At 40.1% G+C, this 229,331-nt stretch overlaps 20 protein-coding genes and 1 long non-coding RNA gene across 36 annotated transcripts; 11 read left to right on the top strand and 10 right to left on the bottom strand.

Annotated features, from left to right (window-relative positions):
• Positions 1–4,687: 4,687 nt before the first annotated feature.
• Positions 4,688–7,596, bottom strand: LOC108126620 (uncharacterized). 2 transcript variants are annotated; one of them, XM_070277311.1, is made up of 5 exons: positions 7,549–7,596; positions 6,979–7,392; positions 5,892–6,922; positions 5,735–5,830; positions 4,688–5,674 (listed from the first exon to the last, which is right to left on the bottom strand). In XM_070277311.1, the coding sequence occupies exons 2-5, from the start codon at positions 7,164–7,166 to the stop codon at positions 4,740–4,742; spliced, it is 2,250 nt and encodes a 749-aa protein (XP_070133412.1). In that variant the 5' UTR covers positions 7,167–7,392; positions 7,549–7,596; the 3' UTR covers positions 4,688–4,739. The 2 variants fall into 2 exon arrangements, with proteins under 2 accessions (XP_070133412.1, XP_070133411.1); XM_070277310.1 differs by having other exon boundaries at positions 6,979–7,596.
• A 2,229-nt stretch (positions 7,597–9,825) lies between these two features.
• Wnt4 (Wnt oncogene analog 4) lies at positions 9,826–36,082 on the bottom strand. 2 transcript variants are annotated; one of them, XM_017243713.3, is made up of 4 exons: positions 34,205–36,082; positions 11,098–11,596; positions 10,810–11,037; positions 9,826–10,746 (listed from the first exon to the last, which is right to left on the bottom strand). In XM_017243713.3, the coding sequence occupies exons 1-4, from the start codon at positions 34,882–34,884 to the stop codon at positions 10,504–10,506; spliced, it is 1,650 nt and encodes a 549-aa protein (XP_017099202.3). In that variant the 5' UTR covers positions 34,885–36,082; the 3' UTR covers positions 9,826–10,503. The 2 variants fall into 2 exon arrangements, with proteins under 2 accessions (XP_017099202.3, XP_070133972.1); XM_070277871.1 differs by lacking the exon at positions 34,205–36,082 and adding an exon at positions 11,851–12,085.
• A 33,707-nt stretch (positions 36,083–69,789) lies between these two features.
• On the top strand, positions 69,790–79,334 carry wg (Wnt family member 1 wingless). The gene is made up of 5 exons (XM_017243470.3): positions 69,790–70,411; positions 72,214–72,464; positions 75,948–76,249; positions 77,386–77,780; positions 77,898–79,334. The coding sequence occupies exons 1-5, from the start codon at positions 70,296–70,298 to the stop codon at positions 78,202–78,204; spliced, it is 1,371 nt and encodes a 456-aa protein (XP_017098959.1). The 5' UTR covers positions 69,790–70,295; the 3' UTR covers positions 78,205–79,334.
• Positions 79,335–96,771: 17,437 nt separating this feature from the next.
• On the top strand, positions 96,772–111,604 carry Wnt6 (Wnt oncogene analog 6). 4 transcript variants are annotated; one of them, XM_070277873.1, is made up of 5 exons: positions 107,025–107,084; positions 108,449–108,616; positions 109,072–109,295; positions 110,269–110,780; positions 110,883–111,604. In XM_070277873.1, exons 3-5 carry the CDS (start codon positions 109,109–109,111, stop codon positions 111,342–111,344), a joined length of 1,161 nt encoding a protein of 386 aa, XP_070133974.1. In that variant the 5' UTR covers positions 107,025–107,084; positions 108,449–108,616; positions 109,072–109,108; the 3' UTR covers positions 111,345–111,604. The 4 variants fall into 4 exon arrangements, with proteins under 4 accessions (XP_070133975.1, XP_017099250.1, XP_070133973.1 ...); XM_070277874.1 differs by lacking the exons at positions 107,025–107,084; positions 108,449–108,616 and adding an exon at positions 96,772–98,487 and having other exon boundaries at positions 110,816–110,947; XM_017243761.3 differs by lacking the exons at positions 107,025–107,084; positions 108,449–108,616 and adding an exon at positions 96,777–98,487.
• LOC122321706 (uncharacterized) lies at positions 105,715–127,696 on the bottom strand. Of its 6 annotated transcripts, XM_070277879.1 has the most exons (8): positions 127,564–127,696; positions 127,392–127,475; positions 127,076–127,323; positions 126,823–126,836; positions 126,723–126,749; positions 126,393–126,657; positions 121,419–121,801; positions 105,887–106,071 (listed from the first exon to the last, which is right to left on the bottom strand). In XM_070277879.1, exons 3-6 carry the CDS (start codon positions 127,261–127,263, stop codon positions 126,623–126,625), a joined length of 264 nt encoding a protein of 87 aa, XP_070133980.1. In that variant the 5' UTR covers positions 127,264–127,323; positions 127,392–127,475; positions 127,564–127,696; the 3' UTR covers positions 105,887–106,071; positions 121,419–121,801; positions 126,393–126,622. The 6 variants fall into 6 exon arrangements, with proteins under 6 accessions (XP_070133978.1, XP_070133980.1, XP_070133982.1 ...); XM_070277877.1 differs by lacking the exon at positions 127,076–127,323 and adding an exon at positions 105,715–105,791 and having other exon boundaries at positions 105,849–106,060; positions 126,723–126,836; XM_070277881.1 differs by lacking the exon at positions 127,076–127,323 and having other exon boundaries at positions 105,898–106,071.
• On the top strand, positions 125,480–139,485 carry Wnt10 (Wnt oncogene analog 10). Its single transcript, XM_017243759.3, has 6 exons — positions 125,480–125,880; positions 130,835–130,982; positions 131,097–131,175; positions 136,887–137,269; positions 137,327–137,786; positions 138,988–139,485. The coding sequence occupies exons 1-6, from the start codon at positions 125,681–125,683 to the stop codon at positions 139,173–139,175; spliced, it is 1,458 nt and encodes a 485-aa protein (XP_017099248.2). The 5' UTR covers positions 125,480–125,680; the 3' UTR covers positions 139,176–139,485.
• A 933-nt stretch (positions 139,486–140,418) lies between these two features.
• On the top strand, positions 140,419–146,555 carry ninaC (STKc_myosinIII_N_like and MYSc_Myo21 domain-containing protein ninaC). Its single transcript, XM_017243660.3, has 13 exons — positions 140,419–140,739; positions 140,862–141,725; positions 141,794–142,731; positions 142,800–143,092; positions 143,154–143,425; positions 143,483–143,769; positions 143,827–143,976; positions 144,038–144,135; positions 144,201–144,254; positions 144,905–145,092; positions 145,144–145,559; positions 145,615–145,879; positions 145,938–146,555. Exons 1-13 carry the CDS (start codon positions 140,455–140,457, stop codon positions 146,313–146,315), a joined length of 4,488 nt encoding a protein of 1,495 aa, XP_017099149.2. The 5' UTR covers positions 140,419–140,454; the 3' UTR covers positions 146,316–146,555.
• Positions 146,556–146,597: 42 nt separating this feature from the next.
• Positions 146,598–150,265, bottom strand: LOC108126895 (MTOR-associated protein MEAK7). The gene is made up of 7 exons (XM_017243661.3): positions 150,020–150,265; positions 148,412–148,636; positions 147,968–148,283; positions 147,534–147,907; positions 147,361–147,467; positions 147,205–147,298; positions 146,598–147,143 (listed from the first exon to the last, which is right to left on the bottom strand). The coding sequence occupies exons 1-7, from the start codon at positions 150,146–150,148 to the stop codon at positions 147,039–147,041; spliced, it is 1,350 nt and encodes a 449-aa protein (XP_017099150.1). The 5' UTR covers positions 150,149–150,265; the 3' UTR covers positions 146,598–147,038.
• Positions 150,266–150,589: 324 nt separating this feature from the next.
• gudu (Armadillo repeat-containing protein gudu) lies at positions 150,590–152,941 on the top strand. Its single transcript, XM_017243854.3, has 3 exons — positions 150,590–151,356; positions 151,416–152,667; positions 152,725–152,941. Exons 1-3 carry the CDS (start codon positions 150,749–150,751, stop codon positions 152,863–152,865), a joined length of 2,001 nt encoding a protein of 666 aa, XP_017099343.1. The 5' UTR covers positions 150,590–150,748; the 3' UTR covers positions 152,866–152,941.
• Positions 152,942–152,983: 42 nt separating this feature from the next.
• LOC108127036 (ras-related and estrogen-regulated growth inhibitor) lies at positions 152,984–163,229 on the bottom strand. Its single transcript, XM_017243855.3, has 6 exons — positions 162,335–163,229; positions 154,198–154,328; positions 153,997–154,133; positions 153,779–153,937; positions 153,567–153,719; positions 152,984–153,504 (listed from the first exon to the last, which is right to left on the bottom strand). Exons 2-6 carry the CDS (start codon positions 154,304–154,306, stop codon positions 153,073–153,075), a joined length of 990 nt encoding a protein of 329 aa, XP_017099344.1. The 5' UTR covers positions 154,307–154,328; positions 162,335–163,229; the 3' UTR covers positions 152,984–153,072.
• A 1,822-nt stretch (positions 163,230–165,051) lies between these two features.
• Positions 165,052–168,357, top strand: LOC108126645 (trehalose-phosphate phosphatase). 2 transcript variants are annotated; one of them, XM_070277487.1, is made up of 4 exons: positions 165,052–165,215; positions 167,081–167,213; positions 167,418–168,039; positions 168,101–168,357. In XM_070277487.1, coding segments are annotated over exons 1-4 (891 nt in total). In that variant the 5' UTR covers positions 165,052–165,214; the 3' UTR covers positions 168,236–168,357. The 2 variants fall into 2 exon arrangements, with proteins under 2 accessions (XP_070133588.1, XP_017098787.1); XM_017243298.3 differs by lacking the exon at positions 165,052–165,215 and adding an exon at positions 166,739–166,841.
• A 660-nt stretch (positions 168,358–169,017) lies between these two features.
• Positions 169,018–173,204, top strand: LOC108126973 (uncharacterized). The gene is made up of 4 exons (XM_017243774.3): positions 169,018–169,180; positions 169,249–169,573; positions 170,084–170,270; positions 172,716–173,204. The coding sequence occupies exons 1-4, from the start codon at positions 169,116–169,118 to the stop codon at positions 172,967–172,969; spliced, it is 831 nt and encodes a 276-aa protein (XP_017099263.1). The 5' UTR covers positions 169,018–169,115; the 3' UTR covers positions 172,970–173,204.
• On the bottom strand, positions 173,189–174,366 carry LOC108126974 (SOSS complex subunit B homolog). Its single transcript, XM_017243775.3, has one exon. The coding sequence runs from the start codon at positions 174,275–174,277 to the stop codon at positions 173,675–173,677; it is 603 nt and encodes a 200-aa protein (XP_017099264.2). The 5' UTR covers positions 174,278–174,366; the 3' UTR covers positions 173,189–173,674.
• Positions 174,367–174,572: 206 nt separating this feature from the next.
• On the top strand, positions 174,573–185,487 carry chm (lysine acetyltransferase chameau). Its single transcript, XM_070276813.1, is given in 10 exon segments — positions 174,573–174,931; positions 174,969–174,979; positions 175,268–175,817; positions 175,877–176,502; positions 176,558–176,715; positions 176,779–177,151; positions 179,944–180,049; positions 184,608–184,765; positions 184,825–184,920; positions 184,979–185,487. Coding segments are annotated over 10 exon segments (2,448 nt in total). The 5' UTR covers positions 174,573–174,678; the 3' UTR covers positions 185,096–185,487.
• Positions 185,488–186,699: 1,212 nt separating this feature from the next.
• LOC122321690 (uncharacterized) lies at positions 186,700–188,957 on the top strand. The gene is made up of 2 exons (XR_006246216.2): positions 186,700–187,406; positions 188,409–188,957. It is a non-coding gene; the product is annotated as an uncharacterized lncRNA (long non-coding RNA).
• A 1,108-nt stretch (positions 188,958–190,065) lies between these two features.
• muc (dihydrolipoamide S-acetyltransferase muc) lies at positions 190,066–193,529 on the top strand. The gene is made up of 8 exons (XM_017243690.3): positions 190,066–190,242; positions 190,300–190,573; positions 191,164–191,339; positions 191,400–191,795; positions 192,020–192,246; positions 192,305–192,653; positions 192,720–192,822; positions 192,881–193,529. Exons 2-8 carry the CDS (start codon positions 190,413–190,415, stop codon positions 193,008–193,010), a joined length of 1,542 nt encoding a protein of 513 aa, XP_017099179.3. The 5' UTR covers positions 190,066–190,242; positions 190,300–190,412; the 3' UTR covers positions 193,011–193,529.
• A 396-nt stretch (positions 193,530–193,925) lies between these two features.
• LOC108126919 (retinaldehyde-binding protein 1) lies at positions 193,926–196,988 on the bottom strand. Its single transcript, XM_017243691.3, has 4 exons — positions 196,864–196,988; positions 196,367–196,653; positions 194,302–194,763; positions 193,926–194,238 (listed from the first exon to the last, which is right to left on the bottom strand). The coding sequence occupies exons 2-4, from the start codon at positions 196,604–196,606 to the stop codon at positions 194,056–194,058; spliced, it is 885 nt and encodes a 294-aa protein (XP_017099180.2). The 5' UTR covers positions 196,607–196,653; positions 196,864–196,988; the 3' UTR covers positions 193,926–194,055.
• A 4,357-nt stretch (positions 196,989–201,345) lies between these two features.
• Positions 201,346–209,875, top strand: LOC108126921 (alpha-tocopherol transfer protein-like). Its single transcript, XM_043212548.2, has 8 exons — positions 201,346–201,624; positions 208,258–208,517; positions 208,584–208,675; positions 208,735–208,888; positions 208,947–209,072; positions 209,138–209,316; positions 209,373–209,523; positions 209,580–209,875. Exons 2-8 carry the CDS (start codon positions 208,331–208,333, stop codon positions 209,624–209,626), a joined length of 936 nt encoding a protein of 311 aa, XP_043068483.1. The 5' UTR covers positions 201,346–201,624; positions 208,258–208,330; the 3' UTR covers positions 209,627–209,875.
• santa-maria (scavenger receptor acting in neural tissue and majority of rhodopsin is absent) lies at positions 209,859–216,055 on the bottom strand. 2 transcript variants are annotated; one of them, XM_017243692.3, is made up of 6 exons: positions 215,725–216,055; positions 212,234–212,410; positions 211,868–212,044; positions 211,676–211,804; positions 211,081–211,600; positions 209,859–210,841 (listed from the first exon to the last, which is right to left on the bottom strand). In XM_017243692.3, exons 2-6 carry the CDS (start codon positions 212,372–212,374, stop codon positions 210,126–210,128), a joined length of 1,683 nt encoding a protein of 560 aa, XP_017099181.2. In that variant the 5' UTR covers positions 212,375–212,410; positions 215,725–216,055; the 3' UTR covers positions 209,859–210,125. The 2 variants fall into 2 exon arrangements, with proteins under 2 accessions (XP_017099181.2, XP_070133211.1); XM_070277110.1 differs by having other exon boundaries at positions 215,936–215,954.
• Positions 216,056–217,318: 1,263 nt separating this feature from the next.
• On the bottom strand, positions 217,319–218,891 carry Gr28a (Gustatory receptor 28a). The gene is made up of 3 exons (XM_017243273.3): positions 218,185–218,891; positions 217,520–218,122; positions 217,319–217,457 (listed from the first exon to the last, which is right to left on the bottom strand). Exons 1-3 carry the CDS (start codon positions 218,812–218,814, stop codon positions 217,335–217,337), a joined length of 1,356 nt encoding a protein of 451 aa, XP_017098762.1. The 5' UTR covers positions 218,815–218,891; the 3' UTR covers positions 217,319–217,334.
• A 357-nt stretch (positions 218,892–219,248) lies between these two features.
• Positions 219,249–226,429, bottom strand: Gr28b (Gustatory receptor 28b). 4 transcript variants are annotated; one of them, XM_070277260.1, is made up of 3 exons: positions 225,763–226,429; positions 219,608–220,168; positions 219,249–219,551 (listed from the first exon to the last, which is right to left on the bottom strand). In XM_070277260.1, the coding sequence occupies exons 1-3, from the start codon at positions 226,414–226,416 to the stop codon at positions 219,423–219,425; spliced, it is 1,344 nt and encodes a 447-aa protein (XP_070133361.1). In that variant the 5' UTR covers positions 226,417–226,429; the 3' UTR covers positions 219,249–219,422. The 4 variants fall into 4 exon arrangements, with proteins under 4 accessions (XP_070133361.1, XP_017098889.1, XP_043068546.1 ...); XM_017243400.3 differs by lacking the exon at positions 225,763–226,429 and adding an exon at positions 224,181–224,886; XM_043212611.2 differs by lacking the exon at positions 225,763–226,429 and adding an exon at positions 222,399–223,121.
• Positions 226,430–229,331: the final 2,902 nt, after the last annotated feature.

Below are 229,331 nucleotides of genomic sequence, written 5' to 3'. Positions count from 1 at the left end.
CCGGGTGGGAAATGGTGGGTGGTTCTGGACCGGGGAAATGGCGAAAGACGAGGAGGAAGCGGCTCGTGTCAAGTGTAAATGAAATTTTCAATTCTGCCATGTGGGCAAAAATCAGCAAATGTTGCTGTTGGCGGTATTGATTTTTTGTTTTCCCCGCTTATGTGGTTAAATAGTGTCACATGAGCGAGGGGGTGGTTGGACAGGCCTACCTACCAGAGGAGGTGGCTGGAGAGGTGAGAGGCTCGTGTCAGTTGTGTATTTTGCATTTTGTGGGTAAGGTCGCGTTGTAAGTGCTGCGAAAAAAGAAGACAACAAAAAGTAGAGGAACTGACAATGTCTTAAAACTTTTTAAAAGATACAAGATACAGATACGTCTTCTATGGATTGACAAACTTCTTTTCAACTTTTTTTTAATATAGCCTAGCTTATAGCATTAGAACTATAAGTTAGACTGTACCTTTATTCATATATTGCAACTCACCACAAAAATAAAACAAAGTCACATGCTATAATGACATTGACAAGGTGTCTAAATTTAGCCAAGGATTTATGTCCTGACACAAGGACCATTTCGGCTAAAATGCGTTGAAAAGAAGCCAATAAAGTATGAATATCCTTAAAGATTAGTGTCTTTTTTGCAAGTCTCTGAAAGTTCCTTTACGCAGGCCATGATAAATGGATTTTTATTGAACATTTTGATTGAGTTTCATCAGGGCCATTCGAAAACAGGTGCCCGGATCCGGATCTCGAAATGCAAATATAATTTTCTCCAGCAAGCTCGAAAATCCTCTGTGACATACGGCAATTCAATTGAACCTTATTTGCATATTTATGTCGGCAGGCAAACAAATGTAAATATGAATATATATTCACGGGCACTGGCATATGGAAAAGTACATAATAAAGTACAGTCGAGTGCTCAGTTTACACAAAAATTGAATTTCAAATCCAGAGTACAGGTGAAAATAACAAGACTACTTTTAATGCAATTGGTAAAATGTCAAAAAATATAAAAACCAAAAATATATTTTCAATTGAAAGACAAGTAATGTACAAACAAAAAAACCAATATAAAGTATACCCCTGAATAAGTAATAAATCCCAAAAGGATCACATGCTCTTGAGAAAATATTGCTTCATAAAAACCACACAAAATAAAAATGTGGTGTTTACTTTTCTTTATTGAAAATATATCAAACATGAAGCCGTAAATTCTTCAAGACTGATTACTACAACTTTTTTGGTAGAAAAGTTACACACATTTCCATGTTATTCTGATAAAGTTTTCTAACGAGTTTCAGTTGAGAAAGTATGTAATAACATTAGCTCATTATGGTCCTTGTATGTATATTCTTGTAATATGATTAATCCTCACCTTGAAGCAGGTAATTTCCAAGGATTCATTAATCCGAACTACATAGCTCCAAACCAGAATGATTTTTACTTTTTCGTCTTGGTGCTTAAAAAAATAATATAAAGCCACCTTAAACCCTTCCTGCTATTTTTGTACTTGCTTGGAATTTCCATGTCTCATTGGACGGCGAAAGTAGGACGTACTTAAGGACACACGCTGGGACTTGAGCTACCTGACTAGAGTGTAATTACACCCAGTCCTGCATTCAGTATCCACCCGCGCTAATTATAAGCCTCAGGTTCTTTGGCTTAACTTGGCTTACATACTAAATAAAATGGGATTAGCCAGCCAGCATCTTTGGGCCTCGATTCTAATCGATTCCGCCGAAGGCCATCTTATCGATATCGAAATGTCACGGATGTGCCTAGAACAGGGTTGATGTGGGTGCAGCCATGAAAATATTCATCGATTATGTGACAACATTTGGGCTTTTATTTAGCGGCAATGTTCTTGTGGCTTTCCCTTTGCCCTTCGGTAATCTATTGAACATTTTTCGCTATTTTCCCCACATTTTCATTTCCCCTGAAATGGCCATTATGTAAAATAGTCGGCATATAGAGAAATGGGCTCAGGTAATGGTCGTTGGCTCCCGTGTGGTTCTGCCAGTTGGCGGCGATTAAACTTTGACTGTGACTTATTTGCTAAGTTGGCCGGCAAGTTAAACAGAAATCTATATAATGTGGCGGGGGAATTGGCCAATTTAGGGGCTTTTAATGCCCTGGAATAAGCTTCGAGTCAATAAAGTAGTTTTTCTATTCATTTACTGATCAATATTTGCTGATAAAATTGTTGAGGAATAAATCAAGCATAAGTTCCATTTATAATAGAGTAGTTTCTACAATTTATACCTCACTAGACCAGCAGAATTACCCCAAAAAAGTTGGCAACAATAGCATCTGCCTACCGAGGCATCCAGTGACCCGTATTCGTCCTTGGCACTTGGCTAAGACCGTCGTAAAGCTGAAATAATTCCTAAAGAACAACAGCCTAGTTAATGTCCTGCACCCGGCTCTATTTCGATCTAAATTCAAATTGGCTTTAAAAGCCAACTAAGCCGAAACCGATGAAGGTAAGCTACGAGATTCGCCAGGACATCAGGACGAGATGAGAGCAAATTCAAACAACTGATGGGGGAAGCCAAAAGGATAACCAACTTACCGCTGGGATGAGATGGAGGGAGGCAAAGAAGAATGAACGAGGACGAGGACGAGGCAGTCCTCGTTGAGGGGGTGCAACTCTGGCTCTGCCTACTGACCCAGTTACCGCTGGTAACTGTTACAGTTACTTCTTGCCACCGTTACGACGAAAGAGGCCTCTTAAATGCTCGTTTACGCTTTGTTTGGGGTTATCTTGAAGCTTGTTAAATATTTCTTTTTTTTTTTTTTTACTTTATTTTTTAATTTTTAGTTAGATGGGTTTGCTTTTGGCAGTGTTTGGTTGTGGAATTTTTGGAGATTGATTGCCCTTCGTTTGGCGATTTATTTTTAAATACTTTATCGATTGACACCTGGTGGTTTACTCAGCTCGTTAGCAAGCGTTGGCTTATTTATTTTTTTAACAAATAGACTTTGCTTTCTATGTGTAACTATTTTTTTTTTGTTACAGACTTAAATGCACTTTTAGGGTTTAAAAACTAGCTTTTCACTAAAATTTTCTCTAAGGTGGTTAAACAATTGATACCGATTTAAGATTTTAATTGGCTTCGATTGGTGTTTTAAGAAATTCTAGATTTTTTTCACTTATTTTCCGTTCTGCAGTTTTGGCCGCGCAGCCCGTTTATAGAAAAAATTCGAAGAAAATCGGAAAATACACGTCCGCACTGGGCGAAGAGCCAGGAGAACCTGAACATGAAAATCAGTACCCCAAACAAGCGGGCGAAATGGTTTCTTCTCTCTTCACCTCGCCCCCAATGGGGGGCCTGTGTTTCGCGCTCTCGTCGCACCCCACACTGCCACCAAATCTGCCACTTTTTCTCCCTCTTGCTCTCTGAGCGCCGCCGCTTTCGCTTCGGCATTATCCTGCCTGTGACATTTACAATGTCAGCCTCCGCTTTGGAGCCGAATTCGCCGCCAGAGAGAGTAGAAAGTGGTAGAAAGTGGGGGCGAGCACTGGAGAGAAAGATAAAGAAAGAGAAGCGGTGGCTAGGGGCAAAATAATTTGTTTTCGGCATTTTTTTCGACCCGGCTTGGAGGGAAACTCGCTGGGAAACTCCTTTGGGGCCCACAGGCGCTCTTTTGATTTTTAAACGAGGCGGCATGTTTTTTTTCTTCCTGTTTGGTGCCATTTTGACAGTCATATGTTGGCCAGCCACTCACCTACTTTTTAAAATTAAAGGTACATAAGTGGGTTAATATCTGAACAATATATAAAATTTAAATAAAGTTAGAAAACTTTTTTTATTTATTTTACAAACTATGGTATTTTTTTTGAAGAAGTATACTTTTAATTTGATTTAATGTAGTGTATACTAAGAGTTTCAAATGTCATCTGATTTCTTTCCAACCTGAGCAATTAATAAAAAAATTATAGAACTTTTATCCTTTTCTCTACAATAAATTGGTTTTTGAAAGCTTAAAATTGTTGCTTGTTTCACAAATAACAATTAAAAGCTTCCTTTCCCAAACCATTCATGTGCGAACTACGATTATGTGAAAAGCTTAGGATATGTGGGAAAGTACACTTGAAGAAATACTTTAACTTTTTAAAAATATATGTACATCTCGAAAAGGTTTAAAAATATGTAAATATAAGCTTTAGAGATGAAGGTATTTTTATTTAAAAACTAAAATAATTATATGTATTTTTTCCAGTAGTTTTCATAGTCCTGTTGTTATAGGTAACAAAAAAATACACTATAGCTCTCTGCACAAATGAAACTTAAAAGGCAATTATAGGGGAAATGGGATACCAATAGAGGGCTCCCTATTCCATCACGAGTGGAGGATTGGGCCACTTTAGCCTACCCTCCCGTTGACCATCAGGTGGCCATGGCCCGCTCATGGGGTTGTCATTACGGGCGCGTGCCTTTTGGCCAGCAAATTGAGCCCCGGATCTGGACTGATAAGTGGCCATTGATTCGCCAGGCAATGCCCCAATGTTACCCTGCCCCAAGACAAAAAGCCAATTGCTTTATCGTCCAACAACTGACGTCGTTTTGCCTTCAAGATCAAAGAGAAGACCCCTGGTAATTATGCGACTTGGCTCCACTTGATTGATGGTCTGGACTTGTTTCGGTTTCTTGGTTGTGCGATTGTATATTATTTATTGGGTGGTTAACTTGGTAACTGGGTGCTCTGTACTATATTCTAGGTTATGATTTGCTTAATTAGGTGAAAACGTGGGATGGTGTGGGGTGCTGAGAACGAGACTCATTTGGCTCACGATGGAGGATTTTCCTTTGGAGATAATCGTGCTCCTGCTGGCAAGGATCTAAGCTAGGGGATGAGGTACCCCTCGGCATGTTGCCCATTTCGAATTCCTCCCTTGGGAATTGGCGACTTGGAATGCGGTGGTGGAGAAAATCATGCTCTTCCAGGCAAGGATCCAAGGTGGAAGTGGGTGTAGCTAATGGCATGGGTCTTTCCTCAGGAGATTCAACCTCTTCAGAGTAATGAGGATGGATAGGACGGGGTTCCGGATCCCTTTCTATTACGTACTGCTTTTCTTGCTTTGGACCTATACTATCCATCAAGTATTGTCTCTCGTGTCTTTCTCTGGAGTTTTCCATCGAAAATATCCTTTCCTGACTTTCTCTAGAGTTTTCAATTGAGAAAGGTCTGTTTTGTCTTTCTCTGGATGTTTCCATAGGGAAAGGTTTTTCCTGCGACCTGACGGAATGTTCCGGAAAAGAACTCAATCTTCTAGCAGGCATTGGTACAAAATTTCTAACATTTCTTTCAGTGACAGGCTTCCTTAAGACCTGATTTCTTGACACAACACCAATTCTTCTCAAGTCCCAATGTCTTTGGGGTGGACTGGGTGGATTTCTCGGATGTTCCTCGGATTGGGAATCATTCTCATCGTTGCAATCCATGCCCCGGACAATGTTGTTCACGTAAATGGAAGGAGGAATACGTTTCTTGTACTTTGGCTTGGGTCTGGGCATTATCTGTTTGTTGGATATAAAGAAGTCCCTCTGTTGGGGTCCAATGGGAGGCATTTGATGGTGTGGCTTGTCAAAGTGTCCCTCGTAAAGAATTGGTTCCACATAGTTTTTGATAGGTTTGCGAAAACGAGGAGGAGGTGGATGTCTCGAGTGGGCTTAAGGTAAACAAAAGTTTAACAGCAAACGTATATTAAAAATTTGTTTATAACACTTACCATTTCGCTGAGCTGGCACCACCTGCGGACAAAGATTTGTATCCTGTTCTTCTGTGTCTTCACAGGGCTCCTCTCCACCATGGTCACCTCCAGTCCCTGATGATTTGTAAATATACAATGAATATTTGTTTTTTGGATGAGATACGCACACTTTTACCTTCGACATCTTGCTCTTGGGTTTCCGGGAACTCTGGTTGCCCCTGTTTGCTGGATTCCCCATCGCCACTGTCTCCCATGCTCTCTGCTTCGCAGCTTTCTTCTGTTGTGGTTTCCGGAACGGAAGTGGTCACGACAACTGCCGTAGTAGGCGTGACAGTGGTCGAGTTCTCCCCATCCGGTAGCTTCATGAGTTCGGCGGCCTCGGTGGTCACTATTACCTGGATGACCTCGCTGGGCTGCAAATTTCCATCTAGTTTGATTTGGGGGGGATCGGGCACATTCTTTTTCCTGGGGAGCATGCCAGTGAACCGCTTCAATTGATTGTCGGCCAGTGGGGGCTCCGTGGTAGTGGGTGGGAGGGTAGTGGTTTCCAATTCCGTGGTTGTTGGGGGTTCCGTTTCGGTTGTCGTTGTGGTTAGTTCCACTGGCCGTGTTGTCTCCTCCACGGTTGTTGTTTCCAAAGTTGTTGTGGTGCTCGTTGTGGAAGTTGAAGTTGTGGTTGTATTTTTCCTTTTTCTCGGTACTAGCTTAGAAATTCTTATGATTTTTGAATTAGGTTCTGTCGATGTAGCTATTGGGGCAGCTGTAGAGTTCAAAGTTCCATTATTAGATGGAGGTACTGGCTCTATTTTAGTTGCAGTTTTTTGCTTCTTAGCTTTTGGGTTACACTTCTTATGTTTGGGTTTCTTGTTGACTCTAGGTGGCTGAGTCGCCAAGGAGAAATTGGCACAGGGATCCTGTTTAAGCAACGGAGTTCTGAGCAGCAGCATTCTCACAAAACAAGGATGTTCCATGGGCAGTCTGTCGTCATAAACTGGCTCCTCACAGGGCGGCAGACAGTCCAAGCACTCCTCGCTTCGCGCCAAGTCATCAAACATATTGTATTCCGCGGAACCACTATCATCACAACCTATAGAACTGGCTGGCAAGACGTCTATATCCCTGGGATCCCGGTCACTGCTCGGATAGCCTTCGGCATCCCTGAAAATCATCTCTAGGAGTTCCATTTCGTGCGAGTCCAAAGGGGACCTAATTAAGGGATACCTTGCCATAATTAATTAATAATTGCTTGAGGTGCAACTCACCCGAAAGTCGTGTGTCCAAAATAGAGCACCCACAGTAGCAGCATCATCATCGGTCGAGTGCTTGGATTGATGGTTTCCATGGAAATGTTGCCCCAACCCGATCGACTTTTGGCTTTTGTTGAGTTCACGTATCTGTCGGATGCAGAACGTTTCGCTCTCACCTTCTGCCAATTGAGACATCGTTCCATCCGATCTGTAACTTATCACATCCCCCCCATAACTCGACTCCCCCACAGACAAATCATAGTTCTGGGGTCACCTTTCTCATTAGACTCTTCTCTCACCTGTCTCGGTGGCGTCTTGTTTTCTCTGCTCTTGTTTTCACTTTCGATTGCTACGTGACCTATGCTGAGTTCGGCATGTTTGGGTTTTTTATTTACCTCTGGTTCATTCTTTGTTGTCACCGGTAATACCCTAGGTGAGGGTTGGGAATGGGTGAGATAGAATGCTCAAATAATATATATGATATTCTTTATTTTTTAATGATTCTGAATACAAAGTACACAGTACCCCGCAGTCATAACAAACATTATACATCCCATTTGTTCTTGACTTCTATTTCTTATTTACTTAATTTATTTATTTTTGTTTGCCTTGTTTTCGTTTTATGCTAATTACATTTTTACTTAGCTCTCGTCCGAAATAATTTGAATAAAAAGGGGGCGTGGCAGTTCTGGTCTTATAGAGTCTGCTACCAAGTAATTAATATCCATTGAATGCTTGTGGTTTTAGCTTGGCGACAAAAAAAAAACAATTGCCAGCCATTCTTTTCGTTCACTTGAAATTCTGGGGAAACATCTGTGCAATTTGAAAAGCAGTTGCTTTTCTGTCGCGTTTTATGATAATTTCTTAGGCCATATAGTATAAGTGAATTATGAAAAATTCTTGGCTTTAAAAATTCGACTCTTTTTGGAATGAAATGACTATCAGAAACAAATGTTGTTTGGTTTCACTGATTTGGTTTAAAGCTATTGAATAACAATTTTCACCGAGGAGTTCGTGCCGATTTGATGGAAAACATCTTGCAATGGAGAAAGTGCAGATCAAATTCGAGAAGTAGGTTTCACTTTTACTAGATGATTATTTTCTCAAACAAGGAAGTAAGATTCAGAAGCTCAAAAGCCAAAAGACTTATACTCAAAGCTCCTAATGAATCCCAATGAATGTTAAAATATTCTCCCCAAATTTTTACCATGTCTCTGTCACATTCCAAGCTGTCAGCCTCCAGAAAAAAATATACATACTATTTAAGGAATGAGCTTGGGGACAGGATGGTCTTGTCATTACCAAATGGCATTCGCTTGTAATTTTTCTTGTCTTTCTCAAGAAATCTTTGCAGCTCTCCAGCTTCCCTGCTTACATAAAAATCAAAATCCTCCCGAGGTGCTTATTCTCAATCAATATTTGCCTCTTGGCTAAAAACTGAAAATTTTCCAATCAAATGCCGGCCAAAGAACATCTCATGTTTACATAAAAAATATTGGTTTAGAAGCGTTTATTAAATGGAAACCACATAGCTGTTATCTTGAAAAGGTTTTCCCCATTTTCCATGTTATCTCCTTGATATCCTTTTTATGCGAAGCATGCAACAGTTTTATTTTTTTTTGGTGGGCTCAGCACGCAACAACGTTCTCTAAATAATGTTGACAGAAGCGTATCAATGTCACAGTGGGTTCTAGGGGCATGGTGAGGTCACAAGGAACATGGGACATGACAGATGGCTCAAATGCCTGAGGACGACAAAGTAACACGATAAATAAAAAACAGTGGGTCTTCCATAAATCAATCTATAGGATACAACATGCAACATTTTGGTAACAAATTTGTAACAATTTATAAAAATTGTTTTTTAAAATTGAATAGGTTTTCTAGTATTTTACAAAAACATGGGATTATATATTAGGTAGGGTTGTTAAGGATGTTGAACTGTACTAAGAATAACTTAATGTCCTACAAAATATAGATATTGTCAGAAACACAGCTCAGACAGGGCGTTTTTCTTGACGGGTTTTTGTGAGGATTTCAGACTGTCTCGTGCTAAGCATTGTCGCGTGGACATCGTGAGTGGTTAATTTATAAATTGATAAAACCTGTTATCTAACATTTGCAATCGGTGCCGATTTTCTTTGGTTGACTTCAGTTCGGTCGGGTTTGAAGCTGTTTCAACGGCCTCAGGTGCGACACTGACACTGATATTGGTCATCAATGTAACCGACCGAAAGTTGATAAGACTTTGCCCATATTTTCATCGGTTGGGTGTTGTGTTGGCCCAGCAGCGAAGATGGATCACATTTTTATCACATTTATGACAGTAGTACGTTAATTTTTCAAATGTGCCTGCCTACCTGCATGTGCTACATACGAAATTTGTTTATCGAGTGAGAAATTTAAATAATTGAATTTAACTAATCCACTGACTTTACAGCAATAACTTTTAAACAGGTTGTTTGTTAAAGGATTTAATTTTAAAACCTCAATGTAATATATCTTCAAAAAGTCTTTTTCTGTCTTTAGTTCTCACCATTATTATCTTTCCAGGTACATATTTTAAAAATTTAAATTAAAATAAAAAAAATGTATTTAATTAATATTAATTTTTAGAAATATTTAATACACTTTATAATCATACTTTAAAGTGATTAAGTTTATTAGCTTTATAATTCTATATTTTCTTTCTTTTCTTTCCCCAGTGGCGCCCTCTGTGGTAAATGTATCTATTATACATTTTGTAAAAGGTTTGTGTCTCAGCTGATTCGCACGCAAATCGCTAGCGACTAAAAACGCACGTAAGCCGCTTACACACTGGGGATTCCCACTTTTGAAATAAATAAATAAAACTCAAATATATTATTTTTATGTGAAACTTTTTATTTCGTTTCAATTTTGTATTTTTTTTTGGTTTGTTTTGTATGTTTAAATACTTATTAAAATTGTTTTTGTTTTTTATTTTTCGTTTGTTGTTGCTGTGTTAGCGTCTGCTTTCTGTTGTTCCATGTGTTTGTTTGTGTTTTTGCTTGTGTTTGTGTGTGTGTGTTGTGTATTTTTTTTTGTAAATTTTCTTTTTTTTGCTAAATGAAGTTTTGCGATTTTTTTGAGATTTTTTTTTGCGACGGTAGCTAATGTTTACTATATAGTAATTGTATAAATAGATGCATGTATGCGCTTTTAGGTGTCTGTTCGCGGGTGTGTGTGGGACTGGGAGTATGTGGTTTTATGCAGGTGAGTATGCATGTATGTGTGTGAGGGGGAGTTTGGCCTTTAGCTTAGCCTTTGCATTCTGAGCGTTTTTCTATCGGTTTGCGTATCAATTCGTTCATTTTTCTTATCATTTCAATAATATTTCATGTTTCTTAGTTAGGAATGGAAAAAAATTACAAGCATAATGGTAGAAAAAACTTTACAAATTACATTTCCTTCAAGAAGATACGGCATTTAATTTCAGACAGAGTCAGATCAGAAAGATAGAGAGAGACAGGGCGTTCAGACGGAGACAGAGATAGAGAGATGGATGAGTAGTGTGGCCGTCTATTTACAAAAGTATTTATTCTCGAACCGCTGACAATAGTCGCAGATTAATTGGCAACAGCGTCCGTTGTTGAATCGACAGCGGCACTTCTCCACCTCCTTGAACACCTGCGTGGTCCAGCCACGCCCACAGCACAGGGTACCACAGTTGTCGGGATGCAGACACTGGCGATCCTTGGTGACCGAGCAGTAGGAGGGCGAGGTCTCCAAATAATACAGCGTCGTATATTGTGACTGTTGTGGCTAAAAATTAAATAATTTCAATTAAAATCGATAGTTTATAAATTTAAAATAAAATAAACTAACTTTCTTGCGTCGCTGTTTGGGCTTTCTCATGCGACTCGAAGGAGCCTGACGCATAGTCCTTAAATTAGGAGCCTTGCGAATGGCCTGGTTGTACTTCTGTCTCAATAGTGTGGCCGTAGCATTAAAGTCGGCCATTTTCTTCCAGCAGGTCTTCATCGAACAGGAACCGGAAACGCCATGGCACTTGCACTTGTCCATCATTAGCGAGGAGACGGCCTCAATGCCAACCTTTTAATAAATTTTAAATATTAATTTAAATTATATAATATGTTTGAAATTTTTATTTACCTCTGAGTCATGTCGCAATATCTCACTGACTTCGTCTCCATCGCCGCCGCGCAAGTCCAGAAAGCGTCTCGTTACCCTCTTTCCATGCTTGAGATTATCATTGCATCCGCCCCACTGAAAGTCCTGCTCCTCCCGGTTGTGCTTCTTGGCCCCGCAACTGCACTTGGTCATCCTACCCTCGGCACAGGCCCTGGCTATGGAGTGGGTCATGGCGGCTGCTGTCAAGGCATGGACGAAGGCCGTCTCCTTGTAGAGCTTCTTGAAGATGTTCCTCTTGCCACGGGTCTCGATCGAACAGTTCCAGCGATCGTACCTGAACTGCTCCTCGCAGTGGGTGGTGGCCAGACGACGTGCCTCGCTCAAGGTTCCTGGTAGTCCTGTTTCCTTTCGACACTGGTGGTTCTGCTGCCGGGTGGCAGGCATGTACCGACAGGGTCCACCCACCTGTCCCTGGGAGGTAAACACTGCCATCACTGTGTGCTCCGAGATGAAGTGTTCACTAGGGATTAGAAAAATAAATATTAGAAAGGGTACAACAATATCTTGAGTTTAAATCTGAAATGATTTAGAAGTTTATTTTTAATAGGAAACTTGAAGCTCTCAATTATAGTTTCTGATTACTTATTGAAAGCTTTGTGAGAGGTAGGCTTTGAACTGAAAGCATCGTTTTATTGTTTGTTAAAAAAATAAAAAGAAAAATTAAAATTTTTTTTTTCCAACCACCAAAAAAAATATAAAACCACTCTTATTTACTTAATCTTGCGGCCATTCTCGGGCAAAACCAACTTAATGGGCTGGCAAAACCCTCCCAGTTCCATCAAAATCAAGCCGCCTTCGAAAAAGAAAGCCTATTCTAATTTTCAAGATGTCGATTCCAGCGACTCCGAGCATGGAGAAATGAAGCGGAAGTCTGCTAAAAAACCCATTATGGAAGACGAACCTACCACCAGCGAAGCAGCCAGAGCTGCACTTAAAGCTAATATTGAAAAAAATTATTATGCAATTCTTTCTGACTTAGACGATGAAGATCGTGTCAGCGACATGGAGGTTGACGTTATGAAGAAAAAAGATGATAAGAAAACCAAGCAACCTGCGGTAAAAACGGCGAAAATCATCAAACCGCCCCCAATTTTTATCCCGGACGTATCCAGCATCAAGGGCCTTTCCAAAGACATTTCCCACCTCTTAGGCGGGGATGTTGAAGTGACCTACAAAGCAAGCACTAACAACACAATTCGGGTCATGACTCCAAATAAGGATACTTACTCAACTCTGAAAAAGTTCCTGAGCGAAAATAACCATCGATACCACACATTCCAGCCCCGAGACGAGCGCGCTTATCGGATCGTCGTTAAAGGCCTCCACTTCTCCACCGACCCGGAGGATATTAAGGTGGGTTTCAGCAGCCATGGACACAAAGTCAGGGATATACACAATCCTATGCAAAAAGGTACAAAGAAGCCACTAAACATTTTCTTTATTAACCTCGAGCCAGCCAAAAACAACAAGGAGGCCTTTCAAGTCAAGCGGCTATGCAGCACGGTGGTTACGGTTGAGCCACCAAAAAAATTCGACGATGTGCCCCAATGCCATCGCTGCCAGGGCTTCGGTCACACGAAACGGTACTGCCATCTGGAGTACAGATGCGTAAAGTGTGGAGATAGGCACCCATCGTCCGAATGCACCAAAATTGCCAGTGAACCAGCAGTCTGCCTCCACTGCGACGGATCACATGCGGCCTCTTACAAGGGCTGTCCAGCCTACAAAAAGGCAAAGAGCACGTTCGCCCCCAAGCAGGCTGCCCCAAGACGCCAGCAACCTCAATTCAGCAAAATTAACCCTAACATCAGCTATGCTAGCGCAGTCAAAAACGGAGCACCACAGTTTGACTCCAACCCCAATCCCGATCCCAGTCTTTCAAGTAATCCAATGGACGCCCTAACGGCTAGGATGGAATCTATGTTTGAGCGCATGATGGAGAAGGTCTTGAGCCAAATAGCCCAAATGATGGCCACCGTTTGCAAATCCTTGTGCATACGCAATTAAATATAACCATATGGAATGCTAACGGCCTGGTAAAAAGAAGGCCAGAGGTCGAGCTATATTGCAAGACCCTCCAAGCAGACGTTCTCCTCATATCAGAAACGCATTTTACCAACAGATCATACTTGACTATTAGAGGATACGACCTCATTGCCGCTAACCACCCGAACGGTAGAGGTCGCGGGGGCGCGGCCATCCTTATTCGCAGCTGCATCAAGTATGAGGCACTTCCAGCCATGTGCGAAGACTGGGTACAATGTGCCCAAATTAAAATCTCCACTACCAACGGTGACATAACAATCGCCGCAGCATATTGCCCCCCCAGGCACAACATCCACGAACAGGAATTCGGCTTGCTACTGGATTGCCTCGGCCCCAAGTTCATAATCGGAGGGGACTTTAATGCTAAACACCCCTGGTGGGGCTCCAGGATTACAAACCCAAAGGGCTCGGCCCTATACAGGCAGATTCAGTCCCGAATCTTGAGCTGTCACGCAACCGGTGCACCCACATACTGGCCTACGGATCCCCACAAAATCCCTGATGTGCTAGACTTCGCCATCTCCGGAGGACTGGATTCTGCCGGAATTCAAGCGAGAGAAGTAGAAGACCTCTTCTCGGACCACAGCGCCTTTGCCGTGTCACTTTTCACCCCAGCCTTGCTCAGGTCAGCCCGCAAAAAGCTGATCTACAAGACAACAGACGTTGACAAGTACCAATCCTACCTGAACAACGTTACCGACCCCAGCCCGACACTTGACTCCCCGGTTGACATCGACACCGTTGTAGAAGAGTTAACAGCCCATATTCAGGCGGCAGCTTCTGAAGCAGCACCAAGGCCCTCCAACCGCCCAAGAGCCACTGACAGGGACATCCATTTTTGGAGCCCAGAAGTCGAAGAACTCAAACTTGAAAAGCGACGACTCCGAAGAGTGTGGATGCTCTCAAGGAATCCTTTGGACAAAACCGCCTTCAATAGAGCGACCAAATGTCTGACAGAAACTCTGGCAAGACTAAGGAAGCAGGCCTTTGACGGGTTCGTCGAACAACTTGAGCCAGGCGACCCTCAACATAACTTATGGCGAGTCACCAAATCTATCAGACAGCCGCTGAAAAGGATCCCACCTGTACAAAGAACCGACGGCAGCTGGTGCAGATCGGAGATGGACAGGGCCAACGCTTTCGCCGAACACCTCGAAGGTGTCTTTACGCCTTTCGATCGCTGCTCACCGGAGGATGCTGCTGAAACTGCCCGTCTGCTAGCCGAGCCTTCTAGGGACGCCGATCCAATACCACCAGTGACTGAGGAGGAAACAGCTGAGCTTATAACCATCATGAGCAACAACAAGGCCCCGGGCGATGATGGTATCAATGCAATTGCATTAAAAATGTTACCACCTCCAAGCATTCAGCTAATTACGAGGATCTATAATAGATGCTTGGAGATAGGGTACTTCCCGTCCACATGGAAACGTGCCCAGGTAACTATGATACCTAAGCCCGGGAAACCCGAAGCAAACCTTTCGTCCTACCGACCAATAAGTTTGTTACCAACGCTCTCCAAAATACTTGAACGAGTGTTTTTAAGCAGAGCACTGCCAGTATTTGACGAGGCTGGACTGATCCCTGACCACCAGTTTGGCTTCAGGCGGCGACACGGTACGCCAGAGCAGTGCCATCGGGTAGTGCAGTGCATCCTGGACGCGTTTGAAACCAAGAAGTACTGCATGGCCGTCATGCTGGACGTGAAGCAGGCGTTTGACCGAGTCTGGCATCCCGGTCTTCTATATAAATTAAAGACTGGCCTACCCCGACCATACTTCCAGTTCCTAAAGTCGTTCTTGGAAGACCGTAAATTTGCTGTTAGATGTGGCGAGGCCATCTCCGGTATTAGAGAAGCTCACGCTGGTGTACCCCAAGGCAGCGTTCTTGGCCCGTTGATGTACAATGCTTACACGGCCGACCTCCCTGTTCTTCAGAGGCCTGACCTGCTCGCAGCAACCTATGCAGACGACACCGCCTTCCTTACCACCGCCGATAGCGCATTGGGGGCAGCCGATACGATGGAATTGCAGCTTGACTTGCTCAGCGACTGGCAAAAGCGATGGAACATTGCCGTCAATAACGAGAAGTCCACTGCCTCCACATTTTCTCTCTGCAAAGGCAACTGCCCTCCAGTTAACCTTAACGGCTCTCCAATCCCACAGGTAGACAATCCCAGGTACCTGGGATTCACCCTAGACAGGAGGCTCACCTGGAAGCCCCATCTGATTAAGAAGAGGAAACAGGCTATTCAAAGACTTCGATCCTTCAACTGGCTTATGGGTAGGAGATCGAAGCTGAGAACTTCCACTAAACTCCTCATTTACAAGGCAATAATACGCCCTATCTGGACGTACGGCATACAGCTCTGGGGAACTGCGAGCAAGACGAATGTCCGAACTATGCAAGCTTTCGAAAATAGAGTCCTTCGAATCGCCACTGGGGCCCACGTCTATCATGACAATCGCACTATCCACGAGGTTCTCAATTTCCCTTGGGTCAAGGACGAGATACAAAGAAGCAGCACACGTTACATGCAGAGGCTTCATAATCACCCGAACCGGTTGGCCAGCTCCCTGCTGGACAGCAGCGAGCAACCCAGAAGACTTAAAAGGACACACCCGCTGGACCTCCCCTTACTACTCTAATTTTTTTTTCTACCATATTAATATTTAAAAATATCTATACGTGAAGTTTACGTGATAAAATTTAATGGTTGTCCCTAATGGACAGTTTTAAATAAACATTACCCTGCTATTACAAAAAAAAAAAAAAAAAAAAATTATAGTTTCTATGTATTTTTATCTACTAATAAATCTAACAAAATTCTGAAAATATTTTATGGCAAAAACTTTCAGAAATTACAAAACATAAAAGCCTACAACTTTTACAACCAAAGATACACAACCAACACTCCCTAAATGTGGAAGTTTATATGACTTTATTGCAACAACATATCAACAAATCATGGTATGCTTTTCTTATCAATCTCCAACTTGTGTGGCTTTCGAGGAATCAGGAAAAGAATTTCCCATGAATTGGTTGCCTCTCTATGCTCTAAAAGTTACCAGTTATTTGAAAGTCTTTGCCGCCCCGTTTGGAAAAGAAGCCGCCGGCGCGCCGGCATGCTGGAGCAGCAGCAACAGTTCACCTCAGCCATTTCCTGTCCAGCTTCGGTTGGGTTATCATTTTGTGGCACCCACTCTCCCCCCTAGTATGCTGATTTGCAGGAAATCTTAAATTCTCATAAAATTTAAGTGCATCGTAAATTGGCGTATGAGTAACGAGCTCAGCATACATATATATACATATCTGGCCATCTGAATCTGAATCTGAATCCCCGACTATCTGACTATTTCCGTCTCCGTTTTCGCTTTGAGGCAAAGATTTTTCCTCATTTGAAGATTTTTTTTATGCGCCCGCTCCTAAAATTTCTCCGGTTCATCTGCTTTGGCTGCTTTTAATTCAAAATTCATGAATTCTGGTTTCCCCTCCGAAATTCTATCTCAGCTTTCGCCACTTGAACAACAAAGTCTGTTAATAATATTCCCATTGGATTTGTTCTAGATTGCTTCCCGAATCGGCATCATCTGCCTATAGCAGGCAGACCGGCCTGGGAAGCTGCTCTCGCTTTTTATGTGAAATTAATTTGCCACATTTTCGCAATTAATTAATTAATTGAATGTTTGAAATGTTTACAAGTTGTTTGCTTTGCCTCTCGGCTATACTAGTGGCGTTTGTTTGGATGATTCCCTGTTTCGATGGCCGATTCGGCTGGCCAATTTTTATCTATTTATCTCCCGCTGTTTTATTTCGATATTTGACGTAGTTCTGGGTTTGATTAAAATATCATTTGTCGATTGATGAAAAAGTAGTTTGGATTGCGATTTAATTGGGTGGTCTAGGCCAGTCAGCGAAAAGTAAATATAAGATTTTTTCAACTTTGCAAGATCAGCTGATGCATTTTGTTTATCTTTTATTTTTTAGTGATTGGGAAGCTCTTTCTGTTGAATCTAAAAAAGTATTTTTCTTATAAATTCCTATCGCCTATCGCTTTATAACTTGACACATGTCGATCTGTAGATCTCTATTTGTATAATGTGTATTCCGTTTTGTCATGACAAAGCCAACTCCCTCGGGGTCTTCAATTACAGCCCCAAAGCCCGTGTAAGTCGCCATGTAAGCTTTGTATTGTTATCACATCCAATGTTGCCACAACGGCGAGGCAAGTGCAATGCAAAGCGCATTAACGCAAAGCCCACACACGACTCCCTCCCTCCTCTTAAGGTTCACCCTTTTCATGTTTGGATGATGATATTGTATGTATGATATGTATGTCGGTTTAGCCATTGGAAACATTGAGGAATTACAGGCCCTAAGCCGAGCGGGAGGCCAGGAGGAGGGACTTATAAGCCGTTTGACAAAATGCTGCAAGACAATTACGGGCCAACTTGGCCAAAACAATTAGCCAGGCCAGCAAAAGTCTTCTCTTCAGTGGTGTGCACTTTAATTTGAGAAAATATTTAGCCGCCAGCTAGGCCAGCCGGCTAGCTAGCAAGACGGATGGATAGATAGATGGATTTGTATCTATCAGATACAAAGTAGTCGAACGCTATTAAAATGGCCACAAGGCAAAACAATCTGTAAAGAGTTGGTGGTTAGGCCAGAACAACAAATTGATAGACAGACGGATAGACGGACGGATGTGTGCCAGCAAACATGTGGGCGGGCGCGAAAGAGAGGCACTTGGCCCAAAAGAAAGAGACAGGGAGGGAAAGCACAAGAGAGAGAGAGCGCCATAAAACAAAAGTGTTGATGGATATTTTCCTCGTGCGATGATGACGCTGAAGTTGTGTGTTGTATTTGTATTTTATGTTGTTGTTGCTGCTGCTTTGAGTGCTTCTTCCCCCCTCCTGCATTTGTGGAGATTCATCAAATTTTCAGAAACGTAAAATATTCAGACACACAGGTACTACTACACACTGCTGGACTGGCACATATATAAATCCCTTTGTGCTGCGGCAAAAGCATTTTATGGACTTTACTGTTTTTAGTTGCTGCTGCTTCTGCTGGTGCTGGTGCAACCGATGATGTTGCCGCTGGCCCCCAAAACAGAAAACAGCAAACAGCATAGCAAATGTGCAACAGCAACAGGAGTATGAGGCCAGATGCTGGCTCTAGCCTTAGCGATTGAAAGCAGTTCGAAAAACATACACAAAAATATGGCACAGGAAAAAAATAGTCAGGGACTTGCTATAGAGTCCTAGCCTAATAGCTAATAGTCCTAAAAATAAGAAATCATAAAATCCATCAATTTATTTCTCACCGTGCAGTTGAGGATAAAAACTGAAATCGACACACACGCAGGCACACACATAAAATCTTTTTTAAAGTAGCATAAGCATATCGGAAAGCTGGAAATGCTCTCTTCCCGACTTGAACTTTTTATGGACCTTTTTACCATTTGCATTTTATTGCTAAAACATAAATGCAGCTGCCTGCTGCTGGATGCATTGCTTATTTTTAAAACATTTGACTTGCATTGGGCTACCAAATCCTCTGAACTGAATATCTGGATATCTCGATTTCTGGGTGGCGTTGGCCGAGATGGCCGAGTTGGAGCAGCAAACTTGTTGTTTGTTTGTTTGCCGGTTTCTTTGTTTTGGCTTCAGATCCACTGTGTTTGCTTTTGGCGTAGCTGTCACATAATTTACCAAGGCCCCGAAGCGTTCAATTAAAAAGGCAAGTGCAAATACTGAAACCCAATCGGATAGACGAGTGACTTGGAGGGGGTTGTGGAATAAAAAAAAATTGATGAACTTAGTCAAATCGCGACTCGCTCGAATGGCTTTAATTGATTGCCGGCAAATGCTTTTTGTGGTTTTGTGGTTTAGCTTCCCCCGATTCCTTTGCTTGTTTGCTTAGCCAGAATGGGGCCAATGAGGCAGGCAGTCTTTTCTATGGACGATTGGATGTCTTCTGTGAGACCAGATCTTTTCCCAGATACTAAATCTGCTGCGCACAAATAATCGTTAATAGTAGAGATCATTTAGATGATGATACGCATCGGGGAATTTTAAGAAATATTTTTTATACACAAAAAGAAAATATTATACAGCTTCTGGGAACTTTCAATAAATATTAAATATTTATTAAAAGCTACCAAAGTCTAGAAGTTTATAAAAATAAAATTCCATTCCTTGAATGTCCATCATTGTATTTTTTTACTGTACTGGCTTAGTCTCATTAATTGCCACAACTCTTTTTTTCTTCAATATTTCATCTGGTGCCCATTTGTTTGGCTTAAGAGCTTAACAGTGTCGCAGCTCCTTTTGTCATTTAACCCAAAAAGATATTTTCGAAAATCTTTCGCTGACTCGAAGCGCTTCCTGCACCTGTCAGCTTATTTATTTCATTCGCTTTATGGCACACGAAACTCACACTTCAAGTTGCGTTGTAAATATCGCGCTTAAGCCGCCAAATTGCAGCGGTAAAAGCGGCAGCAACACCAACCAGCAACCGGCAACAGCAACAATTGCTGTCAGCAAAAATTGCAAGCAAAAACCGCAAGACAAACGCTTGCCTCTCCGGGAAAAGGAATCGCACTCCCCCGGGCTTTCCTGTTTTTATTATTTTTTTTGTAATGTTGGCAGGATGAGGGGTCGCTAAATGCTGATGTATGAGATGGTGTTGGTGTGGCTGCCCAATTTCGGCAGCGTTAAAACATAAAATATGCTTCCGTTCCTGCTTTTGCTTTGTGAAACCCCCCCTACAATGAATAATGTTGCAGCTCGGGGTTGGGGGGCGCAAGTGGGTGGTTGCTCGCCGCTGCTAGTGGTGGTTGTTTTGTCGTTGCAACGCTTCATCATAAAAAGCGCATCCTTTTGCCGGCTCCTGGGCCCGAAGATTATGGTCATCAATTTTGGCATCATCCAACGACAAACAGTTGTAACCGTAAACAATGTCGTCGCTCCCCCCTGGTTTTTGGGAACAACACCAACAAATGTGCCCCTCGAGACCCCCAAAAAAAATGAAAAGTTAAAAAACAAATATCCAAAAACTGAAAAACAAAAAACGAAGAACGGTAAAAGGCATTTTTATGGGCCTGGCTCATAAAAATTTGGGATTTTGGACTTTGGAGCAGTAAGTAGACAATAAAATGACGTAGCTACCTTTTTTTTTGGATTTTTAATAAAACGTTGCGGCAAATGATTAAGAACAAAAAACAAACTGCGCAGTAGCAACATCAGTCGCAGCAGCAACACCAACAGCACCAACATCAACAGCAACAGCAGCAATCAATTTATTCGCCCACCCAGCAAGCGAGGGTCGCTTGGCCACTTTCTGTCTGTTCTAATAATGCCCTTTCCTTCACTGGATCTTAATTTAAATTTTTTCCTAGGCATTTTTACGGCTTACTTAGCCTCTGTTGGGTCCATGTTGTTGCTGATGCTGCTGCGGTTGCAGCCTCCGGTCTGGTTTATTTACTCAAAAATGATTTCTGTGGCAAACAACGGAATTGGAAAATGCAAAAGCAACGTTAAAGTTTATCATTAAGCAGGGCCCGGAGTCAGACCAAAAAAATGCCATGTTGCTGCTACTGCTGCTAGCGGAAGCTAATGTTGCTGATGCTGCTGCTGCTGTGTGCGCGCGCCATAAAAATGCAATAAAAATCTTTACGACACATTTCGCTTGCAACCCTCACATTAGGGCACACACACACACCCACATCGGCTGCTAGCGGGGTTTATATATAGATATAGATTTAGACGTACGCTGGCCACACTTCACACCTTGCAACCTGCCCCCATGTTGCTACCGTGCCATGCCGAATACTGTTTGCTACCTTGGAACGCTTCCGCTTGCTGCTTTTGTTGCTGCTGCTGCTTCTGTTGTTACTGCAATTTTTATGCCCAAGCAGTTAACGCCATTACCTTGGCCACGCCCCCTCATGTAGCATGTAGCATATTGCAAATGCCGTCTGCCGCATGCCACAAGCCGCCTGCTGTTTGTGTCATCAGCAATGTTCAGGCTGTTCTTTCTCCCGGGCTTTTATTGAGCTTCCTCCCTTGCATTTGACAGCTTCATTGTGCAACATAAAAATTCAATTGTAATGGCCAGTTGCAATTTGTCCAGCAGGCCAGTTGCAACATCATTAGCAGCAGCAACTGATTAGCTTCCTATTCAGTTGAAAATATTGGCTTTATAGCTTATTGAGGGCATTGGCTAATTGCATAATAGTTTTGATTTTAATTAACAATTGCAACTTGTGTGGGCTTTAAGAATAACTTTTAACTTTGGCTGCAAAAACTAGAGCATTTGTCTTCTGGGAAACTCAAAGATTATTGATAACGTTTCTGGGTAGGGTTGTGGGTTTTCAGTTTAAAACAGAAACCAGGTGTTTGACACGCCAATTTGAGCTCACAATCTAAGGTGTGTGTGCTTTGGACCAGTGGCACCAGTTCTGGCAGAAAATTCTTCAAAAAGATTGCAGTTACCAAGCCCTTTTCAAACCCCATATGCAACATGCTCTCTCATCCATTCCATTTGACATTTATCATCCGTCAAGAAAGCGGCAAATGTCTGGAATCAGCTTCATTAACGCCCAAATCAAAAAAAAAAAATAGAAAAGAAAACCCCACCTTGTTGCACTCGATGTTGAAGTTGCTGCCTGGAATTGCTGCTTCCGCTTGTTGTTGCAGCAGCAGCAGAAGCAGCAACATGCATTGCTGGCAGCCCTTTCATTGAATACATTGCCAAACTATTTTTCAGCTAATATTAGATGGTATTGTTGTTGTTCATATTGTGGCTGCTGGCATTTTCCCGTTTATGCTTGAACGGCATTCCAGCAATTTGTCTGCATTTCTTTTTAATTTTTCTTCTCCCAGCCAGTCTCTAAAGCATTTGTTAGTTTCCTCCTCTTCAGTAAAATTTATCAGGTAATTTGGTAAAGTATAGTATTTAGTATCGTCCCCCAAATATAGAGATTTTGGGGACCAATTTACGATAGGGATCGCTTCCAGAAATTCCACAAATGAACTTTGAATTCCATCTAAACTGATACTTATTTATGGAAATGTCATAACATTATCGCTGCGCTGTGGGGCAATTAAAATTAATTGCTGGAATTTTCAGTCTCGGCTTTCCCGCTCAACTTTTCCCATAAAAATTGCCAGCGAATAGATTTAAATTAATTTTCTTGGCAATTTTCTTTTCAACTTAAATGGCTGATGATGTTCGTCAAGGCAACGAAAAGCCACCAGCAGGGTAACAAAGCTTAAGCTTAGCTATTAATGATTAATTTTTGTGACTACCATTGGCTTAAATGCACTGGGAAAAATACTAGATATTGAGAATAGATTTCTTTCTGGTTTAGAGTGTCTAGTGTTAAAGTAAATGGCATCTAAAGCCACCTCTTTTCTTTAAGTGTCTAACCAAAAAAAAAAGGAGATGAAGCAAGAGCTTTGAATAAAAGACTCGCATAAAAATTAAACATCAACGCGAAACGCAATCAACATTAAAAGTTTGCGAGGGAGCTCTTAGCTTACATTTTATTTACTTTCCCATAAAAGAGAAACGTACGGGAATAAACCGATAAGAGCGGAAAGGAAAACCCACACCCAGAATTTCTGACTCAAGCTGAGACCGACAACTGTCCTGGCTCCAGACTCCGTTTGGTTCGTCGCTATGGGATCTGGGATCCACTCAAATGCGTTTCGCATAAAATGCGTTTTTATGACCATGACGAAAAAACCGATCCTGATATCACACCCCGAGCAGCCGGCCCACCGCACACAAACAGCCAGAGAAAATTTAGGGGAAAAACGAGGAAAACTCGGCTTCACTTTCCACGCCATCATCAGCTCATTTCCTTGGCTTTTTTTTTTTTGGTTTCGGAAAAGGTTTGCAGGGGTGAAAGCGTGGCTAACATTCCCGCAATGATGTATTAATGGACGGTCACGTAAAGCTCATAAGATTTTTACAAGCAACCCTCGCTGGCAAAATGGCCAAGTGGAGTCCATATTATGACTATATATGTGCTATATATACTATATATACACATGAATTCAGTGTGAGAGATTGAAGTACCAACGCGCACATTCCTCAACTCTTTTCGAGCTCTCCAAGTTGTATTCATTGAGTGCTAATTAAGCAAAAATCCCGCCCCACAAACGAGGCCAAGTTGGCGCCATATATACAAAAAAAAGTAGATGCCACAACAGCCTACGGGGCTAAATCCATGCATAGATACCAGCGGAGATTCAGATTCAGATACAGATACAGATACAGATACAAGTACAAGTACAGATACAGATAGAAGCGCGAAAGGTCTGTGCTTTATTCTCTAAACAAATCAAATGCTGCCACGAAGGCATTCAATCAGTTGAGTTCAGTTGTTCGCATTGCTGTTGTTATGAGGTGATAAAACAAGTTCATCCAGAAGATGCTCCAGTAGATGGACTACCATCTGCATGGATCTCCTACCTTCTGGTACAGCTTCTGCCTGTGTGCTTCTGTAAAGTTTACAAATCCGATTATTGGCCAATTAATTGCCAAGAAAAGTTCAGTTTACTTCGAAAAGTTTCAATTTGAATTTGAAATCTATCATTCCGCCTAATGAATATGGCTGTGAGAAAACAAGGCCCAAAAAAAAATTAATGGCCTAAACAAATGGCTAAGCCAAATGCATTTGAAAACATTATAATGAGAGGAGAATGGACCCACCAACCAGTCAGTGAGAGCCTCTAACGAAAGTCGTGAACGTCGCACTCGTGTAACAAAGTGAAAGATTTTCTAAAAATACTGTTAGGAAAATATTTTCCCCAGCTATCTGTCAGAACATATTTCGATGCATTTCAAATTGGTTTTGGCCACACTTCCGCTTCTTGTTTCTTGGCCACTTGGCATTTGAGAAGCAAAATATTCTAAGCTAAATAAATGACCAAACAAGGCCGAAAATTCCAATGGAAATGTGCACAGAAAGAAATAGGGGGATTTCTTATTAAAATTCTATAATATTTTCTTAAAGAAAATTATCTGTTAAAAAGCCTTTTAAACAAACATCAAACATGTTCTATTTTCGAATGAATTATTTTCAAGTTTTTCCCTTAAAAGTCTTTGTATTCTTTTTCTAAACATAATACTCTTTTTTTTTGGTTTGAAAAAAAAACTATGGCTATGACCACACTGGTTCTCTGACTCGCTTGGCATATTCGGCCTGTCGCCTGTCAACGCCAAGATGCGCTTAAGCATTATTAATTGTTTTCGAAATGAACTGTGCGCCATGATAATGAGCAGCGAAATTCGCGATACAAGTGCACTTGCTGCAAAAAAGAGTTTGACAAACCGATGAATGCCACGGAGAGGCTGACACAAGAGGGAGGGGAGGTCAGGGAATGCCCCGAGAAGGGGCAGTCACATCCATTGGCATCTGCCATATATCTGCATGCTGCTGCCGCTTTTGCTGCTGCTGGCCAGAAAGGCAATTTTGCATAATTTCCGAAACACATGTTGCCTTCAATCATGCGAGAAAAAGCAGCACCGGGGCAGTATAGGGATATGCGAAGGGAAACGGCAAGGAGGCACACGGGGGCCTGAGACAGGGGGATAGATATATGGTAAAGTAAAACGCCCTCGGGCCACATAGACAAATTGACTAACTGACTGAATGACTGACTGACTAACTGGCTGGGTGCTTGGCTGCTTGACTGCATCTGCCTGTTGAATATCCCTCTTGGCCAGGGCCAGGGAACGAGCAACTGGCGGCTGGCAGCAGGGAAGGAATCAAGTGAAAATGTAGCGGAAAACATTTTAATACTAATTACAAAGAATTTGTGCCGCCGCCGTTTGGCACTTTTACTTTTTTTTAGGAGGTTTAGAGAATTAAAGAGAATTATTAAAAAAAGAGATTTATTTATTAAGGAATATTTTTATTCTTATTGAATTTCCTTGAATGATTTTTAAGGATAATAGAATCTAATATATTTATATTATCTTCCTCTAAAAAACACCAACAAAAATAAGGGCATTAAAAAAGTCGTTGATTAATTTGATTTTTCCCACAGCTCACTCTCGCTTTCAATGATCTTTTTATTTTTTTCAACTCCTGGCCCAGCTCCGACTTGTGGCCCCGAGAGCTGGAGCCATGAAGCTGTGGATTTGGTGGTGCCCCCTTTTGAATTTTTTTCGATTTCCGAAAATAAATGTTAGCACATCGCCTGCGGCGGCGGCGGCTACGGCGGCTACGGCGGCACAGGACCGGACTGCGTTTTAATTGGAAAACACAGAGAGAGGAGCACAAAGTGGAGTTCCCAGCTCCACTCGTCTCCTCCAGCTGTTGGAGCTCCTATAGCTCGGGAACTCTTTTCTTTCAACCCCAGCCAATTTTTTGTTGGATTCATTGAAACCTCGATGGTGGCGGTGGCGTTGGCGGCGAAATCGCTTTAATCAAATTGTTTTATGACAGCGCCGCACTCGCTGCAGAAAGCGCAGAAAGCCAGAGAAGCGGAAAAGTCTGAAAAGCCGACAAATGACACACACACACAGTGTCACAGGAGACACATGAACGTCATTAAGTAAACAATTGGCAGGGGGGAAAAGCGTGGCAGGCAGAGGGAAACTCGTGGGTGCCACCAGTGTGGCAGGCAGGTGAGTCTTCCCCCAGTTTGACATTAAACGCGTGTTAATTTCATTTAATTTGGGGCGTGATTCGCCTCTAAATAGAGTCGAAAGGGGCAAGGGGATGTAGGCTGGTTCTGAGGCGGTCAGGGGGCGGGGCACAGACTTTTACGGTAAACGACCCGTCTGTATTCCTGTCCATCCATCAACGCCCCGATCGCTCAACTGGCTCTGTTTTTTTCCCCCGCCCCTCGAACTGCATTTGTCAATCACCATTGCTCGGCAGAGTTTTTCCTCTCGATCTTGTGGCATTTTCCCCCCCAGTTTTTCCTGCTTTCCGGGGACTGACATTCAAGGTCCATCATTTCTTTTCATGCCACGCTATTTTGCTCTTGAATTTCGCCTGTGCAAAGTGAAAGAGGGAGGTGCACAGTGAAGAAATTTTAATGGAAAAATTATAAAAATATTAAAAACTATATAATATTAGTTCCCTTAAAGATCAAGACACAATCTAATCATTATACTATTTAATAAATTTGTTAAATTATTAAAATTTTTCCAGTGCACTTTTAGTTTATGTCTAAGAGATCGCCGAACGCTTTGTCAAGTGGATATTTATGTTCCCAGAAACGATCTCAAAAACTCGAGATGTCAAGTGGGTGGTGTGGTTTAATGATTTGTGGAAGGGGTAAAGTGATACCAGCTAATAGAAAAGTTCTTGTGGCATGAGTGGGTTGCCAAAGAGCTGGGGATTGATAGATTTAAGGCACTATCAGGTTTTTCGATAAATCAGAGAGTGGATTCTATAAACTTTGTCATCATATTTTCCACAAAAATGTTGATTTCATTGTACCCTTCGCTGCTTCCACAAATTGAATTAAAATACCAAACATGTTTTATTTTTTTGGGGGTAGCCTTGATTGTTGTCGGCTTCTTTACAACCGCTCCTGTATTTCCCAGAAACTCCTCATTTCCATAACTGTTTTGGGTGTCTGATTGCCTCAGATCTTTTGGTTTTCAAGTTGCCGCCAATAAGACGCGTCTTCAGGGTCAAATTTTCAATTTATATCGATCGCTGCAATGTGCTAGAGTCGTTTTAAAATAAAGTCACATTATTAACACCTACTACACTCTCCAGACACTCGACAACAAGTGCAGCCAAGTGCAGTTTTAGTCACACCTTTGGAGCACCCATTCGAATGAGATTTAGAGACAGGGCAAGATGAAAGCAAATATAAACCCGGGAAGACGACTCTCAGACCATTAGGCCACAGCCTGAGCATCAATTAGGTTTAAAGACCCCGCCAACGATGTTTGACGGCATGCCATGACTCTTGTCGCTAATTTGCGCAAATTATGTGCCGGGCCTCTTAAAGTACCGCAAAGTGAGTGCCAACATCCCATCCAGACCGAACCGAAACCATCCCGGCAATCCAGGCCCAGGAACCGAACGTACCTCTATATCCAGCAACAACAGTCCCCACCAATCCCGTCCAGGAACCAACCATCCAAAACTCCAATTATGTCAACAGCAACCGCAGCGGGCGCAACATCAAAGCCCTGGCCCAGACCTGGCGGCTTTTCTTGTCTTCTTGTACTACTCTTCCCATGCCGTAGAAGCCAGAAAGCCGGGAAAAGTGCATAGGATGCCACACGGAGTAATGGGCAACGGGTACCAAACAACGGGCAACATGTTGCAGCAACATTTTTATCCAGAGGGTTATTGTAGTTTTAGGGAAGTGGATATTTGATGTACTCTTACTATATTATAAGGATATTTGCAATAAATTAAATAAATATTTTAATGAAATATAATATGATATATATACTTTAGAGAACTTTGTACTACATCTTTAAAAACCAAACTAATTTGAAAACTATAATAGTTTCTTTGAAGTACATAACAATTTCATAATAAAAACTAAATAAAACAAATTCCGAAACCCTCTATTAATTGTAGAAATTTTGTTGAATTGCCTAACCAATTATAGCCCATAGCTCCAACTATTTCTTTGATAAATATTTTCCTACGGAAACCAAAGTGCCCACAGCACTTTCAAATCGCTTGCCAAAGTAATCATAACCTGAGCAAAGGGTTAAGTAAACACAGAAACGTCAACGCTTTTCTGGGTTAAACCGTTTAAGCAGGATGTGTGTGTAAAATGTGGGTTTTTTTTTCCAGCTTCAGACTGCAATTGGGGGTCTGCAAAACTGCGTGTGGCAAAACGCTTAGGTGCCCCCTTTGATCTCTCCCTGCCCCCTACCAGAATGCTTTGATGTGCGGTGCGTGCCTCAAGGTCCACAAAACTTCAAGGTCTCAGCAGAGGGAGTTTTGTATCCGTATCTGTAGGTGTGCATGTTGGTATCTGTATCTTCAGATGAAGCTGGTGCTGTGCTGGCCCTGTGTGGAAATTCGTTGTTGTTTGTCTTTGATGCAACTTCCTCAATGCGCTGCCACATTGGGGCATAGACTGGAGGGGTAACGGACAGAACTTTGGTCCAGAGACAGATTCAGAATCGGGAACAGCTGAAGTGGGAAAGAGACTAAGAATCTGACTAAGGAACAGCCAGATGAGATCAAAGGCAACTCGAAAAGCCATCACGCTTTTAGACACACGACCAAAAACACGGCAAACTCCCAGAAATGGAATAAAAGCAAGGCATCGGAGCGCAGAATCAACCGCATCTTGCACTTGGCTGGCATTAAAAACAGTATTTGTAAATGCACTTGGAGAAAATATTTTTAAAATAAAAGCCTTCTTAACAAGAAAGGAAAGCTAACTTCGGGCGGAGCCGAAGTTTATATACCCTTGCAGTTAAAACCGGATATATATCGCAAACATCGGATATAGTTGGCCGATCCTTATGGGAATAGGAATATATAATCCAATTTATTACAATACAAAATCTAAAAAAAGTCCCAAACTTCTATCTTCAAAAATACGAAAGTTGATATTTCTACCAAATACCATTTCCGATCGTTCAGTTATATGGCAGCTATGGGATATAGTCGGCCGATCCTAATGAAATTTGGTAGGTTGGATCAAGAATTAAATCTGACCAAGAATTAAATCTGTACTAAGTTCCAGCTTTCTATCTTCAAAAACACGAAAGTTGGGTCATTTCCGATCGTTCAGTTATATGGCAGCTATAGGATATAGTCGGCCGATCCTTATGAAATTTGGCATGACGTAATGTTTTGCCAAATATAGCTCACATGTCAAATTTGAACTCTCTAACTCTAAAAACACCAAAGTTATACCATTTCCGATCAATCAGTTATATGGCAGCTATAGGATATAGTCGGCCGATCCGGGCCGTTCCGACTTATATACTGCGTGCAAAGGAAAGAAGGGTGTGTGCAAAGTTTCAAGACGATAGCTTTAAAACTGAGAGACTAGTTCGCGTAGAAACAGACAGACGGACAGACAGACGGACAGACGGACAGACGGACAGACGGACATGCTCATATCAACTCAGGAGGTGATCCTGATCAAGAATATATATACTTTATAGGGTCGGAGATGTCTCCTTCACTGCGTTGCACACTTTTGACCAAAATTATAATACCCTCTGCAAGGGTATAAAAACACCATTTAACTAAGGCTTTCCAGGGCTATTTATCTAAAGTCCTATCATAGACCTTGCAGAGGTTTTTTAGCCTTCTCAGACCTTCTTGAAGCGGAAGATTTCCCTTAGTGTATCTTTGAATCTATACCAACAGTATCTGCATCTGCTCTTCAAAGTTTGTCTTACTTTTTACACCTTTAAAATGGTGTTTTGTTGTTTGATTTAAGGCTTCACGCTTGAATTGCATTTGGGTATTCGACTGATTTGTTTAAGTCATTTGGGTGATTTTCTTTACGCACTTTTCGTTGATTACATGAAATGCATTTTTATGTCATGGGAACGCATCGTTGCGTATCTGAAAAGCCGAAAACTCAAAAACCGAAAACCGAAAGAAACCATAACCATTCAACTATTGTTGTCTTCCGCCTGCCGCCTGCAACAACCCTCAACGAATGCAGTTTGTGTTTTCGAGTTGTTCATCATTAACAACAACAGCGGACCAAACTGAACCATCTTCTGGCATCTTCGGGTCTGGCACTTTTATTGGGTTCCATCATCATGGCCAATTTATGACTCTGATCTCTCCTTTTGTGTGCCTTCTCGTCTGGCACAGCTGCTTTTTGTTTAAACTTTTATGGCGCAGCTTTAGCTTTTCCCTTTGCCCGGCTTTTCATTTCAACAAAAGGACATTCGGAATAAAGGAATTTATCCAAAATGGGGGAAAACTTATATATAAAAAATATAAACGAAGACGAAAAGTGAACCCCAGTTTATCATTAAGAGACAAAAACCACAGCAACGGAAATACCATCAGGAGTTGCCGGAATGAAAAAAAAAGATCCAGGGAAACCGGGCAAGTTGAGAGACAACGGCCTCATAAAATGCAGCCATCAACAACGACAAAATTAAAAAGTTCAAATGGCAAAAGACGACAGGCAAATTGTTGGCCATAAAATCACTAGAGAAAATCTGGCCAGAAATATGCTGATTTGAGATACAAAATCCCCTAAATAGCATTCTCTTTCGCCAAACATCTCGGAATATTCCACAATCGTTGAGAGAATGAATTTATTAAAGTAATTATTGAAAAATTCTTGGCCAATGGATGCCTAATAGATGTGTTGAAGTTGCCATTGTTTCGAAGAAAATATTAACCCAGTGGCCAGTGGAAATTTTCCAAATAAAAATGTTTGCCTGTGAAATATTATATCTGCTGAATGGAAGATTTTATTAAGAGATATCTAGCAAAGATCAGTAATGAAAGATATTCTTTTTAAATGGGCAAGATATAAGCACAAAGTTAATACCGTGATGGCTGAAACTTAATAAGATGTCCTAGTAGTCCTGTTGAGCAGCTGTTGTACCTCAACCTTAAGACCCTGCTACATTATTATTGTCGTCCTATTGAGACAAATAAATTTCGGTCGGTGCCACATGGTGGCAATGATGCCAACTGCCAACTGCAGTCATCGCAAGGATTTCCTCTGGATATTTTTAATTTTGCGGCGAGAGAATAAAAAACAAAACTTTGCACATAATCGTTATCGTTGGAAAGGCAAGAAGGGCCTTTGCTTTCCCCAGGACTTGACCATAATTTGCGGTAGCTGAGGCAACACAACACAAAAGGCTTTTCTTCTGGTGAGTTGGAAATTAACATTTTTATGTTTCCGCCCGGGTTACACGACCATCCACTTACAACTCCTTTTCTTTGCCGATGATATAGTCGGAAAGTTTCTATCCACAACAATGGAAACTTGCACTCATAGTTAACATGACTGCTTTTGGAGTTGAAGTTGAAGTTGTGTCCCGCCCAATGAAGCAAAGGACATGGACATGAAAGCCTGAGGATCTGAGGCAGCCAAGGAAACGGTAAGTAAGTTTTAATTACTCTTTGACAAATATTTAACTTTGGGACTTGCCGAAAAGGGGTTGGGACTTTGTCTTACGCACAATTAAACAGATTTTTGCCGCTTGTAAAGGCAAAAATGAAATCACAGAGGGACAAAGACAGTCGTCTGGGACACAGAGATTCCAAATCAGATCCTGTGGGGTTGTAACAACATAATTTTGCGCCGTATAATGTCATAAATGTCTGTTAACAAAACAACAACCGGCAACCGACAACCGACAGCGACGACAGAGAATCGAGACGACCGAGGAGACTGTCAAACATTATTACATTATTTGCCATTTGCTTCTGGGTCTTTTCAAAATTCTGAAATTGAAACCAACCCCATGGCCAGCCCGCCCATTCCTTTCCATAAGTTTCGGTTCGGCTCGGTTCTTGTTTCTATTTGCTCGTGGACTCTGGGATTTCAGGTTCTTGGATTTCGTTCAGCGCCATTCAGATCAACCCCGGACATGGGAGATTAATTGCGCCAGCCTTTTATTTTTGACTACAAGGGTAATCCAGGAATCCGGCAGCAAGGCAACTAACTCACAGCACACCAGAGGGAACTTCATCATCATCGAGTGTGTGCCCTCTGACAGCAATTATTAAATTTTCATTACATCCCCTAATCAGCATTTTCTGCATATTGATTGTGTAAACAGGCGTCACATAGTCGCTGCTTTTCGAATCGTTTACATTTCGATTTTCAAATGGATAACGCAAATTGAGTTTTCTGAGTTTAGAAGTCTTGTCAAGGGGTTATAAATGGAAATGGGATGTTTGAAAAAGGGATTTAATGCAGGTAGTGAGAGTAATAATTCAATCGGATTTGATAAGAAAAAGAAAATAGTCTTATGAGTCGATTATTATTCAAAAGAAACCCTAATTGGGTTGTATGGGAAAATTCCTCTATTTATCTTTTATGTAATTTCGCAAATCAAATTCATTAGAGACCCAAGTGCTATCTGCCAACTTCGTTTGCCTTGGAAAATCCAAACCCTTGCAAATAAATTTGTAGGTCTTGTGCAACTCATGTGAGTGTTGCACTTTTGCGATTGACTTTTGCGATTCGTGCTGACATTTCGAATCAATAAACTCGCACTTTGTACTGCCATTGGTGATGGTACTTGTACTGGAACAGGTAATGGGTAATGGCACCTGCTGCAAATAAAGAGGGCTGAGTAGAGGTACCCACACTCACATGTTGTCTAATGGCAGAAGAACAAAACGATGTCTTGCTTAAATAAGCCGATTAATTGTAATCAAGCAGCGCGTCTAAATGGACACCGACTGAATATTCAGCTGGGTCCCGTGTGGTCCCAGTCCCGGAACCATTTGGAACTGGATGGGATCCCCATTGTCTATCGATTTCTGTCGTCTGGCCGGTTGGTTGGGTCAATGCATGTGCCTAGCAAAGGAAATAATAAAAAATATATATATGTAACAGGGGAAAATAAGTGAAACACTTTCTACCCCGGCAAGTGCTTCAAGTGGAGCCTTTCTCCCATCAATGTTTTGTGGAATAAAAAAAAATTGGCAAGCCAAAGAAGGTATCAAATGTGGAAAGAAAAAAATGATAGAAATTATAGGTAATTATTATAATATAAGATATTAATATAGATACTAGAGAATAATACAAAAAATAATATTTTTTAGTTTCTCATTGAAAGTTAATAGGCAAATAGCCACTTTGTTGTTTCTAGATTTCTGAATACAAATGCTACTTTTTCAGTGTACCATCTCATCCCTCATGCTTCAAGGATGTTATGGGGTTTTGCCCCTTTTGTTGGGTGGTTTTGTAATGACAAATAATAACTGGTAGACGACCCACCGCCAGGCCAGTAAGCCCCTCGACCTCTCCTCCGACCAGCTCGGCCGTGCTCCCCTGTCAGTGGGCAAATTAATGGTGAAGTGTAAGTAAAATTTACGCTCTGCCACCGTCGCCCCATCCTCCTACCCTTCCCCCCATTCTGTAAACCTGATGCTGTTCGCATCTGCTAATAATCATAAAAAAGGCGGCTAGGCTAGCAGCATTTTGACAACCGACAACCCCCCACAAATGCAACACCCCCGTGCTTCGGGTATGTTTTTTCGGCTGACAGCCGCAGAATAAAGCTCAAGAGTAGCACAACAACACCAACACAAAAAAATATAAATAATTTTACTTTATTGTTTAGACTCTGGCCAGACGTTCGCCATTGTTTAGGACTTGGATTTATGTTGCATTGAAGCTGATTATTAGCCCCCAAAGACAAAAGACCTAAAAGGGTGCCGCAGCCAAGTGGCAGGATGGATGGATGATTGTCTGCCGACTGTTGCACATTTCCAGTTATATTTATTTATTTTGAGTGGCAACTAACTTGATCAGATCAAAATATCACCGGAAATATGATCAAAGCAGTTCGATGAACTGAAGTCAGTTTATAAGACCATATGATGACAGATAATTATCTGAGGGGGTTTTGTTTAAAAATCTTTAAACTTCTCTGGTTCAATATTCATATTTTTGGATATATGTAATTAATTTTTAATTAAAAGCCATAGAGGGTACTCTATTTATTCCATAATTTAACTAATTACCTACATAGGGTCTCGTTTATTTATGTAATCAAAGTTCAGCGAGGGTGACGGTGCGGTTTGTTAAAGAAATCAGATTCTCAAGCGAATCAAAGTTCACGCGGCGGGTTAAACACGAACATGTATTAATAATTGCGACCACATATAATAATTGTAAACGTTGATTGCTGGGGTCCCACAAAAAGGGCCATAAAAACTTAACTGAGCAACTCAAACTTATACCGCTGACTGCAGAAATTTCCTCATAGGACAAAACAATTTGATGGCTGACTGAAAGATCTTCATCAATTGATAAGATTTCAGTTCAATTAAGATGCTTTCAGCGGCAGATGCGGAAAGCTATAGCTACATAGTAGATTGACTCACTTGTACAGGCCTTGTTGCATATCCATGTTATTAGAGTTTGCTCCGACTCCAACTCCGACTCCCATGCCCATTCCCATTCCGCCAACTCCGACTCCGCCGTAACCCATATTGCCGGGTAGTACCTTGGTTCCAGGAACTATTATTCCCAGGTTTGCCAGTCCGGCCAGGGCATGTCCGTGGCCCATATTCGATCCATGGTTGTGGGACGTTGGAATGGCCATTCCGTTTCCAGGAACTCCTCCGATTCCCATGCCAGAGTGCCAAGGAGGCATTAGGCCAGATCCTCCGGGCACTCCCATAGCCGAGGGGGAGCTCGAGGTGCTGCTACTGCCGCTTAGTTGGTTGATCATGGCACCGCCGCCGCCTCCTCCTCCGGGTGAGCCGTTCGCCTGGCCAGCGGAAATACCAGCACTGCCGCCACCCATCAAGGTGTTCAGCAAGGTGCTGTTCAGGTTGTGATTGCTCTGGTGTTGCTGTTGGTGTTGCTGATGATGTTGCTGCTGCTGTTGCTGGTGGTGCTGCTGTTGATGTGGCGGCTGTTGGTGGTGTGGAATGGAGGGATTGCTGCTGTCCAGATCGCCATTCTGGCCCACCATCATTAGCTGATCCTCGTTTCGCACCTGGCCCTGGCTCAGGTGGCACAGGATCAGCAATACCAATACTCCCGTCGATGATGGCATTTTGTTTCGATTGTTGTAGGTTGTGTGGATTAATTGTTGAAGCGGTTATTCTGGTGAATTGTTGTTGATTTTGCTAAATGCTGTTTCTATAGTCTACTTTTTGGCGTGATATATTGTGGATGTTTGCTGGTAAGTACTCGTTAATAAATTACTATATTCTACGGTTCTACTTCGTACAATATGGATTAATTTAAAGTTAATTATGCGATTTATATATTCTTTCGTTTTCGGTTAATAGAAAATTTTATGTTGCCGTGTATAAAACTTGTTGAAAATTCCGTGTTGTGAGATTATGTATTTATTTTGGACTTTATAATACTTTTCGTTTGATTTCCACTTGTTATTTTTGGGTTTTTTTTTGTCCGACTACTACATTTTTGTTATTTTTTCTGATTAGTGGACTGGTTTAATTTTCAAATCAATTTTTTTTTGTTTCACTTTGGCACTTCAAACGTTTCTGGCTTCTGGCTTTGTTATTCCAAACAATGATTTATTTTTTTAAGCTGCGATGTGCGTTTTTCAGATATTTTCCTTTGGGTTTCCTTGGAAAGCCAACAGCAGCGGGATCTGTTGTTGTCTGTAGATCAAAAGGCGATCCGATCGGATCCGAGAGTATCCCCACCGACGATCCGTCTCTCCGTATCAAAATGCAACGAAACGGGTTTCGTTTTCGTTTTCGATTTCGATTTGGTTTGTCGACGTAGTTGCTGTGGCCAGCGAAACACTGGCGACGGTGTTTCTTTATACCGCCGATCCATCCATCGGGGCAGCTTAATGTTTTAAGGGTTCGCCCGATGCAGATGAAACGGCGCCGCCAAGCATTTAGGTATATATTCTCTTTGTGGGCCGGCCGGCCGGCCACTTGCCATACGTTGCTCCAAGTTATATAGATCACGAAAAGGTATCACACTGCACAGACACGCCGCACTCCGAAGTATTACCTAGTATTTGCCGGCTGCGTACAGTTTTTCACACTTTCTCAACTCTAATTATTTGGGGGAGTTGCTGCTGCCGCCTGCCTGCCTTTTGCTTCCGACTGGCTGTTTATTTTTCCAAAAAAACGAAATTTTAATTTTGGTTTCGGTTTTGGGATTTCGATACTCATTCAGTTCTTTTGTATAATTCTTGGATATATTTTTTTCAACCACCGCGCCACACGTGTGTCCGTCAGGTCGTTCGGCATTCGACTGAATCATCGACGTTCGACTTCGTGTTGCTGTTGCCGATGGATGGTGTTGCTGCTGCTGCTGCTGCTTATGTTGCTCGTGTTGATGTTGCTGTTGCTGCTGCTGCTGGTGCTGGCTGGCTGGTTTCCTTTTCTTTGGGGGCCTATCGTTCTGATAGGCAAACGCGGTCGTGGTTGGCTTAAACATGCTGCAGGATTGTTGTGCGTGCGCAGCCCCAGCCATTGACTAACTTGCAACATGATGCATGTGCGACATGCCCGCAATGTGTCGCCAATTGATCGCCGTCACAATATATAGACAACACTTCATTAATTATGGCGACAACTTGTCAGCCGTAATTGCCCCTGTGGCTAATTGGCATGGCTATGGTTTTTATACCCTTGCAGAGGGTATTATAATTTTGGTCAAAAGTGTGCAACGCAGTGAAGGAGACATCTCCGACCCTATAAAGTATATATATTCTTGATCAGGATCACCTCCTGAGTTGATATGAGCATGTCCGTCTGTCCGTCTGTCCGTCTGTCCGTCTGTCCGTCTGTCTGTCCGTCTGTCTGTTTCTACGCGAACTAGTCTCTCAGTTTTAAAGCTATCGTCTTGAAACTTTGCACACACCCTTCTTTCCTTTGCACGCAGTATATAAGTCGGAACGGCCCGGATCGGCCGACTATATCCTATAGCTGCCATATAACTGATTGATCGGAAATGGTATAACTTTGGTGTTTTTAGAGTTAGAGAGTTCAAATTTGACATGTGAGCTATATTTGGCAAAACATTACGTCATGCCAAATTTCATAAGGATCGGCCGACTATATCCTATAGCTGCCATATAACTGAACGATCGGAAATGACCCAACTTTCGTGTTTTTGAAGATAGAAAGCTGGAACTTAGTACAGATTTAATTCTTGGTCAGTTGATCCAACCTACCAAATTTCATTAGGATCGGCCGACTATATCCCATAGCTGCCATATAACTGAACGATCGGAAATGGTATTTGGTAGAAATATCAACTTTCGTATTTTTGAAGATAGAAGTTTGGGACTTTTTTTAGATTTTGTATTGTAATAAATTGGATTATATATTCCTATTCCCATAAGGATCGGCCAACTATATCCGATGTTTGCGATATATATCCGGTTTTAACTGCAAGGGTATATAAACTTCGGCTCCGCCCGAAGTTAGCTTTCCTTTCTTGTTTTGGTATGGGTTTGGGTTAAGTTCCTGGCCTACTAGTGTTTATGTTCCTCCAGGGTTAGTCACTTGTTTTCCAGCTACCGCGCATTCTTCGGGCACTCACTTTATCTTCTCGGGGTTCAGATAAACCCCGGGTTTGGTTTGCTGAGGTTTTTCCTTGTTTGCTCGGCTCAGTCCATCCATCAGTCAGTCTTTCAATCTTGCAGACACTTTTCTCCAGCGGCTTATCCATACGGAATACACAGAGGAAAATGGTTAAGGGACTTGGAATTTTAAGCTTAGACCTTTTGAAGAACTTATTAAATTAAAAAAATTAAATTAGACTTATAGAATGCGTATACCATGAAAGGAGTTGGTTTAGAGAAGCATTTTATTTAATCTATTTAATCAATATAGCTTCTAATTTTTTTTTTTGAGATAAGGCTTGTTTCTAAAGTCCTAACCATAGCTAGAAAATTAAAAAAAATATCTTGTATGTCTTGAAACTATTTTAAATACCCTCCAGACCTTATAACCTAAGCTCCTTTTTTCTCAGTGCTACCAACTCACCTTTCCACTTGTCTTCAACTTTAGCTGTTTGTTATTTACCATTTTTTTACCTTTTGTCCCCTCTCTTTCTTTTCTTCTCGTTCTGTCCCTTTCAGATTCTACACACATTCCCGAAAGGGCAAGGCACTCCTCGCGCTGGGAGGCGAAAATTTAGCTGCAACTTTTGACCCAAAACCCTTAGATACCAGAATCGCTTACCTGGCCGGCTCTCAATATTTGCACAAGTTAATTACAAAAACAACAGGAAAAGCGGCTTTAAAAAACAGAAGAGAGATTCGTCGATCGGTTGGTTAGTCTATTTGTCCAAACATTTGTCAATTTCATTGAGCTCTGACCAGCCGTGTTTCCCGAAGCGATCGAAGTGGCAGGGCGGCGATACCGCTTTGATCGTTCATCGTCGCCGTCTTTTTTGGTTCAATTAAGATTCATTTTAAGGCTCCAACCAGAAAGAGAGGGCGATCTTGGGGATAGAGAGAGAGAGGGAGCCATACACAGTCTTTGTCATGATTGTTCGTTCTGGCGTTTATCTAATTTACTTTTACTTACACTTACACTCCCAAGTACAAGCGCCCCCTGTCCCCAAAAAAATGGACAAAAAAAAGATAAGTATCTGTATCTGTCGGATGGGAATGGGACAAAATACGAGTCCGAGAATCGAGAACTGAGAACTGAAAAGTAAGAAAATCGAGAAGTCGGGCTGCTGACCAGTTTTATTGGCTTGACAATGGGCCCGTGTCTCTTGGAGGAGTGCGAGAAGGTGAGGGAATTGTTGTTCAAGTGCCTTTTCATTGCGGCACTTTGAGAATCAAGAGCCCAAAACCTCGGACAGGGGCTAAAGAGGGAGAGGGCCGAACGGTGTCTAATCTCCGCCCCGGGTCCTCATTCTAATGGTTTCTAATGAACTACTTAAGCCGCTGATATGGAAGTGATTGACGATGATTCCGACTCTGTGGCGTGATCTGTTAATCTCGACGCACAAGTGCTGTCAATACACGGATCGATAGTCCAAAAAATAAAAGAGGCTTATAAAATATTAGCCACCCCTAAGGGTTTATCTGAATGAGTCAGAGGCAGAGTCAGAGGTGGTGTGCGAGGGTTTGCTCAAGTACCTGCTGAAAACATTAGTTTATTGGTTAGATTATCGGTTTACATTTGTAACGGTTTTGATCTTAAATAACAGATACAAAATATAGTTATATCATATATATATATATATATATATAGTCTCAGGATTTTGATGCAGAATGGTGGCGAATCGATACAGAAATCGTTTAAGGTACTCCGCTTGAGAATCGGATGAGAATTGGGGAAGATATAGCCATCACTGTGGCTCCTATAGGGGAAAACCCATTTTCAAGGGGTCCCATCACGAAAAATGGACAAAAAATCTAAAAAATATTTTGTCTCAGGATTTTGATGCAGAATGGTGGCGAATCGATACAGAAATCGTTTAAGGTACTCCGCTTGAGAATCGGATGAGAATTGGGGAAGATATAGCCATCACTGTGGCTCCTATAGGGGAAAACCCATTTTCAAGGGGTCCCATCACGAAAAATGGACAAAAAATCTAAAAAATATTTTGTCTCAGGATTTTGATGCAGAATGGTGGCGAATCGATACAGAAATCGTTTAAGGTACTCCGCTTGAGAATCGGATGAGAATTGGGGAAGATATAGCCATCACTGTGGCTCCTATAGGGGAAAACCCATTTTCAAGGGGTCCCATCACGAAAAATGGACAAAAAATCTAAAAAATATTTTGTCTCAGGATTTTGATGCAGAATGGTGGCGAATCGATACAGAAATCGTTTAAGGTACTCCGCTTGAGAATCGGATGAGAATTGGGGAAGATGTAGCCATCACTGTGGCTCCTATAGGGGAAAACCCATTTTCAAGGGGTCCCATCACGAAAAATGGACAAAAAATCTAAAAAATATTTTGTCTCAGGATTTTGATGCAGAATGGTGGCGAATCGATACAGAAATCGTTTAAGGTACTCCGCTTGAGAATTGGATGAGAATTGGGAAAGATATAGCCATCACTGTGGCCCTATAGGAAAAACCCCATTTTCAAGGGGTCCCATGACGAAAAATGGACAAAAAATCTAAAAAATATTTTGTCTCAGGATTTTGATGCAGAATGGTGGCGAATCGATACAGAAATCGTTTAAGGTACTCCGCTTGAGAATCGGATGAGAATTGGGGAAGATATAGCCATCACTGTGGCTCCTATAGGGGAAAACCACATTTTCAAGGGTCCCATCACGAAAAATGGACAAAAAATCTAAAAAATATTTTGTCTCAGGATTTTGATGCAGAATGGTGGCGAATCGATACAGAAATCGTTTAAGGTACTCCGCTTGAGAATCGGATGAGAATTGGGGAAGATATAGCCATCACTGTGGCTCCTATAGGGGAAAACCCATTTTCAAGGGGTCCCATCACGAAAAATGGACAAAAAATCTAAAAAATATTTTGTCTCAGGATTTTGATGCAGAATGGTGGCGAATCGATACAGAAATCGTTTAAGGTACTCCGCTTGAGAATTGGATGAGAATTGGGAAAGATATAGCCATCACTGTGGCCCTATAGGAAAAACCCCATTTTCAAGGGGTCCCATGACGAAAAATTGAAAAAAATTAAAAAAAATATTTTGTCTTAGGATTTTGATGCAGAATGGTGGCGAATCGATACAGAAATCGATTAAGGTATTTCGCTTGAGAATCGGTTTAGGATTGGGGAAGACATAGCCAACCCTGCGATCTATATAGGGGACTTTATCCTATAGCTGCCAAATAAGTTAGCTTTCCTTTGCTGTTTTTATTATAAATTATGTTAAAAACCTGTAAGAACATTTGAGGATATTTTTCCATAGTTCTCCATACAAATCCATAGTTCTTTACAAAATTTTTCTTGGAATATGTGGCAAATTTCTTCGATTAAGATATTTTGTAAAGGTTTGTGTATAATTTTCTTGGCTTTGGACGACTCCTACCATTTAGCAACAAATTTGCAAACCGATTCAAGAGTAATTATTACCAAAAAAGCGTATTACCACTTGGGGCCAGCAGCAAGGTTCAGTGACGTTGGCCATTGGGAATGTAGCGTAAAATTGCAATGTCACAACGTTTTGTGCAATGAAACACCCTTATGGCCAACTTGCTTGTTTCAGCCCCATCTAATATCTAATGTGACAATGGCATGACAGCGAACCGTTTAAGCTTTCGGCTAATTGTCGCCTAACCAACCCAACACAAAAAAAAAACAATATTCCCTTTGAAGTACCAGCTAAAACTTCACTTTAAATGTTTAAACTGTTTTAAGACCATTTCCTGTGTTTTTCTAACCGAAAAGAAAGAAAATTTCATTTCTCCCGAAGTTGTTTATGAAAAAAAAGAGCACACTTACGATCCAATGATGATGGTCTCTTGTCTGGAGAAAAACATACTGGCCGTACACACGTAAATCAAACACTTGCCAAGCTTTGTGGGCAGAAGTCTAAACATTTTTACAGACACCTGCCAAACCAATGACGTCTTGTTTTTCGCTGTTGGCCTCAATCGCTCAATCATCTCAAGTGGTCAACACAAACTACATTTTTTCTGGTTGTTTCTCGGCCTGTCTCTGCTCCTCTGAAGGAAAAAAGCCTCCTAATTGGCCGATGGGCGCCACCCGATGCAGTTATTAAATGATTATGACTACGAAGAGCACTTCAAAGAGGCCCATTCACATCAAAGAGAGGCGCCCAAAAAAAGAAAAAGAATATTTAAAAACCAAATCCAGGTAAGACACTGTGTGCCACACAAGTTGTGAGGAAATCCAAGAGACTAAAAGGAGTAGTAGGAGTGGTGGGGCACTTCCTTTCATTCAACTGCGCTGTTGCACGCGACATTAATTTCAGTTCCTGCCACCGGGCAGGCAGGCAGTCAGTCAGTCCGACTGCTGCAACTAACAGCTTCTGGTGTCCTCTCCTAAAATTAATTTCATAGCCAATTGCTTCGTCGTAAAATATTTGTGTACTTTTAGTTGCGTTCGGGGGTCTTTATGGTTCCTCAATTGAAGGAAACGACAACGAAGTGCGGCCTGGAATTCTTTAACTCGCTGCAATTAGTGCGTCATTATTATTTGCAATTCAAAACTACTAGATATTTTTATATTGTATGTATGTGGGAATCATCAAAAGAGTGGCTGCTGTAGAGTGGAGCTCCCCGCATCAGATACTATGCACTTATAATGGACCCGCATGCGAGTTTGCCTGTCAAATTTATGACAAGTTATGAGCGGCAGTGGCATAAACAAAAGCAGAAAGAAATCATACAATAAACCCATCATCATTAAAATTGAATATGATCTTGTGTCCCAGGGGCGGGTAGACGGCGGAAATCGAAACTACAACTTTTTCATTGAATCGTTGGCTGCTAAACATGCGATAAGTTGGTGTATCCCCTCTTTAAGAAGCTTAAAGGATAATTCCTGAATTTATTGGCAAATATGGTATTCCAAATGGAAAGCACTGGCAAAAATAATTTGTTGAAATTGGGCAATAGGATAGAGAAAAATCCATTTTCTTACTATTCCTTAAAACTACATTTTTCCTAAAAATAATTCCTTAAAGCTTTCATCGAACACAGCCTCAGTTTCAGTCTTAGCCTCAGCCTCCGACTGTGTGCCCCAGTCCTTCCTTGGGTCAACTTGTTTATGCGACAAATATCCATAAATAGTTTTACGCTCTTAAGGATTCGAGTACTCGTTCGCAGGGCCAAAGGACTCGGCCCAAGGATATACACGCGAGGCCTGCCACCACTTAAGGTAACCAACTGGCAAACTCGTGGGAGGGCCAAGTGCTAGACACATTTGGCCCCAAAAAAAAAATGGAGAAAAAAAATTGCAAAAATATCGCCAGCTATTGAAAAGGTGGCTCCGGGAACAAAGACGTCGAGGACCAAAACGAAGACGACGTCATCATCCTCATCGTCTGAAGTAAGTAGCAATTTAATCAGCTCAGAAAAAGGGGGTCTGGGCGATGATGTTGTCAAATGGTTACTTTTATCCCCACTCTCCATCCTGCGATTGTACTTTTCCCCCTGCCATAGTCCTGGGAGTGTGTTTAATGTGGCGCAAGGATATCCAAAAAAAAAAAAAGGGAGCTCTGATACCGAGGAAATATATACTTTTGCCTCATTTGCCTTCGGTGGTAGCGGAATTCGTAATATTGTTTAAATGTTATTCAGTTTTCGTTTTCATTCAATTAAAGCGCATTTTGCGTTATTTTGCTTACAGTTAATTAGCACAAGTCAAGAGCCTGCGGCTCCTGCGAAAAAAGGGGGGAAAATTGAAAAAAATAATACAAATAAATGAAAAAAAAATCCTGCGAAACGGCGCCCAGCAACATGTTGCCCCAAACCAATTGGGGGCGCTGAAGAAGTGGCGCGTGCTGGCTTTCGATTTGGGTTGCAGGTACGAGAGTTTCATGTCGGAGGGGTTTGGAACCATTTCTATAGACGGCCCACAATCAATTATCAAGTGCAAGCCAATGGCACGAATCAAGCGGAAAGGTTGCTACCTTTTGGAAAACTTTAAATAAGTCAAGTAAAAACTTTAAGGTTAATAAAAATTAAATTTTTAAAATTAAATCTTAATTTATGAAATATAAAATTTAAATTTTCTAGATACTAAATACTTTTTAGTAAATAGTTTTTAAAATTTAGTTTTTTTGTTGTATTCAGTGGTGAAGTGGCTCCATCTAGCGGCTGGTATATTACGGCGAATTCGCCAGAATGCTGCTTAGCCAAGAAACACACCCAATTCTGAGCAAATGTAGAAGATTCATGTAGAAAAGGAAGATTATCTGATTTTAAAATTATATAGAACTGGGATTCAAAAGAGATTTATGATTTAAAAGAAAATATAAAAGGGTTTAAAAAGGGGTTTCTTCCATTAAGTATTAGATAGGAATATAGATTAGATGTAGAAGTTTAGATGTTTAAAAAAAAGAAACCAAGCATTCCTACAAGTGATACCCCCACTTTTAAATATAATAAAAATATTAAATGTTATAGCAACTACCCTAATTTAAATTTATTTTTTCTCTTTTAAAAAATTCTTCAGTTTTAGCTTTATTTTTCACATTTTTTTCAAGCGCCCTTTGCAGCACCGACGACCGCTGAAGTTGAAGGATGCGTATGCCATAATAAGGCCTATCTGGCTACCACAATATACGAATATACGCTATATGAATATGCTGCAATGGGCTGGTGCAACCTGCCACCCGTTGGTGCAACGTCCTTGTAGCAGCACCGAAATGCAAAATGCGCCCCCAGCTCACTAGCTCGCTCGCATACAAAAACACACTCTCTGGTTATTTGGGAGTGGCTATGTAGGGGTCGTAGGGTGGGCAGATGGGTGGCAGGCAGAGTAACTGCAGTGGGAGTGGCTGCAGTGGTGCAGGGTACACTTGACGCAATCTTAATAACCATGAAGCAGCGTGGCTAATTAGCACAAAAAGCTTGGCAATAACCATGCTCAATGAGGCACAGGGAACACCAGCCAGAATGGAAACACACAGTACAGTGAGGCACAGGCTATAGCAGCAGCAGCAGCAATAACAATAACAACAGCGATTGCAATGCGGGGGCAGGGCAACACGCGTCATATGTTCAACGAGCCGAAGGCCCTGCACCACCCTACCAACTCTGCCTCGTTACACTTTTTTTCAACCCCCTCCCTGTGGGAGTACTTGAGCTTGCCCTGCCACAACGCTCCATGTTGCGTGTTGATTTTTGGTTCTGGTTTCGGTTTACATATCAAAACAATTAGCTTTCAATGATCTAGTTTAAGGGGTATATAGGTTTATAAACAAAAAAAGAATAATAATTGTAAAAAAACAGAATCTTACTAGAAGCTTTGAGAACTCTTGCACCATTTTCCAGTTAAAATTTTGGAAAAAAAGTGTATAAAAACTCTGCCTAAAAATATAACAAAATTCCTAGTCTCTGAAATAAATTTTAAGGAATGGGAATGTAACTTAACTCCCCCGCTAGCTGAGTGCATTTTGCAACATGAACTTTGCTCTGAACGCAGTGCTGCCCCTGTGTTCTGGCCTGTTCTGTTTGCCCCCAAGGCCGTTGCTGATGAATTGGCCCTGGCCGCCGCCCTCTCCACTCTAGCCAATTTCCATAATTCCAACTCGCAGCTCTGCCACTTTCCCCCCAGAAGCTGCTCAATTGTTTACGTGATGTTTTGACAAAACGAAAAAAAAAAAAAACCAGAATGCTTGGAGAAGAACAATTCCTGGCCATTGCGTATACGACAGGTGGTACGGTGAACACAACACGAAATGGGGGAAAGGCAGTCCGCCAGTCAGGGCAGGAAAAGTGAAAAATCCTAACTGAAAAATGGGGAAAACTTTTGGGCCGGAATTGAAACAGTGTTTGCTCGTTCACTTCAGGAATAGCCCCTGGGCGAATTATTTTCTATTTCTCGATTTGGCTGCACCACCACTCACTCGGCTTCTATTTTTGCGCACAAACATTTCCATTAATTGGGGTGCACATATTGCCAATTAGGCTTGGGAAAAACGGAAAATTAATTTGAATTTGAAAGTTCGAAAGGTGGTAATTGAAAGCACAGGAGTCGCTGGTCCAAAAGTTGAAGACTTGCAGGTGGCCAATAAATTCGGCAAGAAGGCAAAACAGTTAATTGATAATGGCTGATTGGAAACTAGTTTTCGTTTTCGTTTTCGATTTAAATCGATTCCAATATTAACATAATCGCTTTAAAATTGAAACTCACCAAAGTCACTGAAACAGAAATGCAGCAGTTAGTAGCGACAACAAATTGTATCTTGTGAATGGTATCTGTATCTCGAGTGGATTTGCATTCTCGCCGGTGGCAACAGTATTAACATATCAACATTTGTTAAATGACGTTTGACTTTTGTGTGACAACGCGATATTAATTTCGAATCGAACTCAACCGAACCGATGGCTTTTTTTGGCCTATCTCCCAAGCCCGTATATTTATTTATTTATTTTTTTTGTCTTCTGTTTTATTTTTGGCTTGTCTCTGGCCAAATAAAATATTTAAATAACTCAATTAAGCATAAAACGCAACTGGTGGTGGGCACTCTTCGGCACCAATTTGGTAGCTCTCCGGCAGGCCCGGCCCCGGCGCAATTCCCAATGAAATGCCCTGATATATGGCCAAATAACAATAACTGTCAACGAACATTTTTTAATTAGCAGACCCCCCTTCTACTGGGCGACTGGCTGGCTGACTAACATTTGGGCTTTCGCAGGGCCACCCTATTACTATATGAAAAATATTCGTTCAAAAAATAATATAAATTAAAATATTCAAATGAAATAAATAAGAGGAATGGGTATAGGGTTAGGTCGACTTTGATACAATTATTAAAAAATTATATCTAAGAAAAAAACTAGGGTTTTTTTTTAATATAAAAATGGTGCTCAAACATCTGTTAAACATAATATATTATCTATTATTTTACAGGGGATTCAATAAACTTAAACTATAAAAAAATTTAGTAAAAATATTTCACTTTATTTAGCATATTTTATGGACTTTATCGTACGATGATGATGTGTTTTACAAAAAGGGCAACTCGTCAGCTACCATAAGATGTCGAGCAGCGTTTAAAAAATTGCTTATTAATATGAAATAAATGCTCTGGCCCACCAACGATTAACGATTAATGCCACTGGAAGGTTTTGCTATTTGCATCTGATGAATATGCAATCAGGCGCCCCCAGAAATTCAAAATCTCAATATTTACATAGATATGCATACCCAGTAGAGACATTTGTATATTTGCTAATAGAAACATTTGGCTTACATTTTGATATTTTTGGTCGACTAGCTTGGCCGGCTCTCTGGCTACCAAAGTGGCCACCAAATGAGCGTAGCTGTTGAAATAAAAACATTTGGCATTTTATTTGATTTCGATTTTGATTATTAAGTTGTATGCATTTCATTATTGCGCTTCGTTTTGGGCCAGGTTGTGATCCGTGATTAAGGTTGCGACTTTATAGGCCTCCTCCTCCCCCCTGCCATTTTTCGGTTTCACCGACCTCAGGTATTTTTAGTGACGAAAATGAATCGATTTTGTGGATTTTATGACTTGATTGCTTTATTTGAGATCGCACTCTGCCGTTTTTACGACTATTGCTTATGGTTTTTTAATAAGAACTGAAGGAGGATTTAATAACAATATTTTAGCTGCCTAGATTTGAAATGTTTTAAATCAAAATACCCTTGAAAATGTACCGGAAATAGAAAATAGCTTAAATGCAAAGAAAATTAATAGCTGTTGAGGCTTTGAAAATTATTTGGGGATAGAAAAATAGGGCATGCATGCATGTGAGGCTGGTCAATATATTTAAATCCGTTTCTAGCCTAAAACCAATAGATACTCTGACCATTTTTCGACTTAATTAAATTTATGGAGATTATGTCTGAGGCATCTTCGACTTGGCATTTCCCACACACGGCGATTCGACGAGATTCGACCCAAAAGAGGGGCAGGAATGGGGAGAGATCCAAAACGTATGTTTAATCAAGTTATTAACTCGTGAAATATCAACACATATGAGCCGTCCCCCAAGGAGATTAAATTATAAATATTAAATGACATAGAAACAAAAATCTACAAAAAAAAAAAGCAAAAATAATACAAACAAAACGAAACGAAACGAGAAAAAAAAACGCAAACAAATCGAAATGGATACATCGAAAACGTATGCGATTTGAAGATATTCGGACATGAATAATTAATTTCACTGATGAAAACTTAATGAAGAAATAGAAATAAGTGGGGTCTCTCCGGCACACAACTTGAAATAAATTTGTCATAGTTTTGGCTTTGAATGCGACGCAAATGCTGAAAACCAGAGGCTCGAAGCCAAATATCTCTAAGCTCATCCAAAGACCAAGATGGAAATAGAGATGGAGACCACACACTTGGATTGCCTCGTATCGGATTGGATCGGATCGGATCGGTTAAACCAACTTGGCTGACTGGCTGCCTAGCTGACTAGCTGGCCTGATCATCTCCGGATCCAATGCCCATCCGAGATGCCTAAGCAGATGGGCAAGTTTTTGTTGGCTATGGCAATTAATTTATTATTGGCAAGTTGAAAATTTATCGAGGCTGCTCTCAGCGCTCTAAGATAGAGTGAAAAAAACGCTCGATCAATTTGTAGATCATAAAATTTTCCCTACTTACACGATCGTAACTTACGCAAATTTGACATTTTTACAGCTCTTGGGTTTATATGTCTATCAGTAGTGGCCATTGATCAAACCGCAAACTGTTCTCAATACATTGGAATCTGGCAGAAAAAAGCCTGAGAGGATCTTCAGCACTTGGAAAAAATTTAGATATATAATTTGATTATTAAACTACTTTAATTCTTTCGCTTTTATAAAATATATATCGTTTTGTACTTTATTAAAACATATTTAAGTTTGTAGAATTATTTTCCTATTTGTTTAGCTCAAAAATCTTAACTTCAGTGTAGGCTTTAAAAAAAATGTTGCCTCTAATCAGCAGGCCAAATAACAACTTAATTAAAGGCCCTAAAAGGCAGCTCCCCATGGCTCCATGTCCATGTCCATGCCCGTACCCGTACCCGTATCCGAACCCAAAGCCAGATCCAATCCTCACCTGCAACTTCGGACTCTGTCTGTGTGTGGGGGGTGCACCAAAAAAAGCATTTCCAATTTACACTTTGCTGCTAATTTGCGTTGACGCTTTTAGAACCGCCTGGGGCGCTATCCCCCGATTTTACCCTGTCCTCCTGTACTCCACCTCTCTCGTTCAGCTCTTGTGCATTCCACCAGGTTGTCCTTGTCCGTCAAGTATCTCTCAGTCTCAGTCTTAGTGTCTCGGTCTCGGAACTCCAACTCCAATCCGATCGGATCCGTCTGTCTGTGTGTGTCTCCGTGCCTGTGTGTATTTTATTATTATGATGCATGCAGGAGGAGCCGCTTGGCAGGAGCCGTCGTTGTCGTCATCATCATTGACATGCTCCTCCGGCTCTTGGCTTCTTTTTTGTATTTTTTTTTTTGCCCATTTTTATTCTCCTACTGCTCTGTGTTGTCATTCAAGTTGGTCGTCAGCGTTGAAATTGTTCATTTCGAAAATGCCTCAATAACAATAACAATTGTCGTAAAACTGCACAGGATACTGTCCCAGCGACAGTGTGTGCGTGAGTGTCTGAGCTTGTATGCGCGATTATCTATAAAAGGATTTTCGAGCAGATTAATTGCGCGTGATTGAAGCTCGCTGTTTTGTGTGCTGTCATTTAGCTAGATACACTGCTTGCAAGTAAATGAAAAAGCTAAAAATATAAATGATATTGTATGGAACATAGGCCACTAAGGAAGATAAGATGAGAAGCGTGGAGAAGGGCTACGGCTTTTGGTTTCAAAACTCCGATATTATATACATATTCTAAAAGTCTTAAGTATTTTCCATCAAACTTTCTTTTGTTGGTCAAATTGAAGAGAGATTGTTGGCATATTCCTCGCATTGAATTACCATTCAAGTTTGCTGGACCCCTGATGCCCCTGTCTGGCGTTTTTTTTTCTCTCTGTGAGCACAGCCGTAATATGAGCAGCAATAAAATTTGAATTTATGACGAGATTCCATTAAAGCTTCTTCGCAACACTCGTACACACTGACTGAAGGAAGGCGACCCAATATTTGCCTTGTGTGAGATAAACAAAACGCAGTAGGGAAACAGGACCAGAAAAGGGGGCGACCACTTTTGGGGGCTAACACATATACATACGTATGTATTTAGCTGGCTAAAATACAAAAAACGCTGAAAAAAATTAAGACCAAGAGCAGAAGCAGCATTTGAGACCAAACTGAATGGCAAAACACTCGTAATAATGTGATTTGATGATACACCACCCATCCTCAGAGTGGATGGCCCCCTCCTAATAATAAGTACAGCAGCTGGGCAACACAACTTTGTCTGGCTGCCAGATACAGATGCAAAGATACAGATACACATTCAATAAATGTCCCAGTCCTTGTCCGTGGGCAACGTTTATATGACTTCCATTTCATTACGCGTAAACGAATTGAAATGAATTTTTATTGCACAACAGAGACGAGGACGAGGATGAGTCCGCGCTTGGCTTTGCTTATCTTTTGTTTAATGTAAAAACTTTGTTCAATTGGCCCGGCCAAATTAGTCGGCGATTAATAATTTTTATTTAATTTTCTCTTTCTCTCTGTCGTTTCGCACATTTAATCGAAACGCTTTCGATAAATTTTATAATTAGCATTGCGCTAATTAATTAATCGCCCTGCCATAAATACCTCTCCACCCGAATGGGGAGTGCCCCGAGTTGAATATTAACGTAATGGATACTCCCACGGTGCAGATAAGACTCATACACACTTTCCTCACATTCTCCCACGCCACAAAGAGATATTGTCATTAAACATTGCCCTGCAACAGGTTGAAGGTGGACGGCAAAAAAAAAAAAAAATGAAATGAAATAAAAGTAAAGTTGAAAAGAAACGATCTTTGCCGCAAATGCGATTTCCAGGAATTTCCTCTCGACACAAGTCAAACAAATTTCAACGCTAGGCAACATGCAACACCACACGTTCCCATCAATGGCAATGGGAAATAAATATAGAAAATACCTAATATAAAGCACTCTCCGTCCGGGACAAACAATAACAACAAATTGTTTAACAACAAAAAATAAATCTTAATTGAATTGTGATACTCGCACTGATACTGCCAAGACAGACTGCCTGGCTGACTCTGACGCTTTAGGTTGTTCAGGGTTCTCCATAATATTTCTCATTTTTTTTTATTTTTTTTATTTTTGTGGCTCAAAGCACATGTTTTTTTGTTGTTGTGGGGTTCGGAGGGATAGGCTTTGTTTTGAAAGTGGGTGTGGCTGCCCCGGCAATGGCGCATTCTTTACAACTTTGACTGCGTCAAGTCAAAGTTATCTGTAAGATACAATATCTCCAATGCGTATCCACTATCAGGCCCCTTTATAGGTTTGCTTGCATTTTAAAAGTTTTCAGTCTTTTATGACTGAGTACACATGTCTTTTTTAATAACCATTATTGATTCTTGTACCAATGAATGTTTGCTGGCTTTGTTGTTCTTGGTAAATTGTGAGGAAGTTGACAGTTGAATAATGGGGGATATGAGATACTAGAGGTTAATGATATTTACGGATAATTTCAATGAGATGATGCCCATCTCTAAAATATTTTAATTTAAAGGATTCTCTTATATCTATTTCTCTTTCAATTAAAACTAGGAATTAAATATTTGCACAAAGTATTTATATGTCTTTCTGTAGAACAAAGATATAAGAGCTCTTTTTTCTTTTACCAATTGAAATTGATAAACTGTTTACTTAGGCGATTGAGAAAAATGTCAAGATCCTTGCTAGGGTTCTGTGTTGAATGGATTTGCGAATGTCAAAGGCTGTTGCGAAATGGAAGGACCTTCTGCCCTAGGCGGCTTAATGCCTGCGATATCTAGTCCAATTTCCAGGCTTTAAACCAAACGCCCCAGCTCCTGCCTCTTTGCGAGATCCCTGCTTAGAACAGGGATATATGGAAAACTATACTTGAGAAACTACTTGATGTCTAACAATACCAGCTAGAAAGGAGAGATGCAAAACAATAAACGGGCCAAGAATAGAGATCGGTGCGTACACAAAGATTTGGATTTAAATTAAGCTAAATCCGCTCAAGCGCATGCGGAAAGCGAGTTCTGGTTCCATATCCGAGCAAAAATGCTGTTCGCTAATAGACAACAAAAAGGTACACGACAATCTTGCAGATACAGATACCGAGAGGGGAACTCGAAGCTGAACTGCTTAAGTGCCGAGTACCTACCTCGACAGTTGGACAGCTCGACAACAAGTGCCGCAGAAGCATAAACAACAACAACAACAGCAACATCAACATCGATGCAACGCAGCAGCAACATCGAGGGACTGAAGAAGCCAAACTGACACTGAGCAATGCCCATAAAGTAGGCTAAAAACTCACGTAGCTGCTGCAGTTGCTTAATTTGCATAAAACTCGAGATACCAAGGAGACAGAGACGGAGACGGTAGAGGGGTAGTCGAAGACAGAGACGGACGGATGCTGATAGAGGGAGACAGGGGCAGGCCTCAAGTCGCGTGAATGAGGGAGAATATCTGGCAGCTGCGATGAGCGCGCACGCCAGGCGCAACTTCCTGGAAAAGGACCGCCAAAGTTGCTGCCGCCGCTCAATCTGCCTCTTGCCACATCTCTGCTTCCTCCTTCACCGGCAACTTGTACCTGTGCCAGTGATGGGCTCGTGATTTCACTCCACAGTCACGCAATCAGAGAGTTTTCAATGAATAGACTCATATTTATGGATTTCAAAGGATATAGGGGCTTTTTCTTAAAAGAAATTACTTTTTTAGAGCTAAGATATTGATATTTAATATAATAATATATGAAAAACTTATATATTATATTTATCAGCAAAGATTTAACAATGTAGGGTGCTTTACGGATATTATAATCTTTATATGTATACGATATTATTACTATTTAATGCTCTAAACATAATTTGATGAAAAAACAAGTATTATATTCTGATATTTTTATTTTCTTAATAAGAAGTGGATCCTTAACAGATCTTTAATTGAGATATAATGAGATATTATATGTTCTATGTTCTTTTTTTAGAATTGTAGAAGATTTATTATTTATTAATATTTATAGCTCCATTATTTTGACAAAAATCAAGTAAAAAATCTATGACAAACACTGAAATGTACAATAGTTCTTAAATAAAAAGATGTATAGCTCTATGGTACTACTCTGTTACCTTTAATTTAAAGATCACGTAGATCACGTGCCCATCTCTAATCCGTGCGGCGTGTGTGTGAGAAAAAAAAAGAAGAAACGCCGCCCCAGATCATCAGCGTTGTACCAGTTTTTCATTTAGCCGCTTTTGGCCAAGTGCAATCGATACTTTTGCTTAGCAATGAGCATTAGGCATTCAGAACAAGAAATACAAAAACCAAAAAAAAAAAAAATAGAACCCAGAGGGACGGGGAGTGTAAGCCCACTCATTAAATCACATATCTCAGCTATCTTTATGTATCGGAGTTGAGTAAGATTGTCAACTTTGTGCACATTTATGAATGAGGCCCGATCGGCGATGTCTGCTTGATGATAAGCAAAAAGGTAAAACACGATCACCGGCCCCTGAGAGCCTCTTTTCCGCCAGCATTATGAGCGTATATGTATCTTTGTAGCTATGTATCTTTGTATCTATGCATCTAACTATCTGCCGATCGTGTGCAGCCAAAAGAAATCCCCTTTCAGCAAAGTTAATCATTGGAAAATCACTTCCTGCTCAGCTGCCTGCTCCTCACATGTGCAAGATTAAGCAAAAATTTCATTTGCTCAAAAAAAAAAAAATAGAAAGAAAATTGTATCTTTTTTTTTTTCTAAAATTTCGAGTGCTCTCAGGCATAAGAGGATGGATATTCGAGGAGGGGGAGAAGAGGCCCCGCTCCCAATCCCAGCCACACACAAAGTGCTTCAGCAAATTTGCATAGCAGCCAAAAACCAAAAAAACAAAACAAAAAAAGGGAAAAGGTTCGGAAAAATAGATCCCCAAACTAAAGAGAATTAAATGCTACGTTTCCATTTTCCGGCTCACCACTTGACAGCTGTCAAAAGAGTTTGGCAAATATTTTGTCAGTCGGGGTAGAAGAGAGTTGGAAAATGTCTTCAACTAATTAAGCCATTTTCAATCCTCGCCGCTCGGAAAAGTGCATTTTGATTTCTGTTTTTTTAACAAATTCTCAAATTCCCGAATGAATGCTGTGTTTGTTGTGTCAATTTGAAGAACTCACGCGCCACGACTTAACCCCATGTACCAGACTATATATTTAGGCGATATGTATGTGAATATATGGTTTAAAACACAGGTAGGGAAGGGCCAAGGGCCAGAACCAGAAGAAAAGGTTAAGAATGCATTAGCCTTTTGTTTAAACAGCGCGTCTTCTTGCACGCGTTCATAAAATGCATCAGCGAATTGAGAAATGTTTTGGGCAAACAAATCGGTGAAGGTACAGGGAATAGGATATGGTGTATATAGAGGGAGGGGAGTATGATCGGGCATCCGCGGTAGAAAAGGCTAAAGATCACTAAGAGAAATTTTAATTCAAAATAATACTATTTTCTTGGAGGTTTTATTTAAGGTTTTGGGTTTCAAGAATTCTCATCTCCAATTCCTTATATTCTTGGCTTTAATAAATATTATAATTTTGAATTATTTTTTAAAAATATTTCTTTCAGTGTTTAGTGAGCAGGTCTAGGCGGCAAAACGCTAAAATCTCTTAGCCTGCATTTTCCTCTCACTCTCTGTTTGCTTACATTCATGGGAAGATGGGCAAAGCAAGTGCCTGACTCTTGGCCAACCCCTCCTGCACCCAAAACCCAGCACCTTGCAGCCGCACCCTCCACCTCCTCCTCCTCGTGCCCCCTCCCCTCCTGCTCTTCTCATCAGCCATGAAATCCACTTGCCACCAAGACTGCGCACTTTACGATATTTGATTTCCTCATTTACGGATTTAATTTTCTTTCAAATTTACCGATCGCCGAGCCGATCTCCCTACCCGTTCACAGATCGCCCCTGGGCCAAGTCATCCAAATCCGAATCCGAATCGGAATCCATATAGACATCCACACGATCTTCCACTGTTTGCATAGTTTTGGATGTTTTATCGCTTGATTGGTCCGGTTGGTTCGGTTTGCTTTTGTTGGCTTGGGTTAGCCGCTGCTGCTTGGGCTTCTGCTTCTGCTGGGAAGATGAAGATGTTGACCCAGGGGCGATCTCAGCCAGCCAGGCTTGGGATGGGTTTCGAGATTGAGTTGTGCTAGTGGAGCAGAGAGCACTTGGACCCAACCCATCATCCGTGATCACGATAATTACCAAGACAATAATGGAAATGGTGAATGGAGGAAGTTGAAAGTTGGGATAGATGTGGCTAGATTTATTCACTAAGATAAGGACTAATCCATTGACGAAAATATAGAATCTATATAGTATTATAGATTATTGAATCCTTATCTCTCACTGACCTTCCCCAAGAAATCATTGCCACTTTAACCCTTCAAACCTTGATTAATTCCCCTCTTCCTGATTCGAATCCATTGGCCACACATCAACACCCCAGCATGAGATCGACGGAGATCCCCGCCAGCTTCCTAACCCTTGGCTCCTCCTTCGCCATAAGTAACCTCAATTTGTCGCCACATGTCACACGAAATGGAAGCAACAACAAAAATAAAAAAACAAACTGGAGGCGCCACCAGCTGCTTTCCATACTGTAAACCGATGACATCTCCGATCTGATCGCCTGGCGTTTCATTTAATTGAGTTCACAGCCCCAGAGCAACCAGCGAATGGGAAAAAAATAAGAAAAGACAATAACAATAAAAAATTAATTCAAAGGCAACAGAGCAACAATGAAATGTTGAACCTTTTAACCTTTTTCCGTGTTCAGGTTTTGGCCCGCTCCGGTCGCTTAATGGTCCAACATCGGAGATGGAGTTGAAGTCGTAGCCAGAAGTAAATACTCCTTGAACAGATCGGTGTTGTAACACGGAGAAAAAAAATTAAGAGTATTTATTGAAGATAAAAAAAACCATACCTGAATATCAATCTATAGAAAAGGCTTAGAGATTTGTATAATAAATTTTGGTCATTGCTAAAAATATTCTTGAGAGATTCAAATATTCTTAAAAATACCCAGCCTAAAATGATTACATAAAGGAGTCTCATTGAAAAATATAGTAGCTTCTATGTTTTTTCCTAGTGTATAGATAGCGCCAGCTGCTGTTTTTTTGGCTCCAACCGGGGGTTGTCAATTCAATTAATGCCTCCTAGACTCGGGTCGACCTGACTTCATCTCAATTAGAACCTCTTAGGCCCGAGCCAAGTAACAAATTGTGAAACATTAAGAAACAAAACCATATTTTGTAGCGGCCCAAAAACAAAAAGCCAGAAAAAAAATTGGAAGTAAGGGGGAAAAATTAAATGTGCGTTTGCGTTTTTAACATTCCTGCGGTGAATCGACGCTCTTACAGATACGTTGTTGCGATCCGATCCAAAAGATTCGAACGATCCGATCTTAATGAAGATGAAGCCAATCATCAACGCCCTGACTTGTTGATCTTTTGGGCCACAATTAATGCTGCATAGGGCTGCACTTTGTTGTGGATTGTCGATCGCTGATCGTTCGGCTGATCGCACAATGAAGATATTTCCTTTCTCACACTTTCCACAAAAAACCGAAAATAAAAAAAGAAAGAAATGGCCCTGAGGAAGAAGAAAAAGAGGCGGCATGAAAAAGCACAAAACATGACACGATGGATGACAGCGCAAAAAGAAGCGCCAGCTCCAAAAGACCCACAGATCGGAGGAGCATTAAAACTTGACCAATGGCAGTATGTAAAGTCGGAATATATAATCCGTATGTGTCGTGGTGTCCCACCAGAGTGGGGGAGATCGTGTGGAGTTAATGCGAGTATTAAAACCTTTTAATAAAAATCTTTAATGAATCAATGAGCGAGCGAGAAGGCGGGTCGGCCATCCAGCCAGCCGGTGGAATGAATGAAGCCAACAGAACACAGAAGATCCCACAGCACCAGGCTATGGCCAAGATTCTTGGCTCAGATTAGGAGCATTAATCGATTTAAGCCACAATCATTCGGCCTCTCTTGATTTTCGACTTTTTTGTTTATTTTGTTCGGTTTTCGTTTTCTGGCCCAAGGAATGTGGGAGCCTGTTCTTTGAGAGCTGTGAGCTGTGAGCTGTGGGGCCTCAACTTTGTCTGCGCTTATCAAAAGGCATTTTTTTGAATAAAAATTAAATTAATTAAATTACAGGCTCTTGGGTTTCGGCTCGGAGTTTTTTTTTCAGTCTTCTCATTTTTGGGATCTCAGCGAACCGAGTCCAACTAAAGAGCTGCAATAAAATTGTTTTTAATCTTATCTGGCCACGACGACAGCCAGAGCCTTTTAGTCGTTTGCTCTCGTTTTATGCCCTCCTCACCCCCTCTGTATCTCATTGGCTTGGCCACCATTCCAGATACTAACATATAAAACCCACTAAATATGCTCGACTTATGCCGCATTACTTTGTCCCACATCCAGGCCCAGATATCTGCTCTGTGAGCAGCTGCTTTCGGTTGGTCAGTTGTTCCGCATTGCTTAAAAAACTAGATACAGTGGGACTTGCCTAAGTTAAATTTTATCAAAAATATTTTAGGACATTTTTCAACTATTTTATGGAGAATTTTTCAGTCATACAAGTAGTGACAGGAGTAGCCTTATAACTTGTTATTGAAATGATCTTTTTTACCAAAACTCCACTGTAATTTTCCAATTCCAGTGACACATATCAGTTAAGGCCATTTAGTTGTTAATATCAGGGTTTTTATTTTCCTTTTTTTTCTGGTGGATGGGGCGGAGTCACCTTTAATTTCCTAGTTTTATCCATTATTTATTTTTATCTTTGTGGCATATGCGGCGCCGGAACTGACCAGTGACCAGTGAAAAATGAAAAGACACTGGTGGCACAACTGGGCAAATGGGAAAAGGGAAAGGGAGTAAGGAAAGCAAACGGAAGCACTTGACGACCAGCTGCCAATTTGCGAGTCTATTGAGAGATATCCCAGAGTCTGTTCCCATTTATCTTTTAGCGTTTTCTAGTTTCTAGTCAGGGGCGACGACAGCTCAAAGAATGCCAAACGCAACGGGCAGTCCAGTCCCATCCAGTCAGTCTTTCGAATTCGGATTCCCATACCCATGTACATATATACCCCGATACCCACTATTACTCCCCGTAATATTCCCTGGCAGATCTGATGCTCAGGTCTCAGGTTGGGCTGAGCTGGGTGGTCCGGGTCGCCTGTTTTGTTGGGCTGCTGTGCGGTTGGTCCGACATACTATAGTAGGACTGCATATGTTGATGATGACGAGCGGACCAGACCGACGACTTGGCTCAATCTTGGCTACTGCCACTGCCACTGCCCTTGCCACACGCGGCATGAGGTCTTTGGGAGAGGAGCGAAGCGGAGCGGGCAGGGAGGCGAAATCAAAGAAGTGGAAGGCTGTGAGCTCAAGTGATGGTCAAACTGCAGCAGCGGCAGCAAATGAAGTGATAAAGTTATGCTCGCCAGGGGAGCCCATCGTAGGCACAGTGATTCGAAATATATTAAAATGTTTTTACAAAAAGAAATAATAAAGATATAGGATATCTATAATCCGAAGCAAAGATAAGTCCTTTTAAAACCATAAGAAAGATAATCAATTTTACAATGTTACGTCAACTCAGAAAGGTAAATTTAGGAATTACCTATGTATTTGAATAATTTCCTTTACTCTATAAAAAAAATCTAATAATTTCTTAAAATACTTAACCACTGTAGTGCTCTGTGGACTTGCTTCTTGTGCGACATTCCCACCGGAGATAATGCAGCCTCATGTTGCTGGCCATTTGAATAAAAATTGTGTCATGTCAACCGGCAGGGGCCTTACGCCTTATCACCGCCGATATGGAGGGGACTATATAAAAAGAAGGAGAAAACGAGAAACAATTGTGGATCGGTTGAGGTTCCATTGATCGGACTTGGGCCCACCTAGCTGGCGATTTTCAACGCTGTCTTTCACCTTTCCCGGCTAATATGTGTAAACCACGTTAGTTACGCTTCAACAATAATGAAGACATTATTAACTTGTATTTCTCTGTTTGGTTACTGTCTCTTTCTATCTCACTTTTCTTTCTCTATTTTATTTTTTTTGGGTGTGTTGTGTGTTTCCTGCCGCAGCTGACAAGCATTTACTTTCACAGAGGGAGAGGACTCGGCCTCCTTATCGACCAGGATTTTGGCCCATTCTTTGGCTGTCAGTTGATGGCATACAAACGCCTCTGTCGGTCGGTCGGTAGGTCGGTCTATGTCTTCATCTTCAACGTGTGCGATGAACAGTTAGTTCCTTTTGTCGGCACATCCTTCAGGACCTTGCTTCAGGGTGGCCCACAAACCGAAAGGAAGACAAAAAACCAAGCTACCGATCACCGATCCGCACAATTGCAAATGTTTTTTAAACGTTTTGCGCCACAAGTGGTCCGACCATTCAGTTGTCTTATCATCCATAACCTCACCCAACATCCACATTAATTCCCACTGCATATTGAAAAGTCCATTACAAACGGCCAGAAAAGTAAGAAGAGAAAGAAAAACAGATGGGTGGCCACATGGTGGAGACCCCAACTTCTTAACCAATTCCATTTCAATGCCAATTTTCATTTTCGTTTTCCCCCCATTGAAAGTGCTTTGCCAAATGCCTGGAAATGGAAACGATAATGTCGGGCCTAATGGGGCGTGTGTCTGCCAAGATGTCTGCAATTTTCAGATTGCCTGGAAACCCCCAGCTCCAGTTCTCCAGTTCTTTTCTTGTATTTTTAAATCCGCCACCTGTGAGATAAACTCCAAGCAAATTAAATGGGGTCGGGTTCGATTGGATCAGAGGTGCAGATGCAGAAAACAAAATGGTTAGGATGGGGTACAAGATGAAGTAATCAAAGAGTATGTTTTGAAAAGCTAAGCAATGCTTTATGTTCCTACATCTTTTAAGAAAGTTTCGAAGGAGAAATCATTACTAATCATTGTCAATGACGAAAGAAGGGGAATAACTGCTGATAGACTCCTGAGACTCCTCCTACAAATAATGCGTAATCTTCTATAAAATCTAATTTCAATCATCACAATTAATCAGAGTTATGTTTCTATGACGTAAAGCCATATATGTGTTAGTCATCATTTTAATTGCAATTTGATTGAATTTACAGATTCGGTACACATCATTTGAGTAGCTCCCATGGGTCCATTTCCAGCAAATTCCGAAAATCCATTAGATGAATCAAATCGAATCACTGGGGAGAAAAACAAAAACAAACAGTGCGTAAAAAAGTGAACGTCTCTACAGAATTTTTAACCCTCGTTAAAAATGAATGAAAGCTTATTAAAAATATTTCTTTATTAATGCACACAAAAAATGGCCAAGCGAGAAACAAAAGAAACTGTTTTTTATTTGCCAGTCTTGCCTGCGGCTTAAAGCGAAAAAATAATCTTAAAAAACCTAAGCCAAAAATTAATAAATAAAAAACAGGCGTACAAATGTTAAACATTTGCCACGATGCCATGACGAGAGTTGACTCCAAAAAGGATCGATCCAAGAAGGAGAGACTGACTGACTGACTGACTGAATGACAGACGACAGGACTGATCTGGGTATCTGGGCATAACGATAATGACGATCGGATGGATCGATCGGCTGGATCGATGTGCGGAAAGGATCTGCAATGCAAAATCTGGCTGAAGAAATCCTTAACGAAAGAAATAAATCTCCGAGTTTCAGTTCTAGTTTTTTGCTCCAGCCATCACAAAAATGTCTCCGGAGAATTGCACGCTTACGAAGCTAAAAAGCCATGGAAAAAAGCCAACAAAAAATGTTGAAAATGAAATGCGTACAGAAAAATGCCAAAAAGCAGCAGTAGCAACAATAAAAAAACAGACAACATTTTTTGCACTGGTTTTTTGTGATGATGATGGGCAAACTGTCACTGGAATAAGGATTTTTGGTTCGCTTCTCGGCTCCTCAATGCTTCACATGGCATATTTAAAGTTATGGCCCTCTCCGTCTTAGCCATTTAAAACGTTTGCGAAATTAATAATGGCAGCAAAAAACTGTCCAGCATTGCTGTGAAAAGAACGCACCAGAAGAGGACGCATCCAAAAACTTTCATGGGCAAAAAGTAATTTTTGCTAAATCGCAAAAAAATCAAACAAGATCATGATCGGGATGATGATGATAATGATGGTGAGATGGTGGGGCAATGGTCCGGCGGCGGTCGGACAAGCGAATGACGAATAGCCCATAGCTCCTCCATGGGTCTCGGAACAAATGCGAAATTTACGGAATCCGCCAAGACCCCAACCAGCAATTCCAAACAATTCCCCGCAACAACAATTAAGCACGAACAAAAGGAGAGCCACGGCGAAAAGATCGTGGTTATAGGATCTGGTAGAGCCCAAGGAATTCTTTACCCTTCCCACCTACTAAGATACATATAATGGTGTATCTATGTGCGAGAAGCTCTGGGCTAAAACTCCCACGGCCCACCCAGTGCTACAATTTTCACTTCTCTGCCGACACTTTCCCATGGGCATTACTCATGTTCTAGGTTGCACTAAAAGAAAATATTTTGTTATCGATTTTTTATAGAATATATTGCAAGGAAAACTTTTAACTTTATTATATGTTTTGTCAATAAATGAATAAATATTTCTGGCTTAAGAAAATCATATAAAAATTATTATTATAGAAATGGAAATTTATTAAAGGTTTGGCTACTAAATTAGCTACTAATTACAAATTATTTTGTAGAGGCTTGACTATTGTTTAATATAGTACTACATTCACGTTGACTTCTAAAAAGTAATATAAAATTTAATTTAAAAACTGGAATTATATTTAAAAAGTAAGAATATCCTTTATCCCATGTCATAACCTACACCTTTTTTTTATATCTACCTCCCACGATCTAACAAAAACCTAGTACAAATATTTTTAACAAATAAATTTCTATTTAATAAGAATTATTTTTGTTACCATTTTTTGGGGTGTAGAGGACAGGACAGGCCGCACCTCCTAACTCATGCCATCGTCAGCAAACAAAGAAATGGAGGCGAAAGACAAAAGACACTCGACGGCAAACAGTGAAGGCGAAGAGTGACTATAAAAAAAATATTCTGTAGTGTAACATTTTTATGTGCTTGTCCATCCGTCACAAATTATATAATTATCACCTGTAGATATTGGTTAGGCCGCTTATCGCCGGTGTGAATCTGACTCTGACTTGACTCAAACCGACTCTGCTCGAAATGTTCGATTAGCCACGCTTTATGTCTTCATCTGTATTTCTTTCTTGGATTTTATAGTCGGGGAGCGGGTTTTTTTGGTCAATGGGTGAGGTCGGGGAAAAGGCCTTATCTTTCCTACGAAAAATGCCACCCAAAATGTAATCTTTATATGAACGGTAAGTTGTTTCGATTGCTCCTCTGTCTGTCCTTCTCTCAGAGAAAGTGCCGACCGGAATGGGGGACATGAAAAATAAAAACTTTCATTGACAAGGCTAAAAGAAAAAAAAAAAAAAACAGGAGGAAGTGCGCTAGAGATTGTCTAGCCAAGTTGTCCTGTGGAATTTCCCAACTCACTCACACAATTTTCCTGAGCCTGGGAATTTTTTAGGGGATTGCTGATGCACTTTGTGTTGACTCTTCTCATGGGAAAGTAAGTCTCTTCGTTTGAGAGGGATTAGTATTGGCTAGAGGGGATTTTCAATCAATTGAAGATCACTTAGTATTCAGGGTTTCTATTTCTTTTTTTGCAAAAAGGGAATAGCAATACTCCACAAGGATTGTCAATAGGTTTTGTACTGGTTTTGTATAGATATAGGACCATACCGAATGTTCTTAATATGTTAAGTAATAGTCACTTCCTCTTCATATACCAAAATAACATCCTTGTTATGTGACACCAACATTTAGTTAATTTCCACAGACAGTTGGCAAACTGAAGTTCCCCAGGACCACACGACACGGCCACTTAGAATACCAATCCGAGTGGGAAAAAACAGGGACTAAATAACCAAACAGCGGCTTAGGCAAGAGCCAAGGCAATCCGAGCCCTACTTAAAGAATTTTCAATTTTTGGATGGAAAACATTTCGATTTTTCCGGGCGCAGGCAAAAGTCAATGCACCCTAGAATAACAATCGGGGAAAAGTCCTTGATCAATTCGGAAACGTCACGGCACGTGTACGTGAGTAAGTCTATGATTCTTTCTCCTTTCCTGGCTCGTTGTGGATGCACTTAAGCGTGGTAATTTCCCAAAAACCACTCAATGACGAAAAAAGAATGAAATAACAAAGTAGCAAGAGTGCCAGTGCCATGCTACACATGCGACACTTGCATAAAATGTTGAAACTTATTAACTGGTGACCAGAAAAATTGATTTCGAGATGTCGCGCCGCAGTGAACCGGCAATCTGTACCATCGAGCCAAACAAATCTGGGGGGAAAACACCGGCAAATGTGTGAAAAACCTGAATCAAGTTAAAATAAACAAATCCCTCGAGGATTTGGCGAGACTGCAGAGAGAAAAATACCAAAAATAGTCGTCGGCGGCGGCTGAGTTTCTTTTTAGTGCGTTTGTTGTGTTTTGGTTTTTTGGTCTTGGGTGGCTGTCATCTAATAATTAAAATGACTTAATTATTGCGTCAGACTGTGGAGATCAATGGAGAACGGAGAATCAAGTGCGGTTTGGCGCCACCGCCTTGATGTCGCTGGGTTTCCTTGTTCTAATAATTGGAATTTTCGTGTGTGTGGGGGGTTCGATCATTAGATTATGCATTTTATGAAGTGCGAATCCAATTGGGTTGGAGGGGATATAACATTGCTGGCATTCTTTTTGGCGCCAAGATTGCGTCGCGACCCAGAGACGCCTCCAGCTGCCCTTTGACCCAATGCCGCCGTAACCAAACCACGTACGACATCACTTCGTCTTCCATCAACAACTGAATAGATTCCCCAACCGATTCTGATTCCGAGCCTCAATCGAAATATCCTGGCCCCCATTCGCTATGGCCGAAGGATAAATTGTACATCCTCGAAATCGATTTTAAGTGGCCAGCTGGCAATCACCCTCCTGTGTCCTCCTGCTATCCAGTATCCCCGTATCTGTATCTGTATCTGTAGCTGTGCGCATCCGCATTTTGTATCTTTTTCTATGTGTGACTTGTGCCGCTTTTTGTTAACAAAAGGTCAGTCAGCTCGTCGGAGGCCGACAAAAGCCGTGAAAAATAATGAACCCTTAAACAACTTAATTATTTGTGTAATCTTCCTGGAAATCCTCCAAGCGATCGGTAGCCAAACAATTGTGCCAAAAAGGCCACATATTAATTAGTCATATAGGGCGAACAAAGTCTGCGTTTCCAGGAAGCGAAATAAACTACATTTTGGGTGGTCTGAGTAGATCCTTGGGAACGGCATAGAGGATCACTTCAAAAACCATTTTAAATCTTTATAAACCGATATAAGTTGTATGAAAGGATTTAACGCCATCACAGACAATGATCTTCAATGATCTCGATTTCGCTATGCCACCTCCATCATAAGCACTACCCTATCCCCCTGAAATTTTTGTGGTGCTAGTGGCTCATCAAGTTTTGTTGGCTTTTCCCACAGTTATTGACAGGCGGCAGCCGAGGCGGCTTAAAGCCATAAACAAATAGGCAAACACACTAGTTGCTGCGACAAACGCAAATCATTCGGCTTTTTTGTGAGTGTGTATGTTAGCTTTTGGCAGACAAAAAAGTAAAAAGCCAAGAGTGAAAAAAAGCGAAGCGGTAGCAACTTGTCTTCGACTTTTGTTTAAATGGCAAATAATGAAGACGAGGCGGTGGCTACTGACGATGACGGCGACAGCTTTGTCATTGTGCAATTAACGCCAGGAAAAATTCAAATTAATTGCCTCCAAAATGGCGCCAATAACGTTGATGGCCCAAGAAAAAATCCAAAGTTGACGGCTGATGGCTGGCTGGCACGCCCAGAAAGTGGCCATCAAACTAGTGGCTAATAAATGAGCTGGGCGTGATTGTAAAAGACAAGTGACAGTCTTGACGATTTCTAAATAAATTAACAGAGTATTTACTTAAAGCCAAACCTACTTAGGAAGGGAAACTAAAAAGCTTATATAACTAGAGGACATTATTTCCACTTGCCTAATTATTTTCATAAAATTCATGTTCCCTAAGCTCCATTTGTGATCTTGTTACCAAAATGTCAGCACTAAAATGGCTTCTTCCAACCACTCGGAGAAAGTATGAAAGGACCACCACCACCAGTGCAACACTGGCACCACTGAGTGTTTTGTTATTTTGCACATGCCACCACCATACGCTCCAATGGTTCCTCTTTCGCCCCGCCATATTTCCTCGATGGCTGCTGCTCGACGGATCGCACTTCCGGAGTTTTGGGCTGGAACCTCTGAGACCGCCGGCGTGGAGGATGATAATGCATTATGCAGTAGTCCAACGGCTGTTTTTTAATTGTTATTAACTCGCGATAAGCAGAACTTTAACACCTATGGTTAGACTGGGACGGAAAATGGGCCCAAGCATGCCAAGGGTATAATTTTAACATTTTATAAGCACTTAACAGCCAAAAAATAAAAATCCCCGGTTATGAACAGAGAGAGAAATTTTTGAGGAAAATTTTAGTTAATTTTAGAAAACACTGCATTGTTTAACTTGGTAGCTTAATAGGGCATTCATTATAATTATTTTTAGGGGAAAGGACATTAATTCTTTTGAGCCTTTAGTATATATTTTAAAATACTACAAATATTTTATTTCTGTGTAGTGCCTTTTTGGCCTTTCGCTGGCGGGGGGAACGGGAAATATAAATTGTCGAGACCGGTGCCCAAAATTCTACACTGTCATCAAAGCGTAACTAAACGCCCATTTTTCTCAACTTTTTCGAGTTTCTTTCGGGTCGTACAACCATTTTCGGTAGTTATTAGTGGCATATTTTGGCCTAAAGTGCGTGAACCATGTCGAACACAGGCAACACGGCTAAGAGACCAGGCTAACAGACGGGCCAACAAAATTTATTGTTTAGTAGTGGAGTCGGAGTGAAGTTAACAACAAAATGGACCTCCCAGCGAAAGAGAAAGACACGCAACAGAGGGTATTGCTATGGAATGGAATGGACTTGGCCAGAAAAAAATATTAACGCCTCGAGCGTTACTGTTGTTTTTGTAGAAGGTGAGAGGTGCTGTTGGTGCTGGATGGTAAGGCCACGGGTAAGGTGGCCCACGGGGGTAGGGGGTATTTTAAACCTAACCAAAGCAAACCTTATTGGCTGATGTCCGGAGACCGACCACCATCATCGATGGTTGGATGCTCTCCGACGACTACCACGATGATGATGATGGCGTTGATTATGGCTTATTTTCAAATCTCACCCATATATACATTTTGCCCCACCTCCTGCCTATCCACTTCTTGGAAGTAGAATAAATACAACAAAAAAGCAAAGCAAATTATGTGGAGTCATCAATGGCAGGCCAAGCCATCAGAATCGTAGCATCTCGGCTCCAGAGTGGGAGTGGAAAGCACGCAAACTCTGAGATGAAGATCTGACTATAGCTATGGCTCTGGCTCTGGGATGTTGGCCATTGGTGGCTGTTATATGGCCGAGAGTGCTGGGCAATTTTCTGAATGCAGCTGGGTGTCTAAATTACCTGTGGCTTAGATGGTCATGAATTAGTCTAGTGAGAGATTCATCTGTAGTTTTTATAAATCATTGATGGGGATTGCCAGGGTCTTACTTGATACTTTTCTACAAAATCACACATTAAATACTAAATACAAAAACCTAAAATAACAAATAAAAGTATTTCCTAAACCCAACAATAAAGAGATCACGACCCGTTCACTCCCCAATTATCACAATAAATCCACCATAAGAACCAAAGAAAACATTTACAACCTTTGCAGCATCTCTTGGGGTAATCGTCTCATGTCATGCCCATTAGGTGTCGATCAATATCGGACGCAATAGCGATCATCTGGACCGATCGGTTCAGACAGGATTTAAGCGTAAAATCGAGTGCAATAAAACATGCAGAAGGCACAGCAAGTGCCCAGGACTGTTTTCAATCAACAAAGAAAGGACACGCTCAGGAGATCTTCAGGAGAAGATGATCGCGAGCTGTCCATGATGATCGCCGAGATGATCACGGGACTTACAAGAGGGAATTTTGGAACCCAAGAGAACCCCGAGGCAAACTCAGGACCCCGCTCGAAGCGTATCATTTTTGCACGGCACATTAGTTGTTTTGTGAAACAGGAGGCCCATAAACGCAGCACAGTGTTGCAAATTTTTATTTGGAAGCAATTTTCACACCCTGCAAGGGACAAAACCGGGAAACTCGGGCTCCGAAAAGTCATGCAGCGATCGGTGCTGACCTATGTATGACCCCTGGCCAGTGGCGGATAGCTGCTGCTGCTGCTGCTGATTTTACCAATTCTGCTGACAGGACACAGCGTTGCTAATTCGACCATGCTCTCTACCCGCCTGTTGACAACTGAGCAACCCAACGAATTCATAGATCCACAGGGCTCAGAGGGCACAAGGGCGGAGGGAATCCTACAACTTGCAGACGCAAAGTTGCAAATGATGCCAAATGATTGCCGACCATATAAATTCCGATTGTGAGCGATTAGCAGGACCAGGTACAGGACCTCCTCCTGCTCCGCCTGCGTTTTAGATGCGCTTCATCGCCAGGCGATTATTTGCAATTATGAGCCTAGATTTTACACTTTTAGGGAAACAACACCCACTCTGTCCCGAAAGGTGTAAGAAACTGAAAATGTTTAGGCCGGAAAAAGTTTGACTTTTCGACTTGTTTGGGAAACTCCTTAAAATTCCAGCATTCACTTTTTGTGCAATAATTTTCAAACTACGACAAAGAATGCACATATATATAACCCAATAAAAGTTTGACTTCTCGACCAGTTTCCCTAACAAGCTGCTATTTTGGTAAATTATCCTTGAGACACCAGCTCCTTGTTGGTAGACCAGACAGTTGTCCTTGGGCATAAAAGTCCAAGGACGCACACAACACTGCTTGGTTTCGCCTCTTCAAGGTTGAGTCTCTCGGGGGTTTTGGGTTTGGTTTGTTTAGAATTGTTGTGGCGTTGTTTTACGCATAGATATTATATTTTGATGGATTAGCCATATCAGATTGAAGGTCGGAACTTGGTTAGCCTCGAATTTGTTACGAACTGTTTTGTGGTGGCTAACCAGTGTACAAACTCGATACAAATAGAGTAAGGAAATGCCTAACAGATTGGGATTATTTTTAGAAGACTTTAAAATAGGTTTGATAATAATTTAACTGAAACCAAATGGCTCTTTAATGATTACTACCCATTAAGAAATTACCACTACTGTCTGTATCTGGCATTATTTAATAAATAGACCCATCAGACTATATCTGACCGATTCGGGTTGGTTTTACAACCTCCAAAAAGAGGAAAGACTATACCGGGAGAGTGATGATCGGTACCTACAGCAGCGCGGAGAAAAAGTTCAGATTTTATGATTTATTTACATTCCAGCCTTCTGTTCTTACTCACCCGACGAATGTGAACGTCTGGGAGTGCGTGTGTGTCTCATCATTTGGTTTTTCCCGAGCAATAAAATTAATAAGAACGCGCTAATTTTTCCGGCCCCGGCCCCGACCCCGGCCCCGTGGCCTAAGCAAATAAATGCACAATTTCCTGCAACTCCTTCTTTACCCTTTTCCTTTGGTTACTAACTCTTTTTTCCAGCGCCCAGACTGTGCTAATATTTGCCAAGGGATTTTTGGCCTAAAGCGACTAACGGTTCGAGTTCCATTGGCCATTTTGTTCTTCCTGTTTTTATTTATTTTCAATAATTTTATATTTCCTGTGCTTCAAAATAGAACATTAATAGAAAAAATCCATTTATATTTCGTTTAAAATGGCCGAAACATAAAAGAGAAGGAGTTGCCAGAAGGGGAAATGGGGAAAAGTAGAGGGGGATACCTGCCTTTATTTAACAACACACATATGACGCCGCCACTGTCCAATTAGTGGAAGCAGCCGGGTTATGGTTAAGGAAAAGGTAAGACATAAAGTCAGCTCTGAATGTAATGGCCCAAGTGTGAGAGAGTTGGCTGCATTCGAGCCAAGTACATAAGGCTGCAGACGACTCCGAAAAATCTACTCCGAAAAGAGGCATAAAACTTGTTCTGGCCAAGAGGGCATGTACACACAGGCAACAAACTAAGGAATTTCTTGTGGTATTTTTTCTAAATAAGAGAAACTATTTAATTAGTAATTGTTACTTATTGTTAGTAGGAGAATTTTAAATTCTAGAAACTACTTTTCTACTAGAGATACTGATATATGTATTACTAATGATACTGATGATGAGATGATGATGAGATACTGATGATAAAAACGAATTGAAAAACATGCACTAACATTTATTATTAGTTTTAACTATATAACTATTAGTTATCAAATAAAACTATTTCACTACATTTAAACTACAATTAAAATTTAAATAGTAATAAATATTTCCATTAAAAACTAAACAGAAAAATGTAAGTTACTCTACCATTACTCTACCAAAGGTATAAAAGCCAAACCTCTAACACAAAACCCCCTATTATCCATCAAAATGATTAGTTTGAAACCGCAAATAACAAAAACGGTAAGCATATCAAAGCAGCCATAAAAATTTAACTTATAAATGCCTCGCGAAAAAAGGTTAGCCAAAAAATTGCCACAAATAAATATAATTAAGTGCATTTGCCCGGCTGAGGTTGATGCTATTACCAAATTTCATCAGATTGCGCAAATAATCTGGCAATACAATCGATTATTATACCGAAAATGCCGAGCAGCAGAGTTTTTCCATTTCCGCCATTTCTTATTGGGCGATCCCAGCTATATAAGACGCACACAGTCGCACCGAGATATATATAGTCCGGATAGAGCGAGATGTGATACAACGAAGAGAAGACACGATCGTGTAGGAAGTATAGGTGGCAGGTATAGCCGAGCTCTTCTGGCGCACGGATAAGCATGGCGTTCGAGCCATTGCTCCGCCCCACTCTAACTGAATGGAATATAGCGATCGCCGATCGGGTGTCAACCGAAAAAACCGAAGACTGACGAGGCGATCGGAGCGGATCGGGCATCTCGGAAATCGGGTCGCTGCTGACAAACGCAGAGTCGTTGGAAAGAACGCACCGTGTGTTTCAGTTAAGTGTTGGCGCTTAACCGGGCAACAATCTTTACTCCTCCGCTCGAATCGAATTAAACAAGAAGAATCGTCGCGTTAAACCAAACTCAAGCACCGATCTACTATATAACTAGAGCAAGCCAAGAGAGTGTTCTTCTCGATTAAGTCTATACAAAAACACACACATCAACTATTTGGGAAAACTCGCACAACACAAGTCTAAGATTGTTGTGTGTCCCATGATTGCCGTGTGATCATCATCGCCGGTCTTCGATTTCGCAATTAATTCCACAAATATGAGCAGCAATATCGGCATACGCATGCTAATGATGATTATGCCTCATTTATAGTGCGCTAATTGAACGCGAAATTGCTCGATAAAATAAATATAACCCTAACCATTCGCAAACAAATAACAACAACTCAACGCAAAATCAAATATATATCAAATAATATATTAGCAAGTGTTAGTGAGTGTGTGCCGTTCAAACACGAATTTAACAATAATGGATATCAGCTATATCTTTGTGATCTGCCTGATGGCCCTGTTCAGCAGCGATAGCAGCATCGTTCCCGTCGAGGGCAAACAGAAATCCGGCAGGGGCCGGGGCTCCATGTGGTGGTAAGTCCGTCAAATATTTTCCATTAAATGCTCAATTGCAGTGACCAATTAGCGGTTGCTTCCAAATAACTTAAGCAAACAGCAGCCGAAAAAAAATAAAATAGTATAGGTGCCAGATGTTGGAGAACAACAACAAGGCACGCGCCCAAAAAAGTTTTTGAGAAACATTTCCCACCGCAACAAACATGCCTCCAAAAAGAAAAAAATAGACCCTATAGGTCTTGAGCGGTCACGCACTAAATGCGGAAGCCACAAAATGCACAATATAAAATAAAGCTTCAACTTCTTGAAAGATGTTGTTTTTTTATCTTTCTGCCTCTTCCTCTGATGAAAGCAATTAAAAATTCTAAGCGCGCATCCAACTTTTACTTGGGACGAAGTCTGCGAGTGTGTATGTGTGTGTGTGTGACACAGTTTAAGATATGAATGGAGATTTTTTTTAGAAGAATAGTAATACGAAAGATTTTTGAATGAAAGCAACATAGTTTTTTTTAACTTTTTCACAAAAAATGCATTAAAAAGGGCTGAACTGCAGCCGTAGGGAAATCAAGTTCGTTGTCTAAGTCTTTTGTTTTTCTTCAAGAAAAAATCTTGAAATAAAATGGAAAAAATTTGTAAAAATTAAATTCTAGATTTTTTAACAACAACAAAAATATTAAGAGGCCTGAATAACTTAAAAATAAATTTTTAGACAAATATTTTATTTTTAACCAACTTTTATTTGTCATAACCCACAAAAAGCTTCCATAGATTCCCCAGCTGTGATGAGTTGTTTGTTTGACTTTTATCATGTGCAAAACTTCAGCTAAGCCTTAATAACTTTTTATAACGGCATAAATTTCCGTCTCAACAATAAAAAATCAACACAAATACATAAAAAAACAGTCAGAAAAACACACACACAAGTAAATGTGACTTCGGATTGCCGTCGCATAAATCTCGGTTGGGGAATCGTTTTAATCCGCCTGGGAATTGAAATCGATTGGCACAATCCCCCGACCCGTGGCAGATGTTACACTTTCGATCAAGTTTTTTGTTTTATTTATGAACATTTTTATTAATTTTCATCGCATTGCGCAATTGTTTTAAATGGAATGCCCGTTTTATTCCCACCGTAATCAACATTCAATTGAATTGGCAATTAATTTGCATTCCCAGAGGCCTGTCAATAAACATTTGGTTATGTTTATTTATTGTTTGTTGTGCGTACAAGTATAAATAAATATATATATATATGAAAATATAGATATGTATATGAAGCTACTAATGAAGCGAGGAACATGCTGAAAAATACTATAAAGATCAACAATCGAAACAAGAAAATAAATTATGACAGGTCAGAGAGGAGCAAAGCGTTTGCCGACAAGTGCCGGCAAATATTTGTCTATCTGAATAGTATATGTGTATCTATGGATAATACCCGTGTGTGTGGTTTATGCTTGAGTAACGCCGGCAATTGACGTGCACCGCCCAGGCCGCACGGACAGAAAAGCCGCAAAATGAAAAACCGAAAAAATAATACACACATCGAAAAGAAAAGCAACACCGTCTCTCAAGTCAAGTGGAAAGACACACAAAACCCTGGAAAATATGACAAAAAACCAACCCATAACCAAAGACAAAGATGTCATGGCAATATATATGTTTCAGCTGTTGGAAAACCCTCGATCCCCACATTCCCATTCTCATAATTAGGCGCAAAAACCAAGCCAAGCATTAAATAGTTTTGACAACCCATTTTTTTTCGTTCTTCTCTCGATTGCTCTATTAACTCTTGGGTTTTCTGGTCCATTTTCTTTCAGGGGCATTGCCAAGGTCGGCGAACCAAACAACATTACACCCATTATGTATATGGATCCGGCCATTCACTCGACACTGAGAAGAAAACAGCGACGTTTGGTCCGAGACAATCCTGGCGTTTTGGGAGCTCTTGTCAAAGGCGCCAATCTGGCCATAAGCGAATGTCAGCACCAGTTCCGGAATCGCCGCTGGAATTGCTCGACGAAAACCATTTCGAGGGGCAAGAATCTATTCGGAAAGATCGTAGATCGAGGTAAGTTGTAAAGAAAATTAGAAAAAAGGGTGCGGATTAAATTACAAGATTGCAATCTTTCGGATACAAATTCAAATCTCATCACATGCGGGTATAATTTTTGTCAGCAATCTCCTTCAAATCTCAATTAGCTTCTTCAGGATCCTAACGATCCCTGAGAAATATGATCTATGCAACAACTATTGCTGTCAACGCCTTCGTTTTAACAATATGTGCAGTTGCAACTAGAAAACAAGGCAACTAAACACAAATTGCTTGCATAACCAACTGAAAATCCAGTTTTTTTTCCTTCGGTTTCCACTTTATTTATGTTATGAAATGTCACTCCCCTGGACCTCTTACTTGGTGGCGCTTGTTTGTTATTGTAATACGATCTGAGCACTTGGTAATATGTATATTTTATACATATATGCATATATGGGTTGACTACCCTTTTGAAGAGGCCACTTTCCCTCGGACAAGGAACAAAGAGTGCGCATTGTGTGCTGGCTGCACTTGCTCCACTTGGATTTCAGCGCGTTTATGCTAATGAGGACAAGTTGGCAGCACCACTGAACTACCAAACCACTGGGCTCTAAAGGACAACCAGACAGACGACACAGACTGTTGTCACTCACTCAGTCAGTCAGCTAGTCAGTCAGCCATTCAAATCAATCAAACGTGCTTGTCGTCTTCGGGGAGTTTTGTTCGCCTGCTGCGCCAAACAGCAAAATCCCAGGAGAACAACTCCCAGTTGTTCTTATATCAATGTAAACAAAAGTCGCGCATGCCCAGATCTTGTCCTGCCGCGTTTTTAGCTAGAATTGCAGTCGCCTGCCGTTTTATTAGCTACCGTTTTGTCCTGCTTCCTGAAGATCCTGTATACTGCAAACTGAAAATTGAAAACTAAAACTACCTGGTGTGATGGCTCACAGATATATACAGAATGGATATGGATATGCATTTTAGGGCGTGGCCAGCGTCGCGTGGCTTCGATCCCTTGCGACTGTCAGCAGCTGACTTTTATAGCCAGGCTCTTGACCTTATCAAGTTATTTTGACTCTTCACTAACATCCTTTTTATGAGCCCCTCTTTTTTTCGGCAACTCTTGACATTTTATGGATTACTTAAATACAAGACTGAGAGAGAGAGGAAAAAAGGGAAATTATTGCCCTGGTGACAGCTTTTTATCGCAGCACTTTCATCGCTTTCCACAATCAAATTTTTAATGTTTTTTTCTGTGCCCTTGGCCCTAATTAACACCTACAGAGAGCACCATTAACACTTGGGGTTCGAATGCTAACCGAACGGAACCAGTGGCTCTAAAACTAAAAATTCAAGAAAGAAATAAACCCTACCAGCGGGGCACACCAGATTCCAGGACATAATTCATACAGCCTGTCGCCGAGGGGACTCTTTGTGTCCACTTTTTCGGGTTGGGCTTAGGCTTCTCTAACTTGTTTTCTAATTGGTGACACCTTGTCAATTTGCCACGCCACACGCTTTAACAGGCTGTCTCTATTAGTGATTTCTCGTCGGGGGTAGAGATTTCCGTTTTTGGCAATCATCGGTTCGTGACGAAGCCACCCCGGGTGTCCTTGCTGTATTCCTGTGGGTTTTATATCAAGAGGTCTCTTAACTATTCCTGGAACTGCTGTCACTAAGCAGCTTATCCCAGCGATGAGCTCTAGTCCCTCATACTTTTCATACTTTTTTTTTGGCAGTTGCTCAGCTCGGAGATCAGCAGGCTAAATCCTGCTCCTGATTCTCCTCCTTTTTGGGCTACTCTGGGTGCTCTCAATTTCAATCAGTTTGCGACACGCCCACTACCAGCGGAAATCCGTTTTGGCAATTATACAAGAAATAAAAAAAAAAATAAAACCATATCGTATTACACATACGGAAATTTTACTTTTTTTTTTTGGTTGCTCCATTTTGGCCACACCCCGCTCATTTGGCATTTCTTTGGTTAATTGCCCAGGGTACTGGTACGTAGGTACTCCAACCCCCGATCTTTTTCAATTTATTATCTTTTGTTCGCTATTTACACAAGAAACCACGAAAGGAGAGTACGAAATGCAAACACCAAATAAAAAATAAAAAACAAAAACGAAATTACCTTTCTCGTTGTTTTTCGCTTCCAAAAGGTAACGCGAATTCTTGCTAAGCTAATCACCAGAAAACAAAGTCACCAATGACTGTGTCACGCCTCTGTACTGTACGCTACGGAGTTCCAGGGGAAAATCCCCTACCACCCACGCCCCTGCGAGCCCCTGGATACTGAAGCCAAAACGTTTGCGCATGCGCCGCTTTCTTATCGCGGCCCAAACATCTTGCACATATTTACACACAATTTACCTGTGTGCGCCTTAAATTTTGTTACAAACGTGAAATTATTTAAGGAAAAACGAAACCACCAACAACAAACAAACAAACATTAACCGGGAATTGAAAATAAAAAAAAAGAGCATGGTGGGAGAAACAAATCATTTCTTTTCGGTTTCGTTCGTGGTCGAATTCCAGGAAATCGAAATCAAAAGCGGCGAAAACCAAGCGGAAGTTGTTTGGGTGATATAGCCTAGCATGGGTATACGTCAATCGTCAAGTGTAAACTAGTCAATCATAGGTACATCAATCAACACCTTGGATTTTTTCCAAGGCGAATGGTAATTTTTAGAATGCCTCAAAAGAACAGAAAACATTTAATTTTAAAAATGGTTCTTAAATATAAATCTTAAGTTTTGAAGTGCTTGACACTCCACACACAATTCATTTGTAGAATTCAAAAACCCAGTTGACAGTCCATCCGCTTACTCATACTTTGTACCCAGGAATTTCCAGCTACCTGAACGGAGAAGATACAAGACCAAACCCTATAAATATATATCATATCTTGAGCTATGAACTGAGGCGAAACCACTTGAAAAATTATCTGCAACATGTAAATTCAATTTTCATTGTTCTTTATCTGTGATGGTCTCCTCGGACTCTCAGGCCAGAAAACTGAAACAGAAGCGAGGGTCCGCACGGAGGCAGTTACTAAAAATAAAAAATACAAAAAAAATTTATATGGGGTATATGGAGAAAAAAAGAGGGGAAACTGTCCACTCGACTGGATTGTGCTGCGATGGACCGAAAGTGTTAAGTTGGAATTTATAGTTGAGCGTTTAATCTGTGTCAGGTTTTGGTGGGCTCATCTCTCTTTTCCACTGTGGCACGGTGGCATTGATAACTTGAAGTGTCATAATTGACCAGACTTTGGAAGACAAGTGTCATTATTCATAACAAAAATTTTCATAAAGAAACGCTTGCCCACGACGACGAGGAGGACTTGACTTGACTTGACTGAGATTGAGATCTTGTCTTGGGGGATTGTGTGTTGGCCAAGTGGAACACCCAGAAGGCTAAGAAAATAATGATGGCATTGAAGGAGAAACAATAATTCAGTTGAAATATTAATTAAAATTTGTATATTAATCCTAAAATTTATATTATTTCTTGCAGGTTGCCGTGAAACTAGCTTCATCTACGCCATCACCAGTGCGGCTGTGACTCACTCCATTGCCAGGGCCTGCAGCGAAGGCACCATCGAGTCCTGCACCTGCGACTACAGCCACCAGTCCCGATCTCCCCAGGCCAACCATCAGGCTGGCAGCGTGGCCGGAGTTAGGGATTGGGAATGGGGTGGTTGCTCTGACAATATCGGATTCGGATTCAAGTTCTCCCGGGAATTTGTGGACACTGGCGAGCGTGGTCGCAACCTTCGCGAGAAAATGAATCTGCACAACAACGAAGCAGGACGAGCGGTAAGTTTTATATTTTTACAAAAAAAATTTGAGATTGTTTTCTCAGGTTTTTAGTAATAAGTAGTCCTAATACTCGAAGACTGGCTGCCATGGGGCGATTTACGACTGGAGCGCTAATAAAAACCAGCGACAACAATTTCCGTCCCCGCAATTAATTGGAGCCGAACGCCAATTGGCCTAACTGCCAAGGAATAAGCTCTCTTCCCATCTCTTTCCCTACCACATTTTCTGTCTCTTTTCCCAGGGGAAACAAGTATATGTGGGGGATATCTGCACTCGTTTGCGCTTGTGTCGCTCGTATATTAACTCGTTGACAGCTTCCAGTTCCCCTCCACATGCAAAAAAATAGTAGGACTTTGGTTTTTTAGGGGTATAGTGGCACAGTGGTGGATAAATCCAGAATATTATATAAATTTAATAGGAAAGTTGGGGTTCTAAGAATCTTGCTAAATGATTGTCCAAACAGGACATTATATTGTGGAATATATAACTTCTTAGATATCATTTCAACCTATATCTAAACCACTGTGCAACTCCTCTCCTGCTGTCCGTTTTAGTGGGGCGTAGAAAGTAGCTCACTGCGCCAACATCCAACATTCAGCATTTAAGATGCAGCTTTTGCGACTAGAGCCGTTCGATGCCGATTCCACCGGATCCGGGTCTAGTCCTCTGGCCTCCTCCTTGCACCACTTGGGACCCATTTTAGAGTGCAGGGCCCACCATCTGTGTTATTATTTTATTACTTGTTATGGGCCGCAGCTCCATAATCATTGCGATCGGCACGATGATGATCGTGGGGCTGCTGCTTTGGCCCCCAACTGCGTTGATTTCTTACTTTTGGTCTGCGCAGCATCAGCAGCAACAACAATTACAACATGCAACAACGCAGCACAGCTCAGCAAGTTGCAACAACATTTATTGATTTTTAATAACTGCAACAACGTGGCAGGCGGGCCGCCAATCTCCCAGCCAGTCAGTTAGCCAGCCAGCCAGCCAGCCAGGCAGCCAGTCAGACAGAAAAAAACAGCAAAATAATTAAGTGAAAAACATATTGCGAGTCGAATCGCAAGGAGCCTAATAAAGTCATACTAATGAACGATCTCTCATGATTTTTTATTTTTTCATTTCATCTACAGCACGTTCAGGCGGAGATGCGACAGGAGTGCAAATGCCACGGCATGTCCGGTTCTTGTACAGTGAAGACCTGCTGGATGCGATTGGCCAACTTCCGTGTCATCGGCGATAATCTGAAGGCTCGCTTCGATGGTGCCACCCGCGTCCAGGTCAACAATCATCGTAGTCAGAACTCCATACCCGTCATCAGTCCCAATGCTGTGGGTTCCAATGCGGCAGGACCGAATGCCCTGATGCCCCAGTCCGTGGTTTACGGCGAGGAAGAGGAACGCATGCTGAACGATCATATGCCGGATAGTCTGCTGCTGGAAAACAGTCATCCTAGCAAGTCCAACAGCTTGCCACAAGCTGGTCAGCCCAACCGAAATGGACATCGTAGGGGTCGCAAGCACAATAGGTAAGGATCTTCATCCATTTTTCTTCTAAATGTTCGATTCATTTTAGAATTCGAAAGAATCCTTTACAAGATTATACAATATACTAACTTTTGTTTATATTTTTGTCTCTCCTTCAGATACTCCTTCCAACTGAACCCCCACAATCCGGAACACAAGCCACCAGGCTCCAAGGATCTGGTCTACCTGGAACCCTCGCCTAGCTTCTGCGAGAAGAACCTGCGGCACGGAATCCTGGGCACACACGGGCGGCAGTGCAACGAGACCTCGCTGGGCGTCGACGGCTGCGGGCTGATGTGCTGTGGGCGTGGCTACCGAAGGGACGAGGTGGTGGTGGTGGAGCGGTGCGCCTGCACCTTCCACTGGTGCTGCGAGGTCAAGTGCAAGCTGTGTCGAACGAAGAAGGTCATCTACACGTGTCTGTAATGGGGCATGCCCCACACACCCCCTCTCTATAATAGCTTGTCCCGCCCCGCTCCACCCCCCCCTCTTTGTATGTGTTATGTATTTTGTCTACGCTTAGCCTTTGTTATTAGCACTTTAAGAGCCTAGACTATAGCTTAGTTAAAGATGCAGCTAACCCACCCGGAACAGAAAACAAGGAAGCCCCCCCTTAATCCTTTATGTCACACTCACTTTTTTTGTAGCAGTATTACACAGGAGGAATATAAACGAGTAGATTTCAAGAAAAAGTGAAAGAGTATATAAGCCAGAACATGTGTTTGCCCAGTTTTTAGTGAAGTAAGCGAATGATATAAATAATCCCTGGAAGAAGAAACTATTTTGTAAATTACAAAGCCCCTCGATTTTTTACCCACTAGATATAAAACTTAATTTTAATTTAGCTTAAAGTTTTTTTCCAAGCGCGTCCCCTTTTTCCTTCGCCTCTGTCGTATTAAATCGTTTTTTATTGAAAACAAGACTGAAAATTTTTAAATAACGCGCATCTCTCCTTCTCTGTTGAACTGCTTGTACTGCTTGCACACTGCTTTGGCCAGGACCAAAATGTATGCAAAGTGGGCAGGACGAAAGGTCCTTCGAAAAAAAAAAGAAAATTACGAAAGCCAGGGCTGGAAAATGGAAAATTTCTATGGAATAAAATACGAAAAACTCCATTGCCTGATCATACAAAATCTATTGTGTAAATAATTAAGCTTAAATTTTTAATTATAGTGTTTTAGGCTAAATTCAAAATGCTTGGAATTTATGAAATTTTGCACATAAGAGAGAAAAAATCATATGAAATATTATTTTTTTTATACGAATCGCATTTTAATTTATAATCTCCCCACCACCTGCCTTTTTCGGTTGTGCGTTCTCCCCGCCCATCGTGCCCCCTATATAGGTATTACTAATTAATTAAATTCACTTAGCTGGCTAGTTAAACTATACATATACAATTAAGTGCACAATTAGCTGATACGATTATAATATTTAATTAATTTATACTAGCTCATAGACATTCAATTCTGTAAAGTATTAATGCGAAGGAAAACAAGAAACAATGCTGAAACTAAAAAAAAATCCAGCGAGAGAAGAAAAATGCGAATGCAATCGAAATAAAAAATCGAAAACCGATGAATGAGTAAAAAAAAAAAAAACAAAAAAAAATACAATTACAAAAAAAAATTCAAAGTGGAATTTATTTGTGCAATTATTTGCGGGCAATTAGTCTGAGAGAGGTCAGGGCTGCCCCAGATCCCCGTTGATCTGGTATGGTATTTTTTTTCAATATATTGTAATATTGATTTAAGGTTAGCGCTTCGTTTCCCAGCGAAATTTTTTTGTTGTTGTTTTATTCGTTTGGTGCTTGGCCACTGACCACCAATGGAACTCTCAGGGCACGAGAGAGGTAGTCTCGTAATCGAGGTACCTTAACAAAGTACAGAAAACAGCGAACAACAAGCAGCGACAGTTGCATCTTTTGTATATCGTCGGCAAAAGTCGCCATTCCAGCTGACAATGCGAACGACAATTCCGCGCTGTCAGCCAGTCGGCGAGCCGTCGAATGTGGCTTTCAAGTTTTAGCGACCAGGAGGATTGAGGATTGCGGATTGAGGATTGTGGATTGAGGTCTGGTCCAAAGATCTTCGGCGGTGGAACGACATGCAATTGCCGGGCCAACTATGCAACCTGACATCCGACAGATCTAGACGAGAGACCATGAGGCTGAGATAAACCTAAGCCTGGATGAACGCTTGCATTGATCCTGATTTTAGCTACTGATCTCCAGATGAAGATGGAGCTAACTAAATACACACACTTCTCACAATAAAATACAACAGCTGAAAGAAAACTAAAAATAAAAAGTGATTGTGCTACATGTGTCCACTTGGGTTGACAGTTTTGTTTCCAACATCGGATGGGAATATTATTTTACTTTCAAGGGAACGGGATACCAAAGAGATGTTTGATTAGCTGATGATTAAAGAACCTTGAACTTGCCAACCTAAAGCTTTATCTCATCTACAAGTTACAACTTTAATTTAATCCACTACTTTATCCTTTTATCCAAGCCCATTCAGCTGGTAATAATTTATATTGAAAGACAAGATCACCTCAGAGAAATCGCCCTACTTCAGATCCCCTATCTCAAGACTTACATGCAAGTAAACCTTATCCTGGTTTCCCCCATTATGTCAGTTGTAATTAGAGGAGTGATTTCAAATGCCTGGCAAATGATTCACGATCTGTTGGCCTCAACGCCCCAACTCACAAGATTAAAAAAAAAACCGCTAAAATCAATACACGGGAAAAATATTTAAAACCAAGGCCATCTTGAGAATTTTTCGTATTTTAAACCATTAAATATTTTCCTTTGATTTTTTTGTGTGTCGCCTGGTCTCCTGGCAACCCATGTGGCTGGCTTATTGGCATTATTGGCCATCTTATAACCCCACGGGGCACATAGTACGCCTAGTTAGAGATTGACGTGCCATTGTTGTTATTTAGTTGGCACGCCGAGGCGACAATTGTCGTCTCCAATGAGTCGTTGTCGCATCTTTGGACTCTTGTCGCTGTCTGGAGACCCCAAAGAGACATTGCTCCTAATCAATAAAACTAACGAGCGGATTAAGATTATGTTGCCGTGGCAGTTACAGTTTTAGTTATTGTGGCCGCAGTTCCAGTTGCAGTTGCATTTGTGCAGAATCCACCGAGGCGAGAGAGACCAAAAGCGGCGCACGTTCAACCCAAAAATGGTCAGGCGGCCTAATGAATTGCAAGTCGCCAGCGTTGTCCATTCGGCCAGCCTGTACAGCATACAAAATTGTAAAAAAAATAGAGGAAAATAATAAAAAGTTTAAGGAGAGATGGGTTAAAAGCCGATTTTAAAAACACTCTAATATTCCCGAAAGGACTATAAAGGGCAAAGGACTTAAATAGGCTTTCCAAAATAAGATTCCGGATCTTTAAGCTTTATATTTTCTTAAAATAGTACTTTGAAATACTATGTATAAAACCCTTTTAAAATAATCACAATACCCTTGGTAAGGATAAAATTAATCGAAATAAAAAAAAGGCAGACAATAAAGCGAATCGGGAACCCCAGGTTGGTCATCTTCCGTCGTTCCGATCGGCGGATCGATGGATCGATCGATGTTGCGCATGAGCGTTCAATGGTTGAGCTCTGGTGATGTGGATGTGACAATGACAGTTGTTGTTCGTCATGTTTGGAGCATGTATTGCCTTCATGCCCCGGCTACACTACCAGCACCACTACCACCACACCACCACCTTGCATCGCCCCTTGATCCACTTGCCACTGATCCTCGCTTTTGTGTTGTAATTGCAGACGCCACACGTTTCGCGCTCTGTTTGATTTGGAAATTGCAACAGATCGGCTCGGAATGGGCAATATATTGCGATGGGGGCATCTCATTGACTTGGCATTCCCGGCACGCGCACTTCTTGGCATGACAAGACTTTCGAGCTTCCCCCTTTCAAGTCCTCCCCTTACCCACTAGAGGCTCTTTTGGCCAAAAGGGCCACAATGAAAATTTTTGACACAGGTCTCGTCGCTGAGTGCGTTGTGTTAATTAAGTGGCAATTGTTGCGAGGCGTGAGAATTGGTCGGATTAGGTAAGGAAATACATAATACCTTGGTAAAAACCAGGGTTTAAGCACAGATCAGGGTTATCACTTCCGGATGGTTATATTTAATAGAATATTAGACCAAGAATAAGATACGACTTTTAATTTTTTATAAAGTTTATCCCAGATACCTAACTTCAACCCTAATTGTAAAACTTTTGGTAGCTTTTAGGACAAAAACTCCAACTTTAGTGCCATTTTTTAAACCCAACCGTATAAAAACCCAGTTGGCCTAGTGCCTTTGGCTATCAATCATCGGCGGAGGCCCTGTTAACATGGGCGACAAGTTCTCCGATTGAGGACGCTACCAGGAAGCAATGACCAAGCACGGACCACCAGAGGAGCAACTGGTAATGCCCTCGGAGACCGACTAGACCACAGTCTATGGACATTGGAGACCGACCGTAGACCGGAGACTCCCGACCATGTAATTAACAGCACGCAAAAAGTGTTTGCGAAGCGTTTATGGAATGGGACGCAGCTATTGGATATGGGTGTCCCATTGGCGATGGAGATGACGATGGCAATGGGATGGAGGCGACACGCATGTAAACATTACCATTTTTGGCTAAAGACGCGACAGCTGGTGGGATATCAGGACTTGACTACAGGCTATCGGCCACTCAGAAAAATATATGAAACGAAATGTATCATGGCCAAAATGTCTTTTCTTTCATATCTTAATAGTTTACAATTTATGAACAATAACATTATCTTTATTACTTTCTTTTTATATTTTTAAAGGCCTTTTCATCTCAATTTAAAGCCAGTTTCTCTCTGTACACTTTCCATTCCCTTCCTAGCTGGGTGGCCAAGCTGACATCCACTGATGATCGTAATTGAGTTACAAAAAGGTCAATCGATGCTGGAGTGTCAGTGCTCGACTTTAATTTATTTTATAATTACACGCACTTTATGCCTAATTAGTTTTGTATTTTTTTCTGCTATCCCCCCCTCTGTGCCCCTTTTTTTTGCTTCCTTTCGACCGTTTCCTCTCCGCTAAAGTTGTGCCTGTCTGTCGGTCGGATCGGTGCCACAAAAAAGTTTCCCATCATTTGGCTTCCATTATGCAGCGTTCGCGGCCACCGAATTCCAGAGGTGCGCGCGAATGGGCGTCAGGTTTGCACACACACACTCACACACAACCTCATACAACCAGCACAAACACACATGTGTGTTGAAGAAAATAAAGGCCGAACAAAGGCGTAGGGCCAGGTGTGGAAGAAGGGGGCTAAGCACTACCATGTTGGCGGAAAGAGGGGTGCTGCGCCTGGGTGCCGGCTACAGTTCGCAGACCTCCTCTGGTTGGAACTCCACTGACAAAAATATTTATCAATTATGGCTAAGCTTTTTGTAATGAGCCTTAATGGTTACTATGTTTCTCATTCTTGGAGTTAAATATCAAGATGTCTTTGGAAGTATGGTTGTATAAATATCCTTTCTATGCTAATCTTTTTACTTTCTTAATCTAGTATCATTACTATAACGTGTAGGTTAAATTATTTTAAAACCCAAAAATGAAAGTGTAAATATTGTGTCTCAGTACGAGAAGAACCACCGACTTGAAGCAATCATCGCATCGGGGCGCTTTTGTGGCCATCTACAGTCTTCGGTCTTCAGTCTTCATCGACATCAACGCACTCCTTTGTTTGCCCGAACCCTTTGGCCTGACCCTTCTTTCTATGGGCCCGATCCCGTCCAAGCCCAAACCGATCCAAGATCCCAGATCCGAGATCCGAAGGGAGAGTGAGTTGGTGCGCCAACTTTGTTTAACTTTGCCTTGGCTTATTGTTTGTTGTGTTGTTTTTATTTTTTGTTGTTACCCCTTTTAAGTTTTTGTGTATTTTTTGTTGTTGATCGCGTTGTTCCTGTTTGTTTTTGTTGGTTTTTGAGGATGCTCTTGCCAAAAATATAAAAAAGGAAGCCCTGGGGTATTTTGATTTTCATGTAGATTCAAAAAGGGCCAAAATCTTAAACTTAAAATATTGTTTCATTTCAAAAAAGTCTTTAAAAGATTTCAGAATGATTTTAATTTTAATTTTTTGTTTTTAATAAAATTCATAAAAATTCAAAGGGTATACAAATAAAGTATTATTATATTTTAATCTCCATACCAGTGGGTGCGATTTGATAATACTTTTAATGCGCAGGGCTGGACATCCTTACCACCAATTATCCCAAGATGAAAGGAACTCTTTTACGCCGGAGACACACCCTCTCCATCTCAATGGATCCCACAACAAAATCTTGACTACAGGAAGTTTCACATATCTGCCAGCAACAAAAGATCTTGGCTTGACCAAAACCATATCGAAATGTATAAGGATATATATGTATATATTTATGTGTATATACACTTATATATAATACGATCCATTGCACACCACTTCCTCTTGGCCGCACTTGAGACAGTTTTTTTGTTGCACTTGTTGTTTTCGCGAAGACATTGAAACTTGGCGGCATCTTCTCAGTGTGTGCACCTTGATTGTGAGAAAGATAGCAGAGCCAGGGGCCAGCCGAGGGGGTGAACAGAAAATACACCCACAAAAATTTATCATAAAACTATATTTTTAATATTTTAATAAATAAGTTAAGCAGACTAGTGATTTAGTTAAGATTTATGGCCTTTTCTGATAGGATGCGTAGCAAAATAGCTTATGGATATTGAATAAGTAATAAATAAAAATTATAATATCTTCAAAAATGTTTCCCACTGTGTATTAAACAAACAATGAGAAGGCCGCAAGAATTCCTTAGCAGAGATTAAGACCGGGAGAAAGGCGAGGGGACGGACCTCGAACAGGTGCTGAGCAAATGGCAAACTATGCCACAAGGTATTGAGGCAATTAGTGCTCAACTAATTGATTTAAGGCATTTCCTCCCTGTCTCCATGGAAAACTAAGGAGTGCGGAGTCCGGAGGACCTTGGATGGCAGAGATTCGCCACATCCACAGCCACATCCCCAACAACAAGAAAACGATTTCCGCATGAGACAAAAGTCGTCTCCTTGTCTCCGGTGGAGCGTCGTCTTCGGTCTTCGGTCTTCGGGAGGAATCTTTGGCATTTTGGACATCGCTTTATCGCTATCCTCACTAGCCTCATGCTTGCTCTCTCTCTTCCACTAGCATACAACTATCTCTTTCTCTGGGGAGGCAATTAAAAGCTGCACTCCTCACTGATCGCAACAATTTCTGGTTAAATAAATGGAACGAACAGCCTTCGACAAGAAGCATATCTCTAAGCTAGAGAGCTCCTGCTGGACCTGTTGAATCTCTTGAATCAGTATCTGAATCTGAAGCCGAAGTTGAAGTTGATTCTCAAGCTGGAACCGAATCTGGATCTCATCCTGCGGCTCCATCTCCATTTCCATGGCCTCCTCCTCGCACTGAAAGTATTTAGTTTCAATTTGTTGCTTTGTTAGTGCGTGTTCTGAGATTTTTCATCTCGAGGATTTTTTTCTCGATTTTGTGATAAAGATGACAGCGTGACTAGTTGGTTTTTTAGAAAATTGAATCATAATATTCTAAGTAAAAAAATGAAGGTATTTTTTAGCCTTTCTCTGAAAAATCTTAATTGCTTGATAGAAGAATTCAATAGGAGGGGAAAAATTGTATTTCTAGTTTAATTTAAGACCCAGAGACCTATTTATTACCTAAACTCTAGTACATTTAGCTCCTTCTACTCTCGTGTCACGCTTTCTTCTTTTAGCCATGAGGAGAACCTGCTCTGAAGCTCCTTGCGTCGCCTTGCTCCTTCGGCAACCCACAATACTGATTAATTTTTGCGCTATTTACACGCTCGTTGGCCCGTTGTGCCTCGGAGAGTGCTGTAGTTGTTGCAACTTGCAACTAAAAGCTACAGAAACTACAGCAACTGCTGCAACGCTGCAGCTTTAATTTTGCGAAATTAGTCACGCGATTTTTATGTACTCGCCAAACGGGAGGAGATATCCGAGAGAAGGCACTGAAGGCGGCAGGAGCAGGAGGCATTCGGGCTAACTAGTCGAGCTCCAGTCAGATGACAAATGATTTTATTAGCTTAGTTGAGTTAATCAATGTTGATGGTATTTATTAATTATGTTGTGGGCCTGTGTTTGCCGCACCGACTACTCTTGGCTCGGGTTATTCGATCTCACATGACGATCGATGGGAGGAAGGAAGTGGCCGACGACATGCAGCTATGCGGTGGATGTGGATGTGGACTCTCCGATCTGGTTTTATTTTTCTAGGGACGGAGGAGTCTGGTCCGATGCCTGGACCAGGCATCCACATCTTGGGGCTTGGCCTCTGCAAATATTGGAGGCGCAACGAATCCGTATGCCAAATTCAAGGCAAAGTCAAATTACACGCGCCGGCCAAATTGAGTTCAATAATAAGCATGAAGACCAGGTACAAAGACTGGACCTCAGTCATCGTCACGAAACGTCTTCATTCGCCTTGGTTGGGTGAAAAGGGATAGATAGAGAGAGGTGCACTCAGAGAAAATTATTGGTTCTAGTTGGAATTACTATTTAGGTCTTATCTTTGTAAGAAAAGACAATGCTTTTCGGATGTAAATCTTTTGTAAAAAGTTTCATGGTGATTCAATTTCTAGACTTTAAAATACTCTTTAAGTCAGGGATTTTTTTTAAATGCATGAAAAAAGACCTCCGGATGCGCTTGGCACTCTTCTTATAGCTTAAGCGACTGCACCCGATAGTAGTCATCAAAATACACAGACAGACACTCGAATCCGAAGATATCCAAGCAAAGTGCCCCGAGGCCAGAAGGGAAGACTCTCCAAATCAGTATATCCCTGGACTGGAGTAGACTGGCTTGGCTTGGACTGGACTGGACTGGACGGTCCCTGGCTTGGCTTGGACCCGCGTGGACTGAACTGGACGGATTTAACTCCCAGGTAGCCGGGGCAAGTCACGGGTGGGCGCATATGCAAAAGTTCAGCGCCTCGGATTTTTGTGATCCTCCGATCCGGGGGATGGCTTGCCATGGCAATTTAACACACTTTGGCGCGTGAATTAAGGCCAATTTGGGAATTAAGTAATCTGGCTTGGACTCTGTTGGCCCTCATCTGGCGTTGCGTGATGAGCTGGCCCGAAAGTTTATTAGTGACACTTTACAGATTGCGAATTTATACGGGCCTTATGCTGGGGCTTAAATCGATTAATGAATGTCTTGAGTCTTGAGATGGTCTTGAGAGACTAGAAATTCCTCATCTAAGGCTGCAGTTTTTATAAACTTAATATGGTTTATCAATGAAATAATTTTTCACAAGCCACAATCCCTTAAAATCATATTCCTACTATAGCCCTGTCATCAGCTTCCTGTTACCAATCCGATAACTCCCAAGACTTTCATGTCAAGGTCAGAACGCAAATACAAATGACTTCATCCTCGAAATACGATTGACAAAATGCAACAAGAGCGGGCCGATTATGACGATGATGATGGCCGAAAAAAAACGTTAAGATTCTGTTAATGAGAAATGTCGATTGTCGGTTTTGGTTGCAACTTCAAGAAGTCGGGGCCTGATGGCTGTCAGGCTAAAGCTCATTTCGCTAATCGCATCAATAAAGCTTATCAAGCTCACCAGAAAGCAGAGCCAGAGCACCAGAGCAGGCAAATTAAATGCCCTCAAATCTCTGGACGTCGTCGCAAAATGCGCTTAAGCGTGTTGATCGATAAATTGGCACAGATCGCTGCGGATCGAGGTGCCCCGATCTTCGATGCCCCAAACCCCACCTATGCCAAGTCCGACCCGTGAATATTTCCAGACAAAACGCACAGAAGACACGAATGAAGTCATCTCGCCAAAGTCGCTTTGTCAACCGATTTCGCGTGTAGTTCGAAGCCTAAGCCGACAGTGGATCGCCCTAGCCGGCCGGAGACCCAGTTTTAGGTCCTTCCTCTCAACCCCCTTGAATCATATCCCTATCTCACATCGAACTGAGTTCCAGATCCAGGTTCCAGGGTTTCCAGAGTCCAGATTCGAGCCCTTTATTTTCTGTCGCTCACACCGCCGCGGACAGCTGAGCGACACTAATGCCTCCTGGCAGTCACCCTGCACAAATTAGCAAAAATGTCGAACTGCCGGTTTGGTTTTTGAACTTTGTATCAATACTCTTTGAAAGGGTATACCAATTTTTTTCATAGGTTTCTTTATTTTCTATAAAACAACGTCCTCTGATCCGAAACTTCTAAAGGATATATATTTCTTTAAAAATATTGAGTACAACTAGTTTTCACTACTTGGTTATGGTCTCTATAGAGCTCTTAATAAATACTTCTAAGGATATCAGTGCATTAGTTAAGTCGGTCTGCCAATCATTTTTTTTTTCACCCATCCCATTACTTTTTGCCAAATTGTATTTCTGTGAACATTGATGGGCTATCTCTGGGCGATCGCTTATGATCGCGCTTATATTTCTATGATTCAGCAGCCAGATTGGTAGCCATCCATCCATCTATCTCTCTACCCAATCTACCCAATCTATCCAAGCATTCAGAGGTTTGCTTTATTTTCCATCAGTCCCTAAAAACAGCGCTTTTTGCTTTTTGTCTGCGGTTTTATTTTTGTTTTGTTTGTGGTTTGGTTTGGCCGCATCATAATATTTTTGCGCTTGGCAAAAAATGTCCGGCGTGCGCATATTTCGACATTTTTATGGGGAAATTATTGTAACCCAATCTGGTCTGGACGCACCACAGAAACATCTCATTGCATTTTGTCCTAACGTTGACATCTTGTGGTCAGCTTTGCGCTCGATATCTCTTCTCCAATCACTTCAAATTGGCACTGACAAATGCATTTGGCATATGGATCGTAAAATAAGGAATAGCGACAGAAGGACCTCGAGGTATATTCAATATTAGTAGGAAGGAAAAAAGGAACACGAATTAGGGCACAAATTTAAAGAGTAAGTTTAGTTAATGGATTAATGTGTTGGATTTAAATTCGAATTATTATTATTATGATCATATCAATTCATATCTTCCTTATCATATAACAGCAAACTAAAATTCTATTGTAAAATTTGTGTTTTAATTAAAAGGCAATCTTGTTTCTGATTTTAGACTCATTACTATTAATATCATCGACATCACATCGACTATCTTATCAATGTTTCATTGGCCACATCTTTCCCTTTCGAATTTCACATTCGATGAGTCACAGAATACATCGTTGATGACTCATCTGGATTCTGTTTCAAGAATTCGATTCATGAAATTCTATGTTTAGTTGGAGAAACCCTCCACGTGCCCTTGAATATCTTCGAGCCTGACTAATACTTCCTTCCGCTGGGCCACAACTCACAGCTGTAACTAATTGGGGAGGTGATCAGGAGGAGGGGCAGTTATGCCCAAATATACATTTCTGATGTTTTTCTTTCAGGTAATATAGAGCGGCAAGCACACGCTTCCAAAGCGGCATTCAAAGAGGCCGCAAACACATGTAAAACTCAAATGGCAACATGCCACACGCACCAAGCGATGGAGCTGGACTTGGGTCCGGAATGAGTAGCTTTAGAGCCGGCTCCGGTGGATCTGCTGGGTGGGGGAGGGGAATGATGACCAAAAAAGGCAAAAGACCGACAAACGATGATCTGAACTCAGACCGCAAAGCCGCAACAGAAGCTCGAACAAATATATATATATTCTCATGTTTTTTCTTTATTTTTTTTTTTTTTTGGTAATAGCTTGTTTCACCGGGTATCTGCTATTGTTGCCGTGCTGACGTTTAGTCATAAAATATTCCATTTTATTTTTATATCTTATAGGTGTATCTCTTTTTGGTTCTTGGCTGTTTTGGCTGCTTGTATGTGAAACAATTTTTCACACAACCTTCAATTCGACCAGACCGATCCAGAGAGGCATGGCTATTTTGTTTCCGGAGCACACCTTGCGTGTGGTCTCTTAATTTGCCTGATGCCCCGATGGCCCAGCAGCGATTGAATCCCAAAGAGCCGCCGAATCGTTGAATCAAATGAAACTCAATTAAGCTGCCTCCGTTAGACAAAACGCCGCGTGTCAAAACAAACGTTTTTTATGGTTTTTTGTTATTTTTTTTCTGGGAGCACAATTTGTTCATCAAGGAAAGAAATGCACTCGAAAAAAAGATCGAGAAGGATAATTTGCATAACTTTTTGGGGAAAAAATCTTTGGCAAAAAATAAACTGCAAAAAAGCATGTTTTTTTAAAAAGGATAGATGTGGGGTAGCTATAATTCAAACTATTAAACTATTTCAAGCTCTTTTATGCCTCGTTATCTAAGCTCATTAAGCTTAAAAAACCCCTTTAATTTTCTTTCTAGATGATCTTAAAACTTTGCCTATGAATCGGCAACTATTTTCATTTCCATTTCGTTTTCGATTTCAGTCGAAATAGAGAGAGAGACACAGTCGGTATAGTAACTTCGACTGGCTGTGGGGCCTTTGATGTCATAATTCATGTATATTAACTCATAAATAAACGAATGCAACTTTATGCCACAGTTCACCCCGAACTCTGGCTGAAACTTCAACTCCTTCAGTCCGATGTCCAGCCGTTTGTCTGCAACTCTGTCTGGGGTTTCTGTTTCTCTTCTCTTTAGTTTTACTTTTTTTTTGGTTCGTTTGGATCGTTTTGGATCGGCGGGAGTCTTCTAGCCGGAGCTTTTGGTATTTAGTGCACTTAATCTACGCCAGAAAGTACCAACTAAGCGAGATAAATAGCTGCAAAATAAACTAAGTCAGTGCAATGGAGCGCCATTCTGGCAGCTTAGGGATGGGTTTCGTTTTGGACACTGGACCCAGGACATTGGGAATGATGGCCTTTGGGGAATGGGTTTTGGCTTGGATTGGGTTGGGATTGCGACTGCGATATTGGGAGATTCCTGTGCTGTCCCAGGTTACAGTGAAAATGGCTATAAAATCGGCACGACTTTTCAATAAATGTTGACAACACAGCGGAGCCACAACGCAATGCGCCAAGTTTTATGATATCCTGAAGGAAGTGAAATATGATATTATGAATCGCCCGCTCAGACAGTTGGGACAGTTTGTGTTGCTTTTTTTCTGTTTTTTTCTGGTCTTTTCCAGTTCAGATTCAGTGGAGGAGTTTGTGTAGTTGAGGCTACTTGAACCCCCCTTTTATCTTGTGGTTGTGGAAACCTGTTGCCATCGCTGTCGCCGATGTTGTGTATTATGAGTTTGCGGTTTGTCATGTTAAAGTTAAATGCATGCAGCACATGCCCTGCATTCAGCTCTGAGTGCCATTGACAGCCCACAAAAACAAAAACAAGAACAAAAACAAAATAAATAAATAAAAGCAACAACGACGACAGGCTGATGTCGTTGCCTCAAGGCAGTTGTTGTTTTTCTGTCGCTTCTGCTTAATCAGGTTAAAAATTGTTGAGTAATTACCGATGTAACAAAATCTCTAAAACATAGTAAAAAGGGTTGACAAGTGAAACGCGATACCTGCCGTTTTCAGAGGACGATTAGGTCTTGGAAAAAATCAAGACAAATCGAATAGGATTTCTGCTAAAAGTCGAGTCTTTACTGTTCGATTTCCTAGGAATGCCAACAATATAAATCTTCCAAATTTAATTAGCAAGAAACCATCAAAAGAAAAGAACTCTCAGTTCATCAACTGAAAGAAACCATAAAAATTTGCCAAAATAATAAACGCCAGTAAATCATAAAAAAAACCTTTTGTTAACCCGGACTTTCTCTTGGAATCAGTCTGCTTCTCAAGAATTTGCAATTAGTTTGTGTGAATCATTGGACTCTGAGTTCATTTGTACCTACAATATCCAACCCGGCGTATGAGCAATATTACGTATACGTATTACGTATACCAAAACACGCGTCCGCCATAAACTCACATGGTGTATACGTAATATCATTGGAAAACGCACACAGAAACGCATTTTCAATAGTATGCAAATAAGATATATACATTAAATTTGTTAACAATTACTAAGGAGAAAAAGTTCTATAAATTTTCATACACATTTTGTAGTTGTTGCTGTTTGAAATCTTCCATTGAATTTCAATTGGCCAATTGGCCATGCAACAAGACCACGAGCCACAATAAATTCCCATTTTAATGAACTTCGGTGCATAAATATTAAAATAAATTTCGGCATTGGCCGAAACCAAACTAACAGCCAAACTAATGCTGCATAAACAAACCGTTAACAATAATTATAATTGCCCATTTTGTCGATCACAATTTGTGGCCGGATCGGGCAGGAAGAGCTCTGGATATCTGGTCGAGACCAAAGAAATTAATGGGCTGACAAAACACAAACAGAGGTGCAACAATTGGCGCCGAATTGAAATATCAGGAAATACCCAGAAATTTTTGGAAACTCTTCTATTAATTTAATACAATCTTAAAGAGTTTTAAAAAAGGTTAAAAGCAATTAGGATCCTTTTTAAGTATATCCTCTTGGCGTGACAGGTAAATTTTTATTAATTTTATGCTCATCGTCGCCGTGGTGGGTGCAAAAACGTAATTTGTTTTAATTTGTTTAATCGCTTAATCCGCAACGGACAGGCAGGCGGCTGGCGGCCAAGTTGAAAACCAGTTTAGGAAATTATGCAGTTTGGGATGCGAGATACCCACAGATACCCGGTGGTCCTTCGGCCGGGTTTCTCTTTGTTTTTGATCGAACCGCACTCGGCATCAGTTCAACACTAAGGCCAATTTATGATGAGCCCAAAACCGAAACTCTTGGGATGTGGCTTAATTAAGCTTTGGCACTTACTTTTTTTTTTTCTGTGTGTTCTGTAGGATAGTGGGCTAATTTATGTTGGCCAGTAAAAATCATGTCGAAATCCATTTTCATAGAGTTTGAACTTGGAATTGTTTTTGGGGGGCCAGAGGGCGGCGTTGAGGTAAATACAGAATACGGAATGTGAGTGAGCAGCTGACAAAATGGGCATAAATCTCTTTTAGTGCTCGGCCGCTTCTGATGCTGACTGTCCATTTCAACACGCCTGTCAACACACACACAAACAAAGCACACTCACAGATACTCGAACCGGCCAAAGATACTCAGATACTCTCAGATACTTCTTCGGGGGCTGGATAGTAAATCAACTGAATCGCTCGTAAAAAAAACCAAGCAGTTGACTGGAAATATATTATTATTTTTTGGTTTTTTTTTTAAGTGTGTGTATTTTTTTAATTGTTTAAGCAACAATGGGTGGTAAAAATGGTAAATAAATAATAATAAAAGCTGGAAATAATTTATAAACTAAATCTTTGTGGCTTTTGCTTACGACTCTCTGGAAGAATCATTTCCTGTGGCCGACCACTCAGCACTTTCTACGTTAATTACGACTAAAACAAAAAAAAACTAAAGCTAAAAAAAAATCCAATTAAATTAATAAAATTTTATGACCACCGTGTGTCGGCGCGCACAATAAAAACAATTGAATTATGAAGAGAACATTGCGTAAAAATGAATTCGAGGCAGAGTATTAACATTTTTCACTGTTTGTGATTGTTGTTGCTGCCGCTGCTCATGTTGTGGGGCTACTTTGTTGTTTCGATTTTATGCGTTTTTAATTACAAGCCCAAAAACTGAGGCCCAGATACAGTATCCCACAACCAGAAAACAAAACACAGAAACCACTACAGATCTGGGAGATCGAGAAGAAAACAAAGGGAGAGTTTCGGCCCTAAATAAAGAGTTCGAATGTCTTTGAATAATTAAAGTATCAAGTCTAAAAAATGAATACGCAATTAGCAATTCTGTTTCACAATTCCCCTTTATTGATTACCATATGTTCCGATTTCTTTTTTCAAAAATCTAATTCAAACTTCTATGGATTTTAATTATGGGTTTTCAATTTCGATTTAACTCGAATTTTATTTACGCCCTTGTTTATTATTCTTTTTGTCGAACTCACAGTAGCCTAGCCACTGTGTGGTGCATCAAAGAGTGCTCTAATTCCCCCAATGCTCAATGCCCGATGCCCAATGCCCAATGCCATTTTCCAATTACGTTAATAGCTCATAACACGACGTTTTTGTTTGTTGTTCTTCGCTTCAGACTCTTTAAAGCCAAAAGCCTCTTGCCTTTTCAGTTTGAAGAGCATCAGAGAAGAGCTTTTGTGGCACAATACGGGAATTGTTTCCCCGAATCGGTCATTCGGTCGAACAATACCAAACAATCGATGAATGTAGCGCCTTCCTCCTTCCTCACAAACCCACACCCCAAAATCGACCTACAGAAGAATATACAAATTTGATGTTTGTAGATCCCTCTCTTTCTATATAGTGGCATATTTTTCAGCTGACTTTGGGCTTTTCTTCACAAGAATAGCGATCGGAGGGCACTTAAAAGAATTGTTACTGCTGCTGAGGCAGCTTCTGTTTTTTTAGGTTTTCTGGGGGGCCATAAAGTTTTTATGATCATCCATTGATAGTGCGAGATATTTCTACGGGGGCCAAGCGCCCTCTCGTTCTCCATTTACTAGCCATCCACTAGCCACCCACTCTTCCATTTTCCAGGTGAATCAGGTGAAAATCAGAGATTTGACAGTTGATCGAAGTCGAATGCAGTTTTGCTGTGAGTAAGGCCTTTGTCTCAGAAACTCTGCCTTTACGTTCAGACTTTGTTTATACGATTTCGAAAGTGTTTGGCACCCATTCATCATGGCCCTGGTAGTACGTCGGACTCTTGTTCCGTTTTTTATTGTTTTTTAAGCAACTGAGACATATAGGAGCTTTTCATCAGTGTCTATGTTCATCTAGTAGACATATTCAACCCACAAGTGCACTGTGAAAATACTATTTAGTTCCTCGCTAATATAAATCTCACTAAAAAAAACTCTTTACTTAATTTTCCTCAGTGTGTTTTTTGCCTTTTGTTTATTTGTTGAATCAGACCCGTCAAAAGCTGAAAAAAATACATACATCTCCAACTGCACGTCAAAGTTGGTAAAATGTGTTAACACAGTCTGATAAGTCCGGGCCACTAAATGCTCCAGGTCTGAGACTTTAGCGCAAACATTTTGACAACTTGTGAACTTTAGACTGACAACTCGCCCCACTGCCCCACTCGCAAGAGGGGCCAGTGGTATCATAAACCATAAACCACAAAATCTTCCTATACCCCTCCCTCAACAATTAAGGAACAATCACAAAATGCTGCCGAAATCTTCGAGATGCTGGAAAAAAAATACAACTTTGAGATATATAAACAAACAAAAAAGAGCGCCAAACAGCTGAAGCATCATCTTGGGAAGCAAATACAACAATAATAAGCCAACGATTAGCCCATATTTGAGTAAAGATTTTTAACGATTTGAGTTATAGAGCTGTTCTATAAAATGCTATCCTATAGAAGATCTACTAAAAGAAAGTGAGGAGCTAAGAAAGGTTGGCGTTTGATCATTCATGAAGATGTGGCCTGATGGGCTTATTAATTGTTTACAAAAATCTAAACATTGTTTAAAATTTTTAATCAAACAGGAACCATCTACCTGACAACAAGGTAAATATAATAAATATTTAAAATCCAAAAAGAGGATGTGGGCTACGTGAATATAAACAAGTAACCAAAATATAAATAAATTCAAATAAATGAATAATAATTTAAACAAACCGAAGTAAGCTCACAATCTTAAGCAAATTATCAAATTATAATATTAATTTTAAAATTATAAAAACCATCAGAGACTAAACAACTCCCAAGATCAAATATAGGACAGTGGGGTCTTTTCGAATAAAGTTATCTCTTAGAAACCAGCAGCAGCACGAGATTAGCACGACATATTGCCAAGATATTTTGATCACTCTTGACTTGGCTCTAAGCTTTTGGTAGCAGCTACCGCTACTCTCTTGGCCATATTAAATCAGCTTTTATGGTATTTGAAAATGATTAGCCGCCCAGATACGAACAAGTGTCTGGAGATGTACACGAAGTGTATGCAAACCCTGGCACTTGGACAGTGGAGCACAAAGTATTAAAATTAACTTTTATAATTGATATTCTTATTTTTTAACCATTTCCAGTTGTTCTTTAATTTTTGTTACCTGAGGCCCTGGCCTAGCCCAACAACAGGAAAGCCATAACCCAACGACAGAGTCGCTAACCTTTATGATTTTTTTTCTTTAGTTTTTTGTTATCATCCAAGATGTACACGAAAAAAAATGACAAGTTTGTCGCATGTAAACAACTTGTGGCAGTGTGCGGGTGGAGGAGGAAACTGGCGGGAGTTTGGGGGGCGTGGTGTGGATCGGATCGGAGAGTAATGTCACTAGAACGGAAATCAGAGAAGCAGGTAACCGTAACAGCTTGAAAGAGCCCATACTGAGGGTCAAAAGTCTGTGACTGAGGTTTGTAGAAGAAATTTTAAATTAAAAAAAAAATATTGTTAGGAAATTTGTATACAAAATTTATTTTAAGAATTAAAGTTGAAATGAAACCTCAAGATTGATAGTGTTTCCTTATAATTGGTTTCGCTTTAAATAATTGCAAAAAGTATAGCATACTTATTGGGTTTTGTAATCCTTTTTGAATACAATTTGAAAACTTCCTGCTTTTTAGTTCTTATTTGTTTTAAAATAAATTTAGAAAGAAACCAACACTTTTCTATCAAATCAAGTACTAGAAAAGACTCATTTTAGTAATTATATTATGAATATATTTAAGTCCCTATTCTAGTTTATTCCCAAAATAATAGCGCTCACTGTGCCGTCGAAATCTGTGGCATATCCAACACACAATCTACAGATACATTAGAAAATATCTCAAAAATCAACACAAAAACTACAGAGTCGACATCGACGCTGGCAGCGACGCGTCGCCAGTTGGGGCGGCAGCGACAGCGACGGCGACTGAGACTGAGACAGCGAGGCAACAGCAGCGGCGTTAGAAGAAGATCTCTGATTCAGAACCGAACTGAAACACACATTATTTTGAGTGGCCGAGAAACGCGCATGAGTGAAATAAATTTTCACGCTTTCAAACAGAGCGTCAGAGTCAAAGCAGAGCAAAAGCAGCAGAAAAGCAGAGCAAAAGCAAAAGCGGCATCTGAGGAAGAGACTTTTCGACGGCGACGTATCACAAAATCAGAAACGATCCGACAACCGACCGACAACCCACAACAACCGACAACACCGACGTCCATTCATAGTGTGTGTTATTGTTGTTGCTATTGTACAGTATATAGTTTTTTTTGTTGTTGTTGTGTGGTGGGGCCGGGTCGTCGAGAGATTCCCCATGCGATCCCCCACAAAAACGATCCGCAAATCAGTCGAAAGTCAGAGCCCGAGCTGTTCGAAAATCGAACAGAAAATCGGTGGTGGTAGTGCCTGTAGTGCCGATTGTCGAGAGTTTTTCGCGAGAGTGGAAAAGGTGGAAAATCACACAATATTATCGGATCTCAGATCATTCAGATCGAAACGAACGGTCAAAGTGAGTGCTTCGATACCTACATATCTCCTCATCGATTCAATATCTGTTTCTCAACATGGGAAAAACGGGCCCAAAGGATGCGCCCCAACAGCCTTCTACTCCGCTGCCGAGAACAAAATTAACAAAAATTTAAAAACAAAACAAAAAATACGATATATCAAAAAAGGAGCAGAAGATAAAAAATATATATATATTCGGGCAAAAGGCCAGAAAAAAAGGGCAAAAAAGTGCAGACAAAAGGTTCAGAGAGTCGCGCGACTTCTTCGGTTTTCGGTCTGGGATTCTGATTAAAGCGCGCGTTTAATTTCATTTTTTACGCTACTCCCTGGTTATCCCTGTATCGCCCTGTATCCCCGAATATACCCATAACCCTCCAAGTATATTTCGAACTCCACCCTTGGCCAGACTTTTGATTCGCTGTTCGCTTGGCTTTTATATTTTTTGTGGCCCAAACGTCGACCTGGACTCGGACTTGGACTTGGACTTGGGCCTTTGGAACTTTTTGTTTGTTTCGCTCGCCGCCTGTTCCTGTGCCCTGTGTGCTCCTCTGTGTGCCCAGTGCCTGTGCCTGTTGTGTGTTTCTTCTTGTGGCTCGAATCTCAAAACTTGGCCGACTGGCTGCTGGCCATAATATTCCTTTTTAAACGCTGCTCAGTACGCCGGCAGCTTTCTCCGTGTGCGTACGAATCTTACGCAGACTCCACACTACAAAACATCACACACCAAGCAAAAAACCGAAAAAGTGAAAGAAAAACTTTAAACAGAAAAAGGAGATCGATCGGTGATCATGTCGCCCGGGATTCCGCCACCAACCGCCAACTTCCCCCAAAATGAGAAAAATATATAAAACAAAAAATCCACTCAGCTCGAGCCGCTTGATTAATTCGCACACGTCAACGGTATTCAAATAAGCATCTCGTGTACTCATCGTGGCCGCAATAAAAAACGCTTTAACTTTAACTACCTGCCAAAAAAACAACAACAAAAAAATAAGAGCAAGCATCAACAACAAACAATAAAATAAAAAAAAAAAACCCCTATATTATAACACTCAGTTTGGTTTAAAAAATATAAACAAAAATTCCAGCAGCTCAACGGGCCAGAATTTGGTTTGTTGCCGCTGCACTTGGCGGCTTCAATCGATATGCGTTTACTTATGGTAATTGCAATTTTAATATTCGCAATGCCAATGACAGGATTCGGATGGTAAGTGGATATAGGCTAATATATATTTATTATATTTTTAGCTTTAATCTTCTTAAAATGATTTAAACTCTATTTTTAATCTACCTAGTTTAATCTTAGCCAAGTTGGCCAACAAAGTCTCTTCGTTTTGGCAGTTTGTTCTGCACTCGTTGGGATTGCAATTTATGTTCTTATTTCAATGCCAAAAAACCCATTACCACCCGCTCGGAGGCCTCTGCTGTGCTTAGCATCTGTGTTCTTGTCAAATCGCATCAATTTACGAGATAGAGATTGGCATAACAGCTTCCGGTACAGTGGACCGGTGGCACATTCAAAAATAAAAAAGTGCAAGCTCCCCCCAAAAATAAACGCATACGATATTGCTGGTAGTGAGTCAAAGCCAAACACAACGATCTAAATGGTCAAAATGCAAATGTAAAACCAAATCTGAGCCAATCGAGCGTGGCCAGCACCGGGGGGACCTTCAAAATGTGACGTTTGATTTAGATTTAATTACATGGCAACTTTTCGACTCTCATGCACTATTTTTTTTGTTGTCGGTGGGCTTGGGGGGCTTGCCAAAAAAATTGTGGCCAAAATAAATAGCCAAGAAGGAGCCAAAAACCAAATGACACTTGGAGCAATTTATGCGCGAAATTACAGGCGAAAAGGCGTCCCCAGAGATGATAAAATAAATAAACAAACCGAGGAGGACAAATAACATCAAATAGAATGAAAAGTTCGGGTGGGGGACGGAGACATTTTCTTACACATAAGTTATGCAGTTTGCCAAAATATTTGCCAGCAAAGTGGCATCAATGAATTCGCCCCAAAGAGGATGCGCTTCTTTCTTATTTATTTGCCAAAAGGTAGAAATATTGCGGCTGTCAACGGCAACGAAAGCTGAAATTTTACAGGGTGGTGGTGGTGCCACCCTATCGAGGTGGCGGGGTGGTGCAGGTGTGGTGGGCGTCGCGTGGCGTAGACTGCATGACGATTTTGTGGGTGGATTTTTATTTTATTTTCCGATTTTATTTTTGCATCAATTTAATTTGAGTTCTGTGCAACTGGGCGCGTCAGCAAAAACCGAAGGTGGACACCTGCAAAATGAAAGGGGCAGCTCTTTCCATGCCGACGTCGCGACGTTGCATTGCCAATTCAATTGCCACTTTTTCACAATAAATTAATTAAATAATTAAAGCTCAAGTTCAGAGCTCTTTTGATGTCGAACGTCGAATGTTGAACGAGCTACGGATATATACTAGATAGAATAGTATGTGTCGAATGTGCGTGCACGGCTAGAAAAGATGTGCCACTTTCTACGCTTCATCTGTGCCACTCAAGGGCGGCTGGGCTTGGATACAAAGAAATGTGCAACAAATAATGACTAAATAAAAGACCAAATTGATGACAGCCAGCAGGCCATGAAGGATGACAGACGAACGATGTAATCAAAAGGTGTTAGGGTTATTTAGGGACACTTGTTAGGGACACTTTTGAGAGTTATTTAAAAGTATTTAAAGAAATATAAGCTTTCCATTAAGGAATCCAAAGAAATATTGTATAAATAGAACCCTATAAGTTTATAATAAATCCATTTTATTAGTTATCGTCAGCGGATCTGCTCAATTTGCAGTTTACAATGGGTTCGGAATTCGTTCGGATATATAATATATGTATTATATATATCCAAAATCCAGACCGGAGGTTTACAGCCCCATACAATCGAAATTTGTTTGTGTGCGAAAATTCTCCGGCAAAGTGCACTAAATCAAACGGTCGTTGTGTGAGCGATTGAGATCATAATCAATGGGCGATGGGCCTCCGGCCAGGCCAGTCCCGGCCAGAGATGAGTAGAATTGTACTCGAATTGTGGGTAGATGTTCCGTTAAATGAATGAAAATTCCAGAAGGGGTAGGGGGTGTAGAGCCAATTACAGAGAAACTTACAACAAATTGCCGTCGATCGGGGCTGAAATTTAGCGCTGATGTGTCTGGAATTTAATTAAAAACATTCGATGAAGATCTCGCAATTTATGAGAAGATCAGCACCCAGTAGCTTGGTTTTTTCCCTCGATTCGTCATTAACTCTACGAAATGAGCTCATTTCCGTTGGCAGAAAATCATTTGACATTTGCAGGCGACTTCCTGCTTTTCGATTTTAATTTGATTTGGCATTTGCATTTTACATTTTCATTTCATTCATTGAAAATCGGTTCATTCAGTTGCGCTTGATTTTACGTTTCTTTTTTGGCACTCTCAGCATGTGAAATGGTAATTAATGCCAGGCTGGGGCATTAATGGGTTAAGGCAAGCCAGGGGGGAGGGGAGGTAATGGAGGGTGAGATGTGTGGTGGTGTGGTGGCCAAGTGGCCACTTAGTCTCAAGCTGTGCTGGCTCCACAGTCGGTGGTTGCATCAACACAACATTGCTCATACGCCCCGTGCAACCGTAACACATCGTGATTATCTTTTTCAACAAAATTTGGCACACTTTATGTGCCATGAGCCAGTAGCAACAAACACCCCCACCTACCCACTAAAGCAACTTAATAATTATGTTCAACTAACGAGCAGACAAAACTCGGCCAATTGCCAAAATCCAATGCAGATGAGTTGATTATGAACAAAATAACAAACAAAACACAAGTGGAAAAAAGTCAGAATCTCTGACACAATTCACTCGACATTAACGAGATTCTGTGGGTCTGCGTCTCTAGAGAAAGTTCACCTTGTTTCGTTTATTTTTGTGGTTCACGTTCAAGTTTCCCCCAAAGTAGCTATTGTCGTGCCTGCAAATCTTTTAATTAAAAGTCATGCCATTTGTTTATTTTGTTAATTTGTCGCTTTCCCCCATGTCACATTGACGAATGTGTCTGTCTTCAGTCTTTAGCCTGTCTACTAACTGTTGGCTGCATCATTATTAAATCGGATGACGAAACAAAAGAACGAGAACGGGCTAAAAGACATGGGTCAAGTTGGAGGACAGTTGTACAGGTAGAACAGGGCCAGGGCCAGGCCATGATGTCTGTCAAACAAATTGTCGAGCAAGAGCCCCAGGAATATATTCTTGTCATCTTTGATTTTGAAAAGAAACGAGGCTGATGAGGTAGCTCAAGAAGATTTGAGGAAAATGCATTTATGAAAAAATTTATTAAAAGCATGAAACCATAGTACACATTTTTCGCCAAACACTCGCCAGATTCTATCCATTATTACCTCATATCAAAATATTTTTCCGGCCATCAAATGTCGCTAAAGTGCAAAGCCCAAAGGAATCCTTTGCCAACTACCTGCCCAATTCCCCTTTTTCACAACCGCGATTCATCGTGATTAAGCACAGTTTAGCTATCCTGACATGAACATGACCATGTCCATGGAACGATAACCATTCCCTAAGCCCGGCTACGCCTATTTGAGCCATAATTAAGTTAAACGTTGTCGCAATTTGCGCACCTCGAAAGTCACCAACCGACTTGGCCCGGAGATTGATGTCGCCTTTGTTGGTTGGCGTTTGGCTTTGAGAAGTCACAGGCACTTAAGGCTAAAGTTGAAGTCGTGCCCTGCCCACTGGAACCCAAGGAGGCGGATGCTTGTTAACGGAATGACAAAGCCGGGCTAAGAAAACGCTCATAGTAAATATGCCTGAATTATTAGCCGGCGTTTTTGTCGCGCCAATTGGACATGGACATGCCTGGGAAACGTCTCAAAAACTCTCAGCTTTCAGGCCTAAGCAAATGCGAAAACACAAAAACTTTTTGGGTTATGCTAAGAGATGAATTTCAGATACATTTTTCAATTTATTTCTTGAATTTTATCAACTTTTTGTCAAAAATGTTTTTGTCATTTTGCTGTCGTTCTCAAAATTTGGTAAATCTATAAAATGTCTTAAAATTTTGAAGCACATTTATAAAGAATCGATCCACAAACCATTTAAGACACTCCGCTTAAAATTCGGATGAATATTGGCCAAGTTAGAGCCTTCGGAGGGGCAATTTTGTCCCCACATGTAATTTTCGTGAATTTTGAAGGGGACCCCCTGAAAAATTGGACAAAAACTAAAAAATAATTGGTTTCTAGGTTTTGATGTAGATTTATAGAGAATCGATTCACAAATCATTTAAAACACTCCGCTTAAGAATCGGATGATTTTTGACCAAGTTAGAGCCTTCGGAGGGGCAATTTTGTCCCCACATGTCATTTTCGTGAATTTTGAAGGGGACCCCCTGAAAAATTTGACAAAAATCTAAAAAATAATTTGTTTCTAGGTTTTGATGTAGATTTATAGAGAATCGATTCACAAATCATTTAAAACACTCCGCTTAAGAATCGGATGATTTTTGACCAAGTTAGAGCCTTCGGAGGGGCAATTTTGTCCCCCATGGCATTTTCGTGATTTTTGAGGGAACCCCATGGAAAATTTGACAAAAATCTAAAAAATAATTTGTTTCTAGGTTTTGATGTAGATTCATAGAGAATCGATTCACAAATTATTTAAAACACTCCGCTTAAGAATCAGATGATTTTTGACCAAGTTAGAGCCTTCGGAGGGGCAATTTTGTCCCCCCATGGCAGTTTCGTGAATTTTGAAGGGGACCCCCTGAAAAATTTGACAAAAATCTAAAAAATAATTTTTTTCTAGGTTTTGATGTAGATTTATAGAGAATCGATTTACAAATCATTTAAAACACTCCGCTTAAGAATCGGATGATTTTTGACCAAGTTAGAGCCTTCGGAGGGGCAATTTTGTCCCCACATGTCATTTTCGTGAATTTTGAAGGGGACCCCCTGAAAAATTTGACAATAATCTAAAAAATAATTGGTTTCTAGGTTTTGATGTAGATTTATAGAGAATCGATTCACAAATTATTTAAAACACTCCGCTTAAGAATCGGATGATTTTTGACAAAGTTAGAGCCTTCGGAGGGGCAATTTTGTCCCCCCATGGCAGTTTCATGAATTTTGAAGGGGACCCCCTGAAAAATTGGACAAAAACTAAAAAATAATTGGTTTCTAGGTTTTGATGTAGATTTATAGAGAATCGATTCACAAATTATTTAAAACACTCCGCTTAAGAATCGGATGATTTTTGACCAAGTTAGAGCCTTCGGAGGGGCAATTTTGTCCCCCATGGCATTTTCGTGATTTTTGAGGGAGCCCCATGGAAAATTTGACAAAAATCTAAAAAAAAATTTGTTTCTAGGTTTTGATGTAGATTCATAGAGAATCGATTCACAAATTATTTAAAACACTCCGCTTAAGAATCGGATGATTTTTGACCAAGTTAGAGCCTTCGGAGGGGCAATTTTGTCCCCCCATGGCAGTTTCGTGAATTTTGAAGGGGACCCCCTGAAAAATTTGACAAAAATCTAAAAAATAATTTGTTTCTAGGTTTTGATGTAGATTTATAGAGAATCGATTCACAAATCATTTAAAACACTCCGCTTAAGAATCGGATGATTTTTGACCAAGTTAGAGCCTTCGGAGGGGCAATTTTGTCCCCACATGTCATTTTCGTGAATTTTTGATTTTTCAGGGGACCCCCTGAAAAATTTGACAACAATCTAAAAAATAATTTGTTTCTAGGTTTTGATGTAGATTTATAGAGAATCGATTCAAAAATCATTTAAAACACTCCGCTTAAGAATCGGATGATTTTTGACCAAGTTAGAGCCTTCGGAGGGGCAATTTTGGCCCCCATGGCATTTTCGTGATTTTTGAGGGAGCCCCATGGAAAATTTGACAAAAATCTAAAAAATAATTTGTTTCTAGGTTTTGATGTAGATTCATAGAGAATCGATTCACAAATTATTTAAAACACTCCGCTTAAGAATCGGATGATTTTTGACCAAGTTAGAGCCTTCGGAGGGGCAATTTTGTCCCCCCATGGCAGTTTCGTGAATTTTGAAGGGGACCCCCTGAAAAATTTGACAAAAATCTAAAAAATAATTTGTTTCTAGGTTTTTATGTAGATTTATAGAGAATCGATTCAAAAATTATTTAAAACACTCCGCTTAAGAATCGGATGATTTTTGACCAAGTTAGAGCCTTCGGAGGGGCCATGTTGTCCCTCCAAGGTATTTTCGTGATTTTTGAGGGGACCCCCTGGAAAAAAAAAATTTTAAAATTGGCAAAGATATGTTCTTCGTTGTGGGTCATATGTCTATGGGTCATATTGTTATGACCAAGTTCGAGCCTTCCGATGGGCCGCATTTCCCCACAAGGTTTTATTCCTGATTTTTTGGAGGAGATCCACTAGAAAATTTGACAAAATATTTTTCGTTTGTATGGAAGAAATCGTCTAAGATGTTCCTCTTAGTAAAAATATAGAAAAATTTCAGGTTAAAATAAATGGTCAATTAAACTCGTATGTTAGGATTAAAATATTTAAATTGATGAATCATTTTAAGGACATGCTGAATGCTTAAAGTGGCGCCCGAGTGAGGCAAACGTGCTAATATGCTAATTGCCAAACGACAAACACTCCGCCTCCGTTCGTGCCCCAAAAAGGTGCCAAAAAGCAGCAGGCGGCGCCCACACACGAAGCCGCACCCAGCAGATCAGTTCCGAACTTCTCGTCATGTCAACACCTTTTCGGTGTTTCTTATTTGTTTACTTGCTGGTGTGTTTCTGTATTATTATTTAAATTTTTTTCTGCCGGTAGCTGGCTGGGGGGAACCTAATCGATTGTCAATGCTGCCGCCCACATCAAACGGCGAGATCGTCTCTTTGGAAAAATTCGTGTGCACAAGAGATCAGCACTTGCGCTGAGGCATTCTGTAGACAAATATTTGAGCGCGTAAATGAAACTGACCAGCCACAACAGCACTTGACTTGGCCCAGTCGACAGCCAGCGGGCCAGCTCAGAAAAAAAGTAAAAATAAAAAAACTAAAAGGCAGAGAGGCAGTGTCAGTCCCGCAGCCTGGCGACCAATCCAATGGCCATTCATTCACTTGTCAACGCTTTGTTTAAATACTTTGCAACTCGCATGTTGACAAGTGGTTTAAGTCGTTGATTTGTTTGCACTGACCACTTTGGCAGGTGGAGAGGGGATAGAGTATCTGCAGCCTGGACAGGCAACTCACAAAAGTGAGTCAATCAAATGAAAACACGCATTTACATACAAGAGACTCAGGAGCGGAAAACTATATAGTCAAAGGTGACCAATCAAATAGTCATAGTAAGAATGTTTTAAAGAAATATTTTTAAAAATATTAAAGAAACCAATACTTTCCAACAACTTTGAAGAGCTTCAGGAACTTAAATCCCATACTTCCAGAATTCTTAAAGATTTACAGGATAACAGGATAGTAAATAACACTTAACCTTTGATCATAATTCGATAAAGATATATGAAAATTGTTAAAAATTTTTCGAACTTACCTACTTAAGTCCTTGTATTAATTTCTGAAAGACTAAAGTTTATTCTTTAAACTACTCTACTCATACTTTCTCTACGTACTATTCGTTTAAGAATGTTTTAAGGAAATATTTTTAAAAATATAAAAGAAACTAATACTTCCCAACATCTTTGAAGAGTTTCACAAACTTGAATCCCTTGAATACTTCCAGAATCCTTGAAGATTTACAGGAGTCTGAAACGAAACTAATAGGAAAATTTTTATATTTGAGCTTACAAAGTCATTAAAATTCAATTTAAATTGAATGTTCTTAAAGCTTAAATCAGAATTGGACCATTCAGGTTCAATATCTTTATCGCATGCCTAAGCTAGTATGGAAAACCACTTGTCCATTTTTTTGGGTGGCTACCAAAAATGAAACCCAACCGGACACTTTGATTAATGCCAAAGCACCTGAGAAAGAGAAATATACTTTGGGGGGTGATAGAGAGGGAAAGGAATCACTGAAAATCCATTGAGGCCTATAACGACACCCATACCAGGGCAAACAAAAAAGAAAAGAAAAAAGAAAACACACAGATACTGGGAGACGGTTGTGTGAAAGCAAAATAAAGATACGTTGGCAAGTGTGGCCTCAAACTGGATGGATGCACTGAAAACAATTAAGTAAAATAATATAAATCAAAGTTCAAGATCAACTAAAATCTATTTTAAATAAAATTAATAAACAATACATTTATCTAAAATATTTTTATCTGTATCTCTTGTCTAGATACTAAACTATCTATTTATTTGTTGACTGTGTATTATGGGAATGGTATGGGATGGGTAGAGGGACCTGAGAGACCTGAAGTTGCTGGCCGGCTCCTTTTTTTGATGTTTGCCGACAATCTCGCTGCCGACGTTGCCGCTCGCGTCGCTGTCTCTGTTGCTGTCGCTGCTGCTGGTGCTGGTGGTGCTGCCAAGCAAACTTCAGTTCAACTTCAAAAACCAAAAAGTGTCGAACGATCGGTTGCTCCACTCTCTGTGCGGCTATTTTCCGCTTAACAAAAATCTCCTCTTTTTGTTGTGCTTCATGTAGCTATTTGTGTTTGTTGTTGTTGTTGGTGGTGGTGGTGGTAGCAACTTGTGTGGTTGAAAGGTGTTTGAGTTCTTTAGATCTCTCCAGTCATCAACGCAACGCAGCCCAGACGTCATCATCATCAAAGCAGCAACACACCAAGAGGAACTAAGAGCAACACCAACAGCAACATCTAGGGTAACAGCAGCAACATCTACAGATAGCAATGAAGATCGCTCCGATCGCTCCTATGATGAAGATGATCATTTTGATTTGAACTTCAATTGTTTTCACTTTGTCTATCATTGGGGAAGTTTGTGTTTGGCGGTCTTTGGAGTTAATATTTTTGTTAAGCACTTGTGCGTGCCTGTGTTTGGCTCTATTTGTTATTTGGTTTTGGATTTTTCATTTTGTAGCTATTAAGTTGTCATAATCCCCTTGAGTTCCGATGAGTGTGTGTGTGCATTTGTATATTTATATATTTGTATATGTATATCTCTTTTGAGGCAGAGCCAGGTGGCAAAGGCAACCCAGGTGGGCATCGATAATGGGAATCTGAAGCGATTCAAGTGTTTTATCTACTGCCGGCTGAAAAGTGGGACTTTTCAGAAATTTGGGCCACTATTCGAAGTTATATGAATTGGGTTAAATGTTGAGAATGTACGGGGATTCAGGATTTTCATGAAGACGTTGAAGTTTTCATTACAAGATATATGTAATTTTTGCACAAAAGTCTCTTTTTTCATCTTTGTCTATGACTATTAAATTTTGCCACTAAATTAAAGATTCTATATCTGAGACAACAAATCGAAGCCACATATCATCGCAGTTATTAGCATATTTGTCGGCTTAACTTCCACTTTTGAGTGGATGGCGCCACCGATGGCGTATATCATTCCTCGCACAAGTTCATTTAAAATAGTCTTATTTATTTATGCTGCTTAGCTGAACTGTCTGCGTTTATTTGCATAGAATGCCAAAAGTGCAGAAAACCAGAATGAAAACAACAACATCCAAGAGATGAACTCAATTTTTTATGCAATTTTTTTGTGTGCGTCTATTCCGATTTCGGTTTTTTTTGCCAATGCGGCGTATACGTTATGTCGACGTTGTAAAGGTCCTCAGCCTTTGCTTATTGTTTCAGAGCTAAAGCGGTGAACAATTAGAAACCAAAAGAAAGGGAAAAAATTAAATCAATACAATTTTACTCATACAAACATAGAATTTTCATTTTTTCCAATCGATGCAATTTTTGTTTTCATTTTGAATGCCATTTGCCGGCTGCTGGGGCAGCGTTAAAATTTAATTTAGGTGGAAAATTAATAATTACCCAACAATGTGGGTGCAGTTGAGCATTCATATATCTGTGTGTATATACTATATTGCCATTCGGATATTTCTACGGATATTGAGAGTTCTCGGCTGGAGGGGTATGTGTCAGCATTTGAGAAGCGGCTAGCCACTGGAAATTGTTTCTGGGGGTAGTAGAGCTAGTGGCTAGTGCCTAGTGCCTTGTGCCTGCCTTTCTGCCTTTGGCGCTGATTTATGTTTTTCCATTTCAGATTTATGACTTTTTAATAGCTCAATTGTTGTTGCTGTTGCGCTAGGTTTTTCGCCTTTTTTCACATTGCACATTCGCGTGAAATTTACTTTAGCTGTTCGTGAACTTTGCGCCGATTTTCAGTAGTGTGTGGAAAGTGCTTCTCGGATGGTTTATGCTCGAGATCAGGGTAAATAACGCATTTAATAGGGCCTGCTGTTAGCTTTTTTTTTTCTCGGTCTCTGATTGATCGATTTGTCCATCATCCATAGCTTCCAGCGAATTGCGATTGGTATTTCTATTTGCAGAAAACCATAAAAAGTGACTGGAACTCTCTGTTGAGTCAGTCTAAAAATAAAAGCAATCACGGCCAAACTTCGGGGCACTTAAAAAATTATTCATCGATGACAAAGTGAAGTGCTATCTGATAAATGCCTTTGGGGTCTTCGAGACAAACCCTTCAAGGAAAACAAAAAGTTGGTCATCGATACTTGAAAATGGTTTACTTATCGGTTATGACGTTTTTGCCAATATCGCGGCTATAATATAGAATTAAGGAGTGCCTAGCCTTAGTCATTTGCAATACTTAAGTTAGGCTTTAAAATTTAAATTTAAGAAAACTAAAAACCCATTTTTCAATTCCAGGGCCGAGGGCACCAACATCCTACTCGATCCAAATCTAATGTGCAAAAAGACACGTCGCCTGCGCGGCAAGTTGGCCGAGATCTGCCGCCATGACTCGGCCCTCTTGAAAGAGATCATCATAAATGGCATCAACCTGGGCTTCCGCGAATGCGAATTTCAATTCCGCAACCGCCGCTGGAACTGCACAGTTCTACGCAAGAGCATGAGGAAAATCTTAATGCGAGGTAAGTAGGCTTTTTAGACCGAAAACTAGTAGGCTTTGCGATCTCTTTATTATTCAGGCACAGCCCTGTCGACACTTTCTGAGTCAGAAACCAGAAAAGTGAAGATGGTATCGCGTTTTAGCTGCCTAATTACAACTCATCGTTGCACGCCCCTTTATTTTGTACTTTTTTTTTTTGGACTGTCATGGACAAGGCTTTGCAGACCGCACCATCCATCAAGTTGCATAATAAAAATGCAGCGACCCGCGCTGATGAATAGCGCCTGAAATGAGCCTACAAAGCTGTCAATTTTAATAAATTATTGCACAGGAAAACGGGCTGCCTTACTGGCCGAACGATTCAGTATCTCCTTGATCCTCGATCTGAGCACTTAATGACAACAATGCACAAACAGAACACATACCGAATTGTGTGTGTGCCATAAATTCCACAGGCGTAACCACCAAAATTCCTCCTTGGCCGGTTTAAGGCCTCGCCCTGTCAACCTGTCAGCGAAAATAAAATAAATCCGCCGAAGAAGTCCCTCATGTAACACTCCACTTTTTGGGGTGGCTCAAGACACATCACCTGTCTCTCTGAAAGGAATAACTAAAGCCATATTACCAGCTTATGTACAATATGCAAATTAAAACCCTGGCGATTACAATTGCGATTCGGATTCTGATTTCGCTTTCATTAAACGTGACTGTCTGTCCGGTACATGGGTGTTTGGTTTTTCTGATTTGCATAGAGTGGTGTGCCGGTCGTCGTCGTCGTCGATGTCGATTGGTGTGATCGCCAATCGAACAAGCCATAAATCATTTTGTCGCCGGCTCTGACAAATTAAAATCAATCAGGCGACACGTGCTGACAGGGCTAATGATTGAAGATTGATTGAACAGGGGGTAATTGGTTAGTTATAAATAGATTAGTTAGAGGCTTCTTAAATTGGCAGAAAATAGAATGAACTTTATTTTCCTTCTCTGATTTGCAGACTCTCGGGAAACGGGTTTCGTAAACGCTGTCACTGCCGCTGGAGTGACCTATGCAGTCACCAAGGCCTGCACCATGGGCACGTTGGTGGAATGTTCCTGCGACAAGGCTCACATGCGTCGGAACGGTGGTCAGTTCCAGATGGTCACTGCGGAAACGGCGGGAGCTGCCCTCGATCGCCAACAACAGGCCTCCATGTTGCGGCAACAGTTGCCTCAGTCTCCCAATCGCGAGAGCAACAACAGTAGTAATGCCAGCATTACAGAGCTAGGTCCTTTGGCAGGACGACGCAATAATGGACGGAATGGGAGAAGGCCTGGTGGCAGGAAAGGACGTCGCAAGTTTTGGGACAACATAAAGTTCCCAGAGGGAGAGTGGGAGTGGGGCGGATGCAGTGACAATGTGAACTTTGGCCTCCGGCACTCCAGGGTGTTCCTCGACGCCAAACAAAGGCAGAGGAGGAGCGATTTGGGAACGCTGGTCAAGCTGCACAACAACAATGCTGGAAGATTGGTGAGTTAAAATATTAATACCCGATACTAATTTAGAAGAAAGAGGGAGAAGAAAAGTAGCTCTTAATCGATGACAACCATAAATTTTGGAATATCCTTGCAGGCCATTCGGGATGCCATGCGTCTGGAGTGCAAGTGCCACGGCCTCTCCGGCTCCTGCACCGTGAAAACCTGCTGGCTGAAGATGCCCCCATTCCGGGAAGTGGCCGCCCGACTGAGGGATCGCTACGACAGCGCCCGGAAGGTGACGCTGCGGAATGATGGCGATAGCTTCATGCCGGAAAATCCACACGCGCGACCGCCGAACAAGTACCAGTTGGTGTATGCCGACGAATCGCCAGACTTTTGCACACCCAACCCCAAAACCGGAGCCCTCGGCACCCAGGATCGAGAGTGCAACATCACCAGCACTGGATCCGATAGCTGTGACCGCTTGTGCTGCAATCGGGGGCACCGACATAGGACCGTCGAGGAGCAGACCAACTGCAAGTGCGTCTTCAAGTGGTGCTGCGAGGTGACCTGCGAGAAATGCCTGGAACATCGGGAGGTCAACACCTGCCTGTGAACCTGCCAGCCACCCTATCATTTGTATTATTATTTAATTCGGTTTAGTCAGGAACAGAATTTTGAAAGCTTTCCATTTCGCGTGATAGAAAACATACACAAACAAACACCCATATACAGAAAACATTTGGCTGCTTAAGTATTATTATTCTAATTATAACTAACAGTATCACTAATAATTTTTAGATAGTTGTAAATAAAAACACCCATCAATTCATGTAAGCTTTGTAAATAGTTGTAATAAAAACTAAAATAAATGAAGAGAGTTTTAAATAATTTAAGTTTTTCTTGAAAACAGGCAAGTATTTGAACTCCTGGGACTTAGGATTCAACAATTGTCAGCCAATTAAAAGCCAACAAATTGAATTTGAATTAACAAGATAGTCTACAACAAAATTTAATACCAAACGGAAATGTATTTCAAATCGATTTGCCCATTGATTGAAATCTGCATAAATGATTAAACGTAAATTAATGAAGACAACAAGACGAGACAGCCACAATGAAATCGATTGATCGGCTAAAACAAGTTTCCCAGCTTCATTCAAGTGTATCTATCTATTATTTCGGGCATAGTCATTCCCCAGACTTTCCCATAAATTAACACAATTTTATTGTTGTCGACACGAGATAAAAATCAATAGAAATTTGCCTAAACAGCAAAAACTAAAAAACTGAACAATGGAAAAATGCAAAACGCATTTTGAACAGAATTAAAATTGATTTGCCCATTGTGGATAAATAACGATCGATCGGATCGATCTTGGAATGAATAAATTAAGAATTCAAAACGATATATCTCTAAATGCATGTAATTAAATGAATATCATATACTGTTTTGATGTTGGTTCGTGAGCAACGGAAGCAAAATATATAAATTATAATGGCCGATTATCAGCGGAATAAAGTTCAATAGAGTTATAAATAGTTAGGTTTTAAATTAGTTCTAGGTTAAACGTTTATATAAAAAAATTCTATTAAAATTTTACAGAAACCACTGAACCCCAAAGGGTCTTATCGAAACTTTAAGACCAAATTCCAAAGCATTTTCCTACTTGGCTCTTATTGGAGATTCTCTTATTTGGTTTATTATTTTGGGGCTGCCGAGAAGACAAGCCCATCCCGGCGATAAGATACTCCTTTTTAAGCCACAGCAGCTCTCCAACAGCAACAACTAATTAACAATCGCATTCATTTTATTTATCGTACAAATGCAAACCGCTTGACTTCCAAAAATAAAAATAAAAATAAAATAAAAACCAAAAACTGTATCTGCATGCATTTATAAAGCCTGTGATGTGGATACGGGATTGGGGATTGGACTCGAGATTGGGATTCGGATTGGAATCTTCTTGGCCTCTGCTGGCTGCTGCTTCTTTAGTTCACTTGACTGAACAAAATGTATGGCCAAGAGAAATATATGTGCCCTGGGATATCAACGCTTCTTCGCCGCTTACGGCTCACGTCTCACAGCTCACGGCCCGGCGTCCGCGTTGTTTTTCCAGATTCCAGTGGCTTTATCTTGGGCGCGTTAATGAGATTTGCTTGTATCTGAAGCCATTCGGTAGATGCGTATCAGTGGATTTCAATTAATTGTGGCGACGCTTATTAGTCATCCATCTAACAAACTAAACACGCGGCTGGCCTGGCGCTACCTCCAACCTGGCTTGATTGTCCACCTCCAACTCCTCCTCCTACTCCTCCATCTCGTTCTCTATTTTTTCTAGAGTGCCATTGACCTCGGCCTGACCTTGGCTTATGTGTGGCGGTGGTAGATCCCTTCGAGGAGGGAGCCCTCCTTATTTGCCTTTCTTCTTTCTGGTGCGAGTATGTTAATAAAAATGCATTTTTATGCTGTTCATGCACGGGAAAAAATGTAGGTCTATTTCTAGGTCATTTTAACATCTTTAGAATATTAATTCTTCAAAATTCGGCATATGTTTCCTTTAACAATAAGATCCTGTGAGACTTAAAGGTCTTAATATACTGCTAAGATCTCCTAAGACCTAAGATCTAGTTCACAGTTTATTTAAGAATTGTATTATTCTTTTACCCAAAATATTTGCAACAATTTCAACAATAAAATCTAGTTAAAAGATATAGAAAGTTTATATATATTTACTCATATCCCCTCTTTTAAAAAAATAATAATGTTTCCCCCAGTGTAGTTAGTTTTCCCTTTAAAGCGGCTTAGTTTCTTTCAAGTGGCGCTTAAAATGGCGCCCTCATTTCAATCTGATATATAGGCAATACCCAATAAAAGACATGTACATACAGGTTCCCGTATATAGACACCAACTAATGGCTTAATTTGGAGGTGTACATATCAATGATCAACAGCGGGAATCATTTTAGCCAAATTGCAGTTCTTGGGCAGTTTTTCTCAAAAGGAGAACCAGCAGCAGCAGAAACAGCCTCACCACCACCACCATCGGGAACAACAAAAATCGACAGACGGGGCGCTACACCAACAATAAAGAAGAACAACTATTAAGACCGCTTGAACGCCTGTCCGGGATCCAAAACGACAGCAAAAACAACAACAAACAGCATCGAAAAACTACAGAAACAAAACCTGAAACATGAAATTCCTGCGTAATTTGTAAGGAAAGGCGTGAAGAACACCAACGAAGGCAACACCTTAATTAATGTTATTAAAATGGAACGAACGACCGACCAGCCGACCAGTCGACCGGCCGACCCATTGGACGGACCTGCAACCTGGAACCGGGACCGGGAACCTGGAGAACCCGCAGCCTGTAGAACCCAGGGACCTCTGAAAACCCTGAGAAGGCTCAAACTCAAAAAACGACAACCCGAAGAAGTGGAAACGAAGAAGGCAAAGCGTAAAAGAATGTGGCAAAAACAGGAGAAGGTAAGGAAGAAAAAGGCAAAAGGCTCAGATGGTCCAAGGCCCACTCTCCTTTTGGGCTGGTCAATTCATTCCTCTTGGCCATGATTCGGTCTGGAAATGTGGCTAATAGTTTAGTTTTTAATATAAACTCTTAAATAAACGATGGGTTTTATAGAATTTTAATAAAATGTTTTTAAAAGCCCTGATATAACCACAAGTATTACTCCAGATCCGTAGAAATTATCTACCCAAAAATATAAATTATAGAAACCCTTTTAAAAAAGAAATCCTTTTTTTACATTATATACTACCAATTAAAAATCCTACCTAATATGCACAATTTTTGCCAAAGATCTTTCCCGAAAAGTTCCCAGGCCCAAAGACAACATATATTACCAACATCTGGTGATTGGACACGCTCCATAAGCCAAGTGTAGAGCTCCTCGTCCAGAGCCTGTGAGCTGATGGTGTCAATTGTGGTTGTGTTGCCGGCCCTCTAAGACGTTAAGGCAGATTTATCACTGGACACTCTAGAGCGCTGACTACTTGACATATTCATTAAATTTGCCACATTGTTGCCGGCAAAAGAACGCCAGACAAAGGAGACGGTGGTGTGCTCATCATTTTGACACCTTAATGCGGTAATTAGGGTTTTTTTTTTTGTTATTGTTGTTTCTCTCATGTTGGTTGCCTTTTGCAAAGTCAGAGGAAGATCCTTAAAAGCCGATGATCGTGAGCAAATATTAACACAGATCGGATCGAGTTCGGGCTCAGGCAGATGGATGGGCAACGCCCTGAACTCCTCCAACCTTTAACGGTTTACGGCGAATTGGCTTAAATTATTTAAAGATTACAACCTCCAACCGGGAGGCTGCATGAGACAAAATGAAAAAAAGAAGGGCCAGACCAAAAAGATCATCACCCCGAACGATCGTGAATCCTTTTTTTCGGGTGTGAAGATTATGACACAGCAGAAAAAGGAAACGAAAGTCCCTGGCAGCAATTAATTTCAAATTTTTTTCCATCGGGGCGGCTGGGTCCCGAGGTGATCCAAGGAAATTGCAGACAAATTAAGATAAATGAATTGTTTAATTGTTGCATGTGGCGCAGGATTTTGTGTGGAACTTCATCCAGCTAATTTGACTTGTAATGTGAACGATGAGTGAAGGAATTAACCTCGAGGTGATGTTATAAAAGCCGGGAATAAAAGTATAAAGGGGCCTAAGATTTTTGTGGAATTATGAAATGCACAATTTGGTAATAAGAATAACAGGACTTCATAGAATCAGATCAAAATTAGTTATATTTATTTAATTTATAAATTAAAGAAACTTTTATAAATAGTCTCTCTACATAAGGAGTAAGTATTTATTTATCGACATCTTCAGAATGTCATTAGATAGGCATTAACACCCGTCTCATATAACTCGAAAGCCAAGAGAATCATCAATCAAAGTCCTGATGTCTAAATAATGCAACACCAAAGCGTTGCGCCTTTTGTTGGTGGTTTATTGTGGCTGGACTTTAACTCCGACCACAAAGGACTACCGCACTAATTAATACCAGCCCATAAGCCAGATCTCGATCCGTTCGTGCCTCAAACGCCCCACAGTTTGAACCACACACACGGCTCACGATCGCCATCTTCATCACCAAACTCCATCTCCAGCTTCAGCTTCAGCTCCAACTCCAACTCCTTCACCAACTCAATCTCCATCTAAGCTAAATAAAGTTATTAAGCCTTGAAGCCAAGAGGGAAATGTTGCAGTGCCAAAAAAATACAAAAAAAGGAGAAGTCTTTTTAAATACACAAAAAAAACAAGTGGAAACAAAAGGAAGACAAAGAGCCTGGACTGGGGAAACGAAAGGCCCAAAACGCAGCATGTGTTAAAATTATATAGAGAGTGCGTGTGCGGACCGTACGAGTGGACCCCCCTAATGGCGACTTCTTCGACTTGGACTGAATCTTAAATTCAGTCACCCCCTTCCCCCAACGACGAGTTAATAAAAAACACATAATTGCGTATGTTTTGGGGGTCTCTTCCTTTCGGATTCCTCCGTGGGTATTCACATACATATATATGAAGCCCCCGCCATATCCTCATCGGCCGATCAAGTGCGAAGTTCTGCGCAAACGCCAAGCGCCTGTGAAAATATGATTTTTGTTGCCATTTCGTGTTTTGCCACTTTGGAGGTCTTCATCATTTTTTCATCGTTGCTCTCGGTTATTGTTGCTGTTGCTGTTGCTGCTGCTGCATGTTGTATGTTGCTGGTTGTTGGTTGCCGTGTTTGTGTTGATCTTGGTTTTTTGTGTTTCCATAAAACTGACCCCATGGGCAGTGAAATTAAGTTGATTTTTAATGCAGTCATGGTGGGTAGTCAAGCCAGGTGGGTCTCTCTTTTCTTTCCTTGTTTTTTCCTTAGTTCCTGTCTCTTTCTTTTGATTTACATCAATGCAATGGATAAGTTATGCTCTGAACAATTTATTTTTATTTTTTATAATTTTTTTTGGGTGTTTTTTTGGTCTTACGGTCTCCTTGGAAGGTTACAAAGCTAAAAGTCTTCTCTTATATGTTTCTTTCATAAAATATAGAACATTTTTATCATTAATTTCTTTTTCCTTTAACCAATAACTAAGCCCCCAAAATACTTCCGTCCGAGATCCACCCGGCCATTACTCTAATTTTTTTTAATGGACTCCCCGGCCCACGGTGTGCTCCTTCTATAACGTCGCCATAATAAATTTCAACTTGTCTACACCTATTTTTACAAACATTTAAAAATTATTACACAGTCTTTTTCATGATGCCCGGGATGTGGGGACCCCATGATGTGGCCTGCCCATTGCCTGGGCCTGATGACCTTAAATTAAATGTGCAGCACATGAATTATGTAAGCTGTTTAATAAAGTGATTCCATTTGCATGCAAAAGCCCCGCACGCATGCGCAGCGGGAAGTCCGGACTGCGAGCACCGAAGTCCTCCACAGACCCGAGAGTCCCCATCTGGAACCAGGGGCTTAAGCTGAACCCTGGTCTTCAACAACTTACTCAGTATACTGCAAAAAAAATAGTATTTCTTTGAAATATAATAAAGTTTAAGATAAGAACCTTAAGATTATGGTAATAATAATAGTGGAAACATTATTGATAAAAATATTAGAAGCCACGACTTAAGATTTTGTGTTTATCAGAATTAAGTATTTTTTAAGAAATTGTAGACTTTTTTTCTGTGCAGACTGGACCCTGAAGCATAAAGTTTGAAGGCAGTGGAGCTTGGGAGATCCGGAGAATTGGAGTTGGGGGGAATTCACTGAGCTGGACTTCGCGCAGCGCGCGCTGATTGTCGCTTAATAAAAATGGTTATTGTCTTTTACTGGCTTTTATTTTTATACCCTTGCAGAGGGTATTATAATTTTGTCCAAAAGTGTGCAACACAGTGAAGGAGACATCTCCGACCCTATAAAGTATATATATTCTTGATCAGGATCACCTCCTGAGTTGATATGAGCATGTCCGTCTGTCCGTCTGTCCGTCGGTCCATCTGTCCGTCTGTCTGTCTGTTTCTACGCGAACTAGTCTCTCAGTTTTAAAGCTATCGACTTCAAACTTTGCACACACCCTTCTTTCCTTTGCACGCAGTATATAAGTCGGAACGGCTCGGATCGGCCGACTATATCCTATAGCTGCCATATAACTGATTGATCGGAAATGGTATAACTTCGGTGTTTTTAAAGTTAGAGAGTTCAAATTTTACACGAGCGCTATTTTTGGCAAAATAATACGACATGCTAAATTTCGTAAGGATCGGCCGACTATATCCTATAGCTGCCATATAACTGAACGATCGGAAATGACTCAACTTTCGTGTTTTTGAAGATAGAAAGCTGTAACTCCGTACAAATTTTTTTTTTGATCAGTTGATCCAACCTACCAAATTTCATAACGATCGGCCGACTATATCTTATAGCTGCCATATAACTGAACGATCGGATATGGTTTTTGGTAGAAATGCCAACTTTGGTATTTTTGAAGATAGAAGTTTGGGACTTGTTTTAAATTTTGTATTATAATAAATTGGCTTATATTATCATATTCTCATAAGGATCGGCCAACTATATCCGATGTTTGCGATATATATCCGGTCTTAACTGCAAGGGTATATCAACTTCGGCTCCGCCCGAAGTTAGTTTTCCTTTCTTGTTTATTCTCATTCTTCCCGCAGAAGGAGCAAGAAGAGGAGTCTCCAGGATGGGGCAGAGAAGACTCTCTGTAGATTGCCCAGTCGGCTATTTATGTGTGGCTTTTGTAAGAATTATTAATGTAAATCTTTCATAATTTTCATAAGCTGTGCGCGTGCGCAATGCTCAAGGTAAAAAGGGTTAAATTAACTTTAAAGCTCTTAACGAAAAATACTTGGCACACTTAATTAAATGGTAGAACTAAATATCAGATTTTCTATTTACAGATATTTCGGTTTATAATAAAGAATATCTGGCAACATTGTGCCTCATCCTTTGGGGCTGAGCTTTAAGCTGTTTTGGGGAAAACCCCTCGAAAACTTAAAGCTTCCAAAGCTCTGGGGTCATCGAGAGTTCATTTTGATTTTGGCTCCACCCACACAGGGCGTTCATTTTGTTGGGGAACCACAGACATGCGCAGTGAATTCAAGGGGGTTGGATGGCCTGAATGGTCTCTGGATGCAATCCGTTCGCCAGCCGGCAAACAAAATGAAGTTCCCAGGATGGAACTTCGTGCCGTACCCGAAAGATCGAAAGACGGACAAAATGACAGCAGCAAATCAAAGTCAGAGGCAACGAGTTCAGCCGCCATATGGACAAATGTTTTCCTCTTTTTCTTCTTTTTTCCCCTGAACCTCCAATGAGAATGCATCTGAAAATTCCATATCCTCTTCTTTTTGTTGTTTTCCTAATCAGGTTTTTGGCCAACTGTTGCTGCAACTTGTTGGATGACGAATGCAGTCAGCTTTCAGCGCCACATCAACGTCATAAACAACAATGGAGACCTGGCATGGTCTTTTTTCAATTCCGAACCCTCATCTTCTTGTAGGTAGGTGCCCTCCAATATCATCCATCCATCCAAGTCCAGCTCCATTCCATTCCATTCTTTTTCATTTCGAACCACTTCTTCTGGTTGGTTGGCAGTCACTAAAAAGCCAAGATGGCCGCTGGAGCCAACGAGTCGAGTGCTATGCACTTGAACTTTCATTTTGATGATGATGACGATGACGATGACCACAACAACAATGATGTGAATGAGCTGCTCTGGGCCAGGCCAAGTCCGGCTGGTCAGCTCAGAAAGCAGAGGTTCAAGGGCTGCATAAAATAATGAGAACCGAAAGCTGAACTAATTCCCTTTCATAAATTTATAGTTTAATTAAGATTCAAAATGTTATTTGGAATAATTGAATAATTAAATGGAAAATAAACCTAGTCCATCCCTGGGCAATCAGAGGACTCTTTCTTGTTTCGAAGTTGTGTGCGTGCTGCGGTTTGTAAACCACTTGAAACAATTTTTAATTGTAATTTGCGCAAAGCAACGCCTTCCCGCTTACCGCCCCCTTTATGGCTTCTTGGTTGCTAAACTTGACATGAGGCAGGGGCGGCCCAGCCCAACCCAAGCCCGCCTTGGGAAAGAGGGAGGCCCAGAACAGACTTCGGAAGCTTCGGTTGCATAGTTGAGAGCCAAAACATTGCTGGGATGCCAGTCGCGGCTACGACGACGAGATGCTGCCAGGAATTTTCATAGAAAGGCGCTCCCGGTATGCAGACGCGAACTGAGCTAACTTTGTGTGAGTTCCCCCCCCTTGGAAACAGTAACCTCCCCCGTTCTTTTTTTCGCCCCCAACCCTTTTGGCTGGGCGGGATTTTGTAGGTGGGCCGACGCACCACGATGGGATATCGACTGTTTAAATTTTGGGACGACAACGCACAACGTGCAATTAAAATTGAAAAATTTTCCCACACATCTGCAACCAAAATAAAAAAAAATTGTAAATAAAAAAAAAGGAGAGGTGGAGGTGAAGCGCTGCACTGATTTCTTTTTCATGTCAGGGCAATGCAAACCGTGTGTGCACTGATTGGAGGCCAGCGGAATTTTTCCCATACGAACGAGAGACGAGACCCCAAAAACCCAGGAACTGGAGTCCAATATTCCCGCGAACCCGAACCCTTTTTACCTTGTGCCACTTTGGCCCCAAGAATTCCGCAAGTTATGTTCGCAATGTCGCCCGATTTTTGCAAAAAAGGGTGGAGAGGCTGCTGTGGCATCCAAAAACCCAGATGCAGAAGCAGAAGCTCCTCTCGAAATTACTTCGATTAATTTTCACTTAATTTTTATTTTTATTTCTTACTTCAGCCGAAAGAGATATTTCTTCGATGCGAAAATTTGCGTCATTTTGTCAGATGTTTGTCAGGATTTATGAACGCGCCATCATTTCGAGTTAATTAAAATCAAACAATCGAGCTGCACCTACCAACCGACAAAAAAAAAACTGAAGAAAAAATCAACGAAACCCAACCGAAAATTAACTAAATTATGGCTGGTCTTTTGGGGGCATACGGGGTTTGGTTTGGGTAACCCTGGGCAACATCATTATGATGAATTTTTCGTATGGATTTTTTTCTTCATTTTAATGAGCGAAAATTGTCTTGAACTTTGACGAGGGCACACCTGCAGCCAAAAATATCCAATCACTGGAAAATCGAGATATTTTTGTGGGGTTTGTTTTATTTTGGAGAAAGATTTTGTAAGGACTTTTAAAGAAATTAGTTTAGGGATTATGGTTTAAAGAAACATACATGACAAATTTCAATTCCCACAAAAATTAACAATGTTATTTTGTCATTATCATAACGCTTAAAACTCATTACCAAAATATTTCCCCTTTCTGTTTTTTTTTTTTGAAAATTTAATAAGAAAGCCACCCCTGGCTGACATTGGTATTCCATCAACACTTGCCCAGCATGCAAATATCTGTGAAATTGATCTGATTGTAATTTAAACATGATGCTTATATCCTAACCCCTCGAATTCGGTTCGCTGTTCCGCTGGAATCCCTTACAGTTCACCGAACATTGCCAAAAACAATGATTCTACCCTCCTTTCCCGTGGATGGCCTCTGTGTCCTGTCTGGTGGGTTGTTAATCCTTTCGGTAATTTATGCGCCCCTCTAACCAACAAAAAAAATAGCTGCCACTTACCGAACTAATCATCAGGCTGATTCCTTTACCAACTCCTGTTTTCCGAGTCCCATCCCGAATTTGGTCTCCCTTCCAGATCCCGTCACGTGTCCTCTTCGCTGCCTTGTCGTTGGTATTATTCTTGTTGTTGTCGTTGTCGTCGTGGTTGTATTGTTTATTGTGACAATTCTTGTCAGCGGTCCAAGCCAATGTCAACGGCACATTGATGGATGTTCCTCCTCTGCCGGAGGCGAAGCCACTGCCCAAACCAGAACCACTGATCCCATCCGATCCGTTCCGTTCCATTCAACCAGGTGATGGTGATTCATGGCAGTTGTATGCGGTAGAGGTACATTTGGCCATCAAATGCCTTGTTGTTTTTGCGGTTTTGGCTTGAAAGCTGGCTAAAATGGCAAAAGTGACTTTAAAATGAGATGCAATGCATGAAGCTGTTGGTTGATAATTTTTAATGAGCTTTAACATTATCATTGTTTTCAAGTATGTTGGTAATGGAAATTTCATTCAGGAATTGGAAAATGTATTTTAAGTAAACCATTAATTGAGTTTTTACTAAACTTGTTAAAGTTTTTTAAGCACTGATTTTTAATGAAATTGTTAAGATTTTCACCATTATTTAGTAATTTTTTATGGTGAAAGGTTTGGACTTTCCATGGATGCTATTTAGTCATCTAATCCGATCAGCAAAATTATAAAAGGATCACCCGACTATATCTAATAACTTTCATATAACTGAACTATAGCTTTCATGATAATAGAGATTTAAGCTTTATCAAAATTCACATTATACTGAATTGGTATGATACTTTTACTTCTTTAAGGAGTGGTCAACTATACCCGTATATGTATTTATATATATCCTTACATTCCTTCCTTACATATCCTTCCTCAACTATATTAATTCTTGTATAAATTCTTAAACAAACAAAGTATGTTTATAAACTATAAATTTTGAAAATGTAAGAACTTATTTTTTCGTTGCCTACTTTGAAGGGCGCCTAGAAGACGAACAGTCGAAAGAAGAATAGAATTTAACCTTTTTTTTAGGTATGAAAACATTTCAGAAAGTGTTTTATTTGTGTAACTATTTAATTAAATTTATTTAAATAATAAATTAAAAAATACTGCCCTCCTCCTCGATTCTCATACTTTGCACTTAAACAGGCCCGAAAAAACCAGAAAAATTTATTTGTTTCAAAATTTTTTTTCAGATACATACATATATCCGCTCTTATCTTAAAACTGACATATGGCATACATATGTTTATGTTATAGATTAATCGTAAATGCCATAACTTTGGACTTTTTTCGAAATTTGTTTTATAAGAATCCATTTGGTTAAACTGCAAGTGTATGTTTATCAACTTCAGCTTCAGCTTTTCTTAACATTGACAGAAAATAAGCATTGACCTACAGCTAGTAAAACATCTCCTTGAATGACCCTATTTGGATGTTAAATAATTCCTCAATTGCCGTAATTAAATCTAAATTGACAAGCAATTTAAGATGCTCAAGATCAATCAATTAAAAAGCAATAACTTACTAAAAATGACCTTTAAAAGCCATAATTTAATAGCCAAAAGGCTTTAATTACTTAAAATTCTATAGCCATCATATAGGCACAACATATTGCATGGAAAACAGCTGGCAACAAGTGTCCCTTGGCCTGCCTCGTAGAGAAAATCCCTTTGAAGGGTAACAAGTAGCAAGTGAAAAGTCAAAGAGGGTTAAGTTCACACAGGCAACAACCACACACACATGCATATTTACGGTCAAAATGAAAATAAAAGAAAAGCCGCCAGTCTAAACGACCCATATTTTGCCCCCAAAAACCCCTTGAACTAACTAAGGAAGCAGACGCGAATCAATTGCCTGGGCCTTTGTTTTTTACCGCCTCGAGTATATAAATTAGCATATTTCAAAGGCAAACAACAACAGCAACAAAGGAACGAAATTGCAATAATTGGAGTCCTTGACAGGACAACAATGAGAAGAGTAAAGATGGTGGGGCAGAAGCCGACACTGCACCAGTTTCACTTTTGTTGTTAACCCTTTGATGTTCAAGAGAAGTGGCACTCGGTCGTGTGTCCTTGCCACAGCAGCAAAAACACACAAGCTGCCTGCTTGTGTTTAATAAGTCTTTAAAGGCCCAGACTGTCTGTCTGTCAGTCAGGTGTTAAAAATATTTAATCAATACAAACACCCTGTGTATGGAAATTTATTAATGAATTTATCATACATTTGTAATACCTATCCCAATGTGTTAATTGGGCCGCAAATCAAGGATGGCACAAGGACATACTCTCGCATGCGATAAATGCAACCAGAATGAGCAGCCCTGCCTCAATATACATATATCCTGCATCCTTTGATGTATTTGCTAACTTTCGCCAGCCAGTCGCTGAGCTGAGCCAGAAATCAGGATTCACCCTCCAACAGAAAGGCACGCGCACATTCCACATCCCTTTCCCCCGTTCGCAGCCCACTCCCATGAATCCGTAATTCCCAGGATAACACGCACAGGACACGGCCAGGACGATGACGACAACGAGAAAAGCCGACGATGTCGATGCCGATAACAACGAAGCCTGCCAGCCAGCCAGCCTCCGTTTCAAATATTTCAATTTTAATTTGCATTTAGAGGCTGACGAGCTTGGCTCTCGGCTCATAGTCGCTCTACTCGCTTCGCTGGCAGGACGTTCGTGTCCTGTGTCTTCCGTGCAATTAAGACCAAGGATACCAAATATAGTTTCAGTTTTTGGTAAACAATGGTGATAAAACAATAGAAGCTCAACACAATAAATCATGATTTTTTAATCAATAAATTATATAAAAACATTTTCTAAATAAAATTAAAGATTTTCTCGCCTTTTTAATATTATTTGCTTGTTATTAAGTTGTGTTATTAAGTTATTGTTAATGTTATTAAGTTGTGAAAACATTTCTAGTTCAAGAAACTGTTTAAATATTTTAATTTTAAAGCCAAATTTCAACTTTTCAAAAAATATTAAGTAAAAAAAAAGTTGTTTATTTTTAATTTTATTTCCAAGTAAGATTAATCTAAAATTCTCAAATTTCAAATATTATCTTCAAATCAAGCATAACACATACATATTTTTGAAAAAAAACCTACTAAAATTTCAATTATCATAAACATTAAAAAAGCTTCAAAAGCAAACTATAACCGCCATTACCAACTGGATTGCTGAACACAAAGCCATTACCTTCCTTACAAAAAACCGCAAATCGAATCGAAGTATAAAAAGCCACCCAGAAACAGAAGCAAAAAATAAAAAACAAGAAAAGCACTCAGGCAAAACCTAAAAAGAATCCAAAACTTGTATTACAGACCAATCGGACAAGCCCAGTCTCCTCTCGGTTCCATGCCAAAAGCGTTTGTAAATAGAAAAAAAACAAGAAGTAAAAAAAAATGTACGAATATAACGACAAACATCACGAGAAAATGAATTTCGCTGGCCAGTAGCCAGGGAGTTGGGCTCAAAGTTAAAAGCCAAAGACAAAGCCGATCGTGTAATGGCCGGGTGAAAAAAAATTTAATCCGAGAAAAAATTAATAAATAAAATTGTATTCGAAAGTGTGTGAGAAAATATCAAATAAGTTACAAAAGAGTGAAGAAACAAGTGAAAACCTTTAAAAGGGCTTTAAAAAGTGCTTAATATTATATTGGTTTTCTATTAAAATTTTGAATAAGTCCATAAAAATTAGACCTTACTAAAATTTCGAGTTTTAATATTCTTCAGATTATTATCCTTATTCGCGATTTTGATTTCGATTACCTTGGATTTCGATTTTTGAAAGAAAACTTTTTTAATTTTTTACATTATAATTCAAATTATATTATTTTAAAAGCAGAGATCGTTGGAAAATACAATTTACTATTTAATTAAAGTAAACTTTGATCCTTGAAATTAAAATTATTTTTAGTTTAAACGAAAACGAGAGAAAATCAAACCAAGTACCCCACTAAGCTATAAATAACAAGTTATTATAAATAACAGTCAGTGTTTAATAATTTAAATTTTGTTTCCATTAAAAACATAGCTCACTAAATAAACTGAAAACTTAAGAAACCCTTTGAAAAGGCCAAAGGAAAAGCAGTCACGATAATTCAAATGTGCCCTACAAAATGTTTCGTGATGCTTGGCCTCAGCAAACGAATGAAACCGCAACCAAAACGACAACAGTGCCAAGTGATAAATTGATTAACGAAAATGCTTTACAATTAAACACTGGGCTTCAATTGTATGAAAATTTATGCAAATCAAAGCCGAGCGATGACTGCGTGGCAAGCAACAGCAACATCAAAAGACCACAAGCAGCAGCAGCAACAGCAACACCAAAAAGAAACAGGAAGCAGCCACAGCAACATCACCACACCAGCAATATCGCACCATTGCAATTTGCATTTAATTGTTGTAATTATCTTGGCCTGCTGCACACGTTGGTAAGTAAATATTTTCCCCTCTAAGGACTAAGGCCAAATGCATCAGCAAATGCTATTGGGGAGAATGTAAAGCAAAACTCTCTACTTGAAATAGCTTGTCAACAAATTAACTTCCCAGCTACGAGCTCATTACGCAGTGTTATATGTACGACTGTGTTGTTTGCTGTTGGCGAGTTAATTAATTAAACGACAAGCAGCAACAACTGCCGGGTTAATGTTGCTGCTGTGCTGTCGCACCGACAACAGATTAATCAATTTCCCCCTCGGAAAGAAACTGCTGTCAGCCGGAGGTGTTGGCATAATTAATATTGATCTAGTGATAGCATTTTGGGAATTAAGCTAACCTAATTGTGTCTGATTAGCATGAGATTGTTGCGGTTTGTGGGAATTGCTCGCTAGCTGTCGAGAAGTTCTTTTCACTTTCAGGAAACATTAATTGTTAAATGATGAATTTATATACTGAAAATACAAAGACCTCTGAAAAGTATTTGCAAACAAAAATGGCAACTTACATGTTAGACCAGGCCCAATCCACAAACGCCATTTTTTTTTCTTGCCACAAAAACAGCTTCCGTGCCGCCCCCCATTTTCAGTGGATGATTGGACATGGTTGTGAGACTCCATCTGATCGGAATCGGATCCCCTGAAGTTGCTGAACCATGGAGCCTACACACAATTGAGTCGATTCCAATTGCAGGGTGGTCCATGGTACTCAAGTTTTATAATGCGCCTGGGTCGCTTGTCAATCCAAGTCTCCTGCCACGACTCTAGATTTTCCTGCAATGAAGAGGTGGAGCAGGGAGTTGGGATCGGAGATCTGGGAGCTGGGTTGGTTGCATTACCTTGCCTGGTCTGACTGGTTGCCTCGCCTAGTAGTTGCAGCTTGTTAATCTCGTTACTCTCGTAGTTGTCATACCCTGGAAGGGGATGACTTCAGCTTACGGAAGAGTTTGGTTCTGAAAAATAAAAAAATGTTTCATAAGTTATGAGTTTTAAGATAAAAAAAATCTATAAAATATTTTTACAATTTAATTACAGAGGAACAACGTTTACGTGTTGCAAATTCTTAAACATATTCTTTTTAAAAAAAAAAAAGAACTTGGAAATAACTCTCTTATTAAAGGGTACTTTCTTATTCGATTTTCATAAGGAACACCTCCATTTTTTTCCTCATTGTACGGGGTTGTCAACATACTTTTTGCTCTGCTTGTTGAGACTGCAGCGGTGCATGTTGCAACTTACTGCCTGAAGTGCAGCCTGCAATTCGCTGGCGTTCTTGTTCTCCTTCTCTTGGCTCGTTTTTCTAGTAACTGTTGTGGTTGTTGTTGCCATCCTTGTAGTTGCAACATCATAATTGCAACGCAAAATGAGGCACACACACATGCATGCGACGTTTGAAATGCAAATGAATTGTCAAGCTGCCACGCCTCTGGCTCGAAATTTCTGCAGTTTGCAGCTTAATTGGGTACATCACCTACAACACCTATACACACACATCGAAACACACTCACCTGCGCAGGTGAGCCTCCGCGGATGCACCAGCATTCGCCAGGATTTCACACGTTCAAGGGTTCTTCAGTTGCCTGGTGTAGCACCTGAGGGTAAAATATTTATGAGCCACTTGCAGTCGATGTCGCCAGCTAGCATAATTCTATTTCAAGTAAATCAATGCCCAGTACTCACCTTTATTAGTTTCTTGCACATACTTTTTAAAATTGAAGTTATTAAAGTTAATTTATTTTCACAATTTTTCACATGTCACACAATTTTAGAGAAAACGCACGATGTCTTGAAGCTGAAAATTTATAATGCCTTAAGTTGGCTGCGATTAAGGACCTAAGGTTTAATAAAGAACCTTACAACACTAGTTTTTATTATTTATTAACAAACACTACAACACTTATCGAGATTCCAAAAGCATATTAAGTGAAACTTTCAAATCGGAAGCCCATGCCTGTATTTAAAATAGTTTATTTTCTTAATGAAATCATTTTCAAATATTGTGATATATGTATTGATATTAGAAAACATAGTTTCAAGAACCCATCCAAAAATATCTTCCTTTTTGCTTACGCAACCGTTTAAATATTCCTAAAATATGCGATAATTAAATTTAATTGCCTTTAAAGCCGCTGAAGCCGAAGGGGTATGGAAATTAAATACTCTTGACTTAAAGCCTGGCGCTGACAGTGACTGGATCACCCTGTACGGACGACGGATTGGATCAAAGACATTCCTAGCTGTGGCTGTGGTCTCCCAAACTCACATCCCTGCCTTGTCCCCCCCGGAACAAAAAAGCCCCCTTCCCATGGTGGAAACTGTTCAGGAATGTCTCCACCAAAGTTATCTGACCTGGCTGAAATGCTTCAATCTATGGCTATCCGGCAATCCGTCTGTTTCTGTATCTGCATCTGTATGTGGGAACATTGTTTTGGCCTAACTGGCTTAGCCTGGCTAGTTGAATAACAAAGATTGTGATTTTATATTGTAGTAGTTCGGTGAAGGCAAAAATCCTTGATTTATGCATGGGCTACCGTTTGACAGACCAGACAAAAATAACAAAAAAATTAAAATCAAAAATAAACCAAGGGAAAAAATAACTGAGGCTGTTGGTTCAGACTGTGGTTGAGGCGGCGGCGCCTATTAAAGCCTCAATCTTTTTATGGCATTTCAATAGAACTCGAGGCCTGAAAGGCAAAAAGCGTGAGAAAGGACTGCAGTTATGAAATTCAAAATCGAAATTAAATTTAGATCTGGTCAGTTTCTTTATGCCGGCTTTTATCTTTTAGCCACAAAACTCTTTTCTTTTTTGTATTTTGTTGTATCTGAGCCTGATAAGCGAACGTCTTCGCTCCTTTGCCAAAGAAACAGAGATCGATAAATTTTATAAGCGAATCAATTGCATTGCTATCGCATCGCGTGAAATACGCAAACGAGGAATCTTGGGAACTGAGCTCAGCAAGCTGGTGAAATCATGACTCAGCGTCTCCATCAGTTTTTTAGGCACTGAAAAATATTTTAGACTGCCTTTAAGATATACCAAAAGAAAACAGTAAGAGGAATTCTCTTAAAAAAATTCTGCTAAGACGAATAGTCTTAATGCCTTTTTTGAATTTAAGCCTTTTTTCTCTCTGTGTATGGATCTTTCTCTCTTCGCGTTCTCTTATCAGTTTTATTGAAGTCGGCAAATGGCATCGGCAATGGTAACTAAAAGCCATATGCTTTATAAAGCTGTTAACAAAATGTGCATCAGTTTAAATTCTTTATCTGGCAAGATGTCTGGACCGCATTGCATATTCGCATTCGTATCGCAGAAACGTCAGCCAATTAAAATGCATTTTGCCCAAGAAGTTATTCGAGTTCTTTTCACGGCTCTTCACCTTTATAATTTAGCTTCTTTGATTTTTATTTTTATTTTTACTCTTCAGATTTGCAGTTTTGTTTGGCTTTGATTGGCAAATGATGATAAGTACGGGTAGGAAATAGGATGTTATGTGACTTTCAATTAAATTTTAATGATTTCTAATCAGTTTATGATAAAAAAACACATCATAAAATAAGAAGCAATCACGAAATCATATTAAAATGGTTAGGAAACCCCCCTGACCGTCATTATTAACTCAGAACGTTCGTAACCTTTTTTTTTTGTGCAAAATCCACATTAAAAGTTGCAAATTTTGTAAATTATACGAACCTGCTGTGCGAATCTGCCATCTGGCCAAGATCTGGTTGGCCAAATCAACGGCTGCAGTTACGCCGGAACGCGAGTGGCATACAAATGATGCGCAATACCGATCAGGATCTCTAAATCTTCACTTTGCAGCCAGAGGACGTGTGTGAAAATGGCACGTTTCTACATTTGAGGTATACACTGACTTTTTTTCCATTCGTTTTTCTTACACGCGACGTGCCACAATTAACCCCAGCCGACGGGGGGCCAAGGGGTCTGGGGCATTAAGAAAATATATATTTACCAACAAACTGAGTAAGCCAGACGCCAGCAGACACCAGGGCATCACGTATACGCCCGGTATTCCTCAATGCGTGTCGTAGATCAACGCGATTTCGACGCGATTCCAAAGCGATGCAATGTGCGATGTGGCAACCACTTCAGTTTAAAGCTTCGTCAGATGAAGTTGTTCAACGTCAACTGGCACTCACTCTCACATACAAAAAAATAAAAACAAAACTAAAAATAAAAACTGAAAACCACAACAAGACAAAAAAAACTTGTATCTGTATCTGGGGCTGAAGATCTGAACACCTCGGCTCTACTTAATTCAACTTAGCTGACCTTGAATACCACGGCCTGCTCTTAAATGGGTTCAATCGGGAGCGCAGTGTTAACCCGTTTTACAAAAAAAATTTATTTTTGATTTAAAAAGGAAATAGAGTAAAATCTCTACAAATCTCTTTATAAAATCTTTTCTATTTTTAATCTAATTTAATTTCTTCAAAATAAGCACTAATTCTAGTCAGAAATATCTTCAAGAATTCTCCAAAACCCAGTGATTCATCGCCTAACAATCCCGACACAAGATTTATGTCAATCTTGGTAACAAAAATTATATTTAGCTACCGTCTGGGCCAGCTTCGCAGCGGGTAGCTCGATTAAATCTCAGCTCAAATAAAAGCTAATTTAACTTCACATCTCGGGAAACGAAAACAAAATGAAATTTAATTAGATTTACTTTTGTTTTTTGGGTCTTCGCCTGCGGTTTTGTGCCAGCAACTCAAGGTTAATTACGGTTTTCGAATTGTTGGAGATTTTAATGCTTGGCGCAATAAAAATTTAATTTGAATTTAAATTCTCAGAGTCCAGATAAATGATTACGATCTAAAAATGTTTATGAAGTTCTTGGTCTAATATTTTATATTGGACTTGTTGGTTTATTTAACAGTTTTAGCACTATAGTAACCTAATTTATTTATACATTTCCGGACTATCTTTCAGTCTCCATGGCTTGCCGGATGGCCGTGCCACTTGCCGTTCAGTGCCTGGTCTGACAAAGGACCAAGTGGAGCTCTGCTACAAGGCCAGTGATGTGACAGCAGCAGCTCTCGAAGGACTCGACATGGCCATACGTGAATGCCAAATTCAGGTAACTAAGAGGCACTTCCTCTTTAAATACATTATAGAAAGTCAAAGTGTTTTCCTACCATGCCGCACTGTTGACTATTAAAATTCTCCACTTACCGCCCATTTTTACCAACAGTTTCAATGGCACCGCTGGAACTGTTCATCGCTGAGCACAAAGAGCCGGAATCCGCATGCTTCCAGTCTACTGAAGAAAGGTAAGTTCCCTCATCTTTCCCAGAGAGCGAGAGATTCCCTGGCAGGGGTTCAGGTTGCCGAACAGAAGATCAGAGGTAGCTGCAGTCGTGGACCAAAGCCATTAAGCTGACACTAAAATGTGCAGTAAGCGTGGCTCAGCTTTCACGCAAACAAAATCGCTTTATGACCGGCCCCAGTCGCCAACTGTCAACGAGTTTTGCGGTTCACAAAGGCTGAAGGCTGGGGTCTACGGAGCGGGGCTATGGCATCGGGAAAAGGGGGCAAAGACATTGCCGGCCCACACGCAAACCGCTAGGCATAGAGTCTAATTAAAATTGTCCATAGAGGAGACGTTTGGTCAAGCAGACAATGTCCGAGGCTATTAACCGTCGCATTATTAGATGCGACATGGCAAAAAAAAAAAAGCCACAGCAGCAAAACAGTCCAGCTTCTAACGTCTTAGACACTAAAGAAAAATATATAATTTTCCCTTGAAAAAATAATCTAAAACAAATATAACTTGGTTGTCATGAATCATAAAAAGAACAAGTAGTTATTAGAGTTACATATTTCGCAAAATTATTTAAAAAAATATAGTTTTTTTCTCCTGTGCATCTCAACGATACCACGGACTAGATCAAATTTCCGTATCTCCAGCTAAAAGTGTCAATGGGACCTTGTTCTGAGAGATGTGGGACCCACCGTTTTGTCACAGCTCGGTGCATCCAGAAAACTGAAAAAAAAACTACAAAATTAAATAAAAACTGGCGGCTAGACGAACTTTGACTTTGATATCCTAATCTGTTTGTGGGGCATTGTATTACCCAGGCGGCGTGTGCCTCATGATGGGATACACTCTCGTATTAGATGGATGGATAGATCACACACAGTTGTCCCCATGTCCCCAGTTCCACACCCAGAGAAAATGATGAAAGGCGGGCCGCATTGTAAGCCGCTTTTGTTTGCTGGCCAACAAGTAGCGGTAACTCTGATCACAGGCGCCGATCTTTTTGCAAAAAGTGGAAAGCTTCTTATTTTTCCGCCGACTACTGTTATGAGTCATGTTAGAAATCGGAGTCGGATTTGGCGAGGATTACCCATAATAGAATGTTTTCTCATGAAACGATTAGGTTGCTGTGGCGGTAAATTCAAATTCAAAATAATTACCGCCCTTTGAAAATCAAAGTGTAACTGTATTAACCTTATCATTGGCATTTTTTGACATTGGTAATACTAATTTGGTATTACAAATTTGTAAATCAGCTGGCCATGCCTTCTCCTTTTCTATAAAAGGCGAGCATTTTCACATTCTTATTCAGTTTCATTAGAGACCTCCAGTAGGAGGTTCTCAAAAAAACTCATCTCTTATTTTATTATTTTTATTTTCCTTATTATATTTTTTTTATTTTTCGTTTTTTCCTCGTTTTTTCTTGTTGAATATTTCGATCTCTTCAGATGGATTGTCAGAGTTCCCTCCGCATCTTCGTGCATACAGCATGAACCTTGACGACAGCAGCTAATTTTTATTTTCGTTTTTTATTTTTATACTGAATTGAATAATAGACTTAATATTTGCTCATTTAAAGCACTAAAGCCCCAGTTACTTTTCTTATTTTCTTATTTTTAAATTTTTTCTTTATTATTATTTATTATTGTTGAGGCACATCATGGAGTAAGAGAGCGTGCTGTCATAGATTGTTCAGTAAGAGATGTGAGCTTAATCTTCTTTTCATTTTTTTTATTTTAGTTTTTATGTTAATATTTGATTGAATAAAACATTAAATATTCCCTCCTTTAAATAATGTCACACAAAGTGGTCTTCTTTGATTTTATAGGGCTATCTGATAATGATATCTGATTTTTTTCTTTAATAATTATTATTATTATTTATTATTTATTTTCAATTGTTTTTTGTTACCAGAGAGCTCTCAGCAAGACTTTTCTTTTCTTGGGACTTTATTTCAAGTTACAAGTTAAGTTCAGTTAAAGCTTTCAAGTTAAAGCTTAACTAATATTAATTTTACCAGTGGGTTTATGGTTTGTTAGGGTCAGTGGATGGGTTCCATGGTCAGCAAATGGGTTCTCTGCTCGCCTAGTTCCATGTAAGGGAATTTATTAAAGGAATTTATTTCTTGGGACTTTATTTCAAGTTACACCTATTTTTTGAAAGATCTGATTTTTATTTTTTTTATTTAATTAACTTAATTAAAGCTTATTATTTTATTAATCTTCTACATGTTTTCTACCACCTGGGCTTGAACATGTTTCTTTAGTGCTAGGTGATTGTATTCCGTGCCCTGGCGATTTATTATTTTTTCACTTTTTAATATTAATTTTTATCATGGTTCATCTTGAAAAAATTATTAATTATTAAACAAATTTTAATTAATAACATTTTTATTATTTTATTTTACATGAATTTTTTTATCCAGTCTACAACTATCTGTTAAATACTCATTTTTAAATAGTGAAAAGTGTTAAACATTTTCTGCATTAAATGAAAACAATGGAAATTCGCAAAATGGCCACAAGGCGGCATGCAAACGATATAAAGCCAAAGATATTGGAAAGATTTCTCACAAATTTCAATGCGACAAGCGACATCGGCAACAATACAGTAGCTCTTGACTAAAAGGGAAGAGCCATGGGCTCATTCCTGTCCTGGGTCTGGTCCTACTCCTCTCATTTTCTTCCTTCGTACGGCGTAATTTATTTGCATTCGTCGTATAAATTATATTGTAAGCAAACCACTTCATTCAATTTCAATTTAAAAAATTGTTATCTCCGTTGACGGATGCTGCCGCATCCATTGACATCGAACAGCCGAGACAAACGAATGCCTTTTGGCGAGGAGACGACAGGACAGGACAGGAGGCTGGACAGTCCTGGGAATGGACCCCGGATTCTCGACTGATGTTAAGTTCAATTAGTACTTGGGTTCTATACTGCGATTGGGTCTGGGCCTGTTCTTAATCGAATAGCTTAAAGTTTAAATGTGAAATTGAAAATGGGAATACCCCTTTCAAGCCAAATCATTCCATTACACCAATTTTTGTGCATATTATTTGCATTCGGGGGCATGAAAGCGGATCGAGGCAAATGCCAAAATGGCATTAAAACGGTCTAAAGTTAACAACATTGCCGAAAAGACAATGCCGAACCATAAATCTCCAAATGCATGCCACACCAGAGCAGCAGCAGCAGCATCAGCAGCAACATTAAGCAGCACTTCCAAGTAACTCTCGACTAGCCTTCAGCCAATATGGTAAACCCAAGCTTATGTCACTGACATGTCTGAGGATCGTACGTCTGTCCGTCTGTCCGCCTCTACATTTGTCCGTTAGTCCCTCTGTCTGTCCGTCAGTTTGTCGGTTTGTCCGTTTGTCAACCCGGGCCCGTTCGTGCGTCCATTAAATAAGGAAGGAACTGCACATAACGAGAGTCAATATTGACAGGCCAACAGCAAACCGAAGACGACTTATAAGGGCAGAAAGGCAGCCACAGAGTCAGGGATCGGATCGATTCGATGAACGGACAAATGGACATACGGACACTGGACACTGGACCTCTCTCGAGCAATCCAAGCCAGCAATACCGAGCGACCAAGTGAAACGAAACAAATCAAGTCGCCCGATCGCCCAGCCATTTCCACTCCGCACAATGACTGACAATCGAAACGAAACGGCGCATGGACAGGTCAACTATTTTGCATACATCTACTATAACTTATGGAACTCGTCGATCGTTGATCGTCGTACGTTGCAGATCGCTGATCTTGGATTGGGTTGCCTGCCACTGCCACTGCCACTGCTGGGTTGGCATGGCTTGGCTTTTGCTTTTTCTGCTGCTACCATGCATTATTGTCAATCAAGTGGAGCGAGAGCGGAGTCCAAAGGCTCCCATAGCAAATGGTAGTAAAAGGATTAACTGCACTATAGAAAATATTTCTATAATCTACTGTAGTAAATTAAATAAAAATATGATTTATTTAAACTCTATAGTGTCTAAAACTTTGGTTTTCTGAAAGGTAATTTAGTATTTTGAAACAAAACAATTTTAAAAAGAGTGTTTTCGAAATATTTTTGAAGATTTATTACTATAAAGTCTAACTCTGTCTATCATTTTAGGATCTTAAACCCCATCTATAAGTTAGAAAGAAAAATGGATCGAAAATAAAACATATATATAACACCTTTTCTTAATTATTTTTATAAAATTTTCAAAAACGTATTTTTCAAGTGTTTACTAGCAGATCGAGCTTTATCTCTGGGTCTCACTTTTTAATGCTCTTCTCCAATAATTCTCCGTTTCTCTCTCCTCATGTGACAACAAGCGAGCGACGTATGTCGCAAACAATTACTTGGGATTGCAACACACGAGACAAGAGACAAGAGACAGGGGCATGGAGCTTGGAGGTTGAAGTTTTGAAATTGGGAGTTTTGGGGAAGCTGTGGAGATTGGATATTCAGACTAAAGCCGCGATCGAGACAGGTCGCCAGTGCAGCAGCAACAACAGCAGCAGCATCAGGCTCCACTTTGTGGCCAATTTATGCAAGAGAGATCGGGAGATCAAGCGGCCCCAAGGCATTGTCAAATGTAACTGTTGCCAATGATGTGATTTGGATTTGCAAATGGGACCTGGGACAAAACAAACAAAGCGTGCATAAATCAAGTCCGCGATCGCCGATCACCGATCACTGATCAGCGATCACTATAGGAGCCGGCCTTTCAAGGGGAGTGGCAGTTGGAATTCAAGTCGATATCGGAGTGTGGGGGGCGGCTACTGTTCGCTGATGCCTTGATTGATGGCGTCTTAATCGTCAATCAAATGCGCGCTACACACACAATTTTCCATTGCACTTGCATTGCAATCGATCGATGGCTGGTTGGCTGGATGGATGGACGGATGGATGACCGACCGATCTGTACGACAACTTGTCACAACATTGACATTTGCATTCGTGCGCATCCTGAGTGACGGACTGGCCAGGTTGACTGACTGATTGCTTGACAGCAGTCCGAATGGAATTGAAATCGAATTGAAATCGGCTGGAGAGGCTGGAAAAGGCTAACCCGGAATGATGCAAGCCTGTCACATTGACATATGTACTGTCGCCTTGGTCGATTTGGTTTTTTGTTTTTGGTTTTTTTTTTATGCAAAGTGGCGCTGACCATTTGCATGTCAATCGCTGACAAATGTTGCCAACTTTGGGCCACTCACGGCCATGTCGGCCATGATTAACGTCAACATTTTTGACAGCCATTTGACAGCTGCCAGCGCTGCATAAGGCATTTCCAATACTACACTTTGGGGGTTTGCAATTTTGCTTGGATTTTTTTAAATAGCCAAGAACGTTCTCACGAATTAATTCTTATCTTGACGTTTTGGATATTATAATGGAATTTAAATTTTAAATTTTTAAATGCCATTGAATATCTCAAGATCTGTTTTTTTTTCAAGTGCATTCTAGTACCTTGGGTGGGTGTGGGCCAGGATCATTAAAATTGGTTTTGTCACAGTGTTACTGCTTTGGCGATCTTGTCAAAGCTGAAAAGCCGCAGATATCGAATTCCCAGGGCGGTTGCTGCTGTTTCGAATGCAGCGTTAAAAATAACACCGCATAAATTGCAATAGTTGCCAATGATTCCCAAAGGAGCCAGCACTGCCCTGTTCTCTGCAATATATCCAATTTTTATTTATTTATTTCGTTTTTTATTTGTGCCATTTTAGGGTACCGGGAGAGCGCATTCGCTTTTGCCATTTCGGCCGCCGGGGTGGCCCACAGTGTGGCCCGGGCCTGCAGCCAAGGCCGTTTGATGTCCTGCGGCTGCGATCCGACCATCAATCGGAAAACCCTCAACAAGAACCTCCGCCAGTCGCTGGACAAGGAGAAGAAGCAGTTTCTTCAGTATTTGGAGACAAACCAGATTCTCACGCCCGAGGAGGAGAAGAAATACGAGCGTTCCAAAATCGCCAGTCGCTGGAAGTGGGGCGGGTGTTCCCACAACATGGATTTCGGTGTGGAGTACTCCAAGCTCTTTCTCGATTGTCGCGAAAAGGCGGGTGATATTCAGTCCAAGATCAATCTGCACAACAATCATGCAGGAAGAGTGGTAAGTTCTGAAAGGATAATGTTAGTTCATTCAAATATAATTTAACTGTCTTTTTAGGCCGTTTCCAACAACATGGAGTTTCGTTGCAAATGCCATGGCATGTCCGGCAGTTGCCAGCTTAAGACCTGCTGGAAATCCGCCCCCGACTTCCACGTAGTCGGCAAGGTCTTGAAGCACCAATTCCGCAAGGCCATCCTGGTGGATCAATCCAATCTGGGCAATGGGGAACCCGTCGTTGTTTTGAAACGAGCACGCAACAAAAAATCCAATGGCGGCAGCAGCTCAGGATCCTCGTCCCAGGACCTGGACATAGTGGATGCCACCGGGGCACTTGATATCGGTGGATCGGCGGATTCAGACACGCGGCGCCACGAGGATCTGGGCGTGGAACGTGGAGCAAGGCTATCGGGTGTTGACAAAAACGCCGCAAGGATGGCCCGCAAGTTGGAGACGTCCTTGTTCTATTACCAGCGATCCCCGAACTTTTGTGAACGGGATCTAGGAGCAGATATACAGGGTAAGTGCCAGGGCTATTTACTACATTATAAATTAATTTATATCATTCATATTTTATGTATTTTCTTAAAAAAAAAGTTACCAAATAAGCGTTACGAGATTTCGTTCCTATTAAGATATTTTGTGCAACTAATTAAAAATGATTTACCGATACGATGGCGCGATAAATTAAATTTTTCTCTAATAAATAAATCAAAAATGCAAATGAACAGCAGCAGAAAATAAAAACGATTTTTAAACGAGCTACCCAAACATGCCACATAATTCACGAAAAAAATATGCAACCCACTGACAACGTACAGCAGCTCGGCTTTGGATTGGATCGGATCGGATCAGCTTAAGTCGGATTTGGATTGTTAAAATCAGAGAGGGGTTTAAAACTTTAAAGAGGGGTTTTCACAAAAATGCAGGATAATAATAAAATGCAATTTTACTGCTTTAAAATAGTTATTAAAAACTCTAACCAAAAATATGAATTAAATTTTAAAATGTACATAGGTATATGTGTTAGCTATAAAATACCCCCTTTTTAAAGGCGGCTCTGTTATTTTATATCGGCCTAAACGGAGAGGCACGTCCACATCCAACGTAGTCGTCTAACTGCCACTTGCAATTTTTGTTGGCCATTTTGCTGTTGACACATTTGCAAATTATCAAAAGCGTTGTTGCTGTTGAGCTCGGGACCCGGGTCTGGCCACAATTTAAAAGTGTTAATTACGACGCAAATTTATAATTAATCGTTGGCTTAGTGGAATGAAGTGAGCTAGCTGGCCAGCCAGTAAGCCAGCCTGCCAGCCAGCCCATCGGGCGTTTTGATTCATGTGCCCGTGTCCGGTGTCGTGTCTAGGCAAATGATGGCAATTAACGTTGGCAATTATCGTCGGCCAAACAATTATGATACTTTGTTTATGCTTTAGTTTAATAGTTTATTTATGGTCTTTTAATAGCCGGACAGGCCACGCGTGTCCTCCAATAGAAATAGATTAGATGCCATTTTGTACAAGCGCGCCATTTATCGCTGCGAGTCTTTTCTAAAATGGTCTATATTAGTTGAAATATTAGTTTATTTAGTCTATAAAACTTATTACATATTAAGAAATATATTTATAAATAATTTATTAAATTTATTTTCAAATTAAACATTATTATGCTTATAAATCTTTGAATAAATATTTTATTTTCTTCGCAAACTTTCTCTGCAGGCACCGTGGGTCGTAAGTGCAACCGCAACACCACGACCAGTGATGGCTGCGCCTCCCTCTGTTGTGGGCGTGGTCATAGCCAAATAATCGAACGGCGGGCCGAGCGGTGTCACTGTAAATTTCAATGGTGCTGTAGTGTGGAGTGTGAGGAGTGCCACGTGGAGGAGTGGATCAGTGTGTGCAATTGAGGAATCCCCTGGAAATCCAAGGACCCCAAACCATAACCAAGAAAATAATGGAAAAAAAGACAAGAAGCCAGAGTGAGAGAAAGCCTCAACGATACGCATAAGAAAAGACTTTTCTTCAATCTAAACAAAATAAAAAACAAAACTTAACAAAAACGCACACAAAAATCAGTATTAAAATCGACAGACATTCATAAAAGTGTGTAAATGCAAGGCTTAGTTTAGCAATCTCCAACCATTTTGGATATGATTATAGATATATATATATAGTGAATATATATGAATGTATGAAAATATATTTTGTAAATACGAATAATAAGATGCATAATTAGTCTGTCAATCAGCTGACTTTCATTCGGGTTAGCAATTTCCCTTTCACCTGAACGTTTTTTTTGCAATTTCACCTGGGTTTTGTTTTGATCTGGCACGTGAATGTCGCCGCCGTTAATTGAATTAGCCTGGCTAAATAGATGTCCAAGGTATATGGCCACTACTGCTGCCCACTGAAGGGCTTCCTTCCTAGCCAGTGAAAAGCCGTCAATTGCATTTGGCCACCGTTTAGTTGGCTTTCGGCAGCGGTTCTAGCTGCTTGCGTGCGGTCGGTTCGGAAAGTTTTTAAAACAAATTTCTTAAAAAAATTGATAGTTTGGAGAAGAGAACTGAAACTCTAAGAAACAAAGGTTCATACTCAAGGATTATACATTTTGTGGCTCAGAATTCTTTTCGCTACTTGGCTGTGACATTTGGATAAGGAATAAGCTTGTTTTGAAATATTACGTGTGCTCTCGAAGGTCCTTTCATCTTTGGATTATATAAACTTTTTAAAACCCAAAAAAACGTTTTATATACAATTTTTAATGGAAGGCCCTAAGAAATAAAATTTTTTAAAAATGTCCTTGGAAACTTAACAACTTATTTCGACTTTTCAACGACTTCTCTTCGTACTATATAAATATCCTAAGCCCTACTAACTTTAAAGAAATTAAACCAACTAGATTAGGAAATTGCAAGTCCATTAAAAGCATTTTACCCTTTTGAACAAACAATAAAGTTTTTTAAAAAATTCCTCATCTATAAAAATACTATTTTTAATGTACAAAATTAAATAACACATATTTAGAGCATTTATGCACCCCTTTCATAACCTAAGAGAAGCCCCCGTAATGCTGTCACCTCGTTCTTATGCAACAGCCAAAGTCTAATGCGATTTGTAACAAATGAAAAGGTTATATATCGACCAAGAATCTATTATATTTTTTAAGGAATTAAGAACTGTGTCAGGATGTATTTACCGTACTCGCAACTGCCGGATCCGACGGATAAGTTTGAGATCTATGAGGAGATTGCCCAGGGTGTGAATGCCAAGGTATTTCGGGCCAAGGAGTTGGACAATGATCGCATTGTGGCCTTGAAGATCCAGCATTATGATGAAGAGCACCAGGTATCCATCGAGGAGGAGTATCGCACTCTGAGGGATTACTGTGACCATCCGAATCTACCGGAATTTTATGGAGTCTACAAGCTGTCGAAACCCAATGGACCCGATGAGATCTGGTTTGTCATGGAGGTGAGTTTGGAAATAATATTAAAGAGTTTAAAAATATAAATTATCAAAAAATATATTCAAAAATAAATGAGATCCTGAAAGTGTCCTGAATTTTATAAGTGATCCTTATTATGCTTTCTTAGTACTGCTCCGGTGGAACCGCCGTGGATATGGTTAACAAGCTCCTCAAACTCGACCGCCGTATGCGAGAGGAGCACATTGCCTATATCATTCGGGAAACGTGCCGGGCAGCCATCGAGCTGAACCGTAATCATGTCCTGCATCGGGACATTCGCGGCGATAACATCCTCTTGACCAAAAATGGAAGAGTTAAGCTTTGCGATTTCGGACTGTCCCGTCAAGTGGATTCGACTTTGGGAAAGCGGGGAACCTGCATTGGTTCACCCTGCTGGATGGCACCGGAAGTGGTTGCCGCCATGGAGGCCCGGGAACCGGATATCACCGTGAGGGCGGATGTCTGGGCCTTGGGCATCACCACCATTGAATTGGCCGATGGCAAGCCACCGTTTGCTGACATGCATCCCACCAGGGCCATGTTCCAAATTGTGAGGAATCCTCCGCCGACCCTGATGCGTCCCACCAACTGGTCGCAGCAGATCAATGACTTCATCTCCGAGTGTCTGGAGAAGAATGCCGAGAATCGGCCAATGATGGTCGAAATGGTGGAACATCCATTCCTCACTGAGCTCATCGAAAACGAGGATGAGATGCGTTCGGATATTTCAGAGATGCTGGAGCTATCCAGGGATGTGAAATCGCTCTACAAGGAGCCAGAACTCTTTGTGGATCGTGGCTATGTGAAGAGATTCGATGAGAAGCCGGAACGGATGCACCCAGAAGATTTGGCCGCCCTGGAGAATCCAGTGGATGAAAGTATCATTGAGTCTCTACGAAACCGCATGATGATGGGAGAATCCTACAGTTTCATTGGGGATATTCTGTTGTCCTTGAATTCAAATGATATTCGCAATGAGTTTCCCGAGGAGGTGAGTCGACATCTAGAATTTAATATAATTTTACTAAATATTGCTATATAATTCCCTACCTTTTCCAGTTCCATGCCAAGTACCGCTTCAAGTCACGTTCTGAGAATCAGCCACATATTTTCTCCGTGGCCGACATCGCCTACCAGGACATGTTGCATCACCGTGAGCCCCAGCACATTGTGCTATCCGGCGAGAGTTACTCCGGAAAATCGACCAATGCCAAGCTGCTGATCAAGCACCTGTGCTACCTGGGTGCCGGAAATCGCGGGGCCACCGGGCGTGTGGAGAGCTCCATCAAGGCCATTCTCATGTTGGTGAATGCCGGAACTCCGGTGAACAACGACTCCACCAGGTGTGTGTTGCAGTATTGTCTGACCTTTGGAAAAACCGGAAAGATGAGCGGAGCCGTCTTTAATATGTACATGCTGGAGAAGCTGAGGGTGGCCACCACGGATGGCACCCAGCATAATTTCCACATTTTCTACTACTTCTATGATTTCATTAACAAGCAGAATCAACTAAAAGAGTACAATCTCAAGGCCGACAGGAACTATCGATATCTGCGTGTTCCACCGGAAGTTCCGCCATCGAAGTTGAAATACCGTCGCGATGATCCCGAGGGAAATGTCGAGCACTTCCGGGAGTTTGAGAATATCCTTCGTGATTTGGATTTCAATCACAAGCAATTGGAAACAGTTCGCAAGGTTTTGTCGGCCATTTTGAATATTGGCAACATCCGTTTCCGGCAGTCTGGCAAGTGTGCCGAAGTTGAGAACACCGATATTGTTTCAAGGATTTCAGAGTTACTGAGAGTAGATGAAAAGAAATTCATGTGGTCATTGACCAACTTCATTATGGTGAAAGGAGGCATTGCCGAGAGGCGTCAATATACCACGGAGGAAGCCCGGGATGCCCGAGATGCAGTGGCCAGCACTATTTATTCACGGTTGGTGGACTTTATCATCAACAGGATCAACATGAACATGTCCTTCCCCAGGGCTGTATTGTAAGTTTATCGTTCATTACTCGATATATTTTTTGAAATTCATACTTTATCAATAAATCGACTTTTAGTGGCGACACCAACGCCATTGTTATCCACGACATGTTCGGCTTCGAATGCTTCAATCGCAATGGCCTGGAACAACTAATGATCAACACCCTGAATGAACAGATGCAGTATCATTATAATCAAAGGATCTTCATCAGTGAAATGCTGGAAATGGAGGCCGAGGACATTGATACCGTCAACTTCAATTTCTACGATAACAAAACGGCTCTTGATAATCTGCTGACCAAGCCGGATGGTCTGTTCTATATTATCGATGATGCCTCAAGATCTTGCCAGGATCAGGACTTGATAATGGGTATATTTTATTCTTATATATATTTTTATACAATTTAATACCTTTGTGGTTTAAAAAATAGATCGCGTTTGTGAGAAACACAGCCAGTTTGTGAAGAAGCACACTGCCACTGAGATTTCCGTGGCTCACTATACGGGCCGTATTATTTACGATACGCGTGCTTTCACGGACATCAACAGGGACTTTGTTCCACCGGAAATGATCGAGACTTTCCGGTCCTCGCTGGACGAGAGTATCATGGCCATGTTCACGAATCAATTGACCAAGGCCGGCAACCTTACCATGCCTTTCGAGGCTGTCCAGCATAAAGATGATACCGAACGCAGGTCCTATGTGAGTCCTAGGATCTAATTGTTTAATAAAAGTATTAAAAATTATCTTTTTTTCTAGGCTCTGAACACCCTGAGTGCCGGCTGCATTTCGCAGGTGAATAATCTCCGTACTTTGGCGGCCAATTTCCGGTTCACCTGCCTCAGCCTGCTCAAAATGCTCAGCCAGAATCCGAGTCTGGGAGTGCACTTTGTCCGTTGCATACGGGCCGATCTGGAGTACAGGCCCAGGGCATTCCACTCGGATGTGGTGCAGCAGCAGATGAAGGCCCTGGGTGTCCTAGACACAGTGGTTGCCAGGCAGAAGGGTTTCAGCTCACGGCTGCCCTTCGAGGAGTTCCTGAGGCGGTAGGTTTTGTTTTAAAATCAACTTAAGATAAAGATTAAGATTTTTGGTCCTTTCAGTTACCAATTCCTGGCCTTTGACTTTGATGAGCCTGTGGAAATGACTAAGGACAACTGCCGTCTTTTGTTTTTGCGCCTCAAGATGGAAGGATGGGCTTTGGGCAAGACCAAGGTCTTTTTGCGTTACTACAATGATGAGTTCTTGTCAAGGTGAGACCTAAATCCTTGAAAAGGTAAACTTTGTAACAAGAGAAACTTAATTTATTTCCAGATTATACGAAGTACAGGTTAAGAAGGTTATTAAGGTTCAGTCCATGATGCGAGCCTTGCTGGCACGAAAACGCGTCAAAGGCGGCAAAGTTTTCAAAAGTATGTTTTCAAAATTTAATTTCAATATTATGGAAATACTAATTTTGTTTTATCCTATCATATAGTGGGCAAGAAGGGCCAGGAGCATCACGATGTGGCAGCCTCCAAGATACAAAAAGGTAAAAAAACGCAGGTGGATAAATTAAAAGAGTACGAGGAGGAGCACATCGACATAAGTGAGACGCCCTCGGAGGCGGAGGAGATGTTCCTTGAAGCCCGCATGGACGAGGCTCTGGCGGCGGTGCGAATCTCCAAAATCGAGCAGGCCTCCACCGAGGAATAGGCCACATACTATATACATATATATATAAACCATTTATACACACTCTATATCACTATATCGATCGATAATACTCGTTCTACTATCACTATAACTACTACTACTACTACTCGTTCTACAAACCAATAAAATCCAGAAAATGAAAACCAACAAAGTAATCAACTAGTCTACGGTCTATGCAACCACTTAAGCCGCTTAGTGGTGTCAAATGTGGTGGCTGGCACCTTGTGCACCACCCATTTTCTTGTATCTTGTATCCTAGTATCTGATGCAACCAATCGGCTTATAGCCCAGTCTGAGACATAACACTTAACATCGACGGCACCTGCGGAGAGAGATGAATTATAAGTGCTGCATAGAAAAGAAATGAAAATTTAATTAAATTAAGGCGACTTCCCACCCATTCTCCACCACCGATCCCTCCACCACCCAGCCCAGCCCAGTGACCGACTTGTTTTCATTTCCAGTTCACTTTTTATTTCTTTTCAGCCTATCGGGGATTCCGTGAAAAAATTCGTCTACCGCCACTGGTCAACGAGAAGACCGGACAGCTGAATGAGAACACGGCGGACTTTATCCGGCCATTTGCCAAGAAATGGCGCGAAAAGTCCATCTTCCAGGTTCTGCTGTACTACAGGGCGGCTCGTTTCCAGGACTTTGTCAACTTGTCGCAACAGGTGGGTCTTCTAAGCCACTTAGATACTATTAGTACTGTTTTTATCCTTCAGGTCCACATTTACAATCAACGAATGGTGGCCGGACTGAACAAGTGCACCCGGGCTGTGCCCTTTGAGAGGATCAACATGCGAGAGGTCAACTCCTCTCAGCTGGGACCGCTGCCAGTGCCCATAAAGAAGATGCCCTTCCGGTTGGATCAGATACCCTTCTACGACACCCAGTACATGGTCGATCCGGCCAACTCCATCTCCCGTCAGACGTTCCCCAATCAGCTCCTGATGCAGCAACTGGAGGACGACGAGCCCTGGGACAGTCCTCTGCAGCGCAATCCTTCGATGACCTCGTGTGCCCTGACCTACAATGCCTACAAAAAGGAGCAGGCCTGCCAGACCAACTGGGATCGCATGGGCGAGAGTGATAACATCTATAATCAAGGATTCTTCAGGGATCCACAGCAGCTGAGGAGGTAATACCTTTAGGTTCGGACCTAAAAGTTAAGAATAAAAATTAAATTCTTTTAGAAACCAAATGCAAATGAACATGAATGCCTATAATAATGCCTACAACAGCTACAGTAGCAATCAGAACTGGGGTGTCCATCGATCGGGATCCCGACGCAATTCCCTGAAGGGCTATGCTGCACCACCTCCTCCACCGCCCATGCCCTCGTCCAATTATTATCGAAACAATCCCAGCCAGCAGCAGCGAAATTATCAGCAGAGGTCGTCCTATCCACCATCGGATCCGGTGAGGGAGCTCCAGAACATGGCACGCAATGAAGGAGATGTAAAAACTAAAATTTAAATATAATTATAATTTTAATAATATAATTTAAATCTTTTAGAACTCGGAGGATCCACCGTTCAACTTCAAGGCTATGCTGCGCAAGACCAACTATCCCAGGGGCTCTGAGACCAGCACCTATGACTTCAACAATCGTCGCGGATCGGACGCTGATCAGCACACATTCCAGGCGCCCAAACTCCGGTCCACGGGCCGCAGATTCCAGGAGGACGAAGGCTATAACTCCTCGTCTGGGAACTATGGTGTGGGCAGGAACTTTGGCCATCAGCAACGGACACCAACGCTGCGGCAGAATCCGACCAGTGTTGGTCGTAGTTTCGAGGACAACAACGCCAGGTCCTTTGAGGAGGCAGGATCCTACGTAGAGGAGGAAATAGCTCCCGGAGTGACACTCTCCGGCTATGCCGTGGATATCTAAAGCATACAATTATGAATTAAAAATATTTCTAAATAATATCGTGCCTTTCGGAATATGAAGAGAGTTGCTATAAAAGAAACCCACCTATTTATGATATTTTATGATTTCTTATTAAAAATTAAATTATTTTCTTAAATAAAGATTAAAACTATCCTATAGTTCCGAAAAGCACTTAGCCATTGAACAAAATTTATAAAGAATACCTTAAAAATCTAAAAATACCATTAAATGTCTGTCCCATAGTAATAATATTATGGGAAATAGTAAATAAAGTCTTAGTAATAAATTAGAATTCAGCAAATATTTTGCATTTTATTGACGCTGGATAAAAAGGGGAAAATTCGACGATTTAACATTGCTTATTACTTTTGCTTATTAGCTTCATTGTTATAGTATAGTTTTTGAAATGATTTCACTTTTTCGACTTTTATGATCTAAAACGCAACAACAATACTCTCAGTATTACATAAACTATATCCATTATACATTGTATATATATATAAACATTAATAGCTTAACAAAAACGTTGATAGGAATGGATTGAACAAATACTATACTTTGTTCACAGGACTTTTGCATGTGTTTGTGATTTCATAGGGAGCGCGATAAGGCAAAAAAGGAAATATAATTGAATCATTAGCTGCACACCCAAACCGGGCATGATTTTATAAATTCTTGAATACGATAAAACCAAGTTACGGATCTCATTAGTTTCATATAATATCAATCATCCATGCCGGGTTCACGTAAGCCATCCGAATGCATTTTCTTGCCAGCTATTTCGAGCATGGCGCGATCTTCCAAATTGCTGTCCAAGACAGAGCGTTTCTATAAAAATATATTCAGTTATTTTAAGATATATAGGTCATAGTGTATCTTAAGAACTTACCTGATCACCTGCCCCTTCTTCATCCTCATCTTTAACCGGTAAGTCACCCACGGCCCAGACCTCCATGTTACGGATCTTAAACTGCTTGCGTTTGCTGTAAAAAATATTTAAAATGTAAACACAAGTATTAAGAGAATAGTTTTTTCTGTAACTCACCTTAGCTGCACATAATCCCGATATGTGGTGCAGCTTTCAACACTCTGTCCATCCCCAAACATACAATCAACCCAGAGGCCCCAGAATTCAAACTGACCGCCCATTCCCTGTATTTCAGAAAAATATAAACAATTAGAAAGGCAATCAATCAATGGATTATAAACATTACTCACCAGGCCATTCGGCATCGTCTGCTGATTCAAATTCAAATACTGATAGTGATCGTTATAACCTGTGGCCGTAAAACACCTCATTGCCGGACTCAGAGTGTAGAGCAATGAACTGTCATCGCCTCCGAATTGGGGCTTCAATGACCAGGATTCCGACGCATAGCCACCGAAAATGTATTGATCCTCGTCCTCGATAAAGAACAGCGTTGGTCCTTTGTCCATTACTTTGCCCAGCATTGTGGAAAAGCTTTCGCCATTGATCTTCGATGAGAAGAGGAAGCGCCACTTGTGACGCAACTCCCGGGGCAGTTGAGCGTTGATGTAGACGACATGTGGCAGTTCGATGATTGGGCGATAGTGACTATTCTGAGGGGCATCTGAAAAGTGAATCGTAATACTTAGTATTGGGAAAAGGCCATATTTCATGTCTTACTTACCACACAGCTCTGGTAATATGGGTATTTCCATTTCCTTGATAATGTTCCGCTTGCTACCGCCATGACGGGAATACAACTGACTAAACACTTCTCGCCAAATTTGGAGAAACTGCGGCGTAATGTGAAGCCATCGTTCCAGTGCCTCATTGGGCATACTGTGCTCCAGTTCCTTGCCGAGATTACGCATCAGACCCTTGGCAAAGGTGCAGGTCGATCGTTCCGTGGTGTTGAAGCCCAAATCCTGCCAGTCCTTGATGCATGAACCCTTTGAAGTGCTTTCCAAATGCACATAGCTTTTGATCACCGAATAGATGTACTAAAATGAAGTTTAATAAATATTTTTTATTAAAAAGAAAATTATCTGATAAGGTAAATGTATCTCTTGTTCTGTAATTTGAAGTCTCACTTAATTTTTTTTTCTACCGAACGATCAGATAGACTCACCTGCTCCAATTGCTTGATATTAAAGGTGTCGTTTCCGGATCTCTGGAGCGAGGAGAGAAGCATTTGAAGCTTCTGGTCGATGGTGCCGCGCTCCATGATATAGAAGGGCTCTCCAAATTTCCGCAGGGGTATGTTGATACATGACTGTCCCGGCTTTGTCGGTGTAAACAAAAATTGAGCTGTGCTCTCGGCCAGTGATCGTTCAATGGTTTGCGACCAAGTTTCCTGTTATTTTTTCAAAAAACAACAAATTTATAAAGAGATTGAAATAAACAAACGGGGGCACCGGATACGCAAACATTATTTTCCTGCTGGTGTCAGCAAATTCTTGCAGGGCCCCAAGGTCTGGGAAATGCTGACATAGATTTAACCCATTAGGTTTGACTGAAGGGAGCAGCAATTTACCACCCAACCTCATAAATGGGGGTTAAGCATATTGTTTATTTTTAATTCAATTGGACTGCCTAGCTGGCCCTAATTGACAGCCCCGAAGAGTCATCGAAATCACGACTAATTCGTTAGCAAGCAAATTCAACAAAAGCAATAGACAAACAACGAAATGCGCCGGGCAAACAAATTAGACAATATTCGTTGTGGACACGTTTGCCTTCGGCACGCGGTATTATCAATTCCAAGCTGATAACAAGAAAGGTTGGAAAACCTATATGGAAAACCATAGTACCCTATTATTCCACTTGGCTTTCAAGTCGATGTGGGGATTATGTAAAGTCTATAAAAAGCTTGCATATATTATTCGGTGGTATTCGGTTTTAATTATTGAATTTTTACCACATGTGGTGATAAATTTAAATTTTCGTCAAGTGTTGGCACCTTGCAGCGGCCCAAGAAGTACTTATTATTTTGATTGTATTTCAAAAACAAGAGGCACTTGGCCTAAATTTACATGAATAATTGACTTACTTAGGTTTTGTTTGTTAAAGTAAAATAAAATGAATTTTTTTCAAAATTGGGTTTTTGAAAATATTTCAAAATATTTATGAGAAGAACCTGTTTATTATTATTTTTTTTAAATAGTTTATTGACTTTTTTTGAGTCCCATAGTATAGATGTCTAAGAAATGCATCAAAATATTTAAGCTTTTTCTTTTTACAAATCTATTATATAACAAAATTATTAAAAAAATTATCTTTCTTTTACCAAAATTTATTTTCGGAAAATATTTAAGAAAAAAAATTGTAAGATGCCAGTGATGTAAGCAAATCGATTTTGTTTGGATTTGTTCTTATTTTTTGAAAAGTAAAACCGGTTTGTTTTTACGTCTTTGTCTCTTTGTTGGCTTGCCTCGGTGGCTTTTTGGTAGTACTTTTCCTGGCCTGGCCAAAAGCTTGGTGAATCAATATACCCTCTACAGGGTATAAGAGCACCAGCAGGTGAAACGTCATTTGTCACGCAGTCATTTAGGCAATCCCATGACTTTGGCTATCAGGGGGGGTTCCTCCTCTGCATCTCCGAAGGAAGTTCAGTCTCCGGGCGGCCTTGAACTTGCGACCCTGACCCGCAGCAGGGTGCTTGCATTATGCATTGATTTTTGCTTTTGCTTTATGCCACAACACACAACCAGCCGCCGTTTGGAAGCCTTCAACTTACCACCAATCTGTCTTGGGTCAGTTTTTCCAGGGCTCCGCCAGATGCATTCTTGTAGGCCGATTCCAGCATGCGTAGCTCCTCCGACGTGAAGAGATTATCCGTATCCCGTTTTCCGCTCGCATTTCCCATTTCCGGGCCGCCAATTAGTTTAGTTACTTCCGCGTTATGCCTTATCCGTTTTCCGTTTGTAAACAATCCGCTCAGCTGCTCCTCGACGATTTAATTCGGTTTGTTGATATATCAAAATATGAATATATCGATATCTTTCAATAAAAATGATATGTTTACAATCGGATGGAAACAAGCCAACATGTAGCGAGATTTTCTGGTATTCTGTCTTTTTGATATGGTGGTCACTTTTAATTTCAAATCAGTTAGTATTTTAATACCTGTAAATTCTATAAATTCTTTTTAAATAATCGAGTTAAATTCTATTTAAATTTGGTAGATTTTATTCACAATTCATTTCAAATCAATTTCGTATTTAATTAATTATTTTCCAAAATAATACCAAACTTCCAGTTCGTTATCGATAACTCTTAAAAAATCGGAGGCATTTTCAAACTTCCCATTCGTAACCCTAGCAACACTTCCGTATTAAATCAATTGAGTAACCAATAAATTCCATCGCACACAAAAACACCCATAAATTCCCATACATAGACCAAAGAATTTTGGCAAAACAACGGATAGCGAAAAATTTAGCAAAGCCTCTTCAGAACCGGAAGTATGATTGGTCATCAAGCCCATAACCGGAAAGGAAAGGTGCGCGAACAATGCGGATCTTGTCCGAATCGATTCTCAAAGGACAAGCGGCAGGTGGTGGCCGAGGACTCGGACACCACGGAGGTGGAGTCGTCCACGGACGAGGAGGATCGGTGGAAGGAGGTGGCGCGTGCCGCCGAAATTCCGGCCGATTATTACAACATCCAGAAACTAGTCAAGTACATTAAGGCGGGCAATCAGACGGCCACTATAGTATCGCTGTGCTGCTTGAAGGACTACGATCTGAGCACCCAGATCAACCAGTTCGCCATCTCGGACATAGGCGGCCTCGATGTCCTGGTCAACATCCTGGAGTGCAGCGACACCAAGTGCTGTTTGGGCGCCCTCACCGTTCTCTCGGATATCACCCTGAACATTGATATCCGCAAGACCATTGTGGATCTGGATGGTATACCTCTCATCGTGGACATCCTCAACTCCTCCATGAAGGATCTCAAGACCATGGCGGCCGAGACCCTAGCGAATGTGTGCAAAGTCCGTTTGGCCAGGAAGTATGTGAGGACTTGCGGTGGTATTCCCAAGCTGGTGGATCTCATCGACATTAAGCTAAGGTGGGTTTTTATAATGGAATAATATAACTCTCATTTTTAACCCATTTCCCCCTGGGTAGTATTTTAAAAACTCCACGAGATCAACTCAATGCCGACGACCTGGAGTCCCTGGACATGACCCGCGCCGGAGCCCGTGCCCTTTGGACTTTGGCAGACTCCAAGCACAATATGGAACAGATGCGAAAGAGTGGAATTGTGCCATTGATGGCCCAGCTGCTGAAGTCCGTCCACATCGATGTGGTAATACCCATCATGGGCACTGTGCGAAAGTGTTCCTCGGAACCGAAATTCCAACTGGCCATCACCACGGAGGGCATGATTCCGGATATTGTGAGCCATTTGCACTCGGAGAACACGGAACTTAAAATGGAGGGCAGTACGGCGATCTACAAGTGCGCCTTTGATGCCAATACCAGGGAATTGGTGAGGGAAGCTGGAGGATTGGAGCCATTGGTTACCATCATAAAGGACAAGAACCTGAGGGACAACAAGCCCCTGTTGAGGGGAGCCACGGGGGCCATCTGGATGTGTGCCGTGACGGATGCCAATGTCAAGGTTATGGACCAACTACGAACGGTGAACCATTTGGTGGCTTTGTTGAATGATGAATGCGATGAGGTCCTGACCAATGTTACTGGGGCTCTGTCCGAGTGTTTGAGATTCCAAAACAATCGCGAGCAACTCCGTTTTGCTGGAGGATTGCCATCTATGGTGTCCTTACTCAACAGTTCCCATGCCCCGCTCTTGGAAAATCTGGCCAAGGGTCTGAAGGAATGTGCCGAGGATCCAGAGAGTATGAGAGTCCTGGAGGACCTCGATGCTGTGCGTCTGATTTGGTCCTTGCTGAAAAATACCAGCACCAGAGTCCAGGCCCATGCCGCCTATGCCATATGTCCTTGTGTTCGAAATGCCAATGACTCCGCCGAACTGGTCAGGAGCTTAGTGGGAGCCATGGAACTGGTGGTGGGTCTCCTCAAGTCCAAGGACATTATGGTCTTGTCAGCGGTTTGCGCCGCCATAGCTACCATTGCTCAGGATCAAACGAATCTGGCCATCCTAACCGACTTGAGAGTCATCTATAAGCTGGCCGATCTTGTCCAGACAACCGATGATCTCCTGAGGATGAACCTGGCTGCTGCCGTGGCTGCTTGCGCCTGCTTCGGCAATAATACGGAGGAACTGGGACGCCTACGCACTGTGACTCCCATTGTCACCTACATGACCAGTGATAATCCTCTCGTGCATCGCAGTACGGCCATGGCTTTGGAGAAACTATCAATGGATCCGCAGAATTGCATCACCATGCACCAAGTGAGTTCCATTTATATTAATTTTTATTATTTTATTACATAACATTTTTACTTTCAGAGCGGTGTGGTTCCATTCCTGCTGGAGTGTATTGGTTCCACCAACAAGGAGCTCCAGCTGGCCGCCGCCGGATGCCTCAGAAATATCCGGGAACTGGCTCTACGCGCCGAAGAGTATTTGCTTAAAATCGACGATGACTAGGTTTTTCCATTCGTTATGTTTATGTAATTACTGTTCAAATAATACATCATCATTGAAGAAGTTTTCGTTTCCAACATCCCTACTATCCATATCTTTCTTAAACAGAAACTCCTTTCAAGTCCATCATAACATCTAGCTATATATTTGTCACTACATTTTGACTAACTAAGCTCTTGGCTTCCCCGTCAACCCCCGACTAAATCCCAATTAATAGCTGGCATTGCTGCCCCTGGTGGAAATGCTCATCCTCCGCTCCACACGGTTGGTGTGCGGCAGGAGGCATCCCGGCGGTGGATATCGCCATCTTCGTGGCCTGGAGAGCAGAGTTCCGTCCGTGGAGGCTCGACTTCGGAAGGGGGCGTCGATATCGCTGCGAGAACTACTCAAGCTACTGCTGGCAATCTCATCCGTGGACTCGGTGTGGTCACCGCTGCTTTCCTCCAGACAAGCACTGCCGATGACTAGGAAGGAACGACGACCGGCTCCCAGCGAGGAGGCATCGTAGAAGGAACAGGAACCCGAATCCGGAGTCAGGATACCGTCCGCCGAGTTGGCCACATCGCTGGTGGAACGTTTGAGCTTGGGGAATTTGCTGAAGACACGCCAGAAGCGGAACACATCTCGGAATACATTCTGGACCTGGTTTAAACAATATTTGTTAGCGAGTTTCTTAAAAAAACGCTGAAAGCCTTCTGGCCCACCTGGTCCACATTCTCTCTGACTGAAATCTCATGGAAACAGGCGCAGGACAATTCCCTGAAGCGACGCTGACCCTCCTCCAAGGTAACCATCCTGTCACCAGGCTGATCTGTTTTATTTCCCACCAGAATGACAGGAATATCCAAAGTGCAGTCCTTAAAAATAAAAATTAATGTAGGCTTTAAATATTTAAATTTTAAAATAGAATACCCACTTTACTGGCAGAGCCCAGCTTGCGTCTTCGTTTGTTGTAATTAATAAGGAACTTGAGGCGACTGCACTCGTCAAAGGAACACTTATCCGTAATGGAGTACATCAGTATAAAAGCATCCGCCCACCGGATGTTGGACTCCAGAGTGACTCCATCTAGTTCCTGATAAATAAAGGCACTTTATATTTCAAAAGTATTTAAAAGGAATACTTGACACCCACTTGTAAATGGCCGGTAGCATCCAGGATGTCAAACTGAATTTGTTCCTTGTCCAGAGTGGTCTGGCAGGTGTATATCTTCTCCAGATTGGGATCATATTCCCCAATGAAGCGACGAGTGATAAAACGCACCACCATGGCTAAGTGGGGGTAATCTATTGAGTTTATATTCGGGAGAAAGTTTAGGATTTTCCTTTCACATACCCGTTTTTCCCACGCCACTTTGGCCCAAAACCATAACCTTGAGCGTCTTTTGTTTGTTGGTATGAAGGCCCAACTTGACCAGAGATGACTTTGGCGAGGTGGCATTCATGGCAGGACCAAGGAACAATTGTCTGCAAAAACAGTATTAAATACTTAAGTTAGAAAAGAATATATAGAGTAGAATATAGAGATACCCTTCGTTATAATACCTATTCAAAAGACTTCCATTCATAAGTCTTAAATCATATCGCATAATTCTCTTTTTAATTTTAAAATATAACCTTAAATGCCAATTAGCTACAAAAATAAAATACCCATCTAATCAGTGTCATAGGGTATAAATATTAAAGAAAATTGGGTTGGGGGGGTTTTGGGTTTTAAGGGTGTCGTATTTCCGAGACAATATGTCTGCCTGGAATGACTGACATAACCTTTGTTCGCCCGGATTCCTGATGCTGTTGTTGACCGGCTCTCGCCCTCGTAACCCACATCAAAATTGGTCTATCGCCAAAGTCTGGGACTAGACCAGGTCGCATTCTTATTTTGGCCAAAGACTCCCAGCATTATTGCATATTTTAAGAGTGACAAGATGAAGGAAAAATGGAAAAAGCAGAAAGGCCACACTTGGAAAATTGATTTATTATTTATAATAAGCTTTAAGGCTTTACTGGAATTTTTAAATAAGAGAATATATAAAATGTTTAAAGTGCATTTGTGGGGTGTCTTTCATGCTATAATACTCGAAAAGTTTTGACTTTAATTACATTTTTCTTGCCATAAAATCAATGAAAATATTTAAAATAATTTCAAAAGAATAATTCGATATGTATCGAATATAAACTTTTGTTTTAGTGCATTCAATCGCAAAAACCCCAGCAGGAACACTCAACAAAAGACGCTCAGGGCGTGTGTGTTTTTTTTATAGCCACCCATGGACGCACCCATATATAGGATATACGCAGGGATATATGTATGTAGGATGTGGTGTGGCAGTAAGTGTATTTGTACTTTTGATAAGGTCAACAATGTCAGCAGCAACCGACAACTATGAAACATTTATTGGACACTTTCTGCGTTGTCCTCCAGAAACCGCCGCAGACATTACAAAAAGAAAAATAAAACAGAAGTCCCAGGCCTTGGACACGGCCATGGTCATTATTTTAAGGCCGCACCCTGTCAGCCGATTAGCACAGGATGTCAGAGTACTTCAAAATATAGTTGGCACACACATTTAACAATAAACAACAGAAGACGTCGAAGCAACAAGTGACAACAATAAAACATCAATTATCACTTGGCCCAGACAGGACGATAATTTCTCGTTTGTGTCCTTCGGAAGTGAAACATTGATAAGTCCTCGATAATGAGCAAGTGTGTTGGGGAAAGTCCTTAGTTCGGTTTAACGACACGTGCCAGCCAAATGAGTTATTTGGCTGACAAGTACCTACAGTGCGGCACCATAAAATGGGGGAAATTATTTCACCAGAAAGTCATGAAAATGGTTGATTAATATTGGCTGATTGAAAAGGACAACCATTGGCAGTGTGTATGATTAGTTGGAGCGTCGGGTTATTCATAGCTGGATTATAAATAGAACTCCCTGATGATAGATAGCCAAGATAGTGAGCACTTCCATTGAACATTTCTGAAAGCTTATCAGGCTGAGAAAATTCTAGTTTTTTGGGAGTTTATGTATATGGAAACCCCTAGGTTAATATTAAAGCTTCTGGCACTTAAAATGTATATATTTTCGGTAATATGTGTTGTCGGCCATATATGGCCCCTAGCCATGTCCATATCTTTGCCAATTTGTATCCGATCTTCAAACGGAATACCTTAAACGATTTGTAGTACAATTCCTAGTAATTCTGCATCAAAACCTCCACTCCAAATTTTTGATCGATATTCCTTAAACGATTTGTAGTACAATTCCTAATAATTCTGCATCAAAACCTCAACTCCAAATTTTTTATCGATATTTTTCAAATTTTTCTCATGGGACCCCTTGCAAAATCCAGGATTCTCATACATGGCCCCTAGCCATGTCCATATCTTTGACAATTTGTATCCGATCATCAAACGGAATACCTTAAACGATTTGTAGTACAATTCCTAGTAATTCTGCATCAAATCCTCAACTCCAAATTTTTGATCGATATTTTTCAAATTTTTCTGATGGGACCCCTTGCAAAATCCAGGATTCTTATATATAGCCCCTAGCCATGTCCATATCTTTGCCAGTTTTTATCCGATCATCAAACGGAATACCTTAAACGATTTGTAGTACAATTCCTAATAATTCTGCATCAAAACCTCAACTCCAAATTTTGGATCGATATTTTTCAAATTTTTCTGATGGGACCCCTTGCAAAATCCAGGATTCTTATATATAGCCCCTAGCCATGTCCATATCTTTGCCAATTTGTATCCGATCATCAAACGGAATACCTTAAACGATTTGTAGTACAATTCCTAGTAATTCTGCATCAAATCCTCAACTCCAAATTTTTGATCGATATTTTACAAATTTTTCTCATGGGACCCCTTGCAAAATCCAGGATTCTCATATATGGCCCCTAGCCATGTCCATATCTTTGCCAATTTGTTTCCGATCATCAAACGGAATACCTTAAATGATTTGTAGTACAATTCCTAGTAATTCTGCATCAAAACCTCAACTCCAAATTTTTGATCGATATTTTACAAATTTTTCTCATGGGACCCCTTGCAAAATCCAGGATTCTCATATATGGCCCCTAGCCATGTCCATATCTTTGCCAATTTGTTTCCGATCATCAAACGGAATACCTTAAATGATTTGTAGTACAATTCCTAATAATTCTGCATCAAAACCTCAACTCCAAATTTTTGATCGATATTTTTCAAATTTTTCTAATGGGACCCCTTGCAAAATCCAGGATTCTCATACATGGCCCCTAGCCATGTCCATATCTTTGACAATTTTTATCCGATCATCAAACGGAATACCTTAAACGATTTGTAGTACAATTCCTAATAATTCTGCATCAAAACCTCAACTCCAAATTTTTGATCGATATTTTTCAAATTTTTCTCATGGGTCCCCTTGCAAAATCCAGGATTCTCATACATGGCCCCTAGCCATGTCCATATCTTTGACAATTTTTATCCGATCATCAAACGGAATACCTTAAACGATTTGTAGTACAATTCCTAATAATTCTGCATCAAAACCTCAACTCCAAATTTTTGATCGATATTTTTCAAATTTTTCTCATGGGACCCCTTGCAAAATCCAGGATTCTCATACATGGCCCCTAGCCATGTCCATATCTTTGACAATTTTTATCCGATCATCAAACGGAATACCTTAAACGATTTGTAGTACAATTCCTAATAATTCTGCATCAAAACCTCAACTCCAAATTTTTGATCGATATTTTTCAAATTTTTCTCATGGGTCCCCTTGCAAAATCCAGGATTCTCATACATGGCCCCTAGCCATGTCCATATCTTTGACAATTTTTATCCGATCATCAAACGGAATACCTTAAACGATTTGTAGTACAATTCCTAATAATTCTGCATCAAAACCTCAACTCCAAATTTTTGATCGATATTTTTCAAATTTTTCTCATGGGACCCCTTGCAAAATCCAGGATTCTCATACATGGCCCCTAGCCATGTCCATATCTTTGACAATTTTTATCCGATCATCAGGATTCTCATACATGGCCCCTAGCCCTAGAAAACCTTTAAACCTAAAGTTGTAGTCTAAGCAGTTTAAGTGCAACCACCAAACGTTAATCACCTTGAAATCAAGCCGTTAAAACCTCCAAACCGATCAATTTCATTCTCAGAATAACGTAGACCTCGGCCATTAATTAATCAGAAATTTCGATGGAAACTTAGTTGCTTTTTAGATTTTGCAACGCACTGTTGGCAGACAGGACAGGCATGTCGAAAGTGAAACAAATGCTTCTCAGCAACCACCTGGCCAAATCCCGAACACCACCTTGCCTCCTTTTGTGGCGCAGGACATCGTGGCTCTGCAGTCGCTGGCTGTTTCTGTATCAAGTTTTGCTGCGTAGATTTTAATTAGTTGGATTTGAAACTCAAACACTTGAGCAAGCCATGACAACACGGAGCGTGCTTAATGAAGCGTTTTCCCGTTTGCCGGGCTATGTTATTGCCGCACAACGTGGCGTATACGTAATGCCCAGCATCAAGTGGTTTTTTGGGGTAGGCTTTGGGGCTGATCCGGAAAGTTTTTGTCTGTAGCCAGACGATTTTAATCACCCCTAAAGTTGAAAACTTTTCTCCCTCTTCCCACTAATTTATATTTAATTATATTGTACATTTTCTGTAAAGGAATTGCTATTCGTTTTTCCAAGAAATCTGTATTTTCGTTCCTGTAATAATCCTCCCTTCACGTTTTCACTTTTCACACGCCCCCTCAAAGTGTGCAATTCAACTGTGGCTGAATTTATATTATTTATTTATTTTTTTTATTGCGCAGAAAATTTTTGCGAACCAGTTGGCTGAAGTGAGGTCATGGAAAATGAGATGAGATGGGCGAGGGATGGGCTTCGGGGATGCAGTGAAGCAAGGTGAAAGTGGAAGCCTCAGTGCACACTAATGAGTTTCAAGAATTTTCACAAGAAATGGTTAAGGATATTCGATGGCCAATTGAAGGAATCAAACAACAAATCGAATGGAAATGATTGTCAATGTATTTCCAAGGGTTCGCTTCTCATCAAATGAAAATAAATACAGGAAAGGAATTGAGGAAGCTGAGGAAATCATTCATTAAGTGTCTGAGCCTGTTGACAAAAATAGAAATACCACATGAATTGAATATGCTTCAAGTTTTTGGTCATGTTACGAAATAATTTAGTTTATTAACTTTATTTTGAAACCTTTCACAAAATAAACATAGCTTTGTTTATTTACTTTTTAAAAAAGAAACCCAAAACGTGACTCAATCCCAAAAATTAACCCTGAAATGTAGTTCGGGGTTACCCTAATGCTGGCCCTAATTTTCCGACTGCTTATCTTCCATCAGCCGTTAATCACAACACAGTGAGTATCCTTTACGTAAGGTAATGACAGGATGCTCGCATGTCTGTGTTAGCAGGACATCGTCCTGCTTCTGGCTCCTGACGCCGGACCTTGGCAAAGGCATTGAAAATGAAAACCTTGTTAGATGATGGGTTTTGGGACCCGTTGGGTTGTTGACCTGATTGTTGTGTGTTTACCAACACATGCCCTTCCACGGGTATTGCGCACCAAAAAATTATTCGCCATCCAGACGTGGATTGAGTTACCGGAGTGTCTGTAGTTTGGCCAATCCCGCACCCCCGCTCTGCCCATTTTAATTTTTTGGGGCACTTGTCGGCCAGTTGTGGTTGTCATCGCCGGAGTGACGATGATGATGATTATGCCCCGTGTAGTTCCATGGAAAACAAATCAAACTGCCCCCCGACCAACAAGTGGTTGTTGGGGGAAACAGACGAAGGGCTGGTGTGGCTGGCCAGGCGGAGGACCATGTGAGTTGTCATGGTGCCAGTGATTCCACTCTACGGCTAAGGTCATGGGAAGTGAGCCACTTGCTATGAGGTTCATTATTGTTGATTGAAGTTGTCCACTCCACAAAGACTTGTTTCCACTTGCCCACCTCCTCTCTCACCTACTGCCCATTTTTCCCGCGTTTTTGCCCGTCATTTCACTTCAATACAAGTATTGAGCAGCGAGTTAGTAATAAAAACATGTACACTAAGAAAAATGTACAGAAAACATAGAAAAAAGCTCTCAAAAAAGTGAAACCCAATTTATTATATATTTATCTCAGTGCCTCAATAGCCAAAGTTGCCATTGGTTTTCTTTCACTTACTCACTCGGCATTGAAATCGAAAATGCGTAAAAATTGTAGGAGTTGGCGGTCAACTTCTCTCCACTCAAGCACTCACCTTGAGACCGATTTAAATAGGTATTTGTATACATCGAGTATATAAAAATAAATGTACGAAAAGAAATTTCTTTGGGACATTGTTAGAGATTCCCAGACACAGACATTGCCAAATCAGGCTCATAAATAAAACTCAGGCGTCATAAATGTTTTTTTAGTTAGGCTCACATGGGTGATTTTTATGTTTACTAAGCACCATTTAAATAAATACAGACTGGGCCAAAAAAGGCAAAGTCATGGCCAAGAAATGGGCGGAAAAGCTGTAAAAGCCAGGAAAACAGGTAAAAGCTAAGGAGTTGAAGGAAAACACTTTCTGTTTAAACTTTAAAGTGTTTGAAATATGAGACGGCAAGAAAATTAAACGAAAAAAGGAACAAACTTTGGCTTAACTTTATTTATTTTTCATAACCTTCGGAAAACCACAAAAAGTTTATATTTTGTGGCCTATTTTTTATGAGAAAGCTATCAATTATTTTCTTTCATGTCGCACCCACTGTACATATTTCGATAATTATTATCAAATATTGTAAGCTCTTATCGGCGCATTTCCATTCCTGTCTTTTTTGCCAATAAAAATTGTTTTTTTCCCCCATAAATATCGTTGGAATTTATGGATACGCACTGGCTTCCGCAGACGCTTGAAACCACAAATTGAAAGAAATCTCTCTCAGCCTTAGCCTTAGACGGTCTCCGCCACATTTGCTACTTGTCTGCAATGCAAAATGCCAATAACTCAAAAAGCCCCATGACTGCCACCCAAAAGCCTTAACTCCTCCGAGTGGCAGCTTTCTGCTTTTTATGATCCCCATCCCCATAAAGTGTCCGGGCACTCGACATCCCTGCTCATTGTGTCAGTTGTTCAGAACGACGAATTATTCACGATACCCTCAATGAAAGTGGAGCTATTTGGGCTTAAATAGATGGGATTATATTGTTATACGATATACGTATTATAGGAGACTAAAGTACTTATAAGGGGAAGTCATGTATTTATTTTATTATTATGGATATCTAATTCAATTGAACTCAATAAGCAAAGGTTATGTTTTTTGGGTTACATCTAAGTTTATATTACTCAAATAATAACAAATATTAGATAAATTATTTATTCTATTTAGGGTATAATAATATTCGTCCAAACTGCCTTTAACCTTTTCGAATTCAATTTTTTTTTTTGCGGCTTTGGCGTTTGTCAACGTTTGCTACTGTATCTGGCTCTGTCTGCGGTCGGCTGGCAATAAAACGCTTTTGTTTGTGGCTTTATAACTAGCGCCACAAAGTAAAAGCCGTCAGTATCGGGTGCTATTAGCTAGTCACTTTATGAAGGTGGCAACGGCAAGTGCTGGTGGGAAAGGTGGGTGTTGCAGTCCCTGATTATGTGTTGTTGATACAATAAATCTTTCTTTCACTGACCAAAAGAGGGTTACCCAAAAAAAAAAAAAACAAAATATATAAAGAGATTTGAGATAACGCTTTGGAGGCTATCGAAATAAATAGAAAAGGAATTCGCACACACAAATCTGCATTTCACTTTTGAACAGACATGCTGGCGACCTTGCCGCCAAATTTAAAAACATATCAAACAAACAAATCAAAAACAGACTGAAAGAGATGGAGAGCCACACCGCAATTCGTTGTATTTCAGAAACGTTTTCAAAGTCAAACAGTTTTGCACAAGATTGTTGCTAGCGGAAGTAGCAGCACAATCAAAGCCAATTAAAATGATTTACAAAACAAGAAAATCAAAAAATATATATGTATATATTTTCGATGCTGAAGACCGTCAGGTGAAAAGTTATGGTCCATTTGCCAGACACGAGTCAAGGTTGACTGGAGAAACAAATAATAATCCATCATGGGCGCAACTCAAGGGGGCCATTTTTAACAGAAAATTATGAAATTGCCAATAAATTAGTCTTTAGTTTCTACTGAATTATAGAATCTTTTGTCGGCGCTCCCTTTTGAGGCAAAAGCCCTTCACTACTTCACTGTCTTGTCAAGAAATTGTTTATAAAAAAAAGACTTAGAACCAGCACGAATCCAAAACTTTTTGATTTAATTTATTATGTGTTTATAAAAGTTGAGCATTCGCTGTGTTGCTATTTTTTTCGGAAACAAACTTTTGCTTCAAATTTAATTGCCATAAATTCGGGTCTTTATTTAGTTGTAACAATAATCAAGTATACGCACCGTTTGATCAATAAAGATGTATTTATTCTTCAATAAAAACTGTCTTAGTTACTGCATTTGTTTCATAGAACACATTTTTTAATTTTTGTTTATAAACTTTATATATTTTGGTGTTGATGGTGTTGATTAATGTTAGATATATGTTAGAGTTTACATTTATTCAAAAAATATATATATTTCTTATTTAATTATTAGTTCATAATTTTGTCTTTATTTTCTTTAAATTTTTTAGGAATATCAATTAACAAGTTTGTATATTAATTCCAAAAAAAAAATATCAAGTATACGCCTTGTAAGTTTTCACAAAAAATATATTTTTTCTAAAATTAAACTATTGTTTTTATTTATGGACACTGTTGAACATTTATTTATCTTTGGTAAGTTTTATGTTTAATCCGGTTTTGTACTTTTAATAAAATAATGTTACTTTTTGGTTATTGTTTTTTTTTATTTGGCGCATTGTTGACACTTCAGGTTCCTGTTGCGCATTAAGTCGCTGGCTCATAGCAATTATGCTTTTATATATCCAACTAGTACCGCTGCCGATGCCATCGATGTGGGTTTATTGCGACGCAGCGTCAGCCGATGTGTTGCCATTGTAAAACCATAATAAAAACACATACGAAACGCGGCTTTCTGCTGGAAGCCACCCAGCCACCCCCACCTGTGCCGCAATATCCACGCTCCTCCACCTTTTGATGGGGTCCTCGGGGGCGGGGCAAAAAAATGTAAAATGCAAAAGAGTTCGGCAAGAAAGTGCACACTCGCACACCCCCTTACCACCTTTTAAAACAATAACAACACGTAAACCGGGAAAAGAATTGGCCACAGAATCCGCAACAACAACGCGACTGAAGTTCTGCTCTCGGCGACCGCGACGCGTCGCATCTGCTGAGCTGCCCGATGAGAAGTGGCAGCGGAAACAAAAAAATGTTTATAAGTAAGCGAAAAGCGCGCGCATATGGCCAGCAACAATGTTGCTAAGCTACGAATCTCTGCAACATAATGAAATATTTAAGGTTTTTCTGATATTTTTAGTGTTTGTAATACAATTTAATTAAATATAGTAATATTTAATGATGCTCTAGTAATTAAAGTTCCTATTTAAAAGCTATTTCATAGTTAAAATTATTTAATAAGACAAAAAACATATGTTTCAAAATAAGTACTTCAAGGCGTATACGTAATTTTATTGTTATACGTTTTTAAAACCGTTTTTAAAAATTACAAATTTCAAGCTAATTAATTCATTTAGAATACCTGGCTTAAAGTTTATCCAATTTCATTAAATATTAACTGTAAACTTGACCCACAAAACCAGAAAACTTGCCAACATTGTCCCCAAAATCCGATAGCTTGTTACTTCCACGTCTCCATTACAAATCAGCTCACACCACAGGGAGCAATTGAATTTCTTTTTTTTTTTTGGTTTTCTGACCAACTGACCTTCACTTAACATTAGACCCCAAAAACAAAACAAACACAAACCCAAAAGGAAAACATTTTGGGGGCGTGGGAGGGTAAAGTATACAAACATTTTCCATGTAATTGGCAATAAGCCATGCCCTAATGCTAGACCAAACACACACCGCCCACACACACATGTTTACACGACTTTGCACGCGCGGAAAGTGTCCGCCGATGGGTGGGACATAGCCCCCCTGGATATATTTTTATATATGTACACGATCTCGTTCCTTTATCGGTGTGCATCGCACGTAGAAAACAAACAGGCCGTGTGGCAACCTGTTGACATCGAAACGCCCCGAAGGCACGTTCACTAATTGCTTCTGACGGTGGCAACAGGTTAGATTTTGTCAGCTGAGCTAAACATTAATTTTGGGCCAGCCCCAGGATCTGGGGAGCACCAGAGGCCTCCCCCATCTCTGGATTTTCGGTTGATTTATGTCCACCTTAAGCCCGAGCCCCCGACCTTTTAGCCTTTCAACCCCTTCGCCAGGGGTACGGCTTAACGTCATAGTCATTCTGTCACTTTGCATTCTTGTTGTTTACTCGAAAAAAGTCAAAAGGTGTGAAAAACAACACCCCGACCACTTTCCATTTCCCTTCAATTTTCTTCAACGATTTTGCGTAGGTGAGATGTTGAAAAATTAGAGGTTCTAGAGTTTTCTTAAAGGGTTCTGACACTAATTTATGTTAATTGAGACATGGAAATATTAGTTAAAGGGGGTTTAGCTTTTTTTTGGGGGGTATTTGTTTAATTAAAAGAGATATCTACTTAAAAGATTAAAAATACTTTTTACTTATTGTTTCATTGAGACTTTTCCAAAACTTGAACAGGTTTTTTTTAAATGGTATTTAGTTTAATTCATAGGGGTTTTTTTCGTCACAAATTTAAACATAATTTGTAAAGTATTTTTTTCTAAATCTTTATCAATAATAGGTATATATTTTTTATTTAATAAGTTATCATAGAACAAGTATTATAAAATGCCATTTAATAAAAATAGTAACCATTTAATTTTCCATAAAATAATTAACTTACCCCACTGTGCTTACTTTTTACCCATTTTGTTTCATTCTCTCTTTTGGCCAACTGTTTTGAAAATTCTATTTATGGTTGGCAATAAATTGTACCCCCCTCTGTCTATATGTTTCGACCACTAACTGAGTCAGCAAACTTGGTCTAAGAGCTTACGAAAAAGCTTTTCCTGCCAAGAAAAACAAAAATTAGAAAACAAAAGCGAAAAACGTAAATCCCATTGACTCGATCGGTTGAGAAAATATTTACAACAAATCTATCAAAGCTATCAAAGAGAATTTCTGGTTTATTTGGATTAATTGACAGTTTTCGCAGTTGACAAATTAGCCGAATTAAATTCTGTGACAGGCCAATCAGTTGGCCAAATTCGTTGGAAAAGTGAGTGCCAGTATTTATAAAGAAATTGTCTACTACCAACATTTTCCCAAGCCGATTATAAACAGGCTAAATGGGTTTTTCGAGGAAAAAGGCAGTAATGGCGGGGGTAACCAGACAGACACTTGTTTACAGTGTGAAAATTAGTTGTCTTTTAATTAGACCGAGATTAGCGGACAGACAGCTGGGCTCGAGCCCATCGAGAGATTCGATTAATGAGACTCCAAAATCCGACAAATTTGTTTATATTCAGATATGAGTGGAACTGTCTGCTCTCATACTCCTATGAGGAGGGTCTCCCTGGCAATATGATAATTATACAGTCAAACATGGTTAGTGTTAATATTTATAAGTTTATCATAAAAGGGATAATATTAGTAGATAATAATAAAAAAAAGAAGATTAAAAAAAAAAAGATTTTAAGATTATATATGTATGTATGTATATGACTAATTATATAAGTTAACATCTTCATTCTTGTATTGTTAACTTCTTTTATTCCTAAAGATGGAATCATAGAAGAAATATTATAAGTATAACTTTTTTAAATATACCCTAAAAAAATTTAAACCTATACAATATTATTTAATAAATCTAATAAGCTATCTTTACTGTATTGATATCGTGAGTAAACAGTTTGGCGTGGTCAGGTCTGGATTTGTTTTGGGTCTGGCCCGTGGCTGTGTACGTTAGAGCATGCTTTCGAAGCATGCTTTCAAAGCATGCCTTGGGGTAACCAGACTGCGTGATTCACTTTGGCAGTAAACCTTAATTATTGACACCCAGTCACACAAATTCTTAGCCACCTGTTTACTGAGACAACATGTTTTATTTCAGAAAAGTTATTTTGGGAAAAGAAAATAAAAGTGATCTAGTTGGAAATAAATACTATATTTTTGAGCCATTTTATGTTATAAAGAAGCCTTCTAACCCTTTTTCAAACCACTCAGCTCCTTAATCTCCCTCTGGTATCCCCATCCCTAGAATATTCCTAGACTTTCGCGTGTCACCCTCATGCTGTGACTATTTTTAGGCCCTCTAATCAATTCCGGTGCATGTAACAAATATTTGCGCCCCGAAATCGCATTTATGGTAAATAGTTGGAGGGGGGTTACTGCGAGGCTGGGATGTACGCAGCAGGGTCCTTTTGGTCACCTCCTACAGGGACACGCTTATCGTCCTGTCAAAGGGATTTGGCGGCGAGGCCAGACGCAAGGACACAACCAGATTTGGCCTGTCATTGCTAATTAAAGGCACACTTGAGTCAAAGGGTGGGTCAATGAATGTCATATAGCAAGGAGGCAGTGGGTGGAATTCATAAATTTTCGGTTTGCGGATTTTGGATTTTATGGGCCTCGAAATGTTCATTTCGTTGGAGGAGTAAAGGCAATGCACGCACCGGCCACGATGGCAGTGCATGATATGAGAATGCATTGAATCACGAAAATCTGTGGAAATAAAGATAGATAGGTATTGCCTTTGTTCAACAACAAAAACCTGGCGACAATGTTTGAGGTTCCGCTAACCTGGGGGGACATTATAAAACTGCAGCTGCCGGAGAAGCAACAACTCAAATCGTCTCAGAAATCCATCAGGGATAGGTGTCGATCGATCCGCAGAGATACTAAGGTGAAAAAGTGATAATTAACCCAAAAGAGCGGGAGAGTCTTGGGAAGAGACTTCCCACAGAGTTAGATTTCTTATCACGAGGGTGATTGTGTCTCTCTATCTGGCAAACTATTGCCTTAAAAGCCAGTGACACTCTCGAGATCTCGCCCAGTTTCAACCGAGACTCTGAAACATCAGCACGTTGATAATAATAAGAAATAATAATCTTAAAACCAAATACGGAACTAATCTTATTTCAGTGAAAGGCCTCGTATTTGTATTGATTTTCCTTCTCGATCCAACAAGAAGTTATCAGGAAACTGTGAAAATGCCGGAACAGCATGTTGCACCTGTTATTGCCAACCTAGAGGATTTCGAGCGGAACCTACCAGGGTAAGTTTGGGATTACGAGTCCCCATGGAAAAGTATAACCTTGGCCTATGTCATGTAATGAGCAAACTACTGATAACGAATTAGCAAAATCTTTTAATCTCTCCGCTTACTTAACTCTCTTAAATAATTCGAGCGTGTTCCGGTTTTTTTTAGATTTTGTTTTTAAATATTAAAATTTAATTAACTAATTAATTCTACTTCCAGTTACTTGAACGGCAACTCTAAGCTAGCCGTTCTCTTGGATTACGATGGAACCTTAGCTCCCATTGCCGATAATCCCGCCAAGACCAAAATGCCCGTGGAACTCGAGGCGATTCTCCACAAGATTGCCCAGCATCCAGAGATCTTCCTGGCTGTTATCTCAGGACGTGGTCTCAAGGATGTGCAGAAACAAGTCAACATCGAAGGCATAACGTATGCCGGTAACCATGGCCTGGAAATCGAGTATCCAGATGGATCACGACATGACTACGAGCTTCCTGCTGAAATCAAAAGAAACTACACAAACATGGTCAAGGAGCTCAAGGATAAGGTGGAGAAGAATGGGGCTTGGGTGGAGGATAAGCGGGTATCGCTCACCTATCACTACAGGGACACCCCAGTGGAGCTGAAGGACGAACAGAAGAACTTGGCCTCGGAGATCTGCCGGAAGTATGGATTCCGACCCAACCAGGCTCATGAGGCCATTGAGGCCAAGCCTCCAGTGAACTGGAATAAGGGAGAGGCTGCTCTCTATATCCTGAAACAGAAATTCGGCGACAATTGGCCAGAGACTGTGAGTGTGGTGTTTGCCGGCGATGATACCACCGATGAAGATGCCATGAGGGTAAGTTATTCCAAAATCATAAAAAGAAATCTTTAATAAAATATATAATTTTCTTAATTAGGTCCTGCGTGGCTTGGGAAGATCCTTTAGAATAGCTGAAAATGAGAAAATCCAAACCTTTGCCGACTTTAGATTGCCCAAACAAGCTGTGATGACTGATCTACTGAAGTGGATTGCCGAGGTTTATGTTTCCTAGACATTATAGAATATTTCTAAAATAATTCATACACTTTTATGGTTTCTATTATTCTAATTATTAATTGTTTAAGATAAGCATCACAATTTAAAGGCCTAAAATAAAAATAAGCTTATGAAAAACGAGTCTGTTTACTTCTTAAATATCTCCTTTGATTTTAGTTCATGTTTTCTTAACATACTTATCTCTAAATCTAATTAATCTGATACAAAACTGTTCATTAATCTTTAAACACGAACATCAGCCATCGCTCTTCGTTTGAAGATCAAAAGAAAATAAATAAATCATTTGATGGAAATTTTTTTAATAGAGAACATGTCGATCGAGTGAAATGATTTTCCGCTGTTTTGAAACTAATCTTTAATTCGCAAATCCAAATAAAGGTCATTAAGGTAGATTTTCTTCAAGTATTTAAATTTCAAATGATGGGATTATTTAAAACAAAATCATCAGAAAAGTGTGTCAACTTCCAAAACACAAACGACCTCAAACAAAGGTGCATCCAAGACATCGTCACTATATAGACTATATACCCAGTTCACCAAAAACAAAAATATATATAGCCATGTACATCGCATATATGTGTCCGAAAATACATGTATAGATCCATTATAGAATGTGTTTTTTTTATGCGCATATGGCTCATAAATATTGTGGGAATTACTTAGCCAACGATCGGGGCCAGAGCTGCCACCTATTCTGCGGAGAGTCTCTGCCGAAGAGAGTCCGAAATTATATAGCAGATACATATACACCACAAGCGATCTTTGGCTGCTGAGGATGTCTGGCCATTAGTATTAAATCGGTCGAGGAACGTCCAGCACGGCGCGCATTATCCGGTAGATACACATTCGTCAGATACAGATACAAATTGCAGAAAATGGCTGAGCAGAAGAAGGCTCCATTGCTGAAGAAGGAGGAGGACTACGTGAAGGCCCTCGAGGGGTGAGTTTGCATTTTCCCGAGGATCTCCGATCCTGTGGCAGGATCTAAATGTGTCGCTGCTCCTTCAGCTTCATCAACCCCGAAACCGATCAGGTGGCCCTGCTGCTGGATTACGATGGTACTCTGGCCCCCCTGACCGAGGAGCTCTCGGTGATGCCCAAGGATACTGAAATCAACATCAAGAAACTGGCCGGCAACGACAAAATCTTCATGGTCGTCTTCTCCGGACGGGAGCTGGCTGAGATCAAGAACCACCTCAAGTTCCCCAATGTCACCTATGCCGGTAACCACGGTCTGGAGGTGGAGTATCCCTCCGGCAAGAAGTTCAAGATTGAGATGCCCGAGGAGCTGCTGGAGAAGCACAACAAACTGGTGGCTGAGCTCAAGGAGAAGGTGAGTCTTAGGGGAATAAATAAATTTTAAGGAACTATTTAACTATTTTTTTGTAAAGTTTAAACTAGAGTGGAAATAGGATAGGTAACAATATATATTTTATTAATATTAACAAGGCTGTGCATTATGTTTATTATAATTAGATACTATAACTATCTAGGTACGACATTACAGACCGATTATTGGCTATTATTTTATTCATAAAATAGGTTTAAAATTTGCTTTTTAATCCAATTGATTTTATTAGTATTAGTAGGACAAGTATTATACAAAAGATATGTACAATATATTAAATATTTCTTTGATTTCAAAATAGAATTCCTTTGCGAATTAATAAGAAAAGTATCTATTATACAAGCATTCCTTAGGGATATCGAAAATTATTTTCAAAAACAATTTCTTTAAGAATCTATAGCTTCCTCTTGCAATTATATCAAAGAAACTTAAACTATTTAAAAAAAATACTACTTGAAATTTCTTAATTTCGGAATTTCTTAAATTTTTGTTTAGGTCGTGTGCTCTGGTGCCTGGGTGGAGGACAAGAAGATCTCGGTCACCTACCACTACAAGGGTGTCACCGACAAACTGAAGACCAAGCTGATCGGCGAGGCCAAGGCTCTGATCCAGGCCCATGGATTCCAGCTGATCGAGACCCCCTACGCTCTGGAGGGCAAGCCCCGCGTCAACTGGGACAAAGGTTAGTGGAGGTCCAACCAAACAAATATATATTTATGAATTTATTAATATAGTCATCATCGTTTAACAATTTGCCAACTGTTGCCATCCGTTTTGAGAGCTGTCCCCATGGCATTCCTTTCAGCTTTCTTCACTTCGGCACCTGTTCGAAACAATTCGATTTTTGACTCGACGGTTCGATGATTTAATTATTGCCAAATTTTCTATATATTTTTCCGATGCCCGAACGGGCAACTGAACGTGGGCGTCTTTCGTCTAAGAAAACTATATATTCTTGAAAATTTTCACACATACACCGCAGAAAAGTTCACTTCACAAATATCAGACAAAATTAAAATCGTTCAGAAATATACTAGAATATATATGAGTCGGCGTAGATACATACATATATATAAAAAGTGTCTCGGTAGACAAAACATCCCGCAGCCAACTGATGTCAAAAGCGCGCCTAAAACTATATATATTCGCCGACAAATATATATAGACAAGTCACTCGCCCGATTCCTTATGATAAATTAACAATTCTGTGTAATTTTTCATCTACACAAGTTTTCGCTTTCGTTTTTAAAAATGTTTATCTCTTGTTTTTCGATGGCAGTCACATTATTTGTTGGAAAGTTTTCATTCCACATCAGAAAAACATAGTTTTTTCCCTGTGATATGGCGGAGGTGTTTTGTAATTTTAGAATTTCCAAAGATGAATGAAGTCAAACTGAAGCGAAACGAATTTAATTTGATGACGTTTTTCACTAACGATGCGAGGCTTCAAAGATATATATGATTTTTTACACACAGGCATATGATAGAATTAAAATTGAAAATATGGTAAAAGATGCGTAGAACCTAGATTTAGGCCTAATTAACAATTTTTATTAAAGAAATCCAAAGAGAAAAATATATAAAATATCTTTATTTCTTAAATGTTATTCATTTATATTAGCACTTCCCTTCAAACCGCAAAAAATTGGTCATAAATATTTCTGCATTTTCGAAATTCTCAAAAAAAAACTATATATTCTCAATTTCAAAATAATCTATATCCCCCTCCAGATGAGATTTATGAGAGCCACTTGTCGCCTCTGTCCTCTAGAAGTCATCCAACCCATTCCTTCCCATCATGAAATTGTCGTTCAGGCCAATGAGCCGTGCCGACAAAATACATGAAAATAAAATATCATACTATATATAAGGAAGAACATTTAAACAGATATACTCAAATACTCATGTATGAAATGCGTGAAAATCAAAAAAATTAATTATGATTACGAACGCCTCCAAAGGCAATAAATTCATAGGCAAGGCAGAAGCAAAATTATTGCAAAAAAAAAAAAAAAAATGGGAAAAATAACGACAAAATGATAAATTTTTGTGAAAAATTAAGAACCTGCAAAATAAGAGAGCAACAAATTGTTGGTGCCGTCTGAAAAAATGAAAACTGCAGTGGGAATTTAAGATAAAAAGGCGGTGTATAATCGGGGCTACCATATATTATATAGACTGCGTCACCAATTAAACAAAAATGTGGCGTTAATCCTCAAGAGCGGAAAACGCCAAACAACATAATTAAAATAATTTTCTATGTACTGATTTTAACTACGTGTACCGAATAGCCGCACTAAATGATTTTAATTTCATCTATTCAAACACTCATTTACTTTCAACCAAAAAGCCAAAAACCGAAAAATCAAAAACTTAAAACCATAGACCGAATGCGAAACAAAAACTAGAGAAGATCCATCCACCCACGTAGACACCTAAAAATAATTCCCCTATGAGGGGATGGGAAAAATTTCGGTTCTGTTTCTACTATTTGGGAGGCTGCAGGCGTTTTTATATGATCTAATATGTGTGCCGAAAACAATTCTACATATTTGAAGAAAGAAACATGTTTGTTGTTGGCTTCTCTCGGTTGTTTATTGAGCGATTTTGGATGAGTTCCAGCAGTGCATATTTCATTGTATATCTATGGTATGGTTTCCATATTAAAAAATTAAAAAATGGAAAATTCTTTCGCCACAGGTTGCAATTTTTCCAGACAAGCGAAAATCTATGTTTGCAGAGAATTTGCCATTTTAAATTCAATTTATGTATCCTAAACAAATTATAAATAAAACCTATTTGTAGATAAGATTGGTGGGGTATTTCAAGCGAAAACAATATCTTTTCCATAAATTGATAATAAATGTCGTTATAATATATATTTGTTTCTCTAATAGGGAACCTAAATTTTACTATTCCATTAAAAATACATTACAAATATTTGTTTCATTCAAAAATCTATTTTTTAAATAGACCTTTTAATGGGTTGTAAACTTTATAAAATCATTTCCGACTCACATAAAGTTTATGTTATGTAATTTAGTAATAAAATATAAAATATTAAATATTTTTAAGGTTATTTTCTTTTTTGATACTAATTTCCCTCTTTTTTTAAATTATTTTCCAGGTGAGGGTGCCAAGATGATCCTGGAGAAGCAGTTCGATGCCGACTGGGCCAAGAACCTGAAGATCATCTATGTGGGCGATGACACCACCGACGAGGATGCCATCAAGGTACTGCACGGTATCGGCAAGACCTTCCGCGTCTCCGAGCTGCCCACCCTGAAGACCTATGCCAACTACCAGATCAAGACCGTTGAGGAGGTCGGCTGGCTCCTGAAAGCCGTGCAGGCCTACTACGAGAAGAAGAAGAAGGCTTAAGCGGATCGCCCCCTCCCCCCCCAAAAAAGGATATTAAGCTTAAGCTAAATTCCACGTACACTCACAAAAATACCACACACATACGCACATAATTACACAACATACATACAACACATACGCGGGAAAAGGACATGTCCCAAATGTCCTTGCTTGCCCCAACAAAAAAAAAATCTATTTTCTGTATCTTTGATTTTGCCAAATAAAAACATAAATACAACATTTTACATAATTTAAATTTGTTGCACATTCATTAAACTAACAGGGTTTTTAATGGTTTTGTTTCACAAAAATACATGGTTTTTTTCTGCTCGTCTAAAATCTTGCAAAAAATGCTTTACAATCCCACAATAGTTGGTTCTTAATAGTAACGATAGTAGACCTGTTAGGTCCTTAGACCCTTTGCTTATGTTTAAAGCCAAAAGAATGGTGTATGGATATTACAAAATGTACTGATGCTGAGAATGGTGAACAAAAGGTTCATATATCTTCTGAAGTTCATAATCTTTTGCTTAGAAACGGGAATTCTGCAAGTGGCTTTAATATAATATACAAAATGTTATTTCTTTCAGGAGTACTACAAAATGTGATTCCCTTTTTCTAGTCATTTTTTAACAAAAACCATAACAGGCGTGTTTCAGTTTCCAAAGCTATTGCTTCTGTAGGATAAATAGCCCCATTGACCCGTGTTGTATGCACCCTTTAGCTCTATCGCCGTTCGCCTTTAAGGCCACCACGTCCTCCGCCACCTCTACCGCCACGTGATCCCTGCTTCACCACCGTATTTGGCGTGATGGGTGCTGAAACTGGCGGTGCATTGGCAGGATTCTGAACAGGTGGGCCTCCGGGAACGGCAGGTAATATAGGAGGAGCGGCGCCGCCCTTTGCTGGTAAGCCAGGTGCACCACCAACAGCTGGCAAACCGGCTGGTGTTATAGGATTATTGCCCACCGGCTGCTGTTCCGGACGCTTTGGTTCGCTCATGTTCAGTCCCTCGTTGAAAATCATACAGAACTCGCCAATTTTGAAGACTTCTCCATTTTTGCCGGAATACAGAGTAAGGCAGTGCCTCCAAATAGAGGCGTATCCTTTGGTCAGTCTTATGATATCACCGGGCGTGATCAGTTTTCCCGGCTCGTCCCAAATGGAAACATTTATACTGGCAGTGGGGTCTCCCACCTTGAAATTTCGCACCTCGCGATTCTCTTTCGTCACGGTGGCTACGCCCACTTCCAGGACAATAAAGATAACATTGATATTCTTTAGGCCTGGCTTGATGTCCTTGATGGGAATGCAGTCCACGTTGTACATATCTATAGGGAAATATATGATTTTTGAAGCTGCGAAAATAATTTATTGTTTTGGCGTCGTCTGTTAGAGATGGGAGACTATGCTAGAGAACCTGTGGAACTGCAAACGATAGTTGCCGGCAAAACTGAAACACAATCGGAAATATTTAAATAAATATTTTAATTTTTTATATAATATCTTAACAAATTCCTTTTTTATCTATAAACTCTTAATTCAAACAAAATTGGAATGGTTTTCTATAATTTTCCAGTGTTGAATAATGCCCAACTATCCCTATGAAGCAACAATTTCCGGGTATTTACACCATGGCCCACATCTGGTCACACTTACCAAAACAAAACAACAAAAACCTTTTTGTGTACGAAAATTGATAAATTTTTTGTGCGCCCAAAACAAAAGAAATGCCCGTGGAATCCGGCAGTAGCAGCTCCGAATCCGGCAGCTCGTCCTCCAGCGGATCCAGCAGTTGTTCAGACACCGCCAGCAGCTCGGATACGGATTCCAGCAGTGCGACGCCGGAGGAGAAGCCCACCCAGAACTCCACCACCAAAACACAAACGCAATCGCACCAACAACAAACGAATTCCGGGAATGCGGCCAGGCGGAAGGCTCCTCCGTCCTCGACATCAGCCACCGAGGAGAAATCCAAGGAAAGTGAAGAAGCTCTTGCGCTCTGGAAAATATTGAAAAGCAGTCTATCCAGTTCTATGTTGGAACCCATCATTATTTATGTATACCCATTGTCAAGGATAATAATATGTTACATTTATTATAACCTACGAAGTGTTTCTTTTATCAGATTATCCAAAAATGTACGATTTGTTTTTGTTTTTCTATATTCCCCCATGTGGTTCCTTTAGTTTTTATTCATTTTTTATCGCCTATTCCAAACGGAAGTGATTAGACACATTCCAGATTGTTCCACGATAGATCTGTTATCAGTACTGTATGGAAATTTAATGCTTTCATCTGTTAGTATGAGTTTTATAGAATAATTAACTAATCAATGTATAACTACAGGTGGGATACTCACTAACCGACGATGATGATGAGGATGAACCATCGGCGCCGCCCGTCAAGAAGACCTCTCGCACGCTGGGCAGTTCCACGGTAACAGCAGCGGCTGCAGCTTCAGCCGCCAGAAGAAAACCTCCAGCCAACAAGGCCACTGGAAACCAGACAAACAAAGCCACTAATCCTCCACAGAGGACGGCGGGAAACACAAATCGAAATCATGCGAATGGTGAGGGAAAGAGACCCTCGCTGTCGTCCTCCTCGAACAGCACAGATGACTCGATGAAGATCGTGAAGAATGGTCGAAAAGTTCCCCTCAAAATGGCCAGCACTGTTAAACCCAAACAACCGGTTCGGGGCAAGCTGCCGCCGGCTAAGAAGAACGGAGGACCACCGGCGATCAGTAGTAGCTCCGGCTCAGAGAGTGGTTCCAACTCTGGGGATGAATCCAGTACGGTGAGTGACTCGGAGGGTACTGATTCCAGCAATTCGTACAGCTCACAGCCAGCAAAAGGAGCTGTTAAAGGTAAAAGTAATAATTTATTTAATTTTAAACTTAAATTATACGTTTTTTTAACCCATTAGGTAAAAAACCTGGACCATCGAAGCTCCAGAACACGGACAGTGAAGAGGAGCGCAAAGACAAAGCCAATCCCATGAGGAAACTGACCAGATCCCTCAGCATGCGGAGATCGAAGCAGCAACCCAAACTGGAATCGGATACTGATTCCGATGGCGACCTGGACGATGACAAGACACTAATCTCGAAAAGTCCCACAAAGAAACCCGCGCCCCCGAATCTAAACAGCACCAAAAGCAAGGTGAAAAAGGAATCTATTGGCATCAGTAGTGGCGTACTGAGCGTCATCAAGTCTCGACCCGTGTCGCCAATAACCCAAACGGAAAAGAAGTGTCCCATCGAGGGCTGTGACTCGTCCGGTCATTTGAGTGGCCATTTGGACAGACACTTCTTGCCGGAAGCATGTCCCATATACCACAACATGTCCGCCTCCGAGTGCAAGGAGAGGGCCAACGAACGGAAGCTGCGGAATGAGCAGCGTCTCAAGATGCCCGTCAACATAGTGACGGCTCCGGGAAACCAGCACGCCAATACGAAGACCCTCTCACCCGAGCAGCGGGAGTTCCTAAACAAAATACGCGAATCGAGAGCCAACTTTCGTCCAGCAAATAATAATTTCCTGGACTCGAAGGTGGGTGTTTCTAAAAATTTTATACATAATCCTGATTGTTACTATCTTCTGGCAGGTTAAGCTAGAAAAAGACTGCACGGATGAGGATCGTGAACCGAATCTTTCCGGCCTGGTGCCCGACTATGATCTGCAATTATTTAGGGAGGCCCAGGCCCAGGCTTCCGAAAGAATAGAGGACGAGCTGAAGGATCTCCCAGTAGGAAAGGGCATCAAGTATGAGACTTTTTGTGAATTTTAAGAATTTTCAACAAAACATTTTCTGTATTAATCCCACAGATACATCAGCATGGGCAAGTACAAGATGAAGGTGTGGTATCAATCGCCCTATCCGGACGACGCCGCCCGCTTACCCAAGATGTATATCTGCGAGTTTTGCCTGCGCTATCAGAAATCTGAGACGGGCATCAAGCGGCACGCCCAGAAGTGTGTTTGGCGGCATCCGCCAGGTGATGAAATCTATCGCAAGGGTAAACTGCAAGTGTGGCAGGTGGATGGCAAGCGTTACAAGCAATACTGTCAGCATCTTTGTCTCTTGGCCAAGTTCTTTCTGGACCACAAGACCCTGTACTATGATGTGGAACCGTTTCTCTTTTATATCATGACCCTGGCTGATGTGGATGGTTGTCATATTGTTGGTTACTTTAGCAAGGTGAGTGGAAGATAGTTTTAAGAAAATGTAGTTAGTTTTCAAGACTTAAAGGTATAACTTTAACTAGTAACCCAACCCTCTATTACCCTTTTAGATTCAAGATATTCCAGTTCCTTATTGCTTATAATTCGTGGACTTTTCATGGTTATGGGCCCAACATAAAATTGAATAATAACATTTTACAGTTTTATGATTCTTTTATGTCTGTAGACAGCCTGGTGAGGAGAAAGCTATGGCTCCCGGTCTCAGCCACAACCCATGTACGGTCCATACATATGTATATGGTTATATCCAGATCCAGACAGTGGCTCTGCCTTGACCATGCCCACCGAGTAAAAAAAAAAAATGAAAAACCAGATGATTTTTCCTCTTATTTTTTTTTTTTGTCAACGTTTTCGGGTAAATAAGCAACAGACATAGGACCAAAAGAGAGAGATGGAAAAACAAGCTACGGTTTCTTGACCTCCCCCTTGATGAATATACGGGTCCGGATACATTTACGGGTGCCCCCCATCTCCCATCTCCGCCCATTTGGCAGTTTTACTGCAGAATGCAGAAAGTTTGTTGGGCGCCGACAGAGACTGGGTTTGTGTTACAAATTGCGCATGTCGGGGCTGCTCCAGCTCCATGTAGCCATCTCCGCACCACCATCTGAGCCGCTCCTTTGTGGCACCTCCAAAACTTCTGGCGCAGCATCCCCAGTCAGTCGGAATTTCGGTGTTTCTACACATACTACAAGTTTTTGCATATATTACGTTTATGCCCAGACATTCATTCATCCCGACTGTTGTCAGAGTCCCCTAAATTGCATTTGTTTATACAGAAAAGATTTAAGGAATTTGGTAGTTTTTGAATATTTTAGGGATTTTAATTTTTAATAGATTATTTGATTTGTTTTTAATGGAAGAATATATAGAGGAATTTTAAAGAATAATGATTGAGTCTTAGGCTTTAAAAATTGGTTAGGATTTGAGAAAGGAGATAATTAGGAAAACTATATATAATTAGGATACTTATCTATAAAAACAATAAGATATTTTTAGGAAAATAGCATTCATATTTTTAAAAAAAATTTATATTCTTTTATAATTCTTTATTCTTATATTCTTCATAAATCCAAAACAACTGAATATTCCGTATATTTTATGGTATATTCTATATATGTATATATTTATTCAGATTTAATATCCTACTTATGTTTATTTAAATATCTTCATTTTATTCAGTTTCTGAGCTACAAAAGTAGCTTTTGTTTAAAATCAAAATTCGACATATAAGCAAACTATTAAATATTATTTATTTTAATTTTTTAGACATACAAATAAGTCATAAATATTTAATTTAGTTATCTGCCTTAATTTTCTTATAGAAGATCAGATTCTTCAAAATCCTATCCCTAAATCCTATTTGTAAAATTAGGCTTCGTGTAAACCCACCCAAGTCCCAACCCCCCCACTTCCGGCAGTGATAATTTTCGGCAATCCTTTGTCCCGCAGTTAACCTCCAGTACTCCGACTCCCCAGCACTGGGTCCCAGACAGCAGCCAGACATTGAGTCCTGGAGCAGGGAGGTGGATTCCCAGTCAACCAGCAGCATGGATGGCTGTCAGGACACTCTCGGATGCTGTGTGTGGATGGGGAGAGTTGGGGATTCAGTCGACACGATTGAGGTCGTGTACCTCTGGGCCGGGTCCGGGATTTGGCATCTGCGTCTGCGTCTGCGCCTGCTCCACAAAAAAGCGGTTGTGCCCGGGACAAAATACTGGGTGGATACTGAACCGGGACCGGGTGGTCGGGGGATCTGACTGGGGAACAGGGACTTCTCTGGCTATGTGGCTGCGTTCCCAGACATCAAGGCAGACAAAGGAAAAATGAACAAAAAAAAAAGGGGGGGAAACCATGAGACAAAAAAAAAAAAGAACCTCAAAGTGAAAAACCCGCAGTGTACATAAATGTATTTCCGAATTGTAGCCAGATTTAAGGACCCACAGAAATTGGAGAATATAAGGGCGTGTTCCGGAAATGGTTGCATACTTTTAAGGATCAAGTCCTATATTTATTTTATATTTAAAGGAAATTACACAAATTATACCAAATTATTTAAATTATTTCAAATAATTGTAAAGATAATTGAAAGGGGGGAAAACTATCATAAATGATACCCTGAAATTGTATTTTTGGCAATGACCGTGGCTAGAAATAGGGGGCGTGGCAGTTATATCCATATACGAGTAACTGACTCTGACTTTTGTATACATATATATATATATCCCGATCCCCCAGCCAGTGGACCCCACTGCTGATGGCTATGTGCGTATGTTTATATTATTTACGCACAGTATCCTCTGTCTCTCTCTCTCTCTCTGTCTTCCTCGATTATGACCATCTCTTTCGCCATTATATAGCCATCTCTATCGGAGTGTCTCTGGTGCTACCCAGTCTATCGATTCATTTCATTCTGCTGGTCATTGAACTGCCGAAAAAAGCCAAAAGCGACAGATGAATGTTGCCATCCAGCCCCATTCACTCCCACCAGACCACCCACCCAGTTTCCCCGCTTCCTTTGTCTGGAAAATGTCTGTCTGTCTGATCCCCCAGAACCCGGATTTTCCGTTTCTCCCCTTCCCCCTAAAATTATCCTCACACCACATCCGTCTGCCAATTGTTCTTAAGTATTTGTTATTGATTCAATTTTAATAATATTTAAGCTTAACCTTGTAATAATTGAATTTTTGGATAATAATCCAAGATTAAAATATGGTTTAATTTTTGTATCTTTTTTTGTCTTTGCAGCATATTCCATTTTTACAGGAAAAGAATTCTTTTTATAATGTTTCGTGTATTTTAACATTGCCGCCATATCAGAGGAAGGGATACGGGAGATTACTCATCGATTTTAGTAAGTTGGGTTTGTTTTTAATGTATAATTAATTCTATAAGCATTATGAAACACACAGAAACTTATAAAATAATTATACCTTTTTTTAGTATTGGAATAATAGCACAAACTGGGTTATTTTAGAGAAAGTTTCTTTACTATTTTCGAGTTTCAAGGGAAAGTTTCAAGGGAAACTTTTAGTGAAACATCCTTAGAATTAATCCGACCTTAGCCTTGAAAGTATTTACCAGATACTATTTTCTTGATACTTGATACTTTATAAATATTAAAGAAAATATCTGCCCAATTTACTTTACAAGCCTTTATATATTAAAACCTTCTAGCAGGTATTTTTTCTATATTTTTCTATAAAATGTCTATAAAATTTTCTATAAAATTTCCAGAAACAGCCCAAATTCTTAATATTTTTGATAAGAGCTTTATATTTTGAAAAGCAAGAGGTTTAAAGTAAAGATACTTTATTCTGAAAACGGACTACTTTATATTCCTATACTTTATCTCGATTCTAAAATTTCAAAAGTTGCATTTTATAGATTAGAATCTTATAAAGACTTGAGAAAGACTATATAAGTATCTATAAAATATATATAAGTTTTTAAATGAGATTTTGTTTATTTATCCAACGGTTATATATGTATCTGTATCCTTACCTGGATATACTACTAGAGAAAGACCATAAAAGTATCTTTAAAATATATATATATTCATTTTAAAAGTAGATTTCATATATTTTGTCAAGGGATATGTATCTATGTATATCTTACCTGGCAACAATTTTTAAATAATTCTTAAACTATATAACCCAATTTCTTTGATTATATCAATGATTAAACCCTGATCCTTCATCTTAAAATATTTGAAACTCTTTGGGGAATCTTTCAATTCTTTTTATTTAATTTCTTCAGAATTCCCAGTCTTCAATTCTTCAATAAAACCCAGAATAAAAATCTCCTGTGGGGTCTCTGTTTTTTACCAAATATATAAAAAAAAACCGCAAAAAATATATAAATTGGATGATAAGTTTGAAATTCCAATGAAATTGAGCTTAAATGGGGCCTGTTAGTAATAGTATATTGGCTTCTAAATAATGAGCCACTAAAATTTCATCCTTTATTGATTCTTCCTCTGCTTCTTCCCGGAGTCTTCTGAGTCACAGAAGGTGTGTGTTTGTGTGTGTGTGTGTGTATTGGTGTATGGTGCATCGTGCAGGTGTATGAGAAGTATAATCATCGTTGCATGAGAAAAGCCAAACATGCCAGAGACTGTGGCTCAGCTTTCCAATTGCACTACTCCCCCCGCCCCACTTTCCCCTTGCCATCGAGTCTATTTCTTCCTCTTGCTCAGGTGCAGAACATGCAATTTCTGCATCAATTAAACGTAGACCCAGCCCACACACACACACACACACACACACACATACAGTCAGGTGCAATTCAAAGATCGCATAAGTAATTTTTAGCTGCTGCAATGAAAATTGTTTAAAATTAATCCAGGCGAAAAGACAACAGACAACAATAAAATACAGACAACCCAAAAAAAAAATACATATAAAAAAAATATAAGAAAAAAAACAGAGAAGAATTACCCTGCAGCAGACTGGTGAGAAGAGTGGGCTGGGATGGGGCGGCGAAAGACACAGAGAGCCACACTTGAGTCTTGAGTCATACATCGCCTGGCTTGAATGGCGTCAAAGCCAGCAGCGAAGCCGGCAGAGGCGGCGGCGGATGGTTTCTATGTAAAGTCAATACATGCAATGCGGGTGGACGCGGGGGGGTTGGGTGGCGATGGGGGCCAGCAGGCAGGTAATGAACGAACAAGCGAGAGAGCGAGCGAAACGACATTGACCTTACACACACACACACACACACGCACGCATAGACACTTACATGTAAAAGCTGCCGGCCGGCAAAAAAAGAGTGTGATGGTCAAACAAAGAGCCAGAGAGAGAGAGAGAACAGCTGGATAGACGGCAAAGAGGTGAACATAAATTTAATAATATATATCATCCAATATATCAAGATCTTACAATTATATTAATTTAAATTTTAGCTTGATTGGGTTTTGATCTTAATTATAACCTCTGATATAAAAAAGAATTTTTAGACCCAAAGTCTTCAAACAAAAAAGAATATTTCTTAAAATATACTTCCTTTAATTTTCTCTCAGTGTAGAATAGAGTGAGCCAGCGTGCAAATCATTTTCGTCATCATTAACTGGAATTGGTTATTTTGCACATGGCAGGTGGCTAAAACACTTCCAGACAGTCGGCGGGGGTTAACTTAACCCACCGATATCGCCCCAAAAAACCAGCCAAACCTTGACTCACTCCCCTTTTAAACATACATATGTGTATGTGTAAGAACAGGACGGCCATATATATCGTTTATGTCCAGGTGTAATAACTGCAACACGCAAAATGCAAATGAGCGAAACAAAAATTTTAAAGGGGTGCACACAAGGGTTGCCACCTACTGCATTAATTAACGAAACTTTCGGGCAAAACTTTTACAAACGAAAAAAAAGAGCGAACATGTTGCAACGTGCCGCTTAAAGTTTTTCTTTTATCTTGTTCGACTTGTGGGTACATCAAAACCCCCAAAAATTTCAAAATACAGTCAAACATAGCTAAAGAGGTTTTAAAAATTTCAAAAATTAAATCCCTAAGATCAAAAATTTTCTTCCTAATCATCTTTAAATTTTTGTAGCCTACTTTTTGACTTCAAAAAAGGCGATACGTTTTGAAATCACAGCTGATCATGTTTGAAACCTCGCTCTTTTTTTCGGTATTTTGACGTTAGACTGTAGCTGAAATTTCCCAGACACAACAACACCAGAATCTGAAACAGCAACAAAAACAAGAACAAGAACAACTGTTGGCGGCAGACAACAAAGGTCAGGACAGGTCACAATGAAAGGGCGTCGTCCTCTTTGGCGAGCACAAAAGAGCGAGTTACGGTTAGACGACTCTCTCCCCATTGCGCTTTCTCTCCTCTCCCGCTGCACACAACCTCATAGCTTTTCACACTCTAGTCTCTCTGGCTAGAAGAAAAAAAAATAAAAAAAAAATAGAAATAATAATTAGAGCCTTGCTAATTTGAGTTAAAGTTGGCATAGGCTCCCCTCCTCCTCCTCCCACCCCCCTGCCTCATTCGCACATTTGTCGTGGATTTTCATTCTTTAACTCATTACTGTTCCGTTCGCAGCGCCTGTGGCTATGCAACAAAAATGTTGCTGCGTCAGCGTATGCGAGTGCGAATCAAAATGGATCGATAAAGTCGTCTCGACGTATCCACTCATCCTCCTCCAGTTAGCCCGGCTCATGCCGGCTACCCCTGCTCGTTCCTCCTCCGTTCGCGTCTCGTGGATTTATCGCGGCGAAGGCGTGGCTGGGGGAGAGACGAGGCGAAGTGCGGCACAAAGAAAATCAAAGTGCCACCCGAATGCGCCCTCTTGCGGCCAGAAGTCGCAGATTAAGTAGGATGGGGGATCCCCACGAAATGCATAAGGCACAGTGGGCACAATAGAACCAAAAATGAATTAAATTTAATATTAAAAAAAAATATCTGGTATCTGATAATTTTAGTAATAAGTGCCGAAAATATGTATGATGATTTTGGTAATGAAGTCTTTCGTCACTAAAATTAATCTTTGTGGAGATATATTATATATATGTATATCTTAAATCTTAATAGAATCATATATCAATTTTCTGACCATTGTTGCAGCTTTTACTGCCGCCGCTGCAGCCAACGTCGCTGCCTGTGTGCGTTCAACCCTCCGCTCGGCCAGTCAGCCGGATTCTTCTCCCCGCCAGTCTTCCAGCTTTTTCCAACCCACCACAGTCGCTCTCCTTGAGCCTCCTCAGCTGTGTCTGCCGTCTGCAGTCGGCCGTTGAGTGTGTCCTGTTCTGCTCTTCGCAGCTCCTCGGCCTGCTCCTCTAGCTTGGTCCTCTTCTCTTCTCCAGTTCTCAGAACGGTTTTTTTCCCGAGCCTGCCTCAGTGGATTTTGTGTTGTGTCCTCGTCCTCGCTCTCGTCCTCGTCAACTTTACTTAGCTGCACTTATTGTTGCTGTTGTAGCTCCTTTTCCTTTGCCTTCCCCTACCCCCCCTTTCTTCTTTCTTGTTTTGTTGTTGTTGTTATCTAGAGACTGGAATTGTTGCTGCCAGACGGCTCTAGAATCCAGAATATCAGCTTTTTTGGGGTGGGTCCTTTGGGGTGACACTAGCGTTGGGTTGAATGTACGCCAGAACGTTGTTTAAATGCGAATCCTGTCTAGACACAACACTCACACACACTTGGGCGAGCACTCACGCATACACACACACACTAGCACACACACAAAGCAACCGGAGGGCGGACCCAAAGTTGGTCACCATAAATAATACGCCGGAACTCAAGGAACTCAACTTGCCACTATCTGTAGCATACTTCTTGGGGTCCCTTTTAAATAGAGACTCGAGGATGGGTGAAGAAAGGTTCAATATCGTATTATATCTTTTATAATTAGTATAATATTTTAAAGTTTATTAAATTAATGATAAATATTATTTATTTCCAGGCTATTTACTGACACGCGTGGAGGGTAAAATCGGATCTCCGGAGAAGCCCTTGTCCGATCTGGGTCTCATCTCGTACCGCTCCTACTGGAAGGATGTTCTTCTGGACTATCTGTGCAATCGATCGGGAAACTCTCTCTGCATCAAGGACGTTTCACAAGTATGCTTAAGATATAATTCTTAATATTTTAAAGTTTTAATAATACATATATTTTTTAGGAAATGGCAATATACTCTTACGACATAGTCAGCACTCTCCAGGCCCTTGGAATGATGAAATATTGGAAGGGAAAGCACATAGTCCTCAAGAAGCAGGTAAGTTTCTGAAAATAATGATATTAATTCTTACTAAAGATATATTTCTATATCGTAGGATGTCCTAGACGAGTATGAGGAACGGGTGAAGCGAAGAGGAACCTTCCCCAAGATCGACGATTCATGCCTAAGATGGCAGCCATTTATCCCTGTCCAACCAACAGCATCACCATAGCACCTTGGTTGGAAGCATGCCCGGGCATGCTTTGCGGATGCCGATGACGAGTCCTTGGATAAAAAGTCCTGATTTTAGAATTTTTTAGCCTTAGTCCTATTGCAATGTTGGTGTAGCGATTTTACATTATTTTTATTACAAACCATATTTATATCTACACCTTAGACCTTAGATAATATTCGAAACAGCAATACTTTACTTCAACTACACCAAGCTCCACAACTGGAATGGGAATGATGTCTGTGTGGGTGGGAACTCTATGCCAATATTTTTTTATTGTTCTATTTTATATCGTAAGCCCAAAGTATTTGTAAATGAATGTCTGTACTTGTTAGTAATTCTATTAGCAATAACTAGTAACCTAGGTCCTTAGTAAAATTGATTATAATATACTCGGATTACGATCAAAGTGCTTTGCTTTTGGACTGGATGCTTTCGTCATCTGGGCATATGAATCATGGCGTTGCTGGGCCAGAGGGAAGAGAGGTGAGTAGAGGCGCAAAAAGTGCACACATACGGTGAGGAGGGAGAGGGACGGAGAGACGGGCGCATTGACATTGTCGCTTTGCCTGGAGAGACAGGTAGACGGTCGGGTGGGGCTGGAGGGGGGTAATGTGGACTCCAGACAGGATGCACAGGGGCGGGGGTTGGCCAAAAAAACATACACATGCATTGGAGCAGAGCGAGCGAGAGAACAGCAGTCCACGGCAAGCAAGACGGAGAGAAAGCTTGGTGAAAAGAGAACACAGTGGATAAAATCAAGAAAAATTCAATGAAAATTATTTATTAAAATTTCCTTTGTTAAATATTAATTGTTCAGGTTTTTTAGATTTAGATATGCAGATATAAAAAAATATCTAAATTAATGATTTTGATGTTTCATATTTTTTATAAAATCTAGAAAAGCTCTCTAAGCTCCAGACAAAATAAAATAGTAAATAAAAAAACTTGTATATACATAAATGGAATACTATTTACCTTTACGTTTAGGCCTTAACGTTTCATCCTCTAAAGTTAATATTTATTATTTTTTATAATCTTTATTTTATAGCTGATAAGTACCGGAAATATCTCATAGGGGGTTGTGGGGTTTAGTGTTTATATTACGAAAAAATCAACAAACGTATCCCACTGTTCGAAGCTTTTTGTTGCAGTCTGTCTGCTGGTGGTGCAGTTTATAACAAAGGAACCCGAACGAGAACTGGCAAATGTATATACAGTGAAGCCTCTTAAAAATAATTTAAATTAAGTAGAAAGTTAAATATTTTTTTATTTGAAAACAGTAACTATAAAAATTAAAGCTAAATTATATAAGAAAATATTTTGAATTCAAACATTTAAAAATACCTTTAAATGTAAAAGATAATATATTTTTCATTCCATATGATAGACACCCAGAAATCGAATAATTGGAATGACTACTGTACCCACACATGCACTCTACTCTCTATTTGCATGAGTGTGTGTGAGTGCATATGCATGTTGGTGAGGAAGAGGAAGCAGGAAGCAGAGGTAGTAGCAGCAGCAGCAGCAGCAAATAGCCCCTCTGAACGTCGGCGCCACTGTGCGAGAGAAACGGCAACACACAGAGACGAAAGGGGAGATTTCGCAGCCGACGCCGACGTTGGCAGAGACGTCTGCGAATAAAATTCGCGCTTTTGGCTCTTGATTTGGCACAGACATTGAGCATTTGATCGCCAACTGCCGGCAAACGCGGTCCGGTTTCGCTCTCTCTAATTCTCCACCATAGTCGCCAAAGTGTTCCTCTTTTTCTTAGCATTTTTGCCTTCGCCTTCACCGACTTTGGTTTATCTCTGTCGGTGGAAAATCGGGGCCCATAGCCCCATAGCCATAGCACATAGCCGCCATACAAAATATAAAGCCAGACAGTTTCTGGGCTGTCGCACAGTTCATTTTGCACCAAATGGGAGACAACAACGAGACGAAGAGAGCCAATAAAAAAAAAAAAAAAAAATGGTTAAAGAAATTCACAAATTAAACTTTACTCGCGCGAGTGAGTGTCCGTGTGAGTGCGTCAAGGTGTGAGCGCGTGTGTGTCTTCCAACAAAAGCCAACAAATGCAACGGAAGTTGTCAAGCCATAATCCAAGAAAAAGTTCAAAAACGGAACTACCAAACATATTGTGAAATTCGAGCGAGAAAGAGAGAAATGGAGGTGGCGACAAAATCCAACGTGCTTTCTGGAACTTCTGGGTTTTTATATTTTCTACCAAAAAGGAATTAAAGCACTGAAAAGAAACGAAGAAGAAGAATAAGAAGGAAAAAAAAAAACGACAATCGAACGAAGAAGAGTAGGTTCTGGTTATTTTTAGAATTTTGATATCACAAGGCAGCAGCAGCAGCACTCTAGGCAGCTTTTTTTTCGCTACACTACAAGAAAAAGTGACGCAAATGTATGGCCGAGTGTCTGTGTGTGTGGTGGTAACCACATGATTCTACATATTTCCATATAACCCACACAAAGACAGGCGGAACTTTTTGTCGCTCAAATATTAATTTTAGACAGTATGTAGGTTTTTTTTTTTTTTTACCCCCAGACAAAGCTCACATGCTCGCCACAAAGTTTTTCTCGCTGTGTGCGTGTGTGTGCCGAGCGATCAAACCGAAAAGTTAGGCTCAGGGTTAAGGGCACCACAAGAAAAAAAAATCAGCGGCTTGATCAGAAAAAAAAAAAAAAGCATGTGCTGCACTTTTGCAACGGAGAGCGAAGACACCCACACACATGCATGTAAGCCGTCTGCAATTTGAGGTTAGGAATGCCCCACCCAAGCAATGGCTGCTCATTTATGTACTGAAAAAAATACATATGGTTCGTACACACACATATATATATATACGTATATATATATATATCGAAGCAAATTCGCAATTATTCACAGTCCATAGCTGTTGGCGATCGTTGGCTGTTTTATGAGGCAAAAGAAAACCCGAAAACCAGCTAAAAAGATAGTTAAAAAATACTTTGCAAAAATTTTAATACACCCAGAGCCAGTCAGCCAGCCAGAGACAAAAGAGAATTTGCAAATGTGGTAGAGGCACGTGTGTGTCTCAGCTGTGTGTGTGTGTTTCTTAGTTGAATGTATTTGTGAGCGATCACGCACGTAGCTTCGGTTAGTAACAGGGCAGAGAGGCGAGAGAGCTCTCTAAAGAGAGAGAGAGCTTAAAACGCCGGTTCTTTTTTTTTTTTTTCTTTTTGACGCTCTCGCCGTTTTCTACTGTGCTTCTTGTCTTCTTTTTCTTTTTTTTGTCTGTCTTTTTTGCAGCTTTCATTTCCTCTGCTTGTTTCTTTACAGCGTTTCAAATTTAGAATATCAAGGGTCTGGCCAGGAAAGCAACCAAATAAATGTACTCGAATTTTTTGCACAGAATTCTGAATGAAATGTAATAACTTGCCGCCTGATGACGTCACTACGAAAGGCCACCACACCAGACGTCGGCTATGTGGTCATTAGCACTCCCCAGTGTTCCCAGTTTTTCAGTTCTCTTCTCGCTGCTAGTGCCTCGCTCTTCATATGACTAATTTTGGCATTGTTATTGCATAAAATTGACTGACGGAGGAGAAAAAGAAAAAAAAAAAATATATGTGTGGCGCGTCGCATGAAGTCATCGAGACAACTACAATGGCAACTACACATAACCCGCAGAGATCGTTAACCTTAAAGCTGGGACATTAATACAAGGCACAAGGTCGTTTCGTTTCCCTCGCTCTGGCCATCCCTAGGGGGCAGTCAGTCAGTGGCTGAGGAGGCGTCCGCCATTTGCTGCACTTTTGGTTGCCAGGCGCGCCGAACATCTGTCTCTTCAACTTAAAAGCCCACCAAACAAAAAAAAAGCAACAAAAATGAGGGAAAAACCTGAACTGGGCTTGGCTTTTTATATCTACATCTTCAACTTCAACTCCAGCTATACTCCCATGTACTCCAAAGTCTCCTACCTTGCGCGCTAATCAGTGACCGGGGCTGGTTTTTGCAACAGTCAGGTACCTGAAGTAGCGCGCGTGGTGGCAGACATATATCCGCCATATCCGACATACATGCAAAGTATATAATGCAAATCCTTCAGAAAAATCCCACTTGAATATGTATATTTTTTGAAAAAATGTCTCCCATGTCTATTGTACTTCATCAGGTGCTCTGGTGTCTATCGTAACCCGGCACATGTTGAAGTACACTCAATATGAGGCGAATGTCAATCGAAAAGTTCTTGAAATCGTAGCTAATAGTGTTTTAACTCATGAATGTAATATTGTAAACGATGTTTTAATAATAAAATACATATAAAATTGAAATTTGATTGAATATAATAAAAGATTGAATTTTTTGGGTCTGGGAGCTTTAGATTTTGTTAAAAGTTTTAAATTAATATTGATATTTTTCTATACTCCTTCATAATTTTCCATTTAATGGGCGTTATCATAAATTATTTCATTCAAAAAATTCATTATTCAAAGCTTTCTTTTGTGTTTTCAAATTATTCAAAGAACTTATCACATTATTAGGTCATGAACTTCAAAAAAAAATAAGTCATTATTCATAAAAAAAAAGTCCACCACAATATTCTCATAATATACTTCATGGTCTAACCACCTGATCGGATTTCTAAACAGGTTGCGTTTAAAAATACATTTTATGTCTGGAATAAATATAAACAAATCGTTTATCAATGACTCAATGTCATTTGAAGTTCTGCCAGTTTAGATTTCAAAGAGAAATGTCAAAAAAAGCTTAAAAAGTGGTCATCTATTTTTTCCCATCAAAACCACTTCATAAAATAGCTTAATAAAATTAAAAATTAAATTTTAAATATTTTTCATTTGTTCTAAGCTTTTAAAACTAGTGGAAATAATACATTATACCATCATTTCTATACGATACCTATCGCAAGCTTTCTCTGTGCAGAAGTGTGGCCAACGCAAAGCTCATGGATATTTTAATAAACATTGATTCATTGATTTTTAAAGCAAAATTAGTTTGAAAAGTAAAGTTTTATAAATTTGTAGTTTTAGCCAATATAGCCGCATGTATAGAAGCTTTTTTAGCCATCCGTGGTATGTCCTGGTATTTTCTTTTAATACCCCCGTGCTGCGGTATTTTTTGGCGTTCCGGCTGCGTTCACACTGACCTACTGGTAAGGTCGGCATAACATTTATTTTATAAATTTTTCGACTTTGCCATTTGCCACTAGATCTATTGTCAAAATTCCAACTGAACGTACCGCCGACGCCACCGACGCCAATCTGCAGGATATCAAGACCAACGGGGATAGAGTTTCACTAAAGGACATAGCCGAATAACAAGATGCTGCGATCTCTGGCGAATACACGAAACGAAATTGGAGCTTTGCGCTCAGTGCTCCTGCGATCGAATACCGTTAGCTCCGGCCGACGATCCGGCGCTAGTTTGGGCGTCCGTGCCCTCAGCTGCCAGCTAAACAATTCCCGGAATCTCCATAGTATCAGGTAAAAATCCTCCTCCCCCAATTCGTTGAGGTTAGAAATGGTTGTGTAATATTGCAAAATGCGTACACTGCAGCGGAATTACTAGATGCCCCCCAAAGGAGGTCGGCTGAAAGGGGGGGGCTATGATTGACAGTGTCCCGTGTCCCAGTACTTAGCATCAATCAGTATGTTTTCCGTATTAGTCGTATGTATATACACATATGTATGCATGCGTTGTGCGTGGCTAGTTGCTGATTTGTTTTATGGCCAAGGTCGAACACACGCTCCTATATATCGCATGATGCGTGATAGCGCCGTCGTGCTGATAACCTGGAAAATTTTTGTCTAGGCTAATTGGTCACCTTTTTTGGGACATTGTTTACATCCAATGCGTGTGTGATTGAAAGGTGTAGTGACGTGTACGTGTGTGCGTGCGTAAACAACAACAAACCAACAGCTGATTGAGCGGCCATAAATTATTAAAAGTTAATCAAACTAACTAAAACTAGTAGTTGGAAACTAGAAATTAATAGTTATATTATTTTTAGTAGGAGGATTGCCCTTCTCCCAACTACCCAACAGTTTTCAGAACATTATTTTCTTATTTTTAGGTGTAATCTAACCACTAGCCCGCCAAAGCCCCTGACAGCATGGAGCTACAACTTTGCCCGCGCTTACTCCAGCCTGCCAGAGCACATGAGGGTACCACTGCCCGCCCTTTCCCCCACCATGGAGCGCGGTTCGATTGTTAGCTGGGAGAAGAAGGAGGGTGACAAGCTCAACGAAGGTGATAGAATACTTTTCCCTTAAAAAAATACCAACTAATTCCAAGTACATCTCATTTTAGGTGATTTGCTGTGCGAGATTGAGACGGATAAGGCAACCATGGGCTTTGAGACACCGGAAGAGGGTTACCTGGCTAAGATTCTCATCCCTGGTGGCACCAAGGACGTCCCCGTTGGCAAGCTCCTGTGCATCATCGTACCCGATCAGGGCAGCGTAGCAGCTTTCAAAGACTTTAAGGATGATGGACCAGCACCTGCTGCCGCTGCCCCACCACCACCTGCTCCAGCAGCAGCTGCACCGGCACCAGTAGCTGCGGCTCCTGTTCCAGCAGCCGCGCCAGCACCCGCCGCACCAGCACCCGCTCCAGCCGCTGCCCCAGCGGGAGCAGGTACGGGCCGCGTGTATGCCAGTCCGATGGCCAAGAAACTAGCCGAGGCACAACAGCTGCGTTTACAAGGTTGTTCAATCCCAACTAATGCCAATCTCAGTTCTCCATCCCAACTATTTACATTCCATTTCGATGCACCGCATGATCCGCTTGACTAAAATTCATTGCAAATCACCTTCTGGGATGGGAATTATTCACGTTCCTTCCCGTCACCAAACCCACTCTATATTGCACTTTCCTTTGTCGCCCCTTGTCCAATTGTTCTGTTACTAATCCGCGGCTTTTGTGTGCAGGCAAGGGCAGTGGAGTCCATGGCTCAATTAAATCTGGTGATCTTGCAGCCCAGAAACCGGCGGCCGCTGCTGCAGCCCCATCTGCTGCTCCAGCCAGGGCCCCAGCCGGAGCTCGCTATCAGGACATCCCGGTGACCAACATGAGGGCAATCATCGCCAAGCGCTTGTTGGAGTCCAAGACAGAACTGCCTCACTACTATGTCACCGTGCAATGTCAAGTGGATAAGGTAAATGATCTCAAAATTCTTCCAATAACAAACTATAACTAATATTTTTAAAATCCAGTTGTTGAAGTTCCGGGCTCTGGTCAACAAGAAATACGAGAAGAAGGGTGTTCGTGTATCCGTGAACGACTTCATCATTAAGGCCACTGCCATCGCCAGTCTTAAGGTGCCCGAGGCCAACTCCGCTTGGATGGGCCAAGTGATCCGACAGTACGATGACGTCGATGTGTCGGTGGCTGTTTCTACGGACAAGGGTCTCATCACACCGATCATCTTTAATGCGGATCGCAAGGGTGTCATTGAGATCTCCAAGGATGTCAAGGAGCTGGCAGGCAAGGCCCGTGATAACAAACTGAAGCCACAAGAGTTCCAGGGCGGCACCATCTCTGTGTCCAATCTGGGAATGTTCGGTGAGATATTCTTTAAAGGAATAATGGATTTTGTAGATCTTTAACCTCATTTTATATAAATTATAGGTGTTAATCAGTTCTGTGCCGTAATTAATCCCCCGCAGTCGTGCATCCTGGCCATTGGTACCACAACGAAACAGTTGGTAGCCGATCCCGACAGTCTCAAGGGGTAAATGATATCCTAGTTTTATACCTTCCAGTACTAATCATCTATCTATCCTTTATAGCTTCAAGGAGGTTAATGTATTGACCGTCACCCTGAGTGCTGATCATCGGGTTGTAGACGGCGCCGTGGCTGCCAGGTGGCTGCAACACTTCCGCGACTACATGGAGGATCCAGCTTCCATGATATTGTAAGCACCCGGCACGAAACAAACATTAGTAAGGGACTCCAACGAAAGATGAACATTAGATGCTGCCCTCGTTAGGCGGGGGATTTTTCGGTCGACATTAACTAGATGGACGTGTGGATTCTAATCGGTGTTATAATATATATATACGTTAATAATGTGAATTTTTAATATTGGTTTGGCCATCCATCCTCATTGCAATATTGGCAGTCTCCAATTTTAGCACTTGCATAAAACTGATATATATTTATAAAAAAATAAATTGTGTAAAATTCGATGTAGTTTAATGCTGCCATGATTGTAGTACACTCAAAAAACAAAACTAGCATGATATTCAAATTACTCACAAAGCTGTAAATTTCTGAAAAAAAGCATACACAATTATGATAATAAGACGTATGTATGTTTCGATCGAATATGTTGAACATGATCGACTAAAAAGACGAAAGTAACTAGTTGAAAGTCCAAAGACGCGTTGAATAAACCCCAAAACACACTCACATGTACTAGCCAATTCATAAAAGAACTGTCTTTTATTTATTTAAGTGTATACTTCCTTTTTGGGATCACTGGAAGTACTTTAGACTTGAGGATTACTTGTTGAAATGGAGGAGTTTTTAAAGTGGTTGGGTTACAAGTGGAAAATACTCATACGACACGTGGTACGGAATAAAATATTTATTTTATAGAACTGTTAATGTATGAGACTTTATATTTAAAAGTAATAAAATAATAGTAATGCTTAGATTACTAGTCTATAGATCAGCGATTAAAGTTCTTGCTATCGATGTCAAAAAATTACGTATACGCCTTGTTGCCAGAAACATTATCACTAAATTATGCAAATTTTGGTATTTTTTGTAAAATGTATTTTCTGAAATAGAGTTTCTCTCATCATTAGCTATTAATAGCACTTTTCACCTTTGGTTTATAGTATTATGTAACTAGTTTATTGCCAAAAAGGTTACGAACTAAGCAAACACAAGTCGCAAGTATTTACAAAAAAAGTTAAACTAATGTCAGTTGGAGGTGGATGGGGTTAGGATGGGCAATCACCACTGGGCGGGACCCAGCTGGCTCCATTCGGCCACGTAGCCAGCCTGCTTCTCCAGGGCGTTGATCCACTCCTCGCCACCGTAATCGATGAGGGGCAAAGCGCCCTTGTAGTTGGCGGGCAGGACGGCGGGGTCGAGGAATTTGTGCAGTGACTTCATGTCGCTGCCATGGAAGTGCATCTAAAAGGAAGACAAATAATTAATATATTTATAAATTAAACTATTTTTTGTAGTAAAACTTACCCTCTTGTTAAGCTTCTCCTTGACGAAGGGCTTGAAGAGCGACCAAACCATGTTGAAAATGAAAGGTTGCTTCACAAAGTGAACCTCCTTCATGCGCAGCGGCATGGCCTCCTGGATGAAGGTGAGCAGTCGCTTGGAGAAGCTCGGCGACAGGGCCTTGACCTGTTTCATCGCCAGACCATCAAAGTCCATGATGCAGACCACACCACGCACCTGGGTCTCCTCCTCCAGCTGGGCGGCAATGTGGACCATGTAGAGCATGCGGAACATATCGTCGCTGGTGACCTCGCTGGGGTCCCACAGCTTTCCACAGTTGACGATCAGGACACGACGTCCCTTCTGATCGCAGTTCTTCAGGACATTGATGACACTGCCCTTCACGAACTTCTCCCTGACCTGCTCCACCAGCAGACCTCGGACCAGAGAGGCATACTCCTTACGGAAGGCAGCGGTGGTCTTCATCTGGAAATTAAATTTCAAGGAAAATTATTAGATGGATAATCGAGTAATTTAAAGGAAATATTTATTAACCCATGACACATACTCCCTGGGGAAGTTTGGTAGTCGTGACATAAGATTATTAGCCCGATAAGGTTTCGACCATTGGCCAAGACAATAAAGTGGTCATAAAAACTATGCGGCTTCCTATGATGATAAATTATAAAATGGCAAAGGTTCGATTTATAATCTAATTCTACCACGTCATCTTGGCAGTTTCTCCACAAAAGGGAGGGGGGGCATGGTATGGTATTACTAAATATATGTACAGGCTATATTAATACATAAGTATTATTCAGGCGAATCCGATCGGATCGAAATCAGGTCCGCTTATCGCCAGTTTCTCTGCCTGGTCAGCGGGTTCAAAAGCAAAAGTTATCAGCGCCAGGGAATTGAAAACGGTCTTGTTTTTTCATAGCTGATCGTATGTTCTCTGGTTTATAATATCCCATATATCAGCTTACCTAGACCAAATATGAGGTGGCATTTTTGTTCCTTCTCAACTTTACTTATAATAAATTTAAGTTTATTATGTTTTTAACGACTTTTTAGTGTTTGTTATATGAATACTAAAGATTTAATAGCTCTAATAAATATTAACATTAAAAAAACCCTTAGTACTCTTAGAGTAATCTATATCTGATCCCCTCCAAAAAAACATATTTTCTCTATACTATTAATACTTATAGATCAGTCCCATGGTTGAACTTAGGTTAAAGACCCCATTTTTTGAAATTGTTCTAATGTCCGATGTTTGCTGATAGTAAGCTGGACGAGACAGTGTTCCTAAACATTTGATTATCTCTCGAGTTGTGAACAAAAATATGGATTCACTTGCCGGCGTTGATAAGCCAAGTCACTGGGTCTTGTTTCTAAGGCGTTCGGTCATTCGAAATGCTCCAATGAATTCCAATAGTCTTAGAAATGCAGTATTGTGAGGCATAAATGGAACAGAATTGTGATAATTCTGGGGAATAATTTTTATTTTCAGCTTAAGATTCGTCAGTGATATGAGAAAGGGATTTATAATATAAGTATATTTAATATAATACTTAATACAACGATTAATATGCCTAACCCTCTATTCCATCTTATTCTCAACAGATTAGTCATTATTGGGAACATTATTTCATCATCTTTAAAATAAACTTTGCATTAAAAGATTATTGCAAATACATTTTTGAAAAGTTTTTATATTTTTAAATTAAGTAAATTTAAAGTTATTACTTTTGTTTGTTGTTTTAAATATTCAGAGCTTTGTTTTAAATTCTCAATATTTTTTGTATTACTTTAATCTGCTTTGTTTTTTTTTAATATTCAGAGTTCTGTTTTTAATCCTCAGCATTTTTATATTTTTCTGGATTACTTTAATCTTCTGTTAAAGGACATCCTCATATTTCTACGAAATCCTGCTTTCTTTTTTTGAAAAATCGAAATAATTTATTAATATTTCAAGGAATTCTCATAAACCTCTAACTTTTGGGGACTTTAACCTTAACTATTATCCTGCCTATACCATGTTAAGTTTAGATAAAAAACATTTTTAAGATAATTGAAAAATACAAACCTTTTCCAGAGCACCCTCCGGATAAAAGTGGCAGGCACGCAGGAAGACTGTGAGGAAGGCATCGTCGTCCTTGTAGTTCAGCTCCGGAGTGGCTTTGAGCAGCTCCCTCAGCTTCTTGATGGACTCCGCCTTGACCTCCTCCGTTTCCCGTAGCTCCACCCGGGCGATTTCCACGGTTTCTGGCTTGAGATAACCCAGTCGCAAGTTAAACGCCTCCTCGCTGATATCGTTGGCAGCCATTATATCGTCTTATTGGTTTTTTTTGTTCGTCGATTAATTTTCGGGGCCTGCGTGTTCAAATTTAAATTCGAGAAATGCGTTCTGTATTAGTTTTCTAAATCACACTGATTGCTTTTTGAAAATTGCCATTTAATGGCAACAGCACTTTCTGTTTGTTTGGTTTTATCGTTTGTTTTGTGAATGGGTTGTTGTTTAAACAATCTTCCAGAATTAAGCCATGATTGGTAGTAATTTCTCCTTTTCAGATATTTATTTACCTAAGGCGACTTCTAACGATTTTCACTGTTGTGGGGTTTTTTCAGAGTTCTTGATTCGTGCTTCCTCGCGGCTCGTTCGATTCGAGTCAACTGAATTTCGGTTTGCATTTGGAAACCCTTGTGAGTTAACTTCTATACTATATATATACAATAATATCAGCTACGACGACGGCTTCGGCGACTTCGACAGCGGCGTTGGCGATAAAAAAAATAGCAGCGAAGCGACCGAGGCGCTGGCAGAGCCGATCACAGGCGTCTTGACTCGACTTCCATTTCCATTCCTTATCTGCCGGAGCTACAAAACAGAACATAGTCCAACACAAAAGACAGAAAACCCTATTCCAAAAAAAGGTCACCATTACGGCTGTCGATCACCTTTACCCTTAAACCCCAATGAACCTCCAAGTCCGTAGGCCTCAAAGCCCAGCATAATGCTGTCTGAGCGCTGACATGTCGTCATTGATCGTGATGTTTACACGCGTACCAAGTCTTGAACTTAGCTCGCCTTGCCTTAAACTTACCCTTGCTCCATCTCCATCTCCTAGGCACGTAATAAAAAAGGCAAATTTGTTAAAAAAATAAATATATATATATTTCAATTAAGTGCTTAAATAAAAAAAAGGTTAAGCCAGCCTATTGACAGCGGAAACGCAGCCGCAGTTCATAAATCCAGTCATAGTAGTCATCAAGATTTTAAGATAACACCAAAATGGATGGATCTACGAGTACCCTGTACAAGATCTTAAGGTTGCTTCAATTGTTATATCTGAGTCAAAAACTATTAAATATAAACTAAGTTTATTTTTATAATATCCAGACATAGTTAACTATTAAAGTTCCTAATTAAAACCCCATCAAGACTCTTTTTATTACAATTCTTAAAGGGTATCTAGAACCTCTTTTGGGTAAAGTCCAATATGAAATTCTCGAGTGATAACAGCTCCCAAAAATATTCTACTTCTAGGGTTATTATCGAACTTTTCTTGTTCTGCTGCAAATAGAGCTGTCAACAACAACAACCAATGTGAGGAAATTCTAATCACAACTCATAATCCTTATCAGTAAAGCAGCGACGTAAGCAGAGCAGCTGGCAGCGCAGTCGTCGATGACTTGAGAAATTTTGATTGTTTTTGGTGGAATTGTTGTTATGGTAGGCAGGTGGGTGGTGGGTGGTTGGGTGGTTTGTGGTGAATCTTTGGCGCATTTTCACACCTTTACGGGGCATTGAATCGGATCGTGAATCGGCGATCGTAGTCCGTTATCATTGTTGGCCACTTTTGTTGCTGCATTTCACATTGTTATTACTGGAACGTGTTCGGTTCTTTGTTTTGAAATTCATGTCCCAAACACAAAACCACTTTTTGCTAAAGTCGATTTTATACGTGTTCTTATTGAATTACAGTGGTCTCTGGAAAGAAAGAAACTTTAATATTTTAAAAGAACCATTATGGAAAATAATGGAATGGAAAGGGGTTTGGATTATGGAAAGGTTTTATGTCCTTAAAATTATAATTATTTTTTTAAACTTTTTAAGCCCTTTTCTTAATAATTTTACTGTACTTTTTATAGTCTTCTACTTTACTTATATGGTGTAGTCATAGGGCAAAGTCTGCAACTTTTGATATGGTTTGTTGTTGAGGCTTCGACGACGTTTTAGTCGTCAACCCCCTTGCCTTTGTTGCTATTATTTTATTGTTGATTGTTCATACTATTGTTGTTTTCGATTTTGTTCAAGTATTTGACTTATTTTTTTGTTATTGTTTTTTTTCACTTACTTATTTGCTATTTAGTTGCCGAGCGTATTAATTCATTCTTTCAATTGTTGTTGTTGATTTTGCTATTGGTGCTGCATCAGCTTCTGGTTTTTTTCACTGTTTATGTACAATTTAAATATGTGTATTAACTAGATAACACTCTAGCTTTAATATAGATATTTTTCTGCAAGTATTAGTAGAGAATGTGTGGCTTTAATTGTGAATTTAATTTCTACACAAGAACACAAACGAAAGATTTGATCAACAAACTTATCTCCAAGCAGGCACAGCTGTAGGGTATTTCAGATTAAACGATTGAAAAATAAATATTTTTTTCCTAACAATTACACTTATTAGCTAATTCCTGACTACCTGTTTGATCAGATTATAAAGTGTGGTAGGATTTATTGAGGATATGCAAAAGTCCATGACTTTAGGACATGATATTCACTCCCACTTTTTAATCAAAGTTATATATAGCATAGATCTTATCTTAAGCACTTCGTCAAGTATTTCAAAATACAATTTTTAACCGGCTTTTGTGGCATTATCAAGCGATAAATATGGCACCTCAAACGCTAATCTTTAGATTAGCAAAGTATACATAATACTTAGATTCTATGGCTTCCGTTAAATATTGATAAGCCGAAAGCAAACCCCCTAGCAAAGAACTATTACGGATGATAAAAGAATGGTTCCCCAACAAGGCACCAATTAAGATAAATGGTCTCCATGATATACAGGCTTTGTCTATCTGGAGAACTTTTACCAATAGTTCATTGAGAAATCAGATATTGAACTTTGTCAAGTAAGTTCCAGTATCTCTGTAGTAAGACAGATATTGCAATCAAAAGAAAACACCTGCACAAAGTGCACTATTTCAAAATTACAGAAATCCATTCTCTCAACCAGACAAAGTATATATCACGCTGATTTCCCCGTTCGACTTTGATCCTTTAGTAATCGCTGACGTCGGAAGTGCCGAGAACAACCCCATGGAACAAAAGTCAACAGAAGTGTGTCATTCGTTGGGAAATATTAGTCCAAAGAAAACATGTACTAGGGAAAATCATGGAGGATCTAACTGAAAATGTATTCTTGGAAACTTTTAGCAAATATCATTAAAAATAGGTAAAACCATAGATATTATCTTCGTTTTCGGCGATTAACAAAAAACCTGCCTTGTCATGAATAATATTTCGAAATATTTTAAGTGACTAGGGACAAGGTCACAGACAACATTGTAGGGGGAATACTTTTATAGTTGACTTGGGAGGTCAGTTATGGTTGTTTTAAGTACCAAGTCTATTCTTAAGCACCTAAAAAAGTTGTAAGAAAGTATAATTTAAAAACTACAATGTAATTTTAAATTAAAAGTATTTTCAACTAATAAATGGAGATACAAATATTTATTGACAACACTGCGTATACGTAATATTTTGGAAGAGGAGATCATAAGGATAATTTATTTAAGTGTTGTATGTACATTCTAAACTTCTAACTCTATAAGTAGATTATTTCAGCATTTAAGAAACCTAACCATCATTGCGTATACGTAATATTTCTTACAAATTTCACATTTTTAGGAAAATTTGCTGACCTTTATATAATAACATTAAGTAATTAATCAACAAGTTATTTGGCTTCAATACATGGTTATTATCTTTATGACAGCAAGGCGTTCGTTTCCCCCACATACTCGTACTACAATATTTTTATTGCTGCCATTATTTAGATAACTCAGCTGGCGAAAAAATGTTAAATTTATCAGCCATCCAAAACCCAGCTATGATAACGAGAACGGTGTTTGAAAAAAAAGAAAAGAAAACTGCAAGCATGACAAAGAATGAAATCAAAAGAATTGGCCAAGAACAATAACGATGAACTTCACCCGATGGCCTTCAAAACTGGCTAAAGAAAGTTGCGAATTCCAGTGTTTCGAGTGCTGCAATCAGCAAAATATGAAGCGCGGCAAAAAATGTAAGAAACTTTGAAAATTATTCAAGCGTGTCTAAAGTTCACCCCCCAGGGCTTCTGTTCATTGCTAATTGATAGATTAACACGGCCCGATATCACCAGGCTGATTAAGAAACCAGTTTATTGTTTCTGTTGGCAAACATAATCGAACCGTTAAAGTGGCTAATAAACAAGAGCTTTTTTAAACTTTTCCAAGGGTTCGTTTCATTGATTTTTCAAGCAGAGCTTTAGAAAAATAAAAAGTGTTGTAAAGTTTTGTATTTTATTTTAAAAATTGATTTATAAAGATTTAAAGTTGTTTCCAATAGGGTTTAGTTTGTTATTCGATAAATGATTTTAATTTTAAGAATCTAGGATTAATATTTAAATGAAAGAACAGTATCGTGTAAAAAGCATTATCATTATTTAATAAAGTTTATTATACTCAATTGTATTTATATATCAGAAATATATTTTAAAAAATACGTATGTATGTATATTCTATAAAGTACTTAAGGTCTTCATTAATATCTTCATCTATAAGATTAACATTAAGATCTTCATTTAATATTAACTTCATTTAATAAAACGACAAAATCATTAGCTTAAAGCTTGACTTGTTTTATTTAAAATATTTTATATTTCAAAGCTTATAATGTAGTGCTGGTTAAGACCTTCAGGGAGAGCTTTTATTTCGTTTCTCTCTATTTTTGTTTTCAGTTTGTGTTTGCAGTTTTTTTTGTCAAGCTTGAGTTGGCCAGATAATTAATAACAAGCGCTGGAGAGCGATTTACAATCTCAGAGTTGTTTTGGCCGCGTTGCTATTTGGACGTCGCCGCTGTTGTCACTCACCTGCCGTTTCGAATCGCACCTGCGTTATATTGCCGCGTCCTGCCCGCAAAATAGATAGCATACCCCCTCTTCGGTACACCACCTCCTTGCCTTTTTTGGCCAATTGCAAAAGTTGTACTTACAGTGAAACGTGAAATCTTTTTATTTTAGCTTGCCAAAAAAAAAACGGAAAAGAAAATTACGATTTTTTTGTTTTGCGGTAAGTTGCGTTAACATTATGCTTTATAGAAAGCCATCTGGGGGTAAAGATTTTGGCCATTGTTGTCTTGGATTTGTATTTCGGTTTTTGCCTTTTGGAAGTGCGCATGCGCAGCTACGTTGACACACTTTCTGCCTCCGTCCAAGTGTCTGTGTTAGCCTAGCTTACTTGCCACAAGACAGTTATATGGCTCTCTGGCTTTTTGGCCATAAAAACAATTACCACTTGCCGTTGCCTCTGGTGTTGCTGTTTGTTGCTGCTGCTGACGTTAGCTGCATTTCGACAGCGCGTGCGATTCGATTCCAACAAAAACACAAAAATCAAACCAAGCCCACAAAAATAAGAGAAAAAATGCACACACTTATTCATTCATAATCTTACGAGCTCTTAAATCTCACAACGGTAGCTGATAATATCGGTGTTAGGTCTTTGTTGTTCAGTTAAGTGGAAATGGCCTATGATGCGGGCGGGAAAGATACTATTACAACATTTCAAGTGTGTGAAAATTACTGGTATTATGTACTTGAGAGCGGAAACTCGTAAAGTTTAATAAACCAAAATAATTTGAAGAAATTGAGACATTTCGATCGAGCGGTGTTGATGTTTAATAATTTAAAATAATAGCTTGGCTTGGCAAGCAATTTCCTTTTGATTATGTTTGGTTTATTAATAAAAGCTTAAAGATATTTGGGGTATGGAGATATATTTATAAAAAGTAAAATATAATAGTAACAAGGCTTTAAAATTTGTTGAGTTAAGGAGTAATTCCTTATATAAAGTTTCAATAAATGCTGATCGACTATAAAGAAAATGGTCTCCTGACCCATTTTAATTATTTTTCATGCAGTTTATAAAATTGTAAATGTGTCTGTATATACCTATTTCTGTATATATTTTTTTTATTCACCTTTGGAATGCACGTAAATGTAACACAATTGAAATGCAAATTGATAGACGCATATACTCTTGCCTTCTCACATCCACTTGGGTGTATTCGAATAAGTTCGTCTGCCTCAATCTGGATTTAATTTCTGTTGATTCACAAGTTCGATGGTCGCAGTTCATAAATATTTCAGGCCTCACTCAACCGATCCACTGGACACATAAACAGTTTCTCTAATGACACAAAAACATGGCTCTTTTTAGGTTTTTTCACCAATAAACCCATTGAATTCGTGCAGTATTTGGATAAAAAATATATGGATTTAAGAACCAAATGACCTTGTGGATACTTTTTCAGTACGAAGAGCCACTGAAAAAGTAAGTGAACTCAAAACTAGTTATACATCTTTTCGTCGATCGTGGGGGCTTGAAATTTACTCAAATTGTTAACATTTTGTCAAGTGAAGGATACGAAAAAAAAACAGACTTGCAAAAAAAGACATAAAGCCGTTATTGAATCTGGAAATTTACATATTTCTGAATTCAGTAGAAGTTTTCAGTTTCGTACTTGGATCTGAAGGCGATTTTTTATGGCTACCGCTCGTACGATCGAGTCTGTTGATTTTGGCATTGTGAAAGAAATCGAAACCGGCTATTCCTGATTCTCTAGAATGATATTTATTTTTTTGAGTAGCCGGTTCAGTGGGTGATCCGTAGAATTCCTGTCTTTGGCTGTAATTTCATAAGTTAATGTTTATAAATTCCACAAGAATTGCAATTGTTTTTTTCAAGTCAATTGTAAGCAAGTAACTACCATAACTGGAATTTTTAGATTCCATAAAATCTACTTAATTTGCATTTCGTGTTTTAAAACACTTTCATCGATTACCTTATAACCGGCTAATTGCTGTCGTATCGTACATTGACAATAAAAAAATCAAATTGTCTATCCCCGACAGTTTAATTGATATGCCAGTCAGGGGATAAGCGTTAGGTTTTTGATCCGAACTGACATTGTACCATTTATACATTATATATTAACTGGATTGACCCATTTAAAAGTCAGGGACAGACTCGAGTTGATATTGAACTAGGTTAAAATTGACAGATCTTCTATTTTTGCTCGATCATCTCTATTGTTCAAAGTGCTCCAGTTTCAAAGAGTTTAGTTGATTAAGTTTGATGTCAGTTGCTTATAATTTACCTCGGACTTTGCTTAATTACAGATATAGTTTGTCACGTTTTGTTCAACAATATTTATGATATTTTTGGCTGGCATTTTTACTTCAAACAAAGCCCCGACTTACTTTAATCGTTGCATCTGTCAACGAGCTTAAGACAAAGGCTATAAAAGAGATTGAAGATAGTTTCCAGAGGGTATTTACAGCTTCGGGGTTTCTGGTTTTAAACTCGTTTTGATTTTTGCTACCCGGCAAAAAAAAAACGTTGAATAAAAACAATTGCTTCGTCATCGGCAAGACAACACAATTCACTGCAAAAATAAGAGAAAAAACCATTATTTGCATTTAATAGGCGGCTAGTTAATGGTATTGATCATTTTTCATACGACTTGTTTATTTATGCATATCATGTTGGCTCTAAAGAATTGGCTGCATTTGAAATTTTACGATTGCCTCGTTTTGGTGATTGTTTTTAAATTTAACTCTATATTGATTAGACAACAGTTTGTTTTCTGGATTATTTCTATTGTTCACTAATCTTATAGTTTTTATTGTTTTGCGAAGGAGTGCCAATTGTATGAGCATAGCCCGATTAGAATTTCAAACAAAAGTTCTTTGTTCTTCTGCATCGGCGATACCAGTAATCAGCCTTTTTCCAGACGTCTCAGTTACTGACTGGCTACTGGTATTATTTCTGTATGCAGATTGAAAGTCAACTAATTACAGTCAGTATCTGGGGGCTGCTATTTCCGCTTGCAAGCGGCAAAACGCAAAAAAAAAATTAAGAAATCTTGGAAAATACGCCTTTATTCAGTTGGGCCGGGCGAAAGGCCGCAAAAGTTCACCAAAACAATGTGAATACAATACCCAGTGGCATGCAATTATCTTTCAGAGTACATAATATCTGCTATTACTGGGTGGGATATGCTATCTCTCCGTTTTCGAGGTAATTATTTGCTTACATCAGACTTTGATCATCTGGCGAAGTATTTCCCAGTGGAAACTTCTCTAATTTGTTCAAAAAAGCATCTTGAAGGCAAAGATCGTACTACAATCTTACCGGTTATAAAAATAAACAAGTTAATTGTAAACATGTACTTGATTGGAAAAAGATTGCACGGCTGTAAAATAAATTAACTTTACCTTTCAGTAGTTCTTGTTTATTACCGTCACCCCATTGTTGATTAGCAATTATAATGTTATTACTTTTTTGGTGTTAAAATATGAAAGGGATAACAATATTCCTAAATATCTCGAACATTTCAAAATATCTGGCTCAACAAGTCGCTTAAAATAATTCTTTTAAGTCCATAATGTTAAAATGGGTAAAACTTGATAAAACTAAGATTTTTTGGCCATTTTTCGTGATGGGATCCCTTGAAAATGCGGTTTTCCCCTATATGGCCCACAGGGATAGCTATATCTTCCCCATTCCTCATCCGATTCTCAAGCGGAGTACCTTAAACGATTTGTGGATTGATTCGCCACAATTCTGCATCAAAATCCTGAGACAAAATAATTTTCAGATTTTTTGTCCATTTTTCGTCGGGGATCCCTTGAAAATGCGGCTTTCCCCTATATGGCCCACAGGGATAGCTATATCTTCTCCAATTGTTATCCGATTCTCAAGCGGAGTACCTTAAACGATTTCTGGATTGATTCGCCACAATTCTGCATCAAAATCCTGAGACAAAATATTTTTTAGAGTTTTTGTCCATTTTTCGTGATGGGATCCCTCGAAAATGGGGTTTTCCCCTATAGGGCCCACAGGGATGGCTATAACTTTCCCAATTCTTATCCGATTCTCAAAAAGAGTACCTTAAACGATTTCTAGATCGATTCGCCACAATTCTGCATCAAAATCCTGAGACAAAATATTTTTTAGATTTTTTGTCCATTTTTCGTGATGGGATCCCTCGAAAATGGGGTTCTCCCCTATAGGGCCCACAGGGATGGCTATAACTTTCCCAATTCTTATTCGATTCTCAAGCGGAGTACCTTAAACGATTTCTGGATCGATTCGCCACAATTCTGCATCAGAATCCTAAGACAAAATAATTTTTAGATTTTTTGTCCATTTTTCGTGATGGGATCCCTCGAAAATGGGGTTCTCCCCTATAGGGCCCACAGGAATGGCTATAACTTTCCCAATTCTCATCCGATTCTGAAGCGGAGTACCTTAAACGATTTCTGGATCGATTCGCCACAATTCTGCATCAAAATCCTGAGACAAAATAATTTTCAGATTTTTGGTCCATTTTTCGTCGGGGATCCCTTGAAAATGCGGCTTTCCCCTATATGGCCCACAAGGATAGCTATATCTTCCCCAATTGTTATCCGATTCTCAAGCGGAGTACCTTAAACGATTTCTGGGTCGATTCTTCAATATTCTGCATCAAAATCCTGAGACAAAATATTTTTTTGTTCATTCTCAAACGGAGTATATAGTTTTGAGACACATTTCAGAAAATTTTATCAAGTTCGAATATATCCAGTGCAACTTAAGAAAGAAATACAAATCAAGGTCATATTTCCACGAACTTTAACTGCTTTTTATATAAAAATATTTTCCTTTTAAAAACTGAACCCATCTCATCTCAGTTGAAGTTTATACAAAAACGTAAAAAACTTCAATTAACGTGAATGTCAGCTCTATTTTAAACAAAAACCTGAGCTAAAAAAGCTGATTCATTAAGAGTTTGTTTATTTTCCACAACATTGGGACTACCCTAAGTGGTTTAATTTAAAACCAAGATTCCCTGAGTGGCACTTAAACCACAGAAATTATTAAGATGTTCTTCGGAAATGGGTTCCTGGCAATTATCACCTATTTGCTATTTTCGTACTACAAGGTAGAACTTTGCCCTCTTACTTACCGAGTTTATTTTTTAGTTTAGCTGTGATAAACAAATTAACGTAAATGGAGATTATACTAATGTTAATTTCATAAGTTTAGAGTTATTTTCGCAAGTTATATGTAGTATGGAATTAACCCTTTTTTTGCGTAAACTACCTGACATTTTGCATGCGGCTAATTGGCAATTATACAGAGCTCACGGAAACGGTGTCATGAAAAGTGTCTCAAAATTACACTTATTTTTTTTGGTTTTTCGCCTGTCACACCCAGGTCTACCACTGTCATTTGTTTATCTTATTTAATTGGATTTTACAACACACATGGCTAAGATTGACCAAGAAATTAGTATGCGCATATCTTTATGGGCTGTTGAACTCCACAAGAGCCCCTCTAAAAGAGCAGCTCAAACACAAAAGCCCAAAAGTAAATAATAGCATAAATTACCCAAGATTCATTGACGAAATTTCGGGAAGCCACAGCGAGTCATAAAAGCAAATGAAAATACTTTTCAGTATTTCAGTCAGCCTACAGTGTGTCCAAAGTATTCGGCTTTGATACGAAGTATAAACCGATCTAAGCCTGGCCTTGACTTTTACCTTCATTTCGACCACAACCAAGTCATATCAAAAACTTACTAATTGCTTTGAATCATAAGAGAAGTCGTAAATCAGTTTTTATGGTCTACGATTTGCACTACACTAGTTTTTTTTTGGCTCAGTCTACTAGATTCTTTGGCTTCAGTTTTCTGTGCCATTGTCAAGTCCTTCGTGACAGGGCGCATAGATCACTTGGCCATTTAATCATTTGGGCAGCAAGCCAGCTCACAAACTGCTACGTCATCGGATTTGACTTTTTTTTTCCAATTTTTGTTTTGCTAGCCAAGGTGTTGCCAAGTCGTCTGCGAGCCGGGCATTGGGGTGGGCACGTTTGGGATTGAATAGCCGAAAAAAAATCATAAATTAAACATTTAGAGGGGAAACAAGTTAAATATATACACTCTTACATGCCCTTACTGAAACCTTTTTACGAGAATTCGCTTTGATTTTTTATTAGCTTTCTTTAAGCTCAAGTTCATAAACTCAACAATAAAATTTTCACAAAAATAAACCTTTCTAGATTGAATTATAAATATATTCTTTCAATCTTTGAAGCTCTCGCATACAAATAAAGTTTAAAATTATCTAATGAAAGACCTCTAGAATTTAGAACACCAATCTTTTAAGCTTAAAAATAAATATTGATTTATGATCTAAGAAGTTTGGCAAACACCCTGACCGAGTTATCAACACCTTTGCAGTGAGGGTATCGACCAATTTTATTTTAGCCATTGAACGCACGTTGTGCGACCAGTTTTGGGCTCTATTGTCTAGAGTTTTATCTATATATCTGAATGTATATATATATTTTTTTTTAACTTCAACACCCCCTTGATCTATCAACTATTACCTGTTCGATCGGCGGCCTCTTCTTCCGTTGTGGCGATTTTGCGGCGGCTTTTGCTAATGAAGATCAGCATTGAGTCATGTGTATATGTATATTTATCAATATCTATATAAACATAGATAGTTTCCATTGGAGCAAGGCATTGAACTGTTGCCGCTTTTGCTTTTCGCTGCGGAAGTAACCCAGTTGTGCCAATCGCTTTGAGGAAATGGTTGCCAAACCACTCAAAATGTTCAAGCCAGACCAAAACAATCTTATTCTCGTTCGCAGACTGAACCGGTGAACAACTCCACGGTAGACCAAAGATCACAGACCAGATCAGATCACATCACATTTTATCAAAATGGGCAAGGCAGAGTGCATCAGTTACGATGAACAGAAACTACCCTACATTGATCTGGGTTCAGCTCGGATTCGGATGGAGAAGGAACAGGCTCCAGAATGGGCATTGAAGAAGGCACAGGACGAGCTCAGAGAGTTGCCAGAGATCAAGGATAAAGCCATCAAGGAGCTTAGGGAACTTCTTCAAAGTGAGTCTGCTTAAGATATATATAATTTTGTACTTAAAAATTAACTTTTATTCATTTAAAAAAAAGATGAAAAGTATCTGAACCTGCCGCTGGATGATGAGTACATGATGATGTTCCTGCGTCCTTGCCATTACTATCCAGAAAGTGCCTTGAAAAGGGTGAGTAGTTGAATAAATTTACCAAATTTTAATTATATTTTGTTCAATTTATTTTTTAGCTCAAGAACTTCTATCACATGAAACTGAAATACGGAGTAGCTTGCGAAAATATCATCCCTTCCCAACTGCGAAATGTATTTGAGGCAAATATTTTGAACTTGTTGCCCCAAAGAGATCAGCATGGTCGTCGTTTGTTAGTGCTCGAGGCTGGAAGTAAGTTCTAATATAAACAAAATCTAAAACTTAATTAAATATTTATGATAAATTCCAGAAAAATGGAAGCCATCTCAGGTGCCTTTGTCGGATTTGTTCCGTGGTATTCAGTTGACAGTTTTGGGTTCCATGGTGGAGCCTTATTCACAAATTTGCGGTGCCGTTGTTATCATCGATATGGAGGGTATGGATTAACAACTAAATGATTATAGATAATCTTTATAATGGGGGTCTTTTTTGACTTTATAGGCTTGCCACTTAGCCACATTACACAGTTTACACCTTCGTTTGCTGCCATGTTGCTGGATTACGTACAGGAATGCATTTGCATGCGATTAAAAGCAGTTCACATTGTGAATAACTCATATATATTCAATATGCTCTTTGCCATATTCAAACCATTCATTCGTGAAAAGTTGCGCAAGAGGGTAAGCTAAACTATTTCTTAAAAAAATAATAAAATAGTAATAATGTTCTCTTTTAGATCTTCTTCCACGGCAAGGACTACAAAGCTTTGATCTCGCACATTGATGCCAATGCCTTGCCACCAAAATACGGAGGAACTGCCACCTGGGAACTGCCTCCTGGCAAGCTCCTTGGGGAATTCTTTGAGTGCTACTCCAAGGACTACGAACGTAAGATATTGTACTAGTTTTCTGTTGCAATTTACTAAATAATACTTAATTTTCAGTGGCTGACAGCTATGGATACAAAGAGGGCTACAAAATGAAGAAGTAAAAGTACAACAGTTTCCTCCTTTCCTGGATTCGTATTTTAGAACGTTAAGTTGGGTCATTTGTGATATTGCAAATATTGTCGTAAATTAAGTCTTAGTGTTGCCTTTAAATTTAAGATTCCACACAAAGATCAAAAGAATTCGATTAGGGTTTCCTAGGCAATAAAAATGATATCGTTTTGTGTAATTGTTATTGCGATAATAAATATGTAAACATTTGTTAAAAACACACAATTTTCAAGTCAACAAAACGCTTTTATTTCAAAGACACATCTATAATATTGGGGAATGTATAAGGAGTATTCGTAAGCTTATCAAAAATCGAAAAATACAGTCGACCCCGTGGGTCTCATCTTTGGCATAGGCACACAGGGAATGGTTGAAATTTAGTCGGGTGTTTCTTCATTTTAAACTAAGACCTAAGACTAAAGCACTAGGACGGCTTAACTATCTAGATGGCATAGGAGGTGCTTCTCCAACCTGGACAATCCTCAATCGTGTTTATTGTCCACTCAGGGCTGTGGAAGCGGTGGCCACACTCTCGCCCGTCTGCGATTTTATGATGGCAGGCTTTCGGCTTTTTTCTAGGAGCGGAGAACTGTCCGGAGATCCTTTGACACTCTTCTCGCACACCAGCGTAGAAGCCTTCGACTTTAACTCCTCGGCGCTGGAGAACTGAGACCGGCTCTTGTACTGGCCGTTCGACTTGGATTGTGTTTTCAGATCGTATCTGCGACTCCTGCACCAGGACATCATATGCTGAACAGGAGCCCAGCAGAGTAGAATAAGGCCAACTGCCAGGCATACTCCGGCAAAGATTTGCCCAGAGAGCAGGACAATGGGGAGTAGCTTCAATTGATCGGCCATTTCTGGGGTGATTCTCACTTTCTGCTCGAACCATATCAGTGGGAAGAATATCTTGGGAATGTCTGTGTAAAGGCTAATCCCGTCAATGGGCTCGACCAGCATGTTGACCTGGAATCTGGCCGCCACTTCCAGGGGAATGCCAGTGCTAGGCTCCACCACCATGTAGAACTCATGAGCCTCTTTCTTGGGCTCCAGACCTTCCACCTGGTCCACGAAGTACTGGTCGCCGTTAAAAAAGTGGGGATAGGACATGAAGACAGGAGATCCGAAGCGGCAGGCGCTGATGTTCATCACTCCGGAGGGAACACATTCTCCGCCACAATAGCAAAGATTCTCAGGATATAGGGTACCTGAAAAAAAATGTATATATATCAACTGTATTAAACAAAACATTCTCATTAATTTTCCCTAATTAAGGCACTAGTTAAAAAGTAATTACGCTGGGCATTTATTACCCAGACAGAGAATTATTATTTTTTATGAGATGAGAACCTGTTTTTATTAAACCTTATAACTGGTTTCATTACCTTAGAAAATGTTTTAATAACAGGTACTTATAACCTATGTATAAATTATTATTTCCACTCACCATTATCCACAGAACGGGGTCCTCCGGAGAACTTAAATCCTTTTAACCCTTCAACATCAACCGTTTCCACATAATCCAATGGAATAGTGCGGCACATATCGGGCGTAAATAATCCGACACTGTCTCCTGGTTTCAAGTTCTGTGGCTGAAATTCTCCGGCGGAACCATTGGTCATGCCACAATAGGAATCGAAAAAGCCAGTGTTTTCCTGGTAGTTCCACGAGTGCATTTGGCCCAACTTGGCCAGGTCATCGACACCCGTGAAAACATTGAAAACACCCGTGAGATCTGCACTTCCGTTGCGGGTGTAGAACCAGCCGAACTTGTCGAATGGAACCTTCACCTCGTCACCAAAAATGGGCATGGCTAGGGCCACGTCAATCATGGCGTCGCTATAGCCTGTAAAGAGGAGTTCATCGATCGTTTTTTGGACGGACATCTCGGCGCCGTACATCTTGAGGCCCACATCGATCATGGCCTTCTTTACTCCAGGCCAATGTTTTCCCGTAGCAGCAGCAGACTAAAATTTAAATAATATTAATCAATAATCAATAATAAATTTTAATCAATTTATTTTATAAATATTTCAACTAACCAATGCTACTGCATTTAGAGTAATAATCTCATCATCCAGACTGCCATTACTGCCCTCGGCATCAAAATAGAAATAGCTACGTCTTCGGTATGTCACGGAGGCATTATCCGGATGCCAGTTAATGTCAACCTTAAATATTTTTTAAAATATAAATATAATAAGAAAACCTTATACAAAATCTATAATGCTTACCTTATCTGGTTTTTCGTTAAACCGATACGGCCCCACCTGTTCCAGTATAGGTTTCGTGGAGAGATTCCCAAAGTCCTCTGGGTTAGTCCAGTTGAACAGATATATATCCAAATTGAGATCCAATGGTGGACTCTTCCAGTTGTCGTAGACACGTGTGTTGGGTGCCAGAGCCATTTCCTGTAGAAGATTAATACCCCGCAATTGGAATTAATAAAAAATCTCTACGAGTTATTCTCGATCTTCGACTGACCCGAGCCAATTGAGGCGGCCGGCTTTTCTTTTCATTTCGGCCCTTGGCCATCAATTGGCTTTAGCCACTAATCGAATGCAGCTGTCAGCTGGCCAACACATTGTCATCACAATTACCTTCTTCATGATCCAATTGAATAGGTCCACCCAGAACATTCCGCACAATATGCCAAATAGTCCCAGGCAGAAGCCGAATATGCCGATAATTAATTTGCGATTATTTTTTTGGCCCCACATAGCGCGATTTGGTGCGGGCATGGCTCACGCTGGGCAATTTTCCGTGTGAAATGGCCTCTGTAATGATATGCATGTTCTATTATTAACAAACACGATATATGAACAAGGAGAGTGACTAATAAATATCAATGACACTAACAATAAATACACGAAAGTGATGGGTGGATAAATATAAGCCAAAGTAAGGCAGATCAGTTGGACTTGAATGTTTTTCCAATTTATAAACAAATTGGGAAATGCAACAGGGTAAAGTAAACAAAAATTCTAAAAATTAATCGAATATAAAATCTATTCCAAAATATTCAAAATCTTAAAAAAAAATGATTTAAAGTATGCATCTTATTATTTAATGAAGAATAAATGTGTTTCAGAGGATTACTTTTAAAAACCTTTAGTTCCCTAATTTAATGTTGCCTATTTTTAGGCTTTACCCACCTAAAACCCGTGTAAAATATATACCCAATATTTTACAATTTAAACACAAATACAAATAAATTAATGATTACGGCTATCGAGAACAAAGAAATTTCCGTACAATGAATCGATGTAAACAATTGCAGAATAAAAAGTGCAAGGAGCACTCCAATTATTGAGTGACAAATTTCAGCATAGGGTGTGCATGTATTTTTATCAATATAATTGAATCAATTTAAGCAAAACGTGACTTTCAATTGTTGTTTACACCCGTGTAGAACGGGTTCGTGATGCAGGGAAAACTTATATACCAAAATATATATATTGTCGATTCCCGTATCAGTGGCGATAATTACAAAGCTACGCTCGACACCCGGCTATGATGTGTTTTAATTGCTCAGAGATCAGAGATTGTTGTAAGCTGAGGGATTATTATTATGAATTACTAAAACAAAAGAGTGCATTTTGAGGGGTATCCACTGTAGCCAACATGATAAGCGGATTCTGAACCTCTAGGTGAAGAAACCCATGAGGAAGCCAAACGATAATTGCTGAAAATTGAACTGCACTGCACTTATCGCTTGCCAAAAGCCAAAATTATTATTGAACCGATCTCACTCCCATCACTTGATGTATAAATATATACATCATACCGTAGGGACAGTTGTCCGAACTGTGGGCTCCATCTTCGTGATATATCGTCATAATTGAGTCTATCAATTGACCCCGCTGGAAGCTATGGTGGTTGGGTCTTTGACACTTTCCGTTATTGCACATGAATACGATGAACACGAGAATACAATTCTATATATAGTATATATTATATAGTAGAGTTTTTGTGTCTGGAAAATTGATATGATTATGTCTTCTGAATGATGAATGGCTGTCGAGTATTTGTCGGCGCCTTTTTATTGTCTATTGAGGGAATCTTTTAATTGATCTGGACATGGACTTGGACATGGAACAGGTGCATCCTTAGTGTGCGATTCATCCCACATACCATTTTATCAACTAATTCAATTAGATCAAGAGCAAACAGAAGAGATTCCTGAAGCTGATGCTGGTGTGGCACAGCCTGTGACACTGAATAATTGCCTTCAATTAAGTTTAAAATTTCCTGGGCTGCTACCCGAGATGTTTCATTTATTAATAAATTAAACATGCGTGTGGTATGAATTATATGTATGTATGAATTACTGAGATGTTGATCTTTCTTATTTGCATTTTTATGAATGCACTGCCCGATTTATGCATTCTCTATGCAAATGCCTTAAAGAACACTGAACTCCGATAATGAAAACCAAAATGAAAGTGATTTAGCTGTTGAATTGTGTCTCGATTATAACAAGTTACCTACAATGTTGCAATCTAGAGAGATTTGTTAAGCAATCTTGCTAAAAAGTGCAAGTAAAGTCATTAACTAAAGTGCACGGTTGGTGTAGGCACACACTTGTTGATTTCGTCACATTTTGTACCTATGTATAGGTTATTGAAATTTAATATTTCCGTTCATCTGTTTGTTTTTTAGTCAAACCAACTCAACACCTACGCAGACCCCTTTTTAAACCACAAAATCTGTCTCGGAGCTGAAACCACAAGTCAGAGATTTGACGCAGTTTGTAAAAAGAGATTCTCTCAGTCTGTGGGACCATGAAATCTGCATTTTCCTAGGCTATTTCTTCGATAATGAGCTATCGGCATGCAATTTCATTTTTGCAATTGTCAGCCAGCGCAGACCTTCAATGGCGGAAATACGAAACGAATATAGAACAAGCCAAAAAAGCTATAAATAAATTCATTTAGGGGGCGTGCAATGTGCAAATAAAAACAGACAAAGTCTATAGGTTTGATTTTAAAACAAACTCAAAGTCAATCAGCCATCAACAGGTTTTCACTTGAGTCACCTCTCAGGCCCTTTAATCAAGTTAAGTGGCTTAAAGTTTGAATTCCTTGAAAATGATGCACAAACAACTGCAATTAGTGATTTTACAAATTCAATTTCCCTCAACTTGAACTCTGCGAAAACAGGTCGTATACGTAATTTTCAGACCAACAGCTGTTTTCATTGAGGATTAAGAATGCTTTTTAGTCTGCGGCCTATTTTTAGCATTCTCATTGTTGCCATTACTCAGACAATCAACAGGTAGCATGAGTGCGCAGTCAAGTCAATTATTTGTATTTAAATGTTCTTTTGTTTAAAAATCCTCAAAGAAAATATAAATAAATATTTTAAAATATTTTAATGGCTTTTAACTGATGAATAAATTAAACAATAAACAATATTACAATCTTCTATTATACAATTAATAGAAGAACTAGATAAACTTCGTTAGCTTGAATTCGTTCTGGTCAATGGGTCGTATACGTAATTTTTTTTTCAAGTGACTTTTTTGAAGTAAAGTAAAAACAAATGTTTTTAAAGATAAGTTTTTCAATTATTTCGAATTGTAGTATTGTTTTAAAGCCTCACGCTACCGTAATTACGGTCAATAAATTAATTTTCAATTAATCTGAACTCGCCTTCGGTCAACAGGTCGTATGCTCAATTTTCTGCGATGCCACGCAACTTTTGCCTTTGATTATAAAATACTTTCAGTTTATTTAGCCAAATAATGACAAAGGGTTAAGGAATTAGCCAGGTAGCCCTTTGTTTTGCATTCCATATCTCTCCTGATACCCGCAAACAGAAAATCCAAACACAATGAAAATATAAACACAATGAGAAATAACATTATTGAAAGTCTCGAGTGTCGGACGACTGCTTTTATTCTTAACCAGTTGATTTCTTTTAATGGTCTTTAATCTTACGATGTCTGCCGGCGATTAAACTAAAGCAAGCCTATGGGTAATAAGAATAACTAAATATATGAGCAGTTATTCCATTTCAACTTCTAATCAAATTTCCGTATTTTCTTTTCTTTAAATTTTTAGAGATACATTTTTTTGCAGGCACTCACTTGAAATTTATTTTTTAAATAGAAACAAATCACGGTTTCGGTTTTCCGATTTTTTTTTTTTCGGTTGTATTTTTGTGTTGTTTTTGTTATCCTTGCCAAAGTCAATTGAAATTCGATAGGGATGTGGACACAGTGCTTAAGAACGTGCAGGATATATTTTATATTTATTTCTTTTATTGGAAAAAAGTGGCCGGAAACTTGGTTACGGAACCTTTTGGAAATTCCGTAGAGTGGAACTGTTACGCCCGGCGGCCTGACTTCGACTGTGCGGCGGACTCTCGAATAAACGGACCGGCGAGTAGAGCAGTGCGGCGCGAGCGGAGCGACAGAGAGAGAAGAGCGGTCGCCGTTTGTTCTTACGCTTCTGAAGTGAATATGTGATGAATGTCAGTCAAGTGCGGCACATGGAAATTCGCCTGAGAAGAGCTTCATATATGCCACAACATACTTACATATATATCTACATGTATAATATTACCGGCATGTGTGTGCGGGAGTGGTTGTTTGGGTTAATTTGCGCTTTAGATTTCCATACTTTTGTCATTGAATTTTGAATTAAACTAACGCGCGACAGACTTTCAAACTGTGAAGTGCATCCGTATGCAGGAAAAGTCAAAAATAACAGTGTGACAAAAATATAAAAAAAAAATATTATACCTAAAAAGATTTTAAATATTAATTACTGATCCTTAACGTTATTAAAAATTAGAAAAAATTAATTACTAGTTATTTAAATACTTGCATAAAAAAATAAAATATATTAACAAACATTTCATAATATCCTATAAGATTTTCCTTAATTCCTTTGATTTTTTTTACGTATTTCTCGGCAAGGGTAGAAAGGTAAACAAATCATAAAATATATAAGCCACAATTGATAACAAATCGGCGAAGCATTATCAAGGCAGCTAATCGCAATGATTAGCACTGAATGAACATATGTACATGAATAATCTTCATTCGCTTGTAATCTCCGTAAATCGTTGGGTGAGCGATCAAAGTTTTAGTCCAAATCATAGAACTTCTCAAAAACCAAACCCCAAAGGAAACTGAAGAAAATTAACATAAAAAACAGGTGAGGCAATATCACAATCCGATGTCGTTGTTCTCCTTATTGGATTATTGTTTTTTTTGTTCTAGTCTTTCCTGTGTCGTGCGAGCAGGGATTAGTATTTAGTTTGGGTCAAAGGTCAGTTACCGTCTGCAGATTATGTTGCAAGTGGAGCAACAATTAAGGTAAAAAGTGGGTCAAACCCCACGAATTGGGTCTCGGCCAACCGCTTTTTCTTTTGAATTTCCAACAGTGCTGGTAAAGCTTAAATGGTTTTGAGGCAACCAGCTTTTGAAAGCTAACAAAGAAGAGTTTTAAAGCTTTTAGTTTTTTGTGTGTGATTTGCAAAATACAAAATTATTTTAAAATTGTTTCTTAAAACTTGAAGCTAGGTTTTAAATATTTAAAAAATATACAAAAAGATAAATTTTACACTGGCTCATTTTTGTGTGTTTTAAAACATAGAACATCTCTTTATTTAGTTTGTGAATTGTATTTTTTACTTTAATGTGTTTATAAATGCAATTTTAAAAACATATATGTGCTGTATAAGCTTTTGTTAATTATCGGAAAGATGGTGACATAATAGTTTTTGGGTAATATTAAAGCCAGGTTCCTCCATATGATGGGTTGAACGAAACTGGATTAGAATAATGAGGTAGCAAGTGGCAGCGCCAGTAATCTAAAATATTTAAAACATTAAAATATTTAAAATATTATAATTTATGAATTTCAATAGCTCACCGTAAAAATCAAAGTGCGATCCAAGCGAAACAGTCCAGCGGCTGTAAAAAGGACCTTCCGGTGCGACAGCTGCAAGGACAGTCGAAAGAGGCGATCCCTCAGCTCAGGATCGTCGGTGATATTCAGGATTTTGTGGACCGTGGCAGCCGTATAGCTGCTATGCAAAATCGTCCTGCTGCTGGCCTCCACTATCAGCACAATAATCACAATATACCAAATCATTTGAATCAAAAAGAAGGCAAAGAACTCATCAGCCTCGAAGACATCCAATCTCTTGGGATTTAGAACAGCTTCGAGGATGTAAAAGTCGTCGAAGAGTATGAACAAAAAGGATATGGCTATGATGCCCAATAGGGGATACGTGAAGTACTCCTCGATGGTCTGGCAAATGTCGCAGAGTAAGTTGTGTATGTTGGAGACTTGTTTGATGGCGTACTCCGGATTGAGGCGGATAATCGAGGTAACACTGTACCGTTTCATGGGCGTACTAATGAGATTTCGTAGGCGATGGGAGTAACGTCTTTGGTTGACCACCGAATGCATGGGTGAGAGTTCCAGGACACTATATTGTTCGATGTGTGCATCCAGAATGTCCTGCAGGATCTGGCAGTGAAAATCGATAAAAGTTTAGTTAAAGCATTGAAAGGACACTCCCTGACACTCACTTCATTCAACATGCTAAATCGACTCCGGGCCAGGTCCGTGGTGCATAGAAACTTGAAGACCATCAGGCTGATATTGATGTGCGGGAGGGCGAAAGTGGTGAAGGTCTCGAACGAGGGCGAGATGGTGGCGCTCACCAGCAGTCCATAGCTGACACACAAATAGATGACATTGAAGAGCAGCATGCCCAGGGAAATGAGGAAGCTGGAGAGTAGGATCCTTCGGTAGTCCAGTTTCATGCCCAGCCGCACAAATATCTCATCCACCACAATATTGTTCTGAATGATGCTGACCAATCGCTGGCGCTTGAACATGGCGAATCCAAAAATGGTCGACATGGCCAGAATTCCAGTCAAACGCAAGGTGCCATCGCCCAACCGGGTGATATTGGTCTGGAAGAAGTAACCAATTATGGAGTCGCCTTCCACCAGAGAGATACCGAAACACATCACAAAAAACAGATAGTGCACAATGCCGGCGATGAAGGAGTACATCGAGGTTTGAACTTCTTTTCGGGGATTAAGATTCAAGCGAAACGGAGCCAGACCCAATAGCGAAATATAGGTCAAAGGTCGCAGGGCTTGAAAGACATTATCCGCTTGGGAAATGCGTTCCCACAGCTTAAAGGCCATTATAAAAATTCGATGGTGTTTTTCTTTAGCTACAACGTCCGAACGATTCGCGTATTTTCTGCCAACTGACAGCGGAAGTCCTCGGCCACCGATGATGATGATGATTCTTTGGTGTCAACGCAGGACTTGACCGACCCTATCATATATCAAAATCGTTAAAGGGCTGTCGCACACCTTCGTGGAAGGCTGGCCATAAGCTAATATCAATAGATGCAAATATTTAATTAAGCTTAAATGAGTTATTATGACAAGGTTGTTACAAGCAGGGACTTCGTGCCGGCCTTTCATTACAATTGGCAAACAATTTATGGCAGGCATTTAGTGACCACGCAAAAAATGGCCTAAACCTAGGCAATTGCGCAGAAAGTGTTTTCTAATAATTAAAAGAAAAGGTAAAGGGTTAAAGTGTTAATTGGATTAATTGAACTTTTTAATGGCCATCATTGTTTATTACACAAAAATACATACATAATATTTGCAAGACAACAATAATAACATTTACAAAAAATTACACATTCTGCTGGACGTATTTCTCTATATCATTTCACCCTTTCCATTCCACTGCCAACCTTACAGCTACGGTTTACATCTAAGCCATTAAAAAACATCTAAAGCGTGTGATTCGTAATATTATTGTAGTTTTCACAGCAGGGATATCCATTCCCATAGCCGTTGTTCGGGGAATTCGAGGTGAATTGTAACAAAATGATGAGATAAGTGGTCAAGGCTCCACTAATCTGTTGTGAAAAATATACATTAATAGTAGAACGTTTTAAATAAGAGACTAACTCACCGTAAAGTACAAAGTACGATCAATGTTGAACAATCCAGCGGCTGTGAAGTTTATTTTCAAGTGCATTAACTGCATGGAGAACTGTTGCAACTTTTCCTTGACCTCGGCACTTTTGGTCTTGTTCATGAGTGAGTGTACAATTCCGCCGGTTTTTTCACTCTTCTTGATAGCTCGATTACTGCCCTCCACAATGGAAATAATGGCAATCAAATACAAAATCATTTGACACGAAAAGAATGTGACAAACTCAACGGTTTTGAATTTACTTTCGCGCTTCGACTTGCCGAGGAGGGTTTCCAAAACATAATAGGCATCAAAGACAATGATGAGAAAGGCGATGGATATAATGGTCAAAAGTTGGTAGGTAAAATACTTGTTGGCCGTGGCAGCAGCCTCACAAATCAGATGGTGTATCTCCATAGATTCCTGAATGATTTCAGCCGGATCCTTGGTCACGATTGTATACATGGAGAAGGAATCCAGGCATTGCAGGGAACGCTGCTTTTGGTTGACTGCTTTTAGGCTGCGGCTGTCCCACTGATGGGCAAGGTTTTTAAGGACCTGGAAATAAAATTACAACTATTATTATTTTGAATATAATAACCTATAAATATATAAACCTTATTTAAAGCACAGAAATAAATGCGTATTTTGAGTATTAAATTTCCTGTCAGAAAGCAAACAGCACACACTATGATATGTGGAGAAAAATAACTAATCGCGGAGGATATGCCAAACTTGGCCGCATCTCGAAAGCTAATAAGCACAAAACTGCACCCAATATATAGTGCCATAGTGCCAGTTAAAAACAAAACCAAATGATTCATCTTCCTGGCTGCCGGATGCTGATGCAGTGCCACACCCACTCTAGGAAAGGCCCCTTTTTCCAATCTATCGAATATCGCAAGTAGTTTTGGGATATTTTTCCTTTTATTAAATGAAAATACGAGTATTGTAAAAACTCCAATCATTCCATTGATTTTTTGGAGTCCATCGATGACATTGGAAATTTCCGTCGGGAAAAAATTAGTTAGCAATGTTTCCTGATTGGAGAGACAGTAGAGGAAATTTCCAAAGTAAAGGCACATCCTGGCAATCATATTCATGTATCCAAAGTGGGAAGGCGTCAGCATGCCTTTGCCATCCGAAGAAGTAGTCACTTTATAGGGCACTATTCCCAGCAAGAGGGCCAGGATAATAGTAACACGGTAGCAGGAATAAACATCGTAAGGACGCGACATTTGAACAATTCGCTTCAAGAACCACATGGCGTATGAGTAATGCAGGACTTGGCCAAGCCAACGCTCGATAGGCATCTTCCAACGTTAATAAATTGAATAATTTTTTAGTATAATCTTAAGGACATTAATCAACTGGAAAGCCAAAGTCGGGTTATAAAAGTCTATTTTATAGTTTTCTGACAGTGAGAACAATTTTAATTAAAATATTTTTAAATAACAACCAACCTGGTTTAAGGCTTCAAAGTGCTGCCAAAAACGATGCAAGTTAGCTCCAAAAAGCATCACAATACTGAGTAAAAATATTTGTGGCACATAGAAGGATATGGCTGCCGTGTAAATGGGTCTGACATCATTTCGTAAAAGCATCCAAATGGAACTAATCAAATAACCCAATTGCATGGCTGTTATGAGAAATATTTTCGAATGCCGCAATCTCATAATCGCAGAGTAATTAAAACAAACTCCCACATCCAGGAGACGAGCATCGATTTTTGATATACGATCCCAGATGCGAATCAATAATTTAACTCGGATACTGCTGCAGAGAAAGAGCGTTGACATGCCCGTCATTCCGATGAACTTTTGCAAAGAGTCACCGACCTGGGAGATATCCGATTTGAAGAAATAACCGACAATACTTTGTTGTTCGACGAGAGCCGATAGGAAGCAGTAGCTGAAGAAACTCAGCTGAAGAAAGGCATTCAGATAGCCCAGTTTACTGAGCTCGAATTGGCGATTGCCGGCTTGTCCTTTCAGCCGGAAAGGGGTCAGTCCCAATAAGTAGGTGCACAAAAGTAGAGTCTGTTCGGCTCCAAAAGCATCACGCGGTCTAAACAATTCACGAATAAAATCATACACTTTTGGTAAACTTTTTCCATTGAAGGTGTTCATAATAAAAATTTCCGAAAAATAGATTCATTTCACTTCGTTTGGTTCCCTTTTATAGTTTTTCTTCTCTAACTATTTTCTGTGATTATTTTTTTAAAGAATTTATGAGACACACACCTTGAAAGTCATAGCTGGTTAAACGTTGCCTACTTTGCGGCGTTGACAGGTCAGGTAATGGAAACCGTCTATCATTTTCTGACAAAGTTTTTCACCTAATGACAGTTTCCGCGGTATCCTGGCGTTTATGAAATTATAAACAAGCGTCAGTCCTGGTTGGGAGTTGTTGTTTCACAGTTGCCGTTGGGGTTCACGGTCAGTGTTTGTATTTGCTAATTACTCTAATTGAATTAACCGAACGGAATTCAAAAACACTTTAAGAATGCAGCTAAATGTGATGGGGAATTTATTTGATGAGTTAATTGTATAGCTATGGGAATAGTTAGTTTTATATGGAGGATATTGTTATTGTGGCAAGGATGTCTATCAAACAAGTAAGAGTTTATAGCTGTTTGTCTTGACACTGTATCTTTAAGAAAATAAAATTGAGGTTCCTTTTAATAATATGTTTTTTAAAAGGATCAAAAAGGATAAAATTTCAAAGCTTTGTGTCCTCTAAAAATGTTCTATAATTTTTCTTCTAACTTATTTATAAAATCCCTTACCTTATTGACCATAACGAGGCGCATTTCGACCAAATACGTAAAGCAGCTGAAAACACAAACGGCTATAACAATAACCGTGTGCTGGATGAGAAATGTAAAATGCAGGGCCAAGGTAGGAGTCACCGCCGATGAATACAAGACCGAAAAGGTGCCGAGAGTGAAGCACAAGTTCACCAGAAACATAAAGAACAAAATCATGTAACTATATCTTAAGACTTTGCTGTACATGATTTTAATGCCGACGGTCTGGAGTTGGACGTCCATGGTGTGGAATTTCTGGAGGCAACGCTCCAAGCGATGATTTGGAATAATGGCCGTCAGGTAGATTACAGTGACGCCGATAAATCCACTGACAATCTGCATCATATCCCCGAAATAGGTGATGCGCGATCGGAAGAAGTAGCTGGCCACCGACTCGCAATTATTAAAAATCGTCAGGCTGTAGCAGACCGCGTAGAAGGTAATGTGTAGAATGCCGTTTAGAAAACCAAAAACTGTTTTTTTGGGGGTTCTTATTCCGGTTTTGGAATCATAACTGATGTAAAAACAGGTTAGTCCGTGCACATAGGTGACGTGGAAAAGCGGACGGAGGCATTCGTAGAGTTGTTTGGCCGAAAAGAATCTCCAGAATTTGCGACGCAGCGGCTGGCATAGGCCGGAACCCACATCTATCTCGACCGTATGCTCGGGATCAGCCTGGCTCTTGGCCCTTTCGATATCCATGACCCGGTTTCTATTTTTGTTTTTATAATTTTTTCTATGTCCGCTCCGTTTGAGCTTCAACTGGCGACTGACGCCAGAGACCACAAATGATTTGCATTTTGCCAGAAACCATTACCTCCTTTTTTCCGAGGCGGGGTCGCAAAAGTAAATAATTTTCCCATTTTTATGTATACATCAGGTCTAGACATGACTGTCCGAGACCATTAACCTATTAGCTTAAGCTGTTGGGTTTAATTAATGTCCTGTTTCCTCGAGGGACATATTTCCCCAGGGTATTCTTATCCTAGCGTAGGATTTCCCCCTATTCAGGAAAGTCCTTTTTCGCGTTCCTATTTTGATCAATGAATGGCTGGAGACCTATTCGGGCACTTTTATTGAGGCCCACATAATCCTAATTAATTTTATGCCTTCCCTGAAACGCTTCAATGAATTTATGTCAATTGTCAACAGGATATTACAATTTTGTTGCTATCTTAGATGAGATTTGGTTAGTTAAGGACGAGTTATGACCATCGTAATGGACATTACTCATTCGTTTTATGAGGGTTATGAGGGGTCAAAGGAGTTCATCAGTTCATTTTGTTAAGGACGTGAAGGAGAACTATTTAGGAAGTAATAGAAAGCATTATTCTAGGAAATATTTATGTAATATTGTGGTAAAAATTAAATTGGCTTAAGAAAGAGTATTCACATTCAAGTATTTTATTACTGAAGCCCCAAAATAGGCAATAGTTTTGAAAATGTAATAATTCAATTACTCTTATTCCCTCAAACTTGTTGATTTAATCTCGAGCTTATTGTTTATCTTGAAACCTCTCATCAGATATCAAACTTAATTACTAAATATGTCAATGCGAATCATAACAAACGATCTGCCCCCAAAAATCCAAACATTAGGTTGCCATGGATTAACATAAATTAATTTTCACACTTGATTTGTGCTTGAGTAATAAAAACGCTGATAGTACCAGACAACCTGTCTGCAAGTGCTCTTCCCGGGTAAATATTTGCCCTGTACAGGTGGCACTTGCTGTAATGGCCCCTCACTCACTCACTCACCTGATTGATGATACTCAATCGTCGTTCGAAACTGAAGGCAATTACGCAGAACAAACAAATCGCTATGGAGACGACCGAATGTTGCAGGAAGAAAGTCATGCAAACGCAGAAGGATGGTGTTACGTCCAAGGACACCAGCAGGCGGAAAACTCCCACGAAATATACGCCAAGGATCAGCAGCTTAAAAACCAAAACCAGTATGGAGTAGCGAAAAATCCTTGAATATTTCACTCGAACGCCAATATTTGAGAAGTTCGTATCCAGACTGTGCAGGATAGTCAGAGTTCCAAGTAGCTTGCATCTCTTCAGGATGGCAGAGGTGTATATCACAGCGCCGGCTATTAATCCATTAAATATCTGGAGACGATCTCCAATCGAGGATATCTCAGTGCGAAAAAAGTATCCGACTATCGACTCCCCTTGCCGCAAGGATGAGATGTAGCAGAATCCACACAGGCAGATGTAGATGAAAATGTTGAAGACGCCGAAACAGGACATCTTCAGATAGGACTCGCCCATTTTCTTTCTGACCACATGGAAGGGCGTCAAACCGTACAAAAATGTTAAGAAAAACAAAGGACGCAGTGCCTCGTAGACCTGCGAGGATATAAAGTACTTTCGCACACGACGAAGCGCCGACATGGTCGCGTAATCGAGTAATGTACCGGAAACGGAAATGAAAACAGAGCCAAGCGGAGCAGAGCGATTGGCACAACCGTTCGGGTAGAAGTGTCAACGCGAACTGCTTTGCCTGGCAGAAGGACAATAACGAATAGCCAAGGGATGCAAACGAAGCGGATAAAGGGTGGCATGTACAAAGGGGGAGCAGAGTGGGGAGCATACGAAAAAAATGAAAATGCCGGCATGAAAGTTATGTCCTGGCAAAACCCGATTATCATGTTGTCTAGGATTCGCAACAACAAGTGGCAAGCGTTGGCAACAAGTGGTCGTGTTTTCTCACTCCATCAGGACGATAGAGATGCTTAAATGAACGACTTTAATGATTTAATTTAAAGGTAATAAAAAATAACAAATTTATGTAAATATAAAGGTTAAAACATGGAGATTTAAATTTTTAAAAGGCATTTATGTTTTTAAAATAGAGCCCCTCATCACTGAATTCTATAGCCTTGAATTTAATTCAGTTGTTAGAGTATATTGTCGTGTGTGAGGTTGAGTATCTGTGCATATATCGGCTTCGTGACGGGCAATTCATTATTGTCATTATCAAGAGACACTCAAGTAATCGTATATCTGGTCACACTCAACTAATGGAGGACACAAGCGAACGGATGCAGAGGTTTCCCAGGACACGACGGGGTGGAAAGTGAAAGGAGTTGAAGAAGCGTTCCTGGCCATTTGCTTTCTCATGAGCTGATCCGATTTCTCCCTAGAACTTGGTTTTCTTGCGTGCTGGGATTGGGGGATTTCTCTGATTGACAGGCGATGGATGATGATTGAAAAATATGCGGACTTTAAGGAAATTCGTATGACTTGATTTTCATTAGTATTCATATAAAAAACATGACCCAGTCTAGAGTCTAGACACTATGTAATGTTATTTGATACTTTAGTCACCTACCTTGTGCAAACAGGTCATACGTCTTTGTACAGTCCGCGTCATCAGACAAAACATGCAGATAGTCACCGAAATGACTAGTAGTTCGTAGACAAGGATAAAGTTCAGTTGCCACGAGGCATTCACGTCCATTTTCGAGAGGCAAACGAGCCAAGTGGTGATGATTATTGAATCGTATGCAACTACCAATGTAATTACCAAGATGAGCTGTCCCTTTACGGTGTTGAAGTTCACGGGAGATCTTAGACTTTCGAGTTTCTTATCCACTTGCACCATAGTATCCACCGACTTGCGAAGATCTTTGCGTTGCAGGAGTGGCATTATAAAGGTGAAAACGGCGGCTATAATCCCACCGATATCGTGAGCTCTGGTGCTGACTTGGGAAATATGGTTGATCATAAAGTATCCAATTAGGCTCTCGTCATGAAAATTAACGTGGGTGTAACAGTAGGCGAGTAGAAGCCACCGGGAAATGGCATTCACGAATCCGTAGCCCGACTGCTCCATGGAAAGTACACCCTCTGAATTTTTTCTGACCAAAAACGGAGTAATGCCCAAGGCGAAGGCTATGGTCACCATTAATTGTATGGAATCATAGACATCCCGGGCACTCATCCAGTAGCTAAGCTTGTACCGGAAACCGCGAATCGTATCCATACCGTAGTGGTTCATTGTCACTCCACGAATAAATATTTCGATTTTCCGAGGCCTGTTTTCCATTAATTTATGATGTCACTGAAGTGTGCCCCTCGTTATCGCAGATTAAACTCAAGAGATAGCACAATTTGTGTTGTTGCTGGGTAGGCCACCATGACAACAGCTTTAATTTGCATTTTATTGGGAGAATGATGGACTTACTAATCACTAATCGAGTGGTGTAATCTGCATTCAGATTCAGTAATTCAGTAATTAGGACTTGAAGGGCTAGTCATATTTTTGATATTTGTTAGAAGTAATAAACCTTTTTATATCTTTTATTTAAAGACTCTTTAACCAATAATACATATTTACTGAAAGACAACTGAAACCCTAAATATTTATTTTTGAAAGCAGTGGCAGCTGCTTAACAAAAAATCCACATTACCAAATCCATGCAAAAACCCAAACAAGACGAGAGCTGGCTGTCAGTCGCATCTGCTGCCAACAAACTGAACTGAACAATGCAAACGAGATTGCGTAATGGATCCCCCCGGCTTAATGAGCTGCTGCATCGTGGCTCAGTGCAACACATCATCGTCATGCGGCTGGCTGGCTTAGAATTTTGTCGCACAATTTGGCTAACAACACATCTCAGCTTGGCAAACTGGCTGGCACATGGAAATAACAATAACAGAGTGCAACCGCAATGGAAAATGGAAAAAGGGTTTCTAAGAGTTCACTTTTCCATTGACAATGGCGCCAAAGCATTTTCATCCTCAACTTTTTTGTTTTGTCTATTTTTCACACGTGCAACGCAATGCCACTTCTTGGATTGCCATAAGAAATGGAAAATTTGCAAGTAAAATCCATAAATTTGTGGGCGAGGAAAGAATTTGGAAAAGGTTTTAAGTAAATTAGTATCTTTTTTTAAAGAGATAATAAGCTATAAATATATTCTTTCAATAATAAACATCAAAGCTTTTAAGAAGTAATGGTATTTGTTTAGCTAAACTAAAACCAACATTGTATGAATTTACCTAAATAAACATTTTGCAAAACATAACATAATAAATCAAACAAAGAAAACATTTTTATCCTTGACCAAAACTGAAATGTACTGAACAATTATGTGAACAATTTAAGATTTCAAACGATTTGATGCGAAATTATTTCACGGCCAAACAAATTCAATGAGGGCTTTTCAATTGACCAAAAAATTAAAAAAAAAAAATTAAATAAATCAAAGTTAAATAAATACATAAATAAGATAAAATATGATCGGTGGTGGTGGTTGGTGGAAAATGCTTTGGAGAATCGGTAGTTGACCAAAGACCAAAGAGCAGCCTCCAAACAAGACCTCTGACATTTGGGAGACAAAAAAAAGTGTGGCGAAATAGTTTTTGGCAAAGCGATGGGTTACAGAACCCAAGGTGTCGTCGCCACGTGATGCGGTAAACATACAAAGTCAGTCACTGGGTTATGGCAACCTCAGATATTTTCAAACAAAAATTTGTGTGTTTGTAAAAAAAACATGGAAACTCCGAGAAGCGAGAAAAAAAAGAAGTTAATTAGCATCAGAGCCTCAACCCAAAGTTAATTATGTTATGTTATTGTAATTTATCTCGGTTTACGCTTTATGCCCGCACTTCCAACCAATTTTTCAGTCAATAAGTCTTTGCACCTGTCCCTGAATAAAAAATCCATCAAACCTTAATATCTTCATTCAAACAAAAGCCAGAGATGCACTGTTTAAAATTGGATTAAAAATGACTCAAAGTCGAGTTTAATCACTGCAACATATAATAAATTGCTAAGCCTTATTAAAATTTTATAACTCAATTACCTTTTAACCACTATTTAATTTTACTTTCAATGTTTAACGATTAAACCAATTTTAAACCACATGTTTGCTTTAGGCCTTTTGGCGAACACTGTAACCTTAAGTAATTTTGTTAGCTCTTTGCAATCAACTCTATAAAGTGTCTTTACGTCTATCTAATGATGACTTTCCTTTGGCAATAGCTACGCAATGCGAAAGTTATATAATATGAACCAAAAAAAAAAACGATTGCTGCTCAAACAATGAGCCCAATTGTAATTAAAAAGTTGTCCGCTTAATGGGTAGAGGAGGGTTTTTTTGTCGAAGAAGGGGGCAGAGCGATGTCAAATGATAGATTAAGCGACCCAATTATGAGTATGTGGCTTTCAGGCCGCGTGGGATTTTGGTAGGCAGTTGTTGCCAATTTCGTGAAATATTTTGGCGAAGGAAAGTGAAATTGCAGGCAATGGAAAACTACAATCCCACATCAATTGTGCCAGCGAGGGTCATAAATTATCTAAAAAAAACTTAGCTAGATTTTTTTGTATGCTCTCCATATCCATGACGCCTAAGGTCTCTCGTACTTAACTTCATGGTAAGCGGAGTTTTAATTTTTATTGTTGGTGCGCCGGTGAGACCCATTTTTAATTGTCTGCTCGCCTCTGGGTAACCCATTTGGAGTGGAGTGCAGATCTAATTGCAGCCACAGCCATGGATATGCTTTTTGAATTGCCGGCCAGTCCATACATTTTGTTTTTATTTTTGTTTGGCGGCCTTTTCAGCAAGTCAGCATTCTTCAAGTTCAAGTTCGGGGCTCTATCATTATGGCGATCAAAGTTTGGCGCTGTTCACACTTAATGATTTCACACATCTGCTGCTGCTTCGACTGATTTTGAGTTTCGGATATTCGGATGCATAAATCACTTAAGTAAATGCGTTCAAAGTCACAAACAAAGGTAAGAATGTAAGCCTATCATGGAGTCATAAAACAATGAATACCCTATTTCTTCTAATAAATATGTAATAATTTGAAGAGGGTTACAGAAGAATGCAAAATCCGACTGGTAACATTTTTATAAGATTTAATTTTTTCTTAGCTTCAATTAATTGGCCT

This window comes from Drosophila bipectinata, chromosome 2L (assembly GCF_030179905.1).
Source record: "Drosophila bipectinata strain 14024-0381.07 chromosome 2L, DbipHiC1v2, whole genome shotgun sequence".
NCBI lineage: Eukaryota > Metazoa > Arthropoda > Insecta > Diptera > Drosophilidae > Drosophila > Drosophila bipectinata.
The sequence above is the reverse complement of the archived record's forward strand: the minus strand, read 5'-3'. Positions and strand labels throughout refer to the sequence as shown.

Coding starts and splice junctions, on each gene's coding strand:
- LOC108126620 (XM_070277310.1), bottom strand. CDS start 7,166: ATGGAACGATGTCTCAATTGGCAGAAGGTGAGAGCGAAACGTTCTGCA. Junction 5,831..5,891: donor CCAAGAGCAAGATGTCGAAG/GTAAAAGTGTGC, acceptor ACAAATCATCAG/GGACTGGAGGTGACCATGGT. Junction 5,675..5,734: donor GGTGCCAGCTCAGCGAAATG/GTAAGTGTTATA, acceptor GTTTACCTTAAG/CCCACTCGAGACATCCACCT.
- Wnt4 (XM_017243713.3), bottom strand. CDS start 34,884: ATGCCATCATCGACGGGAGTATTGGTATTGCTGATCCTGTGCCACCTG. Junction 11,597..34,204: donor ATGCAACAAGGCCTGTACAA/GTGAGTCAATCT, acceptor TCTAATCCCTAG/TGAACACTTCATCTCGGAGC. Junction 11,038..11,097: donor TATTGCGACATGACTCAGAG/GTAAATAAAAAT, acceptor ATTTATTAAAAG/GTTGGCATTGAGGCCGTCTC.
- wg (XM_017243470.3), top strand. CDS start 70,296: ATGGATATCAGCTATATCTTTGTGATCTGCCTGATGGCCCTGTTCAGC. Junction 70,412..72,213: donor GGCCGGGGCTCCATGTGGTG/GTAAGTCCGTCA, acceptor ATTTTCTTTCAG/GGGCATTGCCAAGGTCGGCG. Junction 76,250..77,385: donor ACAACGAAGCAGGACGAGCG/GTAAGTTTTATA, acceptor TTTCATCTACAG/CACGTTCAGGCGGAGATGCG.
- Wnt6 (XM_017243761.3), top strand. CDS start 98,426: ATGCGTTTACTTATGGTAATTGCAATTTTAATATTCGCAATGCCAATG. Junction 98,488..109,071: donor CCAATGACAGGATTCGGATG/GTAAGTGGATAT, acceptor TTTCAATTCCAG/GGCCGAGGGCACCAACATCC. Junction 109,296..110,268: donor GAGGAAAATCTTAATGCGAG/GTAAGTAGGCTT, acceptor TCTGATTTGCAG/ACTCTCGGGAAACGGGTTTC.
- LOC122321706 (XM_070277875.1), bottom strand. CDS start 121,703: ATGGAACGGAACGGATCGGATGGGATCAGTGGTTCTGGTTTGGGCAGT. Junction 113,162..121,418: donor TCAGCCTGATGATTAGTTCG/GTAAGTGGCAGC, acceptor TACTCGCACCAG/AAAGAAGAAAGGCAAATAAG.
- Wnt10 (XM_017243759.3), top strand. CDS start 125,681: ATGAAAATTTATGCAAATCAAAGCCGAGCGATGACTGCGTGGCAAGCA. Junction 130,983..131,096: donor TACGTGAATGCCAAATTCAG/GTAACTAAGAGG, acceptor TTTTACCAACAG/TTTCAATGGCACCGCTGGAA. Junction 137,270..137,326: donor ACAATCATGCAGGAAGAGTG/GTAAGTTCTGAA, acceptor CTGTCTTTTTAG/GCCGTTTCCAACAACATGGA.
- ninaC (XM_017243660.3), top strand. CDS start 140,455: ATGTATTTACCGTACTCGCAACTGCCGGATCCGACGGATAAGTTTGAG. Junction 141,726..141,793: donor GCAATGAGTTTCCCGAGGAG/GTGAGTCGACAT, acceptor TACCTTTTCCAG/TTCCATGCCAAGTACCGCTT. Junction 145,880..145,937: donor TGGCACGCAATGAAGGAGAT/GTAAAAACTAAA, acceptor TAAATCTTTTAG/AACTCGGAGGATCCACCGTT.
- LOC108126895 (XM_017243661.3), bottom strand. CDS start 150,148: ATGGGAAATGCGAGCGGAAAACGGGATACGGATAATCTCTTCACGTCG. Junction 148,637..150,019: donor TGACCCAAGACAGATTGGTG/GTAAGTTGAAGG, acceptor AAAAAATAACAG/GAAACTTGGTCGCAAACCAT. Junction 148,284..148,411: donor ATATCAAGCAATTGGAGCAG/GTGAGTCTATCT, acceptor ACTTCATTTTAG/TACATCTATTCGGTGATCAA.
- gudu (XM_017243854.3), top strand. CDS start 150,749: ATGATTGGTCATCAAGCCCATAACCGGAAAGGAAAGGTGCGCGAACAA. Junction 151,357..151,415: donor CTCATCGACATTAAGCTAAG/GTGGGTTTTTAT, acceptor CCCCCTGGGTAG/TATTTTAAAAACTCCACGAG. Junction 152,668..152,724: donor ATTGCATCACCATGCACCAA/GTGAGTTCCATT, acceptor TTTTACTTTCAG/AGCGGTGTGGTTCCATTCCT.
- LOC108127036 (XM_017243855.3), bottom strand. CDS start 154,306: ATGAATGCCACCTCGCCAAAGTCATCTCTGGTCAAGTTGGGCCTTCAT. Junction 153,938..153,996: donor ATGCTACCGGCCATTTACAA/GTGGGTGTCAAG, acceptor TTTATTTATCAG/GAACTAGATGGAGTCACTCT. Junction 153,505..153,566: donor TCAGAGAGAATGTGGACCAG/GTGGGCCAGAAG, acceptor TGTTTAAACCAG/GTCCAGAATGTATTCCGAGA.
- LOC108126645 (XM_070277487.1), top strand. Junction 167,214..167,417: donor TTCGAGCGGAACCTACCAGG/GTAAGTTTGGGA, acceptor TTCTACTTCCAG/TTACTTGAACGGCAACTCTA. Junction 168,040..168,100: donor CCGATGAAGATGCCATGAGG/GTAAGTTATTCC, acceptor TTTCTTAATTAG/GTCCTGCGTGGCTTGGGAAG.
- LOC108126973 (XM_017243774.3), top strand. CDS start 169,116: ATGGCTGAGCAGAAGAAGGCTCCATTGCTGAAGAAGGAGGAGGACTAC. Junction 169,574..170,083: donor TGGCTGAGCTCAAGGAGAAG/GTGAGTCTTAGG, acceptor ATTTTTGTTTAG/GTCGTGTGCTCTGGTGCCTG. Junction 170,271..172,715: donor CCGCGTCAACTGGGACAAAG/GTTAGTGGAGGT, acceptor ATTATTTTCCAG/GTGAGGGTGCCAAGATGATC.
- LOC108126974 (XM_017243775.3), bottom strand. CDS start 174,277: ATGTACAACGTGGACTGCATTCCCATCAAGGACATCAAGCCAGGCCTA.
- muc (XM_017243690.3), top strand. CDS start 190,413: ATGCTGCGATCTCTGGCGAATACACGAAACGAAATTGGAGCTTTGCGC. Junction 192,247..192,304: donor TGCAATGTCAAGTGGATAAG/GTAAATGATCTC, acceptor TTTAAAATCCAG/TTGTTGAAGTTCCGGGCTCT. Junction 192,823..192,880: donor GATCCCGACAGTCTCAAGGG/GTAAATGATATC, acceptor TATCCTTTATAG/CTTCAAGGAGGTTAATGTAT.
- LOC108126919 (XM_017243691.3), bottom strand. CDS start 196,606: ATGGCTGCCAACGATATCAGCGAGGAGGCGTTTAACTTGCGACTGGGT. Junction 194,764..196,366: donor CGGAGGGTGCTCTGGAAAAG/GTTTGTATTTTT, acceptor TTTAATTTCCAG/ATGAAGACCACCGCTGCCTT. Junction 194,239..194,301: donor AGGAGAAGCTTAACAAGAGG/GTAAGTTTTACT, acceptor TCTTCCTTTTAG/ATGCACTTCCATGGCAGCGA.
- LOC108126921 (XM_043212548.2), top strand. CDS start 208,331: ATGGGCAAGGCAGAGTGCATCAGTTACGATGAACAGAAACTACCCTAC. Junction 208,518..208,583: donor GCTTAGGGAACTTCTTCAAA/GTGAGTCTGCTT, acceptor TTTAAAAAAAAG/ATGAAAAGTATCTGAACCTG. Junction 208,676..208,734: donor CAGAAAGTGCCTTGAAAAGG/GTGAGTAGTTGA, acceptor TTTATTTTTTAG/CTCAAGAACTTCTATCACAT.
- santa-maria (XM_017243692.3), bottom strand. CDS start 212,374: ATGCCCGCACCAAATCGCGCTATGTGGGGCCAAAAAAATAATCGCAAA. Junction 212,045..212,233: donor TCAATTGGATCATGAAGAAG/GTAATTGTGATG, acceptor AATCTTCTACAG/GAAATGGCTCTGGCACCCAA. Junction 211,805..211,867: donor TTAACGAAAAACCAGATAAG/GTAAGCATTATA, acceptor AAAATATTTAAG/GTTGACATTAACTGGCATCC.
- Gr28a (XM_017243273.3), bottom strand. CDS start 218,814: ATGGCCTTTAAGCTGTGGGAACGCATTTCCCAAGCGGATAATGTCTTT. Junction 218,123..218,184: donor GATTTAGCATGTTGAATGAA/GTGAGTGTCAGG, acceptor TTTCACTGCCAG/ATCCTGCAGGACATTCTGGA. Junction 217,458..217,519: donor ATCGCACTTTGATTTTTACG/GTGAGCTATTGA, acceptor TAAATATTTTAG/ATTACTGGCGCTGCCACTTG.
- Gr28b (XM_043212611.2), bottom strand. CDS start 223,121: ATGGATATCGAAAGGGCCAAGAGCCAGGCTGATCCCGAGCATACGGTC. Junction 220,169..222,398: donor GCCTCGTTATGGTCAATAAG/GTAAGGGATTTT, acceptor TTTTATTTCCAG/GTCCTTAAAAACCTTGCCCA. Junction 219,552..219,607: donor ATCGTACTTTGTACTTTACG/GTGAGTTAGTCT, acceptor TTTTCACAACAG/ATTAGTGGAGCCTTGACCAC.